The 256,718-nt window shown below is 41.5% G+C and overlaps 5 protein-coding genes, 2 long non-coding RNA genes and 2 other non-coding genes across 22 annotated transcripts; 4 read left to right on the top strand and 5 right to left on the bottom strand.

The window, feature by feature from the left end:
- Positions 1 to 20,662: 20,662 nt before the first annotated feature.
- ANKRD66 (ankyrin repeat domain 66) lies at positions 20,663 to 34,686 on the bottom strand. 2 transcript variants are annotated; one of them, XM_078446973.2, is made up of 4 exons: positions 34,629 to 34,686; positions 28,378 to 28,542; positions 26,364 to 26,592; positions 20,663 to 21,809 (listed from the first exon to the last, which is right to left on the bottom strand). In XM_078446973.2, exons 2-4 carry the CDS (start codon positions 28,538 to 28,540, stop codon positions 21,608 to 21,610), a joined length of 594 nt encoding a protein of 197 aa, XP_078303099.1. In that variant the 5' UTR covers positions 28,541 to 28,542; positions 34,629 to 34,686; the 3' UTR covers positions 20,663 to 21,607. The 2 variants fall into 2 exon arrangements, with proteins under 2 accessions (XP_078303099.1, XP_060471654.1); XM_060615671.3 differs by lacking the exon at positions 34,629 to 34,686 and adding an exon at positions 31,663 to 32,117.
- Positions 34,687 to 44,540: 9,854 nt separating this feature from the next.
- Positions 44,541 to 84,190, top strand: PLA2G7 (phospholipase A2 group VII). Of its 5 annotated transcripts, none has more exons than XM_060615661.2 (12): positions 44,541 to 44,666; positions 66,193 to 66,335; positions 71,285 to 71,406; positions 71,846 to 71,990; positions 73,452 to 73,545; positions 75,619 to 75,687; positions 76,540 to 76,666; positions 77,815 to 77,928; positions 79,097 to 79,188; positions 80,600 to 80,770; positions 83,006 to 83,154; positions 83,696 to 84,190. In XM_060615661.2, exons 2-12 carry the CDS (start codon positions 66,227 to 66,229, stop codon positions 83,824 to 83,826), a joined length of 1,323 nt encoding a protein of 440 aa, XP_060471644.1. In that variant the 5' UTR covers positions 44,541 to 44,666; positions 66,193 to 66,226; the 3' UTR covers positions 83,827 to 84,190. The 5 variants fall into 5 exon arrangements, with proteins under 5 accessions (XP_060471644.1, XP_060471645.1, XP_060471646.1 ...); XM_060615662.2 differs by lacking the exon at positions 44,541 to 44,666 and adding an exon at positions 44,858 to 44,971; XM_060615663.2 differs by lacking the exon at positions 44,541 to 44,666 and adding an exon at positions 44,860 to 44,971 and having other exon boundaries at positions 66,196 to 66,335.
- On the bottom strand, positions 76,718 to 77,653 carry LOC132667150 (uncharacterized). Its single transcript, XR_009605010.1, has 2 exons — positions 77,374 to 77,653; positions 76,718 to 76,837 (listed from the first exon to the last, which is right to left on the bottom strand). It is a non-coding gene; the product is annotated as an uncharacterized LOC132667150 (long non-coding RNA).
- Positions 84,191 to 84,551: 361 nt separating the features above from the next.
- TDRD6 (tudor domain containing 6) lies at positions 84,552 to 107,054 on the bottom strand. Of its 2 annotated transcripts, none has more exons than XM_060615658.3 (4): positions 100,844 to 107,054; positions 98,444 to 98,568; positions 96,370 to 96,459; positions 84,552 to 84,939 (listed from the first exon to the last, which is right to left on the bottom strand). In XM_060615658.3, exons 1-4 carry the CDS (start codon positions 106,938 to 106,940, stop codon positions 84,874 to 84,876), a joined length of 6,378 nt encoding a protein of 2,125 aa, XP_060471641.3. In that variant the 5' UTR covers positions 106,941 to 107,054; the 3' UTR covers positions 84,552 to 84,873. The 2 variants fall into 2 exon arrangements, with proteins under 2 accessions (XP_060471641.3, XP_060471642.3); XM_060615659.3 differs by lacking the exon at positions 84,552 to 84,939 and adding an exon at positions 91,679 to 92,280 and having other exon boundaries at positions 100,844 to 107,053.
- A 409-nt stretch (positions 107,055 to 107,463) lies between these two features.
- LOC144616384 (uncharacterized) lies at positions 107,464 to 114,833 on the top strand. Its single transcript, XR_013555649.1, has 2 exons — positions 107,464 to 107,998; positions 114,609 to 114,833. It is a non-coding gene; the product is annotated as an uncharacterized LOC144616384 (long non-coding RNA).
- A 10-nt stretch (positions 114,834 to 114,843) lies between these two features.
- Positions 114,844 to 143,131, bottom strand: SLC25A27 (solute carrier family 25 member 27). Of its 6 annotated transcripts, none has more exons than XM_078446969.2 (9): positions 142,791 to 143,126; positions 140,062 to 140,253; positions 137,826 to 137,910; positions 134,111 to 134,233; positions 131,758 to 131,870; positions 128,482 to 128,566; positions 122,415 to 122,507; positions 121,681 to 121,783; positions 114,844 to 116,377 (listed from the first exon to the last, which is right to left on the bottom strand). In XM_078446969.2, exons 1-9 carry the CDS (start codon positions 142,894 to 142,896, stop codon positions 116,255 to 116,257), a joined length of 1,023 nt encoding a protein of 340 aa, XP_078303095.1. In that variant the 5' UTR covers positions 142,897 to 143,126; the 3' UTR covers positions 114,844 to 116,254. The 6 variants fall into 6 exon arrangements, with proteins under 6 accessions (XP_078303095.1, XP_078303096.1, XP_060471652.3 ...); XM_078446970.2 differs by having other exon boundaries at positions 116,267 to 116,643; XM_078446971.2 differs by lacking the exon at positions 114,844 to 116,377 and adding an exon at positions 122,098 to 122,163 and having other exon boundaries at positions 121,671 to 121,783; positions 142,791 to 143,124.
- A 185-nt stretch (positions 143,132 to 143,316) lies between these two features.
- CYP39A1 (cytochrome P450 family 39 subfamily A member 1) lies at positions 143,317 to 240,697 on the top strand. Of its 3 annotated transcripts, XM_078446968.2 has the most exons (12): positions 143,319 to 143,728; positions 160,458 to 160,593; positions 163,039 to 163,213; positions 164,520 to 164,669; positions 165,572 to 165,665; positions 174,016 to 174,123; positions 179,311 to 179,401; positions 205,443 to 205,576; positions 215,846 to 215,941; positions 216,807 to 216,895; positions 235,010 to 235,097; positions 237,685 to 240,697. In XM_078446968.2, exons 1-12 carry the CDS (start codon positions 143,552 to 143,554, stop codon positions 237,754 to 237,756), a joined length of 1,410 nt encoding a protein of 469 aa, XP_078303094.2. In that variant the 5' UTR covers positions 143,319 to 143,551; the 3' UTR covers positions 237,757 to 240,697. The 3 variants fall into 3 exon arrangements, with proteins under 3 accessions (XP_078303092.2, XP_078303093.2, XP_078303094.2); XM_078446966.2 differs by lacking the exons at positions 235,010 to 235,097; positions 237,685 to 240,697 and adding an exon at positions 219,175 to 219,918 and having other exon boundaries at positions 143,317 to 143,728; XM_078446967.2 differs by lacking the exons at positions 235,010 to 235,097; positions 237,685 to 240,697 and adding an exon at positions 217,007 to 217,235 and having other exon boundaries at positions 143,317 to 143,728.
- Positions 152,483 to 152,589, top strand: LOC145715516 (U6 spliceosomal RNA). Its single transcript, XR_014137744.1, has one exon. It is a non-coding gene; the product is annotated as a U6 spliceosomal RNA (small nuclear RNA).
- Positions 182,412 to 182,516, bottom strand: LOC132668062 (U6 spliceosomal RNA). The gene has a single exon (XR_009605434.1). It is a non-coding gene; the product is annotated as a U6 spliceosomal RNA (small nuclear RNA).
- Positions 240,698 to 256,718: the final 16,021 nt, after the last annotated feature.

The raw sequence follows: 256,718 nt of genomic DNA, 5'->3' as shown, positions 1-256,718 counted from the left end.
TAGAAGGAGACGGACTACCAAGGACAGAAAGAAACTTGTGGGAGTAATGAAAATATTCTATATCCTGACTGTGTTGGTGGTTATGTAACCGTATAAGTTTGTCAAAAATCAAGGCGTTGTACACTTAAAATTGGCAGATTTTGTTGTATGTAAATTATATGTCAATAAAACTGACTTTAAAAAAAAATCAGGAACCCTGGTGTTCACATCCTATCTCTTCCACTAACGTACCAGATGACATTGGGCAGAATAGTCTATGTTTGGATTTATTCTTCAAAAATATGGGGCTAATGAGATGTGTTCTCCCTCTTTTACTACTAGGTCAAGGGAATTTTAAATGTGGAGAAATGTTTTACCATGTATCAAATGCTTTATAAATATGTAATTTAACTGTTATTGTTTCTGCACCGAGGACTATCTCCATGGAGGAATGCTATCTCCATTCTCAGAGGCCTAGAATGAATTTAATTTGATAGGTTTCTTAACAGCCTCTGAGCCTCAGGCAGGGTTTCATAGTCCTGAGTCCACATGTTTTAGAGAAGACTCAACCATCTGCTTTGGATTTGGACCATCAAGTTACTGAGCGAATGGAAACAACATTGTTCTGATGCTTTTTCCCAATCACCACACATCCCTACGTAGTTAACAAGTCCGTATCCAGACAAGTCTGTCTGGATAAGAGACAAACGCTGAGGGTGGATCCCCAGATTCTGGCCACAAAACCAAAAGAGCAATTGATGGTTGGCTGTATGTTTAGAAAAGCTCTTGATTCTCATCCCGGGATCTATCGCTTTACTGCCAACTATTTTCCCGAAGAAACAGAACTGCTCTATTCTCAATTCTGAAAGCAATTCTTATGCTATTCATCTTTATTTATTTAATGTATTTATTTAGTTTAACATGTCACTGAGTTTGCAGTTACTCACATAGAAGGAACATGAATCCACCTTGACACAGTAACCATCCAGCTGGTATTTGATCCAGTTGCCAAAATGCACTTGGGTCCATGGTGGATGCTAAGGAGAAAACCAAGAAGAACCTTGCACATTTTTGTCCTCAAGGCCCTTAATCTTAGCTTTTCCTGACAGTTCAGCCTTTTCATTTACTGGATCAGGAAAAAATATATATTTATAGCGTGGTAACGCGTACATTATGAAGTATATAATATTTAAAGTTTAAAAATATATTAAAAAGAAGAGAAAAGTCACCATAAGTCTCACTTTTGACATAGTCAGTTATCTTTCATTTAAAAAAATTTTGTATAGGGGCGCCTGGGTGGCTCAGTCGGTTAAGCGGCCGACTTCGGCTCAGGTCATGATCTTGCGGTCCGTGAGTTCGAGCCCCGCGTCGGGCTCTTTGCTGACAGCCCGGAGCCTAGAGCCTGTTTCAGATTCTGTGTCCCCCTCTCTCTGACCCTCCCCCATTCATGCTCTGTCTCTCTCTGTCTCAAAAAAATAAATAAACGTTAAAAAAAATTAAAATAAATAAAATAAAAAAATTTTGTATATATATTATATATGTATATATAGTGTATATATATTATATATGTATATATAGTATATATGTATATAAATACATATATAATAGTGATATAAATTTTTATTCACTTAGTTTTTGGTCATCAAGATTTTCTTTAAAGGAAATATTGAGTTAGAATTTCATCTATTTTTGCTAAATTATCCTTCTTGAGAGCATATATCAGTGCTCAGTTTTCCCTCAACTGGCTCTCACCAATGAACAGCCCCACCCAAAACAACAACAATAACAACAACAAAAAACTGTGGCATCTTCAGATACCTCAGCTTTTGAAAAATAATATTTACTCAGTTTTGTTATAAAATTAATTTATAGTTACAAACTTATTAGTTTCTTTTATAAACTTAATTAGTAGTTATTCAGTGTGAAAGACTGGAAAACACTGTAGGAAAATGCTAACTGTAATCCCACTACCCAAAATAATCAATTAGCATCTTAGTATATGTCCTAGAATTTTCTCCATGCTTTCTTTTTTTTTTTTTTTTTTGTACAAATGCTAGTTATGTTACATTCATAGCTTAGCTTATAAATGTTTCCCCATGTCAATAGATATTCTTTAACAAAATGCCTTTCCGGGGCTACATATAGTTCCATTGAATGGATATACTGGATTTAACTAATGAAGTTTTTGTTGTGGATAGAGTGGTTATTTTCAGTTGATTTTGCTTATCATGGTCAATACTACAGTAAATATCTGCGTTTGCAATTGTATGTACTTCATGTTATTGCCTTAGAACAAATTCCAATAAGTAGAATTGCTAAGTTGATGTGTTTTATTTATTTATTTATTTTTGAGAAAGGTAATTTTAAGATAATCTCTAATTTCCTCACCATCTGAAACCACGTCACAGAAAAGTGAAGGTGATTCAAAGTCCGTTAGCCAAAGACCCAAAGAATGCAGAATTAACTCTTTAGGAGGGAAACAGGACAGGACTTTTCAAGGCATCATAGAAAGATTCTGAACTCACCTTCTCCCACAGACACACTAAATCTACAACTACATATGGATCAATTCCCTCAGGAAAAGACCTAAAAACTAGCTGAACAACTCTTTCACAACAAAGAATAAGAAGTCTACATCCAGATGCATAGGAGTGACAGAGACATAGTCTCGCCCCACACGCCACCCACGGTGTGGCAATGCACAATCAGGAAGTGTCTCATGAATCCGGAACTTCTCCCTGAGATCTGAGGGGTTTGTGCCCCACATCAGGCACTCCAGCCCTTGGAACCTGCAGTGAAAGGAGGAACCCCCAAAATGTCTGGCTTTGAAAACCAATGGGGCTCCTGTCCAGGAGATACATTTCTTAAAGCGCTTGTGCACAGACTCACTCACCCCAGAGACCAGTGCAAAAGCAGCACTTTAAAAAGTACCCAGGTTATACATGAAGGAGATTCATTTGTTGATCTTAAAGCATCTGCCAGAGGAGCAGAGGCCTGTTGAGGCTCTCTCCAGGGATGGAGGCAATGGCAGGAATAATTTTTATGCTCTCTCTCCATCTTGATAGTGTCAGTGGGCGTGCCCCAGCCCTGTGCTCTCCCACAATCCTGCCCTGCTAAAGGTGGTGGGCATGTGCAGCCCACACAGGGGATGCTCCTTGATTGCCTGGCTCTGGATCAAGGGGCTTGTATTCCTGGGCCCCAGAAGATTGTAACTATAAATGGAGAGATAGTTTTTGTCAGGCTAACATCCGCACGGTGCTACATAAACAGCAGACAAAAACTATGCCCCCTTTTCTACGAAAAAGACCTACTTTCTTGTCTTGGAGCTTCAGTCTAAAAGGCAGAATTCAGGTTTTCCAGGTATCTAGAGGCTATGGAGGAGATCTCGGGGAATATAGGCTGGGAAGTGCCAGGTTTGTGATCTCTCTTGGCCGTGCTACATCTCCTGCTATCTTCCAGAAAGGAGCTTTTTACCCAAGGAACATCTCCAGCTCTCCTGATCTGGAGGCCACCAGGGGTGACTGTGGGACTTATCATGGTCAATCCTACAGTAAATATCTGCATTTGCAAGTGTATGTACTGTATATATTTGCAGAATTGTCTATATTTGCATACTTTAAAAGCTTCTGCTAAGGTCTGGCTTCCAATCAACCTGAAACGAGGTGCTGACTGAGATATATCTTGCCCGTCCCTTTGAAAACTTGATAGGTCTTGGCACACCCTCAACAACTGGGACCTATTAAGAATAAATCAACCTGCATAGGCAATCACAAAGGTTTAAGAGACAACCAAGAGCTAGGGCAAAGTTGAAAGATAAGGCTCATCTCCTATACAAGGCCGTTCCTTGAAGACTGAAAGAGGTAGCTGTTTCGCCTAATACATAGAAATAAACACGGAGAGAAAAGCAAAATGAGGAAACAGAGGGATATGTTCCAAATGAAAGAATAAGATGAAACCTCAGGAACAAATAATAATAATGAAGCAGAGAGAAGTAATTTACCTGATAAAGAGTTTAAAGTAGGGGCGCCTGGGTGGCTCAGTCGGTTAAGCGTCCGACTTCGGCTCAGGTCATGATCTCGCAGTCCGTGGGTTCGAGCCCCATGTTGGGCTCTGTGCTGACAGCTCAGAGCCTGGAGCCTATTTCAGACTCTGTGTCTCCCTCTTCCTCTGACCCTCCCCTGTTCTTGCTCTCTCTCTCTCTCTCTCTCTCTGTCTCAAAAATAAATAAAACGTAAAAAAAAAAAAAAAGAGTTAAAATAATGGTCATAAAAATGTTTACCAAACTTGACAGAATGGATGAACACAGTGAGAACTTCAACAGAGATAGAAAACGTAAGAAAATACCGAACAAGTCACAAAGCTGAAGAAGACGATAACTAAACCAAAAAATACACTAGAAATATTCAATAGCAGACTGATGAAGCAGAAGAAAGGATCAGTTACCTAGAATACAAGGCAGTGGAACTCACCCAAACAGAGCCCCAGAAAGGAAAAAAGAATTTAAAACAGTGAAGATAGCTTAAGAGACTGATAGGAAAATATCAGGCGGAATAACATTTGCATTATAGGATTCGAAGAAGAAGAAGAAGAAGAAGAAGAAGAAGAAGAAGAAGAAGAAGAAGGAGGAGGAGGAGGAGGAGGAGGAGGAGGAGGAGGAGGAGGAGGAGGAGAGAAAGAAAGGGATAGAAAGCTTATTTGAAGAAATAATGCCTGAGAACTTCCTTCACCCAGGTGGGGAAGGAAACAGACATCAGATGCAAGAATGCCAGAAAGTTCCAAAGAAGATGAACCCCAAATAATTCACACCTGAACACATTATAATTAAACTGTTAAAAGTTAAAGAGAAAATCATAAAAGCAGCAAGAGAAAAAAGCTTGCTACGTACAAAGCAGCCCCATGGGACTATCAGTAGTGTGTTTTAGCAGAAACTTTGCAAGCCAGAGAGAGCGGCACGGTGTCCTCAAAGTGCTGGAAGGGAAAAGCTTCCAGCTGAGAATACTCTACCCGGCAAGGTTATCATTCAGAATTGAAGGAGAGATAGAGCTTTCCAGGTTTAAAAAAAAAAAAAAAAAAAAGCTAAAGGAGTTTATTACCATTAAACTAGCCTTACAAGAAATGTTAAAGGGACTTCTTTAAGCTGAAAAGAAAGGGCATTAATTAATAAGACAAAAACATGTGAAAGTATACATCTCACCAGCAAAAGTAAATATACAGTAAAGGTAGTGGATTAATCACTTATAAAGCTAGAATGAAGGTTAAAAGACAAAAGTAGTAAAAATAACTATAACCACAATAAATAGCTAAGGGATACAAAAAAATATAAAGATGTAAAATGTGACTTCAGAAACATAAAATGGGGGGGGGGGTAAAAATGAAGAGTTTTAGAATGCATTTAAACATATCACTATCAACTTAGAATAGACTGCATATATTATAGGGGGTGAGCCTCATGGTAACCAGAAAACAAAAACCTATAGGAGATACACAAAAGTTGAGAAAGGACCTAAGCCTAACACTAAAGAAATCATCAAATCACAAGGGAAAATAACAAGAGAAAAAGAACAGCCAAAAAACAATTAACAAAATAGCAGTAACTATATACCTATCAATAATTACTTTAAATTTTTAAAAAATATTTATTTATTTTTGAGAGAGAGAGAGAGACAGAGCGGAGCAGGGGAGGAACAGAGAGAGAGGGAGACACAGAATGTGAAGCAGGCTCCAGGCTCTGAGCGGCCATCACAGAGCCCGATGCGGGGCTCGAACCCATAAACCATGAGATCATGACATGAGCCAAAGTTGGGCGCTCAACTGACTGAGCCACCCAGGTACCCCGATCCAGCTTTTAAATTCACCTGTGTCTGATGCCACAGTCCATGTTCTATCTGCTTTATCTCCTTCACTCTAGGAGGGGGAAATGGTGACTAGTTCAAGTGTGATTTGAGACACTATATTCAGCCCTTCTGGGCCCCAAGACATGTTCTTTATCAGATATCTCAGTTCCCGAAAATCCACTATTAAACAATCTTGGTCCAGTGTTCCAAAGTCTTCTCCTTTGGTCTTGATCTTCTATTCCCCGCCTCTGTTACCATCCACCCAATGGCCCCAAACAAGAACGTTAGGAACAATCCTTGCCTTTTCCTTCTGCCAGAAATTAATGGCAGTAGGGGTGTGGATTCGCCTTCATAACCAACTCTCAAAACGATCTGCATGCCACCCTTCCGGAGAGCCTCCACCCCATCTCAGATGAGTATAACCACTCCCTTGCATGACCGCATCAGCCTCCTAACCTGCCTCTCTACCAATTCACTCTATGTGGGGTGGGAAACATCAAGAATGTTTAAGGAATGCAGAACAGTAGGGTATTAATAAACATTTTCACATTTGCCATACCTTCTATAGGTATTTCTCTTGATATGTATGCCTGTGTGGTTACTGAGCATGTTAACTCTGTTTTCATGAAAGGCCTTCATATCTTGTCAGGACATCAGGGTTTGATGCTTTATGGTTTGACTTCTTTGAGCTTTGGTTTCCTTATCTGTAAAATGATGTTATACCTTGATGATATAGCACCTCAAATTTGAAGGTTCTGTGATGTCTTAAATAAGCTTAACCGCCCGCTTGCAAAATTTTATTTACTTTTATAATCCAATGCTAGGGATCCAGTGTGTACTTTGGTGAAGGCTATCTATCCTGTTTAGGCTGGAACTTCGTGACAGAAATCCCTTTGTTGTTCTACAGTCCACCAGGGGGCGCCGACTTTCTAGCAAATTGGACATCAGCGCCTTGACTTCACAGAAATCATCTCCTACATTTCAGGGACATTTCAGCGAGCACAGCATTATAAACAATTTAAGATAATTGTCAGTACAAATTGATTTCAATGTTTTAAAAAGAGCATCTCCACAACGGGTTGAATTTGTTATTTTCCCCATGATATTGGAGTCATGAAATATATGAAATTTGTATGAAGTTGTACTGGAGGTTCTATTCCAAACTCAAGACAATCTCCATTCCTTAGCCACGTTCCTACTTAATGTCTGTGTTTCCCACTTACTTCTGCTGGCTCTACCTTGGAGGGTTTCATGGAGATTAATTTAAAGGATATGAAAATGGCTACTCAAGTAGGTTGCTATTAGGCAGGAGTTTATTGCCGAAAAACCAAGACTCGGGATGTGTGTTAATTGTTTTAACTATAATTAGACATATCTAGAAGAAAAAAGTAAAATGAAATCATAACAAATCCAGTGGGTTTTTTTTTCCTTGAAATCCATTCATTTGAAATCCCCATCGGATAGAAGAAAGGTACCCACGTAAACAGCATGTCTGTGTTCAGCAGCATCATGGTTTTGATGCTACAAGGTGGTTTAACCAAAATAAGGACATTGAGTCAAATACTTGCATTATAAAAACGATTCTGGACACAATTCTTCACAAAAACAACAAAATACTTTGGAGAGCAAATAAGCCGTTTTGAGGGAAGATTCTTCTAACCATTGAGAGAAGTTGTTTCAAGGATGCATGTTTATGGGCTTTAGGTAAATTATAATGGGGTCTGGCGGTGGGGGTGCAGTAATGATGGAGGATTGGGCGAAGCGGGTAGGGATAAGGAAGGGGAAGAGAGAGGGGTGTGGAGACCAATGGGAGGGGGTCAGAGGAAGGCAAACAAACTGGTCAAAGGGACCGTCTAGGCAGGCAAACGTTGTTAGCACTTCAGAGCACGAGAGAGCAGCCGCCAAGCAAACTGGACACAGCAGGGTTCCAAAAGGTCCACCAAAAAGCAAAGCAGTCACCCAGAAGGATGGTCAGGGCATTGGGAGAAGATGTGAGAGATGATGGCCATAGGACTTGTTATATGACGTGGTACAATTAGTTGAAAAATATGGGCTTTTTCAATATGGGTTTGAATGACCTTGAGAACATTGGTTCACATCTCCAAGCCTCCGTTTCTTCAACTGTAAAATGAGGATAGTTAATACCTACCTCTCAGTGTTGTTGTAAGGATTTAATAAATTAACAAACATGAAGCTATACATGGCAAGTACTACAAAAACATCACCATTATCATGATCCTCTCTTTCTCTTTATCATCATTTTTATCTTTTTAAAAAAATTTTTTTAGTGTTTATTTATTTTTGAGAGAGACAGAGTGTAAGTGTGGGAGGGGCAGAGAGAGAGGGAGACACAGAATCCGAAGCAGGCTCCAGGCTCCAAGCTGTCAGCACAGAGCCCAACGCGGGGCTTGAACTCACAAACTGTGAGATCATGACCTGAGTCAAAGTCGGATGCCCAACCAATTGAGCCACCCAGGAGCCCCATTATCGTTTTTTTTTTTTTTTTAATAAGAGAGAGAGAGACACAGAGACAGAGAGAGAGGGAGTGGGGGAGGGACAGAGGGGGGGAGAGAGAGAGAGAATCTCAAGCAGGCTCCATGCTGAGCTCCATCCCATGACCATGGGATGATTACCTGAGCTCAAATCAAGAGTTGGGCACTCAACTCACTGAGCCACCCAGGCACCCTATAATTTTTATGTTTATCATTATCCCCACGTATTGTTTTCCTTCTAAGGCCTATTGACAAAAGCCTTTAAGTGGGTGTCCTATGTGCCTTCCCACACGTGAAAACTAAATTGAAAACAAAACTGTTAACATTTAACACACACCTTCCCTGTGACCAAGCGGTTCCCCTCCCAGGTATTTGCCGAAGAGAAATGAAAATATGTGGAAATAAAAAGTCACATACCCAGTGTTCATTGCAATTTTTTATTGTAGTAAAAGCATTCAACATTAGATCTATGCATTTAGCAAAATTTTAAGTGTAAAATATTGTTAACGTAGGCACCATGTTGTAGAGCAGATATCTAGAACTTATTCATCCTACATAACTGAAACTTTTTCCCCGTTGAATAGCAACTCCCAATTTCTCCCTCTCCCCAGCCCCTGGCAATCACCATTCTACTCTCTGCTTCTATGACTCTGGCCAGTTTAGAGACCTCGTAGAAGTGGAATCATACAGTTTTTGTCCTTTCGTGATGGCTTATTTCATTCATCATAGTGTCCACGAGGTTCACCCATGCTGTCACATATTGCAGGATTTCCTTCCTTTTTAAGGCTTAATAATATTCCATTATGTGTATACACCACGTCTTTTTTATCCATACGTCTATCAGTGGACATCCAGGTTATGTCCGCCTCTTGGCTGTTGTGAACAATGCTTCACTGAAGTTTAAGCATAATGACCTCAAACTGTAAACGACTCATATGTCCGCCAAGTAGTAAATTAATAAGTAAATTATGCTATCTTCATCCAGGGAATGAACCACTGACACAATCGATACCATAGATGAATGGTCCAAATACATCATGTTGAATGCAAAAAGCCAGACGTAGATAAGGCATACTAATGAGTTCCTTATATCACGTTGAATATGCCAAACTAATTTATGGTGACAGATATCAGAACAGAGGTTTGGGGAACAGGGACAAGGGTGGTGCGGTTGGACTGGAAGTGTGCATGCGGAAACTTTCTTGGGCAATGAGAATGTTCTAATCCTGTTTAGGGTGTAGATGTCACAAATATACACATTAAACAGTTCACGTAAGCTTTGTGCCTTTGACATATGTATATTAGACCTCAATAACATTGTAGTTCTTCAGAAAAATAAGACAAAAGCAAACAAACAAGTCCATGATATTTAGCCAAGAAGCTCTCACGAAGCAAAGCTGAGCTACCAAGATCTAGTGAAGGCAGCACGTGCACAGATAGCTTTCCTGGCAAACAGACAGAAGCATATAGTGATGAATAAAGCAAGAGCAACTTTCCAGAAGAGTGAGCACATCCACAGCCATTCAGAAAAACCATCAGCTGACAAAGGCCACCCCAGCAAAGGGTTTCCCTGTGTGAAAGCTGAATTGTCATTGAGCATAATTGAGGTCTGTGAAAAGGGTTGATGGGGCACATCCTGAGGATTTGTCTATTGTCTATTAATGTGTCTATTTACCCTACCATCAGGTCCTCTGCTCTCCCTCCAAAGTATGCCTGTAATCTGGCTGCTTCTTACAGCCTTCACTACAGCCCAAGCCACCATCATCTCTAGCCTGATCACAGTAAACTCCATTACTGGTGTCCCTGCTCCCTCTCTTGCCCCTCTGCAACCTAGTCCCAGCACAAGAGTCAGAAATGTGGTTAAAATTCTGCAGTAGTTTTCCACGGCCCTTAAAACGAGATGCCCGATTTTCGCCGTGGCTCACAAGGTTGACATGAACCTGCTGCTGGCCGCCTCTTCAACCTCAGCTCCTTCCCTGAGGCGTCCCCCACCAGCTTCCTGCTCCAGCCATAGTGGCTTCTTACTGTAGCTCAGATGTTCTGGATTTGCCCTAGGTACTTATTGTTCCCTCCACCCAGAATGACCCTCCTCCATAGCATCTTGCTTTTACTTCACTTAGGTCACTGTTCAAATGGCTTCTCCTTGGAGATACCTTCCCTGACTTCTCTTTATAAAACGGTACCCCTAGCTACTACCTTTACTCTTAACCTAGATAATAGTTAATTTTGACTGGGCCATGGGGTGCCCAGGTATTTGGTTCAACATTATTCTGGGTCTTTCTGTGAGGGTCTTCTTGAACGAAATTAACATTTAAATTGACAGAATGAGTAATTGATAGATTGCCTTCTTTAATGTGGGTGGGCCTCCTCCAATCAGTTGAAGGCCTGAATAGAAGAAATGACTGACACTCCCCCAAGTAAGAGAGAATTCTCCTACCTGACAGACAGCCTTTTAACTGAGATATCCACTCTTCCTGGTACTGCGACAACTGCCAACTACTGAACTTGAATTTAAACATCAGCTCTGCAGGTTTTGGATTTGCCAGCCTCTGTCATTGTGTAAGCCAGCTCCTTATTCCTTTTTTCTCCACACCCCCATCTCTATGTCTTCTCTGGAAAAATCCAAAGCTTTTAACCACATGGCTATGCTGCCTCCCAGTGGCATCTCTTGCCCAGATTATTCCAGCACTTTCCTAGCTGGTCTTCCTGTCTGCATTCTTGCCCTGCTCCAGTCTGTTTGTGATGTCACATGCAACCTTGCCTGAACCTCCTCAGAGGCTTCTTCTTGCCTTCAGGACACCATCCGAGCATCACACCGTGGCCGACTGTGACCTGGCTTTATGTACCCTCCAAGGCCAACCGCCTTGGTCCCCATGTCCCCTGGCCTTCCCTGCTCCTTCACACAGATTATATTTTCAGCCTTGCCAAACCTGCTTGGGTCCCTCAGATTCAACACACATCCTCTATGTCTGGGCTGCAGAGTTCTCTCCCAATTCTCCTGCTTATCTCCAGCTTACTCTTGAGTCTTTCACTCATATGCCACTTCCTCCAAGAGGACTCCTCTGACTTTTCCAGGCTACTTTATGAGCTCCAGATAAGCATTCCCAGAGAGCCCTGGACCTCCCCTTTCATAGACCATCAGCTTTTCTTGGTTTTAGTTGTTTTAACTTCTTGCCTTCTTAGCTGGACAGGAACTAGTCTGTTTCACTCGCAAGCAACTGGTATGCATAATATACATTGGTAAGTGGTTGATTGAATCTGTGAGTAATATATTTATGATTATCAGCTCTTAAGAAGCCATCTACCCATTTGTATGATTTCTAGAAAAGGTAAATCTATAGAGAAAGAAAGTAGATTGGCAGTTGCCAAGGGCTGGGAGTGGAAATGGAGAGTGCCTGCCTAACTAGCAGGAGGAATCTCCTTGGTGTGATGGAAATGTTCTCAAACTGGACTGGGGTGATAGTTGTGCAACTCTTTCGGTTAACTAAAAATCATTGAACAGTAGGTGCACTTAAAATGAGAGCCATGACAATGGCATGTAAGTTACACCGCAATAAAAAACAAATTTAAAGAATGCATCTAGGGGCACTTGGATGGCTCAGTCGGTTAAGCATCAGGCTCTTGGTTTCGACTCAGGTCATGATCCTACAGTTCTTGAGTTTGAGCCCCATGTTGGGCTCTGTGCTGACAGTGCAGAGTGTGATTAGGATGCTCTCTTTTCCTATCTCTGCCCCTACCCCCCTCAAAATAAATAAACTTAAAAAAAAAAAAAAAAAGAAAGAACACATCCAGTGTCTGCTCGCTCATTGCCAGCCAGTTCCAGAGATGTTTTTTCTGACGGCAGGAAAGCGATCCGAAAATCTGATGTAGCTTAACATTTTTATAAAAACGACGATATCCAGACCTCACATTTCATTGTTTCATACACAACTTGAACTTCTCTGTGGAAAGTATTTTGCTACTTTAGATTCTTCAGGGTCTACAATCATCAAGTTTCATGGCAACTGATAAGGAAGCCCAGAATTATATTGCCATGAGAATTCCTGTACCGAACATTAAAGAAGAAATGTTTGTAGATTAATTTTCTCTAAGACTAGCACGGCATGTGTCCCGGTTAGATAAGGCTGGAGAAATGTCCCCGTGTGAGCCGGCCAGAGATTGGAGAATGACTCAGACAGTAGAAGCTGTTTTCTCCAATTGCTGAATTCTCAGTGAAATGTTGCTAAATAGTCATGTGGTTCCCAAGGGGTAGAAGTTCTCTGATTTCCCTTCTGCAAGTTCAGCAAGAATTTGGAGCTGTCTAGCCCAACGTGGGGAGCATATGTGGGAACAGGCAGGCCTTGGGACCCCAGTCATATTCCAGTAGGACTGCTTCTTTGCCCTGATCTTGTCAAATAAGACCGGACAAGGAATGTTTTGGTAAGGGGCTGCAGCTACACCTGTGAAATTACCACATGCCCTGTGCCCCAGTGGGAGAATCACGGTGCTTCTCAGGCCCAAGATCCCTGGAGGGCTCAAAGCGGGCAGCTCCAAAATCTCTTGATGCCTTGGAATCTGGGACTGCCTGAGGGTAGATCAGCAAAACCACCAGGGGCGAGAACTCCGCCATTCCAGCCTTGGTCTGTCTCTTACTAGGCATTTGCTCTTTTGCATTGGGATTGATTGATGATACTTGATTGCCATGGAGTTGGATCATGTAATTCTATAAGATTTAAGAAACCAGTCTTGGGAGAAAGAGCGATTCAAGAGACAGATTACAGGACTGGAACACAGAAGATGTGAATTCAAATTCTGGTTCTACAACTAAGCAGCTGTGTGACTTAGGAGAAATCACTTTTCCCCTTTGAGCATCTGTTTGTCCATCTGTAAAATGAGGGTTTGGGATTAGTTAATTTTAAGGTTTTCTTGACTCTGATAAAAATAATAATAATAATAATTTTCATTCCCTAACCATTTTCCTAATCATAGGTGCCGGGTACATTTGCATTCCGTCCTAAGAGGCAGGCATGGTTCTCATTGTTTGTCATGGATGAAAATGAGGACAAGTCAGGCTAAAAAAATTGCTCAAGTTCATGGGGCGCCTAGGTGGCGCAGTCGGTTAAGCGTCCGACTTCAGCCAGGTCACGATCTCGCGGTCCGTGAGTTCGAGCCCCGCGTCAGGCTCTGGGCTGATGGCTCGGAGCCTGGAGCCTGTTTCCGATTCTGCGTCTCCCTCTCTCTCTGACCCTCCCCCGTCCATGCTCTGTCTCTCTCTGTCCCAAAAATAAATAAAAAAACGTTGAAAAAAAAAAAAATTGCTCAAGTTCAAAGTGCTTGGAAACAAAATTACTTGGACCTGCCCAAATCTGTCTACTCTACACTGGGCCCTAAACCCAACTACACAGTGGAACGTGAGGGAGTCGTTCCTCGTTTCCTGGCACCATCGACATTTCCAAAGGCCACTCACTGCTACAGAAAAGCCTCTTGATTATTTTCCCCAACATTGTATTTAGAGAAATTTTAAGCCTACAGAACGATTGAAAGAATTTTACAGTAAACACCCTTACACTGATTTTCTACTGGTTCTCACTGCTTACTTTGCCACACATCAAGCCAACTACCTATCCATCCCTCTCTTCCTCCATCCATCTTATTTTTTACGGAATCCCTTGATTTTGATCTTTGGAGAAAGGCTTCTCCCATCACATTTTCTCAATCTTTTCTCCCTGTCCACATACCATTCAATCATCACAAGAGCCAATGTAGCAGGTACAATCCCGCCTTATGGATAAAGAATGAGGTCATGAAGGTAAGCAGCTCACTCAGTATCGCTTAGCTAGGAAGCAATAGAGTCTATATTTCTCTTGGGCTAAAGGCTAGACTCTTACCCTCATGTTCTTATGCCCTCTGACATGGTACGTTTCCAAAAGTAGTCATTATGCCTTCACTTTGATAATCTTTGCTCATTTCCACTAGGGATTTTTTTCCATAGGCAATTAATATCTTTTACAGCCAAATGAAACAATAGCAACGATAAAAACACCTCATGGTTTATTCACTGTGCTATGATCAGAGCTTTAAATATAGTACCTTAGGGGCACGTGGGTGGCTCAGTCAGTTAAGCTACCGACTTCAGCCCAGGTGATGATCTCGTGGCTCATGGGTTCGAGCAATGCATCAGACTCTATGCTGATAGCTCGGAGCCTGAAGCCTGCTTCAGATTCTGTCTCCCTCTCTCTCTCTCTCTGGCACCCCCGCCCCCCACGCCCACTCATGCTCCCCCTGCTCTCAAAAACAAACACTAAAATAATAAAAATAAATGATTAAGTATAGTATCTTAAAAGAGGATATATAAATTATGTGGCTCTTCTTCAGTAGAGCTTAACATTTACAGTTTGATTCTATGCGTGCATTTGTGTGTGTTTGTGTACTTGTGTGTATTCCATGATATCTGTTACTTTTACAAATCTATGCCTTTGCACCCAGTTCAGACCCCTGGCTGGGCTTGATTTCTTTGCTTTGTTTTGTCATGCTCTTGAAAGCATAGGTGAAGAAGAAGTCTCATCAGGTGCATATGTGGAAGTATCGGCACGTGTGATAGGGGATTGCTCAGATTTAGCTCAGCGGCTCTCAAGCCCCAGGCTTATTACCCTCAACCTGTCAACTTGTGTAAAACAAGTAAACAAATTCCCTTGCCAACCTGATTGAGCAGAAGGGCGTTGTTCACCAGAAATACTTTAGGTGACCCAAAACCCAGTGGCTATTTGTATTTTAGACTAGTCTTCCCCTCTGCTTTTATTTAAATATGGGTGTGTCTCATTTATGGAAGTTATCACACTTCAAATCCAGAAGACTTACCATGAAAGTGCTTAAGTCTGTTGTGCTGTGAGCCCCTTTGGTCATCTGGGAAAGCACTGGACCTCTTCTAGAGAAAGTGTTTTTAAATTATTTTTTTATGTTTTTTAATTTCTTTGTAACAGAGAGAGAGCACTAGTGGGGCAGGGGCAAAGAGAGGGGGACGGAAGGTCCAAAGTGGGCTCTGTGCTGAAAGCCCGAAGAAGGGTTGGAACTCACTAACTGTGAGATCATGACCTGAGCTGCAGTCAGAAGTTCAACCAACTGAGCCAACCCTAGAATAAGTGTTCATAAATGAATAAGATACAATGTAGGGGCGCCTGGGTGGCTCAGTCAGTTGAGTGTCTGACTTCGGCTCAGGTCGTGATCTCACAGTCCGTGAGTTCCAGCCCCGCATCGGGCTCTGTGCTGACAGCTCGGAGCCTGGAGCCTACTTCCAATTCTGTGTCTCCCTCTCTCTCTGCCCCTCCCCTGCTCATGCTCTGTCCCTCTGTGTCTCAAAAATAAATAAAAACATTAAAAAATTTTTTTAAATAAAATAAAATGTAAAAGAGTATAAAGGAAACTAATTTTCTTAAAATGCAATTATCAAAATGTTAAAATAATAGCTTGTGATATAATATGTATGTTTTTAATGTGTTGTATAACTAGACACAAGGATAATTCTAATAGTTATCATAATTTCCAACTAATGATGAGTGTTATTGTTATTTCAAGAGGTTTCACATATCTAGATATTTAATAATCTGAAATACCATGATTTATATTATGTCAATATGTAATGAAAATACATAAGGTGTCTGTGTGCAGCAAAGTCATAGAAAATGCTAATATTTGAATTTTGTTTTGTTTTGTTTTTTTAATTTTTTTTTAAGATTTATTTATTTTTGAGGCAGAGAGAGACAGAGCATGAGCAGGGGAGGATCAGAGAGAGAGGGAGACACAGAATCTGAAACAGGCTCCAGGCTCTGAGCTGTCAGCCCAGAGCCTGATGCAGGGCTCAAACTCACGGACCGCGAGATCATGACCTGAGCCGAAGTCAGACGCCCAACCGACTGAGCCACCCAAGCACCCCTAATATTTGAGTTTTATTACCCAACTCATAATTGAAAGAAATGCTAAATATCAGTATTAGTAAAGATTGTTTTGTTGTTGTTTTTTTCCACCAGAGAAGTTTACATATATTCTAATTTCTATGCAGTCATGGGAATGCTTAGTTTGGAAAGGACGTTAGCAATTATGTCTCAGGGGTTCTAAACCAAGATGGGCTTCACAACAATTTAGTGAATACTGAAGAAATAGAAATTCCTGGGACCTAGCCGTGACTTATTGAATTAGAATCTCTGAAGCCAAAGCCACGTACATTTTCTATAAATCCCAAAGGTGATTCTATTGCACAGCCAATTAAGGAATTCATTGAACTCTTAGTATTTCCAAGGAATTTCTCCAAGAATTTCTGATATATATTCCCTTTTCCACTCTCAACTTTCGTGGACCCGGTATTTTGAAAGATTTATCTCAGTGTATGAGTTAAGTAGTCATTAATTCCTTCCTCCTATAAAAAAAGTATTTAAGATATAATTTGCATACAATAACATTCATACTTTTTCATGTATCGGATAATCATACATCCACAACAACTATCAAGATATGGAAACAGTTATATCACCCTAAAATTTTATACAGGTAAAATTCGTAGACAGTCCTTCCCTCTCTCTTCCCTCTGGTAGACAGTTCCTGCCAACAACTGATGTGCTTTCTATCCTAATTGTGTCCTTTCCAGATTGTCCTACAAATGATTCATACAGGCCTTTGATCTGGCCTTCTTATATTTATCATAATGGATTTGGGGTTCATGCATGGTATTTGTGCAAAAGTAGTTGATTCCCTTCTATTTCTAAGTAATACTTATTTCTGATATTGATGCACCAAGTTTGTTTATCCATTCACCAGTTAAAGGACGTTTGGATAGTCCCCATAATTTCTGGCAATTATGAATCAAGTTGCTATAAATACTTACAGATTGTATATGAATGTAAGTTTTGTTTCACTTGAGTGAAATCCAGGATTGGGGTTGCTGGGTCATATGGTAAGTGTATATTTAACCACGTAAGAAACTGCCAATTGCTTTCCAAAGTGGCTGTACCATTTTGCATTCACACATACACATGCACGCACGCACGCACACACACACCAAACATGTTCATAACAAAATGAGGAGGGATACTTATGAGAATCACAGTCCTTATCTCGGAAATTGATCACATGGTCATAGCTGGTGTTTATTACTAACCACTTGCATTCCCCACTGTGTATTTCCTCAGCTGGTCACGATTCTTGGAATACAGAGGAGAAATGAGGGTAAACATCGCTGAGAGCATTGCTGAGAGCATTATTTAAAATGGAGGGTGTTGAGGAAGTGCGTGTCTTCTGTCTCAAATTCTCAGAATTGTTGCGAACTCAGCTAAAATTCAGTTAACAGGTGAGGACTCTAGAGAAGTTAAGCAATCTGACTGAGATCCCAGAGCTTGAAGGGTTAGAACGCCTTCCAATCCGGGCAGAATTTCAAGGCTATAGGAGCATTAGCCAGGGGCTTAGGGCAAGTCACACAACCTCTCAGAATTTCAGTTTGTGGTGTCACAGGGGGACAGTAAGACCTACTCTGCAGGTGGGTCATGGAGATTAGATATAATACATGCTTAGTACAGAATCCACATTCCAACAGAGCCCTCAGTGTCTTCTTCCTATTGCTTTCATTTACTATACACAATCTCTTCTTTCTAGTGTCTCAATGAGACTAACCATGAATGAGGGACTCTGCAAGGACACTGGGAGGCCGTAGCTGCGGTAAAGGACCCTGAGAACACTTATCAGTTTGGTCCGGGTCTGTGAAGCTGATGGAAGACGGAAACTAGACCGGGCGTGTTTATGGACTGAACAACGGGGGACCCTCAATTGACCCCTACAGATCATTGTTCCTGGACCCCTTTGGGATTCTCAGGAGAAAACTGAGCTCACTCCTATAGAAACATAATAGCCATCACACCCACCTGTTAGAGTGCCAATGCCAGCATTAGGCTGCACATCTCATCTCACCCTCACTGCACAGCCCCAAGAAGTACGGATTATTTTGCCTATTTCATACAGGAGGACATAAACCTAAATCTACTTGACTCCTAAGCCTATGATCTTAAAATACTGTCCTTTTTAGAAAAGATTTTTTAGAAAAAAAAAAAAAAAAAAAAAAAGGGGAGGGATCAATTCAATACGCTGTAAGCAAAAGAGGAAATATTATTATGAAAGTAGTTTTCCACACATTTCCTGAGTAAGGAACCAGAACTGGAAACTAGAAAGCTGTGCATGTGCGTTCTCAGTGAACCCCGTCCCCACCCTCATCCCCCCCACACCCCCCACCCGCCATCTTTTCCCTCAGTCTTTTCTTTCTCTCCGTGGAGCACCTCCCAACACTTCCTCAGCCCTGTGTAGAATTAGCCACTCCACAGTTCTGAGGTTATAGGCTACTGGCCCATCCTCTCATGAAGATTTCTTTTCCAGTTAGCAGGAGAAGAATCTTTTATTTATTTACATATTTATGTATGTATGTATGTATGACCCAGGTGTGAAATCTGAGGGGTGTGAAATCTGAGCTGGGCCACAGAAATTCTTGAGTCCAGCCCACTCGTATATGGGAGTCTTGTATACCCCCACAGTGTACTCACCTGTCTCAGTGTGGACACCTCCAGGACAGCCAGTTTAATTGTGGGCGTCCTGGCTGTTAAAATATCCTCTTTTACACTGTTCTTAACTCCATTAAGTCTCCTTCACGGGGCCTACCAAGGCTGAGGGGCAGGCCTGGGAGGTGGCCTCAGCCCCATGGTTCGTCCCACCCCAGCCCCTGGGCCACAAGCTCCGGTCATCAGTGTTCCTCTGAAACAGGTGAGACTACCACCCTCCAGCTCCAACCTCTGGGCAAGATTTCCCTAGTGGTTTTCAGCCCAGCACACGGTGGCTGGTGCTGAGGGGGACATATTGCTCCAGAGGAAGACCCATTGTGGGTTGCTCAGGGACAGAGGCAATGTTGAGGCAGGGGGTGGTAATGGAGACTCCTCTGCTCCTGAGGATTCACAGGGAGGCAGGGACTCCAGAAAGGCCCAGTCAAGAGGGGAGGCACAGAGCCCGACCCCGACCATGGCCCAGCTCAGTCACAGGCTCTGATGGCGGTCTTTCTGAGGGCCTAGCCAGTGCTGTGGGTGGAGGGGAAATTGTGGACAGGGGGTTCTTTGAGGGGGGTGAGGGCTTTGAGATGGAGGGGGTTTAGTGAGAGGAATGAGGGTTCAATGAGGGAGGGGGTTCATTCGTGAAGGGTCCATCAGTGGTGGGATGGGGGTGACTGGTGAGAAGACTGGGTTTCGGGATGAGTGATGACAGAAAACTACAGGCATTTTTTTTCCCAACTTGGGGGAGTGGGGGTGGGGGAGGGGGCTCTGTTGCAGCCTGCGCCTTTTTCCATCCTACCCCCACGACCTCCACCTACAATCCTCTGTGTGTGTTGTGTCTTGAAGTGGAGGGAAGTGTGAATGAGAGAGAGAGAGAGAGAGAGAGAAGATGGGCTCTGTGCAGACATCAAGGGCAGTGGGGGTGGGGGGGTGGGCAGGTGGGGTGGTGTCAGGACAGAGTCAGAGACACTGCTCCACCCAGAGCTTAGTCTCATACCCCAGAACCAGCAGGCCCAGAGCCTCCATTTTGACCCTCCTGGAAGAAGAATCCTATTGGACCAGCTTGAGTCAGGTGCCTTCCGAAGTTCATGCTGGTTGAGGACCAACAGGATCAAGGGGAGCAGGAGCCACCTTGGTGCATTGCTGAGCAAGGAGAAAGGGGACTGATGCTCAGGACGGATATAGACACTGGATAGCGTACCCTCCACAGCTATGCTGCTTTCCTATAAGACGTTCAAGCATTTGTTCATTTCATGTAATTCAAACCGAGCACGGCCTGTATTAACACAAACATGAATTGAGGAAGGCGTAATGAAGACGTTAGATGCTTAAAGACACTGAGTTAGGCAGAGAAGCTAGTAAATCTAGAACGTAGAGTAGCCAATTGGAGCGCCTCAGGTCATCTGCCCAGCGGAGGCTGTAAATATTTTCTGGTTTCTCCTGCAGTGCTGTCAGGAGGAAAAAAAAAAAAAAAAAAAAAGGGCAAGCCACCTACGGAATTTTAAACATTCTAGCAGTCGCATATTTTCTTTTTTTCTTTTCAGTTTTTATTTATTTTTGAGAGAGAAAGAGAACACGCACGGGGTGGGGAGAGAAGGAAGGCGGGGGGTGGTGGTGGGAGAGGATCCCAAGCAGGCTGTGTGCTGTCAGCACCGAGCCGGATGCAGGGCTCCAACTGAACTCACATGCCATGAGATCATGACCTGAGACCCAGACAAAATCAAGAGTCAGACGCTTAACGGACTGAGTCACCCAGGCACCCCACTGGCAGCCACGTGTTTCAAAAAGTGGATGGAAAAAGAGAAAATTCACATTAGTAATACGTTTTATTTAACTCAATATCTAACATAGTATCATTTCACCATGTAATCAAGAACATTAATGAGCTGTTTTACATTTTTTCTAAGTATTCAAAATCTGATATATATTTTACAGTTAGAGCAGATCTCAATTTGGATGCAATATTTTCATTGGAAATACCTGATCTGTGTTCAGATTCCCTAAAATACACATTGCACAAGTAGAGCTGTATTCACATGGTCCACTATCCTTGCTACCTCTCATTTCTTATGTGGGATGAAATGAATTCTTGTTGGGGTTTCCGGTTATCGCTCACTGAGTTGGTCCATCACCCACACCGTTTTTCTTATGTGAAAGTGATCACTGATCAATGACCATGCTGAGATTGTGAGCCCCTACTCTGCAAAGAAACAAACAAACAAAACAAAAAAAACTGGAAACTGGGAGCTACATTTGTTCACCTCCTTGCTTGGTTTACGTGGTAACAAATACCTTTTTTTTTTTTTTTCATAGATTAACTGAACTGAGTAGGTTGGAAATTATTGGGATTGTATTGTTACTTTTTTTTTTCATTGAAACAATCCAGTTTCCTTAGGGAGAGCTCTTTCTTTGCCCCCTATAATTCAATAATTGCATATAGTGGGTCACGGGGTGCTGACAGTGCAAAGGACTCGTGGCCAAACACAAGCAGCTAACACTTGTCCCTTTCTGGCAATACTTGTGGACAGCTTGGATCAGCAAGGAGGCAACAGCTCCTGTAGGGAACGCCCAGCGAGGCTTTGGGTTGAATGACAGGTCATGAGCTGCCGGTAGAAGGCCGGTCTACAGAATGGTCTTACAGAATGGTCTCTAGAATCATGTAAAGACAGCACAGATCTAACCACTCCTAGTCTGGTGCCAGGGAAAGCTATTTCCGCAGAAAACATGGGTGCCAGAGCCACCAACGCTGTCCTCACATTCTCCTCTCCTTGGGATGGCTCAGCCTGGTGGGGCCTCGGATTTTTTTAATCTTTTTCTTATTAGTTTTTTGATTCGAGGAGGGAAGAGACAGCTCCAGCTCCCTTTTCTTGGCATCCCAGTCTTCGTCCCTCTGGTCCAGAGGCAGCCCCTTCTGCCTGGCAGTGCGGCGATGGTCCTGGCACTCGGGCTCGGCCCTGGAGAGGGGCAAGATGGCGGCTCTCAGTACCCGGATGCGAGAGCCTGTGTGGGCAAGATGGCGGCTCTCAGTACCCGGGTGGGAGACCCTGGGCTGGCATCAGCGTGGGCGTCTCTTCCAGCCCTCTGCACACAGCCCCGCCACCTCAGGAGTCCCGGAGAGAAAGAAGGGGGCCAAGCTCCAGCATCTCCAAGTGTATGCTTCGGGACCTCGGACACTAAAGAAGCTACTGAGGTGGAGAAAAATGGCATGCCCAGAGTGGGAAGTTCATAGAAGGATGGGCGCTTAGCGTGTAGACGACACTGCTAATGCAGAAGGACTCACATTCACAGAGCCACCAGCATATTACTAGGATGCTGTTTTCCTTCGTTTCTTTTTCCATTGTATTTTTTCCTTAATTATAAAACCATGTACATTTGTTGTATAAGATTTTATTTTTTTATTAAAAAATTTTTTTAAATGTTTACTTATTTTTGAAAGAGTGAGAGTGCAAGTGTGAGAGGAACAGATGGAGAGGGAAACGCAGAATCCGAAGCAGGCTCCGGGCTCAGCTGTCAGCACAGAGCCCCACGCAGGGCTTGAACCCACGAATTGAGAGAGCATGACCTGAGCCAAAGTTGGTGCTTAACCATCTGAGCCGCTCAGGCACCCTTGTTGTATAAGAATTTAAAATATGGAAACATTTAAAAAAGAAAGAAAAGTAGTCATAATCACATATGTATTATTTGTATATAGAAGGATTTGTGAAAAGAATACTTACACGATATATAGATAGGTGGTAGATATGGAACAATAGAAGAGGTAAGAGAGGAATGGGTAAATAGATCATCATACACACATGGACAAAGAAAAGCAGACAACAGTATCATTTGAAGTAGTTCAAGTACAAAGTTTTACAAAAAGCACAGTTCAATCTTTATTATTCAATTTTTATCTCTTTAGATAGCAAACCTGCTTGTCCCCTTAACAACAAGAAGTGACCGCTCCGTATTTAGACCACATAACATCCTTCCTCTGCCCTGCTCTTTCTGGGCTTTGCCACCTTCTATCCCATAGTAGCACTATTTATGTCAACAAGTATCTCCCCTCTCACACAGGGAACTTGACATCCAACACTGTATCTGATTTATCTTTAAATCCTTTGTGGTATCGAGTTCAAAGCAATGGGCATGGTAGGTAGGGCTCCAAAATATTTGTTGAATGCACGGCTTAGAGGAAGCTGAACCAAAAGTTGAATTATTTCACTAGGACCCCTAGGATATTCAGCAAGTTGTCAAATACTGTCTAGGCTTTTTCTGAAATTCTCTTATATCCTTTCTTTTCGTCATCCTAGCCCAGGAGAGCACCTACTTGCAACATGAGGCATTAAGAAATTCCTCAGTGACCTCCCTACTTATGGTCTGAGTGCCTCCAATCCTAGCTGCATACCACCCCTGCTGTCTCTTCCCCTACAGAAGGGACTTTGCTAGAGCATCTGTTTCCTCTCCTCAATGCCTAGATGAGTTCACACTCATCTGCTCGCCCATCCCATAATGGTCACCCACCCACCCAACCTTATTCTCCACTTCTCTCTAGCATGAGTGGTGTACTTAGCCAGGCCACTCATCCTTTCACCCCCCCTCCACTCCCTCACACGTATGCACAACCCCTGCACACTTCCGACTTGGTGCCCTTCTCTCCAAATCAAGAATCTTTCTCCCTCCTGCATTAGTCAGGCCTTAGCTATCTTTCAAGGTCCAGATTAATTTCCTCTTAACCAGGATTCCTTCTCTCTAACCCCTTTCAACTGTCAAAAGGGAAGTTCCACATGGAAGATGATGATACCTAAACATGACTTACACGTGATGTGGCTGATCGTTGTTGTTTTCGTCGGCTCAGCCCTGCAGGCCCACTTTTCCTGGTAATAGCACCCCACCCCCACCCCCACTATTTGGAGGAACCACCCATCTTCCACTTCAGTTATGCTGGGCTCATGTATCATGCTTATCCACCCACGGGTCACTAGGAAGGGGATGAGATTATGCAGAGAGGTTCAGCAGAGGACAGCCAAGGATAAGATGCTGAGGAATTTCAGCATCTAAAAGGCAAGCGAGAATCAGAGCCCAAGAGAATCATGAGAAGAAATGATCAGATAGGTGCAAGGAGAAATAGAAGACAGTAGCATCAGAGAGGATAAAAAGTTATCCAAGGAGACATGCCAAAAGAGAAGGGCAGTCAAATACCAAATTAAGGGAGATGAGAACTGATAAGAGGTCACTCATTTAGCAACAAGGACCTCCCTGGATGAGCATTGATTCAGACAACAGTGGGGAAGAAGCGCAAAGGTGGGTGAGGAAGGAGAGACGATTACACAGAGTAACATTCAAGTAGCATAGAAATGCAGGAAGAGAAAAGAAACAGCAGACAGTTAGAAGGACCTCTAATCGTTTGTGTGCTTGTTCCGTAAGATCTATTTGAACAGGTTCAAAGGCCAATGAGGACTGAAGGGAAGGAGTAGAAAAAAAGCCAAAAATACAGAAGAGAGGGTAAAAGATGCAACAGAGAGTATGGGAACGATGGCCCTGTAGGAGGTACAAAGATTTGGATCAGGGCCTATATGGAGAGGTAACACTTCTCCCAGAAGGACAGACAGGAAGGTAAGAAGGAACAGATGTGGTGTATATGCCACATGTAGGTGTAGGAGGTTGAAATACATATGCTCTTGGCTTCAATCTTCTCTATGAAGGGGAAAGCCTACTGTCTGAGGAACAGGTGGAGGTACGATGGGGACGTGAGTCGTCAATGGAGGAGCAGGACAAGAAGGGATAGTCCAACTGTTCTGAGGGCTCAGCTGAAGACAGGAATCCCAGAATTTCTTATGGTGCCTGTGTACATCGTTGTGGGCTTTTCTCCACCAGGACAGGCACAGGAGTGGAGAAGACAGACACTGACTCAAGGGTGGGAATGCTGGGTCATATGGTACAGAAGGACAAACGGTTGGAAACTTAAGAATCATGGGAACAGAGTGGAAGAAGCAGTGTATCATGGCGTCCAGATGGCAGATAGATGGAAGATCGTGGAACCTTCAGGCAGACGACGGATCGGGAGGGAAAGAAGAAGCTGAATGAGAAGAGGTCTTGATGCATTCAAATCCCTGTGTGGTGATCCAGCAACTGGCAGAACGAAGAGAGGGAACCATGCCCACATAGTGATATGTTAAGAGTTTTTAAAAGTTCAGAGAACAATGCTGCAGATGCTGAGGTCCCCAATGGATGACGCTCACTGAATGTAGGGGATGATGCAGGATTGGGGAGAAGAGTCTTCGAGTCAGGACTCAAGGTTCTGTCTCTTTAACCTCCAAATCACCTCAATGATGATATTCACTTATTTATTTATTTATTTATTTATTTTTGAAATAGAGAAAGAGAGACAGAGCACGTGCATGTGTACACGTGGCGGAGGGCAGAGAGAAAAAGAGAGAGAGAATCCCAGGCAGGCTCTGTGCTCAGCACGGAGCCCAACACGGGGCTTGATCCCACAACCCTGGGATCATGACCTGAGCCAAAATCAAGAGCCAGGGGTTTCACAGACTGAACCACCCAGGCACTGCTTGAGTGTTTTTTACTGTGGAGCACCTTCTTAAGAGAAGGTCTCTTTGGTTACTTCTACAGATATCCAACCTCATTGTAAGCAACTATTTTACTTAACAGACGGTAACTTTATCTTCAAGTTCTTAGAAGGTGATTTCACGGTCATCCCCCTTCCCCACCAAGAACTGCCCTGCCCTGGAGTCAGATTTGCTACGGATCTCATTTTGGTTTTCAGGCAATGCCACCGTCATTCTGTTACTTTACTGCCTCGTGTATGAACTACTGATTAACCCAACCGGATCATAAATTCCTAAATTTTATTTCCATGCCTCCCGAAGCTGTAACTGTCACGTGCATCACTGACACTTCATTCCATTTGAATGTGTGGGTGAGAGAAAAGATTAGCGAATGCTAGAAAAGTCCTTATGTTTGGTGAGTGTGAGAACAGAAGATTCATAGGCGAACAGCAATTTTAAAAGGTAGAAGGGACCTTACAGCTGATAGCCTAATTCACCAGGTTCATTTTTAATACGAAAACTGAGCCAGCAAGGTGGCTTAACTTGCCCAAGGTCACATAGCTAGTATGAATACCTTTCAGGAATCTGCAGGGGCTGCATGAATCTTGTCCCACGTCCCATTGGCAAACTTGGTGTCTCACCTCTCTTATCTGAGATAATTTTTGTATAATCTAAAATAGTAATTATAACAATGAGATGTTGTTAACATTGTTATAAATATGTATCATTAAAATAACTATAATTTTGGTATAATACAAAAACAATAGATTTCACAAAATCTGCAGCAATGTCGCTTCCACCTAAACTAGTCATTTCTGTGAAAAGTTAATAAAAACAACTCAGACAACTGTTAGCTGAATTTGCTCATTCCCTTGGATGGGCCCGAGACCACTGAGTTGGCAGATATCTTGATCACAGGCTCCTGTTTCTCTGCCACTTCTCTAGCTGGAAATAAAGGAAACTTACTTCTCCAGAAACGCCACACAGGCGGTCTGCCCATAGATCTGTGCGATCCTCTTCGGTGTGTCTCCAAAGAAGTCGGGGGCGTCGATGGCCGCATGCAACGCATGGAGAATTTTGAGCACATTCACGTGGCCTGACTCAGCTGCAAAATGAGCTGGGGTCCAGCCCACATCAGTCACCAGGCAGGGCCTGGCTCCGTATTCTATAAGGAGCTGCATCACCTCCACATGCCCTTAGATGTAACGGGAAGAAACGGGAAGAGGTTAAGATTAAAATGTCTCTGCCCCCGCGGAGGCCAGAACTAGCCTAGGTTGTCCAAAAGAAGGGAAGACATTTGCTGGGAAGCCCCTCCTCACCCTCCCTCTCCTTCCCCCGCCCCTTCTTACCAGGGACGCAGTGCCCCACTTCACCCCATGAACCTTGCTCCTACCAGAGGCCTGGGCCCTCCAACTATTCCCTCTACTCCCTCCCTCCAGGGCATTCCCTTCCCCCCAATCCCTTCCTAGGAATCTTGCTTTCCCTCCTAAGGCGCTGTACTCATGCCTGTAGGGCACTGGTCAGGCTCACTCAGCTTTTGGCAGTCTCAATGGTGATTGGAAAGCAAACATTTTGCAACAACAGGGATGGGACTTGAGGGCATTACGCTGAGTGGAAATAAGCCAGAGAAAAAGAAATACCTTGGGATCTCACTTGTACGCGGAATCTACAACAACGACAGCAACAGAAACCTCACACACACACAAACACACCAATATCACTGGTTCAGTGAACAAACTGGTGGTTGCCAGAGGTGGGGGGTAAGGGGTGGGAGAAACGAGTGACGACCGGCAAAAGGTCCAAACATCAGTTATAAAATAAGTAAGTCCCGACGATGCAATGTACCACAGCGTGACTATAGTTAACGAGGCTGTGTTGCAGATTTGAAAGCTGCCAAGAGAGTAGATCTTAAAACTTACCAGAAGAAAGCTTTTTGGTAACTACAAATGGGGACAGATTTTAACTTCAGTTACTGTGGTGCTCATTTCGCAACACATAAAAAAATTTAGTCATTGTGTTGTTGTACCTCTGAAACTGATATAATGCTGTATATTAATTACACCTCGATAAAAAATATTTTAAGTCCCACCGACTTTATAGTTAGCACCAGTTAAGAGCCCAGGCTTTTGGGGACGACGGATGTGGGCTCATACCTGCCAGTAAATAACAGCTGCTAACTATGGCATCCCAGACGAGAAACGAAGGTGTGAGGCTCAGGTTTCCTCATTTGTAAATTAAAAATATGATCACCTCCCTCAGTGAGTTCTTGTGAAGTACAAATGAAACCACAGACAAAATGTACACAGCACAGTGCCCAGCATAAAGCAAATGTTCACTAAAAGGTGCTTCATTATAGCCACCATCACCTTGGACTTAAGTTTCTGCAAAATTCTACCAACTGATTTCTCTGCATCCAGTCTTGCTTCCTGCCAATCCATTCTCCGTATAGAAGTCAAAACAAAATTTTAAAAAGCAAACAGAACACTCTCTTACTTGACATCCTTCCATGGTGTTCCATTGCTGAAGGCCTTGATAGGCCCATTGGCTGCTTTTGCTACTATTCTCCTTGAATTCTGTAACCGAGCCATGTGAGGCATGGGGGTTATAGCAATGAACAAGGCAGAGTCCCCGTCTGACCTCGGCAATGATGTTCCCTTTCTTCTTGGAGGTCAAGAGGGCAGAAGACTAATATCAATTGAGAGCAAATTATGGGCTGGGCACTGTACATGCATTATCTTAGTGAATCCTCACCACAAGATTCCAAGGTAGCATCAGTTTCCATTATGTAGATAACTCACTTAAGGCCCAGAGACATTAAATAATTTGCTGAAGGTGCTACAACCAGTAAGTGGTGGTGCCAGGGTTGAAAAGTTCCATTTGGCTCTCAAGAAATGTTCTTTCTACTACCCCCACACAGACTGGTCACTTCACAAATGGTGGGCTCCAAAAGAGGGATTCTACCCAGGCACTGCCCACTCACCTTTGATTGCAGCCCAGTGAAGTGGAGTTCGGTCATTCCAGTCCACATCCTTGTAGTTTGGGTCACAGAGACCTTTCTTCAAAATCTTTTTCACTAAACTGTAATCCCCAACAGCCACAGCTTGGTGGAGCTTTGTCATGTCTGACATTTTGGTCGATTCCATGACTGAAATAATGGGGGGGGGGGGGGGGGGGAACATGCCCCTTAGGAAGTTCTCTACAGCTCTTTGTTCTCAGTACGTGATTCCACGGGATTCTTTACCATTTACTTTCTTTCTCCGCTCACAAATTTGCATGTGTGTGCGCTGCTGAGGGTGTATTTGGATCTCAGCCACCATGGTTAGTACATGCCAGTCCCTTACCTAAAATCTATCGAGGCTCCCCTCTGCCTCCAGGCATACAGGCTGAATTCATGGGCTGGCATTTTCTATTTGGCCTCAAACCACTTTCCAGTGCTATCTCCAGTTCCCATTCCAAAGTGCTGGTAGTGTGATTCTGAATTAGTTGTGGGATTCTGCGCCTTGGCTTTCTCATCTATAACCCGGAGACAACTTGCCGGAGTTGTTGTGAGGGTACAATGACAATCCGTGTGAAAAGTTTACTGACTGAATGCAGAGAAGGGACTCCAGAGAAAGTTAATACTGTTGGCACACCAATTCAGATGGACTAGATGTAAACATGCAAACAACACGGCTGCAAGTTATCTACAACATTAACGCAGAAACCGACAGTTCTCAAACTACAGTCTACAGATGCTTAGGAATCTCTAGGACTCTTTCAGGGGATGCATGCAGTCAAAACTATTTTCATTATAATATGAAAATGCCATTGGCCTTGTTCACTGTGCCGACATTTGCCCTGAGGGTTGAAAAGCAATGAGGTACAAAGCTGCTGTTGCCTCAGCATGAAGCAAGGCAGTGGCATCACACACAGAGAGTCAAAAACAAAAGAAAAAGGGGGCACCTGGGTGGCTCAGTCGGTTAAGCGTCCGACTTCAGCTCAGGTCATGATCTCACAGTTCGTGAGTTCGAGCCCTGCGCCGGGCTCTGTGCTGACAGCTCGGAGGCTGGAGCTGCTTCAGCTTCTGTGTCTCCCTCTTTCTCTGCCCTTCCCCTGTTCATGCTCTGTCTCTGTCTCAAAAATAAATAAATATTAAAAAAAAAAAAAAAACCGAAAAGGTAGTTTCAACCAAGAAACTAAAGTAGTAAGAACTATGCATGTTGACCCTTAATTGCATGACTTCACAAAATTTATTTTAAAAGATTCTGTAATGAAATGTGTCAACATTTGGGAAGTCTGCATAACTCCGTGAACTGATGTCTTCCAAATGACAAGTGGATGATGTCACAAAATCATGCATGGGTAAAGAGACCCATTCAAGATAGACCTGTGGATTTTAGTGAGACAGAGGACAAAAAATACACTGAGGTTGTTTCAGATTCCAAGTCACTAAAAAACACAACCATGTGTCAGTTTGGGCATAGTATCAGAGAATATCTGCAGTTATCTGAAAAGGCTACAAAATACTCTTCCCTTTCCCAATTCCCTTTTCCAATATATGTGGAACCAGATTTTCTTTCAATATTTCAGCCAAAACAACAAACTGAATACAGAAGATCTAAGAACCCCCCTATCTTCTATTAAGCCACATATTATAGGGATTCAACTACATAAACACATACATACATACATACATAAACAATGTTACTCTTCTCATTTCTTTTGCTTTAGAAAATGTAATTATTTTTCATAAAAATATTTTTATGTTATGGTATATTATTGCAATGTATATTGCATTAATGCAATGTATATAAATGCCTGCATTTTAATTTCTAATAAGGTAAATTTATTATTTAAAGGTAAAGGTATTTAAAGGTAAAGGAGTCCTGAGACCAACAAGTTTGGGAATTACAGATATAAACAAAATAAGGGATTGGGATAGAAATTTTTTAAATGTTTACTTATTTTTGAGAGTGAGAGAGAGGCAAACTGCAAGCGGGGAAGGGGCAGAGAGAGAGGGAGACACAGAATCCGAAGCAGGCTCCAGGCTCTGAGCTGTCAGCACAGAGCCTGACGCGGGGCTCAAACCCACAAACTGTGAGATCATGACTTGAGCCGAAGTCGGACGCTTAGCCAACTGGGCCACCCAGGCACCCCAGGGGTTGGGATAGAATTAAAGAATGAGGAGAGAGCCACTTGCGGTGGGGCCAGCGAGAATGTCTCTTTGATCCCAACATTTCAGTTGAGATCTCAAGAAGAATTTGGAGTCAGCCAGACACATTGTGGCCCAGCAGCAGCAGCAGCAGCACCTAGGAATTTATTAGAAATGTGAATTATTGAGCCTCATATCAGACCTCCTGATGTAGATGGAAATATGAGGACAGCCCTAGAGGGGGAGAGAAGTGCGTAACATAATTAACATGCAGTGTCCTAAGTGTTATAATGGCAGTGATTTTTCTGGGGACAGAAGGAAAGGACATTTCCCCAGGCTAGGAAGTGAAAGGGACTTTTTTCCAAAAGTGACCTAAGCCGACTCCCCAAAGGATGAGTAAGAGTCTTCTCGGGCATGGCCATAGTGGAAGATCCAGCCCAGGCAACAGTGCATCGGGAGTGGGGAGGGAGGCACATTCTGCAAAGAGCAAGTGGCTCTAACTTTGACGGACAGACCAAGGATCCACAAATGTTTCCTATAAAGGGCTGGATAGGAAACTTCTTAGCTTTTATAGGCCAAGAGGCAAAACTCAAGGCGATTATTTAACGTTACCTAACTATTATGCAACAAGAGAAAACCTCTTGCCAGAGGCGGGCCATCCTGGGAGGGGAATGATTGGTGATGGTGGGTGAGCGTCCTTTGTGCCACGCTCATCTGGAGACATTCTCAGGGCCAAGAGCAACCAGCCCGGGGAGGAGGGGTCTGGCTGAAAGGATGGTCACTTGCCCTTTACTCCAGTGATGCCCAGATCCCAGCATGCCCTCTCTCCTCTCCAACAGCCCAATCAGTTCAAGTTGACAGCTGGTGGGAGGCAAGGTAACTTGGCTGGACCATTCCTATTGCTCACTGCCGACAGCAGAGTCCCCAAAGTGTAGGCACTGACCAGCAGGGCCCTGGGCAGGGACTAGGCACAGCCGTGAGCTTAGTGGACAAGTGCTAAGAGCAGACTAGAGAGCAGTTAGCTCTCCAAAGCTCACCGTGCTTGCCCCCCGAGAGCCACCCTCATAAGTGGTGACCGCATGCCTGGAAAAATGGAGTGAGCCACACTTGGCCCGTAGACCGTAGTTTACCAACCTCTGGTCCATAGAAAGCATCTGGGATCTTGTTAAAATGCAGATTCTGATTCAGTAGGTCTAGGAGGAGACCTGAGACCCTACATCTGTAACAAGTCAACACGACAACTACCAGTTCATAGACCGCACTGAGTAGCAATGTCTCTGGCTACAAGGCAGGGGAGAGACCTGAAGTAAGGGAGAAGCAGTAGGGATGCGGCTGTTGTTCCTCACTGAAGGACTACGTGAAAATTACTGGTGAGTTTTAAAAAATAGATGCCCAGGGGCGCCTGGGTAGCTCCGTCGGTTAAGCGTCCGACTTCGGCTCAGGTCACGATCTCGCAGTCCGTGAGTTCGAGCCCTGCATCGGGCTCTGTGCTGACAGCTCAGAGCCTGGAGCCTGTTTCAGATTCTGTGTCTCCCTCTCTCTCTGACCCTCCCCTGTTCATGCTCTGTCTCTCTCTGTCTCAAAACTAAATAAACGTTAAAAAAAAAAAAATTAAAAAAAAAAAAAATAGATGCCTGGGCCTCGGCCTGAAGTGCTTCAGAGTCACTAGATGTGTCGGACAAGGACATGCCTTTTTGCAGGAAGTGAGCGCTCAGTATATATTAGGTAAGAGAAGATGGCATGGGATGTGTTTCCTCTTTTTGGCTTGTTTGTTTTAGTAAGAAAACCCTTACACCGGAGGATTTGATCGATGATAAATCAAATCGTGAACAAGTACTGGAGGCTTTCCGACCTGCAAGTGTCACAAAAAACAAACCATTTTTAGAATCAGTTGTCTGGAAGCCTCTGCTTACATTTCACACCAACCTTTACCAGGTTTGGGCTTAAGTCAACTCCATTGGGGTCACGTTTGTGTTCATACCAAGGAAATTCCACAACTTCCCACAGAGAAGTTGCAATTCAAGTAGAAGTTTCCAATGAGTAGCTACATTTATTTGCAGAGAAATTGATGAAGTGATCCTAAAACTTCATATGGAAATACAAAGGACTCAGAATAGGCCAAACAATCTTGCAAAAGACCACAGTAGGAGGACTCAAACTTCCAGATTTCTAAACTTACTATAAAGATACACTAACCAAAAAACTGTGATACAAAGTACATTGTGTGGCATAAAAATAGATACAGAGAGAGAAAAGGGACAGAATTGGGAGTCCAGAAATAAACGCTTACATTATGGTCATTGGCTTTCAGCAAAGGTGCCAGGAAAATCGTAGTCTTTCCAAATGGTGCTGACACAGTTGGGTATTCACATACTCAAGAATTAAGTTAATCCTTTCCCTCATGCCACACACAAAACTTAAAATGAATTGCAGACTTATAGAAGACCTAAAACTAAAACATTTAGAAGAAAACATGGGAGCAAATCTTCATTACTTTGGGTTAGACAATGAAACGGTTCATAGACAGGACGGCAAAAGCACAAGAAACAAAAGAAAACAAACAGATAAATTGAATTTTACCAAAATTAAAAACTTTTTTTCTACAAACAATACCTTAGGAAAAGTATAAAAGCAAATATGGGAGAAAATATTTGAAAATTATATATCTGATAAGAGATTTGTATCCAGAATACATACAGAACTCTTACAATTCAACAATAAAAAACAAAAAGCTCCATTAACAATCGTCAAGGAGTATAAACAGAAGTTTCTCCAAAAGAATAGGCACATGAAGATATGCACAAAATAATAAGCACCTGAAAAAAATGCTCAACATCATTAGTCACGGAGGAAATGCAAATGAAAACCATACTGAAGCACCACTCACACCCTCTAGAATAACTGTAATCAAAAAAACAGACAATGTCAAGTGTCACTGAGGATGTGGGGAAATTGAACCCCTCACAGATGTGGTAGGGATATAAAATGGGGCAGCTGCTTTGGAAAACAGTTTGGCAGTGCTTCAAAAAGTTAAACATAGACTTATCATATGACCTGTAACTCCACACTTAGCTATTTACCTACAGAAATGAAAATACATATCCACCCAAAAACTTGTTACACACATGTTGTTACAGCAGCATTATTCATAATAGCCAAGAGTGGAAACAACCCAAATGTCCCTTAGTAGGTGAATGCATGAATAAAATGTGGGAGTTCATACGATGTAACATTATTTGACAAAGAAAAGGAATAAAGTACTGACACCTGATACAACACGAATGGACCTTGAAAACATGCTAAATGAAAGAAGCCAGGCGCAAGAGACCACACATTGTAAGATTCCAATTATGTGAAGTGTCCAGGATAGGCAAATCCACAGAGATAGAGAGTGGATTATTGATTGCCTGAACTGGGAGGAGGCGGGGGTAGGAAGTGACTACTAATGGGGATAGGATTTCTTTGCGGGGCAGGGGGGGGGGGGGGAGGTGATGAAACGTTCTAAAATTAGGCAGGGGCAAGTGAGGCTTTCATAACTTTGAATATATTAAAAACCACTGAATTATGTACTATAAATAAATGAATTTTATGGTATGTGAATTATAGCTCAATAAAGCTGTTTAAAAACAATAAATGAGGGGGCGCCTGGGTGGCTCAGTCGGTTAAGCCTCCGACTTCAGTTCAGATCATGATCTCACGGTTTGTGGGTTTGAGCCCCGCCTCGGGCTCTGTGTTGACAACTCAGAGCCTGGAGTCTGCTTCCGATTCTGTGTCGCCCTCTCTCTGCCCCTCCCCCCCCCCAAATATAAATAAGCATTAAAATTTTTAAAAAATAAATGATACTGCTAGAGGCTTTCTTTAAAAAAAAAAAAAAATTGTAGAAAACGTCCAATTCACTAGCCTGCAACTGACTACTGAAATTTAGCAAACTTTCCTTCACATGAATCTTCATAAATTTCATGAAGTGCACCTAAATTTCTGTCTTTCTGGTACAGGCGCCCAAATGTAAAGAAGTAGCCAGTAAATATAAGTTCTAATAATATGAATGATCCATAATAGGTGTAAAAAGCTGAAGGCAGGAGTAATATAAAAATACTTACTCTCTTGCTTGAGATCTGAGGCACCCAGCACAGGCAGGCGTCTTAGGGGCCAGAGGTTTGTTTTGTTCACACCATGGAAACTGGCCCCTCCTTCGTCAGTAAAGCCTGTCAATCAAGGTAGGCCTCCGGGAGGAGGTGCTTGCTGGAGGAAAGGGGACTGCCCCTTTGCTTCCACTGAAGCTGGTCAGCGGTCCTGGCCTGCTTCTGTAGTCTGAGTGTGGTCCTTGACAGCTTCTCTTCAAGTAGCATTTCATCCAAATGCATGAAAATGGAAAAACAGATTGCCAGTCCACAGGGCACTGTGAAGGAAACACGCTGCCCGGTGACCACCGCGGGGTGTCGTAGATGACATGCACCCCGCACTCTCAGAACCAGCTTGAGATCTTGCGCAAGACCCTTAAATTTGCTGAAACTCAATTCTCACCAATAAAAGGAAGTTTTAACACTTTTCTCATACGGCAACAAAAGATGCATAGCTGAAATAATTGATAAAGCACCTGCTAACAGGGTGGAGGAAGGAGAAAGCCTTCAGTCAATTTCTCATGGCCTCCTTGTTTTTGATCCCTTACTCTAGCATCTCCTATCTTTATGGTGATGCTGGTCTTCCTGTCTCCCTTTTCTCTCTCTCTCCCTCCCTCCTTTCCTTCCTTCCTTCCTTCCTTTCTTCTTCCTCCCCCTCTTTATCTCTCTCCCCCTCCCTCTCTTTCTCTTCCCCCCTCTTTCATTCTTTTTTTTTTTCTTTCTCCTATCATTTCTCTGCTACCTTTCTTCCCACATGTGTTTACTGAATGCCTTATATACTGTACTAGGCTCTGTGGAGAACAAGACTCGTGTTCCTTTCTTCTTCGAGCTGAGAGTCCAAAGTAAAAGACAGACCATGTTGAAAGCATTTACTACATAAATTCAGTATTCCATTAGCAGAGTCCACTTCTTGCAGTGTACAAAGAATTGATATTGTTGCAAGATCAGAATTTATCTTCATCTTATGTTTATAAAGCTTTGTGTGCTATTTCTGTCAAAATTTTAATTTTTTTTAAAATTATGACTGAATGAATGCCTTCATCTGGGGTGAATGTCAATAATCTACCCTCAAGGGTCACTTGCTTATATTGTGATAGGACACAGAGGCCACCCGGCAACATCTATGGGCCAGACATTGACCTTTGGTCACACTGGCTCAAGCACTGGGACTAGCATTTCTGGCTGAAGTGACTGCCATTGAGTGTCTTCTCCATAGAAGCCATTTTTAGATCAGGAAGGGACTTTAGAAATCGTGATTCAAAAATTCATTTAGAGATGAGAATGTTGCGATCCGTTGACATTATGTGATTTGATTAATTCACACAGTCACTGTGTTTTAATGCATCTCTTACCATCTCCCCCTGTCACAGACTTTGAGCCTGAAGTTCTCTCTTGTCCAGCAAGAGAGCGGACACAGAATTAAAATGTGAGAGAGGATGTAATGTCTGGGAGAAGACAAGAGCCCCAAGTAAGGGTCCTTGCTCTGTTTTTATTAGGATCAGAAGGCCTACAAATATGACGGACGTGCGGAAAGAGACCATGAAACCACGAACATTAACTCATGTGTGCGAGAGAAAGGGGGTTTTGAAGATATCCTGTGATAGGGGTTTGGGTCAATACAAAACAAAATCCTGGCACTGGGCCGATGGTTGTTTACCACAGGCACAAGGAGAGCCTTCTGTTTATCTTAGCTCGCCTAGGGGTAAGACAGAGCATGAGTCCACAAGGCACCTTACTTTTGCTAATTAGCCCTACTCCAGTCAGTTTCACCCTACTGAGGTCTATGGCCCTGTCTACCTGTTTACCTATTCTGTACCTTCCTTCCTGTGAAAGCAGCTTTCTGCTTTTGTACTATGTTGGGGGCGCTTCTGCTCTGTTTACTTAATCTCAGATGCTTTCAGCCTAAACCTTCTTAACCCATTGGTGCAAGTTCAGGGAATTCCTAAACTTATTCCCCACAATCCCCACCCTAACTAAACTCAGGATATATAAGAGATGCTCAGGGACCACAAGTTCAAGGGTTGGCTGGGCCGCTTTGTCACTCCATTGTATATTTACTGCTTACTGTTGACCTCTGCTCAGAACACCATGATTTGATTTTCTTCCGCCTCCCTCCAATTCTAAAGAAGTTGATAACAACAAACCTACATAGACTTTGTTCTCAAAGCAATACTTGTGAGGAGGCAATACAGTGGGGAGGACAGAATGGTGATCTGGCATCTGGGAGTGACAGGAAAAAATGAGATATTTGTTGAATGCCTTTGTGCATCAGGCATTATTCTAGGTGTTTGGGATATTACTCATCAATCTTTTTTTAAAATGTATTTATTTATTTTGAGAGAACAAGAGACAGACAGAGAAAAAGAGCACATGAGCAAGCAGGAGAGGGACAGAGAAAGAGGGAGAGAGAGAATTCCAAGCAGGCTCTGCACCCACAGCATGGAGCCCAATGCCGGGCTTGAACTCGTGGACCATGAGATCATGACCTGAGCCAAAACCAAGAGTCAAAGGCTTGCAATAATAACCCTCCTCTCTCTTGTCTTTCAACCCACCCACGTGACCAGTATTTCTCAGTTCTTCTTGGTTATTCATGTTATGTATGTATGTGTGCATTTACATATATTAATTCTCTTTCCCGCATACAGTAAAACCTTGGATTGTGAGTAACTTGTTCTGCGAGTGTTCCGCAAGATGAGCAAACATTTCTAATAAATTTTAACTTGATAAAGGAGCGGTGTCTTACAATCCGAGTGGTAGTACGGGATGCCGAATGTCACAAGATCACAACTGAGCCAATGGTTCTTGTCTCTCTCGCTGTGAGATTATGGGATGCCCAGATACTTGGTCTCAGGCTGCGGTGTTTGGCAGAAACCGGTGAGTTTTCAGAACGTTGGAAGGCGCCACGCCTGGCACTAATGTATTTTTTGTCACTTCGAAACACCTATGGACAGTCCTTTGCTTTTCCATTCAAGAGGAAGCTGACGAATGCTTTGCTTCATTCTAGGTCAGGCTGCCTACAGATATAGACCCTTTCCTCTTACTGCCAGTGACATTAAATGCGGTACATGACAAGAGTGTATTAACACTGTACCACAGTCAACATCCGCGTGAGTGTATACAATGGCCCCCATGCAGAAAAAGGTTGAAAAGAAAGGCGGTAAGAAGGAGATGATTGCTGTGGAGGTTAAGAAGGAAATCGTCAAGAAGTATGTACAAGGTATGCGAGTGGCCAAAATTGCAAGATTTTATAAGAAGTCTATATCTCCACCTCGTCTGCAGAGGAACTGAATCCCTCACTTCAAATGAGATTAGGGAGATGTGTAAAATGTGAGAAACAGTACAAAATTCTGTGGGAAAGCACCACCCGAATAAGGCTGTAGCAGTGAGAGCAGTGAATCTGTTTAAGGACAAAGTGATGTCACGTTTCTGCGAAAGCCTCAAAGGGAGGCAAAACCAACATCATTGGATAGGTTCCTTGCTAAAGTTGCACAAAATGGGAAAGATTCCACTGAGCCAATAGACAGCAGTGATTCCATTAATGATAGTGAAAGATCTCCTACACAGTAACCCTCCTCTCTCTTATCTCCCTCACACCCTCCAGGAAGGTTTTCAAAGGTAAGTGCTGTTTATTTCTCTTTCTATTATGTATCTTCTTTATTATTTTGTATTATATTACAGTATTGTGATCATTTTTGTGTGAGTATTTTTAGGTTGTGGAAGGAATTGTCTGCGTTCCATTATTGCTTATGGGGAAATTTGCTTTGATATACAAGTGCTTTGGATTACAAGCATGTTTCTGGAATGAATTATGCTTCCAAACCAAGGTCTTACTGTACATATATATGTATAATGTGTATGTTCACATACATACACATACATATGTATTTCAAATGCTCACTCTGCTTGCCTAGTATTGTCCTAAGCAATTTACATGCATTATCCCTTTCAGTTCTTACTGCAACCTTGTGATACAAATACTATTCTTATTTCTGCTTTACAGATTAGGAAACTGAAAGGTTACAAGGGTACGGAAGTTGCCAAAGGCCTTGAGAGCTAGTAAAGGTAGAACTGGGTTCAAGCCCAGCTCTGTCTGACTCAGCCTTCTTAATTACCGCACTATGTCTGGAAAAAATGTCAGGAAGATATGCACCAAATGTTAAATAACTCCTTCATGAAGTTGGGGTTGCGTGACCCACCCACTTCCTATGTTCGCAGTTTTGTTTAGATTTCTAACAACAGGAATGTATTATTTCATCTTAACTAGAAAAAAAAATCTCTTTTCAAATTACCATCAATTCCCTCATTTTCTCTGCCTTTGGTCAATCTGCTGTCTAATTTTGCAAGACCAGATAAGCCGCCACTCTGGCCTTGTTCCTGGAAGAGCAAACATCATCCGGGAATGCACATCACCAGACAGACTGACTCCATGACTAAGGAGTGAATTCCAGCCACCATGGGGCTCAGAAAGCTTCAAACAGCCTCAGACAGAGCCCAGGACCATCTCCCACATTATCACTCTCTTCATGCTTTACTGTTACCCAAGTCACAGCCATATCTCCTTCCTTTTCTTCTCCATCAACTATCTTAAAATAGTCTACACTCATTGTCTTTGCATCTGCATTTCTACTCCTTACAGACTCTGACTTCACCCCTCAGTCATGATATTGTTAGTTTTAGGGGTCACCACATCTTTCTAATTGCTAAGCCTCATGACCCTTTCCTCAGCCTTCATTCCTTCTATCTCATCAACAGTGTTGGTCATACTTACCTTTTAAAACCTCTTTTCTCTCTTGATTCCACAGAGCTTCTCTTTCCCATTTTCTATCCTTACTGTGACTAGCCTGTCTCAATTTCATTCATCAGCTTCTCCTCCGCCTACCGTCCATGACTGTGATGTTCTTTAGAATTCTTCCACCTCTGCTCTCTTTGCAAACCCTTGATGGCCAATCCCATGAGTTCTCAGCATTTTCACTTCCAAATAAATGACTTCTGCCCAGGTTTGAGACTGAGTTTCGGACCTGCACAACTAACGGCCCAGGAGATGGTTCCACCCAGATGTGCTAGCTCACTGGAAGAAAGGATCATTTTGTAGTGTTTGCTGATTTCTGTGACATGAAGCCCTCCCTATGGCTGATCTCAAGCTATCAGAGCGAAGTCACTGACTACAGAGCTGGAAAGAGATGTGCACAGGCAGGGGTTGAACAGGAATAAGTCAACTCCACACCCCCACTCGTTCTGCCTGGTATCCAAGGCCAAAGGCTCTCAAACATTATTTTTTAACATATGGTAGAAAACACATTCTGTGTCAGTTACCTGAGTATGTATACGATTGGAACAAAGTTGTTCTGTGAAACAACATAACCTTATTGCATGTGATATACTTTGAAATCTATCACGTTTCATTTCATTAAAAAATGTGTCTCAACTCACCAAGTACATTTAATAAGCCATTAAAGGTTCAAGACTCACAATTTAAAAACATCGTCCTCGAGTCTTTCAAACTCAATGTGTACGGAACTGCATTATTATCTCACTTTCAACAACCTGTTCCTCTTCCTGCTTTTCCTTTCTCAATTAATGGCTCCATCATCTACCTGGTTTCCCCACTAGAGGTCTCGGGGCCATTTTGGACTCATCCCTCTGCTTTATCCTTTATACCTTGCTGATATCCCTTAAGTAGATCTTCCTACCTCGGTTCCCACTGTCACTATCCCAGTTTATATTCACCACCTTTCACCCCCTAGCCTCCCAACTCATCCCCTGTTTTCAATTTCTCCAATCTCAATTTTTTTTAGTACAGTATTGTTTTCCAAAAATCTGTAATGCTACTGCTCTGCTTACAAATGTTGACGGTTTCCCATTGCCTCACGATGTTTTGCATTCATTTAAATATTCCAGAGGGCAACTAATGTGTGCTAGGCTCCGTACTGGATGCAGGGGAATAAAAATGACAGAGTTCTTGTCCTTAAGGAGCTCACACTCTACACCCCATCGCATCACTGGGAAGACTCTTATGGTAATCCCAGCTTATCTTGTCATCCTTAACTTCTGGCCCACCCCATCTATACACCTGATGCTTGCCACAGTGGGGAACTTGACATTCCCAAGGAATGTCATTCACCTTTAGGTCCCTGTGCCTTTGCTCATACAGTTCTACAGTCTGTTCCAGCATTCTACGTGCTCTTGCTTTCTTTCTTCCAGATGACTTCCCACTCATTCACAAAAGCCACTCTCTGTGAAGCCTTCCTTTGGACAAATTCCTATTGTAAAAAGTTTTAAATATTTATTCAATGTAATCATGCACATACTTCAAATTGTTAAGGTGTTCTAGAACAGAAAAGTCAGACTCTTCCATCCCTACCCCAGTCTAATTCCCCAAAGATAATCAATCTTAACAGTGTTTCTTGTTGGATTTTTGGTGATCTCCCTGTGTTTCCAAAATAATACATGGTACTATTATTTCTTAGTGGATCATCTTAGGCACTATCTATCTAATTTCTACTAAGAGAGTGAGCATTTGGCTCACAAACACACCGGCCCTATCTTTTCTCTTCCCTGAGCCTCCTGATAGAATTACTTCTGTATATTCATGCTTGTTCTCTCCTCTGCAGAATTGCTATACATCCAGAACTTTATTTCTGTCCTACCAACTGTAGACAGAATCTTTCGATTTTCTAAAATGAGACCCTTAGTAACCCAAACTTCTCTCCACCCTCCTCCCCAGTTCTATTTCCTTCTACCTACCTACCTTTATTTTTACATTTAAAAATTAATCTATTTACATTTTCTTGTGTAATCATAGTTTATTCTACTTTGGCTTGTTTATAAGGTGATTCTAAAAGTTGAAAACCAATAAGCAATGTTCCCATTACTAGACTATCTGAATATTGTCTCCAATAGTCTAATAGAGCACTCTGCTCATACTTTCTTCTTTGGGCCACTCAGAGAGGTATATTCTTGGATTTCTGGTTTAAATGTAGTTTCTATATTTAGATACCACTCAGTAGTTCAAAATCAATCTATCGTAAGCTGTGTCACGCTAGCATTAGGCCTTTCCTGGACATTTCCTCCCTTGGAGCTCCTTTTATTTTATTTTATTTTTTAAATTTTATTTAAATCCAAGTTAGTTAACATACAGTTTAATAAAGATTTCAGGAATAGAATGTAGTGATTCATCACTTACCTATAACACCCAGTGCTCATCCCAACAAGTGCCCTCCTTAATGCCCATCACCCATTTAGCTCAGCCCCACCCCACCCCACACCCCTCCAATAACCCCCAGTTTGTTCTCTGTATTTAAGAGTCTATTACAGTTTTCCTCCTTCTTTGTTTTTATCTTATTTTTCCTTCCCTTCCCCTATGTTCATCTTCTTTGTTTTCATTTCACATATGGGTGAAATCATATGATATTTATCTTTCTCTGATTGACTTATTTCCCTTAGCATAATATATTCTAGTTACATCCACGTTGTGGCAAATGGCAAGATTTCATTCTTGTTTATCACTGAGTAATATTCCATCTTCCGTATTCATCTTCTTTATCCATTCATCAGTTGATGGACATTTGAGTTCCTTCCATAATTTGGCTATTGTTGATAGTGCTACTATAAACATTGGGGTGCATGTGCCTCTTTGAATCAACATTTTTGCACTACTAGGTATTTATCCAAAGGATAATTTTTAAATTTTTAAATTTAATTAATTTCTTTTTTGTCATAGACTCTAAGTCTGAAGTTCTCTTTTGGCCAGCAAAAGAGCAGGATGCAGGATGAAAAGCAAGAGATGGCTAACGTCCAGGAAAAGACAAGAGCCTCAAATAAGGGTACTTGCCCCATTTTTATTAGGATCAGAAGGCTTACAAACATGGTGATGGGTGTGCACAAAGAGACAATGAATCTGTGAACATTAACTTGTGGATGTGAGGGAAGAGGTCTTGAAGATATTCGGGGTTAGGGGTTTGGGTTAATACAAAGCAAAATCCTGACACTGGGCAGTCGGGTAGAAGGTTGTTTACAGAAGACATGAGGCACCCCCCTTGTTTATCTTAGCTAGCCTAGGGGATGGGACAGGTAGGACACATGACCTCAGAATTAACAAGGCACCTTTTCTTTTGTTAATTATCTCTGCTCTGGGCTGCTTTACCTGCAGCACAGTGGTCTATAGCCCAATTTACCTGTTTACCTAACTTGGTCCTTTCTTCCTGTGAAGATAGTACTAATATCTAAGTACTAAGATAGCATCTTCCTGATGCTATAGTACTAAATTGGGGGGGGGGGTGCTTCCACCCTGAATACCTAATCTTGTTTATTTCACCTTTGTGCCCTTATTTTGGGGCCTTTGCCCCTCCCTCTCTATCCTGGGGGCTCTTCACCTCCCCCCCCCCCCCATTCTGGGGGCTTAAGCCCCCTTTCTCTATCCTTATTCGCCAAATCTTGTGAGTTCAGTGTGTGGGCATCCTATGGCTTTGTATTTATTTATGCCTTGGTAACCCATTGGTGTAAGCCAGGGAATTTCTAAGCTTATTCCCCCCACAATCTTTTAATTTTTTTTTTTTTTTTTTTTTTTTTTTTTTTTTTTTTTTTTTTTTTTTTTTTGCATTCTGTCACCAGCTAAGAGCTTCAGGGGTTTCCAAGTTCCCAATCATATCTTCAGTTTTATTGAATCCCATTTTCTCCTCTAGCTTATTATTTTCATCAGGATGGGTTGGCTTCCAGGCTAGGCCTAGCTGTCGTCTTGGGATTCCCTTTCTCTGCTCATTTGTTTCCAAGTCCCATGGAACCTACTTATACATATATATAAAGCTTTTTAGCTTTTGTTGTTTATCTGAAATTCCTTTTAACTGGGTATCTTGTTTTTATTTTTTGTTTTTTGTTTTTTTGCTAAATCTGGCAACCCTACACTGGATATTTTCTCAGGGCACTAACCTATAAAATGCCAACCACTGTCATCCCATCAGAGAATCTGATCTTATTATGATGGGAAAAGCATAGAGCTGGCTGGCACTGAAAGAAACAAATACAATATTTCATACTTGCCTTCCAGACCCGCTTTCAAAGCCCACCACATTTTTAGGTGTGATGCTGAATTTCCAGCTTCTTCATCAGGTCTTGAGGTCCTTAGAGATCTCTTACCTAGGGCACATGTACCCTTTTCCATGAATATTCTGGGACAGTTTGCTTCACAGGAGGTCAGCCCAGGAAGTACAGGAAAATGTCGTTAAGCTGATCAAGTTTTATTTAAATTTTCATCTACTGTTAGGTTTAAATAAGTGCCTGCTTCTTTAAAGATACTGATATGAGATAACAGTGTGACTGTTTCCCAGATGACTGCTCTGTCCTTGCATTTCACATGCACAGGCATTTCATTCTTCCAAGGGGCCGTCGACTGATGTGTTTTGATTATCTCCATTTTACTGGTGAGGAAACTGAGAAGCAGAAGGGATTTAAGGGAAAAAACAAAACAAAACAAAACAAAACCGTGCCCAGAGTCATTCCATCACCTCACCCAAAACCAAAAATCACTATTTTAAACGTACAGAACTTTAATAACGCCACGCAGGAATTTCAAACTATTTTCCCTGAGTCTCTAAATGAAGTTTTAAATGAGTATGTTTTCATTAGAAAGCAGATTGAGGAGAAGGCATTGGGAAACGGAGGAAATGTCAGCTAAACCCCAAATAATTGCGTTAATTGAGCTACGAGATTGGCCCTTCTTACGTTTCCCGTCATAAATGCTCTTCTGATGGCCCTCCCCCGCATCTCCACGCAGAAATGAAACCGACACGGTGGCAGGCTTTCCAAACCTGAGCGCAGCCCACGTGTGTCTGAGTCGGAGTCGAACGCACAAGGGTCGGAAAATGAGGAAGGCGCAGGCTATTTGGGATTACAGATGGAAGCAGAGTGCCTGGAAAGTGAGCAGGACAGACAAGGTTGGCTGGATGCGGAGTGCAGCAGGGAGCGGATCTGATCAGGCCGGAGTCTGGGAACAGAAATTGGGCGGCACAGCACCCACCCGAGGCATGTTTGGGTCCATCCCTGGGTCGTGTTGCGTTATCCAGCGGGTGCGGGGTGCGGGACCCCTGGGCCGCGGGGAGGGTGCTGGGTGCGCCCGAGCGCGCTGGCTTCCCACGCGCGTCTGCCTATGGGAGGCCGGCGGCCACACGCTCCGCCCCGTCCCTCCCCACCCCCCACAGGGGCGGACCGAGGGCAAAACCTGCGCGCAGCCCACCCGCCCGCCGCGCGCCCCGGGGGAACTGCAGCGCTGGCGGCGAGGAGCGGTCCAGGGCTCCTGGTTCAGACGAGCAGCTCACTGCAGCGCCCGGGTGAGGAGCGAACGCGGGGCGCGCCGGGCTCGGACCGGACCCTCGCGGCCCCGGCGTGGGAGGCCGGCGATCCCGGAGCGGCCACGGCCACGGGCGTCGGGAGGGTGGGGGGAAGGTGGGGAGCCGCGCCGCGTCCTGCCAGGGGTCGGCTCGCCGTCCCTGCCGCCTGGCGACAGCGCGCTGGGATCTTTGCGGGGAGGGTCACGGAATTGGAGCCCAGTTCTCCCACGCCTGTTCCCCCCCCCCCCCCCCTCACCGAGGAGGCAACCCTCCTAACCTAAGAATTCGGTGCCCAGAGGGAATCAGGGGACACGGGGAGGTTTCTTATCTCTAAGTCTCCTGTGCTGGGACAAAACGGACACTTCTCTTTGGGGAGTGTGGCGTTTTCCAGAGCCCAGTTCCGAGTAGCTGCCGTACCACTAGGGTAATAAAAAGCACTACCTCTGCTTTGCTCACAGGCTCCGCGGGTCCCACGCCTCCCCCCGCCGCCCCCCCCCCCCCACCCCTTCAGACACCATCACCCCGGCTCTACCCAGAGTAAAGGGGAAGCTTGCTTGTAAAAAGTCACACAAAAGTCACACACAGCAGAGAGCATTCTCCTCCCATCATACTCTGGAGCTTCTGGTAGAAGGTTCTAGCCCCAGAGAACGAAAAGGTCAGGCTTTCATTCAGGTCTTTGGTTCTTGCGGTTGCTGCAGAGGTGATGAGGCAGGAGGAGGGAGAGGTGTGTAGGGTTCATAAAGGGGAGCTCACCATTTTTGAAGGACATGTGAGCTCAGGTTTGGGAGAGATTTGTGTGAACAAATGAGACTTGTGCAAATTACCTTCGACCCAAGAGAGAATCCTGAGCTGGGAGACTGGTATGGGAGTAGGAGCTGGAAAGCGTATCCCTTAAAGTGTTGACAATCCCAAAAGGCTCAGGACCAAATCTTGGGCTCCCCTTGAACTCAAGAGACCAGGGCATTAAGTATTGGCCACCACAAGGGACTGGTGAGCTGCTAGCACCCCACAGATCTCCTCAGGGAGGGAATTCTGGTGGTCCCCTAGAAGCTGGTGAGAACCTACCTCCTTGGATTTCCCAGCGTCCACTCATTGCGTGTGGGCACTGTAGGTTCTCTCCCTTCCCCAGACATTCGGGCAGGGGTTGCCGCCGTGGACGGCATGGTGATGCTCTTTGTTGAACGGGACCCTTTGTACTCAAGGCGGACACTATGAATTGTGAGGGATATTAATCTGGTTCAGCCACTCATTTTACAGTTGAGGAATCCTTTCCGAGGTGTCGAAGGGGTATGCCCAGCACCCCAAGGCTTTCCTGTAAAGAGAGCCCTGGACAGCTGGTTCCTCATTTCCTGTCCATTGTATGTCTGTGCCCTTTGAACTTCAGTAGTGAGGAATACGCCTTCCCTACCCAGTTAGGTTTTACCATACTGTTTGAGAGTCTCCTGGTAGAGCATTGAGACAAGTGCTGACTAGGTACCTGAGCAACACGAGTGGAACCCTTGGGAATGTCACCGGAGCTTAGGAATCTGTATTCCTTTCAGTGACACCCCAGAAAACGGATTATTTCCTGGAAAGGAAGGTGATCATCAGGTTATTTATACTTTGATTCATCTGAAGGTTGATGAACCTTTTTTTTCCCCCCAAGATCCATGGTTATTGGCTAGACTGACCTCTGGAGGTATTGAGAAATTTACATTAAAGTGAAGCATTGAAGAGAAAGTATTGAGTGAAGGGCATTTGAAGGGGAATGTCTGGTTCTAAAACTGCATTGTACCAGAATTCTGAGGAACCTTTGTGTTTTGAAGGGACGGGCAGCAGAGTCTTACCGCCTCTCTCTATGAAGCCAGGCACTTATTATGTACCTTCACTGTCACTTTGCTCCATTTTACAGGTATGACTCATAACACACTAATCGAAACAGTCTGATATATATGGGCTTGTCGTTTTTTTAAAAAAGAAACTTAGTTGAGAAAGAAAAAAAATCAGCTGTAAGAATCAATACTGATTGGATTCAATGGGCTAGTTGATTCCTCATACAAGTTTGTGCATTCCTTCATTGACGTCAAGAAATATTTATTGAGCACCTACTGTGTGCCTGGCACTGAGTATAGAGCAGTGAATAAGACAGATGTGATCTCTGTTCTTAAGGAGTTCACCTTCTAGAATCGAGGGATGAGCAAGGTAAATTCAGATACCACTAGGTGTTTCAAAGCAAAGGCAACAGAGTGCTGTGGTAGAGTACTGTGATGAGTGTGTGTGTGAGAGAAAGAGAGAAAGAAGGAGGAAGGAAGACAGAGAGAGAGAGACAGAGACAGAGATGATGGGAGAGGCCCAGCTTCTTAGATTGGGTTTTAAGCAGTGATTTTTCTGAGAGATGGCCTTGAGATGAGCTCCCAGAACATCGACAGATTGTTCTGGTGAAGGAACCGCAATCACACAGCTCTGACCACGAGAGCTCAGTGTGTTCCAGACATAGTCGGAGGGCAGCGTGGCTGGAACAGGGTGAGGGAAGAGAGCGAAGGTTGGAACAGGGTGAGGGAAGAGAGTCAGGGTGAGGGCCAGGGGCCAGGTCATGCAGAGCCTCTTGGGCTCCGGTACACTGTCTGGACTTCAAGGGCAGTGGTAAACCAAAAGCAGGGGAGTGCCATAATAGACTTAACGTTTCCTCAGAAGTTACTCTCGGTGCCTTGTGAAGAATGGGTTGCAGGGAAAGAAGGGCAAGAAGGAGACTAGCCCCAGGCTTTTTATGGTGACCTGCAAGATGATGGTAGCCGTAGGTGGGCAGAAGCTGTTTGGGGAAGCAGAGTAGGAAGTTCCTTAATGTTTTTGTCTCAAACTTCCCTTCTACTTGGTGGGGATGCCATTGCTACGTCTGGTCCACTTAGCTTGTAAAAATAAATAAGCTAGCGATTGATTATGCTCTTAAGGGTGAGGTAAGACTTCATTACCGGCATTATTTGCTAATGCCGCGTTACTTGGAATTTTCTGTGCTTCGTTTTCAAAAAGTTTACCATAGATTTCATTCTTTTCACTTACTTTATCCGTTACAATAAATTATGTGTATTGCACATAAAAAATACTTTGATCTGCGCAGAAGATTGGAATATCTCCACTAAGAGTTACCAATTAAACGCGCCATCTCAGAGTGGAGTAAAAGGATGCTGGTGTAATAACTGACTTACTGTGAGTAGTCGAATGTGATCGGGTAAAGTTCAAAACAGAGTATTTGAATCTGAAAACAGTTCACAAGGAAGTTAGCAGATTTCCTTTTGTCCTGGATAGGGCTGTATGCAGAGATCTGAGTGCAAAGGTCTGTTGATAATTGAAAGTCTATTCGTGGCCGCAGAATTTCTGGAGAGGGCTGTGACCCAGAGTTGAATAAGAGTTGCTTCCCTTAGTGAAGCATTCTCTCTCAGAGGGGACTCTTGAACTTTCCCTGATTGATCACTGACTAAATATTAGAGGGCCAGGGAGGAGTTTCAAAGTTGTTTACCAACTGGGGTAGGGATGACCGTCTCAGGGACGGGACAACTAACTGCCACAATGAGGCAACCCTATTTCTCTTTCCTGCCTCATTTTGACATGCAACATACTAAGAGGAGATGTATCTGTTTACAAGGAAATAGAAGTCCTTCCTCATTTACACTGTGTGCAGTGGGGGATTCTGCTCTGGGAATGGGCTGTCATTTATCTTCATTTGCCAGACCCCATTAATTATTTTTTTAATGTCTATTTATTTTTGAGAGAGAGAGACAGAGCACGAGCAGGAGAGGGGCAGAGAGAGAGGGAGACACAGAATCGGAAGCAGGCTCCAGGCTCCGAGCTGTCAGCACAGAGCCGGACGTGGGGCTTGAACTCACAAACCGGGAGATCATGACCTGAGCCGAAGTCGGACACTCAACCGACTGAGCCACCCAGGCGCCCCAGACTCCATGAATTATTTATTGGCTGGGGCATCTGATTTTAGCTTGAAGTGGCCAGTCTGGTGATTCAAACTGCAGACAAAATATAACAATAATTGTGGGATCTGTAACTCCCCTTGGGGTTGGGAGTAATGGGGGCATCTTTGAGGGAGAGATTATAGTTTCTCCTAGAGACGAGTAATTATTCTCTTTGACGTCCGTAATGTTTTGAAATGTTGAATTAGCCGCTATCCTTTAAAAATCAATAGAGTCAGTAGATTGTACATACAAATATGGTTTCCCAGCTTTTCTTGGAAAGAAGAAAATCTAGTACCATGGAGCTATCAACCTTACATAACAGCAATCAACTGGAACAGGGTGGTGGTGTTCCTTTTCAGCTGGTCTTGTTTGCCCCTGTCCCCACCACTGTTTTTTTCTTTCACGCACGTCCCGTTTAGCTCATCTGAGTTACCTGGCTGGCCCTTGCAGACTTCTGATCTTAAACCTCAGGTTTAGGGTTACCTAGCCCAGCCTGTGCATCCCATTTCTACCTCTAGCCAATGCAAGAGTCCCCTTTTCAGTGTCTTTGCTAGGAGTCCCCAGACCTGCATTTACATTGCTCCTCTGATTGAACATGGTAACTGTTGAAAGGCTGCTGATACAGAGTTCTCCAGTCTGGGAGTATATACAACAAACATGTCCTCTTTCCATGGAACTGTGGCGGCCATGTGCCATCTGTGTCTCCCCCAGAGTAAACATCCCTGGTGCCTTGAACAGCTCTTCTTTTGATTTGTTGCCTTGTTCCCTTATCAGTCTGGTTATTGTTCAGCGATCGTCCTGCTGCATAGACTGTCATTTGTTGAAGTCCTCAAAACCTGACCAGTTCAGTGAGGTGGGGTCTAACCGGTGTGGAATATACCGATATGCTTCCAGCGCGGCCGCAAACTGTCCAGCGACCTTAGGTAACTGTTAATATTTGTGGCCTGGAAGCCATGTAGGGCACCAAACGTTTGGAAACCAGATGCAGGTGAGTGCACATTTTCAACGTGTGAGTAGAATCAGGTCATCGCGTTTTGTTTGCAGCTGTTCAGTGCTTACGCTTATGAGCGTGTGTTTTATTAAATTACTCGCACAATAGGGAACTGCTTCTTATCTTGCTTTTTGGAATCTATCGTTTTTCTTGGGTTGTGAAATGATTACACAAGAGTTGTGTCTGCTGTGCCCAAGATAAGAGGCTTTAGAGACTTTGCAGAAGTCCCTTGAGAGTCCTGCATTCATTTGAGACAATGTCCAGATGAAGTGTTGATTCCCTTAGCTAAAACGGCAGAGCAAAAATGATATTAATGGATTAGGTACTATGTTTTTTCTTTTTGAGTTTCAGTACTAGCAAGTCTGAGGCAAGAACTTTTTACTGTCGCTTTTATTTTTATTTTTATTATTTTTAAGTTTTTTTAAACATTTTTCTAATGTTTATTTATTTTTGAGAGATAGAGTGTGAGCAGGGGAGGGCCACAGAGAGAGGGGACACAGGATCTGAAGCAGGCTCCAGGCTCTGAGCTGTCAACACAGAGCCCGACGCAGGGCTCGAGCTGACAAACCCCAAGATCATGACCTGAGCTGACGTCAGATGCTTAACCGACTGAGCCACCCAGATGCCCTTTTGCTGATGGATGCTTTTAAAAGGAGTCCTATATCTTAGAAAAAGATGGAACCTCGGAGTCCAGCCAGAACAATGCATCGATCCCTTTTCCAGTGTCCCTGGCAGAGGGCCAGTTAGCAATGCTTGAACCCTTCTCATGACAGAGGACTCTCTCCACACTGTAAGGTATACGTCACAAACAACCTGATCATTAAAAAGTTCTTCCTTGTGTTGATGAGGCATCCACCTTCCTCTAGCCGGTTTCAGAATGAAAGAAATATCTTCCTTATTAAATAAGGATATAGTTTCTCCAGTCTGCCTTTAGACCAGGGTTCTCAACCACAGCATTACTGACCTTTTGGACCATATATATATATGGTTCAACCCCAACACAGGCTCCAACCCATGAACCATGAGATCATGACCTGAGCTGAAGTCAGATGCTTAACTGACTACGCCATTCAGGCACCCCCTATATATTAAAAAAAAAATTTTTTTTTAATGTTTATTCATTTTTAAGAGATGGGGAGAGACCGAGCATGAGTGGGGGAGGGGCAGAGAGAGAGAGAGAGAGAGAGAGAGAGACAGAATCTGAAGCAGGCTCCAGGCTCAGAGCTGTCAGCACAATGCCCAAAGTGGGGCTTGAACCCATGGGCATTGAGATCATGACCTGAGCCAAAGTTGGACGCTTAACTGACTGAGCCACCCAGGCGCCCCTCCCCCTATATTTTTCAAAAGTTTATTTATTATTTATTTGGAGAGAGTGAGTGGGGGAGGGGCAGAGAGAGGGAGGGAGGGAGAGAATTCCTAGCAGGCTCCACGCTGTGAGTGTGGAGTATCTCATTCCGGCTCAGGTCATGATCTTGCAGTCCTTAAGTTTGAGCCCTGTGTCAGGCTCTGTGCTGATAGCTCAGAGCCTGGAGTCTAGTACGGATTCTGTCTCTCTCTCTCTCTCTCTCTCTCTGCCCCTCCCGCACTGGTGCTGTGTGTGTGTCTCTCTCTCTCTCTCAAAAATAAATAAACATAAAAAAAAAAAAGTACTAGATTGCTTAGAAATCAGGGCTGGAAAATTGACAGTCTCCTGCCTTCATCCTATTGTAAAAGATCCAAAGCAGATTTTATCTTCTTCAATCATTCAGTCTGATATTGGGTCAATTTTGAGATATTTAAAGCACTTTTTATTTTTTAACTTTGGTTGAAAGTGAATCAGCCTATATTTGTTCTCTGCTTTCATTCTGTAGCTTTATGTGCTCTGTGAGTTTTCTATTGCTGCTGTAATGATTTATCACAAATTTATTGGTTTAAAGCAACCCAACTTTATTACCTTAATGTTCCATCGGTCGGAAGTCTAACACGACTTCCCTGGGCTAACCTCAAGGTGTCTTTAGGGTTTCATTCCTTCCTGGAGGCTCTAGGGGAGAATTCGTCTCCTTACCTTTTCCAGACTCTAGACGCTGCCCGTATTCCTTGTCTCATGACTCCCTTCCTCCATCTTCAAAGCCACCAGTTGTGGGTTAAGTTCTTCTCACATCTCATCACACTGACTTCCTCTTCTTCCCGCCTGTTCCACTTTTATTTATTTATTTTTTCAGATCCCAAACGCCGTCGTATTCTCTTAAAGATAAACTGGGAAGTCAAAGAGATGAAGTATTTCGAGATTAACTATTCCCAGCTGATTAAATATGTCTAGCAAAGCCATACCAGCTGTACTGGAAACGCCCCACAGGCCAGATGGTTAATTTGTACTTGTCTAACATCTAGTCTTTCAAAGGAGATAATACCGAAATTCCCATTACAGCATATTTGCTTTCCCACTGAAGAATCACAAGAGTTCTTAGAGGCACATGCTACCCATTCATCTGGCTGTGTAGGTAGATGCTTCCTGGGAATACCAGAAAGAATGCCCTGAGACACAGTTTCTAGAAAGTGCTCAGCATCTTTCTTTTTTAATTTAATTTAATTTAATTTAATTTTATTTTATTTTATTTTATTTTATTTTATTTAATTTAATTTTATTTATTTACTTACTTAGTTATTTATTAGTAATCTACACCCGGTGTGGGGCTCAAACTCACAATCCCGAGATCAAGCTCTACTGATTGAGCCAGCCAGGTGCCCCATAAAGTGCCCAAGGTCTTTTTGGCGTTCACGGGCAACGGGAGATGGCAGTAGGTGGTGGACGCTGAGAAGTGTTCAACTATGGCCGGGGATAGGACTTGTACACATGTCACGGGGCCACGGGGTGTCAGCTCTTCAAATATGATGAAGGAAACGTATAGCCCCAGTTACGCCGTGAGTTCATAAACTGAGCAGTGTTAATAATGGCAATGATGACAACCGTCAGCAAAGCCCAAGGAGGCCCAGTCCTACCGGTTCTTCCGTTGGACCTGGCCCCCCCCCCCCAACTGACCTGCTCATTTGGCATCGGCAGTCTCTGGCCACCTCAGACAGACGCTGCTGCTCGTTGGGGATGGGACTGAGGGAGCCACAAACCAGGAGCACCACTAGGATTTGGCTCATCATCTTGTCGGATGCATCCACACCCACTGCGGTGGTCACCCTGCGTGTGTGTCTCAGGCATCCACAGAGGCACTCGGAGAGCCTCGAGGGACTGCCAGGGACTGGGGACTTCGCTGTGTTGAACCCAGGGTTCTTGGCTTGCACCCAAGGACCGCACAGCATGGTGCCTGGTCTCGAGACACAAAGCCCTCTTTGGCCACCTTCCTTCTTCACTTTTATTTTTTTATTATTATTTTTTTAACGTTTATTTTTGAGACAGAGAGAGACAGAGCATGAATGGGGGAGGGTCAGAGAGAGGGAGACACAGAATCTGAAACAGGCTCCAGGCTCTGAGCTGTCAGCACAGAGCCCGACGCGGGGCTTGAGTTCACTGACCATGAGATCATGACCTGAGCCGAAGTCGGCCACTTAACCGACTGAGCCACCCAGGCGCCCCCTTCTTCACTTTTAAAGACACATGATTACATTGGGCCCACCTGGATAATCCAGAATAATCTATTTTTTTTAATTTTTTTTTTCTTAACATTTATTTATTATTGAGAGACAAAGAGAGACAGAGCATGAGCATGGGAGGGGCAGAGAGAGGAGGAGACACAGAATCTGAAGCAGGCTCCAGGCTCCGAGCTGTCAGCACAGAGCCCGACGCGGGGCTCGAAGTCACAAACCGCAAGATCATGACCTGAGCCGAAGTTGGACGCTCAACCGACTGAGCCACCCAGGCGTCCCCAGAATAATCTATTTTTTTCATGTTTATTTATTTTTGTGAGAGAGACAGAATGTGAGCAGGGGAGAGGCAGAGAGAGAGGGAGACACAAACCTGAAGTAGGCTCCAGGCTCCGAGCTGTCAACACGGAGCCCGACGCGGGGCTTGAACCCGTGAACAGTAAGATCATGACCTGAACCGAAGTCGGACGCTTAGCCGACTGAGCCACCCAGGCACCCCCAGGATAATCTATTTTAAAGTCAACGGATTAGCCACCTTAATTCCATATGTAACCGTGATTCCCTTTCGCCACGTGAAAACATATTTACGTGTTCTGGGGATTAAGATGTGGAATTTGAGGAGTGTCGCTATTCTGTCTGCCTTATACCCCCATTCCAGAAGTTCATCAGAAAGAATCTGAGGAACAGAGTACTGGCACTTGTGAAAGAACCATTTCTTTTCTCTTTACCAAGAACAGTAGAGTTAAGGCCCATGCCCTAATCTCTCACCAGGATTGGGATTTACACAGGTTTACCTATCAGCTCTTGACATAAATCCTGGACTCAAGAGCGAACATCTTGCTTACTATTTTGGTTTGTCTTTTGTTTCAAAAAGGGAAATGATGCCTGATAGGAGTTTACTAGTGACCGATAGGGGAACAGAGGGTTAGCAGAGGTCATGGCATTATATAGAGATCTCAGCTGAGATTAAAAGGACAAGTAGGGGACTGTGGCTTGAGGGACAGACGGAAGGAAATACAGAAGAAAAGACAGTATCAACTTTTTTTTTGTTGTTGTTAAGTAATCTCCGTATCTACCGTGGGGCTTGGAGTCATGACCCTGAGATCAAGAGGCATGCTCAACCAACTGAGCCAGCCAGGTGCCCCAAGAAGGTATTAACTTTTAGATGGATTTAGAAAGAATATGTTCTTTGAGCTCTCTTTAAAGGGTCTTCTTGATCTATCAGCATGGCATTTTATGTCATGGTCAGGGCGTCAAAATTGAAGAAAATGCTTCTCGGGTTTTATTATTTTAAAAAAGTAGTGATTTTTTTAAAGTAAATGTTCTCATTGATTTAAGATATGGGCCAAGAGAAAAGTAGAAAGGATAGAAAATTACCTTCAGTTTTTACCTATACAAAACTCTTCCAAGAAGGTAAACTTTGTAAATGTTTGTTATTTCTTTTATTGATTTTGGGTCTTCTTCTTGTTGTCCCGCCGTCCTCCCCACCCCCCCCCCCCACCCCACCCGCACTCCTTCTTCCTCTTTTATGTATCTGAGATTGTGGGTAATCCTTTTTATTCTCCACATAACAGTTTACTTAATATTAAACGTAAACACTTTTCATGGTCATACCAACTCTACTAAATATTCTTTTAAAATTATTTGTTAGGGGGCACCCTGATGGCTCAGTTGGTTAAGCGTCCGACCTTTGATTTCAGCTCAGGTCATGACCTCGCCGTTCGTGAGTTCAAGCCCCCGTTGGGCTCTGGGCTGGCGTCTCGGAGCCTGCCTGGGATTCTCTCTCTCTTCCTCTCTCTCTGCCCCTGTCTCACTTGCTCACTCACTCTCTCTCTCCCTCTCTCTCTCCAAAATAAACAAATCAACTTTAGAAAAAGATTAAATTGTCAACAATAAAGCATTATGTTTTATTGTAAAAGAAAATATGAAACTTCATGGGAAAATCACATAATTCTATCACCCTTATTATATCAATAGTCTTTTTAGTGTGAATTTTTACACAGCATCGTTTTATTTTTTTTCAATCAAAATTGCATTGTAAAGAGTTTCCTAAGTCATAATGAATTGTTTTGTAAATATGTTGTTAGTAACTGAATAAAATCCCATTGATGATATTCTCATATTGCTTGAAATCCGTAGGGTTTCCATGTGTATATGTGCGGGTTGGCTCTCATAAATGGAATTGGAATGAACACCATAGTGCATTATGTTTTTAGGCTTTTCCTTCCCTGTGAATAAGATTTTTTTCGTGTGTGCTGATCTCAGGAATGAAGTGAAAAGGTCCAAGGATATGGACAACTTAAAGCTTTCCAAATCGCCTTCCAAAAGTCAGAGTACCTATTTATACTCCCGCTAGAACTGCTGACTTTGCTTTGGTAAATTTCACAGTGTTAAAGAAAAAGGTAAATCCTGTGTTCTCCAGCCTTTGGCTTACCAGTTACTGCTCTGCCTGGCCGGGTACATCTTTCTCAATGAAGATTTCGTATTGGCTGGCGCCGTTAGTAACGAATCCTCAAACATTATGATTAGTAAGGTTGCAGGATCAAACGTTTTAGCACTGTCGCCTTGGATTCTCCAGTTGTAAATGTCCAAAGTCAATATTAGACTGTTCAGGGCCCTCGTTTTCAGAGGTAAATACATTTCTAGCTAACTCAAAGCCCGCAGTTGGGAAAAAGGTACTTTTCTGTGGAAGGGGAACCATGACAGCTAACAGACTTCTTATGAATTATCCCTCTGTTTGGATTCAGAGGCCTCCCTAGTCCTCTTCTCAGACATCTCAATGGCCATCAGAAGATAAAAGAAGCCAGTGTTTGAGAAAGCCAGGGACTTGTCGCCGGTGACAGTAGCCCTTTGTTCAGAAAAGCAGAAGCACTTTTCTTTTCTTTTTCTTTTTTTTTTTTTTTTTTTTTTTTTTTGGCGCTTTTCATTTTAATAATATGGGAACTGGGAACTGTTTGGTCATATTGATCTAAAATGGGTAATACCTCCAGAGAGGATTGGTAGTTGCTTATAATAAAATCACATGAAGCAACAAAACAGCTCATGTAAGAAATAAAGCTAGAGAAATGGACTAGAAACCAAAAGAATGTATTGTGAAGGTCCATAAAACGGTGAAATTTGAAAAGGTGAAGGATACTGGACCTTTTTCAGGAGCAGCTTCAGTCTATTTGGGGTAAGAAAAAGGACACGATTTTTAAATGTGACAAAGTGACACACGAATTAACTGCAACGTAATGGGATAGAGTGAGCATGGTTTTGGGGTGCTGAGGAGGCACTGGGGGAGCGGATGTTACCGTTAAGGAGCTCAGATCCCCTTGATGAGGAGGTGTGGGGCCACAGCCTGGGACAGCGCGGGGGGGCGGTGAGCCGTGGTCTGGAATTGAATCGAAGGCGGAGAGAAAGGCTCCGGAGGGAGTGTCCTCCTGGGGTTTCCGTTTTCCTTGGGGAAGCTTTCACATCTCCCGTTGTAGAGAACAGGAGGGCAGGGAGAAGGAGAGTGCATCATTTAAGGGAGCCACAATTTTCACCTAGCAGGAAGAAATGAGCTAAAGGGTCAAGGGGCGGCCGTGACATCATGGGGACACGAGTCGTAGACTGAACTGTGTCCTGGGGACACAGCTGTGCTCAGTGGCTGTGCTGAGGCCCCAGAGCCCTGCACTTTACATCCCCTGTAAACCCCAAACACACACACGTGCACATGCATACACACATCACTGGGCTAAGGACACCCACAGACAGCACTGTGCACTGCCCAAGTCATTCCTGTGTTAATTCAGCACATCTTCATTGGTCACCTGCTGGTTGAAAGGCCCTCACTGCTGGGTGCAGCGAGAAGTATCACTACGTGTAGGACAGAAGTCCCCCCTGAGATGCACTGTTGTAAGGGTCTCTGTGCTCTGGCCCCTGCCCTTGCCTCCAGTCTCCTAGCATCCTCTACGCCTCACCTATTCCCAGGCTGCATCCCCACAGTGCCTTCACTTACAGCCTCCTCTGGGGCATGCCTTCCGTCTCCTCATCAACCCAGGCCAGTCCGCTAAGGCGTCCTCCTCTTGGGAGCCTCAGCTCCAGCGTGACCTCCTCTTCTAGGGCTTTCCACACCTCCCGGCATGCCCACCCCCTGAAATTGACCATCCTCCTTGGTGTCCGCACCGAACCCACTTTTATCAAAACATCTCATACTCCAAATTGCATTTTAATAAATCCTTGACTCTCTCTGTGCCTCCTCTGCATTTACCCAAAGCAGGGTTAAGACCTTTAGAAGCTACAGGTGTTGCAAATATACTACAGCGTCCCCGTCCTCTACCTGTAATGCAAGATGAAGACTATCCTAAGCCAAAAATCACACGTAAAACCTGTGCATATATTAATTTAGAATAATTCGTTTATAGACTTTTTGATTGAAATATAATAAATAGATTTATCAAAACTGAAATTTTCTCCTAGCTTTGGAGCCCTTGCCACACAATTTCCCTTCATAGGGTTTGGCGTGCTTATATATATAGATAGATATAGATATAGATATAGATATAGATATAGATATAGATCTATAGATATAGATATAGATATCTATAGATCTAGATAGATCTAGATCTATAGAGATATCTATAGATATAGATCTAGATCGATCTATATCTATAGATATATCTATAGATAGATCTATCTAGATCTATATCTATAGATATCTCTATAGATCTAGATCTATATCTATAGATATATCTATAGATATATCTATCTAGATCTATATCTATATCTATCTATCTAGATCTAGATAGATCTATCTAGATCTAGATAGATCTATATCTATAGATCTAGATAGATCTATCTAGATCTATAGATATCTATATCTAGATCTATAGATCTAGATATAGATATCTATAGATGTAGATATAGATCTATATAGATATAGATCTATCTATATCTATCTATATCTATATCTAGATCTATATCTATATCTATATCTATATCTATATCTATATATCACAGGGTTTGGCGTATAGGTGCCAGCCATCCATTTAGCTCTCAAGACCGGGCACAGTGATGGTGCTTAGGAAATGCTTGAGTGGAAGGATGGGCCAACGGATGGCCTGGCATAGAGGCTGTTGTGGCATGGTGCATTGTGGGGGAAAGTACACACCTTTTGGGAGGAACAAATATGTGGGCACTGTGGGGAGGGGCAGGTGCCTCCACTCGGGGAAACCATCATGGGCATCTCGGCAAAAGATCCCCAACTAGACTACAGGGAGAGTAAGATGAAAGGCAAGTGTGAGGGCACGTGCATATCACAAGTTGAATACATTACTGAAGAATTCACATCTCTTAGTAAACCTAAACCTAAACCAACCACCCAACCCTATGTTTACTGTTAGATCAACCTACCTGCTTAGCAAGAGGGCTCATACTGAAAGTTCTTTCTCTTAAAATCGATGGTTTTCAACTCTGGTCTTTATTGACTATGTGGTTTTGCCCCATCTCCTCGGTAAGATAGGCCTGTCTTTTCCTTCGCCCACTTTTTTTTTTTTTTTTTTTTTCCGAGAGAGAGAAGGCGCAAGTGAGCGAGGGACAGAGAGAGAATCCCAGGAGGGGCAGAGAGAGAGAGAGAGAGAAGCGGGGCTCACCTGAAGCAGGACTCGTATTTTACCCAGAGTGGGGCTCATGTTCACCTAAGTAGGTAAGATAGTCATTTACACCTCGTATCCTTTTTAAAATTTCTTAACCAGTAATCAGGTTTTGGATTCAGGAGAACCGAGTTGCAGTGAACATACTTCTTTGTTTATCTTTAGAGTTTCTGCGAAAAGTCACGTAAACCAAAACCAAAGGCAACAAGTTGAGACACTGGAAAACTAATCTCCAAGTCTTTTCTCAGATGCCTACGATATGTTAATCAGGAGCATTGCCAGAGACTTCCAGAAGCATGCGTCAGCAAGTCCTTCTCCTGGGCCAGGGAGTTCTCATTCAGGTTTTAAGAAAATGTAAAACTGGGCACCTGGCTGGCTCAGTCTGTAGAGCATGTGGCTCTTGATCTCAGGGTTGTGAGTTCGAGCCCCACACTGGGTGTAGAGATTACCTAAAAATAAAATCTTAAAATAAAAAAAAAAGAAAATGTAAAACTGATTAAAATGCATTTAAAAATGTGTATCAAAATCCTCTTTCTTATTATCTTATTACTTCTTTAGCTTTTTTCATAACATCACGAGTTTGTTTGTTCTTTTATTTGAGAGAACGAGAGAGTGTGCTCGCGAGCTGGGGGAGAGGGTCAGAGGAAGACAGAGAATTTTAAGTGGGCTCCATGCTAAGCACAGAGTCCAAGGTGGGGCTCCAGTCCACGCCCCCGGGATCATGACCTGAGCTGAAATCAAGAGTGAGCCACTCAACAGACCGAGCCACCCAGGCACCCCTCCCTAGTTTAGTTTTAAAAGGACTTATTGCCCAGAATTGCCTGTTTCACTACTAAACCTCCTAAGAGAGTACTGGCTGATACTGTCCCAAATACAGAGAGAAAAGAATGGTTTCAAAAAAACCAATTTTCCCTTTTTTTTTTTTTTTTTTTAAATTATGAGAAGTTGCATCCCAAGAACAGAGCTGTTTGTACCCCTTAAGTATTGTCTGTTACCTATCACCTTCAAACACAAAAGTTACATCACAAACTATACTCGGGACAATTTAGTCCCCTAGTTTATAGAGTGTCTCTTCAGTGCCGTACCGAATGGTAGAGCACAGCTCGCTCTTGTCTGAAGCTTGGAGGCCAGAGGGTGCTGGGGTAGCCAGAGTGGATTACTGACCACAGGATCTGACTTGCAGGACTTTGAAAAGCCTTTTTTCCCCAAAGCATTTCTTCCCAATAGCTTATGATTCTTTCCTTGGGAGTAAATCTTCAGGGGCTTTGATAGATTGCCTCCGGGAGAGCTTGGCTAAAGGAAAGGGCTGTTATTTTGGAAGTTGATGAGGAAAGCCCCCATGAACACACCAGTACCTTTTAGCAGCTTGTGAGACTGGGGAGCTGTCACTCCGAGAAGCCACGTGAGGAGCTGAAAGGTGGAATATTTGAGAAGTCTTGAGAGGCAGGTTGTAGATCATAAGAGGCGCGCAGGCATTATGGGGGCACCAGCAGCCTGCAGAGGGGGAGAAGGCCAGTGAATACAAAGTTCCCCCAGAATTATAGGGGAGATGCTAATGACAGTGTTTGGGAGATATTGGAGCCCTTAATGAAACCTAGATCTATTCAGCAGAACCACCTATGGACAAAGGGGATGATGACCAAGCATGACTTCCTGTTTCTATCTCAAGGTCTCGATTGGCACACTAGCTTTTATTTGGATGACACTTATTGAGCAACTCCCTACCTGGGAGTGACCCATGGTGCTAGGAATGCAAAACGAGTATGCTAAGGTTTGCATCTAGCTCCATGCAAAAACACTGTGTTACGCATGTTAATCACTTAACCCTGGGTAATATTATTATCATCCTCAGCCCCATTTTATGGATGAGGGAATAAGGCAGAGAGGGATTCCATAGTTTGCCGAGGGTCACACTACCAGCGTCCAGGCTGGGATTCAGACCCAGGCAGTTGGGCTCTAGGCACTAAAGCCCAAGTAATTGACCCCTACCCACTGTGGTGTATTGAGAAGTCACCCCTGGTGTGAAATCATCTGGGAATGTGTTTCTGGGCTGCTTGGTAGCCCGCACCAAAAAGAAAACAGGATTCTTCATCCTCATTAAGGAAGTATTTACTCATACTTGCTATATACTGGCCCCTTTGTAAGTAGTAAAGAGGTAAATGAGACCAATCCCTGCCCTGGAGGAGCTCACAGGCTAAGGGTGAAACAATTCTGTAAACAGAGCATTGTACTGGAGGCTGCAAAGTATCCAAAGGAGGACGTGTATAGAATGCTGCCAGAGGGGCGCCTGGGTGGCTCAGTCGGTTGAGCATCCGACTTCGGCTCAAGTCAGGATCTCGCAGTTCGTGAGTTCAAGCCCCGCGTCGGGCTCTGTGCTGACAGCTTGGAGCCTGGAGCCTGGTGCGGGTTCTGTGCCTCCCCCCAACTCTGCCCCCCACCCCATGCTCATGCTCTGTCTCTCTCTGTCTCTCAATAATAAATAAACATTAAAAAAAAGTAAATAAAAAAGTTAAAAAATAAAAATAAAAAGAATGCTACCAGAAGGGGGCAGACTTCTGTGTTGGTAGTGGCTCCACGGCACAGGAGCCCCTGTTCTCTGGGGTGGGAAATGCCTTCTTCCCTGGTGTCCTTGAGGAGCCAGGCCCAGAGAAGGCCTCCTTTCCCGACTGCAGGGAAACCTTGGTGACGATTGTCCACTGCTTTGGACCCAGCTGTCTTGCCATCAGCCGGGGACAGGGTTGGCATATCGTTTCATCCCACAAAGCACACCAGCAGGAGGCAGCAGGGGAAGGCAGTTCATTCTGTGGCACGGGGGGGGGGGGGGGGGGGGGGGGGGGGGGGGTGGAAAGCAGGGAGGACCCCATCTGGATCCTTCTATCACTCGGTACACGGGCACCAAAGGAAGAAGACCCGCCGTCCATTCCTGGCCGCAAACAGTGACTAGGTGACCTCAGGCCGGAGCCGGAGCCTTTCTGTGTTTCCTTGACCTTCTTCCCCCAAAAGGAAAAATGCGGGTGCTAAAGTTTGCTTCTCCTTTATGTCCACTAAACCTTTATTCCCCCTACATTTTGTAAATAATCTGTTACGGCATTTACCACAATTGTTTGAAAGTCTCTCTCCCCACCGGAATTTTTAGGATAAAAAAAATCACATCTATTAAAAAAAAAAAATTGATTTAAAAAGTATTTTTATCCCAAACATGGGCTGACACATTGGCGCTCTTAAAATTGAATGCATGAGTACATGAACAAATGAACGAATGAATGAGTCAGCCAATCATTAAATTATTTAGAGGCTTACTCTCTTGAGGATGAGCTCAGATAGCACATTATAAGAGGGTGGTGAAAACCTCTAAACAGGTAGTAAGTACTCTCTGGGCGCCTGGCTGGCTCAGTTCGCAGAGCACGTGTCTCTTGATCTTGGGGTCATGAGTTCGAGCCCCATGGGGGGAGTGGAGATGACTTAAATAAAAAAAATAGTGAGTTAATTAATAATACTAACTGAATAGTACTCTTTTCGTCCCACTGCAGCAGTTTCCAAATGCTACATTCTGGGAGTGGCTATGTCGGGATCCCTCAAGAGCTAAAGTGCAGATGCCCCAATGTGCCTTCTAAAAATTCTGAGTCAGTAGGTCTGGGTGGGACTCAGGAAGCAGTCTGAGGTTCCCCAAGAGCCATTGTAGCTAGCATGAGGTCAGGGTGGGAACTCTAATGTGCCATTTCACCTGGCCTTCAGTCTGTCCTGCTTCACTCTGAGGACCGACAGTGATGGCGTTGGAACAGGTCTGGTAGAAACATGGGGGGGGGGGGGCAGAGCACCCCAGTCCTGCGTGGAGGACCTGGCGAAGCCCTTCCAGCAACTGGCCGTCTCTAACTCTTCCTGAGGTTGTTAACAGGGAAGCTGTCATGAGTACCACAGAGCTGTGGGCAAGCTAACTTTCTTTGGGTTAGTGCAGTGTTCCTAAAACTCTCTGTTGATCTCCTTGTGTGTTTCACGTGGCCTTCCTTCTTCCTCATCTTCATCCCCAGTGATTTTCCAGATGGCCAAATGAAGCTCCTCTAACTCAGCCATGGGCTGGAGCACCAGGGGTAGAATTTTCTAAAGCCCTCTGCTCATGCCCCTGTAAATACTTTCTGCAGATGGTGTCATTTGGTGAAAACCCCAGTTGTGACGGTATAACAGAAGGGTGGTTGGTGGAGGCTGGGGAGCGGATCGCCTGACTTCTGTTCGACTTCATCTGCTGCTTATTTGGGAAACTCAGTAGCTATTTCTCTGGATGCATACACAGCACTCTGCCGTCTCCAAGGGTTCTAGCATGTTGCTCCAAATATGAATTAGGGCAAGAACGATGAGACAGAGTCTCCTCTCTTTAGAGAACAGTTTCTAGCCCTTTATTAAGTCATCTTTTTAAAAAAAAATGTTTAGGGGCGCCTGGGTGGCTCAGTCGGTTAAGCGGCCGACTTCGGCTCAGGTCATGATCTCGCGGTCCGTGAGTTCGAGCCCCGCGTCGGGCTCTGTGCTGACAGCTCAGAGCCTGGAGCCTGTTTCGGATTCTGTGTCTCCCTCTCTCTGACCCTCCCCCGTTCATGCTCTGTCTCTCTCTGTCTCAAAAAAAATAAAATAAAAACGTTAAAAAAAATTTTTTTTTAAATGTTTATTCCTTTTTGTAGGGGGGAGGGACAGAGAGAGGGGGAGAAAGGATTCGAAGCAAGCGACAACACAGAGCCTGATGTGGGGCTTGAATCCATGAACCAGGAGACCACGACTTGCGCCAGAGTCGGACCCTTAACCGACTGAGTCACCCAGGCACCCCTATTCACCCCTCTTTTCAATCCAGGAAGTTCCTAAACACATTAGCGTCATTAAAATAGGCATTGTGTTCGTTAACTTTAGAAGATTATCATTTTAAGGTGAAGAGAAATGGGTGCCGCCCAAAGTTGTGGTTAAAAGCAGGGCCTCAGGGATAGTCTGGGTTCAAGCCCCGCCTCCAGCCCTTGCTAGCTGTTTGATCAGGACAAGTCAGTTAAATTATCCTTGCCTCTGAAGAAGAATGAAATCATGCCATTTGCAACAACGTGGATGGGACTAGAGGGTCTTACACTAAATGAAATAAATGAGTCCGAGAAAGACAGTTATCATATGTTTTCACTCATATGTGGAAATTGAGAAGCTTAACAGAGGACCATGAGGGAAGAGAAGAAAAAAAATTATAATCAGAGAGGGAGGCAAACCATAAGAGACCCTCTTTTAAAAAAAAAAAAAAATTAATGTTTATTTACTTGTGAGAGAGAGACAGAGCATGAGCAGGGGAGGGGCAGAGAGAGAGGGAGACACAGAATCCGAAGCAGGTTCCAGGCTCCGAGCTGTCAGCACAGAGCCCGACTCAGGGCTCGATCTCACGAACTGTGAGATCATGATCTGAGCTGAAGTCGGACACTTAACCGTTTGAGCCACCCAGGCGCCCCATAAGAGACTCTTAAATCCAGAGAACAAACTGAGGGTGAAAGGGGATGGGGAAAATGGGTGATGGGCATGGAGGAGGGGACTTGTTGGGATGAGCACTGGGTGTTGTATGTAAGTGATGAATCACAAGAATCTACTCCCGAAACCCAAGAGCACACTGGATACGATGTATGTTAGCCAACCTGATAAATTATATAAAAATTGTTTTTTCCTTGCCTCAATTTCCTCATCAATACAATGGGGATACTTAAATCTCCCTCACAGATTGTTTTAGGGCCAACTGAATAAGAAAACACATGCCAAAAACTATGAAAAATGCTGGGCACATAATAAGCCTTCAAATGTTGGCAATATTATCATTTGTTTAGTGAACAAGCTTTTTGAGCAACTCCTAAGTGCCATTTTACATAAAAAGACAAACTATAGTGCCATATACTCATATGAAAAGACTCTAACCATATTATCAAATTAAAAGTGTAACTTGAGGGTCACCTGAGTGGCCCCGTCTGTTAAACGTCTGGCTTCGGTTCAAGTCATAATTTCACAGCTTGTGAGTTCGAGCCCTGCATCGGGTTCTGTGCTGACAGCTCAGAGCCTGGAGCCTGCTTCGGATTCTGGGTCTCCCTCTCTCTCTCTGCCCCTCCCCTGCTCATGCTCTGTCTCTCTCTCTCTCTCTCTCTCTCAAAACTAAATAAACGTTAAAATAAATAAAAGGGTAACTTGAAATGAAGTTCTGCAAATAAATTTTAAGAGTATAGTTTTACATATTGATATTTATATGTATATGTGTATTTATAGCTATGTATGTATTCTATGCATGTATTCAAGCATAGAAATACATCTGAAAACAAAAGTCTGTTAGCAAGTTACTACCAGTGAGGAAACAATTCAGTTTTATGAAGGGAGAAATTCTAGAAGGTAAAGATGATGCACAAATACAAGATAGGCTTTTGCTAATAAGATGTTAGCATAGCGCCCAGTTGTAACATCATTTGTTATTATCATGAGTCTAGTATGCCATGTGTTGGACTACAATCATTCTTTCACAAATTCTGTAAACATTTATGCAACACCCACGGCATGCCAGGCCCCTGGTAGGCAGTGGGAAGAATACATAAGGCCTGACGTCGCTGCCTCCGGGAAGGTTTCAGTGTGGAAGAGGCATAGAGATCACCAAAAATGAAACATCATTTCTGCAGCAATATGATCATTTTATAATTGTGACGGAAACATTAGCCAGAACTTCCGGAGTGTTTACGAATGCGCTAGATGTGTGTGGACATTATTGACTGCCATCTGTGATTGCTACAATTATTCTATTTTGATGCTATTCTTTATAACCAAACTAGACTGCTACAGAGTTAGAGAATTAGTGACCAGAAACCTAATATGACTTCCTCAAAGTGTTATTTCTACGCGCTATGATATGATCCGGCATTCCCAAGGATTTGGCCACCTTGATGCCTTTCAAAAACCTGGCCCAGAAAATGCATATTCCATTTTTTTCCAGGGGGTTTCTTCCCATAATTGTATGTAAAATCATGTTGCTAGCGCCTTAATCTCCCTGATTTGTCGGCCTATTAAAGTCCTCTTGATTGCATGTGTTTTTTTTTTTTCTTTTAATAACCTGCCTTGAAGAAGGTTAAGCTGAAACCACTCCTCAGCTTCCAAGATGTTGCCATCCAAATTGCATGCGCTTTTCTGCCTCTGCAGCAGCCTCACACTGGTTCATCCTTTTGACTGGAAAGACCTAAATCCTGTTGCCCATATTAGATCATCAGGTAAGAGGCATCTTTGTTCCAGGGCTTGAGCAACTGATCTGTGGCCAGATTCCACGTGGCCCCGGAGAAGTTGCATGTGTGGACTTCTAACCAAGTTCTATTACAAAAAGGCTCATGGAGACCTGTTCTCCTGGGGTCGGGGAGAGAGCCTCACTTTCTCCTCATTGCACCTGAAACTGAAGAAGCGCCTGTCTTCTTCAATATCATGACTGCAGGACAGAACCAAGATGAGGCATTTTCAGACAGACTGGAAGCTCAGCTGGCAACCACTGTGGAGAACTTCCTCAGCGTGGCCCCTTCTGTCCCTCACTGCCCTAGCCCGCTCTCACTCAGGCGCAGTGACACAAAGCCCCTGGAGTTCGCTCAGAGGCAACCTCAAAACCTGCTCCCATGAAGGTGAAGGAGAGGCAGGTGTCTTGATCAACAGGTGTAGTCCTGGTTAGTACTGGGGTGGGGGGGTGATGTGAGAAGACGACCATTTAGGCTCTTGGGGTCCAGAGGGAAACCATGTTTTCTATGTTATCACAAGGGGAAGCAGGGACCAGCTGAAGAGCTCCAGGGGAGAATGGATGCACATCTCTTGCTCTCTCTTACCTTGTGGTGGGAGGGAAGGGGAGGAGGGGAAGGTTTAGTCAGGCCCATAAGAGGTGGCCAGAGTGGGACAGCCACCTCTAGAAAGGTACATCTGCCATCACCGAGAAGGACCTGTATTGCAAAGAGATTGCTTCCGGAGTTTTGTGGGTTCCTGCGAATCCCAGAGCATGGTGATGCACGGTCTTCTCTGTCCAGCTTCTCCTCAGGTGAGCAGTGTAGGTGGCTTCTGAAGCCACAGACCTGGTGACTCTGGATCTAGCTGTTCAGGTTTGATGGGTAACTCCTTACTGTAACATTTACAAAAGGGCTTTCATAACCCTGCACCTGATAAATACTGCCTTGCTTTGTAGTTGGCAAAGCAAATGCATCGGTCGGACAGACTATATGTTGTATCTGTATTTACATAGGAAATGGCATAGTATCTCACAGGTGCATTCATTCAACAACACTTATCAGGAAGTTGAGTCATCGCTGATACACCGGTGACTAAGACAGTGAGCTTGTGGTCAAGCTCAAGGACCTTCCAGCCTAGTGAAGTTAATTTTCCCATTACCTTTTCCAAGGATTGGAAACGAGTAACATCTTACCTGACGGACAGATTATCAGCTAGGAGACATTTACATCATGCACTTTTTATTGGCTCAGGGTGGGAATTTCAAAACATGTTTTATATCCCATGTTTGAAAGTCATGGGAAGGCTGTCATTGGACTGGCAGAAAGTTAAGAACAGCGACACTACATTATTTATCTTTTGTAGTCCCACAGTCAAGGCCAGTGTCCCATTCAGTCTTGAGCAACCGAATGCATACATATTTTGTAAATTGTTAGAAATCCTTGATTAAATAAAGGATTAAGATAATAGGCGGTTGTTCATATCCTAACTGAGTATGTAGAAAACATGGTTATGCAGGTAAAGTATGGGCTAGAAATATCCTTTTTGTTAATGGAGGACATAAAGCTGAATAAGAAAATGTAATGTTCCTAGCGTGTATACAATCCATCTCGAAACCCAGGAGCGAGTATCAGGAATATTTGACAAATGAACACCCCAAAAAAATGTATCGTAAGATTAATAGCCTATCAATAGTCCAGAGGTTCCAACGCTCCTATTAAAATAAAGTTGAAGAAAAACAAGGAGTGACATCTATGAGTTCTGAACCACAAACTGTATCATCTAGAGGATGGACGCTCAACCTGATAAGACTCCTCATTTCTCCCTTCATGATGAGTCCTGATCGATGATTGGAGAACAGGAAACCGGGGACAGTGACTGGATTACCTGCAGGCTGATGAAACTTTTCTGTACCCCCCTGGCACTGAACAGCCACAGGGCTCTGTAGACCTACACCCACACCTGGGTTAGCTCCAAGATTCCTGAGGGGCCGTCTTCAAATGGGCAGAACTGTAGACTCACCTTGACCTGCGGCTCCTGAATGCTGAGCGAGGGGGCTTTTTGGTAGAGCAGGATTTAGAGAACCAGGGCACTCCTAGGTAATTGGAGAAGGTTCCCAGAGCCGAGGTGGAATTGAGATCTCACAAGAGAAACCCTGTGGGCCTTGGAACCTCCCATTACTCTAGAACTGAACTCCTAATTTCCAGAGGTAGAGTACCTCCAAGGCGGCTGTGCGTTCTCTGGGCTCCTCACCAAACTCCATGAGCCGTAGCCCTCCTCTTCGATGCCCGTACCATCACATCATGGCTGATGTGGGTGGGGGCACAGCCAGACACAGCCTGCCCCTCACAGAGGGAAAGGCAGGGCTTAACATCTCCCTGTTACACCACGAAGCCTGACTTGGTAGGCAATCTTAAATGGGAAGGAAAGAGCCTTTTGTGATTCTAAATAGCACTGAAACCGTTAGCCTTTACAGGTAAAGTGGCTTGTTGTTGTTGTTGTTGTTGAAATGTCTGAGGAAATACTTTGGATTTTGAATCTGCCCAAAGGGAAAATAGTATGGTCTAGTCTCCATCTGCTCAAACTCTTCTGAGGGCTTGAATTTGGGTAGCCAGAGTTAACTCCCTCTAGGTAAGGGACACACAGTGTCAGTTGTCTGCTGCTGATGTGTTCTGTGCTAGGCCCTTGACTTCCACCATCACTTCATTCTCACAGCTGTCCTGCAGGTTGTCAAGTGCTTTTTTTCCCCCCATTTTACAAATGAGAATAAGAGAGGGGAGCAACTTGCCTAGGCCAGAGCACCATAGCTTCTCAGGGGTACAGCTGGAATGCAAAATAGGATTACCTGGCTCTAATACCCCAGGCCATTCATCTCACTCCCACCTTCCTTGGAACTAGCTCCTACTATTGGACTATGAATGGCAGATCAAGTGGTCTGGTACCTTCGCCTAGTCGTTTTGCAAACTTGAATAGGCACAGCTTTTCCGATTTAGTAGAATTGGGGTACGGCTGAAGATCCTGATTTCCAAGCTCCCAGTGATGCTGATTCATGGACCAACTTTGACTAGCAAGCCTCGTGTATTGAAGGGCTCATCGCTGGCAAGTGCTTCACACATTAGTCACCGACATGAAAGACAGGCTTCTTCTCAGACCTCAGAACATTTCTGGGTGATGCCCCATGATATCGACATAAGTTCCATACCTAAAACGGCTCCCTGTGTCTTAGTGGCAGAGGCGGAATGCGATGGAAAGCTTGAAGGAGTCTGTCGAGCAGTGAAATTGACTCGCACGATATCAAGTAGGCAAGCTCGGAAAGACAAATAGAAAAGTGAAAGTCTGGCTATAATGATAGTTGGACTTACCATCTTACCAAGTAAATACAGATTCAACTGGGATTCAGAAAGGAGGGTAACAGGTAAAACTGCAGATGTGTCGAAGAGTTTAGGCACCAAAGAAGGAGAAACAGTTTCAAGAGTGGGTGGGTAAAAGAATATATACCATAAAGGGGTTGATGCAGATGAGAGCCTGGTGAGCCGTAGAAAAGCTCAGCTCAGCTTACTTTCACAAAGATTTATGGAGCACCAGCTGTGTGCCAACATTAAGATCTGAAGATACAAAAGTACACAGCTCTTAAGAAATAGCCTAGTGTGGGAAGCAGAGTGTACAAACACATAATTTTAATATGATAGGAAAAGAAGAATGATAGAAACACATAGAGGGAACTGATTTAATACTGAGAATGACACAAGTCTGGGGAATGAGGGAAGGCTTCGGAGAAGACCTGACATCTGATCAAGATGTGAAAGGGTGAACAGGAGTTTGCCCCTGGGATTTCAAACACAAGGAATAGAATTTATAAAGGTGACGAGGCGTCGAACAGCTCCGTGTATCGCTCAGGAGTGCTGGAGCCCGTGGAAGGCAGGTAAAGAAAAAGCAGAAGAGTACAAAGGCAGTAGACCTTCAGATCACTGAGGGTCTTTCTTACAGTGCCCAAGAACTTGGGATGTAACTTATGCGCCTATGAAATCTACACATTTCAACTCCAGAACATTGGAAGGATAGGCCACATTTGTGCCTCAAGTAGCAACGGAAGTAGCTTAGGAAGACGTGTAGATTTAAATACCGCCTACAAACTGCCTTCCAAAAAGATTCCAATATATTCCTCATTCAGAAATAGCCACTTAGTGATCGGAAGCCATTGACAAATTCTAAGAGTAGCCTGGTAAAATGTGAAGGATGCATTTGAAGGTTAAGATCCAAGATGAATAGGACAGTTAGGAGAGATGACAACTGTCTGAGACCTTGAAAGTGTAAATAGACAATTAGGGGATCGGGGCTATACTGGAGAGGGAATTTTAGGCTAAAAACACAATGTTAAAATTGAGACTCGTTGGATGGAGGGGTTTGATGAGAAGGACATAGGAGGAGGGTTCCCAGGTTTCTGACTCCGGATACACGAGCTAGGAAATGCTGGAGCTGCGGGGTGTGTGGTTGGGGGATGAGGAAGGAGAGTTGCGAGATGGCCATTCAATCTTATTTTGGACCACTGGCCTTGATGTTCCTCAGGGAAGGATAGCAGGTAGAGGCACCCAATGGGAAGTTGTAAGCCCAAATCTGAAGTGTGAGATAAGGTTCCTGTTTGGGAAAAACAGTCGGGGGAAGGGGCTTTTAACATGATCTGGATCAGAGCAGAGGCTAAGGGCAAGGCTATAAGTGTTAGGAGGTGATGGTCTTGAGCATCCTAAGAAATGTCTACCTCTATCTTTATGCCCCACAATACTTTGCTTATATCAGGCCTTTAATAATTATTTGTATATTTTGCTAGTTAGGTAAAGAAATGAAGGAGGCCAAAAACTAAGGGGTGTAACTTAATTCCCTTGGAATTTCCTTTTGCATGATGAAGTCTGGGGTGTAATGGATGACAGTGAGATAATATTCACTTTTTTTTTTTTTTTTTTTTCAGCATGGGTCAATAAAATACAAGCTCTGATGGCTGCTGCAAGCTTAGGCCAAACTAAAATTCCCAAAGGAAATGGCTCTTATTCTGTCGGTTGTACAGACTTGATGTTTGATTACAGTAATAAGGTAATGCTTTGATTAATAGCACTAAGCTTTATGTTCTGACATTGACTGTTCCTGTGGTCCCCTGGAAGGTTTTGAAACTTGCTCTTGCCCTCACCTGAGAATGACTCATGTTGTTATTTATGTTGTTGCATAAGAAGCCTTTTGCTACTTAAGTCTTTCCCAGATTTGTTGCTGTCATCTGATTTATTTATCTATAAGCTCTATTTTCCCCTTCCTTAATGGTTGAAACCAGCCTGCTCGTGCTTTCTTTTCACTCAGAAAGCATGTTTCACCTTCTCTTTCTACTGTATTCAGGCACCACAGCAGCTTAAAAAAGTTCTCTCTGGACCTCCTTGTGAACAGCCGAGGTTTCCCCTCTAATTAAATATGCCAAATAGCTGTTGGGACATAATGGAGAAGCAACTTCACTAAAAGTACATTGATTTCTTTTCCTCTCCAGGGCACCTTCTTGCGTTTGTATTATCCATCCCAAGAGGATGACCACTCTGACACCCTTTGGATCCCAAACAAAGAATATTTTTTTGGTCTTAGTAAATTTCTTGGAACACACTGGCTTATGGGCAAAATACTGAGCTTCTTTTTTGGTAAGATTTCTGTTGATCCTGCTTTGGTAGGCTCTAGAATATAAGAAAACCTTGAAAACAGCAGAAGTTTCTGGCAAAGATCAAAGTAGATTTTCTCCAGTCTAAACTTCTAAGATGACAAATTGTTTCTTAAAAGCCCAGGCAACTGTCAGAGAAGCAGGGGTTCTCGTTTTGTTCGTTTTGCATATATCGGGGTATATGGAGGTAGGGAAAGTGCCAGACTTAAAGGCGGCTGTAATATCTGCCCATGGCAGATATTCTTTGATATTCCTGCTCATATACTGCAGGGAAGCAATAATCTGGTAAGTGCCCACTTCCCTTTTGTATGCTTTGTACGAAAGTGAAAACTAATTTCTCACCTGTCATAAATGATGAGACTCTGCTCTCATTCCCATCTCCTACCCGCCAAGGGACCAGCCTCCCTCACCAAGACAATCTGATGTGCATTCCCCACTTCATTTGTCTACTTGTAACTAATATAGACGTTTCCTTCCTTATCTGTTTGACCAGACACTACTGTTGGGCCGGTGTTAACTACATCTTCAAATTTCCCTCTCAAAACTACCTGCCACTTTTGGCATCCTTTGAAACATCTCCTTGGAGTTTTCCTAAAAACCACCTAATAACAGAAATGATGGAACCGTAACTAACACCTCTTTATGGTGCCGAATAAGTTACAGATCACTTCCACGGCAATCATCACGTTCAAGCTTTATGACTGCCTCTCCATTTTATAAATGAGAAAATGAAACACAAATAACTCATGGTGATAATGACAATAGCAATGGAGAAGTGAAACGAGGGAAGACAATGCCTTCCACGTTGTGAGCCCCTTCTTACGGCACGAGATAGGCGCTTTACATATGTTGCCTACTTAGATAACATTCTCACAAAAGCCCTACCAGGTATCATTTCCTCCATTGTGCAAAAGAGGAATCGGAGACTCGGAGAGTTCTCATTACTTGCTCAGGGTCAATAGTAAGTGGTAGAGCTGCATCCAAAGGCACATCCGGGTATGAAGTCAGTGGTCTGTCTTGATCATTACCAAATTAGCATGGAATGAAAGGAGATTTGAAGATTCTGGTTCTCAGGGTAACGCTCCTGAGGTTTATTCGGTAGTTTGGTTTCAGAATATTCCCTTTGAAGTTTCACCAAGACCCGGGGTTGGTGCTCAGGAACAGCCTTCTGAATACACCTGTAAGGGATAAAGTGTCTCACCCTCAGTTCAGAGCTGGCAGTGAAAACTGATAATTCATGATTTTACGGTCTTAGGAAAAACTACATGCTTCAGGTCTTTGGGTGTTAAGCATCTAGCAGCAGACTTTTTAATGAATTTACTATTAGCACATAAAAACATAAGTATAAATTCCATGAGTTAGGATTTCTACTAAGAAGATGCAAATTAGGCGGCAACATTCAAGTCGGAGCAAACACTAATTATAATCTCTCATTGTTGTCTAGGTTCAATGACAACTCCTGCAAACTGGAATTCTCCTCTGAGGACTGGTGAAAAATACCCACTAATAGTTTTTTCTCATGGTCTTGGAGCATTCCGGTAATGTGTGAGAGGAAAACTGTTAACCCCTAAGGCCCAATGGCAATGCATTCCCTGCCCTCCCCCCGCAAAAAGAAGAGCAGAGTTTGGAGTATCATGGTCACCCCCGTCTTGGAGGAATTGGGGTTCCTCAAATGTTGGCCATGGTCTGTTGATCAGTCCAGCCCTATCTGGTCAAGTAGTTTGTTCTCTCCTTCCAGCTCATGGGGACTAGCCTCATGACGAGGACAGAAGAGATGGCATTTGGGGCTGTCACCCTTCTATAGTCCAATACACTCTCAAAACCATCCCCTGGATTAGCTCAGGCCTTCTGAGAAGCGTGCACCAAGATTGGATTGGCTATAAAAGACATTTATGGAGAGAAATGCCCGTGAAGGATAGGGGGAACAGAGAGGAAAAGACAGAATCTTCAGACCATGATGCAGGTTGGACACTTGGGAAGGGGATGGGGAATGGAGAGATTGGGTGTGGAGAATCCCAGATTACAGCACAGTTCTAGCAGAGACTGGACCAGGCCAAATGAGAGAGTGCTTAACTCGAAGTTGCTCATCAAAGGAGCCTTGCATCTCACAGGAATGGGTCTCCATTGGTACCCGTGCCATGCCCAGTCACTGGGCACAGCCCACAGGAAGCTTAGCTGGTGGTGGTGGATCCAAAGGGGAAGGGGCTCAGTGGGGGTCTTTAGTCAACTACGGTTTCTGTGGCATGATCTCAGAGTGGCACGTTTTCATGACCGCCACACCCATGCCTCCTCTGTTTTCTCAACTGCCTACCTTTCTTTCTACCTCAGAGGATTATAAGATTTTCAGAAAATAAAAGGTGACTTTTAGTTGACCAGAAGTTGGGTAGCTTCTACAATAAGAAATTATCTTCGGTACTTCAATTGGAGCCATTTCTTTGATTTCTACCAGACCAGTGGTTGGCACGTTAGAATCTGAGGACCAACTCTAGCCTGCTGCTCAGTTCTATAAATAAAGCTTTACTGAAACACATCCACACTCATTCGTCTTTCGCATTGTCTGCGGCGACTTTTGTGCTACGACAGCAGAGTTGAGCAGCTGTGACAGATATCGTATTGCCCACTGAGCTGGGAATATTTACACTCTGGCCTTTTACAGAAGACGTTTGCTGATCCCTGTACTAGACCCATTTCCCCTTCCTGGGTAGATTGCGTATCTTCAACAATAGGGGACATAGTTCCCACTACCTCTCTTTGGTTCTCTATTGCCATTTCCTATTGAATGCATGACACAAGAAGATCGTCCAGAATGAGGAACTGGAAGGGGTCAATGCAGCTACTTAGCACATGATTGTTTCCAGTCATTTAAATAAATAACAGTTGACACGTGTTCAGCCTTTCCCCTGTTTTAGATGTGGTTATAAGCACTGAAAACATATTAATGTACTTAATCCTTACAAGAATCCCACCAGTTATCATAGTGTTACAGAGGACAGATAAGTGACTTATCCAAAGCAGACAGCTAATAAGTGGTGGATTAAAATGTAGTGGATAGACAGCAGGTCGTGTTCTCTTAAGCACCACACTACACTGCCTTCCTACTTATGCTGTCTTAGCAAAACCTTCTAACTGTTCTAAAGCAAAGGCTTTATAAAGTCCCATTTTACAGGTGCAGACAAAGATCTGGTAATGCAATTGCCTAAAGTTATATACCTGATCAGTGGTAGGACCAAGATTAAAATCCAGCGCTCTCAAAGGCAATATTTAGAATCACTGCATCACGGTTTCTCAACCTCAGGACTACTGACATTTCTCAGAATTTCTCATCGTGGAGGGTAGCCCTGTGCACTGTAGGATTTTTAACAGCATCCCTCTACCCACTGGGTGCCAACAGCACCCTCTGCCCGGTCATGATAATGAAGTTACCTCCAGACATTGTCAGGTATCCCCCGAGAGGCAGAAGTGTGCCCCCTTTGAGAACCACAGCTCTCTGGTGTACCCTTGGACACTACCACAGGGGTGTGATGGCTTCCACATTCCGAGGCTCGTTAGTGGACCCCGCCTTTGCATGACAGCTATTTCAGTGCTTCCTGTTTGTTTGTTTTGTTTTGAAGGACAATTTATTCTGCTGTTGGCATTGATCTTGCATCTCATGGGTTCATAGTTGCTGCTGTAGAACACAGGTATGTCGCCTGGGCTCTAACTTCCAAGAAGATTTATAAAAAGAAATCAATGAAATTGTCAACTATGGTTACGTGATGAGGGGAAAAAAGGGGACTGAGTTAAATTGTCAAGAGTTGAAAACCAGCTAGCATTTCTAGAGTTGTCATTGTGTGCCATGTTCCTACATCATTTAATCTTTGGAACAACCCTCTGAAATGGTTACTGTTATCACTCTTTTAAGGAGGAGGAAAAATGAAGCTGGGAAAGGTTGAGTAACTTGCTGTAAATCACACAGTGAAAAAATGGCAGCACTGGGATCGGATTCCACGCATGAGTTTGCGAGGGGGCCTCCTAGAACAATGACGATAGGACGGGTTGACTTGACCTGCAGCGATGGCTCTTTCTGAGGACTCCCTTGGGGGCCTCTTTGGTTTTATTTTTATTTTCATTTATTTTTAAAATATAATTTATTGTCAAGTTAGCCATCACACAGTGTGCTCTTGGCTTCGGGAGTAGATTCCGTGATTCATCCCTTACTTACAACACCCAGTGCTCATCCCAGCGAGTGCCCTCATCAATGCCCATCACCCATTTTCCCCCTCTCCTCCGCCCCTCCCCCCGCAACCCTCAGTTTGTTCTCTGTATTTCAGAGTCTCTTCCGGTTTGCCTCCCTCTCTGTTTGTGACTATTTTTTTCCCCCTTCCCTTCCCCCACGGTCTTCTGTTAAGTTCCTCACAGTCCACAGACGAGTGAGAACGGTTTTAAAACAAAGGTAGAGTGGAAGAAGAAAGGGAAGTCGGAAAGATCAGAGTGAAGTGCGGGATGGGGATGAGGAAGAGCGAATGTAAGTAATTGATTTGTTTGTGTTGTAGAGACGGATCTGCGTCTGCGACTTACTATTTCAGGGACCAGTCTGCTGTAGAAATAGGGAACAAGTCTTGGCTCTATCTTAAAACCCTAAAACCAGGGGACCAGGAGGTGCCTCTACGAAATGAGCAGGTACATTGCGGCAGCAGGAGGAGGCGTGGTGACTAAAAATCGTATGCACGATGATGATGCTTGCTGATTTAATTTGCACATGGTAAGGTCTGCTCGGAGCTCTCCCATTTCCCATTCCCAAAAGGCCTGTGGGAAGATCTTCAGAGTGATACAGCTCCCTTGATGAAAAGTCTGGATCATGGTAAAAACAAAAGACCAACATAAAAATCTTGAGAGATGACAGTAGATATTCAGAAATCATTGGCGTCAGAACTTCTCTAATTTTAGGGGCGCCTGGCTGGCTCAGTTGGTTGAGCGTCCGACTTCGGCTCAGGTCATGATCTCACGGTCCATGAGCTCGAGCCCCGCGTCAGGCTCTGTGCTGACAGCTCTTGCTTCAGATTCTGTGCCTCCCTCTCTCTCTGACCCTCCCCCGTTCATGCTCTGTCTCTCTCTGTGTCAAAAATAAATAAATAAATATTTTAAAAAATTAAAAAAGAAAAAGAACTTCTAATTTTAGAATCTCAGAGGTGCTAGAAAAGGAATCCATAAATACCCTCGCTGCCAAGGCAATATTAAAAGCACTACTTTTCGGAGAAGCAGTATAGGATAATATTAAGAGTCCAGGCCTTAGAATCCAAATTTCTATGTTTGAATCCTGATGCCCTCGCTTCCTAGTGGGATGATCTCGATCAAGCGACTTACTCTATTTTGCTTCTATGTTTTACCTGTTGCAAAGTAGTGAATAATAACCGTATTTGGCTCACGGGGGAGTCTGGAAGATAAGTGATAGAGGGCACATTGGCTTCCACCTTTGTGCCAAGCTTTACTACCATGGGCGTTTTCCATATGTCATTGCATCTAACCCCGCCCACATTTCACTGAGGTAGGCATTATTACACAACAAATGGGAGCTCCGGAAGTTAAGGAAACCGTCTGAAGTCACACCGTGGGGAAGCAGCAGAGACAGGATCTGGGCTCAGCTGTAACTACCTGCAGGGCTAAAGCCTGTGTCCTTACACTAGGTTGTGTTCCAGTCACTAAACACTGAGACATTTGTAGTTTATAAGCAATCAATCGTCTTTCCCACACGCAACTCGTACACACTCTTTAAAATAAGTATCGCAGCTTCTTTACTGGTCATTTCCTTGTTCTAATAATCACACCAGGTGCGCCAAAGGGCAAAGGAGTGTTCCCAAGCTCTCGATTTGATTCTGGACATTGATCGTGGAAGGCCAGTGAAGAATGCATTAGATGTAGAGTTTGATGTGGAACAACTGAAGGTGAGCTTGAAAAAAGTCATTTCCGTTGTCCTGTAGTTCTTTATTGTTCCTTATCATCTGCTTTTCTGCTGTAATGCATGGAACCGTGTGACAAAAGGCTGCAAATTAAAAAAAAAAAAAGTGTATGTGAAGTATTATAGTGATGAGGAATGAACTAGGCTGAACTGTAGATGAGATTGCCCACAGTCAGCTTTGAGCTACAGAAGCAGCCGTTTCTGTGGTTCAACTCAAGAGCTCCACCAGAAGTGTCGTCATTTCTCGGATGGCTCCTGCATATTGTTGACCGTGATCCTGAAATGGTGGCCAAAAGTTTTAAGCAGAATATGGCCAGGAGGTGGAAGAGTATCAAAGTGGACGGCATGCACAAAGACCCAAGAGTGTGTATGGAGGACGGAGGACAGGGAGTAGAGGGGACTAGGTAGAAGGGCTTCAGCCTGGGTAGAAGATGATCGTCTGTTCTCCTGACACAGTGAAGAGTTTCTTGTCCCTCGACCGTCTACTCCCTCTCCTGTCTCCATGATTTTGTACATGTTTTCCCCTTGGCCTGACACATTCTTCTCCCTGAGTCCTGCTTAATCTTCATCTCAAGTCAGGCATCACCTCCTCCGAGAAGCTTTCTTGGACCCCATTGTCATCCCCGCCCTGGACTGGCGAACTATCACCCTCCTAGCTCCTTGGCACCACCCTGTTGTATTTGCATCACGTGTCCATGTCTCTTTCTTCACTGATAGACTGGGAGCTCATTGAAAATGAACTACGGTGCCTGGCACAGAGAAGGTGTTCAATAGATACTCATGAAATGAACAAACTAATTAAATGTGGACGGAGGGAGAGGCAGAAGTCAGCAATGATGCTGGTGTTGCAAGTGTGGGTGCCTAGGAAGATCATTAAGTTCACTTCTGAACTTCTATGAATGCTCAGTGTGTGTGTGTGTGTGTGTGTATGTGTGTGTGTGTTATTTGTGTATACGTATATACGTATATGTGTACATACACGTGTATGTATGTGTGTATTTGTGTGTATGTATGTATGTATTTCTTTTATAAGAAATCAAGGTACTTAACCATGCCCATGAAATTATTAATAATTTTATAATTTAAAAACTAATTTAGTCTATTCTAACAACCTGTGAGATAGTTATGAATATATATCATGCTTTTTCATATAGGACTCTATTGACAGGAATAAATTAGCAGTAATTGGACATTCTTTTGGTGGAGCCACAGTTATTCAGACTCTTAGTGAAGACCAGAGATTCAGGTAAGAGGAGGCAAAGAGAGAAAACAGTAAGCTATTGGAAGAGAGGAAGTGAGAACCCATGTGAGATAGAGTATTTTTCAAATTCTTAATGAGGAAGGGACCCTTCAGGGCTTATAAGTCTGTTCTTTTGCCTCCGTAAGTACTCTATATGAATTTTCCTAGACAGAAATAATCTACTTCTCTTGCTATCATAAGATCTCCCCATTCCTATATATTTTTCTTCATCATTCTTATTTATCTGCTTAAGGACTTAACATTTTCACTTGGAAATTTATCTTGATACATCATTGTATTTTATTATTATTATTTTTTAGTGTTTGTTTATTTTGGGGAGAGAGACACAGAGCGTGAGCGGGGGAGGGGCAGAGAGAGAGAGGGAGACACAGAATCTGAAGCAGGTTCCAGCTCTGAGCTGTCAGCACAGAGCCTGACGTGGGGCTCGCACCCACAGACTGCGAGATCATGACCTGAGTCGAAGTCGGACGCTCCACCGACTAAGCACCCAGGCGCCCCCGTATACATTTCATATATGACATATGATTGTGATGCCAGTAATGCGTCTTGTAGTATTTCTAGACTTCCTCAATATGCAGGGCATTTTTAATTTTTTTTTTTTCCCATCCTTAAGATGGACAGAGGTCTTAAATTACACTTAACTTGGGTGAGAGTCAGGACCAGACCCCAGAAAAAAATACTTTCTTTCCTGAACTATGTCATCACAGGCTAATGAGATCATGTAGAGCCAACCAGTTAGAAAATGGGTAGGATCATCTCTGAAACTTCATCTCACATTTCTTCCTTAAAATCGGTTTCCATTTAAGGGAATTATCTTAGTTTGCCCATTTAGCACATAAAACCGAGTGTCCAAAAGGTCCAGAAACAGGATAAACTTACTTTTAAAAAGAAAGTTACATTTTCGAATGATACGCCCCCCTATGTTTTTCTTCAAGCCCCACTTTTTCAGGTGTGGTACCTCAAAGCAAGTGGTCCAACTGTTGCTCTGAAAAAGGCATAATAAATCAACCACAGACTGGCCGTATGTGCTGGCAACAGGGGCAATAGTGCATGTATTGTATTTCTTCAGACACCCTACAGTTCTGAAGAAATCGTTACTTGTTCGAGAATGTGTTTTGAAGACCGTAACAAAAATGAAAACATTTTAAGCGTATTATATCGTTCTAAAGGTCACGATTCCTAAATGTCTCCTAAAGAAAATGATTATGTGATGCCAAGTCGACCGTCTTATGAAGCTAATCATATTCCCTTCCCACACTGAAGTATAGTACCAGTGAGATTAACCTGTAATGAACCAGTGTGGTGCATGTCCATTAATCCTGGCATCATCAGGAACGCTGTATGTCGGCCAGCGTGTAACCAGCTTTCTTTTATCATTGTCGACAAACACCTGCAGGTGTGGTATTGCCCTGGATGCATGGATGCTTCCATTGGGTGATGAAGTATATTCCAGAATTCCTCAGCCCCTCTTTTTTATCAACTCGGAACGGTTCCAATATCCTGCTAATATCATAAAAATGAAAAAATGCTACTCACCTGACAAAGAAAGAAAAATGATTACAATCAGGTAAGTATTAGTGATTTATTTCATCCTCTGAAAAGAAACTTGAAACTTGGTTAAGCATCCCAAGATACCATTGGTAGCCGTCCCAGAGTTGTTAAATTCACTGTTTAGACTTTCACTAAGGGAGAATATTAGATACTTTCAGGGTCTAAGAGCCTTTGTGTTTACTCTTTAAAATGCAAATGTTTTGAGTAGTGTTAACATATGTCGTTCATATATTGATCATTAAAATTTGCATTAGGATACATGCTATTTTTATGTAAACACAAGAGCAGGCTTATGCATTTGGGGGGGCGAGGGTAGGGAGAGGTATTGTATCATTAAGCCAGGCTGGGAACTCTTTGGAAAAAAAGTCAGAGCATCTGTTGAGATCGGCAATGTGTTTACCTGTTTAGAAAGAATTTTGAAATTCCCAAAAGCTATAATGGGGCCCCCTTGAGCATCCGTGATACGCGTATATCATGAATGTGAAAAAGAAATCCCAAAAGAGTTTTGAACTCACAATGTGATGTTATAAGGTAGGGGGCATTCCTCTTCTATCTGAAACATGGTTTATTTCAAAGAAGACAAGTGGTGGCAGGAAGGAAACCACAAAGAGCATAGGTGATAAACGCTGTGATAGGGTCGGAGAATGGAGTCTTTTCTATCTGATGTGGTCAGAAGACACCTTGGAAGACACGGGAATAGAATTAGCCTTGAAGGATCAAGAGACATTAAACAGATAGTGAGGAGGGTCTAAGGTGGTTTAGTTAAGGACCTCAATTTAGCTTCAAGTTAGTTAAGGACTTCAATATTTGTGTGTATAAGTCTAATCCTAAAACAGAGGTAATGCAGAACGCCTAGCCTCCCTCAACCCCACTTCCTTACTAGGGTCTTCACCTTTTTCATCCTTTCTCTGCGAGGAGCCTGGAAAGAATAGCCCGTACTTAAGAGCTCATCCTGACTTCCATTTCCACTTTGACTCCTGTGGACCAGCTTCCTGAACGCCACCAATGTACCGAAATGCGTCCTGTGGAGGACATAAAAGGCCCAGCAGCCTATTCGCAGCCTCAGCCTTGCTCTCTGCATCCGTTACACACTGTGGACTCCCCCTGTTTCTCCTCCCCTGGTTACCACACCCCTACTCTTTCCTGGTCCTCCCTCCATCTAGACCGCACCCTCCCTTTCTCCCCGACCCTCTCTGTCTCCTGAGGCCATTCCTCCACTGTTGATAGCATCCAGTTTTCTACTCCCAGCCCTCTCATGACCCGGTTCTACCTTCTGACACTCACGTTGTGTTTGGAAGCAGGGAAGAAGGAGCAGGAGGCAGGTGGCTCTGGTTTGAGTACAGATAACTGAAAGAGTGGTGTTTGCTTAGAAGCAGCAGCAAAGTGAAGAGGAAGAGTTGCATCATTCAGGGCTGGAGACATATGTTTTCATCTCGGAATTTCTTAGCTTGGGACGGGGAAACCAGAGTAGAGATGTCTGGCCACAAACCGGGCAGGACAGAATTTGTGTCTTACACCTGAAACCTTGGGAGTAGATAAGACCACCAAGTAGGGGAAGAAATGGTCTGAGAGCAGAATATCGAGGAATGTCTATATGTATGTGAAGAGAACAGAGTTGTTACGGGAAGAAGGGAAGGTACAAACAAGGGAAACGAGATCAAAGAAACAAAAGGAAAAAAAAAACGGCGAGAAAGTGTCAAATGTCTTAGAGGCAGTGGAAAGTGATCACCAAAAAAGGCCGTTTACTTGATGTTAGGTAGATTTAAAGAGCAGTGTAAATGATATCTGTAAGGTGTTTACAGCTTAAATAATACAAGGAAAAGAGGTTCCCCCCACCAAATATTTAATCCAAGGTTTAGTGCAGTGTGTTTTGAATGGCATCACATAGATAGGAAGTTAAACAGTGTTGGTAAAGGCTTCTGGCTCTGAGTATATAGTCCCTGCAACACGTAACACATTTTGTCAGCTCAAATTGGGACTACTCTAGCCCACCAAAAAGCTGGAATCATTTCTTCTAAAACCAAGATGCCAAGGAACTCAGGAATCTTTGTTTATCTAGAGGGGAAGATGTATAGACACTAAGATGCACAGCCTGTGACCCACAAACACATCTACAGAGATCAAATCTACAAGTTTTGTTTCCTTAGTTTTCACTCAATAGGCTACCTAGACCAGTATCCTTCCTGCACCCTAAGTACCAAAATAATTTTGTCAAACAATGTGATTTATAAACCTCTCATTTCTCTTTCAGGGGTTCAGTGCATCAGAATTTTGTGGATTTCACTTTTGCAACTGGCAAAATAATTGGATACATGTTCACTTTAAAAGGAGATATCGATTCAAATGTAGCAATTGATCTTAGCAACAAAGCTTCATTAGCATTCTTACAAAAGCATTTAGGTAAGAAACTAAGAGTGTTTCATGACATAAACCAGGTGCATCTTAAGACAAAACTGCTTTATTGCAGTGTGAGTCCCATTTTAACTGTCTCCAGTTGGTTTACAATGTCCCAGAACAGTAAATCAGTTTGAAGAAAGAAACTTGAGAGATTGAGTTTTGCTGCTTCTCATGCTACATATCATAGATAGGAAGTCTACCTGTTAATTTATCTTTGAGGCAGAGCATGAGCAGGGGAGGGGCAGAGAGAGAGAAAGAGAGAGAATCTGAAGCAGGCTCCAGGCTCTGAGCTGTCAGCACAGAGCTCAAGGTGGGGCTCAAACCCACAAACCGTGGGACCGTGACCTGAGCTGAAGCCAGACACTTAAGGGACTGAGCCACCCAGGCGCCCTGGAAGTCTAGCTTGTTAAAGGGAATAGTCTTTCTGTGCAGACTTGGTGGCCGTTTGTGGTGTAATTTGTGAGGCTGTCCTGCCACCTAGAGGCACTGAGCTGTCTCATACTCTCCAAAGCTTCATATTCTTGTTAACATTTTTCTCTTCCAGGACTGCAGAAAGATTTTGATCAGTGGGATTCTTTAATTGAAGGAGAAGATGATGATCTTATTCCAGGGACCAACATTGACACAACCAACCAACATGTCACTCTACAAAACTCTACAGGAAGAGAGAAATAGAATTTAGATCAAGAGCACTTTTTAAAAAGCTGTCTAAAAGTGTGTGTATGTGTGTGATTTTAATGTTTGTTTGTTTGTTTTTTCTCAAATAACTCTATTGTAAAATGTAGACTATATCATAACAGTGATTGAAGCTTGTACTGGAATTTTTTTCCTTAAATGTAAAGAACGACTGCTATGTATAACAATCATACCAGCCTAAATTTTTATTTTACTAAAATGATACTTTTTCAGTGCCAAAATTAATAACTATTTTTACATTCCTTTAGTGGACAAGTATATCAAAACAGGCACAATGCTAATGAAAACATGTTGCAATGACATAACTCCCCCCAAATACAATAAATACAGATTTTTTTTTTTTTTGCCTCTCTTTTCTATTATGAGTAGAATTGAGTTTTGGCAATTTGGTATTCTAGGTAGACTTTGGGAGCACTCCCCTTTGACTTTTGGTCATGGTGAGAAAAATCAGATCACACAGATGATAAAAGCACTGATTTACCACAGGATTAGGGATACTGTACAATTTCAATAGGAAAACTAAATTAGGGGAGTGGCCAAGGATAAGAATATTGGAGACAAGGCAAAGGCAGCAGATTAAAATGGATTAAAGAGAGTTTATAATTTGTTTGCATTTACTTAATGCTTTATCTTTGATGGATTCCACCTACTCAAGAAAGGTGCACGAGACCCGGGCCAGGGATTCCAGTTATAACATATTAGTTATGCAGCCGAAGGCTGTGAAGGATAACAAAGGAAACAGAATTGCTTTTAATTGGTTTGTTTTTCCAATTGGTTTTATTTATGTTTTAAATTGTGTATGCGGTGGTAGAAGTGGAATAGCACAACACAGGCATACCTTGCTTTATTGCACAGGGCAGATACTGAATTTTTTACACGTTGAAGGTTCAAGACTTCCGTGGAGGAAAGAAGTGCGTGCAGCTGTGGTGGAAATAGCAAGAGAACTAGAATCAGACGGGGAGCCTGAAGATGTGCCCGAATTGCTGCAAGCTCATGATCAAATTTGAACGGATGAGGGGTTGCCTCTTACAGATGAGCACAGAAACTGGTTTCTTGAGATGGAATCTGCTCCTGGTGAAGATGCCGGGAAGACTGTTGAAATGACAACATAGGATTTAGAATACAAGGTGCACTTAGTTGACAGAGCAGCAGCAGGGTGTGAAGGGATGAACTCCGATTTTGAAAGAAGTTCTACTGGGGGTAAAATGCTACCACACGGCATCACGTGCTACGGAGAAATTGTTCATGGAAGGAAGTCAATGCGGCAAACTTCATTGTCTTTTTTTTTTTTAATTTTTTTTTTTAACGTTTATTTATTTTTGAGACAGAGAGAGACAGAGCATGAATGGGGGAGGGGCAGAGAGAGAGGGAGACACAGAATCGGAAGCAGGCTCCAGTCTCTGAGCCATCAGCACAGAGCCCTTCGCGGGGTTTGAACTCACGGACCGTGAGATCGCGACCTGAGCCGAAGTCGGCCGCTTAACCGACTGAGCCACCCAGGCGCCCCCTTCATTGTCTTTTTAAAAGACGCTTTAAGTGTTTGTTTATTTTTTAGAGAGGCAGAGAGAGAGGGGGACAGAAGATCTGAAGTGGGCTCTGTGCTGTCTGTGCAGAGCCTGATGCGGGGCTTGAATTCACGAACCGTGAGATCATGACCTGAGCTGAAGTCAGGTGCTCAACTGACTGAGTCACCCAGGCGCCCCCATTTTGGGTGCCACAGCCACCCGAGCCATCAGCAGCCTCCTGATCAGTCAGCAGCCATCAGCATGGAGTCAGGACTGTCCACCAGCAAACAGATTATGACTCACTGAAAGCTCAGATGATGGTTAGCATTTTTATAGCAATCAAGTATTTTTAAATTAAGGTATGTACGTTGCTTTGTTTAGACATGCTATTGCACATTTAATAGACTACACTCTAGTGTAAACATAACTTGTATACACACTGGGAAACCAAAAAAGTTATTTGACGTGCTTCATTGTGGTGTTTGTGGCGATCTGGAGCCGAACCCACATATCTCTCAGGTATAGCTGTAAATGGAGGTAAAAAGCTGGCTTAAAACTTCACATGCTTATACGTCGGGCGTCATGGGAAATAGTTTGTTTCCCGATGAATATAAAAATTTATGCCACTCATAGTTAAGTATATTTTGGCTTATGGTCTGGCTCCTATGAATTCTTCACAATTAAGCTTGTTTAAGCCTGTGTGAACAGGATAACCGGGACTTCATAAGCAAACCAGGTTAACTGTAACTATTCCATCCCTACTTATTTTGCTCAGTTAATAAGCAACGGTGTATTTTGATTTGGCACTTCGGGCTATCCTAATGTTGTAGGGTGCAAAATCGCTCTTTTTGAGAAATTTAATTTCTCCCAGCCTATAGCCATTTCCGATTTTTAAAATTTTTAAGAGTTAAACTCTTTAGCAGGACACTGAAGCCTCTCTATCATCTGGCCCTAATGCATCTTCTCTGACCTTTTCTGCCAGTACCCCACAACTGTATCTCCTACAGGAGTGAACCAAACTTGTCTATTCTCATCCCAGGAACAGGTAACACGCTTTCTCCCTCAGCTCGGTTCAACGCAAAACCCTCTCCTTTCTACTTATTGAAATTACACCCAGCTTTTAATGTCCTTAGTTCTCACCATTACCCCATCAGGCTTCAGGGTCTGGTAATGTCTCGGAGGCAGGGATCTTTTCCCCGCTCACGGAGCAAACCTCCCTACTCATTTTAGAAATGGGTGGTCCTTCCAATTGTGGTGATGGCCCATTCGGTAGCATCTTTGTGGGTGGTACATGCAGGTGCTGACAGGAGAAAGACCCAACGAGTTAAAGGTTACAAATACAATAATGACCTAGTGCGCGCACTGAGTATCTTAAAGGGAAAAGAATACTATTTCTAATCTTAAAAACACTTCGAGAAAGGTTGTATTAACCCCATCTGACAGATGAGGAAGAGGAAGCCTCAGAGAGATTGTATAACCTGCCCAGGTCACATATCTAATCAGCAGCATATAGCTGAGGTCCTAAAGCTGGGACCTGTCTCACCAACTACACAAAACCATGTTTTCAAAGCATGGGCTTTGAAGTTAGATTGGTCTGGGTTTGATCAGGTTTCTGAGACTCTCCAGCTCTTTGACCTAGAGAGGTTAACTTCTCCAAAAACCTGCAATTTCCTGTGGCGCCTGCGTGGCTCAGTCCCTTAAGTGTCTGACTTCAGCTCAGGCCATGATCTTGTGGTTTGTGAGTCCGAGCCCCGTGTGGAGCTCTGTGCGGACAGGTCGGAGCCTGGAGCTGCTTCGGATTCTGTGTCCCCCTCTCGGTGCCCCTCCCCCGCTTGCATTCTGCCTCTCTCTCAAAAATAAATACTCAATTTTCTCACCTATAAAACATGGATAATATTAATACGCCCCTCGGAGTTCAGAATTGAAGGAGAAAATGCACTTAAAGTACCAGCGGAGTGACTGACACAGAAGAGCTAATACTGACTTTACTATTTCCCCCATTTTTAGAACTGTGATTCCATTACTACAGATAATCCAGAACCACAGATATTCCACAATCGTATTTCCTATTTGTTTTAGACTCTCATCACCATTTATTTCCGATTTTTTAATTTTTTTTTTAAGTTTATTCATTTTGAGAGAGTGAGAGAACAAGTAGGGGAGGGGCAGAGAGAGGGCCTGACACGGGGCTCAAACTCACAGACCATGAAATCATGACCTGAGCAGAAAACAAGAGTTGGACACTTAACCAACCGAGCCACCCAGGGGCCCCATTTCAGGTTTTTTACATGAACAATGCTAATGTGAGTTTACAGGGAATTTTTCTTTTCTTCTCTTTTTTTAATTTAAATTCAAGTTAGTTAGCATATAGTGTAGTATTAGTTTCAGGAGTAGAATTTAGTGATTCATCACTTATGTATAATACCTATTGCCAGTCCCAACAAGTGCACTCCTTAATGCCTATCATCCATAAATCCCCCACCCACCCTTCCAGCAACCCCAGTTTGTTCTCAGTATTTAAGAGCCTCTTGGGGCACCTGGGTGGCTTGGTCAGTTAAGCATCCAACTCTTGATTTTGACTCAGGTCATGATCTCACAGTTCGTGAGTTCGAACCCGCCTCAGGCTCTGTGCTGACAGCGTGGAGCCTGTTTGGGATTCTCTCTCTCTCCCTTTCTTTCTGCCCCTTCCCTGCTCTTTCTCTGTCTCCCTTCCTCCCTCCCTCCCTTTCAAAAAATAAATACGCTTTTAAAAAAAGAGTCTCTTATTGTTGCCTCCCTCTCTGTTTTTATCTTATTAATTTTTTCCTCTCATATGTTCATGTTCATCTGTTTTGTTTCTTAAATTCCACATATGAGTGAAATATATTTATCTGTCTCTGACTTACTTCGCTTAGCATTAGACACTCTAGTTCTATCCACGTTGTTGCAAATGGCAAGATTTCATTCTTTTTGAGTGCCGTGTAATATTCCATTTTATATACACATCTTCTTTATCCATTTATCAGTCAATGGACATTTGGGCTCTTTCCATAATTTGGCTATCGTTGATAGCACTGCTATAAACATTGGGGTACATGTGCCCCTTTGAATCAGCATTTTTGTGTCCTTTAGATAAAATCCTTATAGCGCAACTGCTAGGTCATAGAGTAGTTATATTTTTAATGTTTGTGAGGAACCTCCATACTGTTTTCCAGAATGGATGCACCAGTGTTCATTCTCAGTACAAAAGGGTTCCCCTTTCTCTGCATCCCTGCCAACATCTATTGTTTCCTGAGTTGTTAATTTTTGCCATTCTGACAAGTGTCCTCACAACTGTATCTCATTGTGGTTTTGGTCTCTGTTTCCCTGATGATGAGTGATGTTGAGCATCTTTTCATGTGTCTGTTATCCATCCGGATGTCTTCATTGGAAAAGTGTCTGTTCATGTCTTCTGCCCATTTCTTCACTGGATTATTTGGGTTTTGACTGTTGAGTTTGATAAGTTCTTTATAGATTTTGGATACTAACCCTTTATCTGATGTCATTTGCAAATATCTTCTCCCATTCCATCGGTTGCTTTTAGTTTTGCTGATTGTTTCCTTCACTGTGCAGAAGCTTTTTTTCTTGATGAGGTCCCCCAAATTCCCCTTGCCTCTGGAGACATACCTAGTAAGAAGTTGCTGTGGCCAAGGTCAAAGAGGTTGCGTGTTTTCTCCTGTAGGATTTTGATGGTTTCTTGTCTTACATTTAGGTCTTTCTTCCATTTTGAGTTTATTTGTGTATGGTGTAAGCAACTGGTCCACGTTCATTCTTCTGCATGTCGCCGTCCAGTTTTCCCAACACCATTTGCTGAAGAGACTGTCTTTTTTTCCATGGGATACTCTTTCATTCTTTGTCAAAGATTAGTTTGCCATATATTTGTGGGTCCGTTTCCGGGTTTTGTGTTCTGTTCCAACGATCTATATGTCTGATTTTGTGCCAGTACCATACTGTCTTGATGATTATAGCTTGGTAATACAGCTTTAAGTCTGGGACTATGATGCCTCCAGCTCTGGTTTTCATTTTCAACATGACTTTGGCTATTTGGGGTCTTTTCTGGTACCATACAAATTTTAGAATTGTTTGTACTAGTTCTGTGAAGAATGGTAGTATTGTTTGGATAAGGATTGCACTGCATGTGTGGATTGCTTTGGTTAGCATTGCTATTTTAACAATATTTGGTCTTCCTATCCATGAGTATGGAATGTTTTTCCATCTCTTTGTGTCTTCTTCAGCTTCTTTCATAAGCATTCTATAGTTTCAGCGCACAGGTCTTTTACTTCTTTGGTTAGGTTTATTCCTAGGTATCTTACGGGCTTTGGTGTAATCATAAATGGGACAGATTCCTTGATTTCTCTTTCTGCTGCTTCATTATTGGTTTATATAAATGCAACATTTCTGTATGTTGATTTTATATCCTGAAACTTTGCTGAATTCATGGGCCAGTTCCAGCAGTTTTTTGGTGGATTCTTTCAGGTTTTCCACAGAGTATCATGTTGTCTGTGAAGAGTGAAAGCTTGACTTTTTCCTTGTCAATTTGGATGCCTTTTATTTCATTTTGTTGTCTGATCGCGGAGGCTAGGACTTCCAGTACTATGTTGAACAACAGTGGTGAGAGTGGACATCCCTGTCGTGTTCCTGACCTTAGGGGGAAAGCTCTCATTTTTTCCCATCGAGGATGATAGATATTAGCTGTGGGTCTTTCGTATATGGTCTTTATGATGTTGAGGTATGTTCCTTGTATCCCTACTTTCTTGAGGGTTTTTATAAAGAAAGGATGTTGTATTTTGTTAAATGCTTTTTCAGCATCTAATGAGAGGTTCTTATCTTTTCTTTTATTAATGTGATGTATCACATTGATTGATTTGTGGATATTGAACCACCCCTGCAGCCCGGGAATAAATCCCAGTTGATTGTGGTGAATAATTCTTTTAATGTATTATGGGATTCATTTTCCTAGTACCTTGTTGAGAATTTTTGCATCCATGTTCATCAAGGAAATTGGTCTGTAATTCTTTTTTAGTGGGGTCTCTGGTCTGTAATTCTTTTTTAGTGGGGTCTCTGGTCTGTAATTCTTTTTTAGTGGGGTCTCTGTCTGGTTTTGGAATCAAGGTAATACTGGGCTAATAGAATGAGTTTGGAAGTTTTCCTTCCATTTCTATTTTTTGGAACAGTTTCAAAAGAATAGGTATTAACTCTTCCTTAAATGTTAGGTAGAATTCCCCTGGGAAGTCATCCAGCCCTGGACTCTTTGTTTGTTGGGAGATTTTTGATTACGGACTCAACATATTTTTACTGATTGTGGGTCTATTCAAATCTTCTGTTTCTTCCTGTTTCAGTTTTGGTAGTTTACATGTTTCTAGGAATTTATCCATTTCTTCCGGATTGCCCAATTTGTTGGCATATAATTGCTCATAATATTCTCTTATTATTGTTTGTATTTCTGCAGTGTTGGTTGTGATCTCTCCTCTTTCATTCATGATTTTATGTATTTAGGTCCTTTCATTTTTCTTTTTGATAAGTCTGGCTAGGGGCTTGTCAATTTTGTTAATTCTTTCAAAGAAACAGCCCCTAGTTTCGTTGATCTGTTCTGTTTTTTTTTTTTTTTCTATCATTGATTTCTGCTCTAATCTTTATTATTTTCCTTCTTCTGCTGGTTTTGGATTTTATTTGCAGTTCTTTTTCCAGCTCCTTTAGGTGTAAGGTTAGATTATATGTTTGAGACATTTCTTCCTTCTTTAGGAAGGCCTGGATTGCTATATACTTCCCTCTTATGACTGCCTTTGCTGTGTCCCATATTTCCTTTTTAACTTTAAAAAAATTTTTTTTAACATTTATTTATTTTTTGAGAGACAGAGCATGAGCAGGGGAAGGGCAGAGAGAGAGAGGGAGTCACAGAATCCAGAGCAGGCTCCAGGCTCTGATCTGTCAGCACAGAGCTTGATGCGGGGCTTGAACTCATGAGCCGTGAGATTATGACCTGAGCTGGAGTCGGACGCTTAACCGACTGAGCTGCCCAGGCACCCCTCCTTTCTATTTTTTTTTAAGTCTATTTATTTATTTATTTATTTTGAGAGAGAGGGAGGGATGGAGGGAGGGAGGGAGGGAAAGAGAACAAGTCGGAGAGGGACAGAGAGAGGGAAAGAGAGAATCCCAAGCAGACTCTGCACAATCAGCATAGAGCCCAATGTGGGGCTTGATCTCAGGAACTGTGAGATCATAACCTGAGCCAAGACTAAGAATTGCAATCTTAACTGACTGAGCCACCCCAGCGCCCCTCTTTTTTAATAAAATGAGACTACCACACCTTTAAGGAGAAACTTTATTCAAATGTTGTGTCATATTAGAATACTTCCAAAATCAAACAGAATATTAATCAAATGTTAACTAGACTGACAAGACAAAGCTCAGAAACAAAACAAAAGTCTGAAGGAGTTATTGCTAACAAAGCCATCCCTGTAAGTAGTATCATATAATATACTTGCCATAAACCTAGCATTTTCTATTTTAATTTAAACACTATATTCAAAAGAAACAGAAATAGGGGTGGGTTGTGTTTTTTTGTTTTTTGTTTTTTTAAATTTGAGTAATGTGTTAGCATATTGTTTAGCAAAATAAATCCACCTAACTGATTAGAAACATAACATATTTAAAGGGAGAAGAAAGATCCCAGATCCATATGTACGGCAAAACCACTGTAAATACATTTCGTAGTGGCCCTGAGATCTATTTTGTTTTCAGTGCATATCAGAGTTTTCAAAAATGACAACTTCTTGTGATCATATGCTCTCGACTTGCTCAAATACTCTGCCGGTCTGGGCAAGATGCCACATGTTTAAGAGCAGTTTCGGACAGATTGGCCACGTCTATAGATCCACAGTTAAATTTATATCACCTCCAGACCCCTTTTCTGGAAAAAAAGAGAGAGAGAGAGAGGAGAGAGAAACCTCAAGTTGAGAAAGAAAAACAAGAAAATTATCTACACAAGTGCTACCACAACAAATTTAATGTCCTTTCAAAATGGTGAAAATTATTCTATGGAGAATTATTCCTACAGAAACGTTTTTTGTCTTTTAGCATTTTGGTTCTCACACTCTACCTATTATCAAAGTTTCTCTAAAATATATAACTGGCATATTTTATATTTTTCTAGAATGATGTTAGTAAAGCTGATAACTGAACAGTCCTTTGTTCTCTTTCACTAGTATGTTTTTCAAATAATGGGAAAGCCACCAAGAGTGGATTTCACTCTCAATGTACCTCAGTTCTAAGGACCATGTGCTACTTATGAACAAGATCATGCAATAACCACTAACTTCCAACAAATTGAATCTTATCACGAGATAAACTAAAAACCCAGAAAGAAATTCTGAGAGATCATTTAATATATGAAGGTCACTTGAATGTATGAGCTAGTCAACGCTGAGAAAATTCTTTAAAATCCTTTAAAATATAAATTTATCATATTCACAATTTAACTTTCAAGATTAATTCAACCCACAAACAAATTTTCTATGATATTTCAAGAAATCCTCTTCTTCGTTATTTATTCCCAGATGCACATTTAACATTTTTAGCTAAAAATTTTCTACTACTAACATCCAAGGAAATTGATAAAACATTTTTGTTTGAGGATTCAGAATAATGGTACCTTTAAGGCTTGGCAATCTGTTGATAAAAGCTATTTTCTTTTAAAAACACAAATCACCTTCGATTGTAGTGCAATCTAATGACATGAAGTAGAGATCTTTCCCCACTGTTTGGAATACAGCCTAACAAAAGGAACCTTTGCATTACCACCAATTCTTTGTTACAGACACAAAATGATTAAAATCAGAAAGGGACCGTAGATAAGCCAGAAAAAAATGGTAAACAATGAAAAACTAAGCCTCTTGAAAGTGTGGCAATCTGATTTTGTAGTGAAGAATCATCCAAGAACATTTTCTATCCTTCCAATACTCATTTCTCTGGAACATCTCTACTGGAGTGTCCCATACCGGGAGTAAAGTAGCCTTTTCCAATTTTCAGCTCCCAATCTCCCACAACTTTGGTGTCTGATGCCCTTCTCAAAGGGCTCCTATGCAAACACATTATCCACGGTGAGCCACAGATCCTTTACTAAAGACTTACTCAAGAGGGCTATTTCTCCTATATTCCTTTCAACAAATAATAGCATTGTGTGTATGCATGAAGTCTATACAGAAATTGATTCATGAGACATATTCTTACAATAAAATGAAATCTCTCAGATACAAAAAAAATCCTTAAAAAATGCAGTCAGATCACAGTGACTTGACCAAAAAAGTCATGCATAATTTAATACCTCACAATATCCACTTGTAAAGGAAAACCAGCTTATTTGTAGACACATATCTAAGAGTTCCTTCAAATTTGAGGAAAGGATCATTTAATAAATAAAATTAATAACCCAATTTTAAAAAGTAAAGCCTTATCCATAAGTAGCTTCTATATTTGCTAACTGATGTAAAAGCCAGTTGTGTCTATACTATCTTATGAACACTCTGAGTTGCCTTACATAGTTCTCTATTTGGCAGGCATAGGGTAGTTTATCCAAATAGAATCCCATATGTGTACATCTATGCATTTGGCTGTGGATTCTTGAAAAGTAATGAACGGAAAAGATCAGAATGTAAAAGAAAAACTTTAGTAAATACTTATGCAACCTAAGTGAAGCAAGCTGTTATTTTTGACAAGTAAACAAAAACATGAAATTAATATAAGAAGGCGAAGAAAGATGTTCAGTGGTTTTTCATAGTGGAAAGATTTCAAATGACTTAAATGTGCACCACTACAAGAAATGGTTTAACAAATGACTGACCATTTGTGTCATATAAGATTATGCAACTATGGCCTTCTGGCTGTGGCCAAGATGGAGTAAGTTGACTATAGCCTGCCTCTCTTATACTTGCTACAACTAAAAATTCTGGAAAGTATACAAAAAGTAACCGTGGGCTCTGAAAAGTAAATAGGAACAGGCAGATTGAGGACTGAAGTAAAAACCTGAATAATGACTCATAACAGGGGTGGATTCACAGATGTTTCTTTCTTTCCTTCCTTCCTTCCTTCCTTCCTTCCTCCCTCCCTCCCTCCCTCCCTCCCTCCCTTCCTTCCTTCCTTCCTTCTTCCTCCTCCCTCCCCTCCCCTCCTTCTTCTCTCCTCTCCTCTTCATTCCTCTCCTCTCCTCTCCTTTCCTTTCCTTATTTTTTTCCTTCTTTGTCTCTTAGTTTTGACTTGAGCCTGGACCAAATGAGAGCTGCCCAGCCTGTGTGGATGGCAAAACTCTGAGGGAGATCCCTATTTCTAGCCAGCAGATTGGGAAAAGAGGCCCCCTGAATGCTAGAAAGTGACGAATGAATGGGAAATCTCTTCACTATTTTTCTTTTTTACCTTCTGACCCTGTCATGAGAGCAGCCCCAACTGAAAGTCTGAGAGAAGACTCTGACCAGTGGAACGGGAAAAGGGCTGTTTGTTATCTGGAAATGGGGGGTGGGGATTGATTTTTCTTGTTTCTCTCTCTGCTTCACTCCAAAGGCAGGCTCAGTCAAACAGAACTGCATGACAGCAAAGAAGGAAACCTTGAGAGAAACATACTCTCTGTCTAGAGGAGCAAGAAAAAGAGCCCCTAGGAGCTGGATTAAAGAAGATCCTTGAGGGACACCTGGGTGGCTCAGTCAGTTAAGCGCTCAACTTCAGCTCAGGTCATGATCTCACAGTTCTTGAGTTCGAGCCCTGCGTCGGGCTCTGGGTTGACAGCTCAGAGCCTGGAGCCTGCTTCAGATTCTGTGTCTCCCTCTCTCTCTGCCCCTCTCCCATTCACACTCTGTGTCTCTCAAAAATGAATAAACATTAATAATAATAATAATAATAAAAATAAAGAAGATCCTTGAGGCCAGCAAGTGTGGAGGAAATCTCAGAGAGAAAAGGAATTGAAAAATATGAATCCCTAATACTATAAATGAACTGATATAAATCCCAAGGTCAACCCTCAACTATGCATATGCAGAAGAGAATCAACTAAAGATAGCAATCTTTAACAGCCGATCTACTATATAAACTGCTACCTAAGTCCCTGGGAGGCTTGTGCTCTGGGCGGATGCAAACACCAAAGCAAAGTCTCTGAAAACTAAACTGACATTGGAACCCACAAGCAAAGAAGGAGAGACAGAACTTGTGGTATGAACCCAACTGGGTTGACCACCTGCTAAAATAAAGACTTCAATATTTTCTAGAAGATTTTAATAGGATCCAAAGCCTTGCAACATAATGTTCAAAACATTTGGGACATAATCCAAAATTACTCAACATACAAAGAACTAGGAAAAGCTAATCATATTTCAAGGTGATCAGTAGATGGCAAGCCCTGAGGTGACCAGATATTGGAACTATCAGATACATATTTTAAAGTAAAAACGTCAACAAATGTCAAACAGAATAAACTCAAATGCCCAGATATTATAATGGCATGGGAAATTGAACACAAAATATAAAATATAGAACACAGAACACAAAATATAAAACTATGCAGAATGAAATCAATTATGCACAAAATATTTCGATGACATACGTACATTCCATATAAACAGAAAAATTATGAAATAAAATGAAACCGATCAAGCTCTTTGTCTTAGATGGATGTATTACAGGTGATAGATACTTTGTTTCAAATTTGCCATTTTTCCAGATTTTCTACATCAGATGTATTTTATAAAGATCTCAGACACCAAACAATTTTCATTTTTAAAATCCCCCTCTTCCCCAAATCAAGGTGTAAAACATTAATAACCAGTTTGCCCAAAGGGATGCTTGGCATAAAGTCCAGAATCACTGATTTTGTTATTGCTCCTTTTCATTGTCATTAATTCCAGTATTAGTATTCTTTTTTCTTGATTATTCCCAAACACAAGGGCTTTGGAAATAGTTTAAACTACCTTTCAAAATGAAACACAATGCTCTCATTAATTAGTATTTATATCCATACCTCAGATGGACTCTTATCTAATTTGGGTATGCCATTCCAGACATTCTCAGGGTTCACTATCTCCTCCATACCATTTGAAAGGTTCAGAACCTACAAGAGAAAAAACGTATTTAATAAAACTTGGTAGTTTCCAAAAACTGTAACTGATTTATGGACCATGGCAATCCTTCTTCAACTGAAATACCTCAAAAGGCAATGAAAATAATTTTATTAAACTTCAACTTTACGCTTTTAACTCTATGGAACTTCTGGTCAAAAAACATATTGAGTATGCCTAGATATCAAAGGTAGCTAAAAATGAGATCTTAAGAAGCTCAACATTTTGTGGAGAAACAGATCTCTAAGCAGATCATTACATCGTAGTAAGTACAGACCTCTGTAGCAGGAGAAACGGGAATATAATATAGGTATAAAGTTTTTGGTGTGTGGGGAGGGTGAAGAGATGGAGAGATTTAGAAATAATGCTAGTGAATGCTCCCTGGAAGAGGCAATGCAAAACGAAAATGAAGACGCAATGAAAATCTTCCAAAAATAAGTGAAAATCGGGGCACTCACGTGGATCAGTTGGCGAGAGTCTGGTTCTTGATTTCAGCTCAGGCCATGATTCCAGGATCATGGGATTAAGCCCTGCATTGGGCTCCTCGCTGAGCACAGAGCCTGTTTAAGATTCATTCTCTCTCTCCCTCTGTCCCTCTCTCCTGCTCACACTCTCTCCTCTCTCAAAAAAATAAAAATATTGCAACTACGTGGATGGAACTGGAGGGTATGATGCTAAGTGAAATTAGTCAGTCAGAGAAAGACAAAAATCATAGGACTTCACTCATATGAGGACTCTAAGAGACAAAACAGAGGAACACAAGGGAAGGGAAACAAAAATAAGGTAAAAACAGGGAGGGGGACAAAACAGAAGAGACTCATAAATACGGAGAACCAGCTGAGGGTTACGGGAGGGGTGTGGGAGGGGGGATGGGCTAAATGGCTAAGGGGCACTAAGGAATCTACTCCTGAAATCATTGTTGCACTAGATGCTAACTAATTTGGATGTAAAATTAAAAAAAAAAAAAAAACAAAAAACCAATAGTGGAAATTAGGTGTCTTTGTACTATCTTCATGATTTTTCTGTAACCTAAAACTCTTCCAAAAATAAGGCCTATCTAAAAATAAAATAATAACAAAATAAAAATAAAAGTGAAAATGAGCCAGTGTGGGAGGGGGATAGAATACAAGTGACTGGATCTGCATTATGAAATATATTGAAGAAGCCCTGGGGAATGATATATATAAGAGAAAGCAAGCAATTTGGTGCCCATCCAATATAAGTTACAAAACACAAAGGAGTGAACCTAAGACTGGAGAAGAATACGGACACTCAGCCCTAGAAGACCTCAGGTCCCCTAGAGGACCATGCCATGTTAGTGAGCATGGCTTGGCTTTTCTATCCTAGACCAGTGGCTCTCAAATTTTAATGGTAAGAGAATGCTCATTCCTGGTCCTACCCCCAGAAATTCTGTAGTAGCCAGCCAGGGCAAGGTGCAGGAATCTACAGCTTAAGAAACCCACCAGGTGATTCTGACACAGGTGGTTTTTTGGGACCACAGGAGAAACTCAATCAACTGGACGTCCCCAAGAAGTTTTACACACAGGAATCCTGCCGTCAGATTTGCATCTGACAAGTGTCACACTGGTAGTGTAGAGACTCAGCTGAAGGAACACTAGAAGAAGTAAACCAAAATAGGTTAATAGAGTAATCCACTTGTAAAATAAGGGACTTCACACCAAGGCAGTGACAGTAGGTGTAACAAGTTTTAACTAAGTGATAAGAAGTGGAAAGTGTGACTGATAGGATTTGGTGACTGATAGGATTTCAGAGGCAAGGGAGATACAAGAGTCGGGGATGATTTCTTGCCAGGATGCTTACATCTGACCTTCGAGATGAGTTCTGCACTGCACCAAATTTTTAAGGGGAATGATCAGGTAAACGTCTGTTCAAGTGCATTTTCTAGTCTGGTAAAGTTGGCTAAAATTTCCTCAACAGTCAGTATCTTTTGAGATAAAGTGCTTCCATTTCACTTACCCTTGTGCCTTCTTCACCTATTTCCAGAATCTCACATTTAGACCATGTGTTTCTTAGACTTGACCACACAACACACTTGGATCCAACAGCAAATCCTTCCAGAGTGTAGGTCTTCTCTGCTTGAGCTGCCAAATTGAATAAAGACTCAGTGTGTACCTCTTAATCCCTTGATGTTAAATACACAAGCAAAGCATTTTCTTATCTGCATTGACTATTCCTATATAATCAAGGTCATGGATGGTCTCAGTCTGTATCTTTTCCTGGATTTTATTTTAAATTCTTCCAGGGCCCTTTCCCAATAAAATTCCTTATCGCTTTCTTCAAAAAATACCAGCATGATGTGATGCGTCTTTTAAGAATATGAATCTGGGGGCGCCTGGGTGGCTCAGTTGGTTGGGCGTCCAACTTCGGCTCAGGTCATGATCTCAGCGCTTGTGAGTTCGAGCCCCACGTCGGGCTCTGTGCCGACAGCTCAGAGCCTGGAGCCTGCTCTGGATTCTGTGTCCCTCTCTCTCTCTGCCCCTCCCTCGCTTATGCTCTGTCTCTCTCTCTTTCTCAAAAATAAGTAAAACATTAAAAAAAAAAAAGAATATGAATCTGATTCCTGACTTCGAAACTTACTGTTGGCAGCTGGTTATTGTTGCCACATGCGATGTGGTCTATGGTTACAACAGCTGTTTCTGAAGCAGCATATTACAAATTGGTAGACATTCTTATCACAGAGCTATTACTTATTATTAATAAAATGTGGCAAGGGGGACTAAAAACCTAGGGTAATATTTAAATGAATTGTAGTACAGCCACTGAATGGAATCCTAGAGAGTTAAAATATTTTGAAAACATGTTTAAGGGATTAAAATGCAGGATTTGACACTATGATAATATGATTTCTTTTTTTTTTTTTTTTAACGTTTATTTATTTTTGAGACAGAGAGAGACAGCATGAACAGGGGAGGGGCAGAGAGAGAGAGAGAAGACACAGAATCCGAAACAGGTTCCAGGCTCTGAGCTGTCAGCACAGAGCCCGACGCGGGGCTCGAACTCACAAGTGCTGAGATCATGACCTGAGCCAAAGTCAGATGCTTAACCGACCAAGCCACCCAGGCGCCCCAATAATGTGATTTCTATTTAGTTCTTTAAACTGTATGTAAATAGACACAGGGTGAAAGACAAAAGGAAAGAAGTGCACTGCAGTTTTAATAGTGGCAGGCTTATGGTGATATGGGAGATTTTCATTCTCCCTAGACTACTGTTTTCTCTATTTTGTACGATGGCTCAAATTTAATAATCTAAAAATTGACATATGGGGCACCTGGCTCGGTCGGTTCAGCGTCCGACCCTTGATTTCGGCTCAGCTCATGATCCCAGGGTCTTGGGATCGAGCTCTGTGCTGAGCATGGAGACCATCTAAGATTCTCTCTCTCTCCCCACCTCTGCCCACCCTCCCCCCACCCCCCAGGACACATTCTCTCTCTCAGATAAAAATAATAGTAATAATAATGATAATAAGTAAAAATTGACATATAAGAAGTCTAACATTGATTATTTCCCAAACCCTAAAAGTTAGGCATTTCGTGTAACTTTGTTTTGTTTGTTTGTTTGTTTGCTTGTTTAATTTAGAGTGTGAGAATCTTAAACACACTCCATGCTCAGCGTGGAGCCAGACGTGGGGCTCAGTCCCACGACTCCGGGATCACGACCTGAGCCCAAATCAAGAGTTGGATGCTCAGCCAACTGAGCCACCCAGGGGCCCCCATTTCATGTAACTTTTAAATCTTATTAAGTAGAAAGAAAACGGCAATACATGTAGCTTACTTAAAAAGTTCATAATAAATTTTCTCCAATATTTACTCATGGCCGGTCTCTTGCTTGGTTACTATAAGCTCCCCAAATCTAGTGTTTGTTTAGGGGTTTCGAAATAAATGACAAGGTGTATGCATGAAACAAAATGGTTAAATTTGAAAACTCTGCAAAAATGATCCCTATCGTCAATTCACGCCTACAGTAGTGCTTAGCAAAGGAACAACATGTTTTTTTAAGACTTACCAAAAAACGGAACTTTTGATTTTAAAGATTATTTGCTTACATTTGAAACCTGATTACTTTTTGGAAACACTGATTCTAAGCATTTTATTCTTAAACACAAAATTAATAATTTAGCAGCATTTCATCCAGCCTACAAGGTATGGTTCTACATTGATTTCGCAACTTCATCTCCCCACACTTAAAATGCTCGTCATGAAATCCAAATCTGATTCTCTTTTCAGGTTTTAATCTTTTCCCCAAAAAATTAATTAAGAAGAAAACAAGGCAAAAAGTAAATAAGAATTATTGTCTTGAAGACAAGTAGGTATTTTTTGAAAAACACTAAGTTAAGTAAAAGTAGAAGAAATTACATACCTGAGACATGATCTTGTAAAGCATTATTGCGCTTCCTTCCGTCTCTGGATTCTTCTTCGGAGAACAGAGTCAGTGGTGAAATGGCATCTCTGCTTTTGTACTCTGTAAATTCTTCTTTATATATGTTCATTTCAATTTGCCTGTTGGGATCGCAATTCCTTCCGTGTAGGTGCAAGGGTAACCTAGGCTGGTCGTCAAAACATTCCATACAGCTTGACTTCCTTGTGTCCTCAGCGCACATGGGGTCTTGGGCTCTCTGACCAACTGGTAGAGACAAAGGGTTTATTTTGTCGTCTAAACACAGCTGGGCTGTGGGTAATTCTAGTTCCGGCTGTTTCTCAGATTCACAGTTGAGGGGAAGCTGCACTGTAAACGGATGCAGGGTGGCTTCTGTGTCACAGCCTTGGGGGAGGGGCACAAGTGGAGGCACCCGGCCTGGCTCTTTTTCTTCATCCCCGACTAGAGAATGCTGTAACTCAATGGACTCCAGCTCCAGGAACTCTTTTGATTCATCATCAGGAGAAAGTGGCACCTCAAGTGAGTTCAGTTCTAATATCTCCTTTGTTTCACTAGCCTGCAGTGGTAGTAACGTGTTAAATCCTGTCATGAGGTGTTTATCATCAAACTTTGCTTCGTCGACCAGACGGCACTCTCTTTTACCTTCCAGTACCTCGACGCCAATTTTATCTTTGCATGGGTTTTCGAAAGCTTCAAAAAGGTTGTCAGTGTCAGGGTCATAGAACTTAGTTGGTTTGGCTTCAGTGATGTTTAAATCTTTTTCAGTTCTTTCAGAGAGCTCATCTGTCTGTGACTCGACATATAGGGCTTTCTCTTGTCCAGCTTTACTACTTGGTTTCTTAAATCCAACCTCAGGACTGAGGGACCCCAGAGCTCCCTTTATCTCCGGGTCATGTTTTTCATAGGGCAGATCACTGTTACTGATGCCAATCTTAGAATATTTCTTCATCTTCTGGTTAATACTTTCGCCTTTGCTTTTCAAGTCAACGATTGCTAAAGGGATATTACAAACATCCCTTTTGATTTCTAATATTGTTATCTCCAACACATCTTCTGTTACTATTTCATAAAAATAGTCATTTCCCTCTTGAGGGCACGCACCTTCTGAAATATTAAATCCTGAGAGGCAACATGGAAAGGCTTGCATGGGAACCACCAAGAGTTCAGAAGGGATATTCCAGAGTGCTTTGGGGTCCACGCAGTCTTCGACGTTTCCAAAGTCCACAAGCCTGACAGATACCAGATAATCATCGCAAATATTGGTGATAAGTGCCCTGTAATAATGCCCATCTTCTCTATATCTCACTATGCAAGGATCTCCGATATGAGGGCATGGGACACAACTCCTCCAAGCCGTTACTTGTTCTCCAGCGGTTTGTACTTCTGCTTCTAAAAACTGAAGTTTCTCGGTATCAGCAAACTGACACCAAAAATATTCAGGTCCATCTATCACCGTGGCGTATGCTCTTATCATCTTCATATTTGGGTTGTACCAGTTAAGAAACAGTGAAGTGCCAATGTCTGTTTTGTGGACAGACTTTGAACAGGCACCTTTAGTGATTTGGTCAGAAAGTCCTACTTGAGATTTTTCACTGAAAGCATATCTGCTAATCATGTCTTCTGCTATGATCCCATGTTCATCAGCAAGAATAACTTCCCATCTGTCTTGGAACTGAACAAATTCACATCTTATTTGAACCTCGTCTGTCCTTCGGGAAAAGTAACGCGTCACTGCCTTACAGTTTAAAATCTCAGGAGCCCAAAGTCCTCTCAAGGAGCAGTGAATGCACAGGGCTGGTACCAGTGCGTTAAGAAGGTCCAGCTTACCTATCTTGTTAGTATGGACCACAGAAACATTGCCATAATCTATAAACTGTACACACAGAAGGTCATTGGGTTGTTGTTCCCTGACCACAGCCCGATACCACAAACTGTCTTCTGGAAAAATGGCACATGTTACATCTCCTCTCTGCAAAGGTGGACCTGAATAAAATTCTGGCCTGGTCCTAACATCGTTTAATCTCTCTGAAAGACTAGTGATTTCAGCTTCGTCATCTGTTAGTTGAACATAAAAGTCTGAAAGGTCATTTATGTGGGAAACATACACCACTGTTTTAAAGCCAGGCATTATAATCTTCTGAGGGAGCTCAGAAAATTTTAGAGGCAAATCTTTGTTACACGAATCTCCTATGTTTCTCTCTGAAAGGGTAGCTTCTAGTCTTGTGGCTTTCAAAGGCGACTCAGCAAAACTTTCTTCTTTCTTCTCGGCTGTGAAGGGACACATTTGATTATCTTTATTTCCCACGGAGTCCTGATACTGAGTGACGAAGTTTGTCTTGGTCAAACTTCGTAAAAGCTTGGGTTCCCTACATGCTGGGCTGGTCTTAGATTTGTGTGGTTCTCCCAAGATCTCCATGCTACATAATGCAGAGTTCTCTACTGATCTACTTGAATACTCCGTAGGTGACAACTTGAGATTTTCCTTCTTTACTTCAAGAGTTTCTGTCACGGTGAGGAGATCTTTGCTTTCTTCTTTTTTTCTTGTCCCACCCTTGTAGCCAAGTAACCCTAACTTCTCATTGATATTAGCGTTGATTTGGATACTGTCGTCATAGAGTTCTATAATCAGTCTCCCATCTGGATCTTTTGCCACCACCAAAGCCTTCAATGACTTATCTAAAACAGTCTCCTGGAACCATGTTGTAATTTCGTCTGGTATGTGAGCAGGTATGTCAGACAATGAACACTTAACAGCTTGCATGGGCAGAAGTAAGACATCATACGCATCCTTAGGTAGCGGAAGCAGATCATCGCTGGTTACCACATGTATGTTTCCAAAATCAACAAAAAAGACTTTCTTTGGTTCTTTTCCTATTGTCATCCCCCTATACCAGTTTCCATCAGTGTACCTGGCAAGGCACAAGGTTCCAGGGGTCAAGGGGGATGTTTTTAAATTTGGCAAAACTTTACTCAATTGTGTAATATTACAGGACAACTGTTCTAAAATATTTGCGTTTCTTCCCAGTTGGCAATAAAATGTCCAAGGGTCATCCACATGCGTTATATACACCAATTCTTCACTTCCAATTTTCATCTCGTGTGTCGAATAGTAGTAAGAATGTAGCTGAACGGAGGACTCCGGGGGCTTCTGAAGTTTCACTGGCCTTGCGAGTCTCTTTTCTACCAAAAAGTGGCAGGCACTCTGAAACGGTGTTAGCAAATCCACTATGTTAAACGGCTCTTCGTCATGCGCTGAAGCCAAAGCAAATACTGTGCATTTCAACTCGAGATTGTCTTCCCATGCGTTGTCTACAAATTCCCTAAAAGCTTGGATTGCCTTTTCATTCCAAGCAAAAGGGTTTTGACCCGTTGGTTGAATTAAATTATAAAGACTGCACCGAAAAGCCTGAGCCTTAACCTTGAGAAACTCTTCACTAATTGAGCAAATATTCTTCACAGCTACCACATCTTCGTCTCCATAATCTACAAACATTACTCTGACGCGCTGTGAAGATTGTGCCCCGCGGATCACAGCTCTGGACCATTTTCCATTTACCGTGCGTTTTGCCAGACAAGCGGGGGCGGTCCCCTGGTAAGGAGCAGCTGTATTCTCGCAGTAGTCCTGGATATCACACATCAAAGTTTTAAAGTCTTGAATGTTCCTGGTCAGCTGGCACCAGAAGTAGCCAGGGTTTTCAACAGAAGACACTTTGACTCCTACTGTACTTCCGACTCTCACCTCTCCTTTACAAGAAGAGTCTGGCGTAATTTCCAGGAAGTTCTGCACTAGAGGAGAATAAACAGATACTCTTTTTTCTTTCTCCTGCACCACTAGTCCAGCTGGGGTATCGGCAGCGACTGGTGGATCAGTCAAAATTTCTGCAACAGAGCTAGTTGTGTTGTCTCTCTGGGCCTTCTGTTCTACGTCTCCCCTCTTGGCAGGAGAGATTTTGTTATTCTTGGCAGTAAAATGGTTTGAAACACGCCCTGGAGAATGGGCACTTACGGGAATGTTCTCCTGTGTTTCAAATTCCTGATAGTTTGCATATCCGGCTTGAGCCATTACCTTACTAATGTTCTCTTCCCCTGTTCTTGATTCATCAAGAATCTCAATAACATATTGCTTATCCTGCTTATCAAGGACATGGATAACCAGTTCTTTGTGGAGCACAGTCTTTTTGAAAAAGGAAACTGCCTCCTGGCTCCAGCTTTTCCCCAAAGGCCAAATATCGGCCAGCGTGCACCTCAGAGCCAACACTGGCAGTCGTCTAAACTGAGGAAGCAGCATCCTCACGTCGTACCAATCCACATTTTCCAAACTGCCCCGGTCAACTAGGAATACGGCCACACTCTTGTCATCTAATCTGGTGACCATGGCCCGATAATAGCCGTTCTCTTTCCATTTGACACAGCAAAGGTCATCGGGTTTGGGTTTCAACACCATCCCCTCCAGCTTACTGGCTGAGGAATAGAACCTGCACATCCTCCTCATCAGCTTGCTGAAGGTGCCGTTGTGCTTCCTCAACCTAATCCAAAACTCGGACGGATTTTTAACAAACTCTACCTGGGCATCATAGAAGGCGTTTATCTTCAACCTGGTAGATCTTAAGGCCGGGAGTGGAATCTCTTCATCCGCTTCTTCAGCAGGAGACTGAGACTGAAGAGCTGTGGCTTGTCCCTTCTCCTCTTCCTCCTCTTCTTCGCCTTCCTCCTCCTCCTCCTCCCTTCCCTGGCTCTGCAGGAATTGGTCGGCCAGGCAACAGGACTGTAGCCCGAATACACAGTTCAGGTTGGTCCCATCTTCTCCATACAGAGTGACATAATACACGTGCTCAAAGGAACAGTAAAATTCAGTCTTGGCATTCACCGCCTGGCCCAGTATCAGTGTCTTCAGGTCACCCACCTGTGACCGAGACCAGCCTCTCCCACCGTCCCAGAGCCCATACAAGGCACAGGGGTAGGTCACCACGGGCATTCGAAAATACTCGGGCAGCAAGTAGCGGAGACTGCTGCAGCTCACTAACTCCTTCCTTCCATAGTCTACGTGGAGCACCTGGGCACAGCGCTGGGGCCGAAACGTCTCCAGCAAGAGCGCTCTGTACCAATGTCCGTCCAACCCACAGGAGGCACACGGAGAGCCAGGCTTGTCTGGGCTCTCCTCCCTCTCCTCCCGGGTGGCACTGGTAGAGTTCTCATCCCCCGTCCCCGTGGAACCCCAGTATATCTGGGCCATGCTCTCGGACAGGCGGTGGATCTCCTGCGAGAGGCTCCGGAGCTGGCAGTGAATGCGGTGGGGGTGGCACACCTGGGTCACCACCACCGGCTCCGTCACGCCCAGCTGCAGCTGCGGGTAGAAATAGTCCAGGCCAGGGTGCTCCTGCTTCGGAGGGACTCGCGGGAGGACCCGGGCCCCCGAGCCTAGGCCGGCAGCGGCCGCCGTCACGTAGCGCTTGAGCAGCGAGCGGAAGAGGCTGTCGGGCACCTGCCGCGCCAGGCTGAGCTCCTGCATCTGCTGCGACAGCCCGGGCACCTCCAGAAGGACCAGGCGATGGAGCAGCAGCACGTCCAGCACGCGCCCGTGCACCTGCCCGCCCTGCAGGCTGCTGAGGAAGTCCACGGCGCCGGGCGGCCAGTGCTGGGGCTCGCCCCCGCCCGCGCCGCCGCCGCCCGCCGGCACCAGGCCGGCCACCACGCAGCCCAGCACCTCGGAGGGCAGGTGGAAGAACTCGCTGCGCCCCGGCGCCAGGGAGCCCGCGTCCGCCGTGACGGTGCGGCCCTCGTCGAGCAGGAAGACGCGGCTCTCCTGCGCCTGCTGGCTGACCACGCGGCAGCGGTGCCATACGAGCCCCACCTGCACCAGGCACAGCTCGCCCGGAGAGGCCGTGGCGCTGCCCGGCGCCCACGGGAGGCGCGTGGCCGCCGCTTCCTGAATCTCCCGGTTCAGGCGCAAGTACTCCTCCCGCCGCTCGCCCACCAGCCCCCAGAGCTGCACGGGGATCACCTCAGGGCGCACGTCCACGAACGACACCCGCAGGACCAGCGAGGTCCCCGGGGTGGGCAGCCCGGGCGTCGAGGACATCTCCGCGGCGCGGTTCCGCGCTGGCGCACCCAGCCGCCAGGCCCGCCAGCGCCCCCGCACCCGTGCCGCGGGAGGGACGGCCCCACGGCCCCAGGCTCCCGGCACAGAGGGACCGGGAAGGACGCCCGGCGAGGCGCCCCCACGGCGAGATCCCCGACGCCGGATCTCCGGGACTCGCGCCGACTGGTAAGACCGGCGGCGGGACCAACCGCCGCGGTCGCGCCGCGCAGGCATTTGCAGCGCGCGGCGCCCCACTTCCGGGCGCGGGAGGCCGGCGGGGCCCGCGGGCGCGGCGCGGCGCGGGGGAGCTGGGTCCCGGCGCGGCGCGGGGCGAGGCCTGCGGGTTTGCCGAAGGGGCTGGGAGGGCTGTTCCCGGGGCCACGCAGTGGCGGGGTCGCGATCCAACCTACTTCTCGAAAGAGCGCCTTCCGTCGCGGAGGGCGCAGTGGGCGGGCCTGGCGGAGGGCGGGGTGGGGGTGGGGGGCGACACCGAAGGGGGGCTGGCTCTTGGCCGTCCACCTAGTGCTGCTGGAGCCCCGTGTGCCCATGCTAGGCTCCGAAGGAACGGGAGGAGACCTGGGGGCGCCGAGGGCACGTGCCTGGGCGTTAGGGCCTAACGCTCAGAGGGCCCGGGGCTCAAGGGCGGAGGCCGACCGGGATGCCCCTGCGTCCCGCGGGCGGGGTGCTTGCGTGCGGCCCATTCCCCTTTCGGTGTTGTGACGTTGAGCAAGTTGCTTACCCTCTTCTTGAACCTGTTTAGTAGCTTGAATTGATGAAGTTGTTAAGAGGGTTACAGTAAAGTATGAATGTATCTGGAGACTGTTACATCTTCCCCACAGCTACTGGGCTTGACTTGCTCTGCTTTTTTGGCCTAATTCCGGCTTCTCGGTTTTGCAGGCATTTATTCTTTTACTCACAGGGCTAGCGCAGAACCGGACTTAACAAAAGGAGGTCTAGAGGAACGGAAGAAACACGGCTTGGTATCTTGCTGTATCTACTACGGCAGGGGACCTCTTGGCTGTCCTCTTGTTCTGTTCCCTCATTGAAATCTTAGCAAGGTAACCCTTAGAAGACTGCAGGGGGAGGGAGTGGAAGGGGAAAGTGCAGGGTGGTGGTGGTTGGGGGGACTGTGAGTAGCTCCCAGACATATGCCTAGAATAGATTTTTGTTCATTCACAAAGCCAGTCACGTTCGTGGGAGTTTCTCGTGTCACTCCTTCACATTTTGAAATATCATCAAGGGGCGCCTGGGTGGCTCAGTCGGTTAAGGGTGGGTCTTCACCCAGGTCATGATCTCACGGTTTGTGGGTTCTCTGGTCCCTCCTGGCTGTGTGCTGACAGCTCAGAGCCTGCACCTGCTTCAGATTCTGTGCTTCTCTCTCTCTCTCTCTCTCTCTCTCTCTCTCTCTCTCTCTGCCCCTCCCCTGCTCTCTCTCTCTCTATTTCAAAAAATAAGCATGAAAAAAATTAAAACAAGAAAAAAGAAAAAGAAATACCATCAAATACAATGTAAATAAAATCAAGACAGTTCTTAATATAATCCTGGGCTATTAAATCTCAGCGTTTTCAATCTATCCAGGTTAGAAGTAACCTCCTTCTGCCGAAACCTCCCATGCTTACTTCTTTCAAGTTTTTTTTTTTTAATATTTATTTTTTTAAAGTAAGCTCTAGGTGGGGCTTCAACTCATATCCCTGGGATCAAGAGGCACATGCTCTAGGGAATGAGCATCCCCTCAGTCTGAGGGGACTAGAGACTGAGTATCCCCCAGCCTTCTCCCCCCATACTTTTTAATGGCACTTTCACATTGTGTTGCCGTTGGCTTTGAGCACTTTGGCATCCCGCCAACTTAAACACTCCTTGTGGCAATAAATGTTGGTTGCATTCCTGGGACCTAACATGGGGCTGACACAGTAAGTACTTGCTGGATGAATAAATACAAGAATCATTTGGTTTCTTTAAGAAGTTAGATTTTTATCTGATAAACTCATCCTTGACAATTCAGTTTCGGTTTCCAATTTTTCTGTAATGTTTTATATTCATGATGGAAGAAAAACATTTGATTTAAAAACATCTAGCAAGATCTAGGGGTACCTGGGTGGTTCAGTCGGTTAAGCTTCCGACTTCGGCTCAGGTCATGATCTCCCGGTTTGTGGTTCCAGCCCCACGTCAGGCTCTGTGCTGACAGCTCAGAGCCTGGAGCCTGCTTCAGATTCTGTGTCTCTGTCTCTCTGCCCCTGCCCCCGCGTGTGCTCTGTCTCTCCTTCTCAAAAATAAACGTTAAAAAAATATAGCAAGATGTAGCTCAAATGTCTCTTCTTCGTGACTCTACTATTCACCCAGGCAGAACTGGCTAGCCCCCCGCCCCCTCTGTTACATTTAGTTTTTGTGACATATGATGTCACACCATGCAATTGTTTACTATTTCTCCTTTTTACCCGGGTATGAACTTCTTAAAGGCAAGAACTCCTCTCATTTTTTTATATTCTCAGGGCCTAGCCCAGTACTGGACTTTTAGTCAGCACGCAATAAATGTTGAACAAGAGAATAAGCAGATTATCTGGCACTGTGTCCTTTATGGTGGAAGGAAGGAGTTCATTATAAAATGGTCTTATTATCATCTGGAATTGTTTGATCATCCCACGGAATAATGGAGGTTTCAATTCTCTGTTTCAGCTCAAGCAGTATAACCAAACCCTTACAGAGAGCACAGGGCTGTAGATAGAGGAAATGACTTCTGTCTTCTGTTGAACTTGTCTCCTAACCTCCTTCCATGGCTCAGTGCCTTGACTCCTGAATGTCAGGGCATATCATGTGGCTATAATGGGCTGAGAACCTGTTCCTCCCATCCTCCCAGATGTTCCCAATGTCCCCCCTCTTCTGTGTCTGGGGGAGGTAGCTTTATTTGCCCTGCATTGCTCTGCTGCTGGACAGGGAGCTTAAAAAATCAGACCACTGTGCCGTGAGGATTAAGCTCCTGCTACCACCGTCCATCTCCAGAACGTCTTCCTCATCCCAAACTCTGTAGCCATTAAACACAGACTTCTCATTCTCTCCCATTCCAGCCCATTAGTAACCACGATTCTCCTTTCTATGAATTCGGTTACCCCGGGTTATCTCCCATAAGTAGGATCATACGGTCTGTGTCCGTTTCTGCCTGGCTTACTTCACTCGGCACCACGTTTTCAAGATTCATCCGTGTTGCAGCATGTCTCAGAATTCCCCTGCTTTTTAAGGTGGAGTAATATTACATTGTGTGTGTGCGCGTGCGCGCACACACACACGCACACACACACGCACACACACACACACACACACACACCACATTTTGTTTATCCCTTCATACATCGTCTGTCAGCAGACATTTGGGTTTCCACCTTTTGGCTCTGTGAAAAATGCTGCTATGGACATTGGTGTGCAAGTAGCTGTTCAAGTCCCTGATTTCAATTCTTTGGGGTAGGGACCTAGACCCGGATTGCTGGGTCATACGATAATGCCATGTTCAGTTTTTTTTTGAGGAACCTCTACACTGTTTTGTATAGTTTTACATTCTCATCAGCCACGTTTCCCCACGTTCTCACCAGCACTTGTTATTTTCTGTTGTTGTTTTTAACAGCCATCCTCATGGGTATGAAGTGGTACTCATGAATTTTGCACCTATGTTCATAAAAGACGTTGGTCTGTAGTGGTCTTTTTTATAAACAGATTTAAGCATTTGGGACAATAAAAAAAAAAAAAAAGTCAGGCTGTCCTGAGGTTTCTTGGTTGTGTTGGTGAGTTTCTAGTGCCACAGAGAATCCTGGAGCAGGACCAGATTTTAAAGGACAGGGAGGAAGGATGTGTACAAAAAGTACTGTTGTAATATTGGGAAAGTTCAGCTCACAAGGACTGTGGCCCTCCTGGAGGAGGTATATAGTTGGCAGCTGAGGGAACATGATTGAAACTTGAGAACGAGTAAGAACCAGGAAGACAGATGATGGGAGCATCTGCCATTTATTGAGTAATGGTAAATGTTCACGAATTCCCAGCCTACGTGTAGTAGCTGGAGTCACAGAACTGCAGGACTCTCCCGAGAGACAGAGAGAGTGACAGTTGGCAAGAGGGCCAAGAACAGAACCCCGAAGAACCAAAATTTAAGTACTGTGCAGCAAAGAAATAGCCAATAGAGACTGCAAAATAGGAAGCAGCAGGAGGGAATAGTATTTTGAAATCAAAGTAAAATATGGTATTTAAAAAGGAGAGCTGATTCTCCAATGTTTCAAGGAATTCCAGTGTTATTTTCCCCTTCGATCCTCAGCCAGTGATCATGTCCATCACTGTAATTTATTAGATATCCTTTCTAGTCCCAGCAGAACCGAATTAATAGGAAAACTGGGTCAATGGCAGAGCTGGATTTATTATAAATTAACAAGCTTGTAGTGACAAGGTATGAGCATCCTTTTTGCTAATATTTCAAAGCTGACATCTAAATTAAGCCTGTTTTTATTTCAGTTGTGAAAAGTACAGATTAAGACTTAAAAATCATCTCTAAATTTATTATCATCATTTAAAAATAACACCAGGGCAAAGCCGCACCAGGACACAACAAAACCTTTTACAACCCATCAGGCGTTTTTAAAACATTTATTTTAAAAATCAGAATAATGCGCTATATTTACTCACATATATTCCTGTTTGTTACCAGATATTTTCAGCAAACAGACATCTTTAAGCCTCTTCATCTGCTTTTATCAAACCTTCAAAGTGGCTCCTGCTGCTGTTGACAATCACAGCAGCCTGTTGGGGGTAAAGTATGGGGAGAGAAAAATAATCACGTATTCCTCAAAATTCAGAAATAATAAAACACTTGAGCGGGTAAATGTGCATTTGTATGGCACCAACGAAGGCCAAAATAGTGATGTAATTTCCATACACACTCTAAAATGAATAATATAAACTTGTCCCATTATTAACTATTAACTCACCAAATACTTTGTGTTAAACCCTAGAGTTTTATGGAATAGCTATTAAACTGATGACTACTTCGTAAACATTGTAATAATTATGTATGTTCAAAAACACACGATCTTTTGAAAATGCAGCTAAACAGTTAGTTTGGTGAAGAATCTCATGAAATCAAGTGTTACTGACCCAACACAATTATTCTGAAGGTAGGAGGAAAACAACACATGAGTTTTTATGGCTATAAGGTCTTTAGAATTGATGCTCAATCATTCCTCCACACGACCTGGCATTTAGTAATCGTATATATTTTGGGGGAATCGTTTTTATTTATTTTTTATTTATTTATTTATTTTTAAATTTTTTTTAACGTTTTTATTTATTTTTGAGACAGAGAGAGACAGAGCATGAATGGGGGAGGGGCAGAGAGAGAGGGAGACACAGAATCGGAAGCAGGCTCCAGGCTCTGAGCCATCAGCTCAGAGCCTGATGCGGGGCTCGAACTCACGGACCATGAGATCGTGACCTGAGCTGAAATCGGCCGCTTAACCGACTGAGCCACCCAGGCGCCCCCGGGGGAATCGTTTTTAAAGAATCCTGTGTGTGCATAGATGTTTTTCTCTCTCCACCCCCCAAAAATTCTCTGAATGCAACAAATACCTTCTGAGTGGCTTCTATTTGGAATTTTAAGAGAAACAGAGATGTATTACATGGTCCTTGCTTGCAAGCAGTTCATTCTGTACGGGGGAAGGAGGCATAAATCCATATATACACAGTCATGTGTTCTTAGGAGGGGAGGCAATGGGAGCACAGAGGTGTTGCAAATGTGGAAGTCTCCGGAGGTCATTCTAGATATTAAAGTAGGCTTTAACCCCAACATGAGGATGAATGGGCAGTGGTGACAGGAGCACACAGTGGGAACGTGGCATGAGAAGCGGCCAAGTGAAGAACAGCTCCAGAGAAAGAAGTGGAGGAATGCCTTTGCAAGAAGGTGGAGTGCAGGTATGCGGTGAAATGCAAAGGTTAGGAAAATGGCTTGGAGTCAGATTGAGAGGGGCTTGGACGTGGTATTAAAGATTTTTGCCTTTATTATGAGTGTATGAGGTGCAGCTGAAGGTAAGAACGTAGAGTGACATGTCCAGTATTGCTTAAAGGAAGAAGAGGCTGCCACTCTGTGAGGATTTTCCCGTGACGCAGGCCATCTATATAAAAATTTGCATTGTACTTTAAGGCCTGAGTAAACCTTAGCCAAGCTTGAAATATGAGAAGTTAATCAAATTCAGGAAAAAGCAAATCCCAACAAATTTTTAATCTTGTTTTTTTTTTTTTTTTCCACATGACATCAATATAATGGCCCCCTTCAAGTATGTGCAAGTTAAGATTCTAGAAGATTCTAGAGTTCCAGCACTTCATCTTATAAAGGAATGGAAATCAAGAGAAGTGAAAGGACTTAATCTAGTTATACTACTTTGTCATAAGTAGAACCTGAGTTGGATATAGGTCTTTAGAATTCAAGCTCAATCATTCCTCCACATTACCTGGCATTTAATAATAACATATATTTGTTTGGTAATCATTTTTAAAGAATCCCAGTTTAACTGAGGAGAAGAGAATTGAATACTTCCCTCCTCCCACCCAATTTTTAACCCTCATATATTAAAATACACATTTTTTTTTCCAGTGGAGGTAATCTGTTTTCACAAACAGAAAAGAACATGTATAACTATTTTGACTGTAAATAAATGTTGTGGTTAAAAAATTGAAGATGATGGCAGAATAGCATTTTTTTACATTTAAAATCTCCCTGAATTTTCCTTTTTTTCTTAGCGAAGTGAAAGAAATTTCAGACTAGTCTTATGATGGACATTCTTAAAATAATGAAGACAAAATTGATTTATGTTATCTGTAGCTGTAAAAAAAAAATTGTTGAGTACCTCACAGCAAAGAAATGCTGCCAATGAGCATAAAGACGTATATAAAAATAAGACATGGCCCCACCACTAGTGGCTTATAATCAAATAGGATTTGGAGCACTTGATAGATACTTTATTCCTTACTGAAATCAAATTTCAGTAATGTTATCTCTATTTAGATATATATGCTAATTCACTTATATGTATAAAGAACAAAGAATTGTATGTAACTAACAATCGCTATATATTTTTCAATGAGAGAAAATCATTTGGGAAGAGAAAAATGCGGAAGGTAGAAGCGAAACAAACTTAAATGTTAGTTATTATCAATACTGAAGATAAATACAGTATTAGTATAAGAAAGTGAGATTGAAATGGTTACGTCTTTACTGAAATTTTAATTCCTTTTTATTTACTGTGGATTATTTTGAAGCAGATCAAGATGATTTCAAGTTGGTATAAATAAAGTGAAATTCCAAGATACATTAATGAAAATGACTTCACTGGAAAAGTATGAAATGGGAAGAGACATATGTGTTGGATATAAAGGATTTGGTCAGATTATGGAGGGTCTTAACGCTCGAGATAAGGCATGGTGACTCCATTCTAAAATTTGGATTAAAGACCATTCAAATTTATTTAAAATGTACGAGACAAAAAAAAAAAATGCGTAAAGAAAAATCTACTTTTAGAAGATTCAAGAGCACTGGACTGGGTTGTTGTGAAGATAACATAAGGCATTTGCTGTATACCTAATTAGAATATAATAACTGCCAATTATAGTAATAATAATTAGGAGATCTGTATTTTTATTCAGGCTCTGCTATCAAGTGACCTATGAGCATGAACATCTCTACTTCTCTGGCCCTCTGTTTCACAACATGTACAATGAGAAGGTTAAACCAGATGATCCCAAGGAGTCACTTCAGGTTTAAAAATTCCAATTATTCATGTTGAATCCACAGATCAAGGAATAGTACTCAGTACTTAAGCAGTGTTTTTACCCCCAAACCCCTCAAAGAATAAAGCTAAACAAACTTTTCATGGTCCAGTTTGCATATTTTGATCCAGTCTTTACTTAATTTTAAAAGTTATAAAACATGAAAACCCAAGAGTCCCCCAAAGTGGTTCCCAATGCAGAACACTTGGGAATTTAAGAACACAATATTATTTTAAATATATTTAACAACTCAATTCACACAGATTGACAGATGCAATGGAAAAGTAGACCACCAACAGATTTTGATTAAACTCCACAATCTGAAAATTTCATAGAAAAACAATAAGCCACTGCATATTCGTACATCACATTAAAATATATATTTAAAGTATACATCCTCTTTTAAATGGCAGTGATTATACATTAGTGCAACCACAGAGCACTTGTAAACTTTTTTTTTGTGGCTCAACATCACCCATGTCCATGACAACAAATTCTGTTTGGTCAACTCCACTGTCTTTCTTGGGTCTAAGCGTTTTGAGTTTTCCTATGTTGACAGTCATAGCCTCTACCTACAACTGTATCCATCTATCCAGAAATGCCCACTGTCTGTGGGTGTGGGAGCAGGTGGTATACAGGTCAATCTGAAGAAATCTCTCACCTTTATAAAGTAAGAAAAAGGGTTTGATCTGATGATTAGAGACATAACCATATATCACAGGCAATTTATACTTCTCACTAGGCAGGAAGCTTTGTCAAAATGGAGTAAGGTTCAGGCCAGAGACGGCTTCAGTATGATTCCTTAGTTATCTCTCCTTCGGGCCCTTAGTGTTAAGGAAGGGAAGATAAGAAAGGATGCTTGTCAAAAGTGGCTGACATCATCTCAGCCTTGCTTTTAAAATGCCACGGTTTAAAATTCAAAGGCTGATAATGATAATAACAAGTTGCTTTATGAAAAGCAACTTAAGCTTAAGCAACTCAAGCAACTTAAGCTGTCCGCTTAAGCGTTAGTCAAACAAGTTGCATGTTCTTATATATCGAGATTCTCAGGAGCAAGCAGCAAACTCTGGTTGCAATGGCATATGTAACGAAGCAGACACTCTTCTCTGCTTTCATCAAGACTCGGTCTGTAGCTGGCAGGAAGTCCTAAGCGTGTGCAGTGGAGTGCTGACCAATAACGCAGATCTAACTAAAGATGGGACACTGACAGAAAGGAGCTTCTTTCCTTGAAATCCAAACATCATGTCAAATTGACGTTTTTTGGTCCTCTTGGCAAGAAAAGGTACATCAACTTCCATCACCACTAGGGAGACTCAAAATGTTTATTCATGAATTTTCAGTCACCTCCCTTTAATTTACAGTATGTGCATGTTAACAACAAAAATGAATCCCCGAGTTTCAGCTGAAAATACAACAGTTTCAATGTATTTCTTAATCACTAAGTATGTATGTATTCTTCCACATTCCTATTGTCTACTTCAGGTCTGAGATGCCCCCTTGTGGCACTTCTCTAAGTAGGCTCCTCAGCACAGAATTGCATCGCAAAGGTCAAATCTTCTGGCCCAAGGGAAGTGCTCAGGATTCAATCTTCTTGAAAATTCTGTGCTGGGTCTCACTGGGTGGCCTTGTGTAATCCAACCAGATTGCTTTTGAACAAAAAGAGGAGTCAAAGAGAACTTGGGTTTCCAGAGAAAAATAAAGTGCTGCCCCCTATAAATCACAGTCTCTGTGGAGTACAGTGTCTTCCTAAAGAGGTAGAAATAATAGGGGTGTGTGTTGTAGGTGCCCATATTTCAATGATACTGAACACTGTATCTTTAAGGGCTGCATCTTTAAGGGCTTAAAATGGACTGACTCCACTCATCTCTCTGATTTTTTCATAAGTAAGCCAGAACACCAGTGACCAAGGGGTCTGAAAGATTAACCAAAGAAGTTAGTGCGTATTTCAAAGCGATTATGAATATTCTACATATATGCATATACATCTTTGAATGACGAAGTCATTTTGAATCCACTTAGGCTGCAAACAAATATTTTGGTATTTCACCTTTAGAGAGCACTTTATAGTTGACAAAGCATTTTCATATCTTATTTTTCATAGATTTCTCTGAACAATTTACAATAGAAAGGAAAGGTACTGACACCCCTATTTTACAGATGAGGGCACTGAGGCTCGGCAATCGAATACCTATTCACATATGATAGAGCTAGACTACAGGCTTCTGGCTTCCATTCTAGGGTTCTTTTCACTGAACCATTACTAGCTAAAAGGCTAGGACTCGCCATGCCTGAATTCTAGGCTGGGCTTTTCTGTGTGTACTTTCTGTGTGGAGATGGACAAGGAGACATTTAAGGACTTGAAACTGAAGACAGAAGATTAGCCCCTGAGATGTAAACCATAAACTCAACACCTGATCTCTCACAAAGTGGATAGAAAAATTCACACTAAAGAGAGAAAAGAGCTTCCAGCTCAGGGAGACATGCCTATCTTGATATACCTGTGTCAAAAGGAATTAAAGGGAAGGGGGTTATTCAACAATAGAAGATATAAACGTGGAAGGAAATCACAGAGGAAACACTGGAAGGAATCGTCAGGGAAAGAGTATCTTGGATCCAGTTCCCATATGGTTTAGTTCATAGGTTATAGGTAATATAGATCAGACAAAAACTATCACACTAGAATCAAAATAGAAGCCTGAGCAATTAGACTATAAAATGTATTTGGTTAGACACTTTGTGAAGCAATATTTAGGTCACGTGTTTAGAAATACGGAGTATGTTATATGGGAGATGGAGACTTTACCGGTGGGTTTAGGAGAACACATCTTGATTAGTTAAATGTGTGAAGAGGGACACAAAATAAAGGAGGTGAAGCCATGACGGTATCATATCCTTGTGACAACAAAAATCAAGTGAGCCACGGATATCATTGCAATCAGATCAAGGAATTAGAGGTCTTGGTTAAGACTGGACTATATAATCCTTCCTAACTGTTCTGGTAATCAGACTTCTGTATGCGAATGAAAGAAATATTAATTAGGGATTGAGTAAAGCAAGGCCATACTACTTTCACGTAGTGGAAGGGACTGGGCTTGAGTTTAGCTGGCCTATGAATGGGAGTTGGACAGGGAGAGCATACAGCTACTAACAGGGGTACTACATAGATGGGATCCTTGGAGCGTCTGCGCAGGATCACACGTGGGTGGTGCATGTGCACTTGTTTTCTCTTCACCAGTATAGTTATACTGCCGTAAAGAATCCAAGTGAATATGAACCCATGTGGTCTGCTCTGGTCTGGCTATTGCTGTGACTGCTCAAAAGAGTCCTTCTCCATGCCTTTCACTGTGGGGCTGAACACATAAGGGCTCTTGGGTTGATATTCTTAAATACTAAGATTACAAATAAGCTCTTCCTGTTACTTTTCTGTGTGCAGCAAGCAGCCTCCTGATTGTGACCTGCCTTCACGTACAGCTTGAATTTAGGAAGCACGCTGTCCAAAGGACTTCAGCATCTGGATCACTTGCCAAGTGTGTTTCTCAGTGTGAAGGGGCCAGTGCCGTGGTCCGATCATCAGTTTCAACGAGTACGGTCAAAGTGAATCTGTATTTGCAAGGCCAATTTACTTGCAGCTTTCATGAGTCAGGTTTCTAAGCTCAGGGTCATGCACTGTGGCAGACCAACAAGGCAGTGCCACCCTGGAGATCTCTGCTGGTTAGCCAGCTGTTTTAGGAACATCTCTCTATCAGCACGCACTATCTCTTTTCCCTGACGACTTCCATAGCTACCTGCGGGATCTTGAGAGATTCACTACACTGTATTAGCTAGGAGCATGGCTTCAGAGCTGAACAGACCCACAGCTAGTTCCCAGCTCTGCCACATACCAGCTAAATGAACTTGGGCAAGCATCTCATCCTTTGAGCCATGTTTTTCTCACCTGAAAAATGAGGATAACACCACCTGTTTTACTAGGTTCTCAAAGACTTCTCACAGTGCCTGTCCTACATGAAGTACTCTTTTTTTTTCTCATTTATATTTCCTGAGTCTCACGCACAAAGAGAATGGGTCAGATTCAGTGGTCTCGGTATTCCTTTGGACTTGGATATTCTCCCTGCCCTCATGCCTCCTGCCCCTGATTTTTTCACCAATGGCCTCACCATCCTCACAGTCTCCCACACTAGACATACAAAAGTCCCATTTCCTTTGTTCCCTCCCCACCTTTTACATAGAGTCAGTTAAGTCCTATGGAGTTAACCATATATGTCTCTAGAATATGTCTTTGCTCCATTTTTACAATCATCTCCAGGATCGAGCACGGATAAAACTTCCTTTCTTGGGTCCTGGCTTTAAATGTATCTTCTATATTGCTGCCAAAGTAGTCCTGTCCCCAAACAAACCTGAGTACTTTCCTCCCATGATTAAACAGCTGCTTGCTTGCTCCGGGGTTTTACCTAAACCAGCAAACTGACCCCGGTAAGGTCCTTTTATAACCCAGTCCATAGGTACTTCTCTAGAATTCTGTCCCACCACGTCTCCCCTGAGGACCTGTTCTCCAGCTACACCGAATTTTCTGCAGTTGCCCCAACCTACCGGGTCCACGCATGAGTTGATCCCTAGGCTCATACAGCTTTTCTTGATAAATGCCTACTGATCTTTCAAAGCTCGGATCAAACGTACCTCTGCAGAAGACTTTTGTGCCTTCCCAAACAGTCAGAGCCATGTTTACTTCATTACCCGTGTTCCCAACACATTTTGTTTATACCACTAGTAGAGCAGTAATACAAACTGCTTAGTAAGACCATGTCCTCTGGAGTCAGACTTGCTGGGTTTGCCTCCCTGATGCCACGAATTGATAACTACCTAGCCTGGCTGAGTTCTTTATACTCTAAGCTTTTGTTACTCCTCTCTAAGAGAGAAATCACAATAACCTACTGAAGAGATTGTTGGGAGAGTTCAGTGAGTTAATCCGTGAAAATGATTAGCACGGTGTTGGTGCTCTTACCAAGTGATTTAATAATGTTAACTTTATTCTGTAATTTTCACTATTTACATGTCTACATTTTCCATCACATTATAAGCTCGTCTCAGGCAAAAAACTTATTCCCTAGGGCTACCAGCACTTACGACAGTGCCTGGTTCATGGCAGGCCAAATCAAAATCCTCCTTTCCATTAAGAAACATCCATAGATTTGAGATAATTTCAAGATATAATCTAGACAATCAAAATAAGGTTTTACACTTGGGTACACTTTTGGACCAGCTATTGCCCAGGGCTTTGGCTATTAAATCCATGTTAATAGATACCTACTATTGCTTGATGATGTCACTCTGATTCTCAGAGCTTCAATTCCCATCTATATGTAGACAGTGCTCCCCTCTAAATCTCCATCCCCATATTTTCTGTAAGATCCAGATCAATATACGAAGCTAGTTATCTAGACCTCTGTTCTTAGATGTCCTATGAGTATTCAAAACTTAACAAATCTAGAGCTAAACTTGTTATTCTACCATGAAATCATCCCTACAAATGATCTCCGTGTTAGGATATTACATCATCCGTTGCTCAGGTTGGGAACCTGGGAATGAAACCCAGCATTTCTTGCCTTCTTTGACCATCTTCCCCTCCTCATCCACTCATGCTTGTCATGCTTCCAGCTCCTTGCTTTCTCCTAAATTATTTTGTAGATCTATCTTTTTCTTTCCCCATTGTGATACTCTAGTCCGCACTATCATTATGTCTCATCTACTACTGTTCCTGGCCTTTTTCTAATCCACATGGCAGCTGGAATGATCTTTTTAAAAATACACGTATCATCAAGCTGGTGCCCCTCACTCTTATGGGTCCTATGACCCTTCCCACACTGATCTCTGCCTCTCTCTGGCCTCACCTTGTACCTCTCTCCTCCATGTCTTCATGCCTCGGCCGGCTGGGTTTCCTTCAGTTCCTCGAACTCCTCGTGTTCTCTGTCCATTCCAATGATTCCCTCTACCTAGAATGTTTTTTCTGCTCTTTTTATCTGGCTAAGTCCTACCCATTCTTCAAAACTCAATTCTAAAGTCCATTGTCCATGGAGGTATTCTTAATCTCCAGGCCTAGGCTGTATGCACTTGCTATATATTGCCATAGCACCATGCACTTTTCCTCTACCACTCATCACTTCCAGTTTTTTATCCAGTGTTTGGCCCTTATCAAACCAGCAGCTCTGGCACTAGGGCAGGGGGTGAGACTCTTCTGTTCATCCCCCCAAACCAGGCGTTGAGTACAGGGCTCTGCATGGAGTAGGTGCTCAATTAATATTATCATATTGTGTAAAGTATTGATTGTTTGAATTTCTAAATGCACGACTCAGTCTTTCAAATGTGTTCTAACTTACAAAATCCTTGAGTACCCTGTGTTTATTATATATGTTGTTACTTGAGTAAGTCTCACACTACATCTTTGTTCACCTCCATAAAAAATAACATCCAGACCTAATAAAAATGACATAAGGCTTTTTTACTAAGCAGAGCTTTGTGGTGATAAGTATTAATGGATAATGCAACATTTGCCATCAAAGTAACAAAAAATTTGTTTGAAACAGTAACATTTCCATAGGAATGGTCTCTAGCATAAAATCTTTATACCTGTCCCAAACTACAGTACTTTGACTAAATAGACCACTAAAGGTTTTTAAATTGCAGAAAAACCCTCTCCTCTGGCTTTATAACAACAGAATATCAACTTATTTATTTCTGGATGTAACTGAATTATTTTACTTTATTCTACCAAGAAAGGTAACAGGACTCTGAGGAGAGGTAAAAAGAAAACAAAAAAAGATATAAAAAAAGAGAAAGAATTGTGGTTTGGGGGCAGAGCCATGCTAAAAACCAAAAGAGAAAGGGGAATATATTTACAGATTAAAAGCAATTTAAGTACAAAGAAAACAAAAACAAAGGAAAAACCTGACGTTACCATTCTCAGCCAAGACGGTAAAAAGCCTTTATACAGACTCATGAATCCTTCTCCTTGAACAGCCTGAATCAAGCAGTCAGTTGATGATTTATACAAAAGTCCCCTAAAAAGGAAAGAAGACAGTTCTACTAAATTTCTTGTGTGTAAATGGATGTGTAAGGAAAACATAAATAAAAAATAGTCTAAGCAAACTTACTCTAATGAAACTTAAATATTTTCTGCTAGCTTAGAACAAATAATATTTGTAGTTCAGTATATATAAATCACCTCTTTTGAGTTTAAAGGTATTTTCTTTAGATGTCTAAGGCTGACTCTTCTGATTCATCCCACCCTTAGTCTTATACTTAGAATTCGCTCTACCTGATCTCTTCCAGAGAGAATATAGTGTTTTATATCAAATCAAATTCTCCGTGTTACCTGTAAGTCATAAGCTTCTGAAGAAAGTGCTCTGTAAATTCTCAGCAGAGTATATTTTCATAAACTCTTTGAAAACAATAAAATCACAATAAATACCTTGTGTCTAAATAATATGATCATTAAATTAGTTTATATCCTCAAATGCACAGTACTTTTCCCTCAGACAAAGAGCAAGTAATTACATACAAACAGTTTGCTGGTTGAACACACGAACACACGTATTCATTTCTAACAAGAATAAATGCAGGGAAACATCTTAAAGAAACATTATTATTACAGACATTCGAACACATGAATAGCGAAGACTTTCTATCTACCTTCCTTGTTTATCTCGTGGTTGATTCATTATTCGGCTTTTGATGACATCAGCAGGTGTTCCCAGAATAGAAGCTACCAGTCCAGAACATAAACTGTAAATACAAAGAAACGAATTTGAAAGATAATAAACATAGGGGTTTCTAAATTTTGAGAAAGGGAAATTTGATATGTAGACAGAAAGAATGTATGTATCATTGTATTATTCTTCATAATGATCTTAGTTTACCTTAAAGTCAATGCTTAATGAATTCACTAAAGAGGTAGAAAAAAGAAAAACTAAAAATAATGTCCGGTCGACAAGTATACACGGAACACCTGCTGGTGGCAGGCACTCTTCTAGGCAGTGGGGAAGACACACCCGGTCCTGTCCCTGAGGCACTTAGTTGGGAAGGGGCAGAGAGGAAATGAATAATTTCAGATGCAGGTAAGTGCAATGAAAAAAAAAAAACAAAATGGGACAGTGTGCTAGGGAGTAACTGGGTGACAGGCAGCCGGGGAGAGGCTCTGGGGCAGCAGCAGAACCGAGATCTGACTGGTGAGAAGCATCCGTGTGAAGACACGGAGGAAGAATGTCGCGGGCAAGAGGAACAGCCCAGGAGAAGCCGTGAGTCGGAAAGTGCCCTTGGTGTGCTTAACAGCCAGAAGGCGGCCAGCAGGGCTATGGCGTCCTGAAGGAGGGAGGCCAGCCATGTGAAAGACTAAAGAAGCAGGCAGAGATCAGCCCATGAAGGTTGTTTAAGGAGTCTGATTTTATCCTAGATAATGAAAGGAAGTCATCGAGAGGATCGGAAGCAAGGGAATCACCTACTTTGGTTAATAGTTAACAAATAAGAAAAAGTTCACTCTGACCACTGTTTAAGCCTCACTTCACTAAGCTATTTGATTTGAATATAATAACCTTACCTTTTCCCGCCAGCCTAAAGGATCTTTCTAAAATACAAGTCTAACTATGTCATTTTTCCCTACTTAGAGGCATCTAAGACTCGCTCCCTATTACCTGATTTAGCTTCTACACTGGCTGCCGCACACATTACTCCAAAATCACATCCCTCTTTGCCCATTATGCTCTAACAACATAACTAAGTGTAGTTCTCTCTACTTCCCATACTATGTAACACCTCCGTGTCTTCAGTTCTTCCATTTGGAATGTTCTGCACCCCCATCCAGTAGGAAAATTCCTGTTTTTCTTTGAATCTATGTTCAGGCATAAGGGCTAGGAAGTTTAGGCTTATCCCTTCTTCCTTTATCCACCAAGGCTAATCACTCCTTCTTGAACATGGCATGTCAGTTACTCAGAAAAGACAAAATGGATATGGTCAGCCTACTGCAGAGTAAATCAAGATTCTGAGAAGATACTGAGAAGTTAATCAAGAGACTGAGAAGTGAAGAAACCACCAGCAGTTCATTATATATGTGGGCATGAGAGGCAATTATAGAGCATGAGCATCCACAAACTGAAAACCCATGAACTTCTTGAAACTTTTCCATGAGAAAGACATATGATGAGTAAAAGGGTGGTTGACCTGAGTCATAGAGAATGGAAGTCCCATGTCCCAGAAGCCGAATCCACAGACTGGGATCCTGGAAGTAAGCATAACGGCTTATAAACATAAATGGCCAATGGAAAGCTGGAAAGGAAAACCGTGGAAAACTTTTAGGTCCTTCTAGGACATCAAATACCTCACAAATACAGGGACCACTGGCTTCTGTGCCAAGGCTTTTGAAATCTCTGAAGGCTCTATGGCAGGAAGTTGAAGCTACCTTAGGAATTTTCATACTCTCTCTCACTCTAGGAAGTACCCAGACTCTGTCTACCTCTTTCCAGCCAGGATTTATAATTCAAAGGAGAAAATTACTTTAGAAATACTTGAATTCGAGAGAAGGAAATCATATAACCTATTTCATATTACAGCAAATGACCCAACTGTATGTCATGTACATACAGCCTATTTCATATGCTACAGCAAGTGACCTAATAACTCCTTGTGTCTCTGTCCACATAACAGCCATTGTCTATGTGGGAAGAGCTCTTGTTTCACCATATACTTTCCAGTAGGTGCACACAACTGCTCTTTTCATATTCTTTCCTGTTAGTTCAGATTCTTTGAAAGCTTAATACCATCAATTTTAATTTTTTTTTTAACGTTTTTTTATTTATTTTTTTTTTTGAGACACAGAGAGACAGAGCATGAGCAGGGGAGGGGCAGAGAGAGAGGGAGACACAGAATCTGAAACAGGCTCCAGGCTCTGAGCTGTCAGCACAGAGCCTGACGTGGGGCTCGAACTCATGGACCGTGAGATCATGACCTGAGCCGAAGTCGGATGCTCAACCGACCGAGCCACCCAGGCGCCCCAATACCATCAATTTTAATACACCTTCATATTTTCACACAGAAAATCTTAACTAACACCTAAGGATATAGTGTGCTTTGGCTAGACTTCTTTAAAAAAATAAACATTGAACGAGCAAATAATGTGTTAAAGAGGCCTCAAATAAGCTGGTATCTAGGGTCAAAATGAAAAGATAGGGCAATAAAAGGAACATGGATTTTGCTCAAGCTACTTGCACTGAAATGGACGTTGCAGCTTTTTGCTATTGGCCTTTATCGCTCCTTGCGAGTAATACCCCCAAATGAAGCCCAGGCCACAGCTGAAGTGATAATGGACAGAAAGTGACCGCGTGAGTCTTCTGATCTCTCCAGAAGGCCCAATGGCTTATCTGCAAGACCAGTGTCAGATATTCCATCAGCACCGTTTCAGAGAAAGTGATCCTCTCAAGGATGAACTAAATAATCATGCTCATGTATCGTCTTCACAGAGAGTAAACTAGCCAGTTTTACCTCTCAATAGCCTCATGATTTGAAAAGAAGAAAAAAGGCGTGCCTGGGTGGTTCAGTCAGGTAAGAGTCCAGCTCTTGGTTTCGGCTCAGGTCGTGATCTCGTGGTTCTTGAGACTGAGCCCCACTTTGGTCAGAAAGCAGAGCCTGATCAGAGCCTGCTTGGGATTCCCTCTCTTCCTCCTCCTCCTCCTCCTCCTCCTCCCCCTCCCCCTCCTCCCCCTCCCCCTCCTCCTCCTCCCCCTCCCCCTCCTCCTTCTTCTTCTTCTCCTTCTTTTCTCTCTCTCTCTCTCTCTCCCCCTCCCTCCCTCCCACTCCATCCTCTCAAAAAAAAAAAACATTAAAAAAACAAGAAAAAAAAAAAGATTATTCTGGCCTTTCTGTTCTTTATCATCGCCTGACCATTAATTCAACTCTCCACTGTTCCTCTGCTTTCTTTATTAAACATAACTTGTCACCTGCTTTCTCACCTCACTAAAATCCTGACTTGTCTTTTACTGTTCCTGCTCTACCCTGGGAGAGGTACTTTTACTTACACCATTTTTAAAAATTGTGGTTAAATAGACACAACACAAAATTTACCATTTTGACCACTTTTAAGTGCGCAGTTCAGTGCTTATATCATTTTTATTTATATCAAACTCATTTTTCCCTCGGTGTTGATGGCTCATATAAAGCTCTCTGATTGTACAGCTGCAATCCCCTTCAAGCCTCCATGAGCATTCATTTTATTCTATGACACAGTATCCAGAACTTCCAGATCACACAGCACTGTTTACTTACTTAGAGTTCATGGTTAGCAACTTTTGAGCTGCCTCATATACCACACATATTCATATCAACCCATTAAAAAACCTGATCTGGTGGGTAGAGCTCAAAAATGAACCAAATGCCCTAAAACCTGAATTAGAGAATTCATTTTCCTAAAACCTGAATTAGAGAATAATCAGACTATGTTATTTCAGATTAGGGCTGGAATATATATAGCTGAAAATCTTATGTCTTTCCAAAAAAGACAGACCTGTTTGGTGGAGTAGTATACGGTAGGAAGATTTACACTCACTGGGAAATCCATGGTTCTTTGGTTAGAAGTGTGGTACTTCAGAAACCATTTGGATAGAAAGACAATGAGAAGGAAAGAGTGGCAATATCAGTGTGGGACCCCAGGACAGATCTGAATATCCTGCCCCTAGAGTAAGTAGATCATAACACTGGAACACACAGTGTCTGGAAAGATGAGAGAGTCTCACAAGATGACCTGACTAGGTCGAAATGGGAGACGAACGACTCCTGGGCAGAGTGAACAGCATGAACAAAGACAGTGCAGGAAAGATGGTAAGGGTGGGTACACGTGTAATACATATGTGTACAAGGATGGAAGTAAGAAGCAGAAGGAAGCCGAAATCCTCAATTTCCTCTGAAAGAGGAGGCCAGACTATTGGCTACAGAAAGTATGGTGTAGCTTGGGAACACACGTGGGTGAGAATTTAGAATGGAAAGGATGGTAAGCAAAGACATATACAGAGATTGCCCTAGTAGCACTAAGGATAACACTTATATTTAAAGTGGAGGAATAAAGAAAAGCCACTCAAGGAATATTAAGGTGAATCTGAAATGAGGAATGACTTCTATCTCTATATCTCTAAATGTCATTGGTTTGACACTATTAATATACTTTTGGGGTTCTTTAAATGGCATAAAGGGTCCTGGAATTTGGACACATGATCAGAAGCTAAATAAAATCATTATAATGTTCAGGATACTAGATATTTATAAAGTAACCACTCCAATGGATAATTTGAAATTGTGTTGCAAAGAGATTAAGGTACTGCTCCTTCCTGGAGTGTTCTACTTCCTGTCTCTGTCAAGAGCTCCAGCCCTTCAAAAACACTTAGCTAATCCTGTCTTCTTTATAGGCCCCTCCAGATGGTTACTTTTTTCTTCCTCTTCAAATGCTACAGTAAGTAGTCACTTTCTTTCAGCATTTACCTTGTGTTGTTTTTATACTTGTCTTGCTTTCCCCTTGGTCAACTCCTTGCAAAGGAGCCTGGGTTACCTTCTGTACCCACTGCGGAGCCCTGCAGGTGCCTTTATCAAAAAGATGCTCAAACATATCTGTGGGACTGAATTTGAGAACTGAATCACCAGAATCTGACCCCAGGAGGGTCCCATCAAGGTGCAAATATTTGGGAAGGTTTAATATGAAACATTCTGCACCTGTGTCTCTCCCCCGTTTTAACTGCAACTATTGTTTTTAATTTTAATAATCTCTTTTTTAATGTATTTTTTTTAACATTTATTTATTTTTGATAGAGAGAGACAGAGAACAGTGGGGGAGGGGCAGAGAGCGAGGGAGACACAGAATCCAAAGCAGGCTCCAGGCTCCCAGCTGTCAGCACAGAGCCTGACGCGGGGCTCAAACTCACAAACTGCGAGATGATGAATGAGCTGAGGTCGGACACTCAACCGACTGAGCCACCCAGGCGCCCCAATAATCTATTTTTAAATTTACATCCAAGTTAGTTAGCATATAGTGCAACAATGATTTCAGGAGTAGATTCCTTAATGCCCCTTACCCACTCAGCCCATCCTCCCTCCCACAACCCCTCCAGCAACCCTGTTTGTTCTCTGTATTTAAGAGTCTCTTATGTTTTGTCCCCCTCCCTGTTTTATATTATTTTCGCTTCCCTTCCCGTATGTTCACCTGTTTTGTATCTTTTTTTTATTTTTTATTTTTTTTTATTTAAAAAAAAAATTTTTAATGTTTATTTATTTTTGAGACAGAGAGAGACAGAGCATGAATGGGGGAGGGGCAGAGAGAGAGGGAGACACAGAATCGGAAGCAGGCTCCAGGCTCCGAGCCATCAGCCCAGAGCCTGACGTGGGGCTCGAACTCACGAACCGTAGATCATGACCTGAGCTGAAGTCGGACGCTCAACCGACTGAGCCACCCAGGCGCCCCACCTGTTTTGTATCTTAAAGTCATCATATGAGTGAAGTCATGAGATATTTGTCTTTTCTCTGACTAATTTCACTTAGCATAATAACTGCAACTATCTTTAAGAAAATTGTCCTTTGTAAAGAAAATCTGTCCTTTGTACTATCACCTTACTCTAAGGGTAATATCACTAGATTCTCAATCAAAAGAGACAGAAGGTTAGAATTGATGCCAAATATGCAAGGAAAGTGAAACACAAAAAAAATCAATCAAACTAAAATAATCACTTACCTTGATAAACCATGAGTCGTGATATTGTCCTCAAGTGGTGTATTCAGTACCAAATAGTGTTTCACTGTATCATAAGTGGTTAAATCTGGCAATTAACAAGAAAAAGAAGGCTGGAATATTCATTCATTTGACAACAAATGTCTTTCATGTCGTGAATATGTTAGGCTGGGGGCGGGAATGAAAGATACCATTATTGTTCTCAAGCAGAGGAAAGCAAGCCACAGATGGAGGGGGAGGAGAAGAGGAAGAGAGACAGACACTCAATTATATCGTTTGAACATCTGAATCCAGCTAAGCATAAAGTCAGCTCAACTGGTGGCCTTTCTCAGTATTTGAGCTGATAAATTCCTTTTTTTAATCCCAATTTAAGTTGAGTTGCAATTCTGTCACTTATAATAAAAGGTCCTGACTATTACTCTCTGTTAAGCTTTTTATGTTTTTTTTTCTTTCCTAATGACAATGCAGAGCTGTTAAAGAGCTTTAAACAGGGCAGTGGTATCTCACAACACTGGAGTCTTATAAAGATTACCTACAGTGAAGCACAGGGAAGTGAACTGTAAAGAGGCAAGAATGGATAGATGCATTTGATCATTCACTAAATGTGTGAGCATCTAGCATGTGGTAGGCATTATTCTAGACGCTGGGGAAAGAGCCATGGACAAACCGAACAAAATTCTCATTCTTTGTTGAGGGATGAACAATGAACAAAGAAGTAAACCACATGGCATTTCAGATACAAATAACCAATAAGGCAAAGCAAGGGGGATAAGACGACCAGAGGGTGGAGAAGAAGGATGTATATCAATTTTAAAGATGGTGATCAGAGAAGGCTTCTTAATAACATCTGAGCAGCAGCCTAAAGAAAACATGAGAAAATAGACCTTGGAGATAATCTAAGAGAAAGTGTTCCAGGAAAAACAACAGTATGCATTATATCCCTGAGGTGACAGTCAGCTTTGTGCGTTAGAGGAACAGTAAGAATACTGGTCTAACAGAAGCAAGTAAGTGTCAGAGAAGTACGAGTCCAGAGATGGAGAGCAACAGAAGCCAAGGGAGGGTTTTGAGCAGAGCAGTGAACTGATCTAAGCTACTCTTTACAAGGACTACTCTGCTTATTTGGCTGTGAGGAGACTATAGGGAGACAAGGCAGATGAGACATGAGACGATTGCATTTATTCTGGGAAGAGATGATGATGCTTTGGACAAGGGAGTTGTGGAGCGCTCGTCAGATTCAGGACAAGTTTTAAAGGCAGAATCAACAGGATTAGCCAGCAGACTGTATAGAGATCGAAAGAAAGGGATCAAAGGGGACTATAACATTTTGGGTTTAACACTCTGTTTGTCAGCAGTGCTGACATTTTTGGAGATGGTGAAAATGAGAACTGGCCAATTTAAAATGTTTTAAGTAAGATGATGGATTGGTGACCTTGATGGGAGCACTTTCAGATGCAAGGTGGCACACAATGGCTGTAGGGTGGGTATGGGGAGACCAGTTTGGAGGCTTTTATAGTGATCCGGTGAGGGAAGATAAATTATACTTGGACAAAGGAGTGGCTCCTTGGACAAGAAGAAGTAGGTGGATGTGAGATTTAGCTAGGAGACAGAAGTGGCTGGACTTGAAGTGAAAGGAAAGAGACAAAAATCATGCTTAGGTTTCTGCGTTGGTCAGATGAGAAGGTGATTTTATCATATTCTGAGATTGGGAAGAATGGAGAAGGAAGTGGCTTGATAAATGAGTGTGGTTTGGACACAAAGCAATGTATTTGAGAAAACCTAAGTGAACATTCTGAGTAAATAACTGGGAACCTAGGAGAGAAATATGAGCTACAAGAGATTTTGAAGCATTGAATTGAGAAACTACAATCAGACAAGATTCCTGATAACCAAAATATCCACAAGTATGATACAGTAGACATGGATGGACTGAAATGGCAAAATAATAATAATAAAAAAACAGATTTGCTTTCTTTGAGGTTTATGTGATATGTTCCTACACCCCTCAAAAAGGCTATCTGTTAATTTCCTAGAATCATATAATTTTGGTCTTAGAAATGATTCTTTCACTCATTAATTCATTCATCAACTGTTTAGTGACTACATGTTAAGGGACTAGGAAAATAATGATAAATAAAACACGGTCCTTGCCTTCAGAGAACTCATAATCTAGTGGAGATAAACATATACTAGAAAGCAATGGAATGAGGTACAAGCAATAACAGAGATAAGCACCGGGAACTTCAGAAACACATGAAAGGACATCTAACACAACATGGCTAGGGCAGGGTGGTTGTGGGGTTCAGGAAAATCACATGGTGGAGAGACACTTCAGCTGGTGCTAAGTGATCTGCAGGAGAAAACTAGATAGAAGAAGAGAGGGAAGAACAAAATATGAGGTAAAGAACAGTGTGATATGTGTAGGCAGTGGAACCTTCTAGTTCGTGACTCTCTACTTCATTCTTTACTCCTCCATCAATGAATTGCTCAATTCCCCGAAGCACCAGTTGGATTGTGCAGACTTTCTGAGTTATGTGATGAAATTTCCACTTTGTTCTGTGAGGGATGAGAAGCCAGTGAAGGGTTTTAAGAGTCCCAGTACCATGTTCAGATGTGTATTTTAGATAAATCCCTCTGGGTATTGGGTACAAATAACGAGGACAAAGAATGACATCTGCTGGATGGCTGTGTCAGTGCTCTAGCTCTGTGGCTTTGATGGTGAGTATTGTAAAAATGGTGGTTTTAAGGACACTATGGTGTTATGTATTGGGGGGGGGACGCTTTTAAGAAATACTTAGAAGACAGAAGCAATTAGTGACTGAATATCAAAGGTGAGGGACAGGATGAGTTAAGGAAATGTTCAGGCTTCCAGCCTGGGGTGCCTGGCTGCACAAGCTGGATTATACAGCAGTAGGAGCAGGGTTACTGGGGGAACGATTTGGACAGTCTGGATAGAGTGATTACCACATGGTTACATGTGCCACTTTGAGTCTTAGAGGAGGGTATAGGTGGAGAGGAGACCTCAGAAATTATTTAGTCTTAATATCCTTATTGTCACAATTTGCTTGTTTTAGGAAATCCTTTTCATAGATCACCATGGAGAAAAGTAAAAATGCTCTAGGGAAAATACTCAATTAAAATATTAACAACATAAAATAAGACTGTTGCCAATATACATTACTAAAACTGATAAAAAAAATTTCATTTTCCCCAATGTAAGTGCTTAACCTTATGGTGATCAAGGCAGTATGACTTCTCAGAATTCAATAAAGTTTCCATTACCTCCCATATTCACCAGTGCTGCTCTTTGTATATTGGGTACCCAGCCTGCCCAAAGCCCACGTATTCCTCCTTCAGATAAGATTTTTGCAAATGCATGATGCACACCACGAAATCTAAAGGAAAAATAATAATTAAATATGAAAATTCTATGCATTTCTGTGCATGGAATGCAGCTGGATAAGCTTTGCCTATAGCTGTTATGATTTGGAGTAAAATAACATCTTAATTATCCAGAATTGTTAGAAATTAAAGCAATCCATATAAGTCAATTTCCAAAAAAACACATTTTTTTTAGGGAAAAAAAGCTGACATTTGACTTAAACATTTTTTACTGAAGTCTTTATCAACTCTCATCCTCTTCTCAGATTATTAAACAGGTTAAAATTCCTTTCTTGATATTTAGCCATCAACGCACATATTAAATCCAGGAGGGAAGCTATCAAATGTCTGGGTTCATTTTACTAGTACTACGTGAGACCTGCAAATTTTGTAATTTCACCAAATAACGTTACAAAATCAATCCCCAAATATTCTCAGAAAGGAAATGACATTTTTAGCCCAAAGAGTAGGGAGGGTAATGTCATAATAAGAATTCTTAAAATTGAGTACTTACGGCTTTATAAAAATGTACTATCCTATCCTGATTTTGCTCTTGTTTATGGTACACAAGTAAAAAATGAGGCTGAACCATGAATCAAATCTGGAAACCTCTGTTATAAAATAAAAGTCTGGGTTTTATATAGTCAGAAAGACCTGGAGTTCCATGCCTCCTTTACCATTACTAGCTGAGTGGCTTTTACTTAGGCATTACATTCCCTAAGTCTCAGCAAAAAGATAGTATGACATATTTACTGGGCATGCATAATGGCTCTTATGCTACATGGGAAGCGATACTCACAAATGATGGCCCTTGTAGCTAAAATCTGTTGTGCACTTATTAAGCACAAGACTTTTTATATACATAAGATAAATTTTATTCCTGAAAACTCTATGAAATATGTATTAATATTTCAATTTCCATCTGAGGAAACTGAGGCTTAGAGAGGTTAAGGAACTTGACTAGGGTTGGAGCTAAAAGGTGGCAAAGGCTGGATATGAATCCCAGGATGTGTGACCCCAAGGTTGATGTTCTGTACATGAAATGTTTTACTACTACATCAAACCAAAAATTTCCAACAGTGGAGACAAGGGGGAAAAATTGAGGAGATTAGTTAAAAAGTCAGATTTTTCTGGATCCCAATAATTCTCTCCATATATCCAACCATGGCAACATAGCTGTGCCCTGCTACTTAGTAATTAACTCAAAGTTGTTACAAGACAATCAAATGGGCCCTGGGATTCTGTAAACTGCTCGGTTAAGTCAGAGTGGTACCCTTTTGTCCTCTGTGGTGGGTGTCCTCTCTCTGTTTGCAGGGCTCAAGGGGGATGTGGACTGCCAAGCCCAACCTCATTTTTCACGGAGCCAGCTGGAGGAGGGGCTGAATGGAGAGCAGTGGTCAGTGGTGGGCTCTCGAAGGGGCCGCCAAAGCCTCCTTCCCCTCTGGCCCAGTCACAGACCTGCAGTGTTGAGAGGAGCAGACCTCTTTGTACTCAGTCCAAGGCATCCTGCACTTTTCCTCTTTTCTGACAGAGGTCTATCAATCTCTAAGGTTTTGCCCTTTTTCCAGGGAAACAGTCCAAGTGGTGTTTTCATAAATTATTTAACATAAAACCTTTGAAGAAAGGCAGACTTCAATAATGTAGAGTAATGCCATAGGAGAATTTTATATCACAAAGTCAAAATGAAAACCTTCCTTCAACTTGGGGAAAAGAGACGGAACAGAATTAGGGAAGTGGAAAGAACTTGCAAGGTCAGTCTTGCTATTTCCCTTCTTTCAGGGAGAAAGGGAATGAAACCTAGCTTTTAGACATGGATGAGCCAGGCAATCTGTCATGCAAACCTTCTGATATTAACCTTTTCAAAGATGAAAAAACAGAGACGAGGAGTGCTAAGTGACCTCCACAGCAGTAACCCATAACGGCAAAATTGGGATTCACACTAGGGCAAATTTTAGTGATCAGACGCTGTATCAAAAGCTGTAGCAGGAAACAAGTCTAGCTGACTCGGCTGGGAAAAGCAGCTAAGAGCTACGCACGCATAGAATTTGTCTGGTAGAGAACACGTGCACCTTAACATGCAAAGAAATGATCCACGTTAACTCTCCTCTTAATGAATATTATCTTCCAAGCTGAAAAAGTCAGAACTAATGTCTCTACTGAACAGTGGATTGCAAAAATGCATAAATCATTAGGTAAGTGTTCAAAGTATGATGGGGGAGAGGAAAGGTATCAATCAGTTAATTGGAGAACTTACCGCAAAGGCTTCCCTTCAAGTTTCCTTTTTCCTTCCATTTGCATCTGAACCTTCACTAGATCAGTTGGGTTGGCTAAAAATTGGCCAACAACACCAGCCATCATACCTCCAATCACTGACTTCCTAATTATAAAAGGAGATACATTTTTAATAGTTTCTATCAATTTCACAAATGTTGTAGTGAACAGTACCAAGCTGGTACAGCCCCTGCATAGGGGACTTCAGACAAAGTGCAGAAAAGGATAGACCCAAACAAATCACAGGGGAAGGCAGATGGTTTGTCTGTTTACTGAAGGGAGGGTTAAAGGACTAGAAGGAGTTGAGATTCAAATCTGGTTTCAGGGGCCTTCCATAGCCTGAAATTCAAAGGAAGGGCAGTTGCTTCAAAGACATAAATACATGAACTGACCATTTAATCATTGCTTAATTCTGACCACAGGGAAATAAAAAGAGCATAGATGTAATCAGTCTAACAGACAGAAGCTGGTCAAATTTTCTAAACTACCATTTTAGTACCTGCAAAGTAAAAGGGGTTTGAAAACTTTCCTCTCTTTGAAGAAGCTCTCTCTGTCCCTAGACTTTCTTCTCCTCACCTCCCAAAGCCAATAGCGATCATGTCTAGACTACTGCACTTAAACATGCTTTACCTTTTCTTAGGAGACAGGGGGTATTTTCTTTCCTTTTACCCTAAAACAATATTAGAAGAGGTACAAATGGGTATAGAGTAAAAACGGTCCCTATCACCAGTTCCCCTCCTCTGAAGTAATCACAATTGCTAGTTTCTTATGGTGTCCTGGACGTAACAGTAATGCATTCACTGAATGCTTATTATGTCAGGCACTGTTCTAAGCAGGTTTAAAAACATCATTTCATTCTTATGTCAAACCTATGATATTAGTACAGCTGTTACGTTCTCTTCACAGATAAGGAAACTGAGACATAAAAGCAGTTAAATGATAACTCAAATCACACAACTAGTAATCAAAGAAATTAATTAGAATTATCTTTTAGCCATTACATTAAGCTATTAATGGGAATATAAGTTATTATATTATATATTATATATAAGTGAGTGGAACATATATATTATATATAAGTGAGTGGAACAGCCAAGAAATAACGCCAGGAAGTCTGAGTGCAGACCACCCAGTCTTTTTTTTTTTTTTTTTTAATGTTTATTTATTTTTGAGAGAGAGAGACAGACAGACAGACAGACAGACACAGAGTGCAAGCAGGGAAGGGACAAGAGGGGGGCGGGGACACAGAATCCGAAGCGGCTCCAGGCTCGGAGCTGTCAGCACAGAGCCTGATGTGGGGCTTGAATCCATGAACTGTGAGATCATGACCTGAGCTGAAGTAGGACACTTAACCGACTGAGCCACCCAGGAGCCCCTGGACCACAGAGTCTTAAGCACTAAGTTACAACTGATAGTGCACACACAAACATGTATGCATAAATACTCCTATTTAAAGGCATAAATGTAGAATGCCAGGCTGTATGCTGTTTCACACTTTGATTTTTCCCTAATAATATCTTTTAAGATATTTTTTCCTAATACTGTATCTCAAAGGTTATCAATTCATATAGAGCTGCCTCGTTTAAAAAGATTGTTTCATAGCATCCCACTTTATGGACACACCACAATTTATTTAAACGGTGTAATGTTTAAAAAAATTTGAAGATTTACAGGACGTTTGATAGGCCCTGCCAAATTATCTTCCATAGACTTTATATAATCTCCACTGCCACCAGTGGCCTACCAGAGTGCCTGGTTCTCACAATCATGAACATGGTACACCATGATTGTTTTTCTCTGTGAGAATCTCATAACCATGGCCTCCTTGGCAATTGTGACATAATTGTAATTCTTTAGGCATCTGTCTCTATTACTGTGTGCTCAGTGATGGCAGGGACTGTATCTTTTTCATTACGATAGCCTCAGTATTAAATACAGAACTGGCATGCCATGATCATTCAATAAATACTTACTGACTGAATTAATTGTTCAGACTGGGTCAAAGGACATCAAGCTCATCCACCCTGAGAGGTGACTTCATAGTGAAATATTTCCTTTGAACCCCTTATCTATATCTTTCTCTGCTGGGGGGGATTACAAAATGCAAGGACTATTAATCTATTCTATCACTAGTTCTGGAAAAGCAATTAGTGTAACTTAGTACATTACACTTTTTAAAAAACAGACCCAACAGATTTCACCTGGAAGGTGAAATTCTGCTTATTGCCCTTTCCTTACAGTTGTGACTTCGACTTTTTTTTTAGGCCAGGAAAGATATTATTACAGACATCATTATTGGTTAGTTATATAAAACTTACCTCAGTCTTTCAAAGCTCTGCATTATGCATTTCTGTATAAATATATCAAAATTTACCCACTTCCCAATTGATATTTACTTTTTTTATTATTTTATTTTTTTTAGATTTTTTTAACGTTTATTTATTATTACTGAGAGACAGAGAGACACAGAGCGTAGCAGGGGAGGGGTAGAGAGAGGGGAAGAACAGAATCTGAAGTAGGCTCCAGATTCTGAGCTGTCAGCACAGAGCCTAACACGGGGCTTGAACTCAGAAACTGCGAGATCAAGACCTGAGCCGAAGTCGGTTGTCTAACCAACTGAGCCACCTGGGTGCCCCGATATTTACTTTTTTAAAAAAATTACTAAATGGGTGATGGGCATTAAGGAGGGCACTTCTTGGAATGAGCACTGGGTGCTATATGTAAATGATGAGTCACTAAATTCTACTCCTGCAATCAACGCTACACTATATGTTAACTAACTTGAATTTAAAATTTAAAAATATATCTAATTAAAAAAAGAAAAAAATACTATTATCAACACTGCTACAGTCAATATCTTTGTGTGTGTGTGTGTGTGTTTATGCATAGGTACAAGTATTTCTGAATGTGATTATATCATAAAGGAAGAGTTGCTGGGTCAAAGGATTACACATTTAAACATTTTAACAGAAATTTTATTCTCAAAAAAAAGCTCTCTAATAACTTATATTCCCATTAATAGCTTAATGTAATGGCTAAAAGATAATTTTAATTAATTTCTTTGATTACTGGTGAGGTTGAACACTTTACATGTTTAACAAACACATAGTTTTCCCTTTGTGAATTTTGCCTGTTGATATCCTTTCCCTATTTTTCTTTGTGTTTTTATATGTTTTTAATTTATTTATATTTAACCTATTTATAATAACCTATGTTTCTGTTCCTGTTATAAACACTGTAAGTGATATGCACTTACATACATTATCTCATCTAATCGTACAAACACAAGAGCCTGATGGTAGGTATTACTTCTACAGCTAAGAAAACTGAAGATAAAAATGATCAAGTAATTTAATCAGCTTACATATATACTAGTAGAGCAGGAATTTTTGAGCCTCTCTCTGACTCGAAAGCTCTTTTCTCAGTAGAAAGAGGCATAAAGGAGGTGCTCTGTAAGAGTTCTTTTAACATTAAAATATTAAATACTATATATAAAACCTTAATATACATATGTACATGTTTGTTTTATGCTGTATGCAGTAAACGCTCAATTACTTGAATTTACATTGTAATTATTCTTTATTTTAAGCCTATGACAAGGCAGTTGTGGCATAAATGTACAATTTTATATGTATCTGATGGGTAAACATGAAAGCCTCGGGGGCAAGAGCACAGACTATTTTCAAAACAAAACTTACCAAAGAGGATAATGCTTATCTTCACTTTTGCCAAACACAACTTCACGGAGATGTTCATAAGTGACCATGCGCCCTCCAGAGTACACTGTGTAAAACAGATCATTTAAAACGTGAATTCGGCTACATGTTTAATAAGACAAGAGGACATTTTGACCTGAGCTAGTGGATCTCTTTAGCTGTGTCTTTCCCTCATGCGCCCTATGCTTCAAACACGTGGGTTTTTCTTGGTGTTTCTCTAAATGTGGCACGCATCAAGCCTCAGGCCTTCTCACAGGCTGGCTGATCTTTCTTGAATGGATTCTCCCTTCTCCGCTTTGCTAACTCCTCCTAGTCCTCCAAGATTCAATTCAAAGGACATGTTGTCTAAAAAGTGCTCTGTTCTAGGCTGCCGTTGCACCTGCCGTGCTTCTCCTCTGTTCTCCCAGAACCACCCAGGCATACATCTAATAGGACTTTTATCACATTAATTGGAGATTAACTTGGCTTTGTTGCTTATCTTTCCATCAGACCGTGAGCTTTTCAGGGCAGGCTCTGTGTGTTTTCATTACTCTGTGTGCCCTCTCAAGGACAGAGCTTGGTACACAGCAGGGATTTTCCTTGAACAAACATGCATAACTTCATCAGATAACTTATTATATTAATTTTTCAGTCAAGTATCAAACATATGACATGAATCGTAACTGGAAAGCCATATATGATGATCAACAAAATACAAATCAAAAGAAATCAGAACAATCATGGGAAGCAAAGGAGAAAATTTAAAAAAAAAAGAATGGAAAATGAAAATCATTAAAATCAGTACATGGTATTCACAGAGAGCACTTTTCGTGATATTTCAGGAAGTCTGATCAAGGGTTTTAATGTATGCAAAAATATACGAAGCACCAAAACACCAACAGTCTCTGTACATACTTCTGGATAGCTCTTGATATATACACTCTTAACTTACTCATCTGAAGAACTGAAACTTTAAAAATAATAAGCTGGTGAATATTAAGTCTGGACACTTTTCTGGTCAAAGGTCCCTACATATTTGAGGAAATATTATGAATGTAGAGGAGTAAAATGCCATGTCTGTCCTACCTCCTTTTGAAACCAAGTTTTACGTTCTCCCGTGCACAAGCTGAAAACCCAACAACTATTATGTTTGTGAGTGCCACTTTAGAAGCAGGGCAGAAAAGCATCTTCACTGGCTATGACATAGTTACAACTATTTTCCTTGAAGAATGACTGAAGGCCCACACAGGTAGTTAGGTAGCCTTGGAAACTGAGGCAAAAATCAGCTGCACTGCAATTACTCCATTGCCAGAATAGGATTAGTCATCCTTGTTTTCTTTCAGAGTTACCTAGTCTTAACATACGGGACAGACACTAGCGAGATTTGGCATTTAAGTCAAATAAATTTTAATTTGCAAAGAACATGAAAAATTTAAATTTTGTGCTTTAAAGTTTCCAAAGTAGAGAAATGTATCGATTATTCATTTTTTTTTCTTAAAAATCTTCAAATGTGGGGCGCCTGGGTAGCTCGGTCAGTTAAGTGTCTGACTTCGGCTCAGGTCATGATCTCGCGGTTCGAGCCCCACCATGGGCCCTGTGCTGACATCTCAGAGCCTGAAGCCTGCTTCAGATTCTGTGTCTCCCTCTCTCTGCCCCTCTCCTCTTCATGCTGTCTCTCTCTCTCTCAAAAATAAATAAACATTAAAAGAATCTCAAACATGTAGAAGAAGTAGAGAAAATAACTCCCTCTATATCCTTGAGATTGATCAATTGCTAACATTTTTGCCATATTTGACTCATGTTTTTCTTTCTTTTTTTAAATTTTATTTTTTATTTTTTAAAATTTATATCCAAATTCGTTAGCATATAGTGCAACAATGATTTCAGGAGTAGATTCCTTAGTGCCCCTTACCCATGTAGCCCATCCCCCCTCCCACAACCCTTCCCGTAACCCTCAGTTTGTTCTCCATATTTATGACTCATTTTTTTCTTAATTAAAGTCCATTACAGACATCATAACAGTTCATCCCTAAATACTTGTATGTGCATTTCTAAAAATTTAAGGTGATCGTTCCTTAACTGCCTTAAATTGGTAGTCAATTTTCTTAAGAGAATATATATTCATTTATCACATTAATAGGAAAAAAGCTACTGGTTTTTGGACACGGCTAAACGCAAAAGCAGAGGACACAAACACAGCACTCATAACAAACTTACCAGATGGAATCAAGATAAATACCTACGTGTCTGTAAATGGCAGGTGTCACTCCTTGCCAAAGCTTTAGGAAGCCTTCTTCTTGAACAATCCCTAGGGCTGTGCGCACCATGCCCCTATAGGGAGCCGACTCTCTTGCACCGTCTCCCAACCGAGCAAGAGCCGCTTCTCCTTGCATTTGGAGTCGAGTTTTTGTGAGATCGAGGGGAAAGGTTGCTAACAAAGAAAAACAAAATGAGGGGGAAACCCGCAACATTCAGAGAAACCAACAAAAATTCTAAAATTCTAAAGTCATAGGTCTAATATTTTAGTCACTACAAGATGGGCGGTTCTCAAATTTTAGAGTACATCAGAATCAGCTGGGGAAATTGTGAAAAAGTATTTATTTCCCAGCCCCATGCTTATGGATTCTCAGTAGGTTGATGGGGGTTTAGAAATCAGCTGATTCTTATGCACTCCCAAATTTAAGAATCATTGTCCCGGATTACCCCCCAGATCACTGGGGGTGGGGGGGTAAGTGACAAGATTTGGGCTTTTTTTACTCAGAAATTTCAGCCTAAAATATACTTCAGTCCTTAATTTTTGCATTCCCATAGGAATAACTTCAGATATTCATATTCTGTGATGCCCCCTTGACTGCAACCATGATTGGGACACAATGTGACTTTTAGAATACTATACTACTTATGACAGGTTCCTAATAAATGCAGGTGAAGCTGAATTCTATAATTTCATGGGTGATGCTCACTGACCCCAAGTTTGAGATATGGAAGATGTAATACAGAGTTTATAATGTTGTCTTTTTATACAAGGGCAGCATGCTCAATATACTTTCGATTAAGGCACATACTGAATCGTTTTTCCAGCACTAAGTTTTATGTATGGCCTCCTCACAAGTACCCACTGTACTTGAAAACAATTTTTCTAATAATTATATTCTGAATTCAAGCTAGACATTTTACCTCGAAACGATGAAGCTAACTGGCCCACATTAGGAAGATCAAGCTCATAACTTTATAGGCATAATGTCTTGAATAACTTAAATAACCAGATTCAGAGAAGTTCATGCACATTATTGACATTACATGAGTCTTTTCAATGACCACAGCCTGACACAAAACCATAGTTACGCTTTTTCTAAGAGAAGACAGTAGGGGGGAAGGGAATATTAAATCTTACCACTGGTCTTTGGAAAAAATATCTTGCTGATAGTTCCCCTAAAACAGAAGTCGTTTGCATGAAGAGAATTTAAGCCATGCTTTCTTAACAGATGAGCCCCGAAAAGTCTTATGATATAGGCATGTCTATACCATGTGCCTCTCAAAATAATTTTCGTTTACTTGCTGGTTACTTAAATAACGCTTCAGGTTCCGATCCTAAATTGTTTTGTACTCAAACCATCTCATACTCTGATTTCCCCACCTCTCATGCCTAGCCCCCACACCATTCTCCACAAATTTTTAACAAAAGGAAGGGTTCTGTGCCAAAGCCATTGGTCACAGGGGGAAACTATCAAGTTAAAAAACAAACCAGCAAACAAACGAAGTGCAAATACCTAATTCAGCAATCTGATTTTGCATGTTTTAAAAAGCCGATGAAGTGTATCTCAATAAAAGCAATGAATAACAAAAATTTCCCATCAGCTTTAGAAAAGAATGAAGAAAACATAGAGGGTCCAAAGGGCAAGAGTGGAGGAGCATAAAGGGCAAAACAACAGACCGTTCTGGCTCTGCAGAAATACAAAATAATACACTTATTTCACAAGAGGACAAACTACCATTGCCTAACGGTAACATATCAAAGCCGTTGCTCCCCGCCCCCCCCCGCCCCCCCCCCCCCCCCCCGCAACAGGCAAGAAAATGAAAGGGTATTCTTAAAATGCACACAGAAGGCTTCAGAGGGAACACATAGGCACTCCGCTTACAAAATCCTTGGAAAGAACGCCACCTGCTCATGCAAGGGCATCCGAATTCTCTCCAGGTGGTCTCGAGTTTTCTCTGACTTGCTTATGCATATGTAACTGTCCATCTTCTACGCTCTTATGGTACTTGATATCTTCATTATTAATAATTAGCACAATGGAACTGTCTGTCTCTGCATGTGTCCCCACCCGCCTGTAAGGTCAGGGTTGAGTCTTTTAAGCTCTATCACCACAGTCTAGTACTGTAGCTATTATGACAATGTTGCAATTAATAAGTGACCCGCTTTGGACTTAGCATTTGACTTCTCAGAATCCTGCAAGGTAACCACAGTATAGATGAGCTAAGCTCAAGGAGGACAACTGACGGATGTTGAGTAGACGATCCAAAAGTGACAGGTTAATAACGTAAGTCCCACAAGTTGGTTCCACAACTTGGACCCAAAAGACAATGATCTAGTGAAGCTATGTAAGAATATGAATCAGATGATCTCAGTAAGGATGAAAAGTGGATTGTGTTTTTATTAGAAGGTCATCCTCGCGGAAGGGAAAAGGATTCCTACAGAGGAATGACCGCTCGTGAAGCTTCCAAGAGTAGACACTCAGGCACAATGGCACACCTCTGAGGGAGACGCAATTGGAAGGAAAAGACCTTGGTGACCTCCAGTCCTCCTCGCAAGGCCGGCCTTGCCCCCGCCCTGCCACATCTGCCAGGCAGGTGTGCAAGAAGAGGGCGCAACCCAGCCGGCCGAACACCCCCGTGCCCCTCACCCCCACCCCCAGCGCGGCACCTCGACGACTCGCGGGGGAGGCCCAGGCGGGGGCGGCTGGGTACCTAGCTCGGCCACGGTAGCCGCGCAGCCCGACAGAAGGAACTTGCTCGCCCGGGGCCATCTCTGGGCGAGCGGCAAAAGCCTCTCCTCATCCTCTGGAACCGACATTCAGCAGCAAGACAGGACGACAGTGCACCCCTTCTGGCCGGCGCCCCGCGCCGCGGCTGGCCTGCCCCTCTGCCAGGGCGGCCCGTCCTCAAGCGGCGAGTGGCGGGCCGGGGACCATTTCCCTCGCTCGGCTCAGTCAGGCGGCCCCGCGAACCTGCAGCCTTCCTAGCAGCCCCGGCTGCAGCGGTCCACCGGACCGAGAGCAGAACAACAACGCGAAGCCCACGAGGCTCCTGGGAAATGTAGTCCGCCGGGCTGCGCGCCTCTTGGGCGCCATTCTCCAATTGGCCGGGAGCGAAGCTCCCTCCGCGCCGCCGGCCCCGGTCTCCATGGCAACGGCGCAAGTTCGCCCCGCCCTTCGCCCCGCCCTCCACCCCGCCTCACCCGCGCCCGTTCGGTCCAGCCCCAGCGTTTGGTCCGGGGTGGCCAGGGCAGGAAAGACAAGTGGAGGTGGGAGGAGGGAGCGATGCTGCAAAAGTCATCTAAAAATTGGGGCGGGGAAAAGAGGCTACAGTTTAGAAGGCAGACAAACTGCGGAAGTTGTAGCAGACAAGTTGGCAGGTCCAGTAGGTGCACCCTCCCAAGAGGGAATGAGCAAGTGCCACGGCGGCAGGATTTTTACCTTCTCTGATTGTGGAAGGCGCTAGACAAAAACATGGAACTAATTTCCCCAACAGTGATTATAATCCTGGGTTTCCTTGCTCTTTTATTATTCTTTCAGCGGAAGAATTTGCGTGGACCCCCGTGCATAAGGGGCTGGATTCCTTGGATTGGAGCTGGATTTGAGTTTGGGAAAGCCCCTCTAGAATTTATAGAGAAAGCAAGAATCAAGGTATGTGGCCTTAGCAGGTGGGGTTTGCGGAGGAGGTAATGTTTTCTTTTTTATTTTCTTTCCCGGGTTCTCAAATGCAATACTAGAATACGGAGAACATACCTAGATCCACAGATAAAGACGATCATTACTCAAATATTGACAGCTGTACCTTATGCAAGAGTTTTCGAAAGAAATAGATTTTTATCGATTATGAACAGATTTTTATCAGCTCGTAGCTGCCCTTTTGGAAGTAGATACATAATTTATAAATGCTAGTTACTTCACCGTAGTTTAAAAGTTCTAAGTGTATACACATTAGCTAACAACTTGCAATAATTCAGAAACACAGAAGTGAAATACAGTTAAATTAAATTTATGAAAACGTGTAGTAAATACGTGTCCGAACTGAGATGAACACCAGGCTGCTGTAAAAATTGCTTACAAACGGTCTTTTCAAATTTAGCCTGCGCTGTATTTTCAGCTGGTGTTCTTATTTGATGATGAGGAGATCCATTTTCACTGCATACTAAGATTAGTAATGTTGTTGTAGAGACGTTTTTGTCCTTAAAATAGCTTTTAAATACAGTGTATCTTTCAAAAACAGGATATAAGTTACTGCCAACTTTTTCCCTTTATTGCTACCAGTGCTTCAGTGTGCATTGCTGTATGTGTGTCGTGTGGTTGTGATGTTGGCACTTATCCAGTTGTTTCCTCAGAATAAATTCCTAAAAGTGGAAGTGCCTAGTCCAGTGACATAAATATTTAAATTGTTTATATTATTGTGTTACCCTTGCAAAAAAAAAATGTAACAATATACACCTTTTCCTTTGAGTGTTCGGGATTGCCTACCTCCTCATATTCTAGCCCACTCTAGATACCATAATTATTGAGAGCCAGATATAGGAAAAATGATATCTTAAAAGAATGTTTCTTTGTCTCTGGTAGCCTTTCTTAGGCATATGATTTTAATAAATTTTAAGGAACGTTTTCACTGGCTTGTCTCAGAAGGTCAAGCAAGGTCAAAAAGATTATTGTTTTCTTCTAAAAGGTGTGTGATTTTGTATTTTACATTTAGGTCTATGATCCATTTTGAGTGATTACTTTTTTGGCGTGTGTTTGTGTGTGGTAAGAGTCAGGGGTGAAGTTAATTTTTTTCCCCAATCTGGATGGTCTCGTTGTTCTAATTGTTCCACTCTCCTTTCCTCACTGGTTGCCTTTGCCGCTTCTCAAAAATTAGTTGACCATATACATGTAGATCTATTTCTAACCTTTATATCCTAGTCCATTGATTTATATGCCCACTCCTTTGTTACTAGTACACTGTCTTAAATACTGTAGTTTTATAGTAAGTGTTTAAACCAGGCAGTGATAGCCGTCCATATTTCTCTGTAATTGACTTGGCATTCAAGATTCTTTGCATGTTATTATAAGTTTTAGAATTGGCTTGTCAATATGTATCATAAAGACTGCTGGAATTATGATTGGAAGTTTGTTAAATCTATTAGGAAATTAGGGAGAATTGACTTCATAATAATATTAAGTCTCCAAAGCTGTGAATACTGTCTATCTCTCCATTTTTTAGCTATATAATTTCTTTCAGAAATATTCTGTAGTTTTTTGTGATGCGATTGTTAGTTATTTTAAGTATTTTATATTTGGAGGCACTCGTGGATAAAATTGCCTTAATTTTTGTTTTCCAGTTGTATCCCGTTGAAACATAAAAAATACAATCTGTTCTCTTTATATTAACTTTATTCCCTGTGACTTTGCTAAATTCACCCTATTAGTTCTACTAGCTAATTTGGATATTCCTTAGGATTTTTATACATAAACGATATGTCTTATAAAAAGATAAATGTACTTCCTTTTTTTCTGATCTTTATGCTTTTTGTTTCTTTCTCCTATATTATTACCATCAGTAGGACTTATAACATGCTGTTGACTAGAAGTGGTGAGACTAGACAAGCTTGTCTTTTTCCTAATGTTAGCGGAAACACGTTCAGTATCTCACATTTGAGTGTGATGTTAGCAGTAGATTTTTCAGAGGTGCCTATTTCAGTCCTGACCTTCAATCCATACCAAGAATTCACAGATGCCACCAGGGAATTAAATAGTGATTTATTACCTGTTCATCTTTTCCTAACTGCCAGTGAAATCCTTATCTCACCTGGTTCTACCTCATCCTACACCAAAACAGAAGCCTTTCATTTGTTTTAAAAGCTGCAGAGTATTCCCTAAATTATAATTTCCTTCAACAGTGACTTAATAATTGACATACAGTAGTTTGTTTCCCATTTGGATGTGTGAAAATGTATCCATAGAATGAATGATCAGATTCAAAGTATAAAAGCATTTATAATTTAGAGTGAAGTAGGAAATCTTTTGAGAGTGTTTTGAGCAGAGGAATGATGGGATTTGATTTAAATCTTAAAGGTTCACTTTGGCTGCTCTGTTAAAAACAGGACTGTAAGAATAAAAGCAGGATAATTTGAAGGTTCTTTGCAGTAATTCAAACTTGAGGTCAAGTGGTTTGGAGAAAGCAGTGGAAACTCGAGAAGTAGCTGGGTATATGTTGAGGGTGGAAGCAGCAGGATTTCCTGGTTAATTGCACGTGGTGTGTAGAAGAATGCGAAGGGTCCAAGATGGCTCCAAGAAGTTTGGTTTGAGTAGCTAGGGAATGGGAGTCCAGTGAGATCGCCATGATTGCAAGAACTTACTCGAAGGGAAGACGTTATCATAAGTGCAGCTTTAGATACATAGGAGTTTGGAATGTTGACATCTAAGTGGAAATGCTGAGTTAAGTAGTTGGATAAATGAATTTGGAGTTGCAAAAGACGTCCCGTGATGCACAGGTTCAACCTCTTTTGCCTGTCTTCTATAGCTATCATTTCCCCTAAAATTCTTTTCACATAATTCTATTTAATATTTTTTGCATTTCTATATTGTATTGTCTTTAGACTATTTCCTATAGTCTCCTTTGTGCTTCTTGTAATTATTATCTTTTATTTAGAAATGTCTTTATTGTTTGTTTCTTTCCTCAGTTCCTTTATCTCCTAATTTTTCTCTATTGTCTGGCTGTTTCTTCCATGGCTTCTTATGTTTCTTCTTTGCTTATTTCTTTCGCAGTTGGCAAAATTATTAGATTAATTTTTTTTTATTCCAAAAATAATTTTGCATTACAGGTTTTAGGTGCCCTATGGCAGAATGTTTTTGGTGAGTTACTTCATCTGTAAGGAAGTTCTGATGTCCTTTTTTGCCCTTTTTTAAAGAATTTTTCTTACAGTGGTGACGTTTTCCTTTTTTGTTTAACCATATTTTTATTTATTTTTTTTTTACCATTCATTTATTTCTGAGAGACAGAGAGAGACAGAACATGAGCAGGGGAGGGGCAGAGAGAGAGAGGGAGACAGAATCAGAAGCAGGCTCCAGGCTCCGAGCTGTCAGCACAGAGCCCGACGTGGGGCTCGAACCCAAGAACTGTGAGATCATGACCTGAGCCGAAGTCAGATGCCTAAGTGCCTCCATTTAACTGTATTTTAAGGTGTTAAGTTGTCTTGGACCAGCTGTCAGCAGGAGGTTTTGGCTGGGGGCAGTTGCTTTCCAGGTTTCTTGACAGAGCTCTTTTATCCTATCCTCCCTTGCTACAGTGAAAATACAGTGCCTCTGTGCACCCATGGCTCCTCTGCTTTTTAGGATGCAACCTTTCACGCTTGAGCTCTCACTGCCTTTCTTCAATAGCGGCTGCTAGGAAAAGAGGTGACCCTTGTCTTCTCAGGTGTACTCTTCGCTTTTACAAGAAAGTGCTTTTGGAAGCCCACTCTCTGTGTTATCTTTTGCTACGTCCCTCAGTATCCGTGGGCTGTTTATCCTAGCCCATCTCATAGTGCTTCCAACTCTGTAGACTTCTTTCTCCTATCTCAGAGTGGGTGTTTCTGGGCTTTTCCATTGTTGAACCCCTTGCACATGCTCCTCGTCTTTCTCACGGTGCTGTGATAGCTTCTAAGAGCAGAGCGAAGAGTTCTACTGGTTTCAAGTGCGTGGGCCATGCTTTTTGTAGTTCGTAGATTTTCTTCTTGTTGTCTAGCTCAATAATGTTGCTTGTGCACATATGTTTTTCTCCTTGTGGCTCTGTGTGGTTTCCAAGAAAGAAGTAGAACAATTAAGAAACACGTCGCTGTGACATCACCACCAGAATTGAAAGGCTGTGTGCTTCTTTAAAGAAATGTGTGTGTTTTTTTCGAATAGGTCCATACTCTAAAGGCATGAACATATATACAATGAAAGGTCTTCGTCTCATCTCCGTCCTCTAACTGCCTACTTTCTCTTCCAACAAGAATGTTTCCATTCTCTTGTATCACTTTCAGAGGTATTCTGTGAGTGAAAAAAATAAAACAAAACGAATTAGGGATGTTTGCTTCTGAAAAGATGGGGTAGTTGTACTTTCCCCTATTCCTCCCACTAAGTACAGCTAAATATGAATTAAACATTATATATAAAACAAACGTGAGATGATTTTGCAAGGTGGAGAGAGGAGGGCTGATAGGCTAGCGACCTATGAACAGGATCTGATGAACAATATGGTAGTGAATTTCCTTGATTTTTTTTTCTGCTTCATATATCTGGATTGGGCTCTAGAAACGCCAGCAACCTAGAGATGCCAGTGGGCACAGGCAAAAAAGTAAGCCCCAAGAAAAGCCGACTCTCTCTAGGTAAAGGTCCAAAAAAGGAGTAGCCTAGCAAGACAGAAAAATTTTAGGCTGTAACTGCTCCAGGCAAACACCACAGGGAAGAAAAAAAAAACATGGTGTCACCACAGTCAGCAAGTGCCAAGTGGAAAGGCTACCCCTGACTCCTAGCCAGGGTGAAATGAAGTAAAACTCGTCCCCTCCTAGCAATGGTAGTGGCAAAAGAGACCTAGAGGGGGATCTTGACTTTCCATACTGCTCAGCAATAATGAGGCCATCCCCACAACAGTGTTAATGGAGACCACACCTAGAGCATGGACTGTACCACCACTGAGGAATAATAAACAGTCCTTCTGCTACTCACTGAGGTGGTGACCCATGAACCTTAGAGGGTGAGCCAGGATTTTCACCACCATTCAGCAATAAAGAGGCTGCTCTTCAAACACCTCACCTCCAGGCCAGTGGTGTCATGTGAGAGCAGTAATGAAGAACCCCTTCTTCTCCCAGCCAGAGTGATATAAGAAGAACCTAGAAGGGAGCCTTAACTTTCACCCCCACTCAGCAGTAATAGGGAGTTCTTCTGAGTGATGAACCTAAATTTCCATCCCCCTACCTGGCAACAATGAGGTGGCATCCCCTTTCCCATATCAGAATAATGCCAAAGGAAGCCTGGAAAAATGTAACCGTTAAATAAAATGCAGTGTCATAACATTATATCCAAAATGTTCAGATTTTAGTAGAAAATCACTCCTCATACCAAGAACCAGGAGGATTTCAACTTGAATAAGAAGAGACAATCAACAGATGACACAGATATTAGAATTATCTGACAAGGATTTTAAGACAGCTATAATAAAAATGCTTCAACAAGCAATTATAAGCATGCTGGAAACAAATGAAAAAAAAAAACAAAGTCTTAGGAAAAAACAGAGAGTCTCTGCGAAGAAATAGTACATATAAAGAGGAAACATGGAAATTTTAGAACTGAAAAATACAATAACTAAAAAAGAAAAAAATAACTTAGTGGATGAGTGCAATGGCACAATGGAGAAGAGTGAAAAGAATCAGTGAACTTCAACATAGGTCAATAAAAGTTACCCGATATGAAAAACAAAGAGAAGAAAGATTGAAAGCAAATGAGCAGAACTTCAGGGACTGTAAAAGACCTAATATTTATGTCATCAGAGTCCTAGAAAGGAGAAAGAGGGTGGAGCTGAAAAAGTATTTGTAGAAAGTAGCACTGAAAACTTCCCAAGTGTGGTAACAGACATAAACCTACAGATTTGAAAAGCCAAGCTAATCCCAAACAGGATAAACCCAAGGAAATCCATAGCAAAGCGAATGAAAGTCAAACTTCTGAAAACTAAAGACAGAGATAATTTTTAAAAGCAGCGAAAGACAAATGGAACCTTATTATGGTAGGAAAAGAAACTGGAATGATAGATTCTTCATCAGAAACCATGTAGGCCAGGAGGACTAGCATACCATTTTTCAAGGGCTCAAAGAAAAGAACTGTCTGCCTAGAGTCCTATCTCCAGGACAAATATTCTGTAGGAATTAAGGAGGAATCAAGGCATTCTCAGTTAAAGGAAAATTAAGAGAATCTGCTGCTGGAAGACTAGCCTAAACAAATGAGTAGAAGTAGTTCTTTAAACAGAAAAGGACCAATGAAAGAAGGAATCTTGGACATCAAGAAGGAAGAAAGGACACAGTAAACAAAAGATGTGTAAGTGCAACAAACTTCTCTTCTTGAGATTTCTAAATTATTACCGGTGCCTGAAGCAACAATTATAACACTATTTGATATTGTCCTAGTTGTATGTAAGGGAACTACCTAAGAAAATTACATTACAAATGGGAGAGGGTAAAGGGACATAAAGAGAGATTTGCTTGAGTTGATAAAATGGCTACACTATGCAGCCACTGTGAAAGACAGTATGAAGGTTCCTCAAAAAGTTAAAAATCGGGGCGCCTGGGTGGCGCAGTTGGTTAAGCGTCCGACTTCAGCCAGGTCACGATCTCGCGGTCCGTGAGTTCGAGCCCCGCGTCAGGCTCTGGGCTGATGGCTCGGAGCCTGGAGCCTGCTTCCGATTCTGTGTCTCCCTCTCTCTCTGCTCTTCCACCGTTCATGCTCTGCCTCTCTCTGTCCCAAAAAAAAAAAAAAAAAAAAAAAAAAAAAAAGAAAAAAAAACGAAAAAAAAAAAAAGTTAAAAATAAAGCTACCCTATAATCCAGTAATTGCACTACTGGGTATTTACCCTCCACGTACAAAAACACTAACTCAAACGGATACATGCACCCCATTATTTATTGCGGTATTTATTTACAATAGCCAAGATATGGGAGCCCAAGTGTCCATTAACAGATGAATGGATAAAGATGAAATGATACACACACACACACACACACACACACACACACACAGGCACGCACACATATACATACAGTGGGATATTATTCAGCCATAAAAAAGAATGAAGTCTTGTCATTTGCAACAACATGGATGGAACTAAACAGTAAAATGCTAAGCAAAATAAGTCAGGCAGACAAAGACAAATACCATGTGATTTCACTTAAATGTGGAATTTAAGGAACAAACAAACAAAAGAAAAAGAGCAACAAACCAAGAAATAGACTCTTAACTAGAGAGAACAAACTGATGGTTACCAGAGGGGAGGCGGTGGAGGGATTGGTGAGATTGGTGATGGGGATTAAAGAGTACAGTTATCATGATGAGCATTGAGTAATGTATAGAATTGTTGAATCACTATATTGCACACCTGAAACTAATATAACACTGTATGTTAGCTATACTGAAATTAAAATAAAAAACTTTAAAAAGTGGCTATACTAACTGACTATAAGTTATATATATCTAATGTAATACCTAGAGTAATCACTAAAAAACTCTACACAAAAGGTCCACTTAAAAATAGTATAAATAAGTTAAAATGGAATTCTAAACAATGTTAAAATAACACACAGGAAAGGAGATAAAACAGAAAAGCAAAACCCAGGGAGAGTAAACAGAAAAATAAAAATAAAATAGCAGAGACTTAAACCGTAATATATCAATAATTTTAAGTTATAAATGGTACAAATACAATTATTGAAAGATAGACATTTGCAAAATGAATTTAAAAGTGATCCACCTCTATGATATATACTAGAAACTCACTTCAAGTATAATGAAATAGGCAGGTGAAAAACAAAAAACTATGGAAAAAGATATATTATGTAAGCATCAGTCAAAAGAAAGTAGGAGTGGCTATGTTAATAGCAGAAAAAGTACCTTCCGAGCAAGTAAAATTACCAGAGACAGAGGGAGACATTATGAGATAATTTATGACCATTATAAAATGGTCAGAAGGAATTAGCAATTCTAAATTTGTACGCACCAAACAACAGAGCTGTAAATTATGTGAACCAAAAACCAGACCTGAAAGAAGAAACAGACAAATCCAGTTATAATTAGACATTTCGACAATGCTCTCTTAACAATGGGTAGAACAGCTAGGCAGAAAATCAGCTAGACTATAAAAGACCACCAACCCAACAGATCTAATGAATATGTGTAGAGCATTCTACCTAACAAAGCAGGTTATGTATTCGTTTCAAGTGCCCATGAGACATAGGACAAGATAGACTATATTCAGGTCCACAAAACCGCACAAAATTTAAAATGATTCAAATTGTACAATGTATTCTCTGACTACAGTGGAATGAAACTAGAAATCAATAACAGAAAGATGACAGGAAACTCTGAACACTTGGAAACAAACAGCATATTTGTAAATAACCTATGAGTTGAAGGGAAATTCTTGAGCGAAATAAGAAATCATGCTGAATCGAAAGAAAATAAAAATGCAACCTATCAGAAGTTGGGGGCACAGCTAAAGAAGTGCTGAGAGGGAAATTATTATCACTAAATATTTTCATTATAAAAGCACATAAGTGTGAAATGAATAAAGCTTGTCTTTCAACCCCTTCCCCACGAAAGAGCAAAATAAACCCCAAGCAAGCAAAAGGAAGGAAATATTAACAGAAATCAATGAAATTGAAATCAGGAAAAAAATAGAGAAAATCAGTGCTCGCTTCGGCAGCACATATACTAAAATTGGAACGATACAGAGAAGATTAGCATGGCCCCTGCGCAAGGATGACACGCAAATTCGTGAAGCGTTCCATATTTTTAGGCCTTTGACAAAATCCAGCACCCTTTCTTAATAAAAACCCTTGAGAAAGTCGGGATAGAAGGAACATACTTAAAGATCATAAAGGCCATTTATGAAAAGCCCACAGCTAACATCATCCTCAACGGGGAAAAACTGAGAGCTTTTTCCCTGAGATCAGGAACACGACAGGGATGCCCACTGTCACCGCTCTTGTTTAACATAGTGCTGGAAGTTCTAGCATCAGCAATCAGACAACAAAAGGAAATCAAAGGCATCAAAATTGGCAAAGATGAAGTCAAGCTTTCGCTTTTTGCAGATGACATGATATTATACATGGAAAATCCGATAGACTCCACCAAAAGTCTGCTAGAACTGATCCATGAATTCAGCAAAGTTGCAGGATACAAAATCAATGTGCAGAAATCAGTTGCATTCTTATACACTAACAATGAAGCAACAGAAAGACAAATGAAGAAACTGATCCCATTCACAATTGCACCAAGAAGCATAAAATACCTAGGAATAAATCTAACCAAAGATGTAAAAGATCTGTATGCTGAAAACTATAGAAAGCTTATGCAGGTAATTGAAGAAGATATAAAGAAATGGAAAGACATTCCCTGCTCATGGATCGGAAGAATAAATATTGTCAAAATGTCAATACTACCCAAAGCTATCTACACATTCAATGCAATCCCAATCAAAATTGCACCAGCATTCTTCTCGAAACTAGAACAAGCAATCCTAAAATTCATATGGAACCACAAAAGGCCCCGAATAGCCAAAGTAATTTTGAAGAAGAAGACCAAAGCAGGAGGCATCACAATCCCAGACTTTAGCCTCTACTACAAAGCTGTCATCATCAAGTCAGCATGGTATTGGCATAAAAACAGACACATAGACCAATGGAATAGAATAGAAACCCCAGAACTAGACCCACAAACGTATGGCCAACTCATCTTTGACAAAGCAGGAAAGAACATCCAATGGAAAAAAGACAGTCTCTTTAACAAATGGTGCTGGGAGAACTGGACAGCAACATGCAGAAGGTTGAAACTAGACCACTTTCTCACACCATTCACAAAAATAAACTCAAAATGGATAAAGGACCTGAATGTGAGACAGGAAACCATCAAAACCTTAGAGGAGAAAGCAGGAAAAGACCTCTCTGACCTCAGCCGTAGCAATCTCTTACTCGGCACATCCCCAAAGGCAAGGGAGTTAAAAGCAAAAGTGAATTACTGGGACCTTATGAAGATAAAAAGCTTCTGCACAGCAAAGGAAACAACCAACAAAACTAAAAGGCAACCAACGGAATGGGAAAAGATATTTGCAAATGACACAACGGACAAAGGGCTAGTATCCAAAATCTATAAAGAGCTCATCAAACTCCACACCCGAAAAACAAAAAACCCAGTGAAGAAGTGGGCAGAAAACATGAATAGACACTTCTCTAAAGAAGACATCCGGATGGCCAACAGGCACATGAAAAGATGTTCAACGTCGCTCCTTATCAGGGAAATACAAATCAAAACCACACTCAGATATCACCTCACGCCAGTCAGAGTGGCCAAAATGAAGAAATCAGGAGACTATAGATGCTGGAGAGGATGTGGAGAAACGGGAACCCTCTTGCACTGTTGGTGGGAATGCAAATTGGTGCAGCCGCTCTGGAAAGCAGTGTGGAGGTTCCTCAGAAAATTAAAAATAGACCTACCCTATGACCCAGCAATAGCACTGCTAGGAATTTACCCAAGGGATACAGGAGTACTGATGCATAGGGGCACCTGTACCCCAATGTTTATAGCGGCACTCTCAACAATAGCCAAATTATGGAAAGAGCCTAAATGTCCATCAACTGATGAATGGATAAAGAAATTGTGGTTTATATACACAATGGAATACTACGTGGCAATGAGAAAAAATGAAATATGGCCTTTTGTAGCAACATGGATGGAACTGGAGAGTGTGATGCTAAGTGAAATAAGCCATACAGAGAAAGACAGATACCATATGGTTTCACTCTTATGTGGATCCTGAGAAACATAACAGAAACCCATGGGGGAGGGGAAGGAGAAAAAAAAAAAAAAAAAAAAAAAAGAGGCTAGAGTGGGAGAGAGCCAAAGCATAAGAGACTGTTAAAAACTGAGAACAAACTGAGGGTTGATGGGGGGTGGGAGGGAGGGCAGGGTGGGAGGGAGGGCAGGGTGGGTGATGGGTATTGAGGAGGGCACCTTTTGGGATGAGCACTGGGTGTTGTATGGAAACCAATTTGACAGGAAATTTCATATATTAAAAAAAAAAAAAAAAAAATAGAGAAAATCAGTGAAAGAAAGAGCCAATCCATGACAAGATCAATTACTTTGAAAGACCTTATGCAAGAAAAAGAAGACACAAATTATTAATGTCAGGAATAGAATGGGGCATATCACTGCAGACATCAAATGGATGATAAGGGAACACCATAAGCAACCCTACACATAGAAATTTTGGCAACTTAGATGAAATGAACCAAGTTCCCCCCCAAAATGCAAACTACCACAACTATTCAGTATAAATTAGATAATTTAAATAGCCCTATACTATTTAGGAAATTGAGTTCATAATTTCAAAACTCCCAAAAAAGGAAATCTTAAGACCCAGATTGTTCTACTGGAAGTTATGCCAAATGTTTAAGGAAGAGTTGACATCAATTTTCTACAATCTCCAGAAAGTAGAAAAGAAGGGATCATGTCCCAGTGTATTTTATGAAGCTAGGATTACCCTGATACCAAACCAGATAAAGACAGCACAAAAGAAGAAAGCTACAGATCACTATTCCTTATGAATAAAGATGCAAAATCCTTAAAATATCAGCAAATAAAATCCAGCAATGTATAAGTGAATTATATGACCTATGACCAAGTGAGGTCTATTCCAGGGGTTTAAGACTGGTACAATATTTGAAAATCAGTTAGTCCAAACTCCCATATTAATAGGTAAGAGGAGAAAAAAACAAACAACACATTAACATTAATTTGTACAGAAAAAGCATTTGACAAAATCCCACACCCGTTCATGATTTTTAAAAACTCTCAGAAAAGTAATAATAGGAGGAGCCTTCTTCAACTCGATAAAGAATATCTACAAAAAATTTACAGCTAACAGCAATCTTAATGGTGAAAGAATAAATGCTTCATCTCTGATTGGAAAAAAAGCAAGGATGTCTACTGCCACCACTATTATTCCACATGGTACTGGAAGTTCCATGAGTGCAATAAAGCAAGAGAAATAAATAAGAGTCAGAGGGAAAGGAACGAATAAAACTGTCTCTGCACATGCTGTGGCTGTTTACTTAAAGAATCTGGAATTAACCGGTCAATCCAGCAAGGTCACAGGATACAAAGTCAACACAAAAATTAGTTGTATCGCTACATAGTAACAATGAACATGTACAAATGGTAGTTAAAAATTCAGTGCCTTTGCTCAAAAAGAGAAATAGGTGTAAAAATTATGAAATGTGTATAGGACTTTATTCTGGAAACTACAAAACACTGATGAGAGAAATCAAAGATGTTAATGAAGAGACATACTGTGTTCACATATTGCAGAAGTCGACATAGTATAGATGCCAATTCTTCCCAGATTGATATACAGGTTTAATGCAAATCCTACCAAATTTCCTGTAAGGTGTGGATATAGACAAGATCATTTCAGAATTTATATGGAAAAACAAAAGAACTAGAATAGCTAAAATAATCTTAAAAAGAAGAATAAAATGGGAAGAGTCATTCTTCTCGATTTCAAGACTCATTACATAGCTACATTAATCAAGATTATGTGGGTGGAATGATAGATACAGAGATTGATGAAACAAAATAGAGAGCTCAGATGCGCTAAATGTTCAATTTAATTGCAAATGCAATTTAATGAAATAAAGATAGCCTTTTCAGCAAATAGCAGTGAAGCAATTAGACACCATTAAGCCAAAAACAAAACAAAATGAACCTTGACCTAAGTCTTCCATCTATATAAAAATTAACTCAAACTAGATCGTAGACTTCTATGTGAAACATAACACTATATGACTTTTAGAAAAGAATGAGAATGTCTGGGGCCAAAAAAACTAGTTCTTAGACTTGACACCAAGAGCACAATGTATAAAAACAAAAACTGATAAATTGGACCTCATCCAAATTAAAAGCTTTGTTTGTGAAAGACCCTGTTAGGAGACTGAAAAGACAGGCTGTAGACTGAGAGAAAATATTTGTAAACCACATATCCAACAAGGGACTGCTATCTAGAATATATAAAGAACTCTCGACACTGAGCATTGAAAAAACCCCAAGTCAACTAAAGAAATGGCAAATGACATAGGAACAGGTTATTGAAGGGGATATGCAGATGGTAAATAAACACATGAAAAAACGTTCAACATCATTAGACAATAAGGATATGCAAATGAAAACCACAATGAGGACTGCCTGGGTGGCTCAGTTGGTTGAGTGTCTGACTTGGGCTCGGGTCGTAATCCCATGGTTCGGGAGTTTGAGCCCCGCATCAGGCTCTACGCTGATAGCTCAGAGCCTGTGGCCTGCTTCAGATCTGTCTTCCTCTCTCTCTGCCCTTCCCCGGCTCGTGTGTGCGGTATCTCTCTCTCAAAAATAAATAAATAAACAAATAAACATTAAAGCCACAATGAGCTATCACTACACACCTATAAGAATGGCTAAATAAAAAATAGTGACAACCTCAGATCTAGTAAGGATACAGAGAAACTCATATATTGAAACTCATACAGATCACTCATATCTTGCTGGTGGAAATGTCAAATGGTACAACTACTCTGGAAAGCACTCTGGCAGTTCTTTCAACAATGAAGCATGCAGCTGCCATATGACCCAGCCATTTCACTTCCGGGCCCTTATCCTAGAGAAATGAAAACTTAACGTTCGCACAAAAATCTGTGCATTGATGTTTATGGCAACTGTATTTGTAATAGTCCCAAACTGAAAAGAACACAAATGCCCTTCAACATGTTTAAAAAACATTGTAGTACTTCCACACCATGGAGTACTACTCAGAAATGTAAAGGAATGAATTATTTTATTTAAATATTTATATTTATTTTTGAGAAAGAGAGAGTGAGGGAGGAGCGGAGAAAGTGGAGGACAGAGGTTCCAAAGTGGGCTCTGTGCTGACAGCAGAGAGCCTGATGCAGAGCTCAAACTCATGAACCGTGAGATCACGACCTGAGTGGAAGCTGGACACTTAACTAACTGAGCCACCCAGGTGCTCCAAGGAAGGAAAGAATTATTGGTACCTACTGCAACCTGCGTGGATCGCAAATGAATTCTGCCAAGTAAAAAAAAAAAAAAAAAACACCAATCTGAGAAATTTCTATACTATCTGATTCTCTTTGTATAACATTCTGGAAATTCAGTATTATAGAAATGAAGACCAGGTTAGCAATTGCCAAAGAGGTGGGGGTGAGAGGGAAATGGAAGCGACCATAAAAGGACAGCATGAGGCATCTTTGTGATGATGGAAACGCTCTGTACCTTGACTTCATCGATACCAGCGGCCACAATACCAATGTGACACCATACTGTAGTTTTGCAAGATGTTAACACTAGGCACAACAGAGTAATGGCTACGTGGGGTTGCTCTGTGTTATTTCTTATAACTGTGCACTAGTCCGTAATTATCTCAAAATAAAAATTTTAATGAAACAACACACAAGGGCCATGTCTATGACATACTGTATGTGCTTGCCTTTGCTTCATAACGCTCAGACATCATGCACAGAAGAACAAAAGCAAATCAAATAAGACCCAAAAAACGGATTTATAACATCGCACATGATCATTTGCACGATACAGTTTTGCGATAAGTTACCTTAAATACCATGCATCAGCAGTTACCTCAGTTATTCAATGTGTTTGAACTCATCTGCTCTGCACTGTGGCCTCGGTACCTGTATGTGTTACAGAGGCCACTTTCCTAATTGGAATTCTCATTTGAACAAAACTTTAACCAACAATGGAAATCCTTCATCTGCTTCTAAATATCGACTAACAAATAACTATAGATAAGGAATACTGGAAAGTAATGCAGATGTCCAGATCACCAGTGTAAGAAAATGAGACTTCACTGTTAGGTGGCTTAACGGTTACAAGCCCGCAGTTGCCTGATGGGGCCCAACAGTGTGTCAGAGGAATGATCTCATGCCATTTCAGGGTGGTCCTAGAAATGGTTGTAATATCGAAGTAGTGACAAGCATAATATTTCGAAATACTTACAGTGACAATGATGGGATATGAAAGTATGGGTAATTGTTCTAAGAATGTATATGTTGCATGTGATATTGTAAAGTCAGAGCCGCCATAGGAGGAAATGAGAAGGAGGGATTGGAAGGAAGAAGTGTATTATACTCACAGGTCCGAGAGTGTGGCCACTGGGTACCATGCAGGGCCACAGGGAAGAAAGAGTCAGGAGGCAGACATTAACAGCAAGAGAAAAGCCTGTGCCTGAGCCTTTGTTGGGGCTTCCTCAAGAAAGGCAAGCAGGGCAGGGAAAACAATTTAGGACTGGCTAGTTTGAATAATTCTTGCAGGCGTCGGGCCATACTGGTGGGGTCTAGTTGCCTGGTACCTGGCCTTTGGATGATTTCGGGCAGGGGAAATACTGACTTGGTGTGTGAGGGTTAGATAAGGAAGTAGATGGTGATATAAACTCAAGGTTGGTTATTTTGCATGTGAAAGGTATGCTCCTGGATGGCTGAGCCCTTTGCTCCCTCAAAGAATTGGCTAGCCCCAGGAGGACAATCTCTACCCAGTAGTGAAACTCCAATGCCAGAGCATCAAGAATAAGAAATATTTATAATATAATGGCCCTGTGATGAATGGATGCCAAAGAGACACAGAATATAAGAGAATATAGTTGGAACAATGGTTTCTTTCGATGATAGAGTCACAGATAAGATTGGGGTTTGTTGCCTGCATTCATCATCGAAAAAAATACTAAATTACAATTTGAAGTCAATGAAAATAATGATATATTTTTCTCCCAATAAAGTCACAGACTTCCCGAAATCAAACTCTGGGCTAGTGTTTGTAGGCTGCTGGTGACCTGATGGAGGGCAGGAGTGATGATGTGGGATGACAGGGTGCATAAACATGGAGTTAAGAGAAGGTAAGAGTGTGGAATCCATGATGCAAGTGAGCAAGTGCAGACATTCCACAGGAGCAGGGCGTCCCCTCTGTCCTAACCCAAAGGGAAGCATGGAGAATGGATACAAATGTGTATCTTTGCAAGATCTGGTGGTGACAATTTGAGAGTGCCCTTACTTGATTGCCTCCGTTTTCCTCGTGAGCTATGAAGCCAGAACTATCTCTGTGTGGCATGGGTAGGGCAGGTATCCTAGGGAAATAGTAATTTTGGAAAGTGAGACGGTGAACACATTAGAGGACTTTTCAGGATCGCAGGACATTGTTGCGTGCCCACAGATTTAAGGTAAAATCAGTCAGCTGTTTTGTATGTTTTTCTTGAACAAAATTGAGCAGTAGATTGCTCGTAAGCCTACTGCTATCTGGAAAACAAGGTTCAAACATCACTGTTGACATGATTTCTAATAATTATTTCTAATTATTATTTCTTACTACAAGAAAGGAAGCTTCAAACAAATAACATGATCAAAAGGAAGGTTAAGTATCAGGATAGAAGAAATCATGATTTATATAATTTATATTTGGCTGAATCTGCCAAAATGTATAATGTTACTATAGATAAGCATAATAATTTGTGTCTTGTCTGTAACTTCAGCACTGGGGTTCTTGTGTAACCCGTGGCCCATAACTTTTTATTAGAAATGCTTCCTAATATCTGTATTTATGTGTTTTCTTCCAGTATGGACCAGTATTTACAGTCTTTGTTATGGGCACCCGAATGACCTTTGTTACTGAAGAAGAAGGAATTAATGTGTTTCTAAAATCCAAAGAAGTAAATTTTGAACTAGCAGTGCAAAAGCCCGTCTATCGTACAGGTAAAGAATATTTTCAGATAGTTTGTTTGAATACAGCATTGGTCCAAGAGCAGCTTTGGGTAACAACCCCTCACTCCTCTACCGAGAATGATGACAGCCCTTATTTTATGCTCTAAAGTGGGAACATAAGATAGAAAGAACATCTGATGATTTTGGTAGTTGACAAACGAATTCTTGGCAGCCTCATTTCAGTCTTAACTAGACGTGTGTAAGAGACGAGGTTACCTCGCTGCTGTTTATTTGGAAAATATTCGGAATCTGTATCCTGTTACAGCTCCCACGATGTTCGCTGGGACATGAACATCTGCTGCCGTGTATACAGTGTTCTTCAGGCTATAGCTCTTGGCTTGATCACATGTTGCTACTCTGCTCACTGAAAGTAGAATTCCACTGCTTAGTAAGCCCTTTACTATGGCATTGCCTGGCACATTCCATAGGGCTATTAAGGTAAGTGGGGCTTGGCGTCATGTAATCGGCGGCCTTTTGTTCTCCATCCTCAGAGACTGCTGGATTGTACTTGTCAGCATGCTTCTGGTGTGACCGTCCACTTTATTTCTTCCCAGGCTGCAAACGTGTGGTGCTGAAGCCATTTGTCCTCCCAAGAATGCAGAGCGATTGCATTTTTGTGCCTGATTCTTCTTTTCCTTGGTTTCTTTTTCTTTTCTTTTCTGTTTTGTTTTTTGTTTTTGCTTCTTTCTTAGTTTTTCTCTTCATGTAGCCTCTCATGCATTTCTTACCATTAAAACAGAACAGTTTTAAAAGCTGTGAGTGACCGATAGCATGATGATCATTTCTTTTTGCTTGCATGAAAATCACAACATGTTGGCCAAATTCTTTGATGATTTAGTGCTTCTTAATATTTAAACTGTGGAAGTCCAGAGGCACCTGGGTGGCTCATTTGGTTAAGCGTCCGACTTCGGCTCAGGTCATGATCTCACGGTTCGCGGTTCAGGCCCCGCGTAGGACTCCACACTGTGCAGAGCCTGCTTGGGATTCTCTCTCTCTCCCTCTCCCTCCGAGCCCCTCCCCCACTCATGCTGTCTCATCTCTCTCTCTCTCTCTCTCTCTCAGAATAAATAAACTTTAAAAAGTTAAATAAATAAACTATGGAATTCCAGATCAAAGAATAGAAATATTCTGAAGGCTCTTGATCTGTATCTTCATATATCCCTCCAGAAAAATGTGCCAACCTCTCCTGTGTTAGGGCTGCATAGAAGTGGCCAAGTTTTTTCACCTCTGCCTCCATTGGGGACTTTCATGTTTAAATATTTCTATTTAATAGACAAAATATGTCAATATAAGTACTCTTGAGCCAGCTTCCTTTGCCTCTCGTACATTCCCCTACTACAGAGATGTATGCTCAGGAGATCTAAACATTATTTTTAATGAACTTGTATAAAATGTAACCTACCCATAATAGGCTGATGAAATATAAAACCAAACATTATTTTTTTTGCAAAAGTTACTTTGCAGACAATAAAAGAGGATTAAAGAAAAATATATAAGACTAGTGAGTTTAAAAATTCATACTCTTACTGGCCAAACTCAAGCCGGAGTGTATATGTATCATGGAAGGATCATGAACAAACACTAATGCAAAGGAACAAGAGCTACTCATGGGATTAGGAAAGGCCTCCTGGTGGAAGTGATATTCAGTAAAACACTTGAAGGAGAAAAAGAAGTTGGCAGGATAAATGCGTGGCTTATAGTTGCGGGTGTGTGGGAATGGGGTGAGGCTGGTCAAGTAAAGAGTTTTGAGCAGATAGTACATCTCATAAAAATGATGGGAAATATAAATATTAGAATACACTGTACCTGGAATACAAATCTCAGGAGGGGGGGCAGGAAGGGGCTGGAAATGTCACGGGAAAACTAGAAAGGTGGTAGAATGCCTTGTAAACTTTGTTAAGGATAGGAAGCCAACGAAAGCCTAACATGGAAATAAGTGGTGCCTGGGTGGCTCAGTCGGTTAAGGGTCCGACTTCGGCTCAGGTCGTGATCTCACCTCAGTTTCTGAGTTGGAGCCCTGCGTTGGGCTCTGTGCTGACAGCTTGGAGCCTAGAGCCTGCTTCAGATTCTGTGTCTCCCTCTCTCTCTGCACCTCCCCTACTCATGCTCTGTCTCTCTCTCTCTCTCTCAAAAATAAACATCAAAACTTTTTTTTTAAATAAATAAAGATAAAAATAAAATCACTACATTTATGTTTCCCAGAGGTCCTCCGAATCACCCACTTGTAGATCACCCCTTAGAGTGAATCTCCCTACAGACTTTTACTGACTCACAGGATAGGTCGAATCTTCATCTGCTCTTATTTGCGGGAGGCCATTTTATGTAAGGGGAGGACTTTGGATCTAGTCCTTCCTGACCAAGTAATAGTAGATGTACGTTGACTATTTGCTTCAAGGAGTCATTGCTTCTTTTGAAAATAGTTTTCTCTGTTTATAGCATCAATTCCAAAAGATACTTTTTTTACACTGCATGAAAAACTTTATGTCACGATCAAAGGGAAAATAGGGACTATGAACCTATATCAACTCACTGGACAACTGACTGAGGAACTACATGAGCAACTGGAGAAATTAGGCACTCATGGGACAATGGAGCTGAACAACTTCGTAAGGTAAATTGTTGCATTAGTATGGTTTAATCTTGTAGGGTTCTTGCATGTGGGTCTTTTTTTGGGGGGGGAGGATAAAAAATTCTGCAGCCAGTGCATTGAACGTAAAAAATTATCTGGTGGATTAATGAAGTCTAACTAGGTAATTATGAGATTATATTCATCTTTTCAATTCTAATTAACAGGTAGTTTTTAGTTAGCACACCAATTTTAAGGTGAGCAAATAAGGCCATACAATCATTTAAAAACATTTATAGTAATTTCTCTTTAGTGATGCCATGCCACATAGAACACATCTACCTAGAGGGGATGCTGATAGGTGAGACAGGGAAGGGCAGTGGAGGAAGCCAAATGGCCTCAGCTGTGTTCTGAAGCTTTCTGGCAAAGGTCAGGGCTGGGCATAGGGAGCCATGAGAAAAATTCCCAGCATGCATAAGGAGATTTGGTAAATTGAAGTTACCGCGTCGGCCATTTTTCCATCTCATTGGGATGCCGAGGGCAGGATTCAATAATTCAGATTCATAATAAAAGAACAGCGTTTAATATTTTGTTAGAGGTCCAACGAGAGAGAGAGGAAAACAAACCAAAAACAAAATAAGCAGCCATCCAAACTTGTAGCATGCCCAGTACCTACAACAAAACAAAGCAAATTCTTGGATGTCTTTGAAACTTTGGGGGAAGCAGATCCTGAAAAACTAGTGAAGAAGGGATGGTAAATAAAAATGAAACAGTACTTGGTGTCACTAGTCTAAGTCTTATTAATAATCTTTGATTTTTTTTCACTTAAGTATGCCACAGTAATCATTTTATTTACTTATGGCAAAACTTAATGATGATAGGTACTATATTTCAGTACGCAGTGGTTCAGCTCTGTGGGATCCTGTGAGAGCTTAGGAAATTTGGTAACTAGTGTTGCCCTGAGTCTTTGGTTATTTTTTGCTGCTCTCTAAAATCATGGGCTGTATCTTAGTTATTGGTATTACTTGCTAGGTAAGCGCTTGTTGAAATTATTGAGTCAATTTATTTCTGGCATATCATCTCACATTTGTCAAGATCTAACAATGCTTGCTTAAAAAGCATTTTAAAATCTTCAGAGAAATAAACCAAAATTTCAGTTACCCCTAAGTTATCTTGACCACAGTGAGCAAATATTAAAACCTTTTAAGAGTAACACTTTCCCAAAAGAATCTGTGGCACATTATTATCTACCCCTAATATATATCTATTAAAGTAACTCCCTTTTTTTGTATCCTGTACCTTTCTTCTTTGGTCATTGGGTCTGACTTTTTATGTGTTTTTATCTTTGTAGGCATCTGCTTTATCCGGTTTCAGTGAATATACTCTTTCAAAAAGGTTTGTTCCCCACAAATGAGAGAAAAATCAGGGAGTTCCATCAGCATTTTCAAGCTTACGACGAAGGTTTCGAGTATGGGTCCCAGATGCCAGAGTGTCTCCTAAGGTAGAGAGATTTTTCCCTATAATTAATTAACCAACCAAGCTCCTCCCAGAAATACATACCTGTCTCATTTTCCTCTTCTGAGTAGGGAGAGCAGCATCCAAGTGGAAGACACAAAAGCTACTTCTCATGATCAGTTTTTGTTTGTGGTTTGTGTTTAAATTGTTGGAGGAACTGAAGAAGAGAGAGATGCATTCTTTCCTCTTTTTTTTTTTTTTTAATTTTGAGCAAAAATGAGATGGGAGAGAGGGAAAGTGAGAGAGAGTGTCAGAATGAAACGAAGAATTTCTCTCATTTACTGATTATTATTATCACAGTCGTGGCTGTAGTTTGGAACCATGCTAAATCACCAAGTATCACCGATCATAGATGTTGTTGTGTTTAGTCTCTCTGAGGCAAAAGGAGACATGGTCAAATGTATTTCTCACGGTTGGCTCCCATGGTTTGAATGCAAAATAACACATGAATTCTTAAATGCCTTAGCAGCTGGTCTGCAGTAGTGGCTGGTCAGATAATATTAAAAAAATCATAGCCGGTTTGTTTCACCCGGCTTAAGCCAGTCCTCCATCCCTGTGCAAGTTTTTCATCCTCTAGCAACTGACAACAGCCCGAGTAAAAGTAGGGCAAGCAGGTCATACTCTTTTTTTTTTGTATTCAATGCCAATCCTGTAAGAATGCAAACATTTATTCGCAAAAAAAAAATCACTAAAAATGTGGCTGCCTTGCCCCCTCGATTTTTCTTGTGGACTAGTAAGTCTGAAGGAAGACCTCGCATGAAATTCTGGCAAAACTGAAGACGAAGTTTGGAGAAATAATTCCATAGATATTCCCCCTTTCGCGCCGTGACCAGTTATTCCTGAAGTGCTTTCCCGTGAACTTAACGCACCTGCTTTTTCCTCACCCAGTCACTGGTCGAAATCCAAAAAGTGGCTCTTAGCACTCTTTGAGAAAAACATTCCCGGTATAAAAACATACAGATCTGCGAAAGATAATTCGGTGGTAAGTATCCCTTAGTTGTTTTTTTTTTTCCAAAGTATGTGGGATGAAAGCAGTCATAAGCTATGGTTTTTAAAAGATGTTTTGCTAAAAACTCCTAAGATTGTTCAGGTGACATGTTTGTGTCAAGTACCGTGTTGGATGTTTACGTACATTAATCTGTGGCTACATCCTCACAACAATGAGGTAGGTATTATTGGTCTTCTACATAAAGAAAAAAACTGAGGCTACAACAGCAACATATAACAAGATGCTCAAGGTTTTACTGATTTATGTATCCTACAGTTGAGTCAGCAGGGGTAGGTAGGAATGATGGTGCGTCAGGCAAGGAGAACAAAGCTCCATAGACTTTGTTCTTCATGCCACTACCACTAATTTTTTCTCTCTTCAAATGCAAGGATGTGGTAAGATATAATTTGAAAAGCAATGCCCTGGGAGCCACTGTCCTAAGCGTCCTAGATCTGTGGTTCTTCAGGTGTGGTCCCTAGACCAATGGTACCAACATCGCCTTGGGAGCACTCGATCGGAAACTCTGGGGTGGAGCCCCCCAGTCTGTGCTTTGATGGGCCTTCCAGGTGGTTCTTACACTTGCGTAATGAAAGGAAGAAAGGTTCTCAGCCCTGCCTGCTCATCAGAATCTCTGGGAACCTTTGAAAACTATCTGATTCTCCAGACTTCCCCTACCCTCCACTGCCCAGAGACTGGGATTCACTGAGTCTGAGCGCGGGCTCAACTTCGGTCTCCAGTCACATGACCTGGGGCGTGGCACCTTGCCTCTTGGCCTCAGTTTTTTCACCTGCCTCATAGAATGTGGGGCTTAAATGAGTTAATATTTGTGAAGCAATTAGAGAGTAGTGAGGACCACATCAGAGTTTACACCATGTGATTATCATTAAAAATCAGATCTTTTTTTTTTAATATGAAATTTATTGCCAAATTGGTTTCCATACAACACCCAGTGCTCATCCCAAAATGTGCCCTCCTCAATACCCATGACCCACCCATCCATATATGTAGATATATATATTAGGGGTAGATAATAATGTGCCACAGATTCCCTCCCACCCCCCATCGACCCTCAGTTTGTTCTCAGTTTTTATGATTCTCTTATGCTTTGGCTCTCTCCCTCTTTAACCTCTTAAAAATCAGATCTTTTAGTATTTACAGATGATACCAAACATCTCTGTTTGCTTGATTTTATGTTATGATAGCAAGTGTTATCACAAGCAACTCTGCTTAACGCTGGAGAGGAAGGTCGCTTTAGAAAAATAGGGATGTGTAAATGCTTAGGTATCTCCCTCCTAAATAAAGAGAACAGAAAGCTACTCTGGAATGCCCTTTATTGATAAATGATGTTGCAGCTAAGGATTCTATTTTATAAACAGACCCAGACAAATACATTTTTGTTTGCATAATTTTCCAGGATTGAGGGGAAAAGCCCCATGTGTGTAAAAGATTCATCCAGATAGATCTGCAATTTGTGGGTCTGGAAACAGGGTTTTTAATGCCACAGCTAAACTCTCCGCTGACAATACTTCTAGAGTAACATTTCTCATTCCTATTCTGAAGAAAGGAGGCATTTTTTTTAACATTTATTCATTTTTGAGACAGAGAGAGACAGAGCATGAATGGGGGAAGGTCAGAGAGAGAGGGAGACACAGAATCGGAAGCAGGCTCCAGGCTCTGAGCCATCAGCCCAGAGCCCGACGCGGGGCTTGAACTCACAGACTGAGAGATCATGACCTGAGCCGAAGTCGGACACCCAATGGACTGAGCCACCCAGGCGCCCCGAAAGGAGGCATTTTTAATCATAGGTGCTCCAACTTGCTATTTGAATAGAGACACATTTTGAACTTTGCTGAAGATAGTCCAACATTTAAGACTTTAGGACAGAGGCACCTGGGTGGCGCAGTTGGTTAAGTGTCTGACTTTGGCTCAGGTCATGATCCCATGGTTCTGGGGTTCAAGCCCCACATCAGTCTCTGTGCTGACAGATCAGAGCCTGGAGCCTGCTTCGGATTCTGTGTCTCCCTCTCTCTCTGCCCCTTCCCTGCTCGTGCTTTCTCTCTTTCTCTAAAATAAATTAATAAATACTTAAAAAGTTTTTTTAAAAGACTGGGAGAGAACTCAGTTTGAACATTCATGAGAAGTTTTCATTTTTTTGTGTATCATTTCTGTTTCTTCCAACAGTGTTCACACTGAGCTTGTGTTTTGTACCCAGTTTTTTTTTTTAATGTGGGCTAAGAAGAAAATAAAAGATTCTGTTGTCTTCTACTGTATAAGTAGATTTCAATGGCCTAGTTAAGCAGAAGGCTGGAAGAAGTTTTTGTTTTTTTTAAATATTACACACACATTTCATCACATTATAAACATCAAACGTGGTGATTTCTCTCTTGTTATTCTAGATGTATATTAAACTAGTATTTTCATTTAAAATTAAGACTGCACTTACAGAATAGCATATCCAGAGAATGAAATCCATCTATAGGATTTTTCATGAGGTACAAACTTTGTGTTGCAACAATTTACGTTGTAGGATAAAACCTAGGATTTTCAATTTTGCTAATCCATTGTCACAAAAACAGTAACAATGAGACATCGGTAGCATTTCTGTGGTGCTTACTCTGTGCTAGGTGTAGTGTTACACATTCCACAAGTTCATGACTCATTTTTCACAACCACTGTAATACCTGGAAAACTGGGGATTATTAAAACCAGAAAGCTGAGGATTAGGGTGGTTAATCACTTTTGAAACATTACATGCCTTTGTAAGTAACAGCAATAGTCTCCCATCATGTATTTTCTTTGATAGTGATTTAACAGTTATTTCTCAGATCATAAGACCCGAAGCAAAACTACTAACGGTAAAATGCAGTTCTCTTAATCCGTAATCCATGAGAGTTGTGGGTTGTATCTCTCATGGGGCAGTATAGCGTAGTAGCTAAGAGTGTGGGCTCCAGAGCCAGGACCTGGCTCAAAGGGTACGAATCCCAGCTCAATCATCGACACGCTGCCTGTCCCTGGCCAAGTTCCCTAACTTAATTGTGCTTCAGTTTCCTCAAATGGAAAACGGTGAAGATAATGGTATCTACTTCTTGGAATCGTGGTGGGGATTGGATGGTTAAATACTTGTAAAGCCCATAAAACAGAACTCGCCTTAGCAGGCAATGACTAGGCATTAGCTACCATCATTTCTGTAACCTAAACCTGAGTTAAACCTTAAGGCTCCAAGTGCATGAGTAGCTCAATGAAAATGGTACGGTGTCTGAATTTCTTCCCCCTGATGGGAAATGGCCACTGATAAAGGGGTGTTCAGGAAACCTCCCAGTGAAGAAAACATGCTCAGGGAATTTGTGTGGTGACCCGAGAGCAACTGTAGGTGGTCTTGGATGGGGCTCTGAGCTTAGTTGGCACCATTCCGGTCAAATGCCAGTTCTCTTCATGTTGCGGTATTTATAATATATACTGGCTTGACGATACTTTCTTCGTGGTGTATAGGCTGAGAATCTTCGTGGAAAATGGGGAAAGGATTTTTTCTTGAATTCTTCAGAGATCTGTGTTTCTGTGTTGCTGGCATATTCCTAAAAGCAGAGGTTTATTATTTTTTTATTTTATTTTTTATTTTTTAAAATTTACATCCAAATTAGTTAGCATCTAGTGCAACAGTGATTTCAGGAGTAGATTCCTTAGTGCCCTGACCCATTTAGCCCATCCGCCCTCCCACAACCCCTCCCATAACCCTCAGTTTGTTCTCCATATTTATGAGTCTCTTCTGTTTTGTCCCCCTCCCTGTTTTACATTATTTTTTGTTTCCCTTCCCTTATGTTCCTCTGTTTTGTCTCTTAAAGTCCTCATATGAGTGAAGTCATATGATTTTTGTCTTTCTCTGACTGACAAATTTCACTTAGCATCATACCCTCCAGTTCCATCCATGTAGTTGCAAATGGCAAGATTTCATTCTTTTTGATTGCCGAGTAATACTCCGTTGTATATATATACCATATCTTTATCCATTCATCCACCGATGGACATTTGGGCTTTTTCCATACTTTGGCTATTGTTCATAGTGCTGCTATAAACATGGGGGTGCATGTGTCCCTTCAAAACAGCACACCTGTATCCCATGGTTAAATGCCTAGTAGTGTGGTTGCTGGGTCATAGGGTAGTTCTATTTTTAGTTTTTTAAGGAACCTCTGTACTGTTTTCCAGAGTGGCTGCACCAGCTTGCATTCCCACCAACAAAAAGCAGAGGTTTATTTTTAAAAAATTGTCAAAATGCTATTATGTACTAAGTTTTGCTTTAGGCACTTTATAGGTAGTAACTGATTTAATTCTCACAACAAGCCTATGAGGTAGATACCACGTTATGGCCATTTTATTGATGAGCTTAAAGCAACTTGTCCAAGGTTACCCAGGTCTTGAGTAACTAAACCAGGTTCTGGTTACACATAAGGATCTTGGAAGTTGCAACTGCATCCTAAAAACAAGTAGCAGGTGGAATGGACCAATGTTGGAATTATCAGATTGGGACTTTGAAACAACTGGGGTCTATGCATAAAATAGACTGAATGCCAGAACAGATGGACAATGTAGGCAGAGAGATGGAAATCCTTAGAATGAACCAAAATTAAATGCTAGGTATAATAAACACTATAGCAGAAATGGAGAATGCCTTTGATGGACTTATTTGTAGGCTGGCGGAGCTGAGAAAAGAATCTCTGAGCTAGAGGATGTATCAGTTGAATCCCCAAAAACTGAAAATCAAAGGGAACAAACACTAAAAAAAAAATACAGCAGAACATCCAAAGACTGTGGAAATGTGGGACAACTACAAAAGACATAGTATACATATAATGGGAGTACCAAAAGGAGAAAAAAAAGGGAGAAAGGAACAGAAGATATATTTGACAATGATAATGACAGAATTTTCCCCCATTTAATGTCAGACACCAAATCATAGATCCAGGAAGCTCAGAGAACATCAATCATGTAAACACCCAAAACTACACCTCAGCATATTACTTTTAAATTACAGAAAACCAAAGATAAAAAATCCCGAAAGAAGCCAGAAGGAAAAACTCCATATCTACAGGGGAACAAAGATGAGAATTACATCTGACCTCTCCTTAGAAACCATGCAAGCAAAAAAAGAGTAGAGCGAAGTATTAAAAGAGTCGAGTGAGAAAAAAAGCACCCCCAGTCTGGAATTCTATACCCTGTGAAATTGTCCTTAAAAGTGAAGGAGAAATAAAGACCTTCTCAGACAAACAAAAGTTGAGGGAATTTGTTGCCAATACACCTTCTTTATAAGAAATATTAATAAAGCAGTTCTTTACAGAGAAGAAAAATAATATAGGTCAGAAACTCAGATCCATATAAAGAAGGGAAGAGCGTCAAAGAAATAAACAAAGTTGAAATAAAAATGTATTTTCCTTATTCTTAACTGATCTAACAGATATAATTTGCTCAAATTATAATAGCAACAATGTATTTGATTATATATATATATATATATATATATATATATATACACACATATATATATATGCACACTTATGTGTGCTTGTATATAAATGAAATGATTATATATGGTTATTTGGTTGTCTCTCTATATTCTTTATCATATCTTTCTATAATAAACTGGTAATCCAGTAAATAAAATGTTTCTCTGAGTTCTGTGAGCCCCTTTAGCAAATTAATTGAACCTCAGGAAAGCGTTGTGGGAACCTCTGATTTTTATAAGTACAGATAACAACCTGGAGTTGCAGCTGGCATCTGAAGCCCAAGGAGGAGGTTTTTGGAGCCTCCAGTCTGTAGCCTGTTGGTCCAAAGTCCAGGTAACAACCTGGGCTGTGACTGGCATCTGAAGGGCAGGTGCAAGGGTGGGGAAAGGGTATAATCTTGTAGGACTAACAAGTCCAGGACTAACAAGTCCTGACCGACTAACACTTAACCTGTATAATCTCATGCTATTTCTGGGTAGATAGTGTCAGAATTGAATTGAATTATAGGGCACCCAGATACTGTCCTGAATATCATTTATCGTTGTTTGGAACTTCCCTCCCCCCACTCCCCATACACATACATATTAGACATTGGTACCAGAACCCCATAGCAAAGATGTCCTCTTTACCACTCCTTTTCAACATGATGCTGGAAGTGCTTGCTAATACAATAAGTCAAGAAAAGGAAATTAAAGTTACATTTATCAGGACAGAAGACATAAAACTATCTTTTTTCTTAGATGCCATGATCATATGTATTGAAAATCCAAAAGAATCAACAGACAAACTATTAGAACTAATAAGCAATTATAGCAAAGTTGCAGGAGACAAGTTAATATACAAAAGTTAATTGCTTTCCCATATACCAACAGTGAACGAGTGGAGTATAAGATTAGAAACACAATACCATTTACATTAGTATCCCCCCAAATGAAATATTTAGGTATAAACTTAACAAATGATGTATAAGATCTGCATGAGGAAAGCTACAAAACTCTGATGAACAAAACCAAAGAACCAAGTAAATAGAGATTTTGTGTTCATGGATAGGAAGATTCAATATTGTCAAGATGTCAGTTCTTCCCAACTTAACCTATACGTTCAATGTAGTCTCAGTAAAAATTCCAGCAAGTTATTTTATGTATATCAGCAAACTGATTCCAAAGTTTATGTGGAGCGTCAAAAGACCCAGAATCACCAGCACAATATTCAAGGAGAATGACAAAATTCTTCAAAAGAGCAATGCTCCCCAACTGCAAGATTTATTGTAATGCTACAGTCGTCAGGGCAGTGTGGTATTGGTGAAAGAATAGACCAATAGATTGATGGAACAGAATAGAGAACCCAGAAATAGACCCTTTTAAATATAATCAGCTGACCTTTGACAAAGAAGCAAAGGCAATATAAAGAAGCAAAGATAGACTCTTCAACAGATGGTGCTGAAACAGTTGGGACACCCACATGCAAAAAAAAAAAAAAAAACCTACACACAGATCTTATACAGTTCACAAAAATGTACTCAAATGAGTCACGGACCTAAGTGTAAAATGCAAGAGTATAAAACTACTGGAAGAAAACATGGGAGGAAACCTGCTTGACCTTGGGGTATGGTGATGCCTATTTAGGTATCACACCAAAAAATACAACCCATGAGAGAAGATGAAAGCATATGAAAAGATGGTCCACATCATATGTCATCAGTGAAATGTAAAGGAAAACAACACTGAACTACCACGACACTCATTCTGTCCAGAATCTGGAACACTGACCACACCACCGGTGTTGCTGGTGAGGATGCGAAGCAACAAGAACTCTCATTCATTGTTGAGGGGGAAAAATGGTATAGACACTTGGGAAAACACTTTGGTGGTTTCTTATAGAAAACAGCAACAACAACAACATACTCTTACCATAAAATGTAGCAATTATGCTGCTTGATATTTGCCCGAATGATTTAAAAACTTATGTTCACACAAAAAACCTGCACGTGGATGTTTACAATAGCTTTATTCATAACTGCTAGAACTTGAAGGCACCAAGATGCCCTTTAGTAGGTAAATGGATACACTGTGGTACATCTAGGGACTGGAATATTATTCAGCACTCAAAAGGAATGAACTATCCAGCCATGAAAAGACATGGACAAACCATACATTCATAGCACTAAGTGAAAGAAGCCCATCTAAGAAGGCTACGTAATGTATAGTTTCAACTGTGTGACACTCTGGAAAAGGCAAGATGTGGAGAAAGGAAAAAGACCAGTGGTTGTTGGAGAGGAAGGAGAGGTAAATTGGCAGAACACAGAGGATTTTTAGGGTAGTGAAAATAATTTGTGTGACATTGTAATGATGTCTGCATATCATCATGCATTTGTCCAAACCAATAGAGTTTATAATGCCAAAAGTGAACCCTAAGGTAAACTACGGACTTTAGGTGATTATGATGTGTCCGTGTCCTTGATCCATGGTAAAAAAAAAAAAAAAAAATACCATTTTGGTGAATGATATTAATAGTAGGGAAGGCTGTACATGAGTGGGAGTGAGGGTCATGTGGGAAGTCTTTGTACCTTCCTCTCAATCTTATTGTAAACCTAAAACTGCTCTAAAAAAACTAAAGTCTTTAAAAAAAAAAAAAAAAACCTAAGCCAGAATTTGAACCAATGCATAAAGCAGCAGAGACCCTACTCCTAATTACTATCCTGCTGGTAAGAATATATATCCCTTAGCATGCCTCCAGCTGCAAGGCTAGGCATGGCAGAAGTAGCTTATTTGAAAAATATGCATGCTCTTTATTAACAGCATTCTTTGTCACGTAGCTGTGGTTTGACAATATGTATTTCTTTTAAACAGACATTAATGCAGACTTTGCTGGATATCATAGAGATGGAAAGAAATGAAGAAAACAGCCCCAATTATGGGCTTTTAATACTTTGGGCTTCTCTGTCCAATGCTGTCCCTGTAAGTATATTAGTAAAGTAAGGGTTACAGTTCTGTCTACTGCAATTTCAATTTTTTTCCTTCGTTTTTCTTTCTGTTCTTTCTATTATGGGAAAGAAAAAAGACAGCAGTGGATCTGGTTGTGAGCTAGGAAAACAAAACTCACATGGCTAGTAAAATCTGACAAAACCACAGAGGAGGCAAAGCAGAGATCTCAAGTGAATTCTGCCCTCTGCAAGGCAGCTCGTCCCAGGCTAAGGGAAAAACTTGCACTTTGGGGTCAATTGTGACAACACTGCTTATGGAGCACTTTCTTTGTCAGGCAACATGCTTAGTATTAGCGCTTGAAATGAGTAGGTCTTGACTCTAACATTTTACTGGGGAGAGAGTAGGCAAATGGATAATTTGAGATGGAATTGGTCTGGAATCAAGATATCCCCCTCCAGAGCTGTGGAATCTCAAAGAGGAAACTTCAACCTTCAGCCTCCATTTCCTTTTGGGTAATGAAGGGATAATACAGCTCCTGATATGGTCCTAGGACTTGGGTACTTAATGAGTGGTGACTCATTTCTCTACAGGGTTGTTGCAAGGATTCAGTGAGATAAACCCCACTGATACCCGGTGAATATCAGTTTGTGTTAGGTGGCATCTATGTCCTGTAAGCTTCCCCATGAATGGAACTGGTGACCTTGGAACTCACAATACTTCTGAAGAGAGCAGAGAATTTTTTTATGTTTACTTATTCTGAGAGAGAGAGAGAGAGAAAGAGAAAACAAGCACAGAAGCCAGGGAAGGGCAGAGAGAGAGAGAGAGAGAGAATCCCAAGCAGGCTCCACACTGTCAGCACAGAGCCCAGAGGTCATGACCTGAGCCAAATCCAAGAGTTGGACACTTAACCGACTGAGCCAGCCAGGTGCACCAAGAACAGAGACTTTTTAACTGTTTCTTTTTTATTTATTTTTTTAGTATTTATTTATTTTTGAGCGAAAGAGGGACAGAACGCAAACAGGGGAGGGGCAGAGAGCAAGGAAGACAGAGATTCTAAAACAGGCTCCAGGCTCTGGGCTGTCAGCACAGAGCCCAACGTGGGGCTCGAACTCATGAACCGTGAGATCGTGACCTGAGCTGAATCAGACAGTTAAGCTACTGAGCCACCCAGGTGCCCCTTTAACTGTTTCTTTTAAAGTTGTTATAAACTAGATCAAAGCCATGTGCTGTGTGCCACTTCGTGTTTGATCCGCACCAGCTACCTGTGTCAGAAGATTCCACATTAGCTTAAGCCGCGCTTACATTATTTGAGAAATTAAAGAGTAACCTTTTTGATGCATCTGTCTTCTACTAAATGGGACTATTCAGCCCATCTCTAATGATACATGTAGCCATTTTTCTTTTTTTCTTCTAGCAAATAGAAATAAGATATTTTAAGTTATTATTTATTTCTCCCTCTTCTTAACGAAGGCTTTCTAAGTACTGATAGTCTAGTTTCTTTTAACCTGTTGGAACACAGACTGGGTAAGAAGTGGAAATAGAAACGCTGGCCTCTCTGCTCACATGTGTGTCAGTCTTACGTATTTCATCTGGAATGGGCAAATAAGAATCGTCTAATCCTTTCCTCTTCTTTATGTACCTCTGACATTATTCCCTGATTTCTCCTTAGACAGCTTTCTTGGATACCGAGTAAGCTACAGCAAAATTAAAAGGCAGACATCAGAACAGCTCCCAAAGCAGCAACAGAACAGCCACTCCTGTCACAGGATTAATTTTCAACATCTCATTAGAGAGGTCCCCCAGAAAAAAGGGACACAAAGCTCCAATTGATCTGACTCAGGGGAAGTCAGTTCTTTGGAACGTGTTCCTGGCATTCATCTGAGAGGACTTAAATCATTAATTTCAGAAAGAAAGTGTCTGATGATTAGTGAAAGATCCATCTTGCTGGTGCTTGTTGGCACCTCCAAGAGGCAGCTGGTGTGTGGACAGACACCCTAGAAAGGCTTCAGAGAGTCAGGCCCACTGCCAAATCCCAGTTCTGGGTGACAGTGAACCGATTGTTTAACCTCTCTGAGCCTCAGTATTCTCATCTATAGGATAGGATGAATGTGATCTACCTCATACGATAGTCGTGACAGTTGTATTTTTAAGAAATGGGAAGTGGCTAACAGTCCCTGGCACAAAGAAGGTGCTCAATGAGTGTTAGCTTTCTTCTTTTATAAAAAGTAAGGCCATCCTTCCAGTCAATCATTACTTTCAATGGCCCATTAATTATAAGCTGGCTTGGTTCTCAAACCTGGACCAAATGCCCCAGGGTGGGAGTGGCCATGTCGCCTGGCTTCTGTGATGTCCCATAAGTCCCTAGACAACCACTGCAGGCCCTGCTGGAGGGACAGGAGGTGGGGCCTGTCCTTTCTTCTCTTCTCTCCCACTCTGTGCTCTGCCTCCAGGCCCATGGAACTCAGACCTATCTGAAGGATAGGCTTGGGACAGGTCACTAGAAGGCTCCATTATGGTCAAGGTGACCTTTGGTGGACTGGCCCAAAATATTAACCATAATTTGTGAAATTATTCCTGTGGGGAAACCACTTCCCAATTCCAAGAAATTCCTTTCAAAAGAACTTTTTAAGAACATTTTTCCAAAACTAATCTGACAGCTGACATTTTGTCTTTGATATCGACCGCTTCTCTGAAGCTCTTTCTAAATCTTTTTGGTAGTGACCACTACCCCCCACTCCACCCCATCTCACTTTCAACTCGCACAGCATGGGTTGTTGGCAATATACCTGGCTCCTTTTTCACCTGATTGTATTTCATATCCCCACCTAGACGTGTAAAGTTCTTTGGGCAGGAATGATGTCTTGTACATATTTGTGTTTACCATGATTGTAGAAGACTGTCTGACATGTTATGGAGACTCCCTCAATATTTATTAATCTGTTTTTGAATGGGGGAATAAATGCTGCTGAAGAACATACCCAATTCATCTTCTCTCTAACAGAGCTGGGCAGGGCTTTCCTCTTCGTCCATTGTCACCTGTGTTCTTACCTCTCCAGAAGCATTATAGTGGCTGCTTGTGAAGTTCAGTGAGCCAGGGCACCCTTTTTCTTTTTGCGCAGCCCTCACCATGGACTTGACCCCTTTGACAGAACTCTAATTGTCATTTTTGGGAGCAATTTTTAACTGAGAGTGCCAAGGTCTTGTGGTCACTTAGTCTTGTTTGTTGATTCAGTAATATATGTAAATTTCTTAGTTTCTTATTACTGTCTTTTTTTTTTTTTTTTTTTTTTTGAGAAAGAGAGAGAGGGGAAGGGTCAGAGAGAGAATCTTAAGTAGGCTTCATCCCATGACCATGAGATCATGACCTGAGCTGAATCAAGAATTGGATGCTCAACTGACTGAGCCACCCAGGCGCCCCTACTCTTTGCTGTCTTTTATGTGTCTTTTTCCTTTCTTTTTGAAAAAGTAATTGAGCTTTTTTTTTTTTTTTACCAAATTCAAGTGATAAATAACATCATTGTACAGCCATTGTATAGCCAAAAAATAAATATTACCCAATTTTTGTGAATGTCTAAAACTCTAGGCACTATTTAGTGTAACTCTGAACCCCTCTTTTGTATAACTGAAAGTCTATGTGCTATCACTAAGCTGTTTTTTCCCCTAATATTAACTCTGACCTTTTATTCATTTATTGAATATTTATTTTTGAGAGAGAGAGAGAGAGAGAGTATGTGCGAGTGTGTGCGCACAAGCAGGGGAGGGGCAGAGAGAGAGGGGGACAGAGGATCCAAAGTAGGTTCCATGCTGACAGCAGAGCGCCCAATGCGGGGCTTGAACTCATGAGCCATGAGATCACGACCTGGGCCAAAGTCAGATGCTTAACTGACTTATCCGCCGCCCAGGCGCCCCGTGAACTCTGACCCTTTAATAAATAAGATGAACTGAGGGTGGAGTGGTTATTAATTAAATCCAATAATTTGGCCCTTCCATCCATAGATAGTAATAGAAGGAGCCCGAATGGGGAGACAGGAGAAGAGAGCTTTCTGGTCATGTTTCTTCTAGTGTAAATCGGCCTGGATGATCTCTAGGATAAGTCTTTTGTAATGTGGATAATGCCACAGAAAGAGGCTCTCCAGATGGTGGCGGACTTTGTTCTCCCACTCACTTTGTTTATGTACACAGAAGCATATTTACCCTCCCACAGACAGAGTTCCTGCCCCAGAGGGAAACACCATTGAGTAGTATCGAATTTGGCTTATTTGAGCACTTCCTTCCGATAATTGCTCTTCCTTCTTTGACCACAGAGGGGAGTATTGGGATTATTTAAAGGTACTTAAAGTTACCTCACAAAAAAAGACAAAAAAACTTAAGTGTTTTAAATATTAAGTATTTTCTGAGTCTTTCAGGACTGATTTTCCTAGATGAAAGTTCTTTCACAATACATATTTACAGAAAGGATGAAAGGGAAACCCAAGCTTCTTTTAACGATTTTATGCAAGGTGACTGTGTAACCTAAAAATAGAAGCAAAAACATCTACCCAAGTTAGTGGAAAGTTAATTTTTGAAATGTATGGCGTTATAATTTTACCTTGTAATACCACAGTGAGGAAAGACATGAAATGATTTTCTTTGGCCTAGAGAGAGAATTTGCAAGCATGCTATGTTTGATAACTTTCAGGTGTGAAAGAACCGTAGTTTTGATACTGAGTAACTCTCATCCTTTAGTTTATTGTATTTTAGGTATACTTTCCTAGGCTTATTGAAAATTACCATGTTTTATTTGCAGAATATATGATTTGCTCATTCATTTCTATTTCAAGGAAATTAAACTTTAGAAAATGTTTTTGTCTGGATTAACATTCTTAAGTGTCATAATTTGTTGCTTCTGGATATTTATTGTATGCCTCTGTAATATTTTCTAATGTGAATTACTAAAAAAAATCCTGCCTCATGTTTTAGTAGAGATAGTTTAATCTGTATAAACAATATAAACTGCAGTGACAGAATGAAATTATAGATTTGGCTCTCAGAGATGGGTAACATCTCTGTTGTCCATAAAGTCTGTTTTCAAAAATGCTCTTCGGTGTGCTTTTAAGTTTAATTTAAACATTTTCCTGGCTTCTTTTCATGTTTACAGCTAATATTAAGTATGCTTTCACTCACTTTCAAAGAAGGTTGTATTGTTTGATACATGGATTTGTTGTTGTTTTTATTTTTAAGGTTGCATTTTGGACACTTGGATTTGTCCTCTCTCATCCCAGTGTCCACAAGACCATTGTGGAAGGCATATCTTCTGTGTTTGGCACAGCAGGTACTAAACCTGAATTGAATTACACAGTTGAAGAGATATCTAATAAATATGCGCTTGTCACATGTTACGGGCAAACCTAAGTGCCCAGAATTTTATGGAAGTTGAACATAATCCAAAATTGAACACCGGATATAAACTGATCAGGTAGATTCCTAGAATTTAATTACTGTCCAGGATTTTGGAGGTCATCTAGTGCAACCCCCTTACTTTTCAAATCATGAAATAAGTGCTAGAAAGATTGTGATTTGCTTAATTTTCCTACTTAAATGCAAGTATATGTATACTTGCATATATATATATATATGTATGTATATATATTTATACTATGCATATATATACATTTATACTATACATATGTATACTTGAATGCAAACATATATAGGCTTTTTCTTCAAATATGTGTATATCTTTATATTGTTTTCAAATATGCTACTCACTAACATGCCTTTAAGTTTAACTTAAACATTTTCCTAGTTTCTTTTTTTTAATTTTTTTTATGAATATAATTTATTGTCAAATTGGCTTAACATACAACACCCAGGGCTCATCCCAACAAGTGCCCTCCTCAATGCCCATCACCCATTTGCCTAGTTTCTTTTAATGTTAAGGGCTAATACTAAGTCCACTTTCATTCACTTTCAAAGAAGGTTGTATTGTTTGATACATGGGTTTTTTGTTTGTTTTTTTTTTAAGGTTGCATTTTGGACACTTGGGTTTGTCCTTTCTCATCCCAGTGTGTGTGTGTGTGTGTGTGTGTGTGTGTGTGTGTGTACACACACACACACACACACACACACACAATATGTATATGTATAGACACATATATATGTATATACACACATACATGCAGGCTTTTTCTTCAAGTCTCTTGGACCTTCAAACCTCTTGGCCCTTCAGTTGTTTTTGGAATTCAGGATTTTCCAGATTTTTGTAAAAAGTTATATGGTGAATATATTGCATAACATAGATGTCAGGTAATGTTTTGTCACTAAAGGAGTTGTTTTAAAAGAGTTAGAGATTTGGGAGGGTTAGGACTGTAGATGGGGATTGCCACCTTGCACTTTTTAGTTCCGTTTGGGATGCTTGTCATCTGTTTTAAAAAGGAGAAATAAGCTTGAATGAAGAGAGCGCTCAACCCCTTGTTTATGTAGCATAATTTGACCTGTTTGGAAGTAGCATGTTTTAAAAAACCTCAATATGTCAAATTATGTATTCTGATATAAAAAGAATAATAAGTGACTTGGAAGAAAACAGTGTAATAATAGGACGAAAGTCTGATGCCAATAGATAGTCCCGCCCCCCACCTCCACCATTTCACGATTGCTGAAAATATTTTCTTTGAAATGTTTTCTTTATTTTCTACTGCTTCTTGTTGAATTAAACCAAAAACCAAATTGGCTTGATCAACATGACTGTCTAGGCAATACTGTCTCTGAGCCTTGAGTATGAATAGCAGGTATTGGGGTTGGGTCTTACAGATATGGTGAGGGTTAGAATCACTGAGCACCAACAATGCTAACAAGTTAGATTTTGGAGATACGTTAGTGAATACAAGACTACTTGCCCTTATGGGGCTTAGAGCTACAAAGTTAATGGAAATGTGCATGCCTGCACATCTACAAAGGATAAAAGGGAATGTGTCTTTGATTGTCTCATATTCACCTTCACCGTTTCCTTACTGGAGTCTTCTCCTGACTTAAGGTTCTCCAAAGTCATAATCTTTAGGATTTCTCCTCTGACAGAAAAATGTTCCTTCAAACAGCAGTACCAGTGTAATAATTACATCTATCAATGTCTTCAGTTTATAAGACTCTTGCAGAATTGAAACAGTTTACCTAAAATATCAAATGTTCTTTGCTGTGTGTATACGGAACGATTCAGAATCCGTTTACGCATAAGATGTAGTAGCAGCTCAGGAATTTAGAGGTGAGAGACCACTCACTCTTTGAAGGTTGATATCAAGGAGTATATCTATGTGTGACAACGAATTCTGTCAAAGCACATTAGAGTGCATGGAACAAGAATCTGACTCATACGGCAGTTCTCACATTCTTAATGTTCTTCTCTGTTACAAGATCATCACTTCTTTCTTGGAGATGTCCTTAGTGACTTGGATGCCTCTCCACATCTCTGTGGCCTCAACACTCACCACTAGAGCCCATCCCAGGCATGATGGTCAACTTTCTTATAAAATAAGTCTCAGGGTAAAAGTTGCTATTGAATAATTGGTCCTTTGTATCTGGCTTCTTTCACTTGGCATAGTATTTTATTTTATATCATGTGATTTTACATTAATTGATTTTCAGATGTTAAACCACCCTTGCATTCCTGGGATTAAAGCCTACTTAGGCATGTGTATAATACATATAACTTTTATGGATATAAAATATCCATAGTGTATATATACATATATTTATATCCATATGACATTTGTAATTTTTATGTTGCTGGATTCGGTTTGCTAGTATTTTATTAAGGCATTTTATATCTATATCAAAAAGGGATATTAATCTGTTGTTTTCTTTCCTTGTGATTTGTCTGGGTTTGATATCAAGACACTTTTGGCTTTATAGAGTGACTTAAGAAGTATCCACTCCTCTTATGATTTTTCAAAGTGTTTGTGAAGGAGTGATGTTAATTCTTCTTTAACCATACGATAGATTTACCAGCAAGGTGATCTGGTGCGGAGATTTTCTTTGTGAGAAGTTTTTAATTAATTCAACCCCTCTACTTGTTATAGGTTTATTCATATTATATATTTCTTATTGTCTGTAATTGAAATAAAGCTGACACATAACATTATATTAGTTTTAGGTGCACAATATAATGATTTGATATACGCATGTATTATGAAACGATCACCACAATAAATTTAGTTAACACCCATTATCACACAGTTAATTTTTTTTCTTGTGATGCAGACTTTTAAGATCTGCTTTCTTACTGACTTTCAAATACATAATACACTGTCACGTATTTATTATACCATTGCTGTACATTCCATCCCCAGAAAAACGTGGGACACTTCACAAATGCGTGTTATCCTTGTTCCGGGGCCATGCTAATCTTCTCTGTATTGTTCCAAATTTAGTATATGTGCTGCCAGAGTGAGCACTGTCTCTTTTTTCTTGAGTCAGTTTTGTGGTTTGTGTCTTTTTAAGGAATTTGTCCATTTCATCTAGGCTATGTGACTCGTTACATTCATGTTATTGCCTGTAATCTTTTTTATGTTCGTAAAACCACTCGGAAAGCATCTCCCTCTTTTGTCATTTTAGTAATTGTGTCCTCTTTCTTCTTTTCTTGGTCAGTGCAGCTAAAGGATTCTCAGTTTTGTTTTCAAGGAACTAACTTCTGGTTTTGTTGCTTTTATTTTCTTGTATTGCTTTTCTATTCACTACTTCTTTTATTTCTGTCCTGATCTTTACTATTTATAATTTATATCCCTTTATGTTGATAAAGGGATATTCTTTATTTTGTTCTTTAGACATAATTTTTCTTACAGTCTTTGAACACGTTTTAAAATATCTGATTTAAACTCTTTTTTTTTTCTTTTTCTTTTTAGTAAGTCCAACATCTGGTTTTCTTCAGGGATGGTTCCTACTGATTGCTTTTCCCCTTGTGTATGGCCTGTATTTTCTTGTTCCACGTACTTTTGCGTATTTCCCATTAAATGTCTTGTAATTTTGTGTTGATAATGGGACACTTTCAATAATACAATGTAGCAGCTCTGGAAATCAGATTCTCCTATCTCCTCAGGGTTTATTGCCACTGCTCCTTGTCACAGCTCTTGTTTGGGTGTTTCTTTATTGACTTTGGTTAACTAATTCTGTAAATTTTGCATTATCATGTGTGGCCACCTGTGTTTCTGCTTGGTTAGTTCAGGGTTCAACTAATAGCTGGATGAAGACTTCCTTACACTAAGAACCAATAAGACTCCTCGGTTTGCATGTTTTGGATTTCGTTTGCGTGTCGGAGCATGCCTTCAACACTCCGCTAGGCAGTAGGCAGCTCTGCCTTCATGGTCACTTCCACTGACACAGAGCCCCAAGGTCAGCCATGAGTCAGACCTTAGAGCCTTCTCAGGGCTTTCCGGAGCCTGAATAAAGCCCCGGGCATTTGTACTGTCCTTTATAAGCACACATTTCTATAGTCCCAGGAATACACTGGACCTCTGCAAAGCCCTAGGACATCTCATTCCCTAGCTCTTCATTTTACTATTTTTGATTTGCCTGTTGTGTGTCCCAACTGTTGTCTATTGCCTCGGGGAGCTGCAAAGTCCATTATCTTTAAAGGTTTCCAACCAACACCCCAGGGGAAAAGACTTACTCCACTGAGTAAGTTCCAAGTCCAGTCAGATAAAGATAGTCTTGTAGGTGGGACCTTGTAGGGAACCCTCAGACAGGCCAAATAATGAGAATTCTCTAGGAATGAGGTTTTGAAGGAGTTCCAATATCATTCTGTCCCCTCTGATGGCTGTTGAGCTGCTGGTCTGCACTGTGATTGTAGGTGATTGGTTTTTAAGACTACCGTGGATCTATGGCGAGAGGGATGGGAATAGGGCACATTAAAATGTCATTAAGCTTGCTCTTCTTACCAAGATTTAGCCATTTTTCTTGGATAAAAACCCCCTGGGTTTCTGTAAGCTTTGGTAATTTCCAAAGGTCTGAAAAAGTTGATTCCGGCGATTTTTATCAGATTTTTCATTGATTTTAAAGAGGGAGTTTTGGGAGTCCTTTACTCTGCCGCTTTTGCTGACATTACCCTGCACCATAAGTTTTAAAATTTCTTTTAAGAAACCTTTCAAATTCATTGTTAACCCTTCATTCATCTATTTATTTAACTGCCCTTCTACTCTGTTTTGAGGGTGTCAAGGCATTGTGTGAAAATATCAGGGCTATGAAGATGAGTAAACTGTGGTACGGGCTCTCAAGGAAGTTCGTGAATGAAGGGTACTTTATTAAAATGAAAGCAGATTTGGAAGTATCCAGAAGATGTTAGGAAAGAACAAGGAATGTTTACATTGTTTCTTCGGAGGTGTGTACCTGTTGATGGATTCTGTAGGTTTTCTATGCTCAGAACTCTTTTCCTTGTTCTCGTTCATGTTTTAGTAAGCTTGAATGTCATTTCCTCAGGTCTTTTCGGCTTGCCCTTTCTGAAGTCACTTTCTCTAACTCACTCTTAGTGATTTTGTGACTCACCTCACTATTTCCTTCATAAGAATGATTATTTTGTTTATTAGTCTGTCTATCTATCTATCTATCTATCTACCTATCATCTTCTGCCTTTTTCATCAGAACATAGCCCCTCTAACAACAGGAACAATGTCTATCTTGGTCTCTATGGTAGGTATCCCCAGCTGCCTAGAGCCAAAATTACTCAACAAATATTTTCTGAATAAATTTAATGAACAAGTATAAGAATATAATTCTTAATTTATTTTGATTTTTAAAAAATGTTTATTTATTTTTGAGAGAGAAAGAAAGAGAGAGACAGAACGTGAGTGTGGGAGGGGCAGAGAGAGTGGGAGACAAAGAATCCAAAGCAGGCTCGATGCTTCGAGCTCACAGACCGCGAGATCTTGACCTCAGCCCAAGTCAGACGCTTAACCTACTGAGCCAACAGGCACCCCTGTATAAGAATATATTTTAAGAGATGAATGTCTTAGTTTAACTTTCATTGGCAGCTCTATCACCCATCCCAGTAGACAGTTTATATGAAATGAATATTTTATGTAAAGAAGCTTTTGATGAGTTTCTGCACTTGATTTTTGAGTTAGAAGAATGCTAGCGTCAGCTAATATCTGATCAGTACTTTGAGACACTGAGTAGTCTCAGGTCCAACTAACATTTCTCTAGGGTTTTGAACTCTGTGCAGAATCTTCTTACCTACGATTTTATTGTATCCATTGGTCGTGGGTGAAATATGCATTATCAAATTATTAAGAATCTGATAAAGAATATTTTGCTTTGTTACAGAGTTTTTGGGCATTCCTGGAAATTAGTCATTTTGTTTTAAATTTTAATTGTTAGATCACCAGACATTATGTCAGTTGCCTGTCATAACCTGAAAAATTTAGTCCAAATGCAGGGGTCAGAATGCCTGGGTTCAAATCCAATCTGAGATACAAACTACTGGTTAATTCCTTACTCGGGTTACCAAATTCTTCTTCTTCTTCTTCTTCTTCTTCTTCTTTTTTTTAATGTCTATTTACTTTTGAGAGAGAGAGAGAGAATGAGCAGGGGAGGGGCAGAGAGACAGGGAGACACAGAATCAGAAGCAGGCTCCAGGCTCTGAGCTGTCAGCACAGAGCACAATGTGGGGCTTGAACTGTTGAACTGTGAGATCATGACCTGAGCCAAAGTTGGATGCTCAACTGACTGAGCCACCCAGGCGCCCCACGTTACCAAATTCTTTAAGCCTGTTTCTTCTTTAGACAAATAGCAAAATAAGAGTGCCCACCTAATGGAGTTGTTAGGAGAATATGGCAAATATAAAGCAGACAGCACAATATTTGTCAAACTATAGTCGTTTTATGAATCTTAGCCATGAACAAAACTGATATAACCTGTATCAGTTGTATAAAATTTTACAATCTTGTCACATCATGATATTAGTGACTATTATGACTCTGAGTTTTTCTACATTTAAGTATTAGCATTTCCTTTTAAAATGCCATAGTTTTCTTGAATGTTTACAGCAATAATTGAATTATTTTGTATCAGTTGGCCATCCCTTTAAAGGGACTGAATGCAGCAGAAATATATCATGAAGACATTTCTATCTAATATTATCCTAGAGGGTAGAAACAATAGTAACAATAATGGCTAACAGACCCAATTCCAATTGCTTTTTTTTTTTTTTAATTTAAAAAGTTTCTTTAATGTTTTTTATTGTTTTTTTGTGACAGAGAGAGAGAAAGAGGGAGAGAGAATAAGAGCAGGGGACGGGCAGAGGGGCAGAGGGGAACAGAAGATCTGAAGCGGGCTCTGTGCTGACAGCAGCAGGCCCAATGTGGGGCTTGAACTCACAAACCGTGAGATCATGACCTGAGCTCAAGTCAGATGCTTCACCAGCTAAGCCACCCAGGTGCCCCTCAGTGTCCATTTTTTTATATCACTAACTCTTAATGCAAAGTCTGGGTTGGTAGATCTGATTGGCAAAATCTTATTTTCACATCCTAGCTTCCAGGGAGGCAAGGGGAGCAAGAATCTGGCATTTTTCAGCTCTGTGATGGTAGGCAAGCTTCTGCTGAAACATGGGGTTCAGATATTGCATAGTCAAAACTAACACATATCGATATGTGTATGTAAGTAATGGAATATATATCTTTATATATATATGTGAGTATAGAAAATAAGCATATTTATTATATTACCATATAAATATATTTTTTTATAAATACAAACACATTTCATAAATATAATATGTACCTTTATATCTAAATATTTGTGTACATACACACATAACATCCCTTGACTATTCCCAGGTGTGGTGACCCCTTGCTAACAAAGTCCATGAAAGCAGACAAAGAACAGTTAAATCTTCTCACCTTTCTCATGTCACTTTGTACTTGTATAAACTATGAATTTTCAAAAACAGTGCAATAATTGACTGACACACCTTTGTGCTGCCCAAAGTCAAATGTTCATTTTTTTTTATTAAAAGTTTTTTTTAGTTTATTTCAAGAGAGACAGAGTTGGGGGGGTGGGGAGAAAGAGAGTGAGCAGGGTAAGGGCAGAGAGACAAGGGGGAGAGAATCCCAAGCAGGCTCCACACTGTCAATACAGATCCTGATGCGGGGCTCAAACTCATGAACTGTGAGATCATGACATGGGCCGAGATGAAGAGTCAGACACTTAACTGACTGAGCCACCCAGGCACCCCTAATCTTCTTTATCCTGTGTATCTAAAGATTCACACACTTGTAGTTCAACCAAACTTTGTGTGTTTTGATAAAGAAAGAGGAGCTTTTGTCTTTGTTTTTTTCTGAATCTCTTCCTCTTCCTAAAGGGTTTTATCTATTCTCAATATAATGAACATTGCTCTTTGTGCCCACAGAACTGTTCTAAGAAGAAAATTAAGTTATTCATATTTTTACTTTAACATTAAACTACATATTATGCCATATTTGATTTTTTTAAGTATTTACATTTTAATTTGTATAATGTCATTCCATTAACCCACCATTTTGGTTTACTTTTCTTTTTTATTTTAGTTAAAATGTAGGACTACATGTTTGTTTAGGTGCTTCTTGCATTTTTAGCTTCATTGTGCTTTGTATTCTCTAGATAACTACTAAAGGACCATAGGATCACAGAAGATTCACCAACGCAGCATAAATATTCACATTTATGAGCAACTGACCAAAAGCAAGTTCAGGCACTCACATTTGGGACCTGTTTAGGCTATTAAAAAGCAATTTTCTTTTCCAATTTTGGACTCCCACGGTGAGGGTCTGCCCACCAGGAGAGGGTCATTCTATCTTAAAAACAAAACCCAAAAAAAGGCAGTTGAAATCTTTAGCTGGTTATATTGGCCCTTTCTACCCTTCTTTTTTTTTTTTTATTTTTTTAAAACTTTTATTCATTTTTGAGAGAGAGACAGAGCACAAGTGGAGGAGGGGCAGGGAAAGAGGGAGACACAGAATCTGAAGCAGGCTCTAGGCTCTAAGCTGTCAGCACAGACCCCGATGCAGGGCTCAAACCCATGAACTGTGAGATCATGACCTGAGCCAAGTCGGTTGCGTAACCAACTGAGCCACCCAAGCACCCCATCTACCTATTCTTTTTAATGTAAGGGAGCATTAACACTTTTTTTTTTGCATTCAGTTTTACTGTGCATTTATTTAAAGGAAAAATTAATAAAACTTAAAAAAAATTTTTTTTAATGTTTATTTATTTTTGAGAGAGAGAGAGAGAGGGAGAGTGAGTGCCAGTGGGTGAGAGACAGAGAGAGAGAGGGAAACACAGAATCTGAAGCAGGCTCCAGGCTCTGAGCTGTCAGCACAGAGCCTGATGTGGGGCTCGAACCCACAAGCTGTGAGATCATGACCTGAGCCAAAGTCAGACGCTCAACTGACTGAGCCACCCAGGCGCCCCAATAAAATTTTTATGTTAATATACAAGGAACCAGATTAGTAATAGAAATGCACCTACATAGAAATGATCCCTGTCTTACATGAAGTTATTGTTTGTGTATTGTGAAAGATACATTACCAGATTTTCATTGGATTAGAGTCACGAACTTGACTTACAAGTTTCAATCTGGTTGCTCACTAGTTGTGTGACTTTGGATATAAGAGAAAATTTACTCAGAAACAACCAATAATGTTTTTTTTATTCCCTTGTGTTCTGATTTAGCAGCAATCCTGACTGGGGATGCATGGTCACTGACATTGTCCAAGTGGCCAGATGCTATATTACATGGTGACGTTGACTCATGTGGCTACACTCACCATACACTGGTCAGAAAAGGTTCTGTCTCTGCCCCCAATTATAAACAAGTATAAAAATTAGCAGTGTGATAAATGAAGTTCAGAACCTGTGGTGCTGTTCTAGGCAAAATCCATATTGTTTGTATTATTACAAATAGTTCGTTGGTTTTACTTCATTGCATTTAAACATTTTCATTTATTCTTGAAACCCCATCTGTACACTTCTTAGCTATATTATAATATGTGTACAATTTCCCTCTGCTTGAGTATGTCTCCATGCCATCTTGCCAACCAATAACATTCTTGGAAGACTCCATCATGACATATTAAAGACCCAAGTCCCTCCAGCTAACTGAAGATGCTCACTCTCATTACCCTTCTGCAACCTGCCAGGGCTCAATGGCTGATAGCCAAAGTTGTGTCTGTGATAGATTCTTGGCCCTTTGTTGCCCAAAATACTGAGAAAAAAGGTCAAGTAGCAGAACCAAGGTCACTTCAATGGAGTCATGAGTAGAGGTAAGTTATTTAATTAAAAAAAATCTTTTCTCCACTTCCACTGGTTGCTTGAGAATATGTACTTAATATAGAGGTTTTGGAGGCTGTAACTTATACAGAAAATTTCTTGCATAGCCTTGTTTTCCTTTGCTAGTCCAACTTTTTAAATACTAGAATGGCAGGCTCCATGCTCAGTATGGAGCCTGCTTAAGATTCTCTCTCTCTCTCTCTCTCTCTCTCTCTCTGCTCCTCTCCCCTGATCACATTCTCTCTCTAAAAGTTCTTTAAAAAATTAAATAAATAAATACTGGAATGGACCCAGCAAACATTCAGTTATGCTGGAATTTCTCACAAACTACTTGTCATTCATCAACCTTGAAGAACATACATAGATTACCTAAGAAAGTGTTTATTAATGCAGGATATTCCATCTAGAACTGTTCTAGTCCACTCTGAATATATAATTTTGTTATCCTCTTTTTCCCTTGACCTTATAGACCAAGATGGTGTCACTTTAGAACTCAAAACTTGTTACTTTCCAATCCCCTAACTTAGCTGTAAAGATCAGGGTGAAACTTGAACATAAGATTTTTGGCCCATGATAGATTTCCCAGGTGGATACATTTCCTCCTACATTTTCTGCCTCTAATACCTGATTGCATATCTTCTGGTACTCTAAATCAGGAGATTTTGTGTGAAATCACTCTCTCTTTTATTGCCTAGCTTCAACAGGCTGAAAGAGATAGCTATAGATCATTTGATATCCTGTTCAAATTTACAAGCTTGGAGATAGGTCCCACTCAGGCGCTTCTCATTTTATTAAGTGTTTCATGTCTCACTTGGTGGGCACTGTTCATCTGCTTTACTTATCCTCTACATTTTTCATTCTGACAAAGTTCTTTTTTCCATGTGTTCTGTTAGAGAATTATTCAGGCATTTGGATGATCCTCCTTTCCCTTTAGAAAACACTGAGGTAAAGTCCTTAAGATTGGGTTGACATCTTTCCAGAGAACACCATCTAAAAATTCATAATCATTATGTAGAGTTTTTAAATAAAGGGCATTTCTAGGTCAAAATATATTTAACATTTTATAATCTACCTACTGTTGTCTTGTTTACTTCATCTCTCTCTCTTTTATTTATTATCCATTGGACTATGTCCTTTATTCCTTGAAAAAGATACTGTAATTATAAAGCAGGCTTCATTTTATATTCCAGTAAGTAGGGAAACTGATAACCTCTTTGCAATATATGAAAGAAATATTTCTGAAAATAACACAAAATACTGTTTTTTTTTCAGAGGAGAATCTTATATAGTTGACTTGGTATAGTGACCTTAAGCTTTTCTCAAAATGATAGAATGGGATTTGGGATATTTTTATATGTGCATGTAATAGAAGAAAGGGTGGGGAGCATCAGTCCCTTAGTTATCAACTCCTGATCTTACATTCGCTAATAATAACCTGTTCTAAGCAACATTGCATTCATTCGTTGGTATCTTTCTCAATCCATTGTCATCACTGCCTCTTTTTAACATACCCAGTCTATGGTTATGAATGTCGAACTGAAGTCACTGAACAGAGGCTACTTCCAAAAGATTATTGCTTATAATATTTCAGTAGACGTCAAGCAGAGTACTGTGCACCGGTCATTGATCCCAGAGGAGGACTCTAAATGCTTCTGCAGCTTGGTATCAGAGTCTTTAGGAAAAACACAAAGCAGTAAAGCACTGGATGGAACACACTCCACTTACATACAGAGGAGACCGAGCAGTGGGTCTTTCCCTAGCTTACCCCTCTTGTGCCTCAGTGGAAGGAACCGGTGCCCTCTCCTTGGAAGACAGATAAAACAGTGGGGGCGGGCAGATGTCAGATGGTGCACATGCTTTAAGTAGAGACAAAGGAACTTTCACTGTGCCTGCTACAAAGAAGGATACTCCCACACGAGGTGATAAGACCAGCACAGGCTGTACGGGCTCTTTATTCTTGGTAAGGAGTAATCCAAGCCCAAGGCCCATTCTTACACAGCTGAGTTGGAGTCCAAGGACTGGGCGCATGAGACTGACTTTCCCAATGATAGGAACGTGCCTCTTTGATAATAAAATTTTATCCTAGATCCTTCAGATGCCAAAAAGTCATGTCTACCGCTAGAAAAGTCACAAGAACCAGACCTGGAAGGTCTGAAATGACTGAGGGGTTTGGAAAAAGCTGGTGGCTAGAAGGGGTGAGTGAAGCCATGGTTTGCCAGCCTCCAGCGACAACCCCTGAAGCCCCTAGTGCCCATATTCACAGAATCTGTGGACAATCTCTCAGCTTTGTCTTTGCTTTCCCATCTGTATCCACTTTTCTCATCTGTATTCACTGCCAGTGCCTTAAACTGCTTTTTTTTTAAGCCTTCCTATTCATTTTATATCTGTCCTTCCTGTTCATTTAACTGGCATTTGTCTTGCATAAAGAAATGGGGTTAGGACATGACCTATATAGAGGAATTAATAACATTTTATAAAAATATACTTTAAACAAAACAACCTAAATAAAGAAAAAAGCACACACGTTCCTGGACAGAAGGGTTTAATATCATGGAAATGCCAACCCTTTTCAAGTTAATATATATTTAATCAATTTTAATGAGAATTCCAATGGATTTGGAGCGCGGTAACTAAATGACTTAAATATGTTTTGAAGAACAAGTGTAAATAAAAATAACAATTACTGGAAATATAAATTAGTAAGGCTAGTTTTGTCCTACCTCATTTTAAAACTTATTTATAAAGCTGCTATAACAAAAGAGGACACAGTTGGGATACAATTGATTGGCATAACCCTTATTTGTTTACCTTTTGCCAACAAAAAAGCAAATTCACAATCTTTTCTTTCAAGACTAAAAAAAATATAGGAAAAGGATCATTTTAAAAATTCTCTTTCACATTCTTGAAGCAAAAGTTTTTAAACCATCAACGTTTGCAGTGAATTAATATTCTAGAAACGCACAGTCCTTGGAGACACTATACCTATAAAGAATTTATAGAAAACAGCAGTGAACTAAAAGCCCTTAACTTTGTAGGCTACTATGTACTTCATAGTCTTTCATCTACCATCACCTCACTCTTGAATTTTCTGCCAATTTACAATCTTTTCTCACAAAGTTTTGTCTCACAGAACATGTATAATAAGGCACATGTGTAATGTACATGGACAGTCATGAAGTTAATATTTTGTAAGGAAAAAAGACCCAAAGACTATATCTTTTTTTTCTTTATTAAAGAAATATTGGAGAGAGAACACAGAATACCTACTTTTTAAATCATGTTTTTGAAGGATTTCAACACAATAAGCTTATGGTTTGCTTGATATGTTATAGTTGCTTGTTATGTTTGAAATACAAGCTTTGTATTTTCAAAAAGGGTCCAGATATCTTATCTTTTGCATATATTTTCTCGCCTCAGGAGCTTCCCTGAGTGGACCTCCTTCTCTCAGCCTGTTCCTCGTATTCCAGGGGCTTCTGTGAGATACCTGAATGAGGCAACAGGATATAACTCAGTTCCAGGGATCTCTTCTACTCTTTCTTTAATTAACTCATTATCTTTTTCTGATCTTTTTGCTTCGTGTGCGTGTGTGTGTGTGTGTGTGTGTGTGTGTGTGTGTGTGTAAAATCATATTTACTTCCTAATTATTTTAGGTGCCCAATAAGCTCCCATTCTATATCTTCAGACGCCATAAATCCAGAGTCACCCCCTACTACATGGATAAGGATCTGATCCTTCTCCAAGAGGGAGGAGAAAGAGACAAGAAGATAGGAAAGGAAAAGGGGAGGGGGAAGGACTAGAGACCAGAAGAGTGTCATCCATGGTGAGATGGATTCTTAAACAGCTCAGCTCTCTGACACAGGGGAACCCCTGATTTATCCCCCAGGTCCCCCTGCCTAGTGACCTCTCTCCATCACCCTCTCCCTTCTGAAAAGTAAAACAGCCTTTCCCTTTCTCAACATACTCTTTTGAATCTCCTTTATTCCTTTCACATCTGCTCTAGAAATTCATTTAGACTTGATTTTTTTCCTGTATAAAGACATTTGGCTGTGGTGTGCTCTGTGCCCACTGATACCAGTGGCGCCCAGTCTTGTGGCTCATACTACCTGAGAAGGTCCAGCCCCAAACATAATCCACCACATTCGGGAAAAGCTGGGTCTTACTGTGCAGAATAATGAAGTACCTCATAATTTGCAGCTTGCCTAAACAACTTTACTCTGCAACCTTCTTTACTCGTTAATTCTTTCATTTCTTCTTTCTGTCCTTGATACTCTGTTTCTCAGTTCTGGTCTACTCCTGTTCTAGGCCTTTCTCTCTCTCACTGTCTCTCAGTCCTCAGGAATAGAGGAAGGTACATATTTGGAGAAGGGAAAAGTCATTGGAATCTTTATCCAAAACTGAAAATTAATTTTCCCTTCCAATAATGAAAGCTCAGTTTCACAATACTTCCTTTTAAGTGTAAAAGGATAAGTGTAGAAAGGGATTGCTTTCCTCATGGGGAGACAGGCCAACAAAGAAATCTTCATCTCACTAAAAATTTCCAGAAATCTGTACTAGCACATTCTTACCACTGATAATTGTTACACGGTCATCTGACATATAAAACCTGTTATGAATAATAGTAACTATTTCAGGACATTTTATCCACTCTTACTCTCTCTATTTGAGATGTACAAACTTTCCCCAGTGAATATAAGTTTCTCTTGGGAAGAAAACAGCAATTTTGTAAATATTAGAAAATATTTCTGGAATAAATTAGAGGTATAATTTTTAAAAATTGAGTTTTGAACACTGTTTATCCTATTGGTGTTTTTAAAATTCCTGAAGTGAAGGCATGGATGTAAGAATGTTTTTCTCCACTTTGGAATATTGTAAATTATTGATTAGTTCTCTTTAGCTTTGTCTCTGTTCTCTAAAAACTGATTTTTTTTTCAGGAGCTTATCTAGAAATACCTGGTTGAGAAAACTCATTTCCTACCCTTATTTTTTTTTATCAGTAATTGATGTCATTGCTTTTTTATTTTTGAGTAGAAGTTTTAGAAATGCTGTATTTTTTTCAAAGCTGTTGTATAATTTCCCTAAATAAGTCTAAAGTAAACGCTAGCTTTTATTACTTAATTTTTTGTTTTTAAGCAAATTATGATGAAGTTGGGGAAGCAAATTTCTTGATCAAATTTTGGTGGGAATCATTGCTCAAGGTTATGAGATCAGTTTCTTTATTTTGCAGCCTGGACCTCATGTATTTTTATCCCAGCCCCACCCTCCTTCATGTGTACTGTGACCTTTTGCACACACCTTAGCTCCAAATATTTTAAACAAGCTGCTCTATGAATATGAAAAGACAACATTTGTAAAGGATCTCCCAGCATAGAAAAGCAAACAGAACTAAGAATCCATGCTTTCAAAAGTATAGAAAGAAGTGGTGGGATGAGTAGCGATACACTCTTTAAATTGCTGTGGAAGTTTATGTTTGCTTTTCGTCACCTTTCCGTATGTCCCTGGGCAGTAGATACACCTGCTTTTCATTGTGGAGAAGCATGGAGCCCCCTCAGTCTTCAACCCCATTTTGCAGTCCCACTGTCTGAATCAGACTCCTCAGAATTATGGCTCAGAAGGTCTGAAGGACTTAGCGCATGCCTACTGTTCCCCTCCTTTTCTGGATTATTTCCTCCAAGTTGTTAGTTAAATCTTTACGTAATATTATTCCCCACCTATAGAAACAGGGTGTTTATATTTTCTGTACTTATTTACTTACTGTTTTGGGGGTGTGTGTGCACGTGCGCACGTGCGTGGATGCTTGCGTGTGTGTCTAAGCAAGGAGAAGGGGCTTGAAATATTAAGGAACAGAGGAGCCACATCTCAAAGAACAACTCACTTTTGTGATTCTATTTGAGTCATGTTCCTTTTTATAAGCCCAAGAAATCATGGTTTTATGATTAATTTTGGAATTTAAGTTGCTTTTCTTTCTGCCTGGGTGAGTCCGACTCATCCCTCCAGGCTTAGCTGAAACTCCAGCCATAGGAAAGAGGGGACGAACACCCTTGCCACCTAAGTCCTCTCTTGGGAAGCTAATATCATAGTCATTTATATACAGATATTACTTTGTGTCCTTGTGTCCAAAATCCTTTAGGGGGACTAGTGACTGTGTCTTTCTCATTCCTTCCTTCTCTTTCTCCTCTAGGGGAAGCAGTGGGTCAAGGTAAGCCAGGGCAAGGGCTTTCTGGGTGGGTATCGGTTTGAAGACCACTCTGACACGTCCAAGGTTGTCTCCGGGGACACATTATCTCTGAGGCTTGATAGCTGGCAGGTAGTTATGAGGAATAAATGAAGTGGTCCAAAGTATTTGTGACATTAGATGATCAGTAATTAGTATTATTCTCTTCCTATCTCTTTAACAGCCTCTAGGCTTGGCCTGGCGTAGAACAAATATGAAGCAAATTTATCTTGAGTGAATTAATGGCTAAAGTAATGGAATTCTAATCTATGACACATACTTAAACAGATATGATTCACTATGCAATAACATGCTTGCCATTGTGCCTATGGAATCCCCAAACCATATATATTTTAGAAATGGTTTACCGTTTCTGAATGCAAAATCATCCTTTCTGTTATTTGGTTTCAAATGGCCTAAGATGTGGTTTGACCTTTATTGCATGTATGCCAAGAACTTAAACAGATGGTTTCTGAATTTTACCCCAAATCGCCCATAACTTCCCTGGTTGTCTTCTGTACTGGTCCCAGTCCCCATTAGGCTCTAGCTCTTTTGATAATTACCTTGGCATTCTTCCAGTGGAGTCTTCTATTTTTAGAGTCAAAATGCTGGAAGAACAAACCACAGATGTGCATTGAAATATGCAGAGTATGGGTACAGAGCCATTTCTGAGAGTTATAATAAGAAAAGTCTTTAACCTAAAGATGTTGTTTGAAAACTTAGCATATTTCCTTTTCTTTTCCTTTGTCTAGTCCCAGAATACTACCTTGTTTGTCCAGCATCACAGTGGGATTTGAGAGACTAAAGATATCTAATCAAAATATCTATTTTCCGAGAGTACTCTACATTTCTCGTACATTTTTGTTTAAAAAGTTATTAAAGAAGACAATATCAGTAATAAAAACAAACCTTATTTAACACCTCACGAAATGGACAGTCTCCTTTTGGAGAACTGCAAAATGGGCTGGAAGGCAGGAAGGTTTTATAGGATAAAGAATAAAGAACAAGGAAGAGACAAATAGAAAATATTGGTTAGGGCCACACAGTCATCCTTCTCTAGGGTGAAAAGAAACAAGGAAATAATAAGTACAGAGTTCAGACCTGGCTTGGCATTTGGGGATTGGCAGACGGTATACTGTTTTTCTGATCAAGTGGAGCATTTACAGGGATGTGAAAGTTATCTAGGTTACTGATGTAGCCCGCTGAGCAGAAGTGGCTCCATCTTGGGCCTCGAAAGTTCTTTCAACAGCTTATATATCACATTAGATTTTAAGTATTTTGAACTCAAAACAAACTTTTGTTTCTGTGTGATATAATACAAAACATTTGTATGCTTTATCTTTTTTAATGTTTAAAAATTTTTTAAATATTTACTTATTTTTGAGACCGAAAGACAGAGCATGAGCGGGGGTAGGGGCAGAGAGAGAGGGAGAGAGAGAATCCCAAGCAAGCTCTTTTCTGTCAACATGGAGCCCAAGGCAGGGCTAGATCCCACAAACCATGAGATCATGACCTGAGCTGAGAGCAGGAGTAGGAATGTTCAACTGACCGAGCCACCCAGGCACCCTAATTTTGCGGTTTACAGTTCACTTAGTTTAATAAGGTTACTTAATTTAAAGGTTTTTATTTATGCATTGTTTTATTTGATTTAAAAAAATTTTTTTTAAGTTTATTTGAGAGAGAGAATGTACGCATAGGCACACATGCATGAGTGGGGGAGGGGCAGAGAGCGAGGGAGAAAGAATCCCAAGCATGGTCTCCCCACTGTTAGCACAGAGCTCAGTGTGGGGCTCGAATTCATGAACTGTGAGATCATGACCTTAGCTGAAATCGTGAGTCAGACACTTACCCAACTGAGCCACCCAGGCTCCCCTTATTATTTTTATTTTAAAGGAGCTCAGAATACTTCACTATTCCTTGAATCCAAACATTTTAGGCCAGAATTATGCCTGTCTTATTATAGGTGGGTCACTTTGGAGTCATGCAAATCTGATTTTAAATACAAACCCTCGTCCTTGGTAGTCATCTATCCTCAATTAAATAGAAAAAATATTTGTTTTCTGTATCCTGTAGCTGCAGTAATGTAAAATACAAAAAAAAAAAAAAAAAAAAAAAAAAAAAGAAAGAAAAAGAGGGATGTTTGTCCAAAGTAGATTCTCTAAATAGATTTTTAAAGAGAAAACATTTTTTTTTAAAGAAGATTTAAAATCTGAATTGTAGGTCACTGCGAATTTATTTGTAACATCCATTTGCCAGGGGCCATCTTGGTTTTCAAGATAAAAGTGAAATTGGTTGGAACCCCATCCTGGTGTTCTAGGAATCCTTGGAGGGAGGAATGAGGGAGATGGCAGAGGTGGAAGCTTGTATATCTTGTAGTTTTGTCTTGACTCATGGTTCTTGCATTTGCTGATTTCTCAATTTACATTCTGTCTTCCCTTCTGCATGTTTTGCCTCTTTTTGGTATTGCATTGCCTCACTGGACATCACCCAGATCTTTATTTCCCTGAGTGTACACTTAAGGTTATTTCTTAGCAAACTTTGCAAAACATTAAAAATATGGAACAAGGAAAGAGAAAATGATGTTGCAGCCAGAAAGAACTTAAAATTGAATACTTGACATAAAGTTGAATATTCTTCTGTTCTTACAAGTCTTATCTGCCATTACTCTGAAGAATTTTCCTGGGCTTCCTATCAGGTAATCAGTCACCTGCCATGTAGCTGGGTCATTTCTGTTCTCTCAGATCTCCAGCCTTGTCTTACTTACCTTGAAGACTCCAGCAATTCCAGTCCCTTCTTCCTGTGCAGAGCCACAGACTCTTCCTTTGTTTGACCAAGGACATTCAGGCTTTGTCCCACAGGGCTTCATCTTTTAATGCATGCCATTCATCAGCGATTTAGTTTTCTTTCCTCCTTTCTTCCTTTTCTTTCTTCTCTTCTTTTTTCCTCCTCCCACCCTTCTTCCTCCCTCCCTTCCTCCCTTCCTTCCCATCTTCCTTCCTTTCTTTCCTCAAATACACTTTAAAAGAATTTTGGATCCCCTCATTTTTAATTTGATGTGTAAAATTTATTATCCTGCACTTCAGTAATTTCAAAGGACACTACTCCTGGTATATTGCCTGCATGATTTTAGTCTGTTCAAAATATTTAAATATCAAAAGTTGTAGATTTAGTTCATTCAGTTATGGAAAATGGCTGCCTTATAACCTAATTGTCAAAGTCAGTTCTTATTATCAAACTCATCAGCCAATCCAGCTTGTTTTCTAATGGGAAAGATCTGTCCTATTTTTTTCAATTCAATTCAAATAAATGTGTCATATGTGTGTTGCTCTGATGCTCCCCTCACTTTTGAATTCTAATTTTAAGATAGACACATGGACAAACATGGAAACAGCTATCTGGTTTGTGTGCAAGGGCTAGTGGAGAAATGGATAAGACCTGTCTTTGGGCGCCTGGGTTGCTCAGTCGGTTAAGCGTCCGACTTCGGCTCAGGTCGTGATCTTGTGGTCCGTGAGTTTGAGCCCCACGTCGGGCTCTGTGCTGACAGCTCAGAGCCTGGAGCCTGCTTCAGATTCTGTCTCCCTCTCTCTCTGCCCTCCCCCTGCTCACACTCTGTTTCTCTCTCTTTCTCTCTCTGAAAAATAAATAAACATTTAAAAAAAGAAAGAAGGCCTGTCTGCTTTTAATATTTCTTTTCTGTGTCTGCTTTACTTTGCTTTCAAGGGCTCCTTCTTTAGGTACAATGTGTTCTGTACTTGCCCTTTTGTTTGGCACTCAAGAGATTTTTATACTGCAGGGAAAATGTGCCAGTGTGAATATCAAGATGACCGAGAGGCAAACTTTTACAAAGTGAGGAAAAGTTGATTGTGTTAGGAGATAGGGAAAGAGAACTGAGCCACAGTTTTTCCTTAGACAGACCCATTTTAGAAGAAAATAAATATGGAAGTACCAGAAAATTGGTTTCCTTAACATTATTGTGTCCATGTGCCCTCCGTTGATGAATGTGATTTGGAGACTATTATATGACAGTATCTTTTAAACAAAAACCATTCTTTTCCTAAGAGATTATATTTTCCATGCGTATAGACACATATTACAGGATTATTCAGATGCTATGCTAGCCATTGTCCACTTGACTTGGTTATATAAACGATCTGTGTAATAAAGGTCACACAGAATTTATGGTACTTGTAAAATTCCAATGCTGGAATAAAATCTAGACTTCTGAGCAATAGGAGGTACAATGAGGAGCAAACAAGCAGCTTAGCTTGTTCCCTTGATGCTTCTTAGTCAGGAATTAGCAAGCTTTTTCTGTATAATACCATAGAGTAAATTGTTTTAGGCTTTATGGAACAGAAGGTCTCTGTCACCACTGTTCAACTCTGCCATTGTAATGTGAAAACATCCCTAGGCAATAAATAACAAACGAGTTTTGCTGTGTTCCAATAAAACTTTATTTGCAATAACAGATGGTAAGCTGGATTTAGCCTACTGGCCATAGTTTGCCAACCCATGTCCTTGACTATGGCCTTATATAAGAGAGAAGAAGAGTAGGACCCAAATATATGGCTACAAGTAAGCTTAAGTCAATGATATCCAGAAGGCACTTTGGCAGTCTGATTCTGATGAAGACGGCACCTTTGTAGCTGTAAAAATGATATAATTTTGAGCCAGTTCTGAAATCCTGGCCAATTAAAACTTCAGTCGGAGTTATTTCATTTTAGGGTTCATAGTAAGAAATAAAACCCCTTTGCTGTCTTGTACTTTCATGTGAATAAAAACGAGTGACTTTGGTGTTGATACAGTTGACCCTTGAACAACACTGGCCTGAACTATACATGGAAGTTTTTGAATAAATATATGAGACAATATTGACATAGATACTGACAGATGATTCATTTCATAAACAGATGATATAAATTTATGGTATCATATATATAGTACAATATTGTAAATGTATTCTTGCTTCCTTATGCTTTTCTTACTAGCATTCTCTTTTCTCTAGTTTACTTTATTCTAAGAATACAGTATATTATATATAACATAAAATGTGTGCTATTAATTGTTTATGTTACTATTAAGGCTTCTGGTCAATACTAGGCTATTAGTAGTTAAATTGTTGGCAAGTCAAAAGTTATAGGTGGATTTTTGACTGGAGTTTGAGGGGGGTGGTCAGCACTCCTAACCCCTGCATTGTTCAAGGGTCAGCTATGCATCTGCTCAGAACTTCTGATTTAAATCTTATTTTTTCCCACTTAGTATGTTTCCCTCCATTGTCTTAAAGAGATAATTTTAAAACTGGTGATAGAAACTGTTTGAAACCCAGATTATTTAATAACATTCAAGAATTTCTTCTACTTCTTTCAGTCCAGCACAGTGGTTCTTAGAGTATGTTTGCTGGGCCAGCAGGCATCAATAGCACCTGAGAATTTACCAGAAGCAGATGCTTGGGCCCTACTTCAGACTTACTGAATCAGAAACTTGGAGGGTAGGGCCTTGTGATCTGTGTTGTAACAAGCCCCCAGGTGATGCTGAGGCATGCTTAATGTTTGAGAACTACTGGTCTAGCTTATACCAAGTTTTCAGTTAATTCTTTTTTTTAATGTTTACTTATTTATTTTTGAGAGAGATATAGACAGCGAGCAGGGGAGGGGCAGAGAGAGAGAGGGAGACAGAATCCCAAGCAGGCTCTACATTGTTGGTGCAGAGCCCGATGCAGGGCTTGAACTCACAAACTGTGAGATCATGGCCTAGACCAAAACCAAGAGTTGGACGCTCCACTGACTGAGCCACCCAGGTGCCCCTCAAGATGCCTTTTAGACGTGCAAGCAGTGCCATCAAGAAGCCAGTTGGATAAAAATAAGATGGAGCTCAGGAAGGTGATCAAAGGCAGATGATAAAATTCACCAGCCCACTGATGATATTTTATAGAAAAGTATTTGTTTGAAAACCACAGAAAAAGAATCTAGTTAGGGAAGAGAGGAAGGCCCAGAACCGAAACCTGGACTCTCCTGGGGCACATTCAGAGGTTGGATAAAGGAGCCACCTGTCATTAGCTCTGGCTTCAGCTGGTGTGGGCAGTCTGGGACTGCAATGAGGACCCCTGATCTTGTCACTTCCTACACTGAACTCTGTTCCAGCCAGCTGCATTCCTATTATGTGAACATGCCCTTTACTTTGGTGTATCTAATCCTTTGTTCTGATTTTACTTCTTCTGTGGAGCCTCTCTGACATCCCCTTCACACCTGCCCCTCCCCACCCACCCCAGTGTGGTCACTGTCACCACTGTGCCCCGTAGCACATTGCACATTTTGATGTGGTAACACTTACCACATGTTAATTACTTTTAGTTCTGTGCCTTTTCTATCAGACTATGTACCTTGAGAGCCAAGGTTCTTCCGTTCATGTTCATCCTCAGCACTTGGACACTGCTAAGAGGTTCTCAGTAAATATCTGTTGGGTGAATGATTGGAAGAATTCCGCAGACCTGGTGTCCAATTAGTATTGGATATGCTTTCAAACTGTAATCTCCCAACTAAGGTTTCAGGGAAAAGAATCACTTTACTAGCTACGGAGCAAAATCAATCAGGAAGGTGTGGTTTCTAAAGAGTTATTACTAAATTTTCACTAATAATAATGGTAACAATAATAAATACCACCTTATATTGAACGCTTACCTCATGTTAGACACCGTGCTAAGTTTGTGTGCCATTTATAAACTCATCAGTTAGAACCTCAGAATTCCTCATTTCAACACTGTCTGGGCAAAGCACTTACCCTTCCTTTTTTCAGTTTTAGAATTTGTTGTCTTTTTAAGTGTAATATCTTTAAACCTTCAATTTCTTGTTTCCCCTGCAGTGCTTAGTTAGCACTTTGCTCTCCACTAAATGCCAAATAAATATTTGCTCACTTGATTTAGTAGTGATAGCTCTTGCATAGGCAATGATCTCAGCCATTTTTTTTTTAATTTTTTTTTTTTAACGTTTATTTATTTTTGAGACAGAGAGAGACAGAGCATGAGCAGGGGAGGGTCAGAGAGAGAGGGAGACACAGAATCCAAAACAGGCTCCAGGCTCTGAGCTGTCAGCACAGAGCCCGACGCGGGGCTCGAACTCACGGACCGTGAGATCATGACCTGAGCCGAAGTCGGCCGCTTAACCGACTGAGCCACCCAGGCACCCCCATTTTTTTTTTTTTTTCAAATAAAAAATTTCTGATTCTGACCGTGGATTCTCTAAATTAACTTTTTTTTCTGAATTAGCTTAGAAAGTCCAGGGATAGCTCAGGGAAAGTATGAAGAAGTAAAATTTTTGTTCCATGGCATATCAAGATAGTTTTCTGATGGTAATAATTCCTTTGGTTCCCAGTAACTACTTGTAGAAGATTTGGCCACATGCAAGCTGAGACATTTGATATGTGCTGGTAATGCTGAAACAAATGAAAACCAGGGTTTGTTTGTTTGTTTGTTGAAGGATTATCTCAGAGAGTATCCATAGCCAGTATATAGCTACTTATCTTTTGTGTCCTGGTTAAATAGCTATTGATGATGCTGGTGTAGGTAATGGGAGTTTTTAAAAGTTTGGGAACGTTAGCGTAAATAGCTGTTTCTCCTGTGGGATTTCTCAAAACCTGTAATACGCTGATGTGTTCAGTGAATCACCAAGAGAATGCTAACATTTCCTGTGAATTTGGTTGGCCATAAAACGTTTTTTTCTGCTTTGAACTTTGGACATCTTGCAAATGCTTCATAGAACACAATTTGGAAAAACTGTGATATTTAGGTTGTGAAGATGCAGAAGCCATACCTATTATTTTCCCATCCCTGTTATGGAAAAGCAAAAGCAAAAGTTTTGTGAGACAATGTCCGTGAAGGCTAAACAAATGGCCCATAAGGTCACTGGTCTCTTTTTAAATATTAGGTTACTTAGGTCTGAGCAAATGAGCAGAAGGTCTTAGTAAAGAACAGTGCTGTGTATCACTATTTCATTGTTGGAAGGTTCATCCTTTCTTGGCCCAAGAGAGGAAGCCCCCAGATTCTCGAGTCTTCACATTTTCTAGAATGGTGTCATGGATCATCTGTAATGGCCCCAGGAGATTTCTCACTGTTCCATCACATTTATACCACCTTCCGGACCCATTACACCCATTGCCATTTTCCGAACATACCCGTGCTTTGTACAGTCTTCCTTTTGCTTTTCCTCTTTCCTTTGCCTGGACTGTTCATTCATCCATCTCCCCATGTTGAAGTTGGACCTTTGTTAATTCAGCAGTTATTTATTAAAGTCTACTCTTTGCAGGGAACTCATTATAATCATAGTTGTAGACAAAGATACTCAAAATATTTTGCTTTTCTTTTAGTTAGACATGAACCTCCCTGCTTTTTTAAAAAAATGTTTATTTATTTCTGAGACAGAGAGAGACAGAGCATGAGTGGCGGGGGGGGGGGGGAGCAGAGAGAGAGGGAGACACAGAATCCAAAGCAGGCTCCAAGCTCCGATCTGTCAGCACAGAGCCCGACGCGGGGCTCGAACTCACGAACTGTGAGATCATGACCTGAGCTGAAGTTGGTCGCTCATCTGACTGAGCCACCCAGGTGCCCCTGAACCTCCCTGCTTTTATATTAGAATAAAATACCAGAATATTTTACACATCACAGAACAGTTTCCTTACTTGCATGGTGTACCAGTTAACTATAGGCTTATCTTTTACCTCCTAGTAGACTAAATGCATTGCAAGAATGTCTTTTAAAAAAAAAAAAAAACTTTTTTAAATGTTTATTTATCTTTGAGAGAGAGACAGAGTACAAGTGGGGAGAGAGCAGAGAGGGAGACATAGAATCCGAACCAGGCTCCAGGCTCTGAGCTGTCAGTACAGAGCCATATGAGGGACTTGAACTCATGAACCGTGAGATCATGACCTGAGCCGAAGTCAGACGCTTAACTGACTGAGCCACCCAGGTGCCCCACAAGAGTGTCTTAATTATTGTACCCTAGTAGAGCCTAACTCAACTCCTGGCCCTTACTTGGTGCTCAAGAATCTGTCAAGTTGAATGGAATGTATAGATGTCCCTATGGGTATTAGTAGAACTATAGCTTAGAAAGCCTGGTTTCAGATTTGCTTCTGACTAAGGAATTACAGATGTACTGACAGGTCAGATTTCCCAGGTAGCACCCACCTATAACTGTCTTGCAGAATGGGTTTACTTTAGAACCAGATTCGTCGAGAATCTAAGACACGGCTGGAGACTCTTATGCATGCATTGCCACTACAGTTGGGAAGCAAATGTGCAACTTGGCTTAATCAAACTGACAGTGTTTTTTTACTTTTATTAACCAGTACTGTCAAAACAAATTGAAAGCTGGGTTGTTTCAAGTAATTTTCAGAATGCAAACATTTTATTTGAAACACCACTAATTAAAATGTCTAAGTGGACTGAAAGGGCCCAACTATATTTTGGGTCATGGAAAGATTGACCCCAATCCTTTTTCAGATACCTTCAATCTAAACATAAACTAAGGTATGCACATTACATTAGGAATGTTTGGTGCACCTATGTTTAGAGGGAGAGCTCATCATTCCAGATGTAATACATGTTCCTCATTGTCCCTTTCCTCATGTTCTTTTTGGACCTTCTGAAATGTATGATTGAAAAATCAAAAGCAAAACCAAAAATGAATCAGCAGGGAAGAGGCAGAAATAGCAAGCCAGGTGGCTTCTCCGATCTTTTACTTTATGCGTTTGAAGCCAATCTTCTATTGCTGTTTCCTTAAGTGGAAGGAATATTTAGGCAAGAAAGAAAGAAAGGAGTGAACCGTGAAATCACTCTCTGGCCTCTTTAGGTCGGTCTTTTAAACAAATCTTGAAATTCTCTCTACAGGTAAAGATAAGATAAAAGTATCTGAGGATGACTTGAAGAAACTCCCACTGATCAGATGGTGCATTTTGGAAACCCTTCGTTTAAGAGCCCCTGGTATCATTACTAGAAAAGTGATGAAGCCTGTTCAAATTTTGGTGAGCTTTGGTTTGGTTTTAAAATAGTCAACCTTTGAAGGAAAAAAGGTACATATTTTGCCGTATGTCATTAGATAATTCCTCAAGTTCCATTAAGGAAACAGGTTACGGATGAGAGTTGTGCCATAACATTTTTATTAATGTGAATATTTGTCTGTTGGCAGCTATTTTAGCTAAAACGTAACTCTTCGATGATCATTTTGGCTATGTGATCCCACATCAGAATTAATATGATCCTATTTAGGTCAAGCAGGTGGATTAGATAGTCTGCTGAACCAATGGGCAAGTAATCTTGAGCAATGGGTTCAGGAATTGAGGGTATGAGGAAAGTTCCTTTGGGTAACTGGAAGGTAGTTTCAGACTGCAGACAACAGCCAAGGAAACAGCGGGAAAGCTCTGGATGATAGCAACTGATATTAGCAGTCAGCAGCTAAGTGAGGGAGAGAGGTCCTTCCTATGAGCAAAGTAGGAGAAAATTTGCAAGTGCTCCATGGCAGCTATGTTCGTGTGGCTGACTTTTAATTCCGTATTTGGCAAATCAGTCAGGCAGAACAAAATATTTTTTTTTTTCAGAATGACTTGACTTAGGGCCTGCATTATCCAGATAGATCACATTTACTCAGCTCTCAACTCTTGTTAGCTTTTTAATAATACAGTTTGATACAGTTTTTAGTAGTGGAAGACAAAAGAGACCAAAAAAAAATCACAATTTTATAAAAGTTGCAGCTACACCCAAAGGAGACATAGTTTATTTAACTGGTCTTACATACATTACAGCATTTAGTTTTAGTGGGATTTTAACAGTTTATGCTTTTAAATAATCTATTAGTTACTTTAAAATATCAGTATAAAAAGATATGCTTTGAGGAGATATAATCAAACAACTTGGTGCAATTGAGTAGAGGAATGTGTTTATTACTCTGAATAGTACTATAGTTTATATTGAACTTTTGTTAAACCTTATTTATATTCTGGCTAACAGATAATTAGCTGAAATACAGAAGTTTTTTTGTCTGCCAGTAGGTATCTTGATTGTTATTTTAAGTATACAGGTGCCATACATGCTTTGTGAGATTTATACCTACATATTTCAGTTATTTTGGAGCTTTTGTAAGTGGCATTTAAAAAAATTTTGGTTCTCAATTGTACATTACTTGTTTGTAGAAACGCAGTTGATTTTTGTGTGTTCACCTTGTACTTACAACTTTGCAAAACTCAATGTGCTTTTTGGTCCTACAAGTGTTTTTATAGATTCCTTGGGAATTTTTATGTAGGTATTTTATTTCTTTTATTTCTTTTTCTTGCCTTATTGCCCTGGCTCTGACTTCCAGCACTGTGTTGAATAACAGTAGTGACAACAGATATTCTTGCCTTAAGGGGAAAGTATTAAGGGGAAAATCTTCCACCATTAAGCTCGGTTTTTGGTGTGTTTTTGGTAGATGCTTCTTATCAAGTTGAGGAAATTTCCTTCTATTTCTAATTTACTGAGAATTTTAATCATGAATGGGTGTTGGAGTTTGTCCAGTGCTTTTCCTGCATCAGTAGATATAATCATATGCTTTTTCTTCTTTAACCTATTGCTGTGATGGATTACATTTATGGATTTTTGAATGTTGAACCAGCCTTTCATAGACATGAAAGACATGTCATGCTAGGCATGACATTCTGGAATAAATGTCATTTGATCATGTTGTCTAATTCTTTTTATACATTGTTAAATTTGTTTCACTAATATTTTGTTGAGGATTTTTTGCCTGGAAGTTCCTAAGAGATAGTGATCTGTAGTTTTGTTTTCTGCTTTCTTACCTTTCTTTCTTTCTTTCTTTCTTTCTTTCTTTCTTTCTTTCTTTCATACTGTTTTGTCTGGTTTCTATATCATGATAATGTCTTAAAAGATGTTTTATGCTTGTCCTGCCCTCTTTTCATAAGCACTCAGATTCCTTTCTTTACTTCTTTCCTCTCCCATTCTCTCTCCTTTCTCTCTCTCTTGCTTCTTCTTCCTTAATTCTTTCTTTTTCTCGCATTTCCTCTTTCTGATCTCATTTTTCAGGCCTTTTACCCTGGAACCTCTCTCCTTTTAAGTTCCCATTTAGTTCTTTAGTTCCCATAGTTCTTTACTAACTATGCCCTTCACTAAAACAGGGAGAAAAAACCACAAGAATCTTCATATCTATATATCTATCTATATCATATCTATGGAAGAATAAGATATATTCTTCCGGTTACTTTTGTACTATCTTCTCTGTAACTTTCAGTGTGGTTATGTGACTTCAACACGTTCTGTCTCAGACTTCCTTGACCATTGTTCTGCCTGCCTCATATATGACTGCTCTATACCCTCCTTCTCAAACTTAACACCCAGCTTGTGCTATTTCATTAGCTCAGTATGTGAGGTCATCACATGATAATTTTATAATGAAAAAGTTTAAACTATTACATAAATACATTTTCTGGCAGACAGACCCAAACCAAAGACCTTTAGGCACATGCCAGTTTCCGATCAACATGGTGCACTTTTGAAATTGTATTCTTTTTAGCTTCTGCTATCCTGACCTTCAGCATTCTTTTTTTTTTTTTTAAATATATATAATTCACTGTCAAGTTAGCTAACATACAGTGTATATAGTGTGTTCTTGGTTTTGGGGGTAGATTCCATGATTCATCACTTACATACAACGCCCAGTGCTCATCCCAACAGGTGCCCTCCTCAGTGCCCATCACCCATTTCCCCATCCCTCGTCCCCCATCATGCTGTTCATTTACTTTTTTTTTAACTTGATTATACTTATACCTCAACCCTTCTTTTTTCAAATAGATACTATTTTTCCTTACTATTCTCTTGCCACACTAATTATCCTCTTATTTTTCCTTTATTTTTTACTGTACCACCACCTGAAATCTGTCTTCTGTGCCCTATTTTTTTCCCTTTGAGCGGAAGCTTTCCACTGGACAAATGTTAGTTTTTTGCTTATTTTGGTTTGCTTCTCATTTGGGGACCCTTGAAGATGACTCAGTCTATTTCTTCCTTCCTTGTATTTTTATTTTACCATAAGGTGTTGTTACAAATGTATTTGTTTTTCGTCATGCAACTGACTTAATTGCGGGTCAGGCTGCAATATTGGCACTAACACAGTCACTATATTCTACTGCTCCATTCACCAACCTGAAAACCTCCTCTATCCTTAAGCAAGTGGCTCTTGGAAGAGCTTTTAACCACATGTTCTTACCAGGGTCGTGCTTAACTAAGGGAGGTTATAAATTTGTTGTGGCCATTAACACCTCATATTTTTTCAAAAGCAATTTTGCTCGTTCAAGAACTTTACCTAGAAAAACACCTAAGTTCAAACATATGCAACACGTATATACTCAAGTATATACAACTCCCCATGACCCGTTAGCCATACAACTATCTCACATGCTCCTTGTATGGCACCAATACAAAAACCTATGTTTCATTATAGTGTAAATCTGCCATTTAGACACTTTTTAACATTATTACACTTTTCATGCATCCAGCGCTTGCGTATTTATCTCGATAGCCTTGTAATAGTCCACTGAATTCATAGCTTAAGTATTTCATTATTTCCTAACTCTTGAGAATTTAGGTTGGTTTCCTTTGTGGTTACTTTAATGTGGAGATTATTTGCATCTTTGTGCATAGTACATTTTTTAAAAATATTTTATTTATTTTTGAGACAGAGAGAGACAGAGCATGAGTGAGGGAGGGGCAGAGAGAGAGGGAAACGCAGAATCCGAAGCAGGCTCCGGGCTCCGAGCTGTCAGCACAGAGCCCGACGCGGGGCTGGAACCCACCACCCGTGAGCTCATGACCTGAGCTGAAGTTGGATGCTTAACCAACTGAGCCACCCAGGCCCCCATAGTACATTTTTTTAATGATTATTCTTGAATTATACTTTAATAGTGGATTATTGGTCCAAGGGAATAAACACATTTATGATTCACTGCATACAATCCTCTTACAAAACTGAACTGTTTTTATAATTCCAACATTATAGATTCTCAATAAAAAATTTTAATTAAAAGTGATAGATATCTGAAACAATTTGAGAAGTTGTAGAAAAAAAAATCATAATCTCTTATCTCCACTTCCTCAAACTCACACTTTCTTCCTAGGGGCCAGTGGATCCAGGCTCATTCCAAGCCCTGCTGGTGTCTCTTTTACTGATCACGCAACCCAGAGACATGTGCTCAGGCTGCTATCTTCCAAGAATGTTCTAGAACTCCTTTTCCTTATTTTTCACAATATACTTTTAACTTTTTTTTTTCAAATTTTTAAATGTTTACTTTATTTTTGAGAGAGAGAGAGAGAGAAACCATGCAAGTAGGGGAGGTGCAGAAGAAAGGGAGACACAGAATCTGAAGCAGGCTCCAGGCTCTGAGCTGTCAGCACAGAGCCCGATGCAGGGCTCGAACTCACGAACTGTGAGATCATGACCTGAGCTGAAGTCAGATGTTTAGCTGACTGAGCCACCCAGGCGCCCCTACAATATATTTTTAATATTTGTAAAAGGTACAAATATGACCTTTGTTTCTGTACTTACTATTTCTTTTATAAATTAAATGTATACAACCTTTCCCCTTTTAGGAGGCATAAACTAATCACTGTGAACTTCTCCCTGCAAAGTTGAGGCTTTAATTTTGAAAATGACAACTTGAACAGCTTTTTCTTCTTATTTCATAAACAAATCTTGGTAATTAGTTTTAAACAGGAAACCATAATGAGGCACCTGGGTGGCTCAGTAGGTTAAGCATCCGACTTCGGCTAAGGTCATGATCTTGCAGTTTGTGAGTCTGAGCCCCACGTCGGGCTCTGTGCTGACAGCTCAGAGCCTGGAGCCTGTTTCAGAGTCTGTTACTCCGTCTCTCTCTGGCCCTCCCCTGCTCATGCTCTCTCTCTCTCTCTCTCTCTCTCTTTCCTCTCTCTCTCTCTCAAAAAGAAATAAACATTAAAAAATAAACAAAAAAATATAAAAAGGAAACTATAAAAAAACACCAAAAGAAGAGAATAAAGATTGCTTAAAATTTCACAAGTCTGATAACCACTTGAACATTTTGGTATTCTGATAATTTCAGATTTTTTTTCCTGTAGTCTGTGCATTTTTAAAAATTCAATTAAGACCATGCTATGCTAATTTTCTCATAATCAGTTTTTATGTTAGTAATAGTTACAAAAGTTTTCTGTATCAGTAGAGGACATCTACACAGCTTTGAATTGCAGCATGATGATCTAATATGTGGATATAACATAGATTTCTAAATCAGCTGTCTATGCCTGAATGCGTATGGCTTCCGGGTATTTACTGTTATGAACAGGGCAAAGATGGGCATCCATATGGCCAAATCCTGGTTTACAGTAGTAATTATTTCCTTGGTATGAATTCATACAACTTGGTCCTTCTAGGCTTCATATGTTTTCTAAAACAAGTGGAATGTCTTTATTGAATATATCGATGTGTTCCCAGAAATTTGGATTATGAAAAATGCTTTGAATGGGATCATCCATATCAAGTAGTGGTGGGGGTTCGTGTTTTCTTCCCTGTGGGGCAACTGGTCACATTTCTTGCTGTGAATGCTTGAAGTGCTCTCCTACTGCTCTTTCCTAATGCAATCTGAACATGGTCTCCTTTATTTATGTCCCTGTACTGATTCCTTCCTATATTTTTGGAACAAATTAAGATGGGCATACGCCATCTGCTTTCTTTGATTTATTCCTTCTTTTCTTTTTTTTCCTTCTTTTTCTTTCTTATATCATCTTTACAAAACTCTTAAACTTCTACCTGTACTCTGTTTTTAAGGTTTCATACTTTTGGTACGCAGGTAATCTTCAAGAATACCCAGGAAAGAATAAACAAGGAAGTGTTAGAAAATATGAATGATTAAAGAATACTAATTATCTTCTCGAGGTATTGAAACATATTATAAAACCACAACGGTTAAAATGGTATGGTAGTGGTGTCAGACTTAATGTTCACTATCAATATAACAGGCTGGATAGGTAACATAGAAACAAGTCCCTTTGTATCCAAGAGTGTAATATAGAATAAGTGAATTGTAAATCAATGAAGAGGGAAGAGATTAACATATGGTTTGGGATGACTGGCCAGAAAGTGGGTATTTTTTAACTTTTAGAGTAGTTCTCAAACTTTTTGTTCTCAGGATCCCTTTATACTCTTAGCATTATTGGTTGTTTTTATTTTTTTTTTATGTTTATTTATTTTTGAGAGACAGAGAGACCAGCAGGGGAAGGGCAGAGAGAGAGGGAGACACAGAATCCAAAGCAGCCTCCAGGCTCTGAGCTGTCACCACAGACCTGACATGGGGCTGGAACCCACAAACCGTGAGATCATGACCTGAGCTGAAGTTGGACGCTCAACCCACTGAGCCACCCAGGTGCCCCTATCCTCTTAGCATTATTAGAGACCCCAAAGATTTTTACCTATCTTAGTCATATCTATCAATATTTAATGTATTAGAGGGGCATCTGGGTGGCTCAGTTGGTTAAGCCTCCGACTTCGGCTCAGGTCATGATCTCACGGTTTGTGAGTTCGAGCTCCACATCACGCTCTGCGCTGACAGCTTAGAGCCTGGAGCCTGCTTCGGATTCTGTGTCTCCCTGTCTCTCTGCCCCTCTCCCACTTGTGATTTATCTCTGTCTCTCAAAAATGAACATTAAAAAAATTAAAAAATGTTTGCTGTATTAGAAACTAAAACTGAGAAATTGCTATAATATTTATTTGCTAATTAATTTAAAAATAATAAGAAACCTACTACATGTTAAAATAATAGCATGGTTTTATGAAACATAACTATATTTTCCAAAACATAAAAAATGTGGGAGAATAGCATTATTTTAAGATTTTGCAAATCTGTCTAATGCCTTGCTAATAGAGGACATCTGGGTTCCCATAAATGTGTCTGGAATCAATCTGTTGTGATATATTCTTTCCATTGATGGAAATGAAGAAAATTCAGCCTCACACAGACATGTTACTGGAAAAGGAATCAATATTTCAATAACTTTTTCAGATATGTCTGCTTTCTAATACCTCATTGAAATGCAACAGTGGGAGTTTCCTAAAAGTTTGTTATAATATGAAATATCAATGAATTTATTGTATTCAGTTATGTCAAAATCCACTGGTTTGTCCTATACTTTGAATCTTGTACCCAGGTATGATTTTTGACCTAGCACAGCCTCTGGAAAGGTCTTAAGAACTCCCAGAAGGTTCTAGGCCACCCTTGAGAACCACTATTTTAGAGAAAAAAGGGCTGCCAAATCTTCGGATTCATCAATGAAACCACAAAGATGAACAGATTTAAATGTATCACATCAAAATTTAACATGTATTTTTTTAAGTATAATCCAAATTAAATGTAAACCAAAAATTAAGAACAAATGTTAATGTAAGTATAACAGGGGTAAATAATGTTAATATTTAAAGAACTCACATATCAGTAAATAAAGCACTAATATTGCATAAATTAATGAGGACAGAACATGAACACAAAAGTTCATAGAAGAAAATAACTTAACATGGAAAAATGCTCAACAAAGACATAAAGATTTATACAGTAACCAAAAATAACCTATTAAATGTCAGATTAGCAGAGAAGAGGGCAGTGAAATTGACACTAAAATATTATAGGTAGAAACCTATTTAGCTACCAGATTTGAGGGAACAGTTGAGCAAAATGTATTAACAGCCTTTAAAAATGTCCATGCCCTATATTTTCTGAACATCTATGTTAAAAGATTTTATGTGAAAAAATGCTTCATGGAAGAAGATGCTTTTGATGGCATTATTTATTATAGAAAGAAAACCCAGGGAATGATTAAATTATTTATGATTAATCTGCCCAATGAAAGATGAAAGAGACATTGGAGACAAAACTGTTCACAATGAGTCCACACTATAAAGAAAAAATACTTATGCTATAATATTAGGTGAACAACGTAAGTTTCCAAAATTAACTATTCATCAGGATAAAGACTATGTTTAACAACAACAACAACAACACTAAACTGTTCGGTGAAAATACTGGAGGGAAGTCTAGCCGGTTGATGGGTGTTTTTTTGTTGTCAGCTTTCTGGTTGTTTTCTCGCTTTTTCTATTTTTCTGAATTTTCCAAAATTTGGATAGAGAACATTTTTTATCATGCAAAAGAGTGTACTTTTTGATTTTTAGCCTTTTTTTTTTTTTTTTTTTTTTTTTTGCAACGTAATCACGTTCTTGGTTAAGAGCTAGGAAAGTATGTGCCTCAAATCCCCTCCTGTGGATGTTTCGCCTTTCTATAGGACTGCTGCTTTCTCTTCAAAATTCTACATTCTTTGCAACCACTTTGCTCTCAGTATCCTTCTTGAGCTACAACAAAGAGTGCTGCCTTCTCTTCCCTCTTTAAGAAAACCCCATCTCCATGCTAGCAAATTAAGCTCACTGGGCCTCACAGTATCCCTATGAAGGGGGCCGGCCAGGCTCAATGCTGCCTACCTGAGAGACACAGTTTTACAACACAGAGAAGCTGTGATTTTGATGGCGATCTGTGTTCTGGTCCTAGGACTGTTTCGTCTCCCTTTTGGTCTTTCCCTTCATGTGCCGTGTAGACGATGACAGCGACTGTTAGATGGGACGATGATGTCCTTTTGCTCAGAGGTTCCTTTGCTCAGAGGTTCAACCGGCTCTCACATTCCTTTATGCCATTCATCAGCCTGGCATTTGCTGCTGTGACAGGAACTTCTTTCTGGTCTCCTCCCTGTTGCTAACGTTAATTCTGTGACTGAGATTCCATTTGAAGGCTTCTACTAGCCCATGTTGTAGGCTCTGGCAGTCAGTCTCCAAGTCACAGTCATGGGTCAACAGCCAGCCGCTAAAGAGGTGTATGAGGTAAGGAGGGGAAGGGCACCAGTTGACCCGCCTGGAGCCCTGTCCCAGGGCTGTCCCTGGTCCTGCCCCCAAACACGCATCAAGGCCCTCTGCAGCTGATCTCGAGGTCAGGCATGACCACTCTAACCTCAGTTCCGCCAGAGGTAGAAGGAACAGATAGGCTTGAGATCTCCTAAGTCTTTTTCTACTTTAAAAATGGTAAGAGGACACCAGTGAAATCCCCTCTCTCTTCCTTGTTTGGGAGCTCTCTCAGCACTTAGTACTGCAGTGGCCAAACCTTAAGCAATATTCAGTCCCCAGTGGAGCTAACAGGGTTTCTCTCTGGTTAAAAAATGATGGCCCATTCCCATATGCCACTCCCTGCTACTATAAAAAGACATATTTGTAATTGTAACGTGCTCATATTCTAGAAGCAGAAGATAAGTGTTTTTGTGAATATCTTGAGGACATTTCAAACTTACGCAGGGTTAAATAGATATGACTTCCAATGATTGGCGATGGGAGTTACTAACAGAATGTGCCTTAGGAAAGTTGATAGCTATCTACTGGTTACACACCATGGGAGAGCCCTTTGTCCTATGGTTCCTGAACGTGATGAAGTCAGGGTGATTTTATGACATGGTTTTTAGTTCTTAGTATAGTTTATATATTAGAAAACCTATGATAACATAGGGAAGGATAATTCAGAAACGCACTGCTTAACCTCAGTCCCACAGCCACAGCGTTCCCAAACACCAAACCAATCAAGAAACACACAGCACTCAGTGTCCCGTGTCTTCCTAACCAGTTGTCTTCATATTCTTCATATTATTTCTGCCCTAATAGCTGTTTCTGGAGAGGAAAAAGAGAGAGAGAGTGAGTGAGAGAGAGAGAGAGAGAGACTCCACTGCCTCTGCCCTGACACTGTCATCAATGTCCCCGGGGATAGGAGACACCCACTGTTCCCACCCTCAGTGCTGTTATGGCCACTGTCCTGTCTCAGAGTTAGATTTTTCTATTCCGCGACCTGGGGATTCACTGTGGTTCCCATCAAAAGCACTTGCTACCAACCCCAGTATCAAACGTCCAAAGCTGCATTACATCAGACATATACTAGTATCTAAAATCTTCACATTTATCTAATATATTTCCCCCATGTAACCAAATGTGTATGCACATGTAACTAATCATCAGAATTAGAATGTAGTCATTGCTTAAGTTGGAAAACAGAAACGATCCTTCCAGGAAAGAATTAAATTTTCTCGCCATTGATTTATAAAATGTATATGTCTTCTCTACAATATAGTTGGAGCATTATTTTTAATGACCCAAACTCTCTTTAAAGCAGATTTCCAAAAATAACTTGAAACTGATTTTTCTATTATAGAATTACACTGTTCCTTCCGGTGACTTGTTGATGTTGTCTCCATTTTGGCTGCATAGAAATCCAAAATACTTTCCTGAACCTGAAGTGTTCAAACCTGTAAGTCCTCTCTTTCAAAATGCATTACCCTTTGATTTTAATTTCCTTTATGGTGGGAATATGAATTCATAGATTAACTACAACTGTGTCATTTAGCAGACCTATTTCTCTCTGTGGTCTAACCAAGTTGACAACAGAGTAAAAATCAGACTTGTAATATGGATGGGTATAACACAAATGAGATAGCAAGGTTTTTGAAATAAGCTTCACCAACTTGAAAATAAATGATCTGAAACCAGCAAAGTATGTTAAAGTGAATATGTCTGGTTCTGAAAGAAGACTTATTTTATATTCATCAGGCAATTGCTCCTGTTGTTAGTTTCCAAGGAGTACTAAAAACAAACGAAACAAGACAAATTAAAGCTGTTCTCTGCTGTTTCTTAAAATTGGGGGGTTACAAGGCTAAGCAGAATCTTAAGAGGTCATTTAGTCCATCCTCTGTCTTTAGGTACAAATTAAAAAAAAAATGGCATCCAGATGTATTCATTCCACATCCCAAGCTCCTTCCAATAGGCAGGGCGGCCAGTAACTTACTAGATTTATTACCAAGGACAATTTTGTGATGGAGCCTGAGATCTTATTATAAATAGTCTTCCTTTTCTGAGGTCAGTTCTGTGGTTGATTTACATTATCATTTACGTTTACCACTTAACAAAATTCTTTTTAAACCTTTTTATTTATTAGTTCACATTCCAAAAACACAATTGTGCCTGATATGAATAACAGGTTGGAAAAAAAATTACCAACAGCCCTGCAACTTTATATGCAAGGATTAGCTGTACAAAGTCATTTTTAGCCTAGAGAAATAAAGTTAAGCTTATTTATATAAGACTGATTTGGAAAAAAAAATGATTTCTTCCCACAGGAACGTTGGAAAAAGGCAAATTTAGAGAAGAATGCTTTCTTGGACGGGTTCATGGCATTTGGAAGCGGGAAGTACCAGTGTCCTGGGAGGTCAGTGAGACAGCTGGGCCACATTTATCCAGAAAGTCTGCAGAGACACGATGGCTCAGAGGGGGGGACATCTTTGGCTTAATCTCCCTTTTCTTTATTACCAAACTACAGGGAGATCCGGGAGACCACATTTTGTTTGGTTGGCTGGTCGGATTGCACGATGTCCTTGTGGGAATGTCTACGGTGGCTTCTGATGGGAGACTTCATCAGAACCAAATATGACAGTTGCAGCTGCATGATGAAAGCAGGGCTTAGGTTTCAAATGTTCAGCTTTCCTATGAGGATACATTCGAAGTTGCTTGAGTTCTACCTTTTAGAAAATTAAGTCTGAAGTATACTATTTCTTTACAACGTTCTCATGGGCCTGTGCTGGGGTTACAGACCATCCGTAGCTTGGAGCAGAGCGGCACCTTACTAAATGGTTTCTGTTTGTTGGGGCAGTTTGGTTCTAGGAAATCTTTCTTCTGGATCCTTTCAGAGTTAAATTAATCTGGTCCCCAGGACTGCGATGCTCACTGCGATGTTGTGTTCTAGTGCAAGTGTCCAGCACTTAATGAAAGTTATTTTATGTTTATTTATGTGATCAGAAGCTGTTTTGAACACCTTGCCTGGGCCAGGCCTTCTGTTCATTACGATAGAGCACTGAGGAACAATGGACTTAGTCCCTAACTTCATAAAACTTACACTCTACCTGAAATAGGTCCCATTTCTTCACCAGGGACGATTCTGTTGGAGAAATATTAGTATCTGTTTGTAACCAAGTCTCACTCAGTGAATGTACAAATCCTTTAAAAGTCGTTATATCACAAAAGTTGTAGTTTTTAAATTTAAGAAGTCAGTTGTTTTCATTGTTTGAGCAGGAATGCTAATCCATATCTATAATTATGACTTACTCCACAGCATGCATTCTACCCCTCTTTTGTTTTATGGTTGATAGCATCAGTAAGCTTTTAGTAATTCATATTTCCCCCAAAATGGTTTTAAATAGTCTTAGCCAACCATGGAAATTCTGTCTTCATTTTTACTCATTTATTTTAATTTATTTTAATCTTTATTTTTGAGAGAGAGAGAGACAGTGTAATCTTTATTTATTTTTGAGAGAGAGAGAGAGAGTGAGTGGGGAAGGAACAGAGAGAGGGAGACACAGAATCTGAAGCAGGTTCCAGGCTCTGAGCTGTCAGCACAGAGCCCGATGCGGGGCTCGAACTCATGAACTGTGAGATCATGACCTGAGCTGAAGTCGGACACTTAACTGACTGAGTCACCCAGGTGCCCCAGTATCTTCCTTTTAAAAAGTCATTCTAGGAGTCTAAGGGTAAGCAAATTGGTGCCTAGTGTTTCCCTGGAGCAACGATTTGTCCTGGAGTAGGTAGTTGACCTAAACTCATCGATCAGACCTAAAGGAGAGACTTTTCTTCCATAGCTGGGATAGAGGCCCCCGCTTTGTCCTTTCCCATTGAATATGTATGTGTATATATATATATATATATATATATATATATATATATATATGTATATGGGTATATGGGTATATATATATACATATGGGTATATATATATATATATGTACACATATATACATATATATGGGTATATATACATATATACATATATATATATACACATGTATATATACCCATATATATGGGTAACACCTGTAACCCAGCTATTGCTTTGTCACCTACTAACTATCAGTGCACCCAGAGTAGGTCTTCTAAAAACAATAGGTGTTACTTTTTTCAGGTCCCTTTACATATATTCCCAATGACGACGAAAGAGTTTCTTAATAACTATCTTTTATTACAGAAGTTTATTTTGAACTATTTATTGATCTTGGGGGGCTTTTGTTTTGTTTCGTTTTGTTTTACATTTTTTCAGTATAGTTGACACAAAACATTACATTCGTTTCAGGCGTAGCACACAGTGATTCAACTTCTCTATACGTTATGCTGTGCTCACCACCAATGTAACTGCCATCTGCTACCATATAACCATCTTTTAAATTGAGCTGGAAATGTTTTAAACCAGGGACTACAATGCCCTGCAGTGAAGCATGTAGTATTAGCCAGTGGTCAAGGATTAACTGATGATTACTGTTTTCTAAGAAAGGCTGTTATGAAATTATTGTGATATCTTTTGGGGCTGACAGACATTTGCTGGAGGTTGACAGTAATGGTACGATAGAGGAGACCATGACATTTCAGCTTAGTTAGAAGTATCTTATTTGTACAGAAACTATACATTTTTAATGTACTGAGCTCTTCCTCTATGCAAGGCAGTGCCCTGGGTATTGCAGGAGCTTCAATCAAGAATAAGCCATGTTCTCAGCCCTCAGGAGATGATTATCTAGGAGAAGGCAAGGAGGATATTGAGTTCATAAATAACTACAAGGAATGCAGGGTAAGAAATGCCCAAACACCACACTGTGGAGATTTGAGAGAAAGGGTGTATCTGGTCAGAATGATCTTAGATTTCCTGGGGAAAGTGGCCTTTGAAGGGTTAGGTGAACGTCTAGACTGAGAAAACAGAGTGACCAAAGGGTCATTAAGGACAAGGGTATGTAGTTGAAGGGTTTATGGTTTCACTGTTATTAAGATCAGACTACAGGTAGTGGTGGGAAGAAAGACTCAATACACACATTGGCCCAATTGGGGAGGCCCCTTAATACCCGGTTGAGAGGTTGGTACAGAGCTCACAAGGCACTAATGAAGTGTTAAAAGGTTTTGTATAGAATGGATTAGAGTGGGGCATGGCTTAGGTTATATAATTATGCTATATTCCATGTGAGAGACTTGGAGTGGTAGAATCTACCAGATTTTGGAAACTAATTAGAAACGGGATCAGTCGGGGCGCCTGGGTGGCTCAGTCGGTTAAGCGGCCGACTTCGGCTCAGGTCATGATCTCACGGTCCGTGAGTTTGAGCCCCACGTCGGACTCTGTGCTGACAGCTCGGAGCCTGGAGCCTGTTTCGGATTCTGTGTCTCCCTCTCTCTGACCCTCCCCTGTTCATGCTCTGTCTCTCTCTGTCTCAAAAATAAATAAACGTTAAAAAAAAAAAATTAAAAAAAAAAAAAAAAGAAACGGGATCAGTCAAGGGGAAGGATTCGAGGACTGTGGCTTGAATCTAGGTGGCTGAAAGAGATGGTGAAAATAGAGAAATCAGGTGCAGGATCAAGTATGAGGACAAGATGTTACATTTTCCTTTGAAACCTTTTTAGTCTGAGGTGTGGCAAAATATGTATCATATAACCAAAATCTGTGGGAGAAATATGAATGTTGAATACATGTAACAATAAATAGAACCTCCATAGTCTCATTTTTCTATTGTTTCTGCTTTTATAAGTCCTTAACTTTTCCATCACGTATTTTACATAGCCAACCCCAGAAACATTCTGTCTTTAAAGACAAACAAAACAGAAGATTTTCCAGGAAAGTGAATGACTTCATTTGGACAGTTTTATACCAAGATGGATCTCTCTACTAGAAATTTAATCCCGCAGATCCTTAGCATAATCCTCAGAAAATTGCACCCATTCTAAATTTGTGTACCAAGAGCCAACTTATTTTCTCGTGTACCAAATACTTTGTGAGTCAGAGAAAATTGCCTTTCAAGTAGCCGACGACCACAGTTGATCATGAACACATAGCCTTGTGGCCTCGCAGCTGTCATCCCTTAGAGTTCAGGCCACCGAGGCGGTGTGAGAAGCCCTCTCATTAGTGGACACAGAAGGTTTTGCTGAGTTTGCAAAATAAGTAGCCGGTACTGCTGTCAGCTGCCAACCAGAAGTCACGATGGAAGAATATTGTTCCGGCTCTGCAGAGTGGGAATTCTGAAAATACATTTGCCGGAAGAACCCCTTGCTGGGCACTTCCTGGTAGCTAGGAAGCTCCTGGGTACTGGCAGGAAGGGAACTCTTCCCAGTAATTCTATTGCTGGAGAAGTCTGGTGGTACAGAAAAACAAACAGGAGAAGGCAACATGAACTGTCAGACTTCTTCGGCAATGGCAGCGTGCAGAATGAGGAGTTGCCTTACAGAGGACATTCTCCTCTGAAGCTATGAATTGAAACAAAGGAAGAGAACAGGGGATTTCCAGTGTGGCGTGGCTATCTCTGAGAGTTGTGACCTCAGCACAAAGGGATGTGCTTGCTGTACTGCACCCCCCTCCACATCCCCCACCCCCTTGCAAGCCAACAGCCCCCATTTCTCTTGCTTCCCATCCCTGCGCGAGGATGCCTGGCTGGCTGCATCCCAGTGCTCATTGATCTGGGTCACATCCCAGTTGTAAAACCATAGCCCTGATCTTTGGCAAGACCCCTCACTTACAAAAGCTTGCTTGGAGAAGAAGAGGCTGTAGTAAGAGTAAATCTACAATACTTGAGAAGTAAAAATGAAGCGTGGAGTCCTCAGGAATAGCAACTACGATCTCTATTTTGTGTGTGTGCGTGTTTGGGTCCTTCCTATATCCTGGGGCAGTACTGGCCTACAAAGTCATGGACTTGTCTTGAATTACTAAAGAAAGTCACACGGTGATCGGAAAATTAATTCAAACATAGATCCAGCTGGTAGTAGATTAGTAGTGGCAGTATTCAACCTAACAGGTATTTATGGAGCACCTAATATTAGTATGTTTATTCTTTCATTCAGGGAGTATTTATGGAGTCTATGTTGTATGCCAGGATAGCGTTCTAGGAGTTACCTTGGAAAACAAAATGAGGGATGAAGTCCCTTCCCTCAAGGAACTTATAGTCTAACACAAGTCACTTCATGAACCGCTGGGGAAATTCAAAGACACATAACTTTCCTGAGTTGCTTATAATATAGCTGGGGAGATGAGACCCTAGCAACATGAAAAACAAGCCCTACTTAACAGTGTCAGATGACCCGTGAGAAATGCCAGATGACACGTATACGTAGTAACTGCCGTAGGAATTTCGAAGAGGGGGATTGGAAAAGGCTGTATGGACTAGATGGTAATAAGCAATAAACAGTATAGAGAAAGTTCGTAAGAATGTAATGTAATGTAATATAATGTAACGTAATGTACCTGTATGTTGGGATTTTAAGCCCTGTGTACAGTTGTTTCTATATGTTTGTTTTCAAGGTAATATAATCTTAATAATTGTGCCTTATTCAGTAAAATATCTTTGCAGTATGCTGCAAAGTACTGTAAGTAGCTTTTCTCCCTTTTATACTTAGAAAGAGCTGATTGCTTTGAAGAGCGAGGAAACTCAAATCCCTATGGATTTCGTGAGACCTTGCAAATTCAATTTATTCCGAGGCATTTGTTACATAAACAAACGCATCCCCTCAACTCTGGTTGTCAAGTAGAACTGAAAAAACTATATTTGCTTATATAATTGTTTCCTAACATTTTCCTTATTGTGGGCACACGTCCTGGAGGGCATATAAAAAGGGTTAGGAGTGAGGGTGGGAAGGGTGGATGTGGTTAATTCCAAGACTGAGTCAGGCTGCCAGACTCCTTTATTAATTTTTAGCCATGTATCTCTCTTCTTACTGCTTTACTGAGGAGCAGTGACTCGCTGAAAGGAGCCCAGAAACCACTGGCAAAATTGTAGTCATTGCTTTCCCAGCCACCTTGTTCTGACACTTCATTATGAGGCTAAGATTTAAGACTGTCAAGAACAGAAGAAGCAATTCAGGACTGACTTTTGATTCTTAAGCCAAAGTGCTTCCGAAATATAGCATGTTCGTTTCTGGGCAAAAATTATAGCAAAGACCCTCTTTTCCTTTTATTTACAAAGTAGATCTCCAGCCCCTTTGTGGTGCACAGAAAACCTGCACAGGATTTGTATCTGTGGAGAGAAAGAAAGAGCACTCCAGGCTGGGTATCTTCCACCGCTCTCCCCATTTTTTTGATCTTTCTCCACTCATCAAACTCAGTGACTACTCTTGAACAGGAGAGATGTCTCCTGTTCAGAAGGAGGGTTTAATTGCAAGGAAGTGAGGACTGAATTAAAACTGTGCCGGGTCACCATACTGCTTGTGGGTTACTGCCTCCCTATCATCTAACGCCTTCTCCTTTCTTCCCCTCCCTCATTTTCTTTTGGGGGTCCATGGGATTCTGGGGTGCAGATTCCATCCCCCAGCTCCATAACAGTGGAGCATGGTTCCCTAAGCCCATGTGCAAATACCATCCCTGTCCCCCAGTTCCCTTCCCATGGTGACTGGTTTCAGTGTTGGCGTATGTTTTAAGCAGTGCGAGGAACTACGAGGGTTTCCGTTGAGACTTCTGGGTCAAAAATAATCATTCCCTGTAGGATGTGAATAAAGAAGCACTTGGCCCCCCAAGTTGTTGTTAGCCATTCGGAGACAATAAAAGCAGACAGTGTTAGGATAAAGTTGGTACCACAGGGCAGAGCAGCAGGGGCAAACTGGCTTTCTGGGAACATCACTGAGCTGCTGGGCCCTCTCTGCCCGAGACCAGCCAGCTCTAGTTTTTCAGGCACACAAAGCGATGCATTCCCTTTGGTATGGAAACCAGTCTGATGTGGTTTTCTGTCACTTACGACCCAAAGCATCCTAAGTAACATAATTTCCTTAAAAGCAAAAGTGTGCTTCCAAGGTTTGTTGAACTCTGTGAAATATTGTATTAACGTGCTCTGACCGTATCCATGAATTGCTTTCTAAATAGCATGGGCTTTTGCAGAGGGGTGATGTACCCATTTACTGTGGGTGCATCACAAAACAAAAGCAAGTGTCTCATCTTCAATTTTTTCTGGAAGGTCTGGAATTTAAAATATACCATGAGGGTGGCTCAGTCAGCTGAGTGTCCGACTTGGCTCAGGTCATGATCTCACTGTTCATGGGTTCGAGCCCCACATCCAGCTTTCTGCTGTCAGCGTGGAGCTGGCTTTGTATCCTCTGTCCCCCTCTTTCTCTCTGCACCTCCCTGCTCATGCTCTCTCTCTCTCTCTCAAAAATAAACATTAAAAAATAAAATAAAATATACCATGAGATCACTTCTATTTGGTGCATACTTAGTCTTACGGAAGTCGCTACTATTCCTGTGCCCTTTGCTTGAATAGGAAGGTTCAAAGTTGTATCCAACTTTCTCACTCATATTGCATCCATAGGAGAGTTCCGTCACTAGGAGGGGTAGCGGCAGGATCATGGGTAGCACCTCAAAGTGACCTCTGGAGAGTGCCCTCCGGCTTTGATGAAACAGAAGACAATCTCTCAAGTTAGAGGAAGGGCAGAGGTTTTTCCCATCCTGTCCCTGTTTGTTTTCTTATCTGCTGTTTCACCTCCTCTTCCCCTATTAAATAGCTCCCATTCTCTTCCCTTTTCCATAGGCTTTTTTCTTGTCCTTCTCTCCCACTTACCCTGTTCCCACTCTTCCCTTCCCACCTTATTCTTATTTAATGTAAGTGTCTACCTGCTCACTCCACACATTCTGCCCTCACCATCACCCCTAATCAAGAGTCCGGTGCCCTAACCGTAGAGCTTCCCGTATGTATACCTGAGATAATCTTTATCATTGTGATTGTAGTACTACAACTAAAAAAGGATGATAAAATACATCTTCTAACATAGTCTTTTCCCTTTCTCCTCATCAAATTCCTCTAGATCAGTGATTCTTAAAGTGTGATTCCCGGACCACCGGTGGGAACATTACCTGGAAACTTGCAAAAAATGCAAATTCTTGGGCCCTTCCCCAGACCTCCCCGAGTGGGAAACTTCCAGAGCGGGGCCCAGCGATCTGTGTTTTAACAAGCTTTCCAGGGGATTCTGACACAGGCTAACGTTTGACAACCGCTGGGCCAGATTGCTTTGCCTCCTGCCGCCAAATTGATTTCATTTTCCTGAAAGATCTCTTGGGCAGATGAGGTTGTGGGGACAGTACTTCCCCTTTAACTTGAATAACCATGCTTCCGTGGAGGATGCCTGTGAAAGTATGTCTGTCTGCTGCCTTCTCTGAATTCCAGGGCGAGATCATTCTATTTTCATAAGCCGCAGCTGGTAGCAACTAGGAATATACTTCAGAGCCCCTGCCCCTGGCAACCATGGCAGGTTTCCAGCCCATGCTGGCATTGCCCGCAGTGACTCTTCTGGTAGGAAAAAAAAAAAAAAAAAAAAAAGGCAAGAGATTTTCCTTCCAAAAGCAAGAGAGGGAGGCGATCTCAACATCAAGACATCTAAAACCAAGATCATTCATTTCCCGTAATCTTATCATTCCTTGAGTACTCCTGTTTCTTTTTGACGAAGGGCTGCTCTAGACCCCTGGCCTTCCGGAGTGACCCTTTGCTCTTCCCTCTTTTTGGCCTTCCACGCCCCCCGTCCCCCCCACCCCCCAAACCAGGTCTTCATGCCTCACCAGCAGGTGACATTGCAGTTTCCTTAACCCTTCTCCCAGGTTCTATCATCTCTTCTTTCAACCCGTCTTACTGCGTGCGGATTGCTTTTCCTCAAACAATCATCTCAGTTGGTCACTCTCGTTAAGACTCTGGTGACGTCACCTACAGAGCGTCACGGAGAGCCTGGAGTTCTAGGCCGATTGCATCTTTCTGAACATCTGGCAGTGCCCTCCCCAAAGGGGCTACCAGCCGCCCCCAACTGCAATGCCCATTCCTTCGCTTGTTCCTGCACTCGCTGGGTCTGGAATGCCCTGACTCCAGGTGAGGGCCTACTTCCATAGAGCCCCGTTGCCTTCCATCAAGGTCTAGCTCAGATTTGACCTCCACAGAAGTTCCTGTTGATTGCTCCAGACCACAGGGCTCTCTCCGGGCTCCAAATGTCCATAGCCCTTTGGTCTCTGTCTTGGCCTCACATTGTCACCCTTTGCATCTCTCCACGTGCATTACTAGTGTGAGGTCTGCGAGGTGGCGTGTGTTTTGTCAGACTCCGTGCTCTCCATGTCTGTATGGCGCTCCTTGAACATTTATCTACCAACGGGGGAGACACACGAGCACTACGTATTTAAGGAATTTTCAGTATGTTTATATTTTAACGAGCTTTATTTGTAGATGTGTTATGTGGTTCTCGTAAGTGTGAAAAATAAATCTGTTATAAATAATATGCCTCATTATCTTCATTGTTTTGACACAGGAGCATTACAAAAACAACCCTAACGTGAACATAGCTCAGCTTGCTTCTGTTAAAAATACGTTAGGAAGCCCATTTTCTGTGACATAAAAAGCTTTTAATGTCATAGGTATGTGTGTGTCAGTCTCGGACATCTCAGGCCTCAAACAAAATTCAATAACATGGTAAAGGCTAGAAAACACTATTTTTTGCAATTGCATAAAAAATGACTGTATTTAGTGAATAGCTGAGGTAATTTTGCTATAATATTCAAATATTTGGATTTGGAGAAAACTATTTTTAGCACATATTATTTATTATCTGTATTATTAATGCATCTTACCTTTCCTTTAGCTAGGATATCAGTCAAAATGGTTAGAACTAGTATGAAATATGTTAATATTTATGCTCTTCTAATAACTAATACGAACTTAATAACTAACTTAACACTCAAAGATAAAAGAAGAAAAATATTAAAGCCTCTCTAATGCACAGTATGAAGTTGGTCAAAAGCCCCAACTGTAATTTTACCTTAAGGGAAGTGTAGCTTTATGATTTTAAGGAACATTGCAGGGACTAAAGTTTGTTAAGGAAATGCCTTACAGATTATAGTGGGAAGCTCTTCTAATGAATTGGTGAATATTCTCTCTAATTATTTCTAATCAAAGTATGCGTAGTATTTCTAACATGTTTACTCTTTTTTAAAAAATGTGTATCTACTTTGAGAGAGAGGAGAGAGAGAGAGAGAATGAGTGGGAGAGGGGCAGAGGGAGAAGGGGACAGAGGATCCAAAGCAGGTTCTGTGTTACCAACCAGGAGTCTGACACGGGGCTCGAACCCACGAACCATGAGATCATGACCTGAGCCAAAGTCAGATGCTTAACCAACTGAGCCACCTAGGTGCCCCTAACATGTTTACTCCTAAATAGCTTGTGAACATTGTTTGCATTCTCATCTGTGTGATAGAGGAAGTCCGCGTGGAGGGTCTTCTGTGTGTAATAATGCTTAAGGGAATGTCATTTTCACACATAGGTATAAGTTTTCAATAAGCACAACCTATTCCCTGGGTCTGTAGCACTTTTCAGGATCAAAGACCCAACACTGTCATTCAAACCCTCCACGGACTCCTCCCACTCTGCCAGTTTCGTCTCTCATCACCTCACCTTCTGCGGGGCAGGGTGTGAAGCAGTCACGGGGCCCTAGATGTTCCAGGGCCCCTTGTGAGACAGTGCCTGGGAACAGGTTGTCCTTCTGGCCAGAGTGCCTTCTCCACTGGAGCGCCTGCCACCCTGCCCGCCCAAGTGGTTATTTTGTCCTCACGCTGCTACAGTGCCTCTCCTCCAAGGACTGGACAGAGTGCCAAGGTCCTTTATGCCAGGGAGCCGAGCTCGGAGAAGTGCACGGTCTATAGCAAAGTAACGTTAGAGAAGTGCCAAAGCCAGAGTTAGGAGAAAATAGGACCATCTGGATAAAGTGGAACCTACCAAACTGTTTTGTAATTCACAGATGCAAAATTAGCCAGTATTTTGCCAGGTGAGCACACTGAGTATCCGGGAAGTCACTGCTTATTCCACTGACACAAAGTGTCAGCTTAGTTATCTGAAGAAGTGATCTCATCTAATTTACTTCCAGGAAGGGCGCTAAGTACTGAGAAGAGTTGGTCTTTTTAGTAGCTGGGAACTTGGTGACTGATTTCACATGTTGGCGCTCCTTGCCACGTTTTCCATTTGATCCGGGGCTCGTGCCCTCCATGAAATACTTCATGGGGATTTAGAGATACCCCTCTCTTTTTGTTATTCTACCCCTTTGGCTCCTCCTTAGCAGTGTCCTTTGCTCCTCTCCCTCACCTTCCTGACTTCCAAATTTTGGAATGTCCCCAGCACGGTCTCGTCGGATTGCCAGTTGGTTTTGTTTTGTTTTGTTTTGTTTCCTATTTAACTTACTTCCTAAGTGATCACATCCTGTCCCACAGCTTTAAATAATCGTCTGAATAATGAAGACTCTGTATTTATATCCCTTATGGCTCCAGTCCTGACTGAATCCCTCCTAAACGTCAGGCCCATTTACTCAGCCTCCACTCAGCATCTGCAGTGATGTCTCCAGGCCACTGGTGCACAGCAAGCTACGCTTAACAGTTCCAGAACCGAGTTCCAGGCGATAGCTCCCCACCCTGCTCCTCCTTTCGTCCTTTCCGTGGCTGAGGTAAATAGCGACTGTATTCTTGCATTTCCTCAGGTCAGAAACTCATTTCCTCGGGTCAGAACTCATTCTTGGCTCAGTCTTCCGCATCCAGAAGGCAAACCGTCAGCCCACTGTGCAGAGTATATCCGGTCTCTCACTCTGGCTCATGACTATTTCTTTTTCTTTTTCTTAACTTATTATTTATTATTTTTATTTTTACTTATTTAATTTACATCCAAGTTAGCATCTAGTGCAACAATGATTTCAGGAGTAGATCCCTTAGTGCCCCGGACCCATGTAGCCCGTCCCCCCTCCCACCACCCCTCCCGTAGCCCTCTGCTTGTTCTCCATATTGAAGACTCTCTTATGTTTTGTCCCCCTCCCTGTTTTCCTATTATTTTTGCTTCCCTTCCTTTGTGTTCACCTGTTCTGTGTGGCTCATGGCTATTTCTACCATCCTGGTCCAAGGCCCTACTTTCTATTGTCTGGAAAATCCTCATGGCTTCCTCAACCAGTCTTCTGGCTTCCATTTACATCACGATATGTTCTGTTCTCCATGGAGCAGCCAGAATGATTCTTTTGAAACTTAAGTCACATTTGCTCAGAGCTATTCAATGGTTTCCCATCTCACAGAATGAGATGTAGTCTTCAGCAGGCCCCCACGGGCTCTCTACTTGCCTGGGGGGTCTCTCTGACATTCCCCTTTTCTTGCTCATCTCTAGCAACACTAGCCTCTTCTTTTTTCCTCATTCTCCTTCCTCTGGATTTGTGCACTTTCTGTTCCCTCTGTGTGGAATTCTGTGCCCGGATATTCATATGTTGCACCCTCTTACATCATTCCAATGTCTACTGAAATGTCCCCTCATCAGAGAGGACTTCCTCATCCGAAATATTTTAGCCCACGCCACATTCCCTTTCCCTTTATCTTGTCTTATTTGTTACTGTAGTACTTATTCTCATGGTTGATATATGCATTGCTTGTTTATGTGCTGCCTGCTTACTACCTCTCTTCTAGAATTTAAGCATTCTTATGAAAAGTGTGAATGGTGTTTTTGTTTGTGTACTGCTGTAACTTCAGCACTTAGAAGAGCATAAAGCACATAAAGACAGTGCACACTGAATGGATGAATGAATGGAGATCTCATGTTATCGTCAGAACTCTTAGTATGTAACCTCAGTGCCTGTTCACTGGTCCCATAAATGTCCCTCCCTTCCGGGAAGAGTAAGGAGGAAAAGCAAGTAGCGTATATCCACACCCCAGGTGTCCCTTCCAAATCTGACCCGTAGTGTCCTGTGATGTCTACTAGACTCCCAGCTTCTCATGGTAGATGAGACGCTGTTTGTGTGACCCTGTCTCCAGGAGAGAGAGGAAAGTGAGTCTCTTCATGCTTCCTGACATTTTATCATCTCTTTGTTCTTCATAGCGGTGTCACACAGGGCCATAAAGATGCATCACGCTTGACTGATGTTTTTTAAAAAATGACACAGTTGATTCCAGACCATTGCAACAAAGCTAATATCGCACTAAAGCGAGTCAAATGAAATTTTTGGTTTCCCAGCGCATATAAAAGTTACGCTTCTATGCTACACCGTAGCCCATTAAGTGTGGAGTAGCATTATGTCTCAAAAATGCACATACCTAACCTTAAAAATACCTTATTGCTAGAGAAAAAAAAAATCCTAACTGTAAGCTAATCTGAACTTGGAGTGAGTAGTAATTACTGATCACAGATCACCGTACCAAGCATAATAATAGTGCAAAAGTTTGAAATTGTGTGCAAATTGCCAAAATGTGACACAGAGACACAAAGTGAGCACATGGCGTTGGAAAATGGCGCCGAAGGACTTGCTCAAGGCAGGACTGCCACCACCTTTCAGTTTGTACAAAAGGTGGTATCTGTGCAATGCAACAAAACAAGGTATGCCTGTGGAATAGTCAGGGAAAGATAAAAAAATGGATCTAAAATATTTCTTTTCCCATAGCCCAGGAAATCCCCCATTCCTACCGTTGGCCCTTGCACACAGGCTGTGCTTGTCTATTGCAAAATAATCACAGAGTGGTCACTGTCCTCTTCACCTCATCCTGCGCCTGGGGTGTCGATTTCACTCAAAGACCCATCTCCCTTCCTCCATGAGTACCTTTCTCAAAGTCTGAGTGTAGAATAACACCAGGGGCTCTCAGGACAACTGTCTTAAGATACGTACACATGTTTATCCTTTAAATTCTCTACTCAATAATTCACTGCCATTTCAACATCTCTCTGTCTTTCTCTATTTCACATATGTCTCAAAGACCATCATTTTTTCCCCACAAGATACTATACTTTAAACCTATAAAGAGGAAATTAAATATTTACCCCCAAATCATCAAGGCAAGTTTCTCTCATAATAGAGTCAGCGTATTGTTATAAAGAACAATGTTTACTTTTTTTTCTTTCAACTCTTCAAAGATGATGTTCTTGTTTTTTAAACTTTTTTTAAGTTTATTTATTTATTTTAAGAGAGAGATAGAGAGTGAGCAGGGGAGGGGCAGAGAGAGAGGGAGAAAGAGAGACAATCCCAGGTAGGCTCTGCACTGTCAGATCAGAGCCCGATGCGGGGCTTGAATTCACGAAGCGTAAGATCATGACCTGAGCCGAAAGCAAGATTCAGAGGCTTAACCAACTAAGCCACCCAGACACCCCTCAAAGATGTTGTTCTGTTGTCTTCCGCTTTCATGATTTCTGATGAGAGGTTGTGACCTGTGACCTTCTTTCTTTCTTCCTTCCTTCCTTCCTTCCTTCCTTCCTTCCTTCCTTCCTTCCTTCCTTGTGTCTCCCCACTCCCCGACTGCTTTTAGGACTTTTTTCTTTGTCACTGTTTTTGTTAACGATTTGCTTCTGATTTGTCTTGGAATAGTTTTCTTTATGTTTCTTTTGCTTTCGCTTCATTGTGCTTCTTAGCTCTGTAAACTAACAGTTTTAACAAATCTGGAAATGTTTCAGCTTCTATTTCTTCAAATATTTGTCCTGCCCACTTCTCTGTATCTCCAAATTACACATATGTTAGACTGTGTGATGGTATTTTACAGGTCACTGATACTCTGTTTATTTCTTTTTTCAGTCCCTTTTTAATCTATGTACTTCATTTGGGATATTTCCCAGTGTTCTATTAAGTTCCGTGATCTTTTCTTTTGTAGTGTCCTATCTTCTGTTAATTCCATCCAGTGTATTTTCACTTAAGATACTGTATTTTCATTGCTAGAAGTTAGGTTTGATTTTTTTTTTTTATCTTCCATTTCTTTCTTCATTGTGCTTCTACCTTTTGAACATGCGGAATATATCTAACTAGCTGTCTACAGTATCTGTCATTTCTGGGTCTGTTTCTTTTGAATGATTTTTCCCTCACCCATGTTTCATATTTCCCTGTTTATTCTAGGCATGGCCATTTCTGAATAAATGCAAAACATGAATTTTAAGTGTCATAGATACTAGGAGTTGCCTGGGTGGCTCTGTCAGTTAAGCGTCCAACTTTGGCTCAGGTCATGATCTAACGGTTCTTGGGTTTGAGCCCCGCATTGGGCTCTGTGCTGACAGCTCAGAGCCTGGAGCCTGCTTCAGATTCCGTGTCTCCCTGTCTGTCTGCTCTTCCCCCACTCTTGCTCTCTCTCTCTCTTTCTCTCTCTGTCTCTGTCTCTCAAAAATAAATAAACATTAAAAAAAATTTAAGTGTCATGGATACTAGATTTTATTGTATTCTTTAGTTTTAGGCTTTACTGTGGCATGTAGTAAGTTGCTCAGAAAAATGAGTTTTCAAGACTTGTTAAGCTTTGTTAAGGTAAAATCAGGAGTGGCATTTAATTTAAGATAATATAATGCACTTCTAATTAAAACAATAACCTTTATTTTTTTAAGTTTATTATTTCTTTTTATTTTGAGAGAGAGAGCAGGGAAGGGCAGAGAGAGAAGAGGAGAGAGAGAATCCCAATCAGGCTCTGCATCGTCATTGTGGAGCCCCACACGGGACTTGAACTCGTGAACCGTGAGATCATGACCTGAGCCGAAACCAAGAGTCAGATGCTTAACCAACTGAGCCACCCAGGTGCCCCATAAGGCTATAACCTTTAAAGACCCTATTCAATTGTCCATGTGTTACAAGATCTCCTCACTCTTGCATGTGGGAACAGACTTCCATATCTTGTGGGAGCCCTGGGCATTATTCAGCTTGTTGTTCCTTAGCTTTCTTTTTCATCTCTCATCTTCACTTCAGTAGTTGCCTCTTACACATGCTGAGATTAGTACTCAACCAAATACTCCAGGAGACCCCCAGGTGGCTCTCTGAAGCATTCTTGTTCTCTCTGTGAAACTCCCTCCTCTCTTTTATTCTTGCCTGCAAATTCCAGTCTCTTTAGCTTCCCTGAACTTTGATCTCTTGTCTTTTTAATCTAGTGAGACTGTCCAGTCTGCGTGGGCTTTCTCCTCCTTGCACGTGACCTGGAAACGGCCATGGACGGAGAACGGGAGACTCTCTGGCAGAGTTCACCTCATTGATTCCTTTTCTCTTGGGAATTTTCATCCTACACTGTGAATCTTGCTCAGTTTTTTGAGTTATTTAGGGCAGGACATGGCCAGAAGTAGAAGTTCCATTCATTAGAAGTCTGGCAGAAATTTAGTTGTGAGAAATTCTGAACCTGTACATGGGTTAGCAAAATTGCTTTTTCTTGGAATTGCTCTTTGATTTGAAGCAGTAAAGACTGTGTATGTTCTATTTCATAGCCATTGATAGTCTCTTAGAATAAATTATTTTTAGCACTCATAAATAAGTAGGGTTAAATACGCATCACAAATATTTGTGAAGAAGTGATGTGCCATCCAAGTGGGTTATAACAACATGTGGAGTACTCCCGATTTCATTTGAAGTAAGATGCTTCAAGAATGTTTCGAGATGTTTCAAGAATACTAGTAGGAAACAAATCTAATTACCTGAGGTGAATATCAGGTCATTCATATTCATTCATTCACTCAATCAACAAATATTGAGGACTCCAAGATGAGTAGAACATGGTTGCTACTGTTTGTGAATACTAAAGTTTATAAGGGGAGTCAGACATACAAACCATTAACTGTAACATGGTAGGATATAGTAGGATTGGAGGGTAAGGACATTGGTGGAGGAATGTGTAAAGTGCCACCGAAATGCAGAGAAAGAGAGCTAAAAAGGGCAGGAAATTGAATCTCTTTTATGGAAGGCATCCTTTCCATCATCTATTCACTCACTCATTCATTCATTCATTCATTCAGGTAACGTGATTAGGCACCAATAGTATGCTCTGTACTGTTAAGTCCCAACAATACAGTTCCTCCTCTAGGAGAGAAATGGCAATTCGATAAGCAATTGCAATTCAGTGCAATAGGTGGTGTGGCTGAGATGTGCACAGGGGACCACAGAAGTGGAGAGGAGGGGCATCTCATCTCAGAAGCAAGTGGTCAGAGAATGCCTCCAGAGGAGACCGAGCCTTGGGCAGGGGAAGGGCTTGCAAGAGAGCGTCACCGTTCGGGAACAGTCAGGTACACGGGGTGGCTAGAACATGGGTGTCAAAGAGGAGCTATCAGTGGGGAGGAGGCTGGGGAGAGAGGTGGGGGCATATCTTCAAAGGCTGTATTCTCTGTTGTCAATTGGAAGGAAATGGGAAGCATCGGCAGATTGTGTGTGTGTTTACGTACACTGAGGACATAGTGACAGATTTATGTTTTAGGAAGTTCACTCCAGTGGTAAAGTGAAGGACAGAGTGGAGGGAAGTGAAATTGGAAGCAACGAAATTGATCTGAAAGCTGAGCTAATCTGGTAATCCAGGAAACAAATCATGATGAACTGCACTGAGGGAATAGTGGAGGGACTGGAGATAAGACAAGAAGCAGAGGGATTGGGGAAGTATTTAGAAGATAAAACAAAAGGACTCAGTGCCTAATTGGATATAGAGAGCGAAGAAGGGGAGTGAGTCTGTGATGACTTCCAATTTTCTGACCTGTTGGACTCATCGTATTCACTAAGAGTTATGGCCCCTAAAAGACATTGCCTACCCTGAGGAGAACAACCCACAGAGATGCACAAAAAAAATAACAGAATTCCACTTATACTTTCTCTCAATATTTTTAGTTTCTATTTGTATGTGTCTTACAAAGTATATAGCAAACTAATAGAGTAGTATGTGTATATACTTTATAAGTAAATGAGTATCAATATATTGTAGGGTATGCTCAAATATTTCATTGTAGGGTATATGATCAAAAAGTTGGGAGACATCTTAGTGAACGATCACAAAAGTAATCATATTTGGTAGTTATGGGGAATTTGAGATGCCTATAGAACATCCAGGCAGTAATTTCTCATGGGCAAAAAGAGTCTAAATCAGACAAGAGTGTCCAGTAGAACTTTCTGTGATCATGCAAAATGTTCTAAAGATGTGCTGTCCAGTAGGGAGGCCAGTAGCCACGTATGGCTATTGAGTACCTGAAATATGGCTAGAGCAGCTGAGGAACTGAAATGTTTAACTTTGTTTAAATTTAATTTATTTATGTTTAAATAGCCACGTGTAGCTAATGGCTACCATGGCGGGAAGCACTGATCTAAAACTTTGAAGGAGACCTGGCCCTCATTAATTGAGTGCTTTCACTGGCTAAGCATTTTACCTACATTTTTAAGCAATTTAATCATCCCATCTACCCTCTGCAGTAGACAGAATTATAAAAGAAAAGAATAAATTCTTCCTTACTCTATCCTTCTGATGGTTAAAGTTCATATTGTGTGGAAGAACATACTTGCTCTGAAATCTGTATGTGTGCTTTCTAAATATTCTCTGTTGGTAGAGATTTATGCATCTTTCACTGACAATTTCATATTATTCTTTCAGGTGGTTTGCTCTGTTACAGATTCAAATATGTATTATTTTAATACTTTATAAATATGACTGTAGTCTTCTGGACCCATTACCAAAACAGGTAAGTGTTTTTGGAATTTTGAATACCATGGCTTTCAAATTTGGTATAAATTCTAACCCCTTAGTTTGAATTGCTAGAGATGAGCTGCTAATTTCCTCACCTAGGCTTGATCTTAACGGGGGTCTTACATGAAACCAGACTGAGAAGATAGCCCCTTAATTCCCTTACTTCCGGGTCTAATGTATGTGCCACAGTGTCACAAGACGGGGACCAAATAGCAGTGTTTCCACCATTTATAGTGTTAAGGAGCTCCTCAGTGAATTTACCAATTTTGACCCTGTTCCCTGTGCTAAATAGACATGGCCTTGATGTTGGGCTTGTTTCCCTAGAGAGGCACGTCTGTGAGTCCAAAAGTGACCCATCAGTTTTGGAGGCAAGTCATAGCCCTTGGTCCATTTGGGAAGCAATACCATAGCAGAAAGCAGCAAAGACAGTGAGCAGCAGTAAAGACAGTAAACAGAAGTGAAAAGACCGTGACCTTATTCCTTCCTCTGACCATTCGATATTCTAGTCATTTAACTCCTCTGTGTTTCTACAGGCCTGTTCTCCTAGACCAGTGGCTTTCAAACTGGGGCAAGCATCAGAATGACCTGGGGAGGTGGGGGGCATTTTAGAACACAGAATACTGGGCCCCACCCCTAGAGTACCTGATCTAGGATATCTAGGGAGGGGCTCAGTAATTTGCATTTGTAACCAATTTCCAGTGGTGCTAATGCTGCTGATCTGGATAACACACTTTGAGGACCACTGTCCTAGGTGATAAGGGAAAGTTCAATTGATTTCAAATGTTTGGAAGTCATTTTGAAGATTCTGGATAAAAGGTGCTGTTTCAACTGAGGATGGAGCTCAGAAATCAAGCATTGCAATTTCAGGGCTATTCACATGGCATATTGTGCTTTGATTTACTCTTGATATAATAAGGCTAATGTATGGAGGGATAAATAAAACTCTTGGGTGACATTTCAATAGAAATTATGTAAGTGCCTAAGTGACACAGACAATGTTGTATTACTCATAAATATGCACATTTCGGCACTTTCCCCTGATTTCTTTTGCACTTCTATTTTGAGTACAAGTAACTACCAGGATGAAAAGCCCTCAAAATCCTACCATGGAAGGGAAATCAAAAAACCCGTCACAAAGGTTCTTAGCACGTACGGTTTCATTGTCAAAATGAAGATCAGGGCCAGGCGTATACTCCCCAAATGCTAATTCCTGATCCACTGAGTTAGATGTCACAGTTTTGCCCAGGACTGATTCCCCCTCCAAATATTTTACCACCAGTGAGAGGACACGAGAATCCTTATCAGATTAGAAGGAGGACGTTTGTCCAAGCCCCGTAACACCTAAGCCTAGAGGTCTGTAATTTTGACCAGTTCCTTAGGCAAGCTTTTGCCCAGTCCTTTTTCCTAGCTAAGAATTCCATTAGTTATATTTATCATACTATTCTACACACATCCTATTTCTGTTTTGACACTACTAAGAACATTTTTGGGAGAAATATCTCAAAAAAAGAAATGTTATCTCAGTTTAGAAAAAGTATATGTCTAAGTGAATTCTCATGATCTCAAGTGGCATTTCACGTCGCAATTCTCATTCTAGAAAGAGATCGATTAAAATTATTTAATTATTGGACTTATTTTAATAAATTGCAAAATGAGGTGATCAAGAAAATGCAGGAAATGGCCTTCACGGTACCAGGCTCTTGTAGAGATGGGAGGGGATGGGTTGCCAGGGCATGTTCTGAACGCTCTTTTGTCAAGTACAAGGGCATCGCTGGGCTTGGAAATCAGCTTCCCCAAAGAAATATACTTGTCGTAGTAGCAAAAATCAAATGCTAGAATCCCCAATTTTAATTTTTCAAAAGCCCCGTGCTTTATTTTACCTCAAAGAGTCTTAGAAAATTAATTTCAGCTCTCATTGAGAAGCAAACAATGAGCTTTACAAGATCTGTGACCGGGGAGCAGTGTCCAGATACTGACAATGAGAGCTATTCGTTTGGGGCATTTATAAGACCAACTTCAATTGTCTTGCCAAAACAAGCACATTTTTGCTAACACTGTGGAGTTTTTCTCATCCCGTTGGTTGGCTTTGTTCCATTTTGCCTTTTGGGGGGTCACGGATCCTTAAATAATCTCACAAAATCTATGGATCCCTTTCTAGAAAAGAACATAACTTTCCATACACACAAATTTGTCGTTGCATCTTCAAGGAGTCCCTGGTAACCCTGCAACTCATCCTCTTAACTCCCCTAAGAATGTCCTTATTAAGAAGCCCATTCTATGCCTTGTTGTGTTCAAACTTGACCATAGACTGAGGATTTGAATTGAACTGATTACCATTTCCTTGCTCTTCACTATCCCTCAGCCCTCAAGGCTGATAGAACAGGTTGCAAATGTTCTGTTCCTTGAATGGAAGGCTAAAAAATGATGCCTGACATTTTGAAACGCATCAAGCAAATACATCCACTCTTTCAAATCTAGACTCTGTACCTTTTAGAGATCATCACAATTGAATAAACCTTTGGTCTAATACTGTTGGCTTATGTCTCTTGATGTCTGTATTTCTTCTCCGTTTCTGCTTTTAGAGTTCTCTCCATTTGCTAGGTGTCCAACAGCCAGAAGGACAATGCCACATTGAATTTAAACAAAGAAAATGACATCGGCTGGGCCTAAGGAGGGCCAGGGCCTTCTGGAAGAGTGATTGCCCCCATCCACTAGCCTGGAACCATCTAGACCTGAGCTCTACTGCTTAACTTTGTTTTAGGATTTAATTCAAGAGAATGTCAAAATGGTAGGTGTGTTTGGTAACGTAAGAGTAGACCCAGAATCAGACATCACTCTCACTGATATAGAGACCTGAAAAGTGGTTTATAGAAAATGTTTAAATGATTCAAAAAAAAAGAGGCGCTTCTTAAGAAGTTGTAGTTTGGTTTCATGCATAACTGTATTAAAACTGTAAATAGACATAATGCCATTTGAGTGAAAATTTGAGTAAATTGTGAAGGCAACATACTTAAATTTCTATTTTGAAAAAGGCTAAAAGTCTTCGACTCTAAAAAAAAATGTTAAATGATAATTTCTGGAAATTTTCTACTTTTCTTATATGATCCTTAAGTGGCAATTGGAATTCTTAAGCTATAGTAATATAATTCTTTATGGGAAACATGTCTAGTGCTGAAAGGGTGGGTGAAATGATAGCTTTCTAAGACCTGGAGCATGTCTTACACTCATTCTGTGCTCAGCTACACCTAGGGCAGCACTCTCTATAAGGTTTATTCAGTAAAGGTGTGCTGACTGATATATTGATTTGTATTTTAATGAAGGTGAAAGCACTCTTTCGATCGAAGGTGTTTGTAATTATGGGTTAGGACGTAATATTTTTGTTAATGTATAGAAACACAAAGAAAATGATGTCAAGGCCAGTAACAGCATCTGAACCAATTACTTAGGACTTCTGCCTGAAATGTGTACTATGAAATCCTGAAAAGAAATCCTATGATGCCCACGGGAAATGTATGATGCTAGTAATAGAGCGATCGGTGATGTCATGATGTGACTTCTATTCAGTAAAATGCTGCTTGCCTCCTTTATTTCACAATAAATAAGCTTTGAGTGCATGTCGTCCTCTGGATTATTTGCTCCCCTGTGCTAGAACTACCCTGTGGAGTTGATAATGACTGCTTACTCATCTATTTCCTACCAATGAGCGGATGACTCCCTAGGAGAAAATTAAGTACTCTGGAGTGCATTAACTCTTCCAGACTAATCCAGCGATTCTGAAGCTTAGCTCCCAGCTCGCAGCTTAGCTTAAGCAGGTTTGGGGTCCGGAGACAGGAAGGGCTGACGGAAGCAGTGTAGAAGTCCACAGCAGACCTGAGCCTTGCAGACCAAACGTGGCAGTCTTTGCTAAAAATGGTGGGAGTGTTCTTAGGGCACGCTGGGCCTCCTGAACAGCTGAGGCCCACAGCGAAACACTGTATTTGCCTATAATGTACACTTCAGCTGAATTTGTAGCCACTCAGGGCTAGTGTTTATCTCCATATTCTTGCCGGGTAAGGATGAATGTTAGCTGACAAGCTTATGCGCTTTAAAAAAGGATGTAGACTCAGGAGATCTGTTGACCATAAAAATGATAAAAATAAAATAATGGTAAAAGAAATACGCTTGGAGGTCCCATATCTTTTTATTTCCCTAGGCTGGGACTCTATATTATAGATCTAAATCACTGCTCTCTCCAGGGTAGAGTTTAAAGTAGCTGGCTCTCCCTTTCAGCGGGGTGTATTCAGAACTCAGTATTGCCCTCTTCCGGTAGGTCGGGCGTTCAGCTGTGGCAGTGGCTACATCAGCTTTAGTGAGAACATAGCCTCCATGTTGTCAGCCGTTGTCCGAATTTGTTTCTTTTAGGCCTCAACCAACCAACCAAACCTTTTGCCATTGACCAAGAGTCTATGTATATTCTTACCTAAGACTATTTCTACCTCCACACAAAGAACACGGCCGAGTGTACTGCTCAAAACACTGCCCAGTGGGAAAACTTCCCCTCACCGCTGTCTTTTAGGGGCATCCCTGAAGGTGGCTGAGTGGGGTAGAAGTCAGTTCGTTCCATCGTATCAAGCCGATCTATAGGTCATCCAAGCCTGTGATTTGTTTCTCTTCTGTCAGCTAGTCATGCCCAATGGGCCAAAGGTGTGAATCGAGAGAGATACATCGGCAAAACAGAGGTAAGTGATGGAGTGTTACGTAATTGACTTCTGGTCCTGTTCCAACCTGATCCCAAATGTATCACAGCCATTGTATAATGGGTTGCTGCCAAGCCCACCTGATATTTTACTTCATAAATAGAACAGTACTCAGCTCATCATGGGAAGTCTGGTCGAGTATTCACTCAGCACGTTCAGGCATCAGAGACTGAGCAGTATGTCAGGAGCTGCTTTTCAAATGACAAATGGTTTTCACCTGCAGAAGGCATGCTCATGCTCTGGAATCCCAAAGATCTATCCATCTATCTATTGGCCCATCACCACTGGGAGTGGTAGTGCTTGAAGTGGAATCAGAGCTTGAAGATGTTCCCGGGGAGCCGACAGGGGAGGCGAGAGTAATCTTTGCTTGCAGTTGATGAACTTGAAGGCATGTCCTTGTAGGGTGGCCTTGCATGGAGGCACAAGATGGCAGAGTCCTTGTTGTTTGGATAGAAGTCCAGAAAGGACTCTGGTGTCAAGTGCTTGTCGAGATCCGGGTTGATGTTGAACTCGCAGCCCAGTCTTAGGAGGCAGGTTGTCAAAGTTGTAGTGGGTCTTGTAGTTTTTCTACTTGAAGCCTGTGTAAACGCAGTTGAAGAATAGACTTGCGGGGCGCCTGGGTGGCTCAGCAGGTTAAGCGTCTGACTCTTGGTTGCGGCTCAGGTCATGATCTCACAGTTCGTGAGTTCTGGCCCCACATCGGACTCCATGCTGACAGCATGGAGCCTGCCTGGGATTCTCTCTCTCTCTCTGCTCCTACCCTGCTCTCTCTGTCTCTCAAAATAAATAAACTTAAAAAAGAAAAAAGAAGAGAAGAGAAAAAGAAAAGAAAAGAAAAGAAAAAAAAGAGAAGAATAGACTTGCTGTTGCACAAGCAGTATGCTAAAGAAGGCACAGGAGGAAAGAGACAGAGACACATACATAACACAGACGGGGTTTTCCTGTGAAAGGGAGAAAAGGGAGAGTGGCGCTTGGAAGGGGACATGAAAGGACTTCCTTCCTCCCTCCTTCTCTCCCTTACTTCCTTCCTCCCTCCATCCCTCCTTCCTACTTTCTTCCCTTCCTCCTTCCCTTTGTTCCCTTCCCTCTCTTTTTCTCTCTCTCTCCCTCCCTTTCTTTTATGCAGGGAAGACACTAGCATGTTCCAGTGCTTATGGGAAGAAGCCTGTAGAGAGAGGCTACATTGAAATAAGAGACAATAGAGAAGATAGTTTTTCATGCAAAACCTCTCAGATGGGAGGTATTGGGATAGAGAGCCTATGCACAGGAATTAGCTGTAGACCAGAGGCAGGAAGGTCACATAGTCCACCCTTAAAGAAGCAAGGAGGAAGGACTCAGGTAAGGGCAGTAGCAGGAAACTGAGCAAATTCTCATTTGACAGATTTTATTTTCCGTGTCAAGTGGAAGGTGAGTTATTTCCAGGGAGTGAGGGAATGGAGAAGTGGGGGCAGCGGGGAGGGGAGGGGAGATATTTTCATGATGAAATACCATGGCAGTTTTGTGGTATGAGCTCTGAAGGGACTTCTAGCAGCCTGTAGGACAGCTGGAAGAACAGGATTAATGCAGTCGGGATCTTGATCATTGGATGAATGTGTGCAAGAGAGGTTAAGTGCGGTTGAGGGTAACCTAAGAGTACCAGGCAGAGAAGGAAGGAAGAAGAGGCAGAAAAAGGCTGAAAAGAAGAAACAATCAGTCACGGGGCACCTGGGTGGCTCAGTCAATTCAGCGTCCGGCTTCGGCTCAGGTCATGATCTCGCAGTCCGTGGGTTCGAAACCCACATCGGGCTCTGTGCTGACAGCTCGGAGCCTGGAGCCTGCTTCGGATTCTGTGTCTTCCTCTCTCTCTCTCTGTCTCTGCCCCTCCTCAGCTTGCGCTCTGTGTGTGTGTGTCTGTCTCTCTCTCACAAAAGTAACTAAACATTAAAAAAATTAAAAAATAAAAAAAAAAGAAACAGGAAACTGGGCTCCATGTGGAGTTGAAGAATAAAAGTAGTGGGAACAAATAGTGAGAAACCCAGCAGAGGGCTGTGGTCACAGGACAGACCGTCTTGATGGCAAATTTCAGAGGACAAGCAGTTGGGGCAGGATGAGAACGTCCGAGGGGAGGCGTGTGAGGGGAGGCTGGCCGGGCACTTAGGTGAAGAGAATGAAATTCCGACTGTGGTTGTGATCGTGTTTTCATACAGACGTGCAGAACATCCTCCTGGAGGCAGCTGTTGTAGCACGTGTGGTAACGGGAGTTAACCCTCCCTCTCCTTGTTCCGAGGACAGAAACGGGCTCAGATTATGACTCCAGTTTCCCTTGGCAGCCTGCGAGCAGAAGTGAGCGTGCGTGTGTTTACTGACAGGATAGCAGAACTCGGTGGTGGTGCCCCCGGAAACTTGTAACTGAAGCAGAAAATGGGGGGGGGAGGGCCATTAACACTTAAATTGAGAAGTCACCTGCTGAAACCCAAGTGTCCACATGTAGTCGGAGATCACACTGCTCAGACTTACAAGTCACTGTGAAATTTCAGTGTGACAAAAAGGAAGCGTCTCCGTCCATCCGGGCTGCTGTAGCAAAATGCCAAGAGACTGGGTGGCTTAGAAACCACAGACATTTATTTCTCACCGTTCAGGAGGCTGGGAAGTCCGGCATGAAGGCCCCGGCGTGGTGGCATTCGGGGAGGGCCCTCTAGCAGGTGCATAGCCAGCCCCTTCTAGCTGCGTCCACACACGGTGGAGGGGACAGAGTCAGCGATATTGGGATGGTAATGTAACCGGGTGGATGGTAGCTACCCTTGTGGTGAGCACGGCGTAATGTATAGACTTGTCAAGTCACTGCATTGCACATCTGAAACGAATGCGATGTCGTATGTCAATTACACTGGAAAGGAAGGGGAAAAAAAACCCTCCCCGCAAATGCTCCTCTGGGTTCCTCGCCTCTCGGTAGAGCAGGACGGGAGCTGGCGGTCGTCTCTGAATATCCCCATGAGAGTGGACCATTGCACCCGGCTTGTATCAGCACAGTATCTTTTGTTTTAGAAAAGGCTTTAGAATAGACGTTCCCAGGGACCACTGGGTGGCTCAGTTGGTGAAGCATCCAACTCTTGATTTGGGCTCAGGTCATGATCTCACGATCGTGAGATCGAGCCTTGCATTGGCCTCAGTCTGCGCTGGGCATGGGGCCTGCTTTAGATTCTCCGTCTCCCCCTCTCTCTCTTCCCCTCCCCACTCATGCACTGTCTCTCAAAAAAAAAAAAAAAAAAAAATGGAATAAATATCCCCATGATCTGGTTTTGGGTAATTAAAGTAAACTTTAATTAGAGTTTTGTTGTTAGCTTCATAATCTCATTTTTTGCTAGTTTAATAAATGGCTAAAGGTTGTTGCTGACATGGGGACAACTGGTTTTAACTACCTATTTTCTTTTTTTTTTTTCTTTTTTTTATTTAAAAAAAATTTTTTTTAACGTTTTTATTTATTTTTGAGACAGAGAGAGACAGAGCATGAACAGGGGAGGGTCAGAGAGAGGGAGACACAGAATCTGAAACAGGCTCCAGGCTCTGAGCTGTCAGCACAGAGCCCGACGCGGGGCTCGAACTCACGGACCGCGAGATCATGACCTGAGCCGAAGTCGGCCGCTTAACCGACTGAGCCACCCAGGCACCCCAACTACCTATTTTCTTAACAAAATACCTGTTGCTTTCTAGAAACTAACAATCTGACCTTTGTCACCTGAGCAGTTACTATATGGCATTCACTTGGCCAAGCACGTCTCACCCATCCATTTACTTTGGTCTCATAAACACATTCAGTCCCATGTGTTCACTTTGTTTCTATTATTATCCCTATTTTACAAGTGAGAGAAATGGAGCTTGGAGAGACTAGGTGAGATCACACAACTGGCAGAGGCAGGATTTGAACCCAGGGCGTCTGGCTGCAGACCATGTCCTCATAACATCAGCCAGCACTGTATCCTTCCAAAAAAGACAATGTTACCCACAGGTGACAGCACCTTTGACCTTGGTGTCATCAGAATCCACACTCTGGGTTCTCTCTTACCTCTTAGGTAAAATGTGGCTAATTTGCGGTGTAGCCTACTTTACAAATAGAGGAGGAGAAGGACTCCTCGTGGTGCCAGTTTCCTTCCTTCTCAGCTTCCTTCTCCACCCCGCCCCAACCCTCATGAGAACCTTGCAAGTGACTGGCCTAGAGTTAGACCCCACAGATGGGGCAGGGGGCCGTTCACTGTTTTAAGAAAAACGTCTGAAAATATGCATCTTTTAGTAATGGAATATATATGTGAATGTCGAAAAAAATGTCATAAATTCTCCTAATATATCATGTATCATCAATTAACAGCAATCGACTCTTTTTTTGAGCATAGTCCTACCTCCTTCCCTGATAAAAATAGCCTGGTCATTAGGGACCCAAGAGGCCAGAGGGTAAGGAAGATATATGGATTTTCTCTTCTGCTACAGACAGAAACCAACTAAATACCAAAGAGTCTTACTTTAAGCTTTGCCTTCAGGTGACTTGGAACTTTGGAAAGAATTCTATAAAAGTAACCTGAAGGAAGGGGTGTGGTCTTTGCTTCATAATGCATATAAACCCTCTGATTTTCATTGTGGTTGTTGCGGAAAATAAACGTGTAGAGAACATAATTTGAGATTTCAGCCGAACATCTGGTTTTAGCGCTTAAGAAGCTAAAATCCAAGCTGGAGAATGTCATGTGCCCTTGCAGGATGTTGGGTGCCTGGTGAGCACAACCCCCCAGGCGAGAGGGTTTAAGGGAGTGATTCTCTGAAGACAGAAAAATGGAACAAATAAGGAAATTTCCAACTCCCTTTGGGCAGCAAAACTTTTCATGCCTCAACACATTGATTTGTAGATCTCCCAATAAAAAAGCAGATAAAAGCTGACAAACCCAACTCGGCATTAATCGGCCCTACCTCATTGTTTGTACGACCGCTGCAGAGCCCCCGGGATCAGAACAGCACGTTTTGAAAAATGCTGGACTAGACAAGCTCTGTGTGGCAGAGACATTTCAAGCCTGCTGAATGTCGGGCGCTTCCGCCCATTTCCCAGGGCCCCCGGACAGATAAGCAGGGTCATGTGACCAATTGGGGCCAAGTAAGTAGAAATGGTGAGTGTCAATTCCAAGTCAAAACACGGGCGGACCTAGAGATATAAATGGCCTTTCTTTCCGCCTTCACTGATGTTGTGATGGGGGAAGCTAGCAGCAAAAAGGGAGAGAGCCTCTATCAGCCTGGGTCCCTGACTCTCGATGAGAAGGAAAAATCCTTTCCCCGAATTTGCACTAGGCATACGGTGCGAGCAGTTAACATTGATGCTTGCCGACACAGCATAAACGGGTCTTCCCGAACACTCTGAGAAATCTGGCTGCGGTGGTTTTTCCTGCCTGTAGTCCTCTTTTCTCCAATCTAAAAAAGAAACGAGGGGCGGGCGCCTGGGTGGCTCAGTGGGTTAAGCATCTGACTCTGGAATTCGGCTCAGGCCATGAAAGCGAGCCCCGCGTCAGGCTGCACGCTGAATGTGGAGCCTTCCTTAGATGCTCCCTCCCTCTGCCTCCCTCTCTCACTCAAAACAAAAAACAGAAAACGAAACAAAACAAAAGTTAAAAAAAAAATAAATAAAAAGAAATAAAATATGGGTAAATGCTGCAACATGGATGAGTCTTGAAAACATGCTGAGTGAAGACGCCAGATAGAAAGGACCACATGTTGTATGATTCCATTTCTATGAAATATCCAGAAAGGCAAATCTGCAAAGAGAGAAAGCAGATTAGTGATCGCCTAGGGCTCAGGGTGGGGGTGGGGGCGGTGGGGGGGGGGGGGGGAGATGATTGAACACGTGACAGCTTAAGGGACCTAGGGCTACTTTTATAAAATGTTTTCAGTTGATTGTGGTGATGGTTTGTGCATCTCAGTGAATATCCGAAAAGCCATTGAATCTTACATTGAAATGGGTGAGTTACATGGTAAAGCAATTATATCTCAATAAAGCTGTGAAAAAAAGTCTACTGTAAAGAATATGCAATGTGGTAAGTATGACTCTTAGAACACAAGGCAGCTGTGCAAAAAAACACAACTTATTAAATACTCCGTAAAGCTTCACTGTTCCAGATTCTGAGGTCCTGTTCTTTTGGGCCAGCTGCAAACTATAGATGAATAATTAATTCTGAGGGCCCTCCATCCTTCCCAGCTTCATAGTAAAATTAAGGATGTTCCTGGTGAATAGAAAAAGGGACAAGTGCCCCCTGGTCACCAGTGTTTCCAGTCTGCCTCTGCCCCTCCCATCACTGCTGTCCATTAAAGTCCCATGACTTCCTGTAAGTTCTGGGCCTCACTCAGCACGGCAAGAACCCCGGAGCCTACGTTCTGTTTGGCCTAGATTCCCTTGGTCTCACGTCTCCATCAAAGTCTTCAAGACTCGGGTCTCCCAGGCTCAGTCACCCTTATCAGTCCAGTAGAAGCTCTTTCTAATGAGGGAGAACCTCTCTTGGCTTCTCCAAACGTCACTGTAGTGTCCCTGACCCTCGGTTCTCCCTGTTCTTTGAGAGTTGGCCTTGATAGCTCATAAAACCCACAACCTAGCTACATCTTAAGGACAGAAATGGCTTAAACTTAGAAGTGTTCTGGGAAGTGAGGAGAAATAGTTACATTCCATTCTCCTGGTGCAGCAAAGGAGGGAACAAACAGAATAACTAAATTGCTCTATAAGAGCATTCTGAAGGTTTCTGTATTTTGGCCTAGTAAGGCCACAAGTTAAAGATAATAATGGTAATAAACTAATGCTGATAATAAGAGTCAACATCGATTGATTGTGTTTGGCCTGTGGGAGGCCTTTCCAGGCTTTGCCTTTTCTCTTTCCACAACAAACAAGAACCACACTCAATAAGAAGATACTGATTTTGGTCATCAGTTCCAAGAAATGTGGTGAATTGATTCATAAAATAGGCATCCTGAAAGTGCTTACCATACCTTATGGAGGAGGCTTGTCTTACAGTTGCCTATGCTGGTGGAAATCGGCAATAGGGTTTTAGTTTTCAGTTCATCCCCCCCATATGAAGACAGGGAAGCCGAGTTTTCCGTTAAAAAGAGCTCCAAGGCAAGGTTTTTCATTGCAACACTAGGCAGAGATCACCCGCTCTCCTGTTGTGAGAGTCTAGGATAAAGAAAGGACGCCTTTCTGGGCTTAGCAGTGGGGTTTACAGGAAGATACTCTGATGTGAGTCCTGGTGGCATGGCTGAGCCACACCTCATGGGTCTTGTTTTCCCTCTGCAACACGAGAAGCCTGTTTGGGGGAGGCTAAGACCCTTCGCCAACCCCACGTCTGATTGCAACACGCACAGTGGCGTGGTGGTGTCTTGGGAGGTGCCCGCTGCGGGCCAAATCTTGGAGGGCAAATAAGTCACAGCTACAGGCCTTTCTGCATCTTCTGTCATGAAGGGAGGAAGGATGAGGCAGTTCGGAGCAGTGGAAAGAACTGAGGTTAGACTCAAACCCCCCCACGTCCCAGTCCTGACTCTTGTCTTCACCACCCTTCGGCCCCTTCGGCCAGTTTCCCAGCCTGTAAAGCAGGGCTAATCACAATAGCCACCTCGCCCTGGGGTTGAAACTGACTCGCTTTGTGAACTCTACTGCCCGGCAAGTACCATCCAGCGACAAGGCACAGCAAGGATTAAAACGTTCCCGGACCAACTCCTTGGCCCCGTAGGCTCCCCTGCAAATTGCAGTCGACATTCACTACAGCCCTCGGCCTTGTTCGACCTGGGAAATTTCTAGCTGTCATATTTCTGGGAACCCAACTGTGTTTTTCTTCAGTAGCCGTAAGTGCTGCCACTCTGCTCTTCCCGTCCCGGATGCCCTCTCGTTTTGGTTTCGGAAAAACGGGCCGCTCATCTGAGACCCACATCCTTCGCGTTCTCCTCGGCCAGCTTGCTGGGAACAACTTCAGTTCTGTCCCAACCGAATGTTTAGAGGCGTCTCTCCCCTCTGCTCTCTCTTGTGGAAGACGCCTCGCTGAGTCCTGCACCTGCCTCTTCTGTGCCAGTGCTTTTCTCGGGTGAGGTAAAGACCAAACACGAAGGAAAAAACAACCTGTCTAGCCCCCAGTTACATTCCCAGCACTCTTCCCATGCTCTGTTAATCGTTCATCTGGCCAAAAGGGTAACAAGCACAAAATGAAATAAAAATAAGGCGGGCACCTGGGTGGCTCAGCCAGTTAATCCTCTGACTTCCGCTCAGGTCACGATCTCATGGTTCATGAGTTCGAGCCCCGCATCGGGCTCTGTGCTGACAGCTCAGAGCCTGGAGCCTGCTTCGGATTCCGTGTCTCCCTCTCTCTCTCTCTGCCCCTCCCCTGCTCACGCTCTGTCTCTCTCTATCTCAAAAATAAAATAAACAAAAAAGGCATTATCCCCTGTCTGAAACATAAATGGACTAACCTTCGTGAAAATGTTTCTAGATGAGCCCCAAACTACAATCCAATTTGTAAGACTCTACACATTGAGATTTTGCTAAGGTTTCTCTTTTTTATTTTATTTTTTTAATTTTTAATGTTTTTACTTATGTATTTTGAGAGAAAGAGAGTGTCTCCAGCAGAGGAGGGGCAGAGAGAGAGAGGGAGTGAGAGAATCCCAAGCAGGCCCCGCGCTGTTAGCACAGAGTCTGATGCAGGGCTCGAACTCACGAACCGTGAGATCATGACCAGAGCTGAAATCGAGAGGTGGATGCTGAGCTGACTGAACCACCCAGGCACCCCACCGAGATTTTTCTGTATTATAATGTCATTTAAGAAACTACCTTTGAGGATATTTATTCATTCATTCATTCATTCATTCATCATCTTAAATGAGCCAAGAGACTGTCAGGCAAAGAGAGAGTGAGAGAGGCACACCATGCCCTCCAAGATGTCTCTATTAATAGGGGAGTCAGACTATCTCCCTCCTAAGAGCCCTTCTAGCATTACAGCCCTATGATGCTTGATGCTGTTGTTGGGAGAAAAAGTCCATTCAGCCTTCTACCAATTCCCCCAGGTAGTTAGTTTCTATGAAATATTGCATTAAAAAAAAATTTTAATGCTTATTTTTGAGAGAGAGAGAGAGAGAGAGAGAGAGACAGAGAATGAGTGGGGGAGGGGCAGAGAGAGAGGGAGACACAGAATCCGAAGCAGGCTCCAGGCTCCGAGCTGCCAGCACAGAGCCCCACACGGGGCTCAAACCCATGAGCCGCAAGAACATGACCTGAGCCAAAAGCAGACGCTTAACCGACTGAGCCACCCAGGCGCCCTGTAATATTGCATTTACTGCCGTGTTTCAGCTCACTGCCTGCTTCCCTTCTCAACAGCCATCTATTACTAACCCCACCAGCACATGTGTGTGTGTGTGTGTGTGCGCATGCACACACACACACACACACACACACACACACAGACACACTACATATTCTTAGGACTTTCTGAAATATAGGGCATTCTTCTTTATCATAAGATTATATGAATATATTTCAACATAGAAAAAAGAAAATAGAACGTCACTAGACACAATGGATACAGAATGAACAGCTGTCGTCAAAATCCAAGAGTGGCCAAAGGACCTGTGTCACCTCCAGTTAGGGCATCATGTCCACACCGTCCAGCACCCAGAGGAGGCTCTGAGGTTGTGGTCCACGTCCGTCATGTGCAAAGACGAAGGTAGAAACTGCAGACCCCTTGCTTTGTGCCCTTTCCCCTCATACAGTGCCACTTCCTCTTATTTCTGATTTTCCTTTGCTGAGCCAGGAGGAACCTTTTCCAATCTTCACTGAGATCGCCAGAAACTTTTCCACCAAACTGTTTTCCCTTTCCTTCTGGAAACACAACAGTACACCTCCCCAGCCTTCCTTGCACTTGGGTGTGGCCACGTGACTGGGTCCTGACCAGTGGAATTTGGACTCGAGTGGTAGATTTCTAGGCCTAGCCTATTAAAACCCTTCCATGGACCACTCTGTTCTCTTCTTCCATCTTGGTTTCAGTGAATGGCTCTGAGGCCCCACTGGATGGTGAGGTCACAGATGGCAGAAGTCAGGGTCCCTGAATATATGGAGAAGGGTCACCCCCCCAGCCCAACCCACATTGAAATGTTCAGAAAGCACATGATACACTTCCACAGTGTTGAGCCACTCAAATGTGGGGATTGCTGCCTCGAGAAGATATCCAACCCCATGTGTTTGCATAAGAATTCTGTACCATAATTTAAATGCTGTGCTGTCCTTTGAATCAGATTTAAATAAACTTCAACATCACTTGACGATTGTTTCTGTTGCCATGCCATGAAGAAAACTAAACCAAGTTTTCTTAGTTTGGAGTGCAAGTACCATAAAATGAAATGAAACAAAGTTAATTGGAACCAGATTAAAATTTTTATCTGATTTGATGTACTGCATTTCATCCATCAATAAATGGAATGTGGCAAATGTCTTTATATATCCTTCAAATGTTTATGTTCTATTTATATGGGTCTTCAAGAGCTGTGTCCCAAATGAGCTTGTTTTTGTAATCCCGAACTTTCCTTCAGAAAGTAGTTTTATATTTAATGCAGCATGTTTGATTGTTGTTGCTAAGCATCCATTTGGTGCAAATTAATAAAAACACAAGCACTAGCTCCAAAAGCCAAAAACAGAATGGGGTTGGAGAGGAGGCACTAGAATTATTTCCCTCTGATTTGGAAAAAACAAGGTTTTCACATGTGAAACCTCACCAGTTTTCTTTTTCTTTTTCTTTGCTTTGCTTTTTTCTTCCCGCCTTTACCAGAGGCCCTTGGTCCAGTCAAGACGAGAGTTCAAGTGTCAGGTTGTGGTCGTTAACTGCTTACAGGCCCACGAACTCCTCTCTAATTCTTAAGCTTGGAAAAAACACCTCATGTGCAGCAGGAAAGTGGGTGGCTGGTGAAGAAGGAAGGCAGAGCCAGGATATGAAAGGAAAAGACGTGACTCAGTGTGGTCACCCCAAGCAGTAGAAGCTGCAAATGAAACCAAGGATTAGCTCCTGCAGGAGAGACACTTGTAGGCATGTGAACCTGAAGACAGCTGCTAAACCAGAAGCTGAGAGACACAAGTTCAAGCTGCACAGAGATACAGCATGACATGACTGCAAGTTAGGGAGAACCTCAGGCTGGATGAGTTTAGCCCACCCAGGTCCCAAGTCTAAACGCTCGCCCTTTTCCATTTAGCTCCACTCCACAAGCTTGACAGGCTCCGTGGGTTTATGAGTGCTGTGGGCAGTAGACCTGCTGCCAGTGGGGGCAGAGACGGAGAGAGAGAGAGGGGTAGGGTGGGGGTTCTCTGCGCAAAGTAAGCCAACTTGGCTGAAGCAAAGAGGCGGGGCTCAAACAAGGGTCACCCTACTCATTGGTAAATAGGCACGGTGAGGATTGCTGCTAAGGAAAAATCTTCATCCTATGCCGGCAGGAGGGAAAGCTAGTGCAGCCTTTGAGGACAAGAGATGCATGGGGCTTGCAAGGTGAGAATGGAGGACTCCAGGCTGGCCCCTCTTTGGCCCTGGCTGTAGCTAATGCCAGGCGTTGGTGGACAAGAGGCTGGGCCCTCTTTAGACCCTGATCCTGCTCCTCTGCCCCTTGTCTTCAGATCATGACCCTACCCTTTCTCTTTTCCCTGTGACCTCTCCTGCTTGTATCCTTCATCTTTTCTTTCCTTCTGCCAGAGGATCTCTTTATAATCTGGGAATTGTGATGAACAGAAACCTTCCTCTTTCTCAAGTTTTATTTTTCTCCCATTTAACTGGACAAAGCAAATCATATCATATGCCCGAGCCCTGGGGGTGAGCAGTGGCCAGTCCTCTTCTAGGGAATGGCCACCATCCTGGCGCAGCTCCTCTTAACTAGTTGGCTGTGGACAGATTGGACTTGTAGGCGAGTGAGAGGACCAATTTATTCCAGATTGGGGCATCACGGAGGCAGAGGGAAGGGCATTTGACTGAAACATTGAAGTCAGATACAAACCCCAGGCAGATGTTGGCCTCAGCGAGGAAAGAGTGAACCTTGGCAGAATACCAGGATTAGTGAGTAGCAACTGATAAGATTTAGTTAATGGATGAACTATGTGTTTGATCAAGTTAACTTAAAAGAGAAAAAATGGTAACTGGCCTATTATACGCAAGAGGAAATTTGAACCTTGGTTTTATAGGTTTTAGTGGGAATGACAGCAGAATGTAATAATGAAATCTTTGTGAAAAATTGTATTCGATGAGGAAGGGAACCTCCAAAGATACTCAGAGTTTGACAAATATTACTTAAATGTCAAAGGAAAAGTTTTAGTCTAGATTTGAAAGGGAACTTTCTCTTGTTTTGTTGTTTGTTGTTGCCGCTGTTTTTATTCCTGTTGCCTTCTCTCCTTGCCCCTCCTTCTCTTCCCTCCTTTTCCTCCTTCTCTTGCTCCTTCCCCTCTCTTCTTTCCTCCTCCTCCTCCTTCTTCTTCTTCTTCTTCTTCTTCTTCTTCTTCTTCTTCTTCTTCTTTTTCTTCTTCTTCTTCTTCTTCTTCTTCTTCTTCTTCTTCTTCTTCTTCTCCCCTTCCTCATCACTATTTATATCACCACTTTTTCACTTCTTTGAGTGTCAGTCAAGTCTCAAGGAGTTCTTTCAAAATGTACTTTTTTAACACTAAAAACACACACCAATTGTCTCAATTAACATTGTATTTGACTGCATATCATGGAAAATCCCAAAGTGACAGTGATGTAAACATACAAGGGCTCATGATCTCACATTAAGGACATCTGAGGTCAGCAGTCCAGGACTGGCTTGACACTCCATGGTGTCACCAACCTGACACCCAGAAGGACAAAGAGACCTGATAATGGTCGCCCATCAAATTAGTGGCCAAACTAGGACTGCTGGAAAACAAGACAAATTTTGTAACTTGAACAGTGAAATGCCAAATGTTTTCTAAATTTAGCTCATTTTGAACTTACTTTTCTCTCCTTACCTCCTCCTTCTCTATGATTTCCTTCAGCTCCTTTGTTGGTTTTATCTTCCCTTTGCAGTATCCATGTAATGAAACACACTGCTTGGTCTTATTCACCAGGAAAACAGTAGGTGTCAGAAATACAGAAGTCACTACCTCTAAGGTGGTAGAGGCTACCTACTTACAGTCCTGACAGGATTTGGGGAGGTAAGAAGATACACTGCCCAGAGCTCAGAAAGGGAACATCCACGCAAAAAAAAAAAAAAAATCAGCTAGAGAGAATTCATGTGGTTACAAAATGGGACACAAAGGTCCTGTTGACTTTGTCATTTTTGGTGCTTTTGACTTTTTCCCTTTCATAATTCTTGGGCTATACTAATATCGTAAGAAGGCAGTAGGTGTGGTTGAAAAGGATGTGGGTTTTAATTTCAGATCTTCTGGGCTTGTATGCAGATACTACCTATGTCCTAATGAAATGTCTTGGGTAAATTATATCCATTAGCTCAATTTCCTCATGTGTTAAATAGAGGGAATGGTCTCCGCTATTAGGTAATAGTTCCCACCTGCACATACTGGTTGTCAGGATTAAATGAGGCAATACAAATACATGTTTTGGTCCTTCTACTTTAAACAAGTGACAACAACAAATAATAAAAGCAAAAATAAATAAACAAATGACAGCATACTACAAATGAGAAGGGAGGAGGAAGAGAAGAGAGGGAAACAAACCACAAGAGACTCGTAATGACAGAGAACAAACTAAAGGTTGGTGAAGGGAGGTAGATGGGAGATGGGCTAGATGGGTGTTGGGTACTAAGGAGGGCACTTGTGGTGAGCACTGGGTGTTGTATGTAAGTGATGAATCACAGAATTCTACTTCTGAAACCAATATATTGCACTATATGTTAACTAACTAAAATTTAAATTTAAAAAAAGTACAATGAAAACAAGTCATATGAAAATTCATGTTTATAGAATTAGGTAAGTTACTTATGGATAATTTGAATTTAAAATATTCTATTCCAAAAGGAAATGCAGTCATATTCTATTTTTTCCAAAAATCCAATATACAAACAATTCATGGAACAGACTGTCTGTTTTACTTACTACTGTGTCCAGACAGGAATGGTTTGGGATACATGGTAAGTATTTAGTAAATATTTGTTGAGTGAATAAATACATGAATGAATGAAACAACTTTCATTTATTCTCTGTAAACTTGGCACCATAATAGTTGCTGAAAACATAAACGAGTCAACTTTCAGGAATCTCAGATTCTAAGTAAGGACAGACCAGATGATTTCAGATAACAATTAAGTGCTATGTGTAAAGCTAAACAGGATTATAGGATAGAAATGGAAGCAAGAAATGTGAAGGGGGCAAGAGGAGCTTTAGATCTGATGGTCAGAGACAGGCTGATAGAGTTATTGGTGAAGATTTCTTCAACAAGCTCTGTATTATATTTGTTTGACCTAAATTAATAAATAGAATTCTATTTAGTTCATTTTGGAAACATTTTCTTCAGTTATTCATCACAAGGTTTATAGCCATAGATACATCTCTCCCCTTAGATCTTGCAAAACTTGGAAATCCTGAGGCTTTAGGATCTCCAGAGAACAAGTTTGAAATTGTTATATTAGGAAGTGTTTACTGGGAAGCAGGTCCCAGTAAACATAAGATGGTCATAGATGCAAACCTTCAGAAAAAAAAAAAAAAAGCCCTGTGGTCAATATGCTTGTGAACCAGTCCATGAATATTGGTATATTAAAGGCTTAGAGAAGTCTGACAACAGAGTAACATATAGTACATGCATCCTGATATTTTCTCATGTTGTTTTAAATTTTATTTTAACCTTATTGTTTTCCCCTCTCAGTACACATATTAACATCAAAATACAGTTTGAGAAGTATTACTATTGTATAAAAGACAAACCTCTGGCACAAACAGAAAGCAAAGAAGTTGATCCTTTGCCCATACGTCTTGCAATTCTAAAATGGTACATTTACACACAGTCATCAGAAACTTAAAATAAGGTCTAAATATCATATATATATACATTACCCACTTTGACTAAACCCTTTGAACTGATGAAAGAGTTACTCATGTTTAGTTATTTTGGTTATTGGAGGGTTTCTTCAAGTAGCCCTGATGTGAAAAGGGCATATACTTGGATTCCCTCTATTTTTGCTTCTTGAGGGTTAACAACGTTCAAGCAGATCTATCTTTGGTTTGGTTGGATTGGGCTGGGTTGGGTTGGGTTGGGTTTAGCATACAACAAACAGTAGAATACGGCAGACACTGCATGAGGTTTTACACGTGGACACCACACTCAGCTCCTTCGCTCCATCACTACTCGAGGTGCTTTTAGACAAATTACTCAAATTATCAAAGCTTTACTTTTCTCATCTGAAAATAGGGACAGTAATCACCATCTCCTGCTTTTAGGAGGAGTCAAGCTGATGAAAAGGACCTAGAGAAGAGTGTCATCCCAGCATCTTTCTGAAATGTTAGCTTGCGGACTTTGTATTCTCCCTCTAAACCTCTTTTCAACCCCCTCCCCTCCCCCCCCCCCCACTGGAGAGTCAATGGGAAAAACAGAATGTTTGCTGTTTGTTCCCTCAACGATGACTCACAGAGTGCTGATATATTGAATCAATTAGTGAAGAAGTAACATTAGTGTCCTATTTTATAGGTGTGAAATGAGCGATTCAGCAAGTACCTTGTAGGATATACAACAACCTCAGAGATTGTCCAGGAAGAATTTTCAGTCCACTCATCCAGAGCACTACCATAGCACATGGTGTTTTCAGTTCTCAGGAATTGCCTCATGAGTCATTCCTAATATTAACCCAAAGTTGAACGAATGGTATGTTCCTTTGGTTGGATGATTTAGTTGGAACCTAAATGTTGATTTCAGGGCTGTGGAATATAAAAGTGGAATCATCCTAACTGGCACAGAGAGAGAGAGAGGCAGTGTATCGTGGGAATGGGGGGAGGCGGAACATCCCACTACATATCCTCCCTTCTTCTAGAATGCGTTGCTTCCTGATGGAAAGAGGCTGCAATTATTGAATGCATCCTGTTTCATCAGAATGTTGTAGGAAAACTAAATCATGATCAGAGTGGGAAGGATCTTTGACTTATGAGACAAGTCATTCCCTGAGTTTTACTTTGCTCTTCTGTAAAATGGTGATTTCATAGATTATTTATAAGATGTCCACCAGTTTCCTGATTCTATCATGGTCCAAAATTCATAACGTTTCTTTCTTTTTTATTTTTTTATTTTTTGAGGCATTCAGATACCTTTCATGATACTTCTTTACCAGTTTGCTTTCTGTTAAGGCTTTTCACAAGAAGCCCAAGTTAGTCTGGTCTCCACAGGACACCTACTGGATTATTGGGAGAGAGAAGCTAAGTAGTGTTTGTGATGGGGGAGACAGATCCCTTTTCCTGAATCACAAAAATCATGTCAGTTCTACGTGTTGGTCTTTTCCTATACCTGCTGCAAATAAAATTGATCATTAATCGGTGATGCTTTCCTCAACCAAAAAATATCTTTTACCATCTTCTGTGACCTGAATGATATGTCAGGAATCACTGGAATAGTAAGAAAAGTTAAGAACTTTGTCTCTATTACAGAAGTCTTTACATTCCAGCAAGAGTGAAAAGGCTTGTGTAAATAAATACTCGATACCATAGATCAAAAGATAGCATTAGTTAAATTGTGTGGTATTAGAAATAAGCGCATAGAAACTCCTTTACAAGTTTTTTAGTTTTTGGTTTTGTGTGTGGGGGGGGGTGGGGGGCAAAGTAATTTGGGTAACGCTTCATGGAGACAAATGAATGCTATTGAGGAGTGGGTAGAATTAGGACGGAAATGGAGTAACAACTGAGGAAAGTTTAAGGGAAAAGATAT

This window comes from Panthera onca, chromosome B2 (genome assembly GCF_046562875.1).
Source record: "Panthera onca isolate mPanOnc1 chromosome B2, mPanOnc1 haplotype 2, whole genome shotgun sequence".
NCBI classification, from domain to species: domain Eukaryota; kingdom Metazoa; phylum Chordata; class Mammalia; order Carnivora; family Felidae; genus Panthera; species Panthera onca.
Note: the sequence above shows the minus strand (reverse complement) of the source record. Positions and strands in the feature narration are given on the sequence as shown.

Excerpts from the sequence above, each read along its gene's own strand:
- ANKRD66 (XM_078446973.2), bottom strand. The coding sequence starts at position 28,540 with ATGGAATCGACCAAAATGTCAGACATGACAAAGCTCCACCAAGCTGTG. Across the intron at positions 26,593-28,377 it reads TCACTGGGCTGCAATCAAAG|GGCATGTGGAGGTGATGCAG; the intron begins GTGAGTGGGCAG and ends GTTACATCTAAG. Across the intron at positions 21,810-26,363 it reads TGTGTGGCGTTTCTGGAGAA|GGCCGAGCCCGAGTGCCAGG; the intron begins GTAAGTTTCCTT and ends GCCCCTCTCCAG.
- SLC25A27 (XM_060615668.3), bottom strand. The coding sequence starts at position 142,896 with ATGTCGGTTCCAGAGGATGAGGAGAGGCTTTTGCCGCTCGCCCAGAGA. Across the intron at positions 140,254-142,790 it reads GGCTACCGTGGCCGAGCTAG|CAACCTTTCCCCTCGATCTC; the intron begins GTACCCAGCCGC and ends TTTCTTTGTTAG. Across the intron at positions 134,234-137,825 it reads GATAAGCATTATCCTCTTTG|GAAGTCAGTGATTGGAGGTA; the intron begins GTAAGTTTTGTT and ends TTTTATAATTAG.
- PLA2G7 (XM_060615660.2), top strand. The coding sequence starts at position 66,563 with ATGAGGCATTTTCAGACAGACTGGAAGCTCAGCTGGCAACCACTGTGG. Across the intron at positions 77,929-79,096 it reads TTGATGTGGAACAACTGAAG|GACTCTATTGACAGGAATAA; the intron begins GTGAGCTTGAAA and ends TTTTTCATATAG. Across the intron at positions 79,189-80,599 it reads AGTGAAGACCAGAGATTCAG|GTGTGGTATTGCCCTGGATG; the intron begins GTAAGAGGAGGC and ends AAACACCTGCAG.
- CYP39A1 (XM_078446966.2), top strand. The coding sequence starts at position 143,552 with ATGGAACTAATTTCCCCAACAGTGATTATAATCCTGGGTTTCCTTGCT. Across the intron at positions 160,594-163,038 it reads AAAGCCCGTCTATCGTACAG|CATCAATTCCAAAAGATACT; the intron begins GTAAAGAATATT and ends CTCTGTTTATAG. Across the intron at positions 205,577-215,845 it reads TGAAGCCTGTTCAAATTTTG|AATTACACTGTTCCTTCCGG; the intron begins GTGAGCTTTGGT and ends TTTCTATTATAG.
- TDRD6 (XM_060615658.3), bottom strand. The coding sequence starts at position 106,940 with ATGTCCTCGACGCCCGGGCTGCCCACCCCGGGGACCTCGCTGGTCCTG. Across the intron at positions 96,460-98,443 it reads TAGGTGAAGAAGGCACAAGG|GTTCTGAACCTTTCAAATGG; the intron begins GTAAGTGAAATG and ends TTTCTCTTGTAG. Across the intron at positions 84,940-96,369 it reads TAGATAAGAGTCCATCTGAG|TCTTCCCGGCATCTTCACCA; the intron begins GTATGGATATAA and ends TCATTTCAACAG.